At 36.5% G+C, this 275,038-nt stretch overlaps 2 protein-coding genes and 1 non-coding gene across 3 annotated transcripts; all 3 read right to left on the bottom strand.

Moving 5' to 3' along the window:
- Positions 1–37,308: 37,308 nt before the first annotated feature.
- Positions 37,309–97,417, bottom strand: GFRAL (GDNF family receptor alpha like). Its single transcript, XM_002923077.2, has 9 exons — positions 97,396–97,417; positions 92,859–92,993; positions 90,663–90,821; positions 78,409–78,465; positions 77,201–77,531; positions 71,729–71,979; positions 40,537–40,632; positions 40,369–40,441; positions 37,309–37,632 (listed from the first exon to the last, which is right to left on the bottom strand). Exons 1-9 carry the CDS (start codon positions 97,415–97,417, stop codon positions 37,560–37,562), a joined length of 1,197 nt encoding a protein of 398 aa, XP_002923123.1. The 3' UTR covers positions 37,309–37,559.
- Positions 97,418–120,708: 23,291 nt separating this feature from the next.
- On the bottom strand, positions 120,709–220,120 carry HCRTR2 (hypocretin receptor 2). Its single transcript, XM_002923075.4, has 7 exons — positions 219,725–220,120; positions 154,472–154,650; positions 148,969–149,212; positions 141,297–141,412; positions 126,034–126,254; positions 123,184–123,305; positions 120,709–121,052 (listed from the first exon to the last, which is right to left on the bottom strand). Exons 1-7 carry the CDS (start codon positions 219,945–219,947, stop codon positions 120,823–120,825), a joined length of 1,335 nt encoding a protein of 444 aa, XP_002923121.1. The 5' UTR covers positions 219,948–220,120; the 3' UTR covers positions 120,709–120,822.
- A 25,835-nt stretch (positions 220,121–245,955) lies between these two features.
- Positions 245,956–246,058, bottom strand: LOC117797192. Its single transcript, XR_004622110.1, has one exon. It is a non-coding gene; the product is annotated as a U6 spliceosomal RNA (small nuclear RNA).
- Between the last annotated feature and the right edge of the window lie 28,980 nt (positions 246,059–275,038).

Raw genomic sequence — 275,038 nt, 5'->3', positions numbered from 1 at the left:
GCTATGAGCCTGCTTCTTCCTCCCACTCCCCCTGCTTGTGTTCCCTCTCTCGCTGGCTGTCTCTATCTCTGTCGAATAAATAAAATCTTTTAAAAATAAAATAAAATGATCATCTTCTTATGATCATTGTTATGAAACGGTCCTGTATTTATATTTATCTCTTTTAAGGAAATGACAGACTAACATAAATATTAAGAACTACTTAAGAGCCAGGAAGTCTGAGTCTGTTCAATTTTAAGTCCACATCGTTTCTAGTCCATGTTAAGGCAAGACATAGGAGTTTATGACGTGCTACCTGAGGGCAAATCTCTGGGTAACCCACCTAATGCTCTACCACCCCTACAGTGACGCTGAGGTGCTGGGTGGAGACCTTGATGGGGATCTTTCGCTACACCAAGCCCAGAGATGAGGAGCATGCCCTGAACTTGGCCTCCATACCCACCTGCCTATCTGTCATTCAAGGATTTACCTAAGCCTTTGTTGATCCTGTTTATGCTTTCAAATAGTACAAGTTTCCAGGCAAACAAGTTCCAGATGTGTACTAAATACTATTTCATTTTATTTCACCTACAACTACTCCCTTCAATATCATACCAACAGTGTTTCTAAATGCCAATAAAATTATACATTTACTTTTCCTGTATTTCTCACAGGTGTATCAAGGTTTTTTTTTTTTTTATTGTAAAAAGGTTTTTTTCTTAAGTCCTCATCTATGAACTCCTCTAAACCATTCTAAGTTTAACTGCCCTCCACTGGCATTTTGTAGGTTCTTTCTAGTTGTTATTGCCCTTCCTTGAGTTTAGATATCACCCTGAATTACATTGAGGTGTTTTTTGATCTAGGTGTGGCTAGCCTATATTATTTAAGAGTCAGATTCAAGATATGCTTTAATAAAAAAAAATCTAAAATGCTGATTATGTGATTCATGAAGAAGACGAACATGACCCTCAAATCAATAATGGGTAATATTTTGTTTAGTAATTTCAAACTGTTAATTAGCTACTAATAAAATGAAAAGAAATCCGTTTTGTGTTCTTTCTTTCTAATCCACCTGGCATCTCTTCTTTCCCTTAACAGGGTGTGAATCTTTACAAAGTGATGGAAGCTGGTGACTTTATTTGCAAAGCTGTGAATAAAACCACAAGCTCTAAAGTAGCACAGGCCTCCTTCAATGCTTGATTTGAATTAACGTGTGACTCAAGGCTGAGAAGATCCATTAGAGCTACAGATACTCATCTGGAAATCAGTACTGTCAACTTGTTCTGAAATGTGAAGTAATAGACAAGAGTGGGAAAAATATAATTTTAAAGAGTATTACTGGATATATTACAAAATCAGTGGAAAGCAATACCAGTCATTGGTAAAATGCAAGCTGAAGCTAAATACTACGATTTGTAGACATGCTTTTGAACTTAGAGAAAAGTCTACTCTTTTGCTCTTATAGAAATAACTTTTTAATTTAGTAGATGTGAAAGTTGACTTCAGATTTCCCTAAGTATCAAATACTGTGTTAATACTTAATCAAGCTGGCTTAGCACAGTATACATACTGTCAGTAGTTTATGAGCTCCTGCAGAGTGTGCAAAGTGTGTGGCCTTGATATTATGCATTATGCCTCTGGATCTCAACTTTCCATTTGCCAAGTCAGTTAAATTATGGACCAAGCGCCAAATCTCCATCTGACCGAACATAATTTTTAGCAATAGAACTTTTATATTTCTAGTATGGCTAACATCTGTTAACTATTTCAGTGACTTTATCTTGTTCCAAGAGGCTGTGGTCAATGGCAAGATGCCATATCCTGGAAACATTACGACCTCCCATGTTTGTTATATGCATCCAGTTTACCATATTTTCTCTTTCATCAGTTTTAGTAAAAACCCAGGATGGTGTTACTCAACTGTTCAAAAATATAAGGTCCGACTTTCATCTCAATGTCTCAGTTGCAATGCTAAGAATAGACTGATGGATATATATAGATATATATATCTCAATTATAATCCACTTTGGTAATTTTCATATCACATCCAAATTGCCAAAGGTCAACTGTGATCCTAAGAATATTAAGGCAGTTTTTAATTCATGGAAAGAAACAAAAAACTGTTTTCCATTGATTCAGGGTACTTTGATTAAATCACATTTTTTGGTTGACTTTATGGTTATTTTTAATGTTGAAATGACTGAAATTTTATCTCTTGGAATAAAAATCATTGCCAGAAATAACAAAAATTAATATATCAAAGTTGAGAAGAGGAGCAGGAAGATTATGTTAAGAAAAAAACATTTCTGTAACCTATGCAAATAAGGGGACAGAATTATTAAATGCAGGTCTGAACCATCAGTTCTATTATTTATGTAGACTTCTCCAGTAATACTTACTGATCTTATCTTTGAATAAATTTGAGCATTGTGAACTTTCTCTTAAATATTCATCACAACTACTGAAATAAAAAGAAATTCAAGAAAATATGAGAAGTACTGATTATAACTCAGTTAACTTAAAAGATATTCAAAATAAGACTCACAAGGGAAGCATATTGGTAATTGACAAAACCACACTAAATTCCCACTAGGCTAACTCATCAGGTTGTGATGGGTATTGGAGAGGAGCTTGTTATCCTGACTACTGAGTCTTTGCATTTGGGTTCGTGTTGGCAGGGGGGCAGTGCAGGGAGCAAACAAAATGACAGCTCTTTAAGGATCTACCTGTGATATCTCTGTGGGTCTCTCTTCAAGAACACAGCCCTGTGCACTGGGGCAGTACGGGGGTACCTGCCCTAGTGTGCACAGCAGGATATGTACCCCATCTTCTAGGTTTTCCTCTCTTACTCAACTGTGAGGTTCTTAGTTTTGAGCTATCTGGAAAAGGATCTGTCAATGCAAAATGCTTATAGAAACAGCCAGGATTTGCTGTTTTGAAATACAAACCATGGACTCTCCAGAAGGCAGAGCAAGTAATCTGAAACCCCGGGTGCAGCTTAGCACACACTTAGACAGCCACATCCCAGTCTACAGATTCGTTTCCAAGAATACCTCGATGTTTCCTATTCACACTCACCACAAGAAAGTTCATGGTTTAGTTATCTGTCATCCTTTCCCCACCCAAACCATCTAATCCTTTCTGCTAGATTCAAGTTTCATTTCTGGTTTGGGGGAAAAAAATCATTTAAGCACATAAAACTACCTGAAGTCCACAGGCAGGCAGAATCCCCCCAAAGCCACATATCAACTAACCAGGAAACCTTGGAATCACTGTAGGACCTTCCCCAACAACCCACACATAAACCCATACCAGAGTTAACCTTGGGGAGAGGCTTAAGAATGGCAAAGCAGGGGCGCCTGGGTGGCACAGCGGTTAAGCGTCTGCCTTCAGCTCAGGGCGTGATCCCGGCGTTCTGGGATCCGAGCCCCACATCAGGCTCTTCTGCTATGAGCCTGCCTTCCTCTCCCACTCCCCCTGTTTGTGTTCCCTCTCTAGCTGGCTGTCTCTATCTCTGTCAAATAAATAATCTTTAAAAAAAAAAAAAAAAGAATGGCAAAGCAATTATGACCTTTACTCAAATACTTATCAAAACAGTCTTTCATGACATCTGCCCTTAAGGAAAATTTCCTGTGTTTTAGAATATGTAACATATTTTATCACATGTTTATGTTGATGACCTATTATAGATGAAAACTGAGATGCAGTCCTCTGAAAACTACAAATTTTCTAAGTTCTGGATTCATGAAATTCACAAAGCAAATAAATGGTAACTGACTAGGACTTTCTGAGAAAATGCAGGATGCCCTTTTATGTTTTTCTGATTACTATAACATTTCCTTCCATCTTAGCTGCACTTATATGGCTATTCATTTCTATATATGTGCATCCCATACCTCCAAATTGATCAACTCCAGATATGAGAGTGACAAGTTATTCAACATTGAATAAGTTAGCCACAAATATCATCCCTATCAGAACTGTCAAGAAGAAATAAAATGAAAGCCTGGGCACCAGCCAGAAATCTGAATTGAAGTAACAGGCAAGTGAGGAATTGCTGTGAATACCAATAACCATTTGCAAATTGCTTTTGTGGGCTAGAAGATACAAGTTTTGTACCATGTGGGGTAGACCCAGGAGTTAAAAGAATAGTTTTGGAGACAGGGGAAAAGGGAGGAAGATATTGGGCAAGGGAGGGACACAGGGAGGAAAGGCTCACGAATGGAGGGGGTAGGAAGAAAGGTGGGAGGAAAGGGCAGGAGAGAGGGGTGAGAAGCTATTGTCTGCCTTGAGCAGCTCAAAAGGAAGGCACATGATATGGTGGAGTCCAGCTAGGCCGCTATAAATTGCAAATAACCCTTAACTTGATAGGCTTCAGCAAGAAAAATTCTCTTCAGTGTTTCAGTATTACTGTTTTTCCACCATCACTTGATTCAGGAGCTCAGTTATGTTCCAGGTGAAAGTTTCTCTGCCTTGTCCTCTTTTTCGTCTCAGGGTATTGGCTCACCGTCAGGCTCCTGCTCCCCAGGGTCGCAAGATGGTCGGCACACTTCCCAGCCTCACGTTCTACACAGTGCTCAGCAGCTGCGGGGGGGTTTATTCTAGATGGTTTTTGTTTTTTTAATCAAAGAAGAATATTTTCCCACCCCCATCCCAAACTTCTCATGTTTCATTGAGAAAAACATTACATGCCCCTTCCTTAAACGGTAATTTGAGAGGGGAATAACCCATTAGGATAGACCAACTAAGGTCACTGGTGACCTTGAACAGATCGGTGAGGTGGTGGAGAAAAAAAAAACCTGGTGGGAACACATTTTATGATGACATGGTGGGGGAATTGAGGCAGATGAGTTAACCCTTAGGAAAGACCAGGTTTAGCTTCTCTGAGACAGGAGCAAAGGATGGAAACAGAAGTTTTAATGTTGAGGGGTATGCATTTTAAGGGGAAAGGAGGTGATCCTGCCAATTTTTTTCATGCAGAAAGGAAGTGAGATCTTCGGGCGTTAGTTGGGGGTGGAGTGATGGCTGGGGAAGAATGGTAAAGTTTGAAACCCACCAGAGTTGTATTAGAATTTATCTTACTCCCTCCAAGTTTTCCAGGGGCTGTTGCGTGCTAAGTCCACGTGTAAGTATCTGTCCTCATGCTCTCTTTACCACTTCCTTTGACATTCCACCTCCTGGAAGCACTTGTTGGTTTCTAGGGACCACTCTATGCTTGTCCCACCTCTTCTCTGGTCCCATGTCCTTTACCTCTGATTTTTTGGTCTCCTCCTTCTCTCCTTTGTGTTTAACTATATACTCAGAAGTACAAATTTGCCTACATCCCCACCAGTCAAAATGTATTTTGCAGCCAGCAGGACTGTCAGTGCTTGAGACCTTGTGAGAAATACAGTCTCTCAGGCTCCATCCCAGGACTCATGTGCTCATTAAAGTTTGAGAAGCACTTGCCTGTCTAATACTTTCTCTTGGGTCTCTAACGGGCATCTGAAGCTTTGTGTATTCAAAATACCGGTACCAGTTAACCCCTCATGCATTATGCCATAGCCCAAGGTCTCTGCTCCTCGAACAAGCGAGATTCAGACCCACCTCAGGTCCTGTACCTTGATTATCCCATCTGCCTGGAATGCTTTCCCTGGCTCTTAGCCTGGCTCCTTCTTGGCCGTCATTCAGGTTCAGCATAGGTATCACCTCCTTAGTAAGTCTTTGTGGACAACCCAGTCTATAGAAAGGCCTCAATTACTTTCTCTCATATTAACTTGTTTAATTTTTCCTGTAGAATTTTTAACCCTTTGTTTATTTAGTTATTTATGGTCTTTCTTTCCCTAACAAAATAAATGTTCTGTGAGAACAAGGGCTTTGCCACACCTTCTTTAATTTTAATTCCTTGGTGCTCAGAATACGTTGCTCAGGCCTGGCACTGCAGCTATCTAGTAAATGTTACTGAGAAAGAAAAAGAAAAATAGAAATGAGTTTAAATCAGACATTTGGGGATTTAAGGAAGGAAACCATTCTACCTGAACTCTGTCTTTTAAATATATTTCTTAATTTTTTCCTGAGTCCTTAGTCATTCTTTAGGCTCTGTCTCATAACAGTTTGACAGCAAAGCTTATTGAAAATCCTTAAAATCTATGTTGAATGACAAAACTCAAGAATGGAAACATAAATACACCAAAAAGGTTAAGAAATGTTAGAGAAACTCATTTGTCAGAGAAACAAATATTTTATAAGCAGGAATTAAACCATTAAGGTTGATACAAAAGTAAGAATATAAAAAACCTTCCTGAGATGGAAGAAAGGCATTAGCTACCTTAAGAAGTGCTTATAGTTCCTCTCTGTATATTCCTCTGTGTGCGTATCCCTCTCTCTATCCCTCTGTGTATCTCTGTGTGTATCTCTATCTCTGTTTATCTCTGTGTATCTCTCCGTGTCTCCTTGTCTCCGTGTGTGTGTGTGTGTGTGTCTCTATCTCTCTGTATCTCACTCTGTGTGTCTCTCGCTCTTTCTCACTCTGTGTCTTTCACTCTCTCTGGGTCTTACTGTTCATGTGTCTCTGTGTCTCGCTGTGTGTGTGTGGGTCTGTGTGTGTGGGTCTCTCTCTCTGGGTCTGTATCTCTATGTCTCTCTGTGTGTGTCCCCCTCTGTGTGTCTGTGTGTGTGTCCCTGTGTGTCCGTGCATCTGTGTGTCCCTCTCTGTGCATGTGTGTCCCACTGTGCATGTCTCTGTCTTGTGTGTCCCTCTGTCTTGTGTCTGTGTGTCTCTGTCTCTGTGTGGTTGTCTGTCTCTGTGTCTTTCTCTGTGTGTCTCACTCTATGTGTGTCTCTGTGTCTTGCTGTATCTGCATGTGTGTCACACTGTGTGTCTGTGTGCACGTTGTCCCTCTCTGCGTGTCTGTGTGCATGTGTCTGTGTGTGCATGTTGTCTCTCTGTGCATCTGTCTCTGCGTGTGTGTCTCTCTCCCTGTGTGTCTGTCTCTCCCCTTGCGTCTGTCTCACGCTTTGTGTGTGCATCTGTGTGTCTGTCTCGTGCTGTGTGTGTGCGGATGTGTGTCTGTCTCGCGCTGTGTGTGCGCAGCCGTGTATCTCTTGTGCGTGCTGTGTCTCTCACTGTGTGTCTCTCTCTGTGTGTCTGTCTCCCTCTCGCTCTGTGTGTCTGTGTGCCTCTCGCTGTGTGTCTGTGTGCCTCTCGCTGTGTGTCTGTGTGCCTCTCGCTCTGTGTGTCTCTGGCTCTGTGTCTCTGGCTCTGGCTCTGTGTGTCTCTGTGTGTCTCTGTGTCTCCATCTCCATGTCTCTGTGTGTCTGTCTCTCGCTGTCTCTGTGTCTCTGTCTCTCGCTGTGTCCCTGTCTCTGTATGTCTGTGTCTCTCACTCTGTGTGTCTGCCTCTGTCTCTCACTGTGTCTGCCTGTTTCGTGTGTCTCCATCTCTCGCTGTCTTCATGTCTGTCTCTCGCTGTGTCTTTGTGTCTCTGTCTCTCGCTGTGTCTTTGTGTGTCTCTGTCGCTCACTGTGTCTGTGTGTCTCTGTCTCTCACTGTGTCTGTCTCTGTCTCTTGCCATGCATGTGTGTGTCTGTGTATCTCTTGCGCTCATGGACTTGTGCTATCTTTCTCTGTACCTCTCTGTATCCCTGTATCTATCATAAACACACACACACAGTCTCATGAGTACATAAATGACCATTCCATTCGGGCCAGTCAGCTCAGTTTCATCATCCACCTTTTCCAGAACCTATCTATTCTCCTATCCAAGGAACCAGAACTGCATTTCCTATTTACAAGACCACTGTAACAGGTCATCAAGGAGAGAAAAAGCCTGTTATGCCCACTGTCATCTGTGTGATTGAGAGATACAAAAGTTCCAGAATGAGTTGGTACCAAGGCCTCATTAATTCAGTATTCCTTCAGTAGTTCTCATTTACAGGTATTTCACAGTCCCGTCTCGGCACGGATACAACCCTCAATTCTCTATGGCTGACACAAATGTACTCTCTGGTCTCCACTCACGCTGCCCGTTTGATCCATCAGTGGAGGGAGGGTGGGAGTGGGTGGATGCCCGGACTTCGCCTCCAGAGATTGTGCTTTAGTTGCTGTGGAGTAGAATTTCAAGCACTGGATTTTTTGTTGTTTTGTTTTAAATGTGTACAAGGCAGTTGCATGTGAAGCCAGAGTTGAAATCTCTCCTCTAGGGCAGTGGTTTCCAAAACGTGGTTCCAGGGGGCACCTGGGTGGCTCAGGTGGTTGAATGTCCGACTGTTGACTTCGGCTCAGGTCAGGATCTCAGGGTCCTGAGATTGAACCCTGCGCTGGGCTCCATGCTCCGTGGGGAATCTGCTTAAGGATTTTTCTCCCTCCCTCTGCCCCTCCCCCAACTTGAGTCACTCTCTTTCTCTAAAAAAAAAAAAAAAAATTATATATATCTTAGAAAGAAATAAAATGTGGTTCTAGGACAAGCGGCATCAGCAACAAAGCTTACTTTTTCTCTTAGAAGATTTATTCAGAAAAACCTGGGTCATTTAGGGTCAGCACACACACTCTGGATGGTTAATGTGTTTATACTGCTGCCATGAGGGAAAGGAATATAGTACCAACACATTAGCAGGTGATTAGAATTTAACAGAAATGCTAATTCTTGGGCCCCAAGCCAGATCTACTGAATCAGCAGCTCTGGGTTGAGGCCCAGCACCCTGTGTTTTTACATGCCCTCTAGGGGATTTTCAGGTACCCTAATGTTTGAGAACACTGTCTAGAGTGAATTTCTTTCCACAACAGTGGTTTACCACCCTTATAATTGAGGGGAATGGGCCAGAGTCCGTTTATTACAAGTTCCACTTTCACACAGCAAAGCGTCCTTTCAAATTAACTCCTGCAATCTAAGCAGCCATATCACTTCGCATCTCCAGTGTGAAAAAGTCTTATAAGGGATAAGTAGAATACGCAAAACAAGTATCCATGTCCCCTGTCACATTCCTCCCCTTGACTGATCCCAGCTCTGCAAGAGGCAAGCACCATGCGAACAGGGTCATCGTTAGAATTTCTCCAGGAGACTTGGACCTGAGGTAAATTCCACCAGTTTTCTGTATATGGTATTCTTCCAGCATATTAGAAGTATAAAAGTAAATGAGAGTGAGTACTAGGGAGTATCTGGGATACTTATAAAGTAAGACTAGAAATAATGCCTCAGTTGAGGGAAGAAGACACTGTCACCAAACTCCTTTGCCCAAGGAGAGAGAAGGTGTAATGTACTTATTGTGTATCCATCAATCTTGAGTCCTTTTCGGCAGCGTCTAGCTATTACTCAAGGGCCATACCGCCTTGGTAAGTTTACCTAATAAATGAAGCTTCAAACCTCAGTTCCCTTCACCTGTAAAACTTGAATAGTCCTCGCTTATAGAGCTCTCTGATTTCATGCAATACTTACAGGTGTTTGCCAAAGTGCTGGGTACTTAGTAAGTGGTCAGTAAATGTTAACTATTTTCATCGTCACTATCCTTTTCTATGGAAGTGCCTTGGAGTGGAACTCCATTAAGTGTTGTTTAGCTCTCAGGCTCTTATAAAGACCACCCTGCATCCTGTTTCATGTAAAAGGTGCACTGTCTGGAAGAGCTTGCCATGATCCCAGAAGAGATGGCTCACCATCAAACCCCAGAACCATGTCATCTTACACTAACAAAGTCTTCAGCTTTACTTATTATGCTTCATCATTGAGTTATGCATTCTGAACTCATTACTTTCTGCATTTCCTGTAACTATAGTTTCAGTAAGAAATTACTCTGAGATTTTGTCCTGAGTAAACCAGTTTACTGAGTGAATCTGTTCCCAGAGTATCACTATAGACTCTGTCTCCATGTCACATATTACCTAAAGGCAAGAATTTCATGAAAATTAGCAGTTTGTCCTATTCTTTCGGCAGCTGGACAAGTGAGCAGGTAGATTTGATGTGCAATGTTACATGAGTTGCCCGTATTTATCTGGTGGCCCATCTAGCTAGGCAGGCTTTGCTTTCTTCTCATTCTACAGAATACCTAATACTTGACAGAGACTACTGTAAGTAAACATACGCCAATAAATTGAAGGATATGGAAGATATGGTTAAATCCCTAGACATACAACTTATAAGACTGAATCATGAGTAAATAGGAAATCTGAATAGATTAATTACTGATAGGGAGATTGTGCAATAACTAAAAGCTTCCCAACATATAGAAGTCCAGGACCAGACAGCTTCCCTGGTGAATTCTACCAAACATTCGAAGAAAAATTAATACTAATGCCCCTCAAACTCTCCCAAGAAAGTAGAAAAGGGAGTAATTTCAAACTCATTTTACAAGGCCAGCATTACCCTGATACCAAAATCGGACGAGAACACCACAAAAAATTACATGTTGAGATCCCAAACATAGGTGCAAATATCCTTAATAAATATTGCAAACCAAATTTAACAATACATTAAAAGGATCACACCATGATCAGGTGGGATTTTAGGGATGCAAAGATGGTGGTTCATCTGCAAGTCAATCAACATGATACATTAACAAAATGAAGGTTAAAAATCTTATCTCAATAAATGTAGGAAAAACATTTGACAAAATTCCATATACATTTGCAATAAAAAAAAAACTCTCAACAAAGTGGGTATAGAAGGAACATATTCCAACTTAACAACGGCCATATATTTTAAGCTCACGACTAACATCATACTCAAACAGTGAAAAAGCTGAAAGCTTTTCCTCTAAGATCAGGAACAAGACAAGGATTCTCTCTCTCACTTTTTATCCAACATAATATTAGAAGTCTTAGCAAGAGCAGTTAGGCATGGAAAAGAAAAAGCATCTAAGTTGGAAAGGAAGAAGTAAAATTATTACTATTTGCATATGACATGATATAGATAGAAAATTCTAAAGCCTCCACCAAAAAAACAAAAAAAAAACAAAAAAAACCCCAACCTGTTGGAACTGATAAAAAATAAAGTTGCAAGATATAAAATATATAAAAATCTTTTGCATTTCTTTACACTAATAACAAGGTATATGAAGAAAATTGAGAATTCCACTTAAAATTGCATCAAAAAAGAATACTTGTTGTGATGAGCACTGCGTATGTTGAAGTGATGATTCACTAAATTCTACTCCTGAAACTAATATTATACCACATGTTAATAAAATTTAAATTAAAAATATACTTAGAAATAAATTTAGCCAAGAAGGTAAAAGGCTTAAACCATGATAACTTTAAGACACTGATGAAAAATTAAAGACCAATAAATGGAAAGATGTTTATGACCATGGACTGAAAGAATAATCTTAAAGTGTCCATACTACTCAAAGTAATGTGCAGATTCAATGAAATTCCCGTTAGTTCCAATGGCATTTTTCACAGAACTACAATAATTTATAGTCTTGTGGAACCACACAAGATCCTGAATAGTCAAAGCAATCTTGAAAGAACAAAACTAGAAGTATCACAAACCCAGATTGCTAATTATACTTCAAAACTGTAATAATCAAAACTGTATAGTACTGGCACAGACACCTAAATCATTATAACAGAATAGAAAGCCCCCAAATAAACCCATATTTATATGGTCAATTAATATACAGCAAAGGAGGCCAAAATGTATAGTAGGGGAAAACGCAGTCTGTTCAATAAATGGTGTTGGGGAAATCTGGATAATTACATGCAAAAGCATGAAACTGGACCACTTTCTCATACCATACACAGAAATAGAACCAAAATAGGTTAAAACCCTGAATATAAGAGCAAACCATAAGATTCCTAAAACAAAACAAAACAAAAACAAAAACAAAAAAAACCTAAGCAGTAAATTCTTTGACATTGGTCATGGTGATCATTTTTTAGATTTTATCGCAAAAGCAAAGAAACAACGACAACTAAAAAACAAGCTTTCAAACTAGAAAGCTTCTGCACAGCTAAGAAAATCATCAACAAAATGAAAGAGCAACTTAATGAATGAGATAATATTCCCAAATCATGTATCTGACAAGGGTTAATATCCAAAATATATCAAGAATTCCTACAACTCAATAGCAAAAAACCACACAATCTAATTTTAAAAGAGGGGAAGATCTGAAATATTTTTTTATTATAATAATATTATGTTAGTGACTAACTGAAATATTCTTCTAAAGACGTACAAATAGCCAACAGGTATATGAAAAGCTTCTCAACATCACTAAGCGTAAGGGAAGCATGAATCCAAACTACAAGGAGGTATCAACTCTCACCTGTTAAAATGGCAATCATCAAAAAAGACAAGATTGGTGAGCATGTGGAGAAAAGGGAACCACTATGCATCACCAGTGGGAATGTAAACTGGTATAGCCACTATGGTAAATAGTATGGAGATTCCTCAACAGATTAAAAAGAGTACTAACATATGATTAAACAATTCTACTTCTGAGTATTTATCTGAAGGAAATAAAAACTACCTTGAAAAGATACATGCACCCCTATGTTTATCACATTCTTTACAATAGTCCAGAAAGGAAAACAACCAAGTGTCCATTGACACATGAGTGGATAAAGATGATGTGGTTATGTGGATATCATATAGAAACACACTTGCACATATGTGCATGCATCTGTGTATATATATATATGTACATATATACATATATATGATAAAATATCATTCAGCCATAAAACAGAATGAAATCTTGCCATTTGTGATGAGGGGGGCCCTTGAGGTCATTATGATAAATGAACTAAGGGAAAGACATAGCATGGGATCTCTTATGTGGAATCTTGAAAAACTAAAAAACAAAGACTAGCTTTTAGATACAGAGAACACATTGGTGGTTGCCAGAAACCAGGGTAGACGGGGTAGGTAGGCAGCAAAACAGGTAAAAGGGGCCAAAAAGGTACAAATTTTTAGTTATAAATCAGAGATGCAGTACAGCTTTGTGACTGTAGTTAATCCTGTATTGCAGATTTCAAAATTGCTAAAAGAGTAAGTCTTAAAAGTCCTCATCACAAGGAAAATTTTTTGTAATTAAGTATGGTAATAGATGTTAACTAGACTTATTGCGATAATTTTATTATATAAGATATTGAATCGTTGTTATATACTTGGCATATGCTATAGCTCAATTACACCTCAAAGACAAATGCGTAGTGTTTCTTCAGCACGTATTATATAGTTAGGATTGTGACTGCCCGCTAGTGACAAGAACACAGAGATACAAGGCTGCAGTTACTGTTCTAATGCCCTAGGTAATAAAATGTCTGACTCCCTTTTGGCGTAGAACCACTGACAGCTTTTAAATCTCCCCCACCCTTCCCTACCCTGCTGTGCCACATCTGGACACGTGCAAAGGAAAGCCCAGTTGCTCTTTCCATTGGTGCTGCTGAGGAAGTTCAAGCCATGCCACCACCAGCAAGTAAGTTCAGACTGCGCAGGAAGCGCCATCTTGGCCTTACCTCCTAGCCGCAATAAAATCCACGTCCCATCATCCCCTTCCTTTGCACAAGCCATTTTTATATCTGCTTGGATATCTTCTCTGTTCTTCTCTAAAGGATTCACTATGTGAGGAATACATCTTCCTCACATCTCGGTATATGTAGAACCGAACCACCATCAGTTTCATTAGTTGAACCAGTTTTGGGTGGAGGCCCGTCCTGTAAGCGGTCCCAACACTGTAATGCTGTATTTCTGCTTCACCGTGATGAAAGTAGGTTATTTTTCAACTTTTTGCTGGTTTCCTCTGGTCTCAAAATAGCTTCTATAGATCCAGTCTCTACCTTCACATTCAAGGTCAGAAGAGAGGGCAATAGCCTTCTTGCTACATCTGTCTCTTTATCAGGACAATTATAGTCTTCCCCATTGTCATTAGCCAGAAATGTGTCATCACTAAACTTAGTTGTTAAAGAGTCAGGGAATTCAGGGCACCTGGGTGGCTCAGTCGTTAAGCGTCTGCCTTCATCTCAGGGCGTGATCCCAGAGTCCTGGGATCGAGCCCTGCATCAGGCTCCTCCGCTGGGAGCCTGCTTCTTCCTCTCCCACTCCCCCTGCTTGTGTTCCCTCTCTTGCTGGCTGTCTCTCTGTCAAATAAATAAATAAAATCTTTTAAAAAGTCAGGGAATTTAAGCATTTCATTTGAGCATATTGCTACCCTAAACAAAATGGTAATTCTATGTACAGAAGTGAAACTGGATCTTGAGAAAGCAACTGTCAAACAGCCCAAGTAGGAGACAGGTTGGATGATGTGCTAGAGATGTAACTATGAGTAAAACCACCCATATTCCTTGTAGAACTACCTAATCAAAATCAAGTGACAATTAAACTTGTAGTAAGTGCTATAAAGAAGAAACGTATGTTCTCCTGTGTCTAGAAGGTATGACCTTGCCAAGTGTGTCCATCCATAGGACGTGATTCGTGAGGTGAAGTCTAAGAAAATTAAGGTGCTAAATAAAAGAGATAAGACCATTTCATGTGAAAGGAACATCCAGGGTAAAGATCCTTTGCAAGGAAGGGGCACAAGGCATCTGGGAAACTCAAAGAAGCACAGGGGAAAATGGAAGAATACGGCTATACAAACACGAGTTGGTAAAGAACTCTCATAAATAATACACAAGGATTTCAGTTGGGCAGATGCTTGGGAATTATGTTTGTAGTCTCAGAGCTCTTTTACAACCATGTGCTCAGTGCTTAAGACACAGCAATCACTCTGCACCTCTGTATTTGTTCAGTAAAAGACCAAAATTTTAAAATGACTAAATTACTTAAGAATTTTGTCATGTAATGTCATTTCAAGAAATGGTTCTCAACCACCACCCAAATCCTTATGCCTAAGCAAATATGAAAAACAGATATACCTCCTTCATCTTATTGACTGGNACAGATATAGCTCCTTCATCTTATTGACTGGCTATCAGGGAATATTAGGAACAAGATCTTTAAAAAATTGAAGACCTTGAGATTCTTGTAATGGGGAAAAAGGAATGAATGGTGAACTCCTTCCCCATTTTTGGCCATAAAGTTGATTTTTTACTGAAGGTGAGGGGCTGTAGTAATGATATCAAGAGAAAATTATTTCTTGGGGTTTGGATACTCAGATCTGAATCAGACAATAGAATATGTTCCAGAAAACCAATGGGATATAGCAACAAACTAGAGATGCATAATGAAGGCTGAATAGTGAATAAACATGACTTAGTGTTGTCAAATTTTGTGCTGGATAAAAAACTGAATATGGAACAACCTGAAAGCCTGGAGAACAGTAAGGAAAAATAAATCTTCCTATAATTAAATTTTACTTGACTCTGAAGAATGTTTAATAGTTTTAGCATTATACAGGGTGCAACCTAGGACATCATTTGTGAATGGTTGGATCATTTTCAACAGCAAGTGAATTCGTGTTTTAAGAGGAATTTCTATAAACCTTAGTCTATATGGCCTTAAAGTTCTAGGTCTTTTTTTCTAGAAATACCATTTAAGGAAATAATTATGTCTGTAAACTTCTTTGTAACCCTCAGAGCACTGAAAACACTGACCACAACGGCTGGTGTGTAAGTATTTACTTGATGTCATTTGTGTCAGTATGTAGGCCCTTTTCAGGAATATTGGCATTGTTCTGAACAACAACCTATATTAGAGGTTTTCAAATCTAGAGTTCTTTGTAGAATCATGTCCATGTGAACCAAGAGCAAGTACTTAGCATGGAATTAATAAGAGTTTTATTGATTCAAGGTGCTTTGCCCCAGCTGTCAGACACAGGCGACTCCTTAGCTATTCTTCACCCTGAATTCATAAAGAATAGCATCCCCATAGGACGATTTTAATTGGAAGCATATTTCCCCACATAATGCAAACTCAGGGTCACAACAGGTAACCTGAAAGATTGTTCCACCATATGTTATCCCCAGAAAATATATTCCCTAAATATCATGATACACAAGAGGCAAAGATTACATAAGTCTTAAGATAAACTTCCCATCAAGACAGTTTACCATAACCAAATGGTTGGGTTTCAAATGAAGGCAAAATGCAATTTAGACTCTGTTATGCATTAGGAAAATGAAAATTATGTTATCCACCTGTTTGAGGACCTGTTACTTCTATGCTAAGCTTTGCAATGTGCTTCAAGATATTCAAGGATGAGAATATATGGGCATGTATTCTGGAAACCAGAAAATGTCTTTTATTACAGAAAAGTTAAATATATAGTACCATTTTCAAGGACTTTAAAAAAAAGTCTATTAGTAACATAATTTTCAGTTCTCATGACAAATCAAAGTTTTAATTAACAAAAGATACTTTCCAACACTTACGTTTACTTATAACTACATTTGAAATTTTTTGGCAATATTCAAAAGTTAATTAAAAGTAATTTTAACTTCATGAGGAAGTTTGAAGCTTTCAAAAATGATAAGCTTAAATACATAAGTTTTTAATTCTGATACATATATTTCTAAATCCCTGGTATATAAGTGTCTAGGCATAAGTAATTATCAAGGCAAACAAATAATGTACCTTCTATGTAGTGTAAGTTAAATCATAGTATGTCTCAGTTTGGGGTGCTCTAACAAAGTGTCACATAAGCAAATTCATTTCTCAGTTTTGGAGGCTGAAAGTAAGATCAGAGTTCCAGGATGGTTAGGTTTTGATGAGATCCCTCTTTCAGGTTCCAACTGCTGACTGCTTGTGTTCTTATCACATGGGAAAAAGGAAGCTGGAGAACTCTCTGGGTCTCTCTGAGGAGGACACCAATCCCTTTGATGGGGGCTCCACCCTCATAACATAAGTCACCTTCTCAAGGCCCACCTCCCAATACCATCATCTGGGGGTTGGGGGGGCGGGTAGGATCTCAACGTATGAATTTCAGGAGAAATACACCCATTCAGTCCACAACTTAACACTGAAGTTGGAGGGAATGAATCTGCATGTTAGTTTTCTGTCAAAATCAGGACAGTATGTAAAGATTACAAATGGGATATGTTGTCAAAATGCTTTAATGCTGCCATGATTGATATTAATTACACAAATACCTTTGCAAATTGGTGGACTTTCAGCTCCAAGAGAGCAGTTGTTTTTACATCCAGGTTCCCCACAAGCACAGGGATATAACTGAGTTTCAGTATTTCTTCTCTACGTTGCCTTAGTACATACTCAGTGGTACCTTACGAAATGACACTGGAGTAACAGTGGGAAGCAAGAGCGATTTTGTACGTAAAGGGAAAGGGCTTCCAGAAAACTAAAGCTGCCTTTCCAACAACCCAAAATGGTTTTAAGCACTGTGGTGATTGGTTAGATTAAGCAGCCCATGGCTTACTGAAATTCTATTTTCATACATAAAATAGACGACACCTTAAAGAAATCCAAAGGCAATATATAGGTTTGACGGTAACACCTCTTTGGTTTTCACATATACGTGTAATTTATTATCACATACATAATTTTTCTATCTCACAAATCTGGTTTGACCTTTTCAATTACCCTAGTTGACCCCTCATCTTACTGGTTTTCTCAACACCTACACACAAGCAGGGCCAGGCTGTAGGTTAATTAATTAGCAATGAGAGAAAATCATTGGCTCATTTGCAGCTACTTTGGCCTATTGGCTGTTGGTTCCTTAAACAAGAGTAGAGGAAACCTCACTTCCATCAAACTGGATTCTCCTAACACTGGAGCGCTCATGTGGATAATTCAGCTTCTCATCAGCTTATGCTTAAATATTCAACCCTCTCCTTATCCCAGGGAGCTTATGAAAACATATGTGCTACAAACATAAGTAGAGACTGCATTTGGAGACAGAAAAAAAATCCAGTTCCAATCCCATCTTAGCCCACTATCAACTTTGTAAACCTGAACTAATTTCTTACTCTCTTATCTCATCATTGCTCAAAGATAAGAAAAACCTAGTATATACCCAATAGAACTCTGATCAGTATTAGATGTGTCAGTCTTAAAAGAACGCAGAGTTCAGAATAATTACTTAAATGCTACCTATTTTTGATGGACTTGTCTTGTTATCTCCAAATCTCTCCTGGGCTTCTCTGCAGCAACAATGCACTTCCCTGTCTCATTGATGCAGACAGCCTTAGGATTTGCTTTGGCCAATGAAAAATGAGCAGAAAGGACATGTTTTATTCCTAGATCAAAGTTTTAAGACCCAAAATGTACTGTGTCATGATTTGTAATTTCCCTCTGGCAGTATTATAGGGAGAAGTGGCTTTATCAGCCCAGACCTCCCAGTGAAAGCAACAGGGCACAGTCAGAACTTAGCTGTAATCAACTTGCATTGTGAGCAAGAAATAAACCTTTGTTACTGTGATCCACTGACGTTTTGTGACTGCTCTTTCCTGTAGAGTAACCTAGCCTACTCTGTTTGATGCACTTACTACTATTCTTATACATAAAATAATGAAGACAAATACACATTGAAAAGTATAATAGTCTGTATAGTCAGGGATTTTTGTCAATGTTAGATGCAAATTAAACTCAACTTTCTCCTAGCTACTTCATAAAGGCAAACATCTAGATATTAGATTCAGTGTCCATTACACAACAATAAATCAGTTACTAAGGGCAATCCAACTGATGAAGGAACAGAAGGCAAGCTGAGGACAAAGCACAAGCTGACACCCGGCAAACCCCCCCCCCCACTGGGTGGGATATGTAGGACATTCCTCCAGGAAACCTCCAACTGTCTTAAAGTTCATGCTTTGCTAGAGGGAAAAACAACCTTAGCTTGATAATAGCCTCCAGTATCCTGAGGGTTTTCTTTAGCATATGAAAGTCCTTTTGGATACCTCCCTTTTTTAACCTCCCCTAACTCCCAAGTATATAATCAGCCATCCCTCATCACCCCAGTGCAGCAGCTCTTTCTGCCCCCAGGGTCCTGTCCCTGTGCTTTAATAAAATCACCTTTTGCACCAAAGCGGTCTCCAGAATTCTTTCGTGGCCCTTGGCTCCGGACCTCACCAACGTTCCAAAGCTACATCAAAACTACTTCTAGATCAGAAATAATAACTATGCTCCATGGATCTTCTCACACACACAAAATTACATATATATTTATATATATTTGACTAGCAAATTAAATCCAGTGTGGGGAAACTGTAGGATTTTCAGTTGTCTTCTCCGACCTGTGGAGATCATTATAGTTACTTGAAAAACAGGCAACTACAACCACCAAAGTCCTAATCTGAATCTAATCTGAATGAGTCTACAAAAGCATAGATTCACAGTTTTAAATTTGGGGTACTCTCTGCTCTAACACTCTTCTTTCCTACTTGCAGTAGAGATACAATAGTATAAGAAATGGAAAGAAATAGTAGCAGAGCATAGTCCCCCCCACGCCCCCTTTTCTCTCTTCTCACTTGCTCTCATCTACTCTTTTCTTCTCGTTCCCCTTGTCCTCATTTCCTCTTTCCTCTATTAACTCTAGCTTTTAGTTGACCCACTGAATGTATTAGGAACATAATGAAAAATCTGAAGCCATCAAACCATTTCCTACCATTTTCCTTGAATTGTGATTCTCTACAGCTCTACAACCAATGAAGCAGCCGCATTCCCTGCTCCTAAGTTTGGGTGCAGCGTTAGACCAGAGAAATCACTGCTCAATTTGAGCTCAAAATCTAGCCTTTTCAAACACATGAAGAAACAACAGCATGGAAAGCCAGGCTTTGTTGAGAGTATTTTCTAAATTTTATTAACTTTCCTGTATATAGCATGATTCAATTCTGGTAGATTTGAGTGGTAGGGCTGCACTAAAAAGTTATAGCATAAGAAATCTGGAGAACATGCTGAAAGAAAAGTCCACATTTGATAGGCAACTTTCAACCCTGGAAAGATGAAGGGAAGAGAAAGGCAGAGGCGGGAGGTTCAACTTTCGCTTTCTGTCCTAACACCTTCTTTTTNAAGGACTATTTGTTCCAGTTCTTTGAAAAATGTCCTCGGTATTTTGATCGGGATAGCATTGAAAGTGTAGATTGCTCTGGGTAGTATGGACATTTTAACTATGTTAATTCTTCCAATCCATGAGCATGGAATATTTTTCCATCTTTTTATGTCTTCATCAATATCTTTCAAAAGTGATCTATAGTTTCTAGCATATAGGTCCTTTACGTCTCTCCTAACACCTTCTTAACCACTACTTTTCCCCACGCCCAGTCACCGTCCCACCCCATCCAGAATGGAACACACCATGGGCTTGGTAACAGGGCAGAAATGACAAACAGTGTTAACATCAATGTAAGTTTGGGAGAAATGCCAGTGTTAAGTGTTCTGCTTTTCTCTCAGCAAAGGCATGCATTAATTATATTGCCATATCGGCATGTCACTGGAACTCTAGCAGGAAGGAAGCCATGACTGAAGGAGGGATTTGAAGTTAATTCCAACAAAACGCACTGAGTAATACAACAATGTGCAGAGAGAGCAGAAGGCCATTTTGCTCCTCAGAGGAATGCAAGGAGGATAAGACCCTTTCTAGGGAGCCAGAACAGATGCAACCTTCAAATAAGAAGGCTGCCTATCCAAACATGCCTCACATTAAGCAGTCATATTAATAATGTTCCCATACCTTAATGCTCAGTCCTTATGTATGGAGGAGCCATAACCAAAATCTGGTTATCTTTACCAATTTTCTGAGTATTTATACACAAATAGAGAAATTATTTAATAGTTATATCTTCTTTCCTACTAAATAATTCAGACTTGCGCACCTAGAATCTATTTTTGGATTTGATTGGAAATTGAGATTCTTTTTCCCCCCAGCTTATCAAGATGCAACATTGTATACATTTAAGGTATACAATATGATTTGATACATTTCCTTATTGAGAAATCCCCATTGTAGGATTAATTATGTTATGCTATGCATCATCTTGCACAATTACCATCTTTTTTTCTTTTTGTAGTGCAAACATTCAACTCCTCGGAACTTAATAAAATGCAGTATTGTTGAGACTTTCAGATAGAGAGAGGAAGATGGAGTAGGAGGACCTTGAGCTCACCGCCACGGACACGATGAAGAAACAACTACATGAAATCTAACTCACTGTAAAAATGACCTAAGATAGGCAGAGCAGACTTTTAATAGCTAAAAGGCATCAAGAAAAGACCACAAAGCCACATCAAGCAATATGAGGGGAAGAGGTACAACAGAGCACTAAACCTCTCCCACTTGAGGCCCTCCCTGAGAATCAAGTCAATGAAGCCCTAAATCAGGCAATAGCAGCTGTGAGGACCTTCACTGGGAAGATAAACCACCAGTCTATGGCCTGAAAAAAATCAGTGGGACTTAGCTGTAGGAAAGCAAGAAGGCTGCCGGAAACCAAGTTCTTAAAGGGTAATGTCATAGATCACTTGGCCTGAGACCCAGCGTGGAAACAGCAGTTTAAAAAGGGCTTGAGGTATCTATGAAGATTGACAATTGTAAGATGCATACCGAAGGGTCAGGGATCTTCAGGAGCTTTCTCTGGGAATAGAGACACTATCAGTTACTGTTTTTCTTGCTCTTTTTTAACCTAGCTAACCTGACACTTATGACACCCAGTTCCGACCACCATCTATGTTGGTAGTATTATTACTTGCCTAGCCCAGGTGTTCCTCTGAGGACCTGCTCTACCCAACTCACATGCCAGAAAGTGACCCCCTAAAGCAGCTCTCACTCTGCCACACCCAGCAGGTAACCTCAGTTGAGGCCAGCATGCCCTAGAGACACTACTGCCCCGCCACACCTGGCAAGCAGCAACCACTAGGACCAGTACCATCACCGAGCCCATGGCTATTCCTGCCCAGTGGGGGAGGGATAGAGAGCTAGCCCCACTGACAAGCACACCCACGAAGGCTGCAGCCAGGCAAGCCTGCTCAGCAATGCACCGCTGGCAGTCACAGCTGGTCTTTGCAGACACTGGGCTGAGGGCCTGCCCCGCATACTAGAACATCCATAGCAGTCGCAGCCTCACCACAAGAGGGTGCATGCAGCCCATGAAGGGGCTATCGCTGGAGCACCTGGCTCTGGTGACCAAAGGGGATTGCATTACTGGGCCCCACATGATGCCTTCTATGTAAGACCACTACTTTCAAGACAAGGAGATGTAGCCTAACTACCTAATACAAACACAGAGTCAAACAACATTAGGAGAGAAGGACTATGATCCAACAAGAGAACAAAGCAATACACCAGGAAAAAAGCTAAATGAAACGGAGACCAGCAACCCACTTGATAGAGCTTAAAGTAATAGTCCTAAAGATGCTCACTGATCTTGAGGGAAGAGAGAGATGAACTCAGAACTTTAACACAGAGATAAAAAATATGAAAAAGAACCAAAGGTAAAGAATACACTATCTAAAATAAAAGATACACTGGAGGGAACAACAGCAGATTAGAAATTGAAGAATGGATTAGTGATATGGAAGACAGGATAGTAAAAAGCACCCAAGTGCAACAACAAAAAGGAAAAAAAAAAAAAAAACAGGACAGTTTCAGGGACCTCTGTGACAACATCAAGCATGCAAACATTTGTTTTATAGGAGTCCCAGAAAAAGAACAGAGACCAAAAGGGACAGAAAACTCATTTAAGAAATAGCCGAAAAAATTCCCTGCCCTGGGTAAAGAAACAGACATCAGGTACAGAAAGCACACAGATGGGCTCCATTAAGTTCACACCAAAAAACAACAAAAGAAAAGTTACATACGAGGAAACCCCGTAAGGCTATCAGGTAGCTTTGCAGCAGAAACTCTGCAGGCCAGAGGAAAGTGACACAATATATTCAAAATGCTAAAAAGGAAAAAGACAAAAACAAAACAAAAAAACAATCAGGAGTACTCTACTTGGCAAGGTTATCCTTCAAAATATAAGAAGGGATAAAGAATTTCCTGAATGAAAGTTAAAGGAGTTCATCACCACTAAACTGGTCTTTTAAGAAATTTTAAGGACAACTTAGGTGAAAAGAAAAGGCCATAATTTGAATTAAGAAAATTACGAAAAGAAAAAATTTCACTGGTAAAAACAAGCATACAGTACTGGTAGTAGATCATTTATTAAGTGGGTATGCAGGTTTAAAGACAAATAGTAAAATCAATTATATGTACAAAAATTGGTAGACACTAAGAAGATGTAAGATATGACATCATTGCATAAAATGCAGAGGAGAGTAAAAATGTAGAGCTTTTAGAATGTGTTCAATTTTAAGTGACCATCAACTTAATATAGACTGCTATACATAGGATATTATATATGAACTTTATGGTAACCACAAACCAAAAGCCTATAATATATCCACAAAAACTGGAGAGAGGAATCCAAGCATAACACTAAAGAAATCCATCCAACCACAAGGGAAGAGAGCAAGAGAAGGAAAAAGGACAGTGAACTACAAAAGCCACCAGACAAAAAATGGCAGTAAGTACATGCTGATCAATAACTAATTGTAAATGGTTTAAATGCTCAATTAAAAAACATGGGGTCCCAGAATGGAACGGAATTAGAAAAAATAAAAAAAGAAATGAGAAGAACCATCTATATGCTGCCTAGAAGAGAATCCCTTCAGACCTAAAAAGCCAGGTTTGTAATACGCGTATTAGACAAAATAGACTTTAAAACAAAGACTGTAACAAGAGTCAAAGAAGAGCATTACATCATGATGAAAGGATCCATCCAAAACAAGTGTGGAACCAATCTTAAATATCTTAGGAGCACCTAAATACGTAAAGAAAATATTGACAATTAGGGAGATATTAATACAATAATAGGGGCTTTAACACCCCATTTACATCAATGGACAGATCATCCAGACAGAAATTAGAAGTGTAGCAGCTTTGAATGACCCATCAGATGAACATGACATACACAGAACATTCCATCCAAAACCAAAATGCACACTTTTCAAATATACACGGAACATTCTCCAAGATAGATTACATGTTAAGTCACAAAGCAAGTCTCAATAGGAAGATTAAACTCATCACATCAAGCATCTTTTCTGACCACAATGGCATGAAACTAGCCATCAATTTTAAGAAAACTGAAAAACAAACAAAAAACTCCACAAACATGTGGAAGCTAAACAATATGTTTCTAACCAACCATGGGTCAATGAAGAAACCAAAGCGGAAATAAAAAAATACCAGCAGGCAAAGATGAGAACAGTTAAGAAATCTTTACTATAGCAAAAGCCTGCTAAGTTTATAATGATACAGGCCTACAGAAAGGAGGGGAGGGAAGAAAGGAAAGAAAAGGAAAAGGAAAAGAAAGGAAAAGGAAAAGAAAGGAAAAGGAAAAGAAAGGAAAAGGAAAAGAAAGGAAAAGAAAGGGAAAGGAAAAGAAAGGGAAAGGGAAAGGAAAAGAAAGGGAAAGGAAAAGAAAGGAAAAGGAAAACAAAACAAAGGAAAACAAAGGAAAACAAAACAAAGGAAAACAAAACAAAGGAAAACAAAACAAAGGAAAGGAAAACAAAGGAAAGGAAAACAAAGGAAAGGAAAACAAAGGAAAGGAAAACAAAGGAAAGGAAAACAAAGGAAAGGAAAACAAAGGAAAGGAAAACAAAGGAAAGGAAAACAAAGGAAAGGAAAACAAAGGAAAGGAAAACAAAGGAAAGGAAAACAAAGGAAAGGAAAACAAAGGAAAGGAAAACAAAGGAAAGGAAAACAAAGGAAAGGAAAACAAAGGAAAGGAAAACAAAGGAAAGGAAAACAAAGGAAAGGAAAACAAAGGAAAGGAAAACAAACAAAGGAAAGGAAAACAAACAAAGGAAAGGAAAACAAAGGAAAGGAAAACAAAGGAAAGGAAAACAAAGGAAAGGAAAACAAAGGAAAGGAAAACAAAGGAAAGGAAAACAAAGGAAAGGAAAACAAAGGAAAGGAAAACAAAGGAAAGGAAAACAAAGGAAAGGAAAACAAAGGAAAGGAAAACAAAGGAAAGGAAAACAAAGGAAAGGAAAACAAAGGAAAGGAAAACAAAGGAAAGGAAAACAAAGGAAAGGAAAACAAAGGAAAGGAAAACAAAGGAAAGGAAAACAAAGGAAAGGAAAACAAAGGAAAGGAAAACAAAGGAAAGGAAAACAAAGGAAAGGAAAACAAAGGAAAGGAAAACAAAGGAAAGGAAAACAAAGGAAAGGAAAACAAAGGAAAGGAAAACAAAGGAAAGGAAAACAAAGGAAAGGAAAACAAAGGAAAGGAAAACAAAGGAAAGGAAAACAAAGGAAAGGAAAACAAAGGAAAGGAAAACAAAGGAAAGGAAAACAAAGGAAAGGAAAACAAAGGAAAGGAAAACAAAGGAAAGGAAAACAAAGGAAAGGAAAACAAAGGAAAGGAAAACAAAGGAAAGGAAAACAAAGGAAAGGAAAACAAAGGAAAGGAAAACAAAGGAAAGGAAAACAAAGGAAAGGAAAATCAAGGAGGAACGAAAGTTTCCTATTTTACAAAGCCAGCATTAACGAAATACCAAACCAAAACCAGATAAAGACACAGACACACAAACACATAATTACAAGCCAATATCACTGATTAACATAGACACTAAAATCTTCAACAAAGTATTAGCAAACCACATTCGACAACACATTAAACGGATTATTCACCACGATCAAGTGGGATTTATGCTGGTGATGCAAGATAGGTCAGCATCAGCAAATCAATCATTGTGATACACCACATTAACAAAATGAGTGAAAAACCACATCTCAATAGATGTGGAGAAAGGATTTGACAAAATCTGACATCTATTCATGATAAAAACTCTAAGAGTATAAAGGAGCATACCTCAACATAATAAAAGCCATATATGACAAGTCCACAGCTATGGTATATACTCAATGGTGAAAAGCTGAAATTTTTCCCTTTAAGATCAGAAACAATACAAGGATGCCCACTCTTACCGATCTTATTCAACATAGTACTAGAAGTCCCGCCTCAGCAATTGAACACAGAAATTCACTGCATCCGCATTGGTAAATAAGACTATTTGCAGATGACAATATATAGAGAAAACCCTAAAGTCTATCAGAAGCTATTAAAACTAATGAAAGTTCAGTAAAATCACAGGATACAGCAGCCAATATACAGAAGTCTGTTGCATTTCTAAACAAACTATTGGAAAGAAAAATTAACAATCCCATTTAAAATAGCATGAAAAATAAAATATCAAGGAATAACTTATCCAAAAAGGTGAAAGATCTGTCATCTGAAAACTAAGACACTGATAAAAGAAACTGAAGAGGACATCAATAAATGGAAAGATATCATGCTCATGGACTGGAAGAAAATTGTTAAAATGTCCATACTACCCACAACAATTTATAGAGTCAACATAATCCCCAGCAAAATACCAGTATTTTTTTACATAACTAAAACAATTAATTCTAAAATTTATATGGAACCACAAAAAACCCTGAAGAGTCAAAGCAATGTTAAGAACAACCCTGGAGATATCAACAATTCTTGATTTCAGGCTAACTCTGTGGTAATCAACACAGTATGGTACCAGCACAAAAATAGACACACAGTTCAGTGAAACAGAATAGAGAGCCCAGAAATTAACCCATCCTTATGATCAATTAATCTCAAGAAAGGAGGCTAGCATATACAATGGAGAAAAGGGAGACTTTTCAATAAATGGTGGTGTGAAAACTGGACAGTTATATGACAAAGAATCAAAATGGACCACTTTCTTACATCATCCACAAACTCAATATGGATTAAAGACCTAAAGAAAGTCCCAGAAGAAAACATTGGCAGTAATGTTTTAGACATCAGCATTAGCATTATTTTTCTGGATAGATCTTCCCAGAGAAGGGTAACAAAAGCAAAATCAAACAACTGGGAGTACATCAAACTATAAAGCTTCTAGACAGTGAAGGGAAACATCCACAAAACCTTAAGGCAACCTATTGAATGGGAGAAGGTATTTGCAAATGATATCCCCACTAAGGGGTTATTATCTATAACGTGTGAAGAACTTACACAATTCTGCTCCCCAAAAACAAAAAATAGGCAGAGGAGCTTACGAGACATTTTTCCAGAGTGAACACACAGATGGCCAACAGACACATGAAAAGATGCTGAATATCACTAATGGCAAACAGAAATCAAATCTACACAATCATTTCATACCAGTCAGAATGACTAGTAGTAAAAAGACAAGAAATAACAAATGTTGGTGAGGATGTGGAGCAGAGGAAACGCTCAGGCACTGTGAAGGTAATTCGGTGCAGCCACAGTGTAAAACCATATGGAGGTTCCTCAAAAAATTAAAAATAGAGGGGCGCCTGGGTGGCTCAGTCGTTAGGCATCTGCCTTTGGCTCGGGTCATGATCCCAGGGTCCTGGGATTGAGCCCCGCATCGGGCTCCCTGCTCAGCGGGAAGCCTACTTCTCCCTCTCCAGCTACCCCCTGCTTGTGTTCCTTCTCTCACTGTGTCTCTCTGTCAAATAAATCTTTTTTGAAAAATTAAAAATAAAGCTACTGTATGACCAAGTAATTCCTCTTCTGGATATTTACCCAAAGAAAATGAAGACACTAATTAAATATATGTGTTCCTAGGTTTATTCCTATATAAATTTACAGGAACTCAGACATGGAAACAGTATACATGTCCAGATGAATAAAGAAGATGTGGTGTATAGACATACACACACACACACACACACACACGAGTGTTAATCATAAAAAAATGAAATCTTGCCATTTCTAAAAACATAGATGGACCTAGAGGGTATACAATAAGTGAAATAAGCCAGAACAAGACAAATACCATATGATTTCACTTCTATGTGTAATCTAAAAAACAATTTAACAGACAAGAAACAGACTCATAAATACAAAGAAAAACATTAGTGGTCCCTAAGGGGGTAGGGGTAAGAAAATAGATGAAGGGGTTAAAAGGCACAAACTTTCAAATATAAAGTAAGTGCAGAAATGAAAAGTACAGCATAGGGAATATAGTCAATAATATTGTAATAACTTTGTATGGTGGCAGAAGGTAACTATGCTTTCTTGCATATTTTAAAGTATTTTATTTATTAGAGAGAGACCAAGTGCACGCTCGCGTGTGCAAGAGAAAGCCCGCACAAGCGCGAGCAGGGGGATGGGCAAAGAGAGGGAGAAGTAGAGAAGGAGCCTGAAGTGGGGCTCGATCCCAGGACCCTGAGATCATGACCTGAGCCGAAGGCAGATGCTAAACTGAACCACCCAGGCCTTGCCCTCCGGTGAACATTTACAATATATAATTGTTGAATCACTATGTCGTACATCTGAAATTATAGGTCAATTATATTTCAAGTAAAAATAAAAATACAATGTTGACAACTACAGTCACCATGTTGTACATTGTATCTCCAGAACTCATTCATTTTGTAATTTTTTTTTAAAAGATTTTCTTTATTCATTAGAGAGGGAGAGACAGGCAGGCAGAGACAGAGGGAGAAGCAGGCTCCCCGTGGAGCAGGGAGCCCAATGGAGGACTAGATCCCAGGGCCCTGGATCATGACCTGAGCTGAAGACAGATGCTTAACTGACAGAGCCACCCAGTAGCCCATAAAATGAAGTTTTTATTCTTTGCCCAAACTATCTCCATTTTCCCCTAGACTCCGGTCTCTGGCAACCACCATTCTACTCTTTCTAGGAAATCAGCTTTTTTAGATTCCACATATAAGTAATATTATGCAGAGTTAGTCTTTCTTTATTTCACTTAGCATCACACCCTCATGTTCCACCCGTGTTGTTGCAAATGGCAGGATTTCCTTCCTTTTCACGGCTGAATACTCCATTGTGTGTGTATATACGGATGGATGTGTACTATGCAATCATCCACAGACACTTAGACTGTTTCCATAACTCAGTATTGTGCTGCAATGAACATGTGAGTACAGACAGGTCTTGGAGATCCTGATTTCATTTCCTTTGGAAAGCTTCCTTTGGAAGCGTGATTTCTGCATCACAGGGTAGTTTAATTTTTGGAGGAAACTCCACACTGTTTTCAATAGTGGCTACAACAGTCTATTGCCAGTGCACAAGTGTTCCCTTTTCTTCACTCTCTTGCCACAACTTGTTATTTTTGCTAATGGTCATTCTAACAGGTATGAGGGGATATCCCATTGTAGTTTTGATTTGCCTTTCCCTGATGATAGTAATGCTGAGCATCTTTTCATGTGTCTGTTGGCGATTTTTATAAAGCTGAAAAAGTGTCTATTCACTTTGCTCATTTTTTATTTTTTGCTATTGAGTTGAATTCCTTATACATTGAGTATTAACCCTTATCAGACATGATTTGCAAATGTTTTCTCCCATTTTATCTATTTTATGCTTTCATTTTGCTTTCAGAAGTTTTTAATTTGATATAGTTCACTTATTTTTGTTTTTTAGGATACCAAGATTCTTAGCAAAAGCCTTTATTACATACTTAAGAATTTTACTCAATTTTAGGAATTGTCCATTTCTAAATGTCCTCTTTTCTTATCCATTCAAAAACCATGCATTTAAGTAAGTAGCAGGAACTGCACGAGACATTGCTGATATACTGGTGAGCAAAGAAACTGGCCTCTGGCCTCAAGCAGCTGTAAACCACAGAAAGGGAGAGAACTGATCAAATTATCACACAAACATGTGATCACAGATGGTAATTGCTTCAGGTGAGAGGTACACTGTACTTTCAAAGGGTCTGCCAAGCTAGTCAGGGAGGCCAGTGATAACCTCCCCAAGGAAGCAACTATCCAAAATCTACATGCTGCATGTGAGTTACCTTGGTGAAGAGGGGAGGAAGATGAAAGGTAGAGCTAATATGAAGGTCTAGTGGAAGAAAGAGCTTCTGGATGTTGAGGGATGAAAACAAAACCATTGTGGCTGGAACACAGAGCGTAAACGAGTTGGAAGGCCCTTAGGAGGTTAGGCTGGGGGAGGTAGGTAGGGGGTCATCACATAGGGAATGCCAGAAATCGTAATAGCCAACAGTTATTAAGCTCCTGCTACCTGCCAACACTGTTCTAAGTTATATGTATCAAATAATTCAATCTTGACAACTTTATGAAAGAGTTACTTATGATTCCTTAAATAATAAGCAATGGAGGGAGTTTAAGTAACTTTCTTAAACTGAGTTAAATTGGTATGGAATGAGGAGTTTTCACACCAGGAAGTCTTGCTCTGGGGACTATGCTTTCCATTGCGAAGTTGTAGAAATTATTGCTCTAGGGCTAGGTTAAGGAATTTACTCTGTAGTCTAAAAGCTATGAGAAGCCATTTAGCATTTTAAGTAATAGATGGAGCAGTAGGGAGTTTCATGGACAGCAGGAGGGGCAAGCATATATGTGGGAAAAGAAGGGGTTACTATATTAGTGTCAACAAGAGTGTGGAAATGAGACATAAGTTTCTATTTGAACTAAAACTTTAACATTTCTTGTGTATAGAAGTACTTATCACCAGATCAGAAGAACAAGTTTTCCCTCGTAGTCACAGATTTTAGAAATGCTTAGTGAAGTAAGCATATAAATAGTTTTTTAGTTGCCTGTTTTCAAGTGAACAAATTCATTTTATCCAACCATAGGGCAGCAGAGAATCAGATCACTGTCTATCCCTTTCTGTTTTCTAGATTCCCTCTTAGTGCTAGGAATGATAATTCGAACCAGTAATTGCTCAACACATACAAGGTCACAGTTTTCAGGGGCTGGGACACTGCCTGTTCCTCCTCTTTCTTTGATAATTTCCCCCAACACTGGGAAAGAAGATTTTATATCTAACAGTCTCTCCAGCTCGGGGTAGGAGTAGCCACCCTGAGTTTTGCTGATTGCCACAAAACGTCAAGCTTGCATGACATCACCACATGCTCTTGATTCTCTTTGTGCTCAGTGATTTCCAGGACAAACCCAGGACCATCTCACATGCTATTTAAGTTCCAGCTGCCCAGACCATCTATCTGATGCTTGCTTATTCCTTCACTCTGCTCATTTCCTAGTAGAATCCCATCTTTCATTCCTTCCTGCCCTTCCATATCCTTGCACTGGGCTTCAGGAATTCACAGTTGGTCATCAACCAACTGATCTTGTATCTTTAACTTCATGTTACTTTCTCCTTGCTCTCATTCAATGATCCTAACTCATAAGCTGGATACTAAAATCATCGCAGAAGACACGTACAAATGCTCTGGACTATGTCACATCAGTTAAATCCAGAAGGAAGAAGCATGGGCATTTAGTAAATCTAAGTTTCCCAGGTGAGGAGTATAGAGTGTTGAGAGCCACTAGATCAGTGTGACCTTCAGACCAGCAGTGGCAGCATCACCTGGGAACCTGCTGGGAATGCAAATTCTCAGCTCACCCCAATTAAACAGAAACTCAGAGATGGGGCCCAGAAAGCTGTGTTTATCAAAACTTCCAGATGAGAACAGAGTTTAGGAACCACACACAGCATTGGGCCAATATGACTACTGCCTGTGAGCTCTATCTTCCCAATTTTAGGCAGTTTCCTGCTGTGTAACTCACCAAAGTTTGTACTAACTACCCAACACCTGACCATTATTCCTTATTAGCTTCATTTATAATATCTTTTCCTCAATGTCTCCTTCGACTCAGTCTACCACCCTCATGGTCCTATTAACTATAACTTGTGGAATTGATTCAGGTCCCATTTTCTACCTCTCGTGTACTAGAATTCCCACCCAACAACCCCTGATCTCCACTGAGACCACAAAGCTTTGACCCTGTCTGTGACCTGTTTGCCATCTTCCTCATCATTGCCAAAATGACTCAACTAGTTTTTAATTTAACCCCTTCCCCCTTCTTCCCTCCATTGAACTTACCTGCAAAAATTCAACTGTGGCAAAATTCAGCTCTTTACACCTGGTTAGTCAATGCAAACAAATCACCCAACTTTGACATATTTTTTGACCACAGATATCATGCCAGGTAATTGAATTATATAGTAGAAAGCCCACATATACTTCTTACCACATGCCAAAGCAGTTACAATTGGATTTATAAACATATTAAACATTTATTTCTCTCAAAACCTTAAGGTAAATGCTATTAACTTTATTTCAAAGTTGAGGGAACCAAAGCTCAGAATTTAAGTATTTTGAGCCAAATCACATAACAAGGAGCCAACAAGGATTTGAACCAAGATAAGCTTAGAAATGCGGCTGCTACAATACTTCCCTAATAAATATACTTATCCTTTCCCTAAAATAACCATTCCACAGGCTTCCTCCCTTATCTACTCCTTTCACTTGTCAGTTGATGACCTCACATTAACAATGTGCAATGCTGTCCTTAAAAGCGAAGCTCTAACACTTGCCTACATTCATTGTTTACATTTTCTCGCATCTCCCTCCACTCCACCGTAATTGGGCTTTGGCCTCCGCCAAGTCAATACCACCTGTTCCAGATCTCAAGGACTGAAATTTCTGCCAAAACCAAAATTAAGTTACTTTTCCATCACGGATATTTGATGTTTGTGGATACTTCCTAGAGGACTTATTCCACTGTTGTATTTATAGCTCTTTCTCTTCTTACATGTACATTGTCTTAATAATGCCACCTGCTATTCTTAGGAGGCTCATTACCTTAAGCAACTCACTAAATTAGAATTTTCAGGCAGAAGAGCAACAGTTACATTTGTTTCAAAATATTGAAGGACTATAATAAATTTAAGCATTCAGTAAAAATATATTCACCTTATAAAATATTTCTGCAAAACCAGTCAATTATGCAACATGATAGAACATTTCAGTAAAGTCTCAAAGTATTTATTTAGCCATCTTAAATACATATATATCCTTTCTTTTTCCACTATTATGTAAAGTAATAGTTTTTTAATCATGGAAATACATCCTCCTTAAGCCTTTTTAAGAACCTCTATCCAGAGGAAATAAAACAGTAATATTTATGTTAAAAATTTTAAATTGCATAAAGGAAATCAAATATTTTTAAGAAAACAGAAAATAACTTTATGAACACACACATACAATATTAAACCAAGAATTAAAAACTCCTTAATTAGTACTGTAAACATACAAACAAAGCAAACTCTGGGTTTGGAAATGAAGATTTTTACTTGAAAAGATGGCTGTTTTAGGTTTGCAGTTGTGTTTTTAGGCATAAAAAATTCAGAAAATATTTTACCTTAATTATCCATGTTGTCCCTGTTATAAATTCAAATTATACGCAGATACCCAATAGTCCATTACACTCAAAATGTATAGTTACCTATTTCATAGGCATATTAATAGACGGATTAACATAATTATATGCACTAGATGGAGAAATTCCAATTTTATCAAGTTTTATGACTTTATATAAAATTATACCTGACAGTCTTCTCTAACTAAAACTCTAAATCGCTGTTTTAAAGGCCCATTTTCCTTCTCTTTGTACAACCAAGATAACAGATACCTACCTGTGTTATAAATCCCTGATTAAAGAGGATACATTTATTGAAATTGACTTGACTGCACAGAAAAGCTTTAGAAACACCCATTCTACCAGCGTAAGTTTCTGGATGCAACCAGTGTGGTCTAAGTGAACGCTCACGTCTCAAAACAGCACTGAGGGCACAACTTGAGAAACCCGAGTGCAGTAAGTGATTGCTGCCGGATACTCAAAGTTTTGAGGAGCAACGAGTGAAAGAGAGGACAGGGGCATGTAAAAATACCAGGGCGAATGCACCAAACACGCACGCTAACCTGGCACGCCCGTAAGGCGGTGATGCCATCATTCTGACCACCAGTTCCTTAGATTTTATTCTTCGGTTGTAGAGCTCTCACATTGGACGGTTCTAAAAAAAGTAAAAAGAAACCTTTCACTTACTCTTTAAGCTGTTCATCTTCATTTCACCGTACAGGGCAACAAAAGGGGTGCATGTTTCAATAAGGCCCAAAAACAAGTCCTCAGAAGTCCCAGGTAGAATTCAAAAGTAGGAACAGACGGAAGGCCGGCCTTTAGAGTAACAACAAAGTCGCTGTTTTCCTTCTGCCTTAAATGCCTTCCCAAGAACCTCTCTGATTCACCTTGCTGAGTTTCAGCTGGTAACACTCTGACTCTGCTGACCCCTCCTGCCAAGGAACACCTGTGGGATTGCATGCAAACAATTCTAGGGGGAAAAAGAGGCTGTGTGTAAATATGCAGAAGAAGCTAAAGGAACAAAAACTTATAACTGGAGGGAATTTCTTTCTTTTTTTTTAAACAGTTTATTTATTAGAGAGAGAGAGAGCCTGAGAGAGAGCACAAGCCAGAGTGGGGGAGGGGCAGAGGGAGAAGCAGACTCCCTGCTGAGCAGGGAGCCTGATCTTGGGATTTGATTCCAGGACACAGGGATCATGACTTGAGACAAAGGCAAACGCTTAATGGACTGAGCCACCCAGGCGCCCCTCTGGAGGGAATTTCATCGATGTTCGAATTCTTCTGAGATGTCTGTGATCTAGCAACCCTTTTCCCAATGTTTTTTTTCCCCAGAAATCACCGGCAACTTGTGGTGGTAAACTTGCTTTCTCATCTGGGGATGGAGAGATATAAGGAAAATCTTGGAAAATTCTAAATTCAACGGATCTAGTTTAGATCTCATTCAGGAGTGCCACAACCATATTTTCTGGTTGACTACTAGATAACTCCACATGGATATTCCACTGGTGTTGCAGTCAATGGTCCAAACCTGAAATAATTAGTAGGAACATTAGTCAGGACCCAAAAGGAAACAAATAGTATGCTCAAATTAGTATAAAGTCCAAATTATCTAAAACTCGATGACAATAAGAGTGTTTGACTTAGGGAGTCTGCACATAGGTGTAGGTAGTTGTAGGAAAACCACAAGAAGTAATCCAGAACTCAAGACTAGTAACAGCTGAGTCTTTAATACTGCCACTCCTGAAGGGAAAGGGAAATGTTTCTGGAATCCAGAAGGAGAGATTCTCGAAGAAGCCACACTGACAGAAACAGTGATATTCTGTCCACGGAAACAGCCAGCCCAAGGTGGGTCCTCATAGAGGAATCCAGGGGAATACGTTTCCCCATCTTCTCACTATTGGCTGAACCCAGCTGGAAGCCATAGGACAAAAGAACCTGTATTTCATACACGTCAGCCTTCTGGGGGTATATTCAAGGTGAAAAAAGGTGGAAATAGAACTGAAGATAAGTGGCAGACTGTCTTTTCCCGTTCCAAATTCATCCTCCCCCTGTATGAGCCAGTGTTCGAGGCAGCGCCATGGTTTACCTAATGGCACAAATCAGAAGTCTACTCTTAATCTCTGTTCCTGCCATGATCTTTACAATGTTATTCTCTGCAAATATCTAATCTCAAATCCCCATCCATTCTATTTACGAAATATTCATGACCATGCTATTCTCTCCCATCCCTGCTACTTTACATCACTCTGATACTCCAGCCTATCATTTCTTAGTAATATCTACCACTTTCACAAATCAGTGTCTTTACTTGTATGTTTTCCAAATTTCCAACAGAACCCTGTTCAGAACTCTATGTCCATCGGCTAGTACAGTGGCTGGTACATAGTATATGTTCAATACATATGTGTTGAACACATGAATTAATGTAGGCCCTCAATATTTATTGGCTCCACATTGCAGTGCATTTTTAGCAGACTCCTTGACAACAGGGTCAGCCATCTGCAGTCCGCCATTTGCATTTCTGCCTATGTGCCTCTTCTCATTCATAAATTGGAAGTCAATCCCCTGATTAAAATTATTTAATGGCATTTCATAGCTTTCCAAATGAAGCAATTCATTCATTAAGCAGTTTTTTTATTGAACATGTATAAAGGAAGGGAAATCAGAGATGAACCAACAGGTTCATTTAGAATGTTTACAATTTACTGAGAAAAACAATAACAAGAAATAAATCATAGTGTAAGATGGGGGAAGCACTGAGCAGGAGTTCCTAACCCCAGAGCAGGGAGAGGCTTGAGGAAAGGCTTTCTAGAGGGCAGGATGAGAAAGAGTGAAAGACTGGGGTGGGATGGGGACCATGTTCTGAAGGGGCCCAAAACCTACATTTACAGGATCTCAACTCCTCAGCCACATGGTTAAGGACTTTTTGTGTCTCAGTCCTGATGTCTGTCAGTTTTATATCCCATATTTTCTCAATTTAGGCTCCCTGTCCAGGGACAGCTGATTCTTTAAGTTCTCTAAATGCTGCATGTGGATTCCTGCTTCTGAAATTTTGCCCAGAAAGGCCTATTCATTCTTGCTGGCCTAAGAGATAAGATTCTGTTTTTAAAGAGCATCACCTGTTTCACACTCTGTCCTCCACTTCCCTGCTCGACACAAACATATTTCTAAAAGCAACTTGACTTCTCTCCTCGGTTTTCGAGAGACAGTCTATGTTTCCTGGACATTAGCAAGTCCATATTAAATAGCAGGGATCTGGAGACAGAAGTGCCTATCTTCTCTTCACATGACTTAGAGAGCTAACAGACACTGGAATATATAGAACTTCTTGAGGGAGATTTCTGACTCCCCAAATCATTCTACCCTGTTTTAAAAGATAACGGATGGCTTTTTCAGTTACTTTGAGTAAACGTAGCCAAATGGTGACTTCAAATTTAAATTAATATAAACGATTTAACCCGAAACGTGGTAAACAGCAATAGATAGGAGACCAAACAGACAGAAAATATTTGACCTTTAAATGTAAATATATCACTATTTATTAGTATGCTCCGTTTATTGAATGTTTCTGTTCCTGTGCCACTGTAGATAATAAAATCTCATATGTATTCTCAGCAGTGGGTACTAATACAATTACAGATAGGTGAAAAGCATATATGTATCAAAAACTAAACTAACAAACATCTTTGTCACAACTTTCTAATCACAGTTGTATTCTGGTGTCAAATCAGGCCAAAAGTAACATATGGAAACAATACAGAATATAATAATTAGAGTGTTAGTTTATTATTGCATAAGTTCATAGTAATTAGTATAGAAAAAATTAAATTCACAAGTATGCCATTATTAAAATGCACGTTGAGTTTTTCAGGCAATGCGTTGCTCTACATTTTTGTAAGTATGAAATAAAGATATCAAGTCAAAAAAGTGAAATTCAACAGTATTTAAATTATAAAAATCAAAGATTTCATTTCTGATATATAAGATTAATCATCTAGCCAAATATATTTAGGAACTAAAAGTCAATGCTAATGATATAGCTAATGATTTGAAAATGGATAAGAATACACAAATAACAAATTATACTGGATATTTCTATTAGCATTTTCCCTTTGGCAAGTCAATGGGAATTCATAAGATTGATCAGGAAAAATAAACCCTGCTAACCATAATATCATATTTTGATGCAACTAATTACTGTTATATAGATTCAAATTTATCATGAAACAAGTCATGCAGACTGTAACTTGGGTTAACACATTTTGCCTTCAAGGGAGACTTTAATTTTCTCTCAGTGTCATAAAAGATACCACATACGTTTTTACTTGAATACTTTCTTGAGAAAAAAAATAAATCTAGCATCATGCCATTATTACTATTTCTTACATTATTATACTTAGTGATCCAATATCATTAGATGCTTCTTCACATTTTCCTTATTGATGGCAGATAGGATATTCTGTTGACTGGCTGCAAAGACTTCCTGTAAAGAAAGTGATTGTTAATGATCCATGACTCTTAATGAATCATGAGTCCTCCAGGTATTCGGATTGGAGAATGATCTCTTGTTTGACTTGATATCCTGGAAGTTCTGTACAAAAGTAAAAATAAAAGTTAACAACATGCCACTTTAATGATTTTACAAATGAGCTTCTCTGTGTTTATATTTTTGGATGCATTCTATACCTGGAGAGAAAAATATAATCAAGATCCTAAATGTAAAGTCTCAATAGTCATACATTCTACGGTCTTTCTAAGAAGTATGCATTTAACTGTGATTTCCAAGGAATCATTTTTTTAAGAGTCTTTTAAATTACTTGTAAGTTTTAAATTATTTAAGATTTACTTAATATTTAAGATTTATTTTTTAAATTAATTATTTAAGAAAGAGAAGGGGAGAGGGGCAAAGTGAGAGGGTGAAGGAGAGAAGCCAACTCCCCACTGAGCACGGAACCCAAGCAGGGCTTGATCTCATGATGCTGAGATCATGACCTAAACTGAAATCAAGAGTCAGATGCTTAACTGACTGAGCCACCCAGGCTCCCGGATGCCTCAATATTTAAGTTTTAAATTACTGGTTTCTCTGCAAATTTCTCCGAAGATTTAGGGTTGTTTTAAATTTGCATAACATGAAACAATGTACAAATGTTAACCTATATTGCAGAAAGGTATTCACATGGATTGAGCCTGGCTGCTGGGCGACAATGCCTGAAGTGGCAACCAGCCTTCTTTCATTAAGGAGGCACTGGTCATCCCTAGGGTAACATGGGTTTTGATGTTCCTGATGCTTTTGTTTGTTTTGTTCTTTCCATGATGGCTTGTAATTTTGTCATTTACTTAACCCTAGATGATTTACTTTCTGGATCTTTCAGATTATGGGTAAGGATTCATTTTAAATTGTATGGAAAATAATTTGTAACTACATGTGGTGTACATAATAGCATGAAAGATTTGCCTTAAAATATACATTAGAATAAATTCAAGATTTTTGTCTAAAATACCCACACTGTCAGCCAATAAAGGGATAGGCCTTTCTATGCAGATGAGAAAGGAGGTGAACTTACACCAGACTCACAGGGGATTTTGAAAAGCAATACCTTATTTACCTGTGGTACAACAGTAATCTGTAAAAACCCATTGGCCTATGTGGTAGATATGACATTTATACATTATGTGTGCCTAAGAAGTAAAGATTCAGAACCATTAAAATAAGAGTTTTGCTAGCCTAGAAAACCATCTGTGCCTATCTGAAATGATATGTCTATAATGAAATACGTAGGCAGGTCCAGTAACTGAACAGTGCTCTCAAATGTTTTAAACCAAATAAAGTCAAGTTTAATAAATTCCAATGCTATATTCCCTCTTAGAAACTGATGCTAATTATTTAGTCTTTAAACTGTATCTTGGAACCCAAAGAACATCTTCTCATACACATGCAGCTCTTAAGGCCTTGGAGAAAAGCAGTTTGTTTGGGTACCGGTGTCGGTGAGCACCAAATTAAATGCTCAGTGGGGTAGATCCAACAAGTAGATAAGTAGACATTGCGTTTAAAAATAAATATATTTGAGTAACTTTAGGCAGAGTGTAGACTCATCAAGTGCCTGACTTCTTGGTATCACCGTGCGCCTCCCCACTTAAGTCTTTCATTTTATCTGCCTGGCTGTCAAGGTCCTGAAGTGAGAGATTTCTGGAGGAGCAATCAGAGTACATGCATTGGGTAGTGTACTGAGCCCTCCTCTGTGATTGCCATAAGAGAAATGTCTATTGCCAGTGTTCTTCTCTAGGCCTAATCTTACTGATAAATATATTTCATGTGTGTGTGTGCATATACATGATATATATGTATATATGCAGACATATATTTCTTCATTGTATGATATTCAAATTATACACAAATACACTCACATGTATAATGAATAAGACAATGTGTATATCACCGATTTATAAATATGATGGTTTTTTAAATGGAAGGTAAGCAAATGCACACCATTTTATATCTGTTTGTCCGTGGTAAATAAGTGGAAAATTTTAGACCTTGGACATTTAGAAATGTAGAAATTGATATATCTCTAACATTAAGTCTCACATGTTTGCTGGAGCATTACTGCACTCCAGCAACGAGGGCAGCCAAGGGAAAAGATTTGGAAAGAGAGAATTAATGTCAGGAAATAGTAATAAGTGTTCCGCAGGGAACCCTGCGAGGCCTCATTATATGTCTCTCTTAATAACTGTATATTAAAACATGAATAAAATTTATTAGCATATAATAAATTAGAGTAAAGAGGAAATCTTCATTAAGGAGGGCACATATTGCATGGAGCACTGGGTGTTATATGCAAATAATGAATCATGGAACACTACATCAAATACTAAGGATGTACTGTATGGTGACTAACATAATAAAAAATTATTATTTAAAAAAAAGAGGAAAGCTTCAGATAAATATAAACTGTATGAAGTCCACAACAGCTCTGTTATGTAAGCTGATCAATCCTGCAAATGATTTGAATAAGGAATGCAGCAAAGTTCAACTTGGGTTTTGTAGGAAAACCAGGGGAAAGATTGATAACAGTTTAATTGGGGAGAGCAATGCACATGTGCTGATAAAATGCAAATAAAAAAAAAATTTCCCTGATCACATTTCTCTTGCATCTGAAGACTTAGAGTAATGTTTCCATGGACCTATCCCACATTAAAAAAATGATTTAGTATGTCTTAACGGATAAGCTTTCATTCTCAGGCCCTTTGTAAGGTCTGCCATTGTCAAATGTGCTTTAACTAGGCTGATTCTGTTCAAGCCCTTCCCTTCTGAGTTGTATCCAGTTACCTCAGCTTGAGCATAACCAGGAGAAGGATTCCACAGGTGACTGTCATGCACATGACAGCATAGATTACTTCTCCTAGAAACAAAAGATTAAAAAAAAAGAAAAGAAAAAATTACTAGATTTTTTAGAGAGAATAAATAGTAAAAGTAGAGGATAGATTTTTAACAGACCATTAAAAGGGGAATGAAATCCACTTAGAGTTATCTCCTTTGCAGGTTTTCTTTTATGCAATGCCATGCCTTTGACGTTAGACAGGGTCAGATAATCTGAAAGAAAATAATGAAAATGAGATTACAGTATTTAAAAGTCATACATTACTGTTTTCCATGGGTTGTAATTTGCTTTATATTATATTACGAGGCAGCAATTTATTTCTGACACTATCTTAATAAAATCTGATAGATGAGGATAAAAGCAAAAGGACTTTCCTTATATTTTAAGTTTTTTCCCCCACCCTTTAATGAGATAATTTCTTTACAGAAACTGTTTTTTTTTTCCCCCTAAACCATGATTAGGAAAGTAGATTATACTTTATGACAGTTCACTGGACCTTATATATATAGACCAGGGGGAATAAATGATCAACTTGAAACTACCAATTGTGATATTAAAAAGATTCCTTTTTTTTATGAGAGTGTTTCAATGTGCTTTTAACGATATCTCATTTCCTTAAGATTCTTTGTACTTATGAATCCACTTTTTAAAAATTTTATTTATTTATTTATTAGAGAAAGAGAGAGAGAGGGGGATAGCACAGGGAGAGGGAGAGGGAGAAGCAGACTCCCTACTGAGCAGGGAGCCTAATGTGGGACTGGATCCCAGGACCCTGGGATCATGACCTGAGCCAAAGCAGACACTGACTGACTGAGTCATGCTGTATTTATGAATTCTTTAGAGTCCCTAAAGCAATTACTCTGTTCACCCCTCCACTCAGACTTCAATATCCAGCTTTCCTTATTTCCCTACTTTGTCTCTTGTAAATCCCTTCCCTTTCTATTGTCATTAACTAGTTTTTGTCACACTTATGGGAAAGTGTCACACTTATGGAAAAGCCACTCTATGGCCCTAGTCTTTGTGGCAACTTTTTGCTAAACACATTTCTACCTCACGTCACAACTCACAAGACAAAAAGATGGGATCCTTTGAAGTGAACTCACCTCTACTTTTGATTCAATTCAATACAGGTGTGAATTTTAAATATACTAATAGCCCAATAACCAATTTCTTTGAAGATGAAGATTCAGGTAGGAATTTAATCTTTTTAAAGGGGTGGGGGAGATGAGATAAAGCTTTCCCTAGAGAGACTAGCTGTCCGCTCTGACTGTTTCATGTACTTTGAGACCTAGAAGTCTGAGTAGACTGTTGTTTGTAGAAATGAGTGCATCAAATAGTAGAATCATACATCTGATGATAGAGACACGAGGCTCTGAGTAGGAAGGGAGATGGGAAGACATATTACCAATAGTCCCATCCAGTCCTCTCTCCACCGAGGGTTGCTTCTGTACACAAGCCAGGTGCATGGAAGCCAAGATTTGGGGTCTAAGTTAGGAATAATCAGCAGAAAGCATAGGAGACAGACTTCAGATCATAACAAAGCTGTCAGAATGGATCCAAGAGAAGGAGCCCAGCATAAAAGGTAGAAAAGGGAGGATTTTGTTATTAGAAAATCCATTTTTAAGGAGTCTGAACTCTAATACAGTGATGACGTTTTACAAGATTTTTTAATCCCCGACTTATATATTAGGTTATCATATATTTATAGAAGTCTGGCTTTCTCAGGAACTGAAAAACCAATCTCTTCTAAATGTGAAAAGAATAGAGGTAGAGCGTGTGGATTTTTTTTTTCAATTTTGTGGTCATAAAATATATTTTGTTGTTTACATTATAAAGCTGGAACTGAAAAACTGAGCTATTTAAAATAATAACATTTTTATACTAGTGGTTCCTTCTTTTTGGAAGAATTAATTTTAATCAAGTTGATCTTCAGATTTTAGCGAAACAAATTCTATTAAAATTTTATATTCAAATCACTTCAGAATATGAAGGATAGTTTTGCTTTGAAAAGAATTCTATGGTGCTTTGCAATGTTTTAAAATTTAATTTTAAAATTCTATGGCATTTTGAGGCAAATTCATGGCTTACATGTAAATGTATATAATGTACTTTGGCTAATTATTTGAATGATGCTATAGTTTTCCTTTATGAAATTCTATCCCTAAGTACATTTGGTCTAGTTAGGTACCATGATTCATCTTTACCTAAGAAAAAAGGTTACTATTCTGACAAATTAGGCTGCCTTTTAAATTTATCTGCCTAAAGTAATTGTTACACGTTCACCTAGCAAAGTTGAGAAAGAATCGTCTCATTCACTAAATTTCACTCACATGGAACTCATTAACAAAGTTATAATAGATCAATGACAGAAATTTTAGCTAATGATCCCAGTGAAAATTTTAATGTGTCTAGCAATCACTCCACAATCTTAAATATTGCACCCTGGGAGGATACCGAATATCAGTTAGAGAGATTAATGTTACAGAGGGTTTCTTGGCTACTGAAGCCCATTGGAGATTCTTCCCTGCCTTTTATAAACAGTGAGGTTTACAGTGTTTTATAACCATGAAATTAAAGTCGGCAGAGTTAATAACCAACCTCAGTCCCACACCATCTGCTATATTTATAGATAAACACTGTCAGTGACTTGTTTATCTTAACTCGTACCCTATGGGAGTTAAACACTATTATGAACTATATTGTAAAATCCCTGTACATTTGACGGGAAATCAAGATTAATTTCAGCCCTATGTTAAGGACAAATTTAAATAGTGTTCTCCTCAAATGACTACAGAGATGTGATCATTTCTCTTTTTTTCTCCCAAATCCTTGTGCAGCAGTGGCTGAGAGCTGATGGGATCTAAAACTTTATTTTTTAATTTATATGAAATAGTAAATGCATAATTAAAGATACGATAGATCGCATACAAAACAGTGATTTAAAAAGAAATGTCAGAATAATTGAAATAAAAATTAATTGTAAGTCAAGCAGAGAAAGACAATTATCATATGATTTCTCTCATCTATGGAACATAAGAACTAGGATGATCGGTAGGGGAAGAAAGGGATAAAGAAAAGGGGGGTAATCAGAAGGGGGAATGAAACATGAGAGACTATGGACTATGAGAAACAAACTGAAGACTTCAGAGGGGAGGGGGTGGGGGAATGGGATAGACTGGTGATGGGTAGTAAGGAGGGCACGTATTGCATGGTGCACTGGGTGTTATATGCAACTAATGAAGCATCAAACTTTACATCAGAATCTGGGGATGTACTGTATGGTGATTAACATAATATAATAAAATAAAAAAAATTAAATATATCATATAGTGCAAATTTGTAAACCTTCAATTAAAATTCTAATTACATATACAAGTCTGCTTGGAAGGAAAATCTTGACAAAGTGAACATTTTCTTAGAATAATTAAATATGTTTTGTAGCTTTTTTAAAAAAATTGCTAACATGTCACATGGCATAGTTAAATGTTATTGGCTTCTCTTCATTTTTAAGGAAAAGACTTCCAATACCATGACAATATTTTAGTGAGAATGAAAATGCAAGGATGATCCTTCTTGTGTATCCAAGGGTTGGAGCTATTTCTAATTTGGTCAATATTTCAATATGGTCACCTGAAGGTATTTCAATTCTCAAATTGGAAATGAATTTGGAATTTTTCCACCTAATAGTCAGTAGTGAGATTCCATGTATCATGGACTCTATTATCAGTGTATAAAAACCTCCTTTGAAAATGAATATAAGAAATATTGCAGCTGCGAAGAAAGGAAAATATATAAACATCTTTAAGTTTGAAAAAAACAACACATTAGTAACATGATAAACCAAGGTATTAAACACATACAATTACAGTGTAACATCACTGCTGCTAAAATGTATGTTGTAGAAAGTAAATCAACCAAATAATATGCTTCCCCTAAATAACAACATTCATCAAGAAACATGCATTCATTTATTTAGTTGACAAACTTCAACGATGAAACAATGTCTTAGATTTACCTTCTTGCTCTATGTATGGCTAACTACATGTTCGCCAGCAGCTTGGGGGAAAGAAAAACTTAGCAGTATTAGCCTGTTGGTTTGCAAACCTCAGGAGTTCCCTGGGTGCAATTGGTAACCGGCCCCACATACACAGAGGAAGAGGAAAGACTGGAGAAAGAGGCAGGCCCCTCCAGATTGGTAGGTGGTTGTTTTAATAAGCAAGGGAACTTATACATGAGGCTTGTCTTGGACAGACATGAGATAGCAGATCTTGGCACTCACCCACTAGAATTTAAAAGTTTATACAGAGGTCTTAAATGGGGTTCAGTCACATCTACAGTCCATATGGTCTCAATAGCACATTGCTCTCTCAAGACTGCCTCCTTGAAGCAGCTCCAGCTATGGCAACAGTGAGTAGAATGTATACTCCAAGAACAAGGGAGAGGGCAGGGAGCCTCCAACTTCCCTGGTACAGCTCACAGGTCAACCAGTAGTAATATCTTCTGGATGGCCTCTTCCAACATAGTCAAAGGATACAAAATTTCAATTATGCAAAATGAGTAAGTCCTAGAGACCTATCATACACCACGATGCCTATTCTTAACAACGCTTTATTTTACACTTAAAAATTGTCTGAGAGGGCAGCTATGAAGTTAAGTGGTCTTATCACACACACAGAATAGTAATAACTAGAGGACAGGAAAAAGCTTGTAGAGGTGATATAGTTATGGTATAGACTGTGGTGATGTCAGTTTCATGGTGTATATTTATCTTCAAACTCATCAAGCTGTATCCATTAAATACATACAGCTTTCTGTATGTCAACAAAAACAAAAGCAAAAAACACATTTTGGATAAGTATGCACTGGAGAAGATTTGCCTTGATCTTTTGGCATGAACCAAAAAGCTCAGCGTTAGTAACTGACTGTATTGATAAGCCTGGCTTGTCAAGCTCTTTGGCCCTTGGTTGAATGACAGTGTTGTCCACACATCTAGTAGATTGCTCAGAGATTGTAGTGAGTCTCAACTGTTCTGCATTTTCCTTAATAGCTTATGCAAATAATGAAATAGCAACGGAGGTAGCAATTAGAATGCAAATTACACACTGCTATCTAGTAAACAACACTAGACTAGATAAATATACTATGATTCATATATGATAAATATATATAAATATACTATGATTGTTTTAGAAGGCAACAATTTTAAATCTTGGAATTAAAAATATCTGTCACCTGTGGGCTCATACAAAACAGATCTAAAGATACGGACTGGAGATAGCAATCAAATATTCATGTTTAGAATATATACCAATAAATATATAAGTATGTATGTATAGTAGAATTACAAAATTGGATGGGATATCTTAGATTATCTAATTCAAACTTTCAAGGCAATGATCCATTCTGCCTCATCGCTGACAGCAGTACACACTATTCCAGGAATGAGCCACTTAATACCTTCTGTCTTTCCGCTATTATTGATGGTCAGTTCTAGTTAAAATGTAAAGTACTTTCCTAAACTGCTCTTTGATCAACTCGTGAGGATAAATCTACCTTCTTTTGCCTAGCCCTCTGGATGCTACGTATACATGTGTTTGTGGAAAGAGAGAGAAATATCAGACTGTAAGTAGACCACATGGAACAATGCTTTTCAAACTTGAACATGACTCTTGATTTACCTTAAAATGCCAATTCTGATTCAGAAAGTCCGGGAGGAGGCAGAAATTCTGAATTCCGTACAACTTCCCAGATGCTGCTGATGCTAGCAGAATATATATATATATTCTGTATGTGCTTGTGTGTATATAGTACATACAGTATATACAGTGTATATAGACATGCACAGGGAGAAAGAAATACGAGTACATACTCATAGAACAAACAAAATGATTTACTTCTATGTATCTGGTGCTTAATACTGTAAAAGGCACTTTGACAAACACTGCTAAACTTTATAACGTCTAGACAAATAGGAATTATCAGCTCAACTTGATAACAAGATCTGAGTTGGTGCATAGTGAAGATGCAATCTGTAGCAAAATCTTCTACAATTTATATCTAGAATCTACCTCATGGAGGTCACAAAAATTATGCAAAAAACATTTTCAGTGTTTTCCAATATGGCAGCCAGCTGGATTAAGAAATAAATTTGAAAAGTAATAGGGACAGGTTGTATTTGATAGTGTTGCACAACGAGATACATTTCATAGTAGTATCTGCTTGCAAATGTTCATGATCATATATGTTTCTTTTGCCGAAATCTGCAAAAGAAGAGGTGATACACATCTAAAAACTAAAGCTTCTGAAATGGCTCACATACACCTGTAGGATGTTTCCACTTGCACCCCCTTCTGAATTATATTAATCAACTTCAGTGTAATCAAAGAAATCAACCACTCTAACTTTGACATTTAACAGAATATAAAAAAAATAATAAATGCTGCAATCTTCAAGGTAGTTATCTTAGACTATGCTATCGCTAAGAGCATTTTCTGTTTTTACAGATGTAGAATTAAGAGTATACATAAAGCTTTCTAGTGTATTCACCAGGCAAAGGGCACACGAAGAATAATGCACAAAAGATCTGTTATAACCGTTCAAAATCAGACTTGGCTATTTCTTCGGTTGCTACAATCTATGTCTACATTGATACAACCTGAATCAGATAAAAATATAAAATAACCCCACTGCTTAAAAACTACCTCTATCTGGAAAGAATTTATTGGAAAAAAAAATGTGTTCCCAAAATTGAACAGTAATTTTTACCTTGAGTTATATTATACAAGCACTAGGACAGCTTACAATGAGACAAATGTAAGATAAGAGTGGGAATAATTTACACTACATTTTATCAAATTCGTAAGTTTTTGTTTCCCTATATGGAGGTTTCTTACAGAAATTTTTTATGAAAAAGTATATGTGACAATACATTAATTGTCTAGATAGCTTTCTGATGTCTCTGCTTGGAACTGAATGATTCCCTAATGTCTGCCCTTTTGAAAATGTGTAGGACTTTACCTGGCTAGCGTACACAATTTTTCATAGGCTGATTGAAAACACCAGGGAAAAGACAGGAAAAAAATGAAGAAAAGGTTTACATTTTGGAAAGTCTTCATGGACATTTGGAATGATGAGATAATTCAGAAAGTTTTGTAAATTATTGAGTTTTAAAAAGGAAAAAAAAGGTATATATGCAGTATCTCTTCCTTGCACATAAATTTACAAATTTCAGGGCAAAAGCTGAATATAAAAGTATGATATATGTAGTTAGCTTTCCTTAGATAGCAAACTTCTTAAAAATAGACACCTTCTTTATCTAATTTATAATGTAACGTGGCTATCACAGTGCCATGCCTATGCAATTATCTAACGGCCAAAAAGTACATAATAGCAATTTTACATTTGATATAGCACGTCTGTCACTGTGTGGTATCATCACCGTAGACTGTGTGGTTATATAATGTTTAGTTTTTTCTTATCTTTGACATTGACCAAGGGTCATTAGATAAATCACATATTTTTCACATATCATTATCATTTTTAAAAATGAAAATTCAGGGACGCCTAGGTGGCTTAGTCAGTTGAGTGTCCGACTCCTGATTTCTACTCAGGTCATGATCTCAGGGAGAGAGTGTTGTGCTCAGGGGAGAGTCTGCTTGAGGATTCTCTCTCCCCCGCTCCTTTTGCCCCTCCCTTAGCTCATGTTCCCCCCCCCCAAATAAATAAATCAATCTTAAAAAATAAAAATAAATAAAAATGAAAATGAAAATTCATTGTCGCACCTGTAATGAACGCATATCGTTGCCTGAGCAATAATAATGTGTTAAGAAACTATTTGCCTGGTAATTAATTCTAACAATCAGGTTTGTTTACTGATAGACAAAGAGTAAGTGTCTTGATTATTGGATTAATGCTCCTTTTCCTTCCTTTCCTTGGAAAGATCTTCTTGGGCCAATTCACTAAAGTATTCTAAACCATCATGTCATCTCAAGAACCTAAAAGTCACCTTTCATTTAGTCCTCTGCACTTTCAGTATCAAATAAAACTCAATTATATTTAATAACAACATAATTTATTGAACACTTTATGCTCTTTTCACATATCATCTTGTTTAATTTTTAACAATAAATGTTGTGGTAGGCATTATCCCATTTTAAACGTAAAGGAACAGAGTCTCAGTAAGTTGCCTAAAATGACAAAGCTGAGGTCTGGCAGAGCCGGTTTTTGATCCATACCTGATTATAACGCTTGTGCTACTATGCTCTGCACCATTCTGCTTTCCAACAAAACTCTCTTTGTTTTAAATACCCACATCCACTGTTTCTCTTCGCTACAGTAGCTTCCACCATCTTTTTTGGGTTTTCATCTTCTCACCTCCGAAGTTTTTCCTATTTAGTCTTCTCACCAAACCACGTGATTCACTATGGCTAGACTAATTCTCCAACTGTGACTTGATCGTGCTCTTTCTGTCTGCAAAGGCAGCTGTTGCTCTCCATTGCTCCTGCTTTCATCCTTCCCACGTGTGAACTTCATCTGATTCCCAAGAACACCCAGAATGCAAATCAGTCTTACTTCTCACCATTCCCCAAATACATACTTTTCCCTTAGCTGTCCCTTGTCGACTCCCACCTCACTTTATTTAAATTATTTCTCTTACCTGAAAGTAGACTGAGAACTTCATAAGAGCAGAGTCATGTATCATCCTACCAGTATATCCCCATGTTGACTTCCATGGTGCTAGCTCTGAAGTAGGAAGTAATTACTTATCTGCAAAATCTTTACTTGGGTCCAAATCTGGTGGTTTCTGCCACATGGTCCTGCGGACATTCATAGGTGACTAGGTGTAAATGATCCATGAACTCCTTCTCGTTCTGCTGGAATGGGTCTCCTAAGTAAGGGCAGATTCTAAATTCTCCATATCCCATGAGGACAAATTGAGAAATTGAAGTATGGCAGATTAACTGGCAGCAAATGTGGAATTCATGTTGCAGCACACCAACCTCTCTAAGGGGCAATAAGGAGTAGCATTTGGGGATTAGGCATCTCCCAAGCCACAGGCTGAAAAATTTGTTTAACTCCAAGGAATAGAAAACAAGAGAAATTGTGGTATCAGGTGCTTATATATATGTATGCTTAGTAGAGGAAAGGATTATAAATAATGCCTATATTCAGGAAGACAAAATACTGTTAGAATGATTTCTCTGACTTTCCATTGACTAAATAAAAATAAGAAGCCTCAATAAACATTTTGTACCTACCTAAAATATATAGGTATTTGTCTATCAATCACATATAGCCATATTTTCTAAGATTTTTTTTAATGGATTCCTAGATGTATTCCATGGAGAAAATAAACTTAGGTGAAGTTTCCCTTCTATCTAGCAAAAAAATAAATAAATAAATAAACAGACAAAAAACCAAACAACAACCTAGAAAACACTTGCAACCAGGACATAACTTATTTTGTCTAATCTAAAATTTTTCAAAGTCATTTATTTATGAGATCTTTTATTTTCCTAACACATAAAAGGGTTCTATAGAACTAGCATTTCATAGGAAACATTTAGACAACTGTGCCTCTTCTATCAAACTTTGAATTTACTGTGTCGACTTCAAGTCAGGTTCCTGAAATAAGAAATGCCAGAAGGTTCTAATTCAGTGAATTGACTCAAGAAGATCTTTCCAAGGAAAGGAGAGAAGGAGGATACAAAGAGAAAGGGGTAAACAGAAAGAACCACCAAAGGAATCCCTTCTCTTATCCTTGCTTTCCCTTCTATTCCTCCCTACAATTGCACTTTCTTTTTCATGGAAGTCTCCAAAAACCCTGTTCATACTAATATTAGTTTTAACATTTTCATTCTCAAAAAAATCTTATGAACCTAGGTATTCTCGTTTCATTTTACAAATGAGAGAACTGAAGCTTAGAGAAATTCTCAAAATTCTTTGCTCTTAGATATCTCCTAATCCAATGATGAAGATAAAATGAACGGTCAGGATGGAGAATCAGTAGAGAATTGAAAACACATGACTCTGGAAGTGGACAGGAAGGAAATCAAATTCTAAACCACATTATGGTAGGCTAATGGAAAGAAGTTCTTAATGAGAAAGAAGAGGAAAGGGGCTTATGTTTAATAAGGTAAAGGCCTCTGAAAAACCCAGCAGTTGGTAGAGAATAACAAGATATAGGGATAGTAATTGCTAAGCCAGTTTTACTAACTGAAAAAAATTCACATTTGAATCACTAAGAGATGTTATACCTCAAAAGTTCTCTTTCAGATACCCATCAGTATTAAAAGAACAAAACAATTAATGTTGAATCACTACACCGTACACCTGAAGCCAATATAACACTGTATGTTAACTAACTGGAATTAAAATAAAAACTTAAAAAAAGAAGAACAAAACAATTTAAAGCAACAATATTTCCATTGTAGAGGAGGAGGGGTGCTGGAATGGAAGTTTGGGCCAAAGAACAGTGAGAGAAATTGACTGGGTGGAAGCAGCCGTGTAGACGTGTTGGAAGGAGCTATTAGGGTTGTAGACATATGCTTAGTGTACATTTTCCATGTAATAACTACCATATGTACTTTAAACAAAATACCATTGTAAGTTTCAGGCTGCTACACTAGGAAGAGTGAGTGAAGAGAGATGCAGGTACTGAATCATGGTTTTTCTAGAAACTTAAGACATCGACAGGGGCATCTTCCTACATGGACCCCAATGACACACAACAGTGTATCACTAAGATAAGCTGCCTTTTGAAGAAAGCCCTACAATCTGACTTATATGGCTTCCCTCCTTGCAGATTACCTTGACTCCCAACTAAAGTGGACATACAATCTGGAACTAGTGTGCTCTGGCCTCTTTCTTCAGTTATTTTGAAAGTCCTTATCATATGCCTACAGTGAGAGTCTGGCCACCTGATTCAGCTGCTAATGTAATAAACACCAGTCCCAGAGTTCTAACACACTAAAAGCATATCAGAACTGGGAGAGCCACTCTCCAGCCTCAGTGGCAACCAAAGGAAGCCATTCTACCCTAAGCTGGAAGCCAGCAGAAAAGAAAGGGACAATGGCAACAGTCTCTGTCACAGAGGCACTCTTTCATAACATCACCAAGCACTCACATTGGTCCACAAAGAAGCTTTCAGCCATTCTGTGCACTTTTTTTTTTTTATCTAATTTGAAAACCAGTTTGTTTACTGTGGTTTGTTCCACAAGCCCCAATTAAATGCTTTCCAAAGAGTAATGAGTGAGAAGAAGAAAAATTTTGTTGTGCCCATTCTTACAGTTTACTAGATATATCTACGTGATGTTAGAGCATTCCTGCAAATTTGAGACTGAGAGAATATTTGTTGATGTTTGCAATCCATAAAAGGTTTTCCTGAACCCATGAAAAAACTCTAGAAAGTGGTTTGAGACAATCTGATATACTAATGGAAGACGAATGATTGTCAACATCAATGAATTCTTAATAAGTCTCTACTCCTTGCTCACCTATCTCATCTACAGGATTTTATTTGTCTAAGTACCAAGCGTTCTTTATTCTAAGGGGTCTCCCTTTAAGATGATATCCCAGTTATATAGGTGCCAGGGCAATAACTATTAAGTGCCCACATATGGTGTTTTATGGGAATACATGTGATGCTATTATACTGTTGTCACAAGAATAGCTGGCTCTTTAAGCCAGGAATACACATGCTCATAATAAATTATTTTTATGACTTCACATACACAATCATGATGCACAGAAAGTATAAAGGAAAGATTGCTTATTTTATGCAGCTTTGGCACTAACTCCATCCCCAATTATAGGCAACAAGGGGATTGTATGAAGCCAATGAAAGCACGAGTGGAAAATGGAAAAGATAACACTATGCTTTCACATACTGAAACCTATTATTGTTCAAATTGTTACAGTATTGTTTTGTTGTTTTATTTCCCTCCATGATTTTAAATGCTCCTTCCTTCTCTAGTGATGCCAAAAGTTGAGTTGTCTCACTCATCAATGGCAACTCTTTAATCTTTTCCTTTTTGGCTTAGAGCAAACAACAAAGGTAGTCATGGATGATTCATACCATCTTTCATGCTCAGAGGCAGACTTTTTCCCCTCCGTTAAAAACACCCAAGGCTTTAAGGGTAGAGGTGGAAGAAAGTGAAGGTAGGAGACAGCTGTTCTCCTGTTGTTTCTGTTGAGGGTTCATACATTTCAGTATTTCCAGATTAAAGCCGTGTGAAACATTTTCTGCAAAATAGGAAGCCAAGCCAAATTTGCTGGGTTTCAGGTCTGCAGACAAAATTTGAACCAGCTGGATTTTATTGGGAACTTTTGCATGCAAGTAAACCTAGTGGTGAAACTAAAGCCAGTGTTTGTGTCCACTGGAGTGGGCTACATCTTTAGGGGCTATCCCCTCCATGTCTCTTCCCTTGAGGGAGTTTTGAATTTTGAAAGGTCCTAAGAGAAACTTTCCAGATTATTCCTTAGAGTACCTGATTGAAATCTTAGCCAATGAAAAGTGGAAGGTGCAACCAGATATGATGCCTCTCATAGTCAAATCTTCAGAGAGATGAGAGGAAGCTTGGTCTCTTTCTATAATCTGGTTTTAAATTACCGCAATTAAAATAGCTAATGATTCTCTATACACATATACTCACCAAAACAAAAGTCCCCTCCCCACCCCAACACACACACGTGCCTAGTCAAAGTAGCAAATAACGGCCAACTGATCGGATTTGTACACAGCAAAATCCCAAATCATATTCCGAATATGCCCTAAGTGAAAACCACCATGTTCCTTGCTAAAATAATGCAATTGTATAGATTTAAACATATAAATAGAAGCAAAGATACATGCCCTATTATGATTGGATAGTGAGGTTGAAATGTGTTATATATGAAGCTATTTAGAATTTGGGCAATAAAACAATAGAAAATAATCCAACACTAGAGAAAACCATTTTTATTACAAATCTCAATTTAGATCTTGAGGAGAATGAGTATTTTTCAAGGGCAAAAAGAAACAAATGATACAACCTTTCTTAAAATTTTAGTAAAATCATAGGAAGAAAAAGTTCTTGGCAGTCTTTTGGGCATAAGAAATATAAATCACTTCAGATTTGTCCTTATACATAGGCAGAGTGGAGGTTTGCTAAAAATGTACTGGCCTCAAAAATATCTTCAGTCATCTAGTCCAAGAATATTAACCACATCTAATATCAGAGGTCATCTATTTCTGTTGAACTATTACCAAAATTTAATATGCAAGAAATCTGAGAATTTTAGGGAGAGGATAATTGACTTCCTCAATACCATTGTGTGTAGTTAGGGTTCGAAATTGTGCCCTAGTTATTGTTCGTTATATTACAACATACTGCCTCCCATTAAACACATTTTTTTTTCCTGAAAATCCTCTTGTTATGTAGACATATTCCCTGGGAGATGTAACATCAGTCGACAATTCTAAACTTCCCATCGTTAGATGAAAGGAGTATATTATGGTTTCTAACATCACAGTTTCTAGTGCCCAAAATTTCCTAGTTTAAATTCTGCATCTACTGTCTTCTGTGTGACCTTGGACAAGTTACTAACATCTTGGTGTCCCAGTTTCCTCTAGGGTAAAATAAAGAGCCTTTACTTCATATATTGCTTTTGGAAATTAATCAGGACGTATAAAATGAGTAGAATAGTGTCTCACACTTAGTAAACATTCAATTAGGTTGTAGGACCCTGAGTAAGCAAAAGACAAGTAAGCTAGTGTTCATAGCCATGGTACAGCTTGAAACTGGGAAGCACTATCTTTAGATATTTATTAAACCTCCATTTTAAGGATATTATATCTATTATAGCTTCAGTTTCCTCCATGTTATCATTTTACAGTGTTGAGTTGAGTTTGCAAGCNGCAACTCTTTAATCTTTCCTTTTTGGCTTAGAGCAAACAACAAAGGTAGTCATGGATGATTCATACCATCTTTCATGCTCAGAGGCAGACTTTTTCCCCTCCGTTAAAAACACCCAAGGCTTTAAGGGTAGAGGTGGAAGAAAGTGAAGGTAGGAGACAGCTGTTCTCCTGTTGTTTCTGTTGAGGGTTCATACATTTCAGTATTTCCAGATTAAAGCCGTGTGAAACATTTTCTGCAAAATAGGAAGCCAAGCCAAATTTGCTGGGTTTCAGGTCTGCAGACAAAATTTGAACCAGCTGGATTTTATTGGGAACTTTTGCATGCAAGTAAACCTAGTGGTGAAACTAAAGCCAGTGTTTGTGTCCACTGGAGTGGGCTACATCTTTAGGGGCTATCCCCTCCATGTCTCTTCCCTTGAGGGAGTTTTGAATTTTGAAAGGTCCTAAGAGAAACTTTCCAGATTATTCCTTAGAGTACCTGATTGAAATCTTAGCCAATGAAAAGTGGAAGGTGCAACCAGATATGATGCCTCTCATAGTCAAATCTTCAGAGAGATGAGAGGAAGCTTGGTCTCTTTCTATAATCTGGTTTTAAATTACCGCAATTAAAATAGCTAATGATTCTCTATACACATATACTCACCAAAACAAAAGTCCCCTCCCCACCCCAACACACACACGTGCCTAGTCAAAGTAGCAAATAACGGCCAACTGATCGGATTTGTACACAGCAAAATCCCAAATCATATTCCGAATATGCCCTAAGTGAAAACCACCATGTTCCTTGCTAAAATAATGCAATTGTATAGATTTAAACATATAAATAGAAGCAAAGATACATGCCCTATTATGATTGGATAGTGAGGTTGAAATGTGTTATATATGAAGCTATTTAGAATTTGGGCAATAAAACAATAGAAAATAATCCAACACTAGAGAAAACCATTTTTATTACAAATCTCAATTTAGATCTTGAGGAGAATGAGTATTTTTCAAGGGCAAAAAGAAACAAATGATACAACCTTTCTTAAAATTTTAGTAAAATCATAGGAAGAAAAAGTTCTTGGCAGTCTTTTGGGCATAAGAAATATAAATCACTTCAGATTTGTCCTTATACATAGGCAGAGTGGAGGTTTGCTAAAAATGTACTGGCCTCAAAAATATCTTCAGTCATCTAGTCCAAGAATATTAACCACATCTAATATCAGAGGTCATCTATTTCTGTTGAACTATTACCAAAATTTAATATGCAAGAAATCTGAGAATTTTAGGGAGAGGATAATTGACTTCCTCAATACCATTGTGTGTAGTTAGGGTTCGAAATTGTGCCCTAGTTATTGTTCGTTATATTACAACATACTGCCTCCCATTAAACACATTTTTTTTTCCTGAAAATCCTCTTGTTATGTAGACATATTCCCTGGGAGATGTAACATCAGTCGACAATTCTAAACTTCCCATCGTTAGATGAAAGGAGTATATTATGGTTTCTAACATCACAGTTTCTAGTGCCCAAAATTTCCTAGTTTAAATTCTGCATCTACTGTCTTCTGTGTGACCTTGGACAAGTTACTAACATCTTGGTGTCCCAGTTTCCTCTAGGGTAAAATAAAGAGCCTTTACTTCATATATTGCTTTTGGAAATTAATCAGGACGTATAAAATGAGTAGAATAGTGTCTCACACTTAGTAAACATTCAATTAGGTTGTAGGACCCTGAGTAAGCAAAAGACAAGTAAGCTAGTGTTCATAGCCATGGTACAGCTTGAAACTGGGAAGCACTATCTTTAGATATTTATTAAACCTCCATTTTAAGGATATTATATCTATTATAGCTTCAGTTTCCTCCATGTTATCATTTTACAGTGTTGAGTTGAGTTTGCAAGCAGATCCATTAAAATGTTCATTGCTGTTTGCCCAATAGTAGGATTATTTTCAGGAGTTTGTCCAGATCCTAATATTATTAATATATTTTTTTAATATTTTATTTATTTATTTGACAGAGATAGACAGCCAGCGAGAGAGGGAACACAAGCGGGGGGAGTGGGAGAGGAAGAAGCAGGCTCATAGCAGAAGAGCCTGATGTGGGGCTCGATCCCATAACACCAGGATCACACCCTGAGCTGAAGGCAGACGCTTAACCGCTGTGCCGCCCAGGCGCCCCAATATTATTAATATTAAAGCAATTTTTTAAAGATCTGCTCCTGGAGAGTAGCCCTTCACTCTTTCTGCAGTCTCTCTGAGGCAGGTGATATTTGCTCGACCATCACCAACAGCTCATAGTCATTGCTTTCTGTTGTAAATGAAGCCAACTGTGAAGCTGGGTACGGGGAAGCTCATCTATAGGCTCTACCTCTCTAAAGACTGGTGCCTTCCAGAATAGCCTCAGGCACACCATCAAAGAGGTTAGAGCATTCCATGTAGTCTAATCTGATAACAGAGCCTAACTTACTCAAAGCTATCCTTGGGAGGTTAGGCAAATCGTGGGTGAACTGATACGTCCTGAGATTCTTCTATGTTTGGAGTTCTGATGCAGATTGCAACTACCAAGACAGTGCGTGCGTGCGTGCGTGCGTGTGTGTGTGTGTGTTTATTCAAAGTATCCTTTAGAATTGCAAGAGTTAATATGGGAAATATGACTTACTCAAACACATTAAGGTTCCATATTCAGCGTTCAAACAAGTAACTTTATCTACTGGGCTCCCTCCCCTCCCCTTTGGCTGTTCTTTACTTCCAAGCCTAATTTCACTCAGTGTGGAGCACCCACTCTGTACTATTTTCTCAATACCACACATTGTATGCTAAAACTCAACTGATGACACTGTTCTGATGACTTTTATCCAGCAGATCAATGGTTTTCACATGGACAATGGAATTTGGGGGCCAGTGAGCATTCTTCTAGTGATCCATGTTTACTTTTTCATGTTTATAACATGACAGTCTTGGCACTAAATACATCTGGGATATATTAACAATTTTTTTATACTTAATAAAAAACAGACATCATTTCACTATTCTTTAATCAAACCCAGTGCCTCTCTTGCTAGTGCTTCTGGGGATGTTTTACTGCGTGGGGGTAAATGGGGGGTGATGAGATCTGCTTCACTGACTTGGTAAGCAAATTGAAACATTTAAGAATTATGATTCTAGGGATGGTATCTTTTTTTTTTTTTTTTTTTTTTTTTTTTGGTGTTCTGAGACCAAATCCAATGTGGCAGGGGAGAGTTTCCCCACATCAACAAGCAATTCCCAAGACATCAGCTGGGTGTCCTTTAATTCAAATCAATTCTGACACCACTACCCTGAGATACTGTCGGAGTCCACAAGTTAAGGTCTCAGCCCTATAAGACCCCTTTCTCCTATCCCCACTTCAGATGTTAGTTGCAAGTCCAGGTTGTTAGCTATACTTTGGAATGACCAGCTATAAATTACAGGTTCCCATGACCTCCTCTTTAGGTTCAATTAATTGGCTTGAGTGTCCAACAAAACTCAGAGAAATGTTTTGTTTCCTGGATCCCTGCTTTATTATAAAAGGATATAACTTGGGAACAGCCAGATGGAAGAAACGCATAGGGGAAGGCATGGGGAATGAATCCAGAGCTTCCATGTTCTCTCCAGGTGCACCACTCTCCCAGAATTTCCATGTGTTCACCAACCTGGAAGCTCTCCAAACACTGTCCTTTTGGGTTTTTATGAAGGCTTCATTACATAGATATGACTGATGAATTCACTGTCCATTAGCTATTGATGCAACCTCCAGCCCCTCTCCCCTCTCCAGAAGTTGAAGCTGGGAGTGGATACTGAAAGTTCCAACCCTCTAACCCCTTACTTGGTTGATTTCTGGCAACCAGCCCTCCATCCTTGGCCTTTCCAAGAGTCACCTAATTAACAAAGGACACCTTTATCATTCTTGTCACAGGAAATTCCAAAGGTTTTAGGGGCTCTATGCCAGGAACAGGAAATATAAATATATTTTTTATTATAAATCACACTATCACAATATTTCAAAACAACCAATGTTGAAATGCCTCCAATAGAAGTACAGAAGGGTATGCTTATAGTGATGATTCAAGAGAATATTGCTAGACTGGCTGACTTCAGGAAAGAACCAGTGAGTATCCTAAGCCAGTGGTTCTTAAAGTGTGGCTCCTGGACAAGGAGGATGTGCAACACCTGGGAACTTGTTAGAAAAGCAGATGCCCAAGTTCCCTCCCAGACCTATTGAATCAGAAACTCTTGGGGTGAAGACCCAATAATAACAAGCCCTCAGGTGATTCTCATGGAGCTAAAGTTTGAAAACCACTATTCTAAGCTACTATCTCAAGAAGAGTTTTAGAAATTATAAGAACATCGACTTAAGCTCTTTCATGACACAAAGACACATAGTGTCCATGAAAAAGAGATTACTACATGAACAAAATGCATCAGGTCAATTAAGTTGGTCTATTTCTCAGTAGCAGACAGGTTGTTATATATGAGATACATAAAGTATTTTACACACAGATGTGCACACACACACACACACACACAATCAGATTTTTTTCTTAAAATGCTCTTAAGAGGTTGTCAAGGTCATGCTACTCAAAGTGTGATCCTTAGACCAAACAGCATTAGCATCATGTGGGAGTTTGTTAGAAATGCAGATTTCAGGCCCCATCCCTGACCTACTGAGTCAGAATCTGCATTTTAACTAGAAACCATGTGATTCTATTATAAAGTTTGAGGCCAGTTGTCTGATTTCATCATCTGCCCTGAAATTATCCAAAGATATATTTAGGATTTCACTTATCTTGAGAAAATATGATACCTTAGATCTAGAAATAAATCTAGAAATAAAACCATCATGATGATTTTCTAAATCCTGCAAAATCTATAGTAAGAGTTAATTTTAAAATCTATAGTAAGAGTTAATTTTATTGAATTTCACTATGTTCTGGATATTTCATTACACAAATCAACTGATACAATCTTTGCACCAACATTTTGGGTTAGAATTGATTATATTTTCTATTCCACAGATAAGAAATTGTGGCAAAAGGGGAGTAATTTGTTCAGTTACCTATCTTACAAATGGTAGAGAAATTATTTGAACCCAGACATGCTGGTGCTCTCTACGGCTGTGGTCGCTAAGAAGGTATATTAACATTTCCAAACATTTCATCTGACTATTAGAGGCATTGCGGCTGATAGTGATTTTTAACCAAAATTCAAGAGTGGGGCTGAGGAAGAACGAGGTAAAAGAGGTCCTGTATATACTTTAGGTTTGAAATTTAAGAAAGGCTAAATACAGTGGTTTATCCTTGAGGTCCCAAGCCTAAAGAAATATCCAGAATTCTAAGACTACAAATTAAATAGCGTAAAAACCAAAAGTTACAGAATTTACCATGAATCTAAATTTTTACATTGGATGGTAACTAAGTCATTCTAAAGAACTGGTTTACTTATTTTTATTATTCTTTTCATCGTTAACTTGTAACACACACGCCTGTTCTCTAAAGAATTCGAGAGTTTGCAAATAATGAAAAACAAGATCCTGAAGGAATCATTAATTTCTAAGAGGAGAAATATACACTTATAAGTGAGTATCTATGAATTTGATGGACTACTAATTCACTATGGAGCCACTTTAATCCAGAAAATACAAAATACTGAACTATTTAGAGGCTACGTTATAAATATGAATACATAGAAGAGAAATTATGTTGAGTGTTCCTTGGAAAACCAAGAGACTTTTTTAGCACCTGGACTGAATTTGAAGGAAACTGGACCTGAATTAGAGTTTTGTGTAGAAACCAAAAAAAAGTCAGTGGTTTTGGCTAAGTGAAGTGATTTATTTAAAGCCAAAACTTAACATAAAGCTCCTGGAATACTAACCTATGTGAATTGGCTATAAGAGAAGATGGTGTGTGTGTGTGTGTGTGTGTGTGTGTGTGTGTGTGTGTATCCATATGTGAGAGAGACAGAGTGGGAGAGGGCTGGGGATATTTTTGCCATGGAAATATCTTCCACAATTCACTTAGCTTACTGTTTTATTTATAGTCTATAATCTTCCTTTCTCAGATAGACAGTGATCAGATGACAGTAAAATTAAGAATATATAAAAATGAGTTTGAACCTTTATGAATCCATATTGCACAATCTTTAAATGACTTTGCTAAAAATAAGTGTAAAATTTTATGTAATTTAGAAAAAATAGATATAACTATGTATTATGCTCCTCTGTACATATATGGATGTGTTTAACGGACTTTCTATTAAAATGCTCACTAATGGAATGTTATTTTTAGATAGAGACCTTCACCGGGAACAGACATGAAATGCTGTAAGACAAGAGGAAATGCAGCCAAATAAAGAATCTATACACTGAATGCAGAAAAAAAATGAGTAAAATGGTCTTACTAGCAATCTTGATATTTAAGATGAAGCCTCAATAGACAGATGGTGGAAGGAAGGGCTTCAAAAAGGAAATTAAGTGGTAGAAAAGGTACTAGTTAGAAGGTCTCTTTTCTTAAGTGTCTCAAGAGGCTATATACATTTTTAGGAGTTTCTTTATTAATATTTCATAAAAGCCAGCTACTTTTGCAAATTGATGGGAGATAATCTTTTTTCTTCATCTTTATTATTCATAGAGCTAATCATATCACAGAGTTCGTTAAGAAAATATACACATTTAAGAGAAAAACTGTGTCAGGATCAATTGCTTATTTACCATGTTGACCCCATCTCAGGATCAACTGTAAAATAGTTTCCTACTCCTCAGACTTTTTGAAAATAGGAAAAATGTTGGAAAATAGAAGGCGCTTGAAATGCTTTTATTCAAGTGAGTAGTAGCAGCCCGGTCTTGTTAATTCCTGATTCTATTGGTTAAATGTCTGAATTGAAAATTCCAGCTTAAGTGGAAACATAAATGAGTGTGGCTGTTAAGAAGGAAGCTGTATTATTAGAAAAGTTCTAATCAGGGCAAGAAAAACAACAGTATTCAAAAGACAGTGCTGACAGTAGACATCGGTTCACTCATTCATTCATGTGTTCATTCATTCATTAGCTATTTATTGAGTGGCTAATGTATGCCAACTGTGTTTTTAGGCACTTGGGGTAAAGCAGACCACCTTGAAAGCTGCATGATATTAGTCTTGCCTTTCTGAGCACAGACGTTTCTCATTCTCTGAGAGGTGTGAGTGAAAACGAGGCTTTGGGACCTATGGCCAGTGACCAGGTTTTTCCCACATGTGGATTAGAGCAGTGGTTCCCAAGCTTGGTTGAAAATCACAACCACCTGGGTCCTTTTTTTTTTTTTTTTATAGAAATTTTGAGCTCCACCCCAGGCCCACTGAATTAGGATAGCTGAGGTTACATAAAAAGTATTTTTAAACACAATCTCTATACATTTCTGAAAATTAACAGGTTTGAGAACTAACAATTTAATGTCCATCTTCTTAATACTTTCGGGTTGCCTTTGTGGTCATCAGGCTCTTCGTTAACATTGGAAAGATTGTTCCTAACAGAATTCAGGAAACAGCTGGCTTTAGTGAAACATTAATATAGAAATTCCTAACAATGTGTGTAGTCGCTATAAAACATTAGGGAAAGACACTCAATGCTTCAGTCTTGAATCTGGGACCAAAAACAATGTTTTTTATGGGCTGGACAATTAAAATGTATAGAATATTTGCTATGTAATGGGAATTTTATCCACTTAATCTCATTTACTCTCTAGATAAATACAGAATTTCTGACAATCCCTAATAAGAGGGTTACAGTTCAGACCCCTCATGCTCTGGAGCAAAGTTATGCCACCTGCAGTGGAAGACCATTTGTTATTTGAAATATAGCTCCTACTAGGCTACTGAATATTATAAGATCCATTAAGTCATTGGGTCCCAGAAAGGAGAGCACAGTATATCAGTGCTAACTGTAAATGGACAGCTGCCACACCACAGATCCACTTACAAATGGCCTTAGAGGATAATGGTGAAGGGAAATCTTCCCTACCAGCCAAGCATGAGTAGTACTTCTGATTGTTCACTTTGTAGAGAAAGAAGTGGATAGAAGTTAAGACTGATGGGCAGTAATAAATTGCTTGATCAGGGGTGCCTGGGTGGGTCAGTCGTTAAGCGTCTGCCTTCAGCTCAGGGCGTGATCCCAGGGTCCTGGGATCAAACCCCGCATCGGGCTCCCTGCTCTGCTGGCAGCCTGCTTCTTCCTCTCCCACTCCCCCTGTTTGTGTTCCCTCTCTCGCTGGCTGTCTCTCTCTCTGTCAAATAAATAAATAAAATCTTTAAAAAAATAAATGAATAAAAATTGATCAGAGAGATGAAAAGATCAAACTTGGAAGACTGTAGACATGGTGAGGCAAATGAGGTAAAGAGGCATATGGAAACATCCATGGTAGTGGCACAAAGAAGGCAGATCTTTTTATCTTGGGTTAATGCCTTACACAGTATCCACTACAGAGCAGGCCCTCACCAACCAGGTAAACTGATGATCTACCCGGTGGAGGCAAATCACGCCTCCTCTTCAGCCACCCAAGGCCTGTGCAATGAGTATGGATAGCAGCTGTGGTGACAAAGACAGTGGTTATGCATGGGCCCCACAGAATGGATTGTCTCTCCCTAAGGCAAATCCATCAAAGTTCTGCTAGTAATGAATACCAAACCTCCTAGCAACAGCAGGGCCCTACACTGTGCCCACAGTCTGCCAGGTTGGTGGCAGATTGATGATACCATTATTCATTTACTCTAAAGGAGGCAATGATGCATATGGATTTGTCTTTGTTCCTTACCCTCAAAATGCTTCCCCAAATGCCTAATCTGTCTTTGTGCAGATGCAACCTGACAGTGTTTACCTTGGCCTTTGCACCATACACTTCCTTCTTTCCTCCTCTGTGATTTTCAGTCACTGCAGCATGAAATGCACATTGGGCTCCACTCTGCATTCACAGATACACTATCCACAATTTCCAGTGAATCAAGGCTCATGGGACCACTCCTCAGAAATGGAAGACAGGAGCCAAAGAATCAAGGCTTTCCCCTTCCTTTTACGATGAAGACAGTTCTACGATGCATTTCTCCAAGCACCTTGGAAGGTCCCAAAAGGAGCAAGACAACTTGAAAGAGTTAGAATGATAGTGTGAATTGATTACTATTGACTGCATTGTGCAGAGTTTTACAATAAAGATATAACCAGGTATAAAACGGCTGGTTTTCAAGCAGGAATCAGCTAAAAATGAGGACTCCCCAACATTGAAAGCGGACTGCTTCTAGATTCCAAATAGTAAGAGATAAGATTGAAAAAAAGATCTCCAGTTACAAAAAACCCAGTATTTGAGTTAAACAAATTGACTCAACCATGCAGCAAAAATCAGATTAAAGGTATTACGTTTTCACTTTAGTCTATTGTTTAGATTAGCTTAAATCATTACATGAGAGAGAGGGGCATGGGGGTGAGGGATCAAGGAAATAAGGCTGACTTGGGAACCAAGTCAAGAAAACACTTTTTTATTGTGGATACTGGCACATATAGCTGGATAAAACCGAAAAAAAAGATTAGAAACCTAACACATTTTTTAGGAGATTATATTGCCAAAGGAGCTACCAGTCCATTTGCAAAAAGTCTGTGACTGCTAAACTTTTAATGCTTCAAACTATGAACAGGATACAGTGTCTGAGAGCTCCATATTCCCCAAGGAGGGCATTTTCCCCCAAACCTCCTTCAGATATGGCTATGGAGGAAGATGGATAAGGAAGAACCTTCCAGAGGGCAAGATGGGGGCCAGAGAAGGTGGTCCTTCCCAGTCATCCAAGGAAATCCACCTTTAAAGAGAGGTTTCATAATGCCTATTAAGCAGGATTTCATTACTGTGTGGTATTACTCTCCCTTTTCCCTTATTTGGAATGCAAACTTTTATTGAGGTTATGTTGACCCTGTTATAATATATGTATGCCTGTTACAATATATACATCCACGTACACACATATATAGGGTGTGTGTGGTGTCTGGTGTTTGTGTTGGAAGGATGACAGGGAAAAACTTGTCTTTTAGTCATAGGTAGCCTGTCTACAAGATACCACAGCATCTGGATTGCACATCACTCAAGATCTAGAATAATCTTAAAATCCAAAAGAAAATATCCACGTAGGTGGGCCGATAAGTGGACCCAAAGCTTAGAAAAGAGGTTTGCCCTAAAGACTGTAAATCAATGTACGGGGTAATGATGTGACCATAGAGGACATCTCTTAGGAGAAAATTTGAGACTTACTCTAGTAGAGAGACTGCAGCTAATTCTTAAGCAACACAAATATCAATTGGCCAACTGGATAAGCCTACAAGGTAAACATAGAAGATGCATCCAGAGTGATCGGAGGAATGAGAACCAAGAGAGAAAAAATGTGTATCAAGAAGGCATTAAACAATTCTTGAAAATGACTTAACATTTCAGTAAGACAAGGACTTCTGGAATCTCTGACATGGATGTGATTGGTACCTTGTAGGAAATCTATTGTGAAGGGACCTGTATCCAGAGAGCAGGTTGGACTGGATGGATCAGGATGTAAAAGATGAAGAAATTGAAGCAATAGACACAGGCTACTCTTCTCAGGAATCTGGCTAAAGGAGAAGAGATAGGATGTTAAATAATAAGTTTTTTTCCTTTCCTTTTCATACAGATGGAAATCCTCGAGTGTATTGAGAAAGGAATAGTGCTTCTATTTCTAATAGTATGACAAAACTGGCCCCAGGACCAATTGTTCTTTTACAAGAATGTGATTAGAAAACGAACATGTTTTCAATGAAAACTGCAAATGTAGAAAAAACATTTACTAAAATTCAGCACTCATTTTTTAAAAGGAGTTTACAGTCAAGGAATAGAAGGGAATGTCTTCATTCTGATACAGAGTATCTACAGATATAATGACAAACATTATACTTCATGGAAGAATGGTGAAAGAATGCCCCTTACGGTCAGGAACAGGAAAAGTGTACTCACTGTCACCATTTATATTTAACATTTTTCTGTGGGTCCTAGATGTGGAATGGGAAAAGAGAAAAAAAGGTATGAGCATTAGATAGAGGAAACAAAGCTATAATAATTGAAGAGCATATGATTACATAGGAAATATAAAAGAATTCTAAAATTGTTAAATCTTGTGAGTGTTTAAAAATGTTGCTACATACAAATGTATGTATGAAAATCAATCTCTATTATTCAACTACAGTTTGAAAATAGAATAGATTTCATTTGGAAGATGTGATTTGCAGCAGCAATTGTAATATTTAGTAATATCTAGAAATAATTATAGTCAAAGTTATATAAGAAAACTATTATTGAGAAGTTTTTTTACTGAGAAAATAATAAAGGCTTATTGAAAGTCATCAAGGAAAATCTACATACGTGTATTGGAAGGCTCAATATCATTAAAAACATATAAAGACAAATGTCAGGTGACAGGTAAAGAGTGGGGAGAGGAGGAGTGTTGAGCGGTGCCCAGGGCACCAAGGGGTGGGGCAGGCAGTTGAGAATCTGCATGTCCCTATGAAGTGGCAGGAGGCAAGAACATATATGAGCTAAGGATCCAAGCACCTCGTTTATGCTCCATTGGAGTTTATTTACAAAGCACAAATTCAACAAAGCAGTTATTAAAAACATCAAGATGATGTATGCAGAATATGTTGCCCCAAGCTCAGGGCCCTTTTGAACACACAGCCCGTGTGACTACACTGACCACATGCCCATGAGACTAGCCCTCCTGACGCTCATGTCCTGCTTTCACATAACGGAATTTTATTGGTTTGCTGGGCCTCAGAATTTTTAATCTCTTGGTGATTCTCATCTGCAGTAAAGAGTGAGAACCACTGTCCTAGACAATATCATGCATGTGTCTTTCTGTTATGTATCATGCATGTGTCTTTCTGTTATGTATCATGCATGTGTCTTTCTGTTATGTATCATGCATGTGTATTTCTGTTATGTATCATGCATGTGTGTAGGTGTGTAGTTGGTTACCCCTGAATTTGGGGAGAAAGGATGTGATATGAAGTAAAACTTCAAAAAACTTAAAAAATAGGGACACCAGGATGGCTCAGTGGATTAAGCATCTGACTCTTGATTTCAGTTCAGGTCATGATCTCAGGGTTTTGGGATCGAATCCTGCATGGGGCTCCGTGCTCAACAGGGAGTCTGCTTGTCCCTCTCCCTCTGCTCCTCCAGGAGCTCGCTCATACACATCTCTCTCAAATAAATAAATAAATAAATAAATAAATAAATAAATAAATAAATAAAATCTTTAAAAAAACCTTAAAAAATAATGGTAATGTTCTATATCTTAAGGTGAATGGTAGATATATAATTTTCCATACATGTATTTTTTAAAAAATTTTCCCAATTTATATATTTTTTCAAGTATAGTTAACATCGTGTTATGTTAGTTTCAGGTATACAATGTAATGATTCACAATTCTATACATTACTCAGTGCTCACCACCATAAGTGTACTCTTAATCCCCTTCACCTAGTTCACTCACCCACCTCCTCTCCCGCAACCACAGGTTTATTCTAGTTTAAAAATCTGTTCTTGGTGTGTATTATACTTTTTCTTAGATAACTACTAATTACTTAAAAAACATCTTTTACAATGGCAGTGGAAATTATCCAGTTGACGAATGGTTGACTATTGAGGAAATGATTCAAAAACTTCCTTCTTTACATAACCCAGATAACACATAGCAGGGTGGAGATCTGAGCCCAAGCCCACAATATAACAGATCATCACTGTGCCATAAGAGACTATGAAATCAAGATTATTATAAGAGGTGTGCAGATTAGTGAATTCTCACATATCAATACAAATTTCTGATATAGGCAACAAAAATCTCACTTATCAATACTAAAAAAGGCAGATGTTTTGGGCAAAGAATATGAGTAGGTAAAAGAAATAGAATATTTCCAACAAACCACAGAACAAATGTTTAGCATCACTTATAATAAAAATGAAAATTAAAACATTAAGATTTTTCTAAGAATGTAATTGGAACAAGCTTTTTTTCCAGTTTTTACCAAATTTAAAAATATAAAAATGCTATAATCTAGTAATCTCACTGTTTGAAATATATCCTATTGAAATGCCAACTAAAATGTGCAATAACATTTATTGCAGCAGTGCCTATCATAATAAACAATCACATCAACCTAAATGTCCACATTATTAATTATAGATTAAGTTAAGTATGATTTACATACATGCACGCTGTGTGTGTGCACATGTAGCATGGGATACTATGCAGCCTTTAAAAAGAATAAAGTCATCGAATATGTATGTACTTGCAAATGGCCCACCATATATTTTGAAGTTAAAAAGCAAGTTGTAAAGAAGTATGTATAGTTTCATTCCATTAAAAAAAATATGTGTGTATGCGTGTGTCAGTGTGAGGGGGGCATCTGTTTGGGTGCATACAAGATATTCAAGTTATGTATGTATTACAAGAAAAAAGAAGTTTCAAAAGAATGCACCAACTTTCTGAACCTCGACTCTCTAAAGAACGGGACTGGGGGAAGAATTTATTTATTTCTGTTTTCTTTAAATTTTGTTTTAACTTCTATTGTATCTGTATTGCTATGCTTTCCATTTCCTGTAGGATTTAACAGAGAAAGGTAGTCTCTTTTTATTTTTATTTTTTAAAAATCATTCTTCAAAAAGCAAAAAAGAAACTGAGACTTTAGAAGCAGAATAGGGATGTGTCCAAATCTCTTGAAGATGACTACAGTTGACATTAAAAAATACAATGCTGAGCAAGGCAAATGGGAACATTCCTGTCATCGCCAGGTACCCCCACACCTGTGGACTGAATCCTTGCACGTAACAAGGAAACACAGCCTTGCTCCTTTCAGTCTTTCCACTTCAGATGGCCTCTCTGTCTTACCCAGTTCTTCTCTCTTCCATTTTACCCACCTCTCTCTCAGCTCTAAATGCCACAAATTTGCTCTGTACTGCAAGAGATCAGAGAAAAGGAAGTCTGCACGGCTCTAGTGGCGCGGAGTTAAGAGGAAGCTAGTGGCCAAATACAGTTTGTTCGGGATGCTCACTTGTCTAACTCTGGTCCTGCACCAGGAATGGAGGCGAGCTCCTCGGCATGTTTTCAAAGCTCAGTTCTGGTAGCAGAACTCAAGAGTTTCCCACGAGCGGGCTTTGGAGCGTGCTCAACAGACGCAAGCTTGTCTCTACCATCGCACAGGCAGGAGAACATAGCGGGCTCCGAGGCAGCCAGCCCGGGTTTGGATCCTGAGTCTGCCGCGTGCTCCTGGGTATAGAACCCCGAGCAAACCGTTTCACATCTTAGCTTCCTTTTCCTCATGTGTGAAACAGAGAACATAATAGTATCTAGCTCACTGAGTTGTTAAGACTAGGTGAGAAAATGTGACCAAAAATAAGCATTCAATAGATGCTAGCTACTCTGTAATTATCCATAATTGTTATACACTGGCTTGGGTACATCAATGCAGGTTATTTCCAGATGAATTTGTACTCCAAGCAAGTTCTTTTCAAACTTCAGTGAGCAACACACTAGCTGGTCATGAAGTAATTTTAGTGGGTGGTCGTCAGCACTGAAAACAATCAATGGAATAGAATAATAATTTTATATATATATATATATATATACACACACACATATATATACACACATATGTATGTGTATATATATATATTTAAAAAAATAGAAGACATTGCACTAAAAAGCTAATGGAACATGCATTGCTTCCTGTGGTCTGGGGTCAAATGAGTTTGAAAAATAATGCTTCTAAGCCAAAGAAAGGTGACAAGCTGAGAATTTTCCATAACTGCCCTCTCAGCCCTAAACCATTCCGCTTTCAAGTAGAGTGAGCAGACGCTCCAGAGCTTTGGAAACGAGCTGCACCGAGGGATCATTTTGATAACTCATGAGCATGCCTGAGTGATGTGAGAAGTCAGGACGCAAACATATCAGAGAAATGGCTCATTCAAACGGTCGTTGTGCTTCTTCTCAAGCACCTGGCGCAGGGGATAGGGGTCTGTTAGAACTAGCCAGGAATAAGGACTTAGTTCTTGTTTTGCGTTTGAAACTTTTCCCGTTAATTTAAGAACTGTGATGAAAGGCCTTGAACGTTCCTTAATTATACAAACCTATCACTTGAAACTCCTACTTTGAGTAGGTAATGTTTGAAAAGAAATCTCACACAGTTTAGTCTAAGTGAGTGAAGAAAGTGAAAGAGCTTTGAATTTTCATTTTTCCAAAACATTTATAGTACTTCGATGTTTATGGATTTTTTTAATGTCCATTTGTGCTGTTTTTCTACAAATGTTTTGGGCTGTGTACAGGTTACAGCAGCTAAACACAATGCGAGTAAAGTACAACGATGATTAAAAACATGGGAGAAAACGAGGCTCGGAACTAGAATTAGGTTGTTGGAACTGGCATTTTTAGGAACTGAGTTATTGCTGACCTGTAGGATCTTCATTTTTTTTTTCCTGGATATCATTTAATATGGAAAAACCCACTTATAAATTATCACGATAGTGTAACTGTATGTATTTCTCTTGGTTTAAATTATTTTATTTGGTATTTCCTTCTGTACTGCTATCAGCCGCTCATAAGTACCTTTAGTTCTAACCGAATTAGACACCTAATATTAATCAGAGAGGAAGATTATTTATGGAATACGACTCAACACGTATAGTGTTACAGCTTTCCACTCTGTATCATGATTTCAACTAAAGATGAAATTTGATTTGAAATAGTGTTAATTATACAAATTATAGAAATTCCACAGAGACCTCTGTTGGAATTAAAACCATACACTCTGAGTTGTGTATCTATTACCTAATACACAACAAATCACAATTTTGATCACCGTAGTTCATGTGTATCTCTTTAGTATCTAAGAAAAAAACATTTAAAAATGTGTGTATCTATATATAGTTAAATGGGTATGGTATAGACACATTCATATCTATATCTGTCAAATTTATGTATAAATGTAAAGATCTGGTTTGCAGTAAAACAGCAAACACCTATTATTTTCTCCTGAGAATGGTATTTGCAGGTTCCATGGTTACAATGAGGAGCCGAACAGCCTGGGGGTATTTTAAGACATGGGTGGTTGTAAGGACAAAACCTTGAAGATGGATGATAGAGAAGTCTTAAATTAGTATGTTTTCACATCCTTAGGTTTTTTTCTACAAGACTCATACACATATGCCTGTCAACCACTTGCTCATTCTGAGGCTCAGGATAAATTAAATTCCTAAATCTCAGGTTTCTTTATTCCTAAAATTGAGTAAATAATAACTTGAAAAAATGTGTTTCCTTCTCTCATTCCAGGTAGATGAGCAGACATGTTAAAGACCAAGAGTAGAAAAACTAAATCCAAGAATCAATGTTTTACAGAGGTAGGGACAGCTGCATTGGATTATTAAATTAATGATCTCCCAATGAATCCAGCCTTAAATATATACATCCTTGTGTAGTTTCCTCTCTCAGTGACTCTGGATTTGGCCATGGGACTTTCTCTGTCCAACGAGACATTAGCAAATGTGACAGATGCAGACAATTGTAAGTACATGCACATAGGGGCTTAGCTGCTAGGAATGCTGCTGTCACCCATGTAAGAGTCTAGGGTCAACTGATAAAGAGGACACATGGAGAAGAATCATGCATCCCATCCAGTAGTGCTTGCTGGACACCATCTTGGACCATCTGGTCTCAGCTGAGTCACTCAGTGACTGTAGCTACTTGAATGGCCCCTAAGCAAGACCATCAGAAGAACCACCCAACTAAGCTAAGCCCATTGTGCAGAATTATGAGCCAATAAATGGTTGTTTTAAGCCACTACATTTTGGAGTTGTTTGTTATTCACAATAGATAACTGACATATTCAGTAATCTTGTAGGATAAACCTGCATCCTCTTGATACTGAAATCAGTAAATGATAACTAGGGATGACCAATCATAAACGTTAAAAAACATATACCACTCAAATATAAATGAGTAAAATAGCAAATACACAAAACATAATCAGAATATATATTTTAAAGTGGAATAGCAGGGGCACCTGGGTGGCTCAGTCGGTTGGGTGTCTGCCTATGGCTCAGGTCCTGATCCCATGGTCCTAGGATCAAGTCCCACGTCAGGCTCCCTGCTCAGTGGGCAATCTGCTTCTCCCTCTGCCTCCTCAACCCGCACCCCCCCACCACTGGCTTGTGCTCTCTTTCTCATTCACTCTCTCTCTCTCTCAAATAAATGAATGAAATCTTTAAAAAAAAAAAATAAAATCGAATAGCAAACATAAAGTTGTCTTTGTTAAGTTTTCTATGTTGGATTATTACTTTGTGCTGCACAGACAAAAAAAATACATGTACAATTTAGTGAATATATGTAACTTACCGAAACATGATCTTCTATGAAGCATATGCTGGAAAATCTTGCACAGAGATTCTTCACTTTGTGTAATGGTCCTACAGGTGCACTGTACTTGAAGGACTGTCCCAAAGGTACCAATGTAAGCTGCTTTGCAGTCATCACTTCCCGAGCAAATGAGGTCCTGCTGGCTTAAGGTACTGATGCAGAGCTCATCTTCATGGCACTTTCTAGTCACGTGCTGCCAGCATTTTGACTGAAATGTTCTATAGCGCCTCCTAGAAAGAATCAAGAAATGGAATATTATCTTGCAATAGCATGTGGTACTGCCTCACCTAATGAAGGACTGGCATGAAACCAAAGGCCTTCTAAATGCCAGTACACAGCTGAAAACAAAGTTAGTGCTATACAACATCCCAGTAGAGACCAGCAAAATAGAGAAACCTTGTGGATTATTTTCCTTTTGTGATGAAAGACAGAGGCTAAGTTTAGGATTCCCTGGATGAATCATCCTTCACTATTAATTTCATTTCAATGGATGATGATTTGCAGCATAAACTACTTGGTGGAATTATTAGCAGTATTTTTGAAGCAGAATGTGCTTTTGGGGCTAGCATTTGGCCACTGTCTCACACCAAGTGATTTCATATAAGGCTCTTGACCTTTCCAGCCAGTTCTCCCACAGGATGGAACGTACTGTACTCTTTTTCTCAATATTTCTGAGCAGACTAATTAGAATTTACAAAATATTTTGAGCTTCTTTGGCAGCAAGAGCTAATTTAAAACAAAAATTAGGAGTTTATTTAATTATTGGGATAATCCATTAGAATGACATCAATTCATAACTTTTCTGACTATGTATTTGATGCGTGCTGTACTAGCTTTGAATGAAAGTCTGGATAACATACAATAATTTCATTTTCAAAACTTTCACAGAAAGAAGAGATTCTCAGTAGAACCAAGGATTTTAATCTCTCTACTTATTATTTATCACCTAAAATTACTTCTTATCTTTTCTTGAATAGATCACCATCAAACAAGCATGAAAACCCTCTGAGTAAATAGACACTTATCATGAGCTTATTTGTCCACATGGTGTTACTCCACTTAAATCCATAAACTATTATTTTTAATAGTCTCATATTTTAAGTAACCTTAAAGGAATCAGCTTTTTAATGTAATGGGAAAAATAATTAGTATCTATTAAAATTTATATTTAAGAAAATCCTACAAAAGTTTTGAGCCAGAACAACAACTATGTTCCTTTAATGCAATTAAAGGTTATATGGAAAATATCTTCTAAATATAAGTATTGACAGTATGGATTATCATTTATGAGTTGATAGAGAAGAGATTTGTACCTAGGGGCCATTTATTCATTTTTAAAAATGTATTTTGCTACAGCTGTATGAGTTATCTACTCATAGAAGTTATTTCATTCAGAAAATTAGCTGTGAAATTCTGCAAAAAATGCTGAATTAAAAGATACTTTAAAATTAAAACATCAAGGTTGCCTATGTGGCTCAATTGGTTAAGCATCTGCCTTTGGCTCAGGTCATGATCCCAGGGTCCTGGGATCCAGTCCTGCATCCGGCTTCTGGCTCAGTGGGGGGCCTTCTTCTCCCTCTGCCTGCTGCTCCCCCTGCTTGTGCTCTCTTTTTCTCTCTGTCCAACAAATAAATAAAATCTTAAACAAAAATAAAAATAAATTAAAAATTCATAAAATTAGTAGACATTACCTACGTACGTGATTTGAAAAAAGATTTAAATATGGCAAAAAAGTCTTTATATGATAGAAATTCTATTTCAGGTTTAAATGTTTTGATGTATAATGTTTCATTATCCTTATTTTCTTGATATTCTGCAATTTTCTATATTGTTTTGTGTTCAATTATTTAAAGGTACTTTTTAAATGGAATTATTTTGTTTTCATTTTTGCTATTGATTTCCAGTTACGTTACACAATGTAAAGAATGTGGTTGGTATAATTTCTGCACATGGATTTGTGACCTAATATGTCATCAGATTTTGTAAGTACTCACAGCACTTAAAAAGTGTATACATTGTGGAATTTTGTTTTTGAAGAGTAAGTAGAATTTTTTAAGCAAATATTTTTTTACTACTTTCTTGAGTTTGTACATATGAGAATATAATGTATTACAATTTTCTGTAAGTGCCTAAACATTTATCATTGGCAAAACATACTCTCATCTCTCAGTATGCATCTATATTAGACAAAATTGATTGAAAAAATGGTCTTTATACTGCCTTCTTTGGCCTTTTCAAATAAATAAAGGAGTTTCAAAACCTATCATGTACTGAAGAATCTGGAACAGGGACAGAAGTTTTATTTCAAGACCCAAATGCTCTCCTCATTGCACATACAGGCTGTTCGGCCAAAAAGGTAGCAGATGAAGGGCTTAACACCCTCACTGAAGAAGTAGTTTGTCATTTGGATTTTTTTCCATCTGAATTACATTAACAATAAGTTAATATAAATGCTAGAAATCTCCCTAAGGCAAACTTTGCTTGAGAAAATGACAGGATTTGTCTTTTTCACCTTGACTACTCATATTGAATAATATTTCCAGCACCTTTATAAAATATTCATTAAGGGACTATTTGTACACTGTGAAAAGAAATCTAAAGTACACAGTTCTTACTCTCTGAATTAATCCATGAAAGACAAATTATACAAGAAGAGACATGTATATGTACATTAAAAATCATAAAAATTAATCACAAGCTATTCAAAGGTGGAGAGAAATAAGATGACATCTTTTAAGTGCCTTTGGTTTTGCAGACTGTGCACCAACCATTTTGGAGATAGTGGTTTCTCTCCTTTCCTGGTGGAAAAAAATTACCAACTCTCTACCAATCAATCTGAGAAGGTGTTGATGCCAAGATGAATTTAACTCAGAAGTGTGTGCTTCAGAATCCTTCCTGGGACTTCTTAAGGACTCCAACCGCAAATCCCATCACTTGCCCTTAGAATACTTAATTTGATAGGGAAGCTTAGATATATTATGTTCTGAACGTTGAATGATGAGGTAGTGTGCCTACAGTCTTGGCACTGGAATCAGGTGAAGCTGGATACCCATTCATGGAGACATCTGGTATTTCTACAGGGATTGCTTTAAAAAAAGTATTCCTGGCTAGTTAAAGTATTACTAGTTTTCATTGTTATGCAGATAGGTGATTGATAAGTATTCTATTTGTGATATGATAAAGATAGTGTAATCAAATGTTTTCATCTTATTTCATTGACTATAGAAAATACCATTATCTTATTATGACTAAAGTAACTTCTTGGAAATTAAATTATTGTTTTAATTTCATAAATATTTTCTTGTCATTGAGCTTAAGACTCATTCCAAAGCTGTTAGGGATATTAAAATGTGTAAAAAAAATTGCATCTGAGAATCAATGAAATCAATATTTCACTAAATAAGGACTTTAGAGATATGAGTTTGAAACATCTACATTTCATTGTAAAACATGTTTTTATCATTAATTTTATTATTCACTCAAGAAATATAATTAATAAGCCTCATAACTTTTATAGACAGGATCCTCAAGTAAGACATTCTTAAGAACTCTGGCATTCTATGTGATAAGTTGAAACCAAAAATACGTCAGCGTTCTAGCGCTCTGCTTAGATCTTTACCCTTATCTTACAGAATGTGTGTTGTAGTAAAGCAGTTGTCTTTTTTGACAAATATTTATAGGATTTGGAGCTACTCTGAAAGTCGGAATGGCAGCGTAAAGGAGTGGAGACAGTTAAAATCTAAAAGGAAGAAGTTTACCAAGAATCTGTCCCTTTGGGCAGTTGGTATTAAAACCTTCAGCTCATTTGGCAATGGTCAAAGCAAGGTGACAAATGTGACAATCCTTGCTCTGAGCCATCACACACTAGACCACTCTTCCACATTAAACGTTTATTTTGATCTTGAAATGATTTTGCTATTTATGGAGTTTATTTATTTAAATGAAATAACAGTCCCCAGTTAAAGGCACTGGGCAAATTGATACGAAGAATTATGCCAAAAAGAAGCAAAAGATGAATCCATAAATGATATGATTTAATTGCTGGTTGTTTAAACAAAGCTCCTTTAACCTGGTAACATCAGTGTTCCAAATCATTTTGATTCATCGGATTTATTCAGTACTCTCTTTCTTTTCTGCATTTTCTTACTCGTCCAAAGAGGCCCACTTAACTGTGGATTTCTTACCACGCAAAAGATAAATTCATCTTGAATATACAAGGAAATGTGTTAACGAAGACTGCAGTGAGGAAAAGAAAAAGTCAGTGTTGAATTAGATTTATGGTTCCCAAGAGTAATTATCTGCGAGGTACCGTCTAGTCTCTACCAGCAGCAAGAGTGGAAGTTTTAATAAGTGAGCCAGATCATTCATACCTCCGCTCAAAACCCTCCAGAACCCCACCATTTTCCTGGGAGTACAAACCAAGTCCTTAGTGTCCCTCTAGGCCCCCTGTGATCTAGGCCTGCCCGCCCCCGTCCAGTTAGATGTCTAACTGCATCTCCTATTGCTCTCCCTCACATATGCTCGACCTTCACTGGTTTTCAAACATGCAGTATTTCTTCCTCAGAACTGGTCTGTTTGGTATCTCTTTTTTCAGATTCTTAATGAGAGAGGCTCACTCTCCCACTTGTTTAAGTCTGGTAAAATGCTCCCTTCTGGGACCACCTTGTTCACATTGCAACTCTCTCTGCCCATTCACAGTGCCACTCCTTCTATCCTCTCCCTTTGCCTGTTCGGCTCCACAACACTCATGACCTTATAATATGCATTTGACTTATTTATTACCCTTCTCCCCCCACTAGAATATAAGCTCCCCAGGGCAAGCATTTTGGTCTTGTGTGCACTGATGCCTAAAGTAGTAGTAAGTGCTTGATAATTATTTATTGAAATAAACAAGTAAATGACTAACGTTACTCCTCTGAAAGTCAAGGGTGTAAGGCTGGGAAGAGGAGAGTGGATACACTTCCGACATCATGGCATACATAGGTTCTGGGGATGTCCAAACCAGAATCATGCTACCTTCTCCTTCCAGATCTCCAGCCTAAGAGAGAAAGATTCATTTTGAAGTTTGAAGAGGCACCTCATGAAAGCTCTGTGACATTTAACGGCCTTCGGTCATCATACCAAAAACCAAATTAAACTGATGTGCCAGTCAGGTCTACTTACCAATTCATTAGTCTAACTTGAATATATAATTTTAATAATGCTGCTTCATGGCTACCAAACCCTGACACACTGAATTCACTTATTCCAAAGACACATTCTGCGTTTGAATTTCAAAAAGGATACTACACATGTACCACGGATTCAAAAATACGAGTTGTCTGGCTTTGTTTACATCATGCTGGATGAGGGTGGGAACTCCAGCTAATGTAATGAGATCAAGTGTTAGGACTTGACTGTAACAAATAAGGTGCCGAAATAAGAAAGTAAGGTATGCGTGTTTTTACTCACCTGCATAATTCATCATTTCGGCAGCTGTGAATTACATCGAGGCAAGTAGGGGGAGGAACGACGTTCACTGCACATGGCTTGCTGTGAAGAGCTTCTCTGGACTGCTGACAAGGTATATCAGATTGAGCGCAGTCACAAAAAGCCAACATCTGGGCAATGTTAAAAGGCATATTCTGATAGAAGAACCGTATGGCTGCTTGGCAGTGTTTCACATCACACAGATTTCCATTTGCTGAGCAAGCTTTAAGGTAAGGGGCCAACTGCGCGTTGCAGACCACATCCCCTACACATGCCTCTGCCACTTCCAAACAAGACTGGATCCCTTTGATTCCTGAAAGCAAGAATATGTCCGGGTCATGGACAAGTAACCATAAATCTGTACATACAGAATCTGCAAAACACAGACCTTGAGCAAAACACAATGATATACCAATGTGCTATTTGGGGCCAATGTTCCTTCGTTCCTTCCTTTCTTCCTTCCTTTCTTTCTTTTTTTCTTCCTTTTTTTTTTTTTTAAGAGTTAGTGTGAATTTACTGAGGCCTGAGTGGTGAGCTATTTGAATCATCTTTCATTTATACTGGATACATATTGTGATCTAGAAGTGATGGGAAGAGTGTAGGGCCGAAACTGAGTGGGAAAAAAATTCTTGAGTCGAAGTTTCTCAAATGGAAACAATAAATCTTCAGAAATTTCATTTGAGGTATATAGCTTATGGTGAGTTCATGGGCTCAAATAAAAATGATTTTTGTTCTGTTGCATTTTTTATTTTGGGTGGAAATCTTGACTAAAGGCTCCACATACTTACATACTTATTCCAGCACATAAAGATGTTCACATTCTGGCAAACACAGGTACATGTGAGTGCCTCCATCACCCCTACCAAGCATATATCCATGAAAACAGCCTCTAACAGTTAATTTATGTGATTAAAATACCTGTGAAATCTAACAAAGATTTAGTCTTTGGTTTTAATTGCAAAGCATTCCTTTGCATAACTGTAAACAGAGGATGGGTGGGCAAAACAGTTGCTTTGACACACAAGTAGAAGAAATACGGTAATTTTGTTGCATTTTGCAATATTAGACTAGTAAAAAACCACACAATTTATTTTATATTAGCATATCCTTAACAAAGCTAGTAACTATGTTTTAAATTACATTGTCTAGTATTTACAATGCAGATGGAAATTACAATGTATAAACATTACCCTGATAGGGAAGAGTAGTTAGATTCCACTTGGATTGGTTATCCTCTTTCACATTACCTAGAAGGAAAACAAAAGAGACTAATTCATTAGTGAACACTTTTTAAAAATATAATAGAAGAATGTGGGTTACATTTACAAATGAATAATCAAGCAAAAATACATTTAAGCTCATGTAACACTTATTTAACCCTTAATACTCAAAATTAAGGAGATGTAGGTGAAGGAAAACACCCCCACCCCAAATATTGAGTGAGTTAAACAGCCCTGCCCTGAGGATGTAGTCACTTGAAGATTTAAACAAATGCTAACAATCAGACCGTGTGTACTGAAACAAAGAATCTGGGGAGAAAGAACAGAAGCAAATTGTCTGAATCAAAAAAATCCTTCCCAGTAGGGTCTTCATTAAATTGAAATGCAATTTAAAGATGATTTCCACCTCTGATTATCTTAGCCTCTTAGAGTCCCTAGGAATTATAATCAGAGAACTAGAGAATTGTGTCGATGGAAGTGAACTCAGTGGCCAGCTACTTCTCAACTCTTTCATTGAAGAAGCATTGGTTGAATCCCTACTATGTACCAGGTGCCATACTGAAGACACAAATGCGTAGGCCCTGTCATGGAGAATCCACAGCCTGGCATGGAATATGGAGATATAATAAAACACCCAAATAAAATAGAAGGAGTGCGAATAGGCATATGCATAAAGTGATAGGGGAACAGTATGATCAGATTTGCATTTTAAAATAAAAGTTGAATTGTTGCCATTGGCTATTAAGATATTGACTTATGTTATGACTTCATGATTCAATTTTCCCTACTTGAGCAACCTGTCCAAACTCCCTACCTGCTCATCTATTGCACAGAAAGAAGAAGGTATAACCACAAGAAAATTCTTTTCTCCCCACTGGGTCAGTCTTTCCAGACTCCTTGCTTTGTTCCATTTGTTCTCACTACGCGTGGTTTCTCACTTTTATACCCATAATGTCTCAGCGCAAGAATCCCAGTGTTTCTAGATCCACCCTCCTGTGTCTCTGAGGAAGCTTGAGATGTTCCTTCTTCTCTGCACTATCGCACACTGAGTGAAATCCCACAAGCGAATCTCAGAGAGGCATATAGCTTTTGTGACAGTTACAAAAGTCTAGGCTAGACCTCTATTATAAATTAATATCTCTGCTTTGGGACTGATTGGTATGGCTATGCCACTGATTAAATATAACATATTCTAGAAACTATCACTGAAACATAAATAAACACTGAACTTACTCACTTTGACTGTTTATGTCCCTCCAAAATTGACGTGTTGAAGCCCTGACCCACACAGTGTGGCTGTATTTGAAGGCCGTGTCTCTGAAAGTTATTCAAGTTAAATGAGGTCATTAGAGTGGGGCCCTGATCTGATAGGATGATCATTCTAGGGAGAAGAGACACAGAGAGCTTACTTACTCTTCTCCCTCCACGCACTCCCACACCAAGGAAAGGTCATGTGAGGAAACATAAAGAAACCAGGAAGTCAACAAGCCAGGAAGAGAGCTCTGACCAGAAATGGACCCTCCTGGACCTTGATCTGGGAGTTTCAGCCCCCAGAACTATGAGAAGATACATTTCTGTCGTCAGAGCCACCCACGCTGTGGTATCTTGTTACGGCAGCCCCAGCAGACTAGTATACTCACTATGTGGGTAATTATTATAAACACAACAAAACATTTATTTTAGCATGGGAAAATAAACCCTATCTTGGATGTGTACTATTTTATATGCTATGAGTAATTTAGTATGAATTCTCTGCACATTAAATTCTAATTTCATATGCATTTTTCTGGAGGATATTTTAAACCATAGCTTCATTGCTGAATAGGAGCTAAAAGGCAATATGTCATGGGAATAAATAAAAGATTTTACCAATCCAATCTACATCTGAGATAGATCATAGACATCAAAAAAAATGCACGTCGTTCCTTCTTATTCATCCACTAATGTCAAATAATCTAGAATCTGGTATTTTCTCACCTTGCTACCACACTGGCCCAAGATAGCACGCATTTCTCTGTTGACCTCATCTAGGTCATGGGCTTATTTATCATCTGGAAGTGAATGACCCCCACTTAGATTTACACCCACTGCACAGTTCTCACTTTGTTGTGTCATACCTAGAATTTAGACATCAATTCCATACGTGGGGCTGCCTAATTTGATATATTTACTTTGGTATCTATCTAATAAACATTTCAGACTTCACATGTCCCAAACTGACCTCTGACTTCTCTGTCCCTCACTGAAGCCTCTTCTTCCTGTAGTTGTTCCCATAGTAGTTAACAAAAATAATAGCAACCACATCCTTCTAGTAACTCAGGACAAAAACCTCGGAATCAACCTCCATTTACTTTTTTTTTCTTACATCCCCATATGGTTTATTACCATCAAAATATATCTAGAACAGACGACTTCCCACAGTGGTCCATCATCTATCATTGTTTTCTCTCTGTGTCATCATAAAAGCCTCCTAACTCGTCTTCCTACTTGAGCCTTTGCTTATCTTGTCAATGATCAACATAAAATCCAGAATTATCCTTTTAAAGATAGGAATCAGATCATGACAATCTCTTAGTGAAAATTCTTCAGTGATTTTCTATATCCCTCAGGGAAAGAGCCAATGACCTAGAAATGATCTAGAAAGCCCTACCTGATCTTGTCCCTGTTTTATTTTTGATCTCACCTCCCACACCTCTCTCCCAATATTCTCTCTTCTACCTATGTGTCTCCCCTTCGCTCTTCCTCAAACCTCCAGACCCATGTCCAGTGGAAGGCCTTTAACTCCCTGTTTCTTCTGCCTTAACTGCTCTTTCCCCAAATATCCACAAGGCTCATTCCCTTATCTCTTTTAATCTTTGCTCCAACATTAAGAGTGCAAACTGCATGGCCATCCTATTAAAATTACAAATCACCCACTCAGACCTCTTTTCCCCTCTGCTTCTGTTTTTTCCTTAGCATTCATGCTGTTTAAAATATCTATCTTAAGTCATTTATCCTGCTAATTTTCTCTTTGTCCCCATATCGGATGCTGTGACCCACTACTAATACACCCCCCTAGGCTCTCATTTCCTCAGCTGCTGAAAGTTTGGTTGGGTGAAGACACACACCAGTCCTTTTCTAGGCATTGCCCTCATTTGAAGAAAGTTGCCACAGGCAAGGTGACAGACTTTCCCAGGGGACAGCTCCATAGGAGGGGTTCAAGGATCAGGTCCCTTGCCTCAAAGATCATTCCAGGTCCAAACTTCCTGTGGAATAAACTTAATTTTGCTGTGGTAGCCGCTCTGCATTTCAGCTTCTCCCTCCATCTAATCCTGTTTCCTGCAGTTCCTTTTGTTCCTAAACCTTCAGCCAAACACATCTTTTGTGCACAAACCTCTGTCTCAGAGTCCGCTGCCTGGGAAGGTGATTCAAGACACTGCTCAGTATAGAATGTGAACTCCCAGAGAGCAAGGACTCATTGGTTTTGTTTACTGTTCCTCCAGGTCTGAGCACGTGGGCTAAGACACGGTAGGGACTCAAAAGAAAGATTAAATAAATAATCAGCATGTAACCACATTTTATATATTTCTTTAATTTTTTAAATCCCCTAACAAACAAGTTTGTCCTTGAATGAAGGACAGGTGTTTTTTGGTTTTGTTTCATTATTGTTTTTTTTTTTTTTTAATCCTGCTGTATAGGACATGGCACATTGTAAATGTCTCGTAAGTATTTTTCGAATGAACAAATGAATGAATCAATATAATTAACACTATGCATTTGCCTCTCCTGCCTCTTCATAATCCCTTTTGGGCACAGTCATGGTATTAATTTTTTATTTTTAATTTTCTAGGAGACACAGGCAGAAATGACAAAGTGGAGATCAGAAATTAGATATTCTTTAGTGAATCCATATTTGTGATTATATACTTAATGTTCCCAAATTCTTCTTTAAATACCAACCTGAAAAAATGTCCTGCTTGAATCTATCTTCATAGTCATCACTGAAGGCTGGAACTTGACTCATCTGAGTATCCTGTATACAAATGTCTTCAAACAAACTTTTCCAAATTTCAATGCACTCTACTTCTGAAGGGTTGTTGCAATGACAATTCCACAATATCGTTTCTTTCAGACTTTCTCTTAATGTGGCACACAGGTAGCCTCCATCAATGGTCTTGCATTGTTCTGATTCTCTCCCACAGGTTTTCTTAAAATTTTCATACAACAGAGTGCAATGTTCTGATTCTTGGCAGATATGTGCTGCTATGACACAGTCACTCTTTTTTCCAACCATTAATGATGTGTCTTTCTGATGGAGCCATTTTGTGATATTTGACTGTCCAGCCAAATGTAAAGACAAAGCTGATTGTTCTACAAATAAAATTTTAAAAATTGACCAAAAATTAAATAAGTTCATTTACTTAGGATATTTTAAATGTTTTCTAAAAAGTATATAGACTTATTTTTGTTTAAAAAAGATTTATTTTAGGGGCGCCTGGGTGGCAAAGCGGTTGAGCGTCTGCCTTCGGCTCAGGGCGTGATCCCAGCGTTACGGGATCGAGCCCCACGTCAGGCTCCTCTGCTATGAGCCTGCTTCTTCCTCTCCCACTCCCCCTGCTTGTGTTCCCTCTCTCGCTGGCTGTCTCTATCTCTGTCNAAAAAAAAAAAAAAAAAAAAAAAAAAAAAAAAAAAAAAAAAGATTTATTTTAGAGAGGGAGAGAGAGAGAGGCAGAGAGTGAGCAGGGGGAGGGGCAGAGGGAGAGGGAGAAAGAATCCTCAAGCAGACTGCCTGCTAAGCATGGAGTCATACCTGAGGCTCGATCCCAGGACCCTGAGATCATGACCTGAGCTGAAATCAGGAGTCTGACACTCAACCAACTGAGCCACCCACATGCCCTCAGACTTGTATTTTATATTCTTGTAACTATTGTCTTTCAAAAACCATTAAAAAACTTCAAGGGAGCAATTGCAAATGATCTTGAATTTTTAAAAATTGAAATAAAAACACTGATTATTTATAGTTTATGTAACCACATAATAGTAATGCTCAATTTCTCTTGATGACATTTGGTTCTCATCATTTACTTTTGTCCAAATTTTCATTACATTTTGATGATTACTGATAGAAATTGTGTATAACTTAAGATACTTATAAAGTAATAATTTCCCTTGTATAAATTTTTATGGATTTCTACTTTCTACTACAAATGTACTCAAAGTGCTTTCCCACCTTTTTAAAAAATTATTATTTCCCCCTCAACAGCCTTTTCGGACCTTTATTTTTCTAATTCACCAAACTCCTTGTAAGATTTTAATTCCACAGATATACTGTATATCTGCTTAGAAATTGGATGTATATCTGTGCTTCATACACAAAGAGTAAAACATTTTTTGCCCACCACCATGTACCAATTTTCACCCCTTGGAGGTTCTATTCCTCATTGAGAATGCATATCTACTAGATAGTTTCAATAAGCCCATAAATATAGGAACCTCACAGAAAAAAGATCAGTAAAACAACTTCAACATGAGACTCCAAGTCAGCTTAACATAGGCTTTCAGAAGTATACTGTCTACTTCTAAAATATCTTATCTTCCTCCGAGGTACTTCAAATAGATCGCCACAATAAAAAATTCCTTGACCCTACCATTCTTTCCAAAGTTACTTTTTTTTTTCTGGAGTATTATGATTTAAAAACAAACAAAAAACCGATTGTTTAATTTTGTTTTATTAAATTAGTTTTATTTCACTTTAGTTTCTACAAATGCCTCACACTTATACAAGACAAAGATAACATGATCAATTTCATGATATAAAAATGTTTACTTAAAAACTGCGAGGGCATCCTTAGAAGCACTATTCTGAGTCTAGTCTCTGTACTGCATGTGTTTGAAAACACATGCTATGGTAGCATTTTACACATTTCTCAAATAACAGCTCACAATGGATTGTTATAACTACATAAATCAGACTCCTTTACTAAAACAGAGGTCTTCTATTCATTTTGGCTAGCATATGCAGGCTTACATGAATAGGACGCATGTGAATTAATGCTGTCCTCATATAATTAGTTCTATTACAATGGTAATTATGTATTTTGAAATAATCTATAACTGTCTATATGTCAATCTATCTACCTAAATATCTTCCTATTCAAATATTTAATTAGCTGGGCTAAATGAAATAATATGGCTAAATATCAACTTTACTATGTTTTCAGCTATCAAGAGCAGAGACTGTTTTAATCAAATTTCTTTTTCCTTAAGATTCTATTTATTTGAGACAGAGAGAGTGAGAGGTAGCGAGGGGGAAGGGACAGAGGGAGAAGGAGAGAATCTCAAGCAGATTCCTCGCTGACCACAGAGCCCAACACGCAGGGCTCATCTCACAACCCTGAAATCATGGCCTGAGCTGAAATCAAGAGTCAGAAGCTTAACCAACTGAGCCAGCCTGGTGTCCCATGTTTTATTCATCTTTATAGCCATCCTTCAGCATTTATAAAATGTCTACACATATTAACTGAATAATAAATACAAACAGATACATGCTTCAGGTGCTCAAAAATATGTTTAAAAAATTTTAAATACTTACATTATATTTATTGACCATTTACTAATTATCAGGTACTACACTGGGTGCTTTCTCATATTAAGAAAAAAAGAAAAAAAAAAGAAATGCCAAAGCTGATTTGTTCGAGAAATTTACAATATATCAATGAAGAACAGAAAAGTACATTCCTATATATGTTGGGGAAGGTTTTGAGAGTCCAAAGTGGGGAGGGAAGGAAGAAGGGAGAGAGGGGAATCTGGGGCTGGGGGAGAGAAGAAGAGAGAGAGAAGGAGAGAGAGGTCGATCATGGCTTGCTGGACTGATGATCAAAGAGTTTGTGGAGGGTGCCACAGTTAAGACAGGATGAATGATAAGATTGCAATTATTTCCTTTCTCACTCTAAGCTAAATTATAAGCAATCAGCTAATGCTCCTGTATACACAACAATAGGTCACGTCCATCATGAAGTGTATTTGTGAGATTGTTTAAGTGTTCTCCTCTACGGGGTTTTCATATTCCTGGCTTATCAATATTACCACATAGTCGTCTCTAATAAGTGTCTATTTTGGGGAAAAAAAGGGTTTAACTACGTGAACTGATTTCAGTTTAACTGCTCTAACTTTGTACATACCTGTTGAACCGGTAGCTACATTTTGTCAAAACTTGGTATGATTAAAAGTGGTTAGAGAGATAAAAATTAAGTTGTCTTGCCATTGTGAAACAAAAGTCAATAAATATTTTAGTATTTCAATATGTTTTCATTTCAGCCTACCTCAAACTAAAACTAGTAAAGACCTATTAATCAGCTAACTAATCTCATTTCGGGCTCTCTCCTTTTTGATGACATCTCAACATTTGTAATTGTTGACTATTTCACCTTCCATTGACTTCAAAAACTCTTTCTGTGGTTTCTTTTCCTGTCTTTGAAATCTTTTTTGTCTCTTCAACTAGATCATGAATGTTGTTATCAAAATCTTTATATTCTCACTTTATAGCTTTTACAGACCAATTCTATCTTCCTTCTGGTTTTATCTACTTCTTGTAAACCTTTAACTCCAAAACCTGTATGTCTTTCTTATTTTTTTTTTGTATGTCTATTTTAGATTATTCTCTTCAGTGCAAGATCCATGTTTCCAAATGCAAGCTAGATGATGGACATTCCCTCATTTCTTTTTTAAAATCACTTGTATCATGTAAAACTTAAAACAAAATGCTAACATTCCTAACGTGACTGTTGCAAAGCATTCCACAGATGCAACGTCTCCAAAATATAACTCAACACTTCTGTCCCCAGTCCTGTATTTTATGGCTTCTTCCCTGTCTCAGTGTATCACAGTATCTTGTCCCAAGCCAGCAACTTGTAGAACATGTTTCATACATTTCATCCTCCTCATATGCAACTGTCAACCAATTCCTATCAATTACAATTCATAAACATATCTCACTCCAGCCTACTCCTCACAGTCTGCGGCACCACTGTGGTAGTCTGGGCATGCATCACCCCTCTCCCAAATTATTTTGACGTCCTTTTAATTGATATCCCTGGCCTGCATCTTTCCCTCCCCTCCCTTCTGTCCTTTGCACTCCTGCCAGTGAACCCTTTGAAAAGCTGAGTCTGCAGTCCTCTGTTTAAAATGCTTTAAGAGCCCCCTTGCAATAACAGTTTGAAGTCTAATCCCTTTATAAAGATCCCTAAGTTCAGCTTCCCTCCTTCTTCTAACATCTGGTTTCTTTCCAGCATCGTCTCCTAATACTGCTCCGTTCTACAGACCAGCTTAACAAAGGATTTGTTGCTCCTCGAATGTGCTCTGCTTCATTCTATTTCCTCTGTCCACCATCCATTTCGTCTCTCTAATGAACCCAATTCACCCTAAAATCCCAAGTCTGTCATCTCTTCTGTGAAACCTTCTGAGTCACCATTCTTTCTTCATCTATAGCTTCAAATACTTTGTAAGAGTGTGTGTGTCTGTGTCATCTAACATGTAACATGTTGTACAGGTGACATTTAGCACTTACCATTTTAATTAAGAATTGAACTAAAAGTAAATAACAAAGGTATCTTGGAAATCCTCAAATATTTGGAAATTAAAGAACAGTATTACAAATAAACCATGAATCAAAGAAGTAGTCACAAGGGAAATGAGAAAACATTTTGAACTGAATAAAAATGAAAATGCAACATACTAAGATTTGTGGATGTAACTGAAACAGCACTTGGAAGGAAATTCATATGATGAAATGATTATAGGAGGAAAGACGAAAATCTCAAGTCAATGTTATAAGCCTTTATCTTAAGAAACCAGAAAACGAAGAGCAACTTCAAGTCATCAAACACAACAACCAAAAATAATGAGCAAATTGTGAGACAGAGAGAGAGACAGAGAGGAGGATACAAGTTTGCCAATATCTGAATGAAAGAGAAGACATCACTATAATTCCTACAGACATTTAAAGGACAATTTGGGAATATTAGGAACAACTTAGCAGAGAGATAGAAAAAAAAAAGAAAAAGTAAAATGGAAGCCCTAAAAACAAAAATTCAACATAAATGCAACAAATGGGAACATTCACTGAAAGACACAAACTACCAAACTCACTCAAATGGAATAGGTAAGTAAAACAGTCCTATAACAACTAAACACATTGAACATTTTAAAACCTTCCAATACAGAATGGCCAAGGTATCTTCACTGGTGAATTAAATCAAACATTTAAGGAAGAAATAATACTAATTCTTTGTATACTGTTCTAGAATAAAGAACAGGAGGAAATACTTCCCAACTCATTTAAAAAACCAGCATTATTCACACAACAAAATCAGACAAATACACTGTAAGAAAAGAAAGCAATATTCCAATATCCCCCATGGACATAGATTAAAAACCCTTCACAAAATGTTAGTACATTGAATCAAGAAATATATAGAATGAATAATACATCATGACTGAGTAGGATGTAGCCTCAGAATGAAGGGTTAGAACCAACATTCAAAAATCAACAATAAAATTCACCATATATATATATATAAAAGTAAAACATGATCATTTCAATAGAGGCAGAAAAAGCATTTGCAAAACTTAACATCTGTATCTTTTGTGATAAAATTTCTAAGCAAATGGGATATAAGAAGGAATTCTTCAGCCTGATAGAGAGACCTGCAAAGAACCTACTGCGAAAACCATTCTTTATGGTGCAAACCTAAAGCATTTCTCCTAAGACAGGTAAAAAGACAAGGATGGTCACTCCCAAGGATCCTATTTAACATTATCCTGGAGGTCCCATCCAGAACAACAGAGCAAGAAAAAGAAATAAACACCTACAGACTGGAAAGGGAGGAATAAAACTCTATTCACAGATATGAATATTTTTATCTATATGGACAATCCTATAGATTCTATAAATAAAAGATACGTAAGAACTAATAAGTGAGCTGAGTAAGTTATAGGATATAAGGTCCATATAAAATATCAATTTTATTTTGATAGATTTTCTATAATCAATTGGAAATGAAAATATAAAATAAGTTACTATTTACAACGGCATCAAAAAAACAAAGCATATTTGTTTAGCTCTTAACACAATGTAAGAATTATGTACTGAAAACTATAAAATATTGATAAAAGAAATCAAAGAAGTCTTCAAAAAATGGGGAGATATATCATGTTTGTCAATTCTACCCAAACTGATCTATAGTTTCAATGTAAGCCCCCCAAAAGGTAGATATTTTTGTAGAACTGACAAGCTAATTGTAAAATTTATATGGAAAGTCAAAGAATAGCCAAAACAATTCTTAAAAAGAACAAAGTTAAAGGAATTATACTACTTGATTATGACACCTCATAAAGCTACAATAAGACTGTAGAGTATTGGCAAAAGTACAGAAATATAGATTATTGGAACAGGATAGAAAATCTAGAAATAGAGCCTCTAATATACCACCCAAATGATTTCTGAGGAAGGTGAAACTGATGGTCTCTTTACCAAATGTGGTAGAGCAATTGTCTATCCTTAAGGGAAGAAAAGGAACCTGGCCCATTGTTAATACCAAAGTCAAAAATTAATTCAAAATATATCATAGAGTTGAATGTAAAACCTAAACTACATAATTTCTAGGCCATATGAGGACTACCTCTGTGATTTGGGGTTGGATAAAGATATCTCAGATGCAACATCAAAGGTATTATTCATAAAAGAAAAAACCAATAAACTGGTCATCATTCAAGTTTAAAAAATAACTTTTTTAAAAAAAGATAATCCTAAGGAAATAAAAGACATAGAGTGGAAAATATTGTTTATAGAACACATATTCTAATAAATCCTATTCAATACAGAGAAGCAGCTCTTAAAGCCCAGTAAAAAAGCCAAAATTCAAATTTTAAAAGGGCAAAATTTTGAAGAGATGCTTTACTAAATAATGTTTCACATGAAAATATAAGCACATGAAAATATGTTCAACATTACTATTATTTAAGTGGAAATTAAACCTACAATGTGACACCATTAAATACATATTAGAACGGCCCCAAAACAAAAACAAATAAAAAAATCAAGTGCCACTGAGAATGTGGAACGACTGGAACTCTTACACATTGATGGTAATATCAAATTTGGAATACAGTATGGAAGCTTTCCATAAAGTTAAACACACGCTTTACCATATGACCCACCAATTTCTTACCCAAGAGAAACAAAAACTTCTATTTGTACAAAACTTGCATGTGAATATTTATAGTGGCTTTATTATCATTTCTAAAAACCTGGAAAGAATGCAAATCACTTTCAATGGTGAATGAATAACCAATGTGTGGTATAACTACACAATGGAATACTAATCAAAAGGAGAACAAACTTGTACATGAAACATTGGTGAATCTCAAATGCATTATGTTAAATAAAAAAAAAATCAGGCTCAAAAAGCTACACGTTATATAATTCTATGTATGTGAAATTCTGAAAACAGCAAAACCATGGAACAGAAGATTGTCCAGTGAGCTCACCATGAATGATTTGAGAGGTGGGACAATAGGACCATTCATGATAGATGAGAGGTAACCTTATTTCTTGTAAAACGGGAGAAGGCTGATTGTCAAAGAAGAGGCAAGAACCCCATGATAGCAGGTGCATTCCCAAGCTGACCACTTTTCAAAAAGAGTGCATAGGGACATTGAGGATACAAACACTGATCTCTTTAGAACCATTTCATCCCACATATCCCTTTGAAAATCTTTATGAATGCTTAAGGACACAGGAAGAGTACTTTGATTACCACTGCTTCAGCGTCAGCCTGGTACCTCAAACAGGCAGTAAATAAATATATATTAAATGATTAAATGCTCCTATCCAAAGGCAAGTATAATTCTAGATACATGGTTATATTTGGACTTTCTCCAATACCTTATTTGTCTTCTATCATTTAGGTCTTGTGCAAAGCCATAGCAAACCCCACAAATATATGAATTGAGTGAGCGAATCTATAATTCCAATGAATTATAATTGAATGAAGTTTGGAATTATGGCTAGCAACTAAAGAAATCTGTTAGGCACTTACTGAGATCTACAGCTCACGGAACCTTAAATTACACAAAGGATCAAATTATCAAAAAATGAGAATTAAATTACATAGATGTGGTTAATTGTGAAACCGTACTTTTCTTTTTCATGACTGTAAATATTCCATATAACAATGTATTGTTACCTGATTCATTGATGCATTGTTCCCCAAGCAATTTGTTAATAGTACAGTAGAGGTTATCAGTACAGAGACAATCTTCAAATTGGAAATTGCTTTCCACCAAGGACTGGATGCTCAGGTTACATTTTGATGAGTCCTTCATCTTGCAGGGGTTACCTGGTTTTCACAGTCAAACATATAACATTCCTGATATTAGTCTGAATGTTTTTAACATATTAATCTGAGTAATTCATTATTATGTAAGATTTTCTGGGGTTGCAGCAAGATGTCCACAGAAGTGACATTTTAAGCACAAAAATCTCTTTTTACTGACTTTCCCCCCAGTATTTACTTTCTAAAATAGATTAAAGCTTGCTGTATTTTAAAATGACTTTGTCCCCACTTAGAATGCCAATTTTTACTCTTCAAAAGTAATCAAGGCTGTCCTTATAGGAGGTGACCAGCATGATCCACAATCTTCACCATTTTGTCAGTTTAGCTATGTTATTAGCTATTTGTCATAACCTTCTATTTTGTTTTATATGTCATTCTAAGATTATAATAAGAGACATGCAGGTGGCTCAGAATTTACCATGAGAAATGAAGTGCTCCTGACACTTAGTACGCACTCAGTAAATATTATTGAATAATGAATCTTTCATAATTACCAATATTTCATTTTCTGCTTTAATTTACAAAGCCCTATTTATCTACCCAACAATTTTCTTTTATTCATTTTTCTGAATAAAACTACTTGAGTTCATTCCATTTGTGCATTTGAGAATATTTCTATTTCAGCTTCATGCATGGGATAATTATGCAAATATCACTGCAATTCACTGCCAATGACTTGCTATTTGTATACTGAAGTAAATGTTATAATTCATGACACACTGAATGCAATATTTTAAATTGCCTTATAAAATGTAACAAGGAGCTTCTTCATCAAACCCAATAACAGATCTTTTTTTGTCATTGTCTTCTAGTCTCATCTTAAGGTTATTGCATTACTTTGAGCAAACTATGCTTTTAAAATTCTTCTCCTGAACTGTACTAAGAATGTGGGGTGAGACAGCCATAACTTTCTTTGGAGTGTGAAAATTACATATACTCCTTTCAAGGGCAGGAAAGAGAAGGAAATCTCTCTCCCTTCCTCTGCATCCCATGTAATTCCTTGAGGTCCTGTGGGTGGGCAGAAGTTCTGATGATGGGGATTGTAAACATTGGCCATCAGAACTACAGGCTGCTGCCTTTTAACCCGCAGCACTCCCCTCTACATCTTTCGGGAAGTAAAGGAAGCACACGCAGATAGGGAAGAATCGTGAGCAGTACAGAACTCAATCTTTGTGAAATGAAGAGAGAAAGTGAGACACGGGAGAATCTATTATTTTGCTTTTTCAGTTTTTCTTACTGAGTATTCCAGAAAGTTTATTAGGTTTTTATAGTATTATAATATCCATTATACAGGATGATAAATTATGTTAGAATACAATTTTTTGAAACTTTTATGATGATAGTATCAGGGCAATGTTTCGCTATATCATCAGTTTATTTTTAGCACGTGGAGTCCTACTCCGATGCTCCATTCAATATTTATTCAACTAATTGATATATTCTGTATGACTTTTTTTTTAAACAAGGAACAATAACTCTAGTCTTCATATTCTTTACCCTTTGGGACTCCCCTTAAATATCTGGAATATAGGACAAGTTAAAAATAAAAATATATTTTAAATTTTTCTTGACACAGTGGGAAGGGAAGACAGCATATCTGTTGCAAGAATGTAAAATGTGAATACAACATGTGTAACACGTATAACATGTATTACACACATACAAATAAATAACAGTTTCTAATCGTCACAAATGTTATTTTTCCTATTTTATCACTGAGATATTAGCATGTAAGCAAAAAGATATTTGAAAAATTTTTGCCATACTTCTGACAAGCATGCATATAATTATGGCAATGTACATGGTGAGATAAGTACAAAAAAGATCGAAATCCTTCATAAAGCTCCCCACAGTGTATCAGGGCTCTTGAGCTTTTACAAACACCTTCACTAACGGGCAATTGAAGGTGAATCACTTGAATATCAAGTTTGAGTAAGGTTTAGAGCAAAGCTCACTTAGTCCCCAGGATAGTGACAGAAAATATCCAAACCTATTTGTATCTCAGTAAAAAGAAATCATTTGAGGGTGTTGTAAATAATGTTGTACCTGAAACATTGCACGAATCTTCCATTATCCTCCATGCATGTTTACATCCATTTGCATCCCTTAGACATTGCTCTCTTAAATATGTGCAATCAATGGTTTCGGAAGTGGATTCATTTTCCAAGCATAGAGCCACAGCTGAAATAACAAGAGTGATGGAACAACAACAACACGTTTACCATATTACAGCATGGCAGTTGTGTACCTCAAAACTAAGTTACTGATGATAAAGAACAGAGTTAATGAAAATATAATCTAATAAAATCATTAGAAGGTTGGAATGGATCTTAACCTTCCTTCTGGTTATAGATCTATATTCTTCCTATATAAGATTCTTTAATGAAAAGTCTATGCTTGTACTCCTGTTTGATGCCTATTCATTCCTCAATTTATATGTTTGTGAGTATTGCTCTATCGAAACTGCTCTTTAAACTTCCCTAATCATCTCCAAAACATCAAACTTAATAGTTTTAAGACTTCATCTTGCCTACTTTTTTTTTTTTAAGATTTTATTTATTTATTTATTTGACAGAGAGACAGCCAGTGAGAGAGGGAACACAAGCAGGGGGAGTGGGAGAGGAAGAAGCAGGCTCATAGCAGAGGAGCCTGATGTGGGGCTCGATCCCAGAACTCCGGGATCATGCCCTGAGCTGAAGGCAGACGCTTAAGGACTGCGCCACCCAGGTGCCCCAATCTTGCCTACTTTTATCACTGAACATTTTGTTGCCATTTTGTTCTTGAAATTCTCTGTTTCTTTAGCAACCCTCTCTTCTAGTTCTCTTGATACTTACTCATTTGATATTTTCTGACCACAGTTAGAATTTTTCCCAGGGTCCTTGTCTTCTTCTGGTGAACTATATTTTTAGGTTAATGTTTATCCTCAGATTTTTCCCGTTCTCATTTTACACATTCTCTGTGGACAATTGCATGTACTATCATGATTTTAACTAAACCCTCTAGACCGATGGTTCTCAAACGTATAACTCAATCCCACTATTTTTCAGGATTCCAGTTATATTTGTTGCTATCTCCACCTAAATGTTCCCGACACATTTCCAGACTCTCATATCTTTCTCTCATCACCACTCCCTGGCTGACCACCCCGCTCCACCAATTTCACCATTCTCATAGGCACCTGAACTAGAAACCTTGGATTCATGATAGACTCCTTTCTTTTTTAAGATTTTATTTATTTATTTGAAAGGAAGAGTATGTGAGAGAGAAGAGGGGCAGAGAAAGAGGGACAAGCAGACATAGCCTGTGCAGGACTTGATCCCAGAACCCTGGGATCATGACCTGAGTTGAAGGCAGACACATAACCAACTGAGCCACCCAGGTGCCCCCTCCTTTTTTATCCTCAACCTCACTCTCTTATAACCATTTTTGCATAGATCCCTGACTCTTATTTTGAATATTTGACCAACTCACAAATTACTCAATGTGCCTTCAATTTCACCTTATTCACATAGGTTCTTTACACCCCTAAGCTGCCTACTGCATCAGCCAGAGTCCTGCCATTTCTCCGCTTCATCCTTTGGATGGCTCCTCATAGCGTAACTTTTATATTCCTTATCTCATGCAATCTGGGGAGTCCTTAAACATTTATAGTTTCCCAAATGCTCCATGCTGTCTTGTACTCCTGGGTATTTACTCTACAATTATTAGTAGACACTCCATTTCTTTTTCTTCTGGAACACTTTTTTTTTTTTTTTTTTGGTCTGTTAACATGCAACACAATGATTACCTATTTTATGGAATGCTTCCCTGACTTCAATACCCTCCTTTCCTATATCCGAATTGTTTTAACACCACTCATTTGTTTCACTACAATCTTAGGATTTCCCCAACCATAGCTTTACTGCTCTGTAATGAAAGTGTGTATTTATGTGCTTATCTCCACCTCTAGGTTCTAGGGTTTTATTAGACAGGCATTAGACATAATTCATAATTGTATCCTCATCATCAAACACAATGACACATTATGTATGTATATTGACTTAAACCAACTTGAATAGTTGTTTAAGAATGAGTTATAAATAAGTAAGTGATACTGTAATAAAAATAACACCTTCCAGGTATTTACAAGTTATTTTGGGTAGAAGAGAAGTTTCCAGTAGGTTTTCTAAAAATATCAAGAAAGTAGCAATGCTAATTTAGTATATTGTACAAATTACCTGAATTGATTCTGCAAGCATGCAAACTGACACTTGCTTAATCAATCCATAGAAAAATATGGGAACTGCAATTATAGAGATGATATATTAACTACCATCAAGAGACCTCAAGCTATGTCTTAGGGCCAAATTATTTGGATTTTTAAAAAGATGATGTTAATTATGAATTACCTGTGCCAATGCAGAGTTATACACTTCAAGTAAAACCTACAATCTTGTCTTTATCTTACCTCTTTCAAACCTCTTCTCCTAAGGAGAATCCAAGTCAACTCATAGGATCATAGGTACTATTTGCTGGGTCACTGCATTTGGAGATTAGGCCCAAGGGTGTGGTTCAGTCACATTTTTCTTGTGGAGGGCTGGAGTAGAAATTGACATATCAGCCTTCTGTTTTTTCATGTGTACATGAATAACCTCACCTAGCCAAAATCCTGTCCTAGGTTAGCAAGCCTAGAGAAAGAGAGAGAGCCCCTTCGATTCTGGCCCAGGTTTTTATGCCAGAAACTCAACTCATAAGAAACTGGAATTTTATTTGACATTGATCATTACATTTTTCAAATAGCTCCCTCAGAAAACTTACAGGTGATAGTATTTTGAGTATCATCTAAACCTTACCAGCCCTTCAGTCTAGTGATGTTAATGAATTCTACATAGAATCTTTCCCAAATTTGTTTTTTCTTCCATATTTAAAAATTTAAGTCCCACTTGATTGTTTATTTTACATGATTTTCTACACCTTCCATTTGAATTAAATACTGAATCCACTAGGAAAACCATCTCAGTGAGCTGACCCACAAGAATGAAAATAACCTTAGCTTTCCAAAATTTTAGTCATTCCGTACTATGATTTGTGGCCACATATTTAATCCAGGAATTTTCAAGGATTCTCTTAAAATGCTCAGTCAAAAACAAGTTCTGTTTTAAAATAGTAAGATGAAGAATACTGTACATAATATCACCCTCTTAAGGTTTATCATGATAATACATGTTCTATTTTAAAAATTCACTACATCCCACATTTCTTTGGCTCTGTAACTTTTGCACATTGCAAGACCTACTTAGATGATGTTAAACAAGTATTATGAAGGATGCACTATGGGAAATTCTGGTTCAACCTATCAAATAGGACAGTTTTGGCCCTAACAGTATTAGAAATCATTTCCCTCCTTCATGCAACCTAATGTCAAGGTTAATTTAGAAGTAAAACTTTAAAGCAAGCGGACATCCTTGCTTTTTCAACTGCAGCCAGAATGAGGTTATAATGTATTTTGCGTTCTCTTTTATTGTTGCCTTATCTACCAAAGCTTAAGTTTCTTAGATTTCTCTTTATAATAAAGAATAGAAATAAGGAAATATTATTAAAATAAATATGAGAAGCAAAATTTTGGCCTAGTGAATAACTATTATTTAAACTAAAGAAAAACTGAAGATATAGAAAAGATTCCACCCCTTCTTCCCTTATTTTTTTCACTTGATTCACTTTGACTCTCCCTTTACGTTCAACATAATTTGAAATAAACTGCTTCATTTTCATTGCCCACAATTATGTCTTTATTCATCAATATCTATTAGAGTAAGCAAAAACTGTACTGGCTTTGTTTTAATGAATGGAATATTAATATTCAGCTATAATCATAACTATCTCTTTTCCTGAATCCATTTTATAGATTCTAGTAAATTCTGAAGAAAATATAGTAGCGAGCCCAATAACACATAGAGCAAGCAGATTTTCATGGATTCTACTTTAAGTATAAATAAATTCTTTTCTACCAACATCTTGCAGTACATTCACACTACCCCACACAAGAGGAATAAACCCAAACCTTATCTCTAGCTCACAAAAACTGACCGAAATGTGAAGCATTCAATGGGACGTGAAGTTGCTTTATCCTACAAAATGACTCCTACTTAGTAAATATAAATTCTTAAAAATCAGGGGAACTGAGTGATTTAAATTAATTTCATTTTAATTTAATGTCAAAGAAAAATAGATAATTTGAAATTTATCATCTTGTAACTTGTAAATAGATACTGGAAGGTTTCATTTCTCAAAGGCTCTAGTACATACGTGAATTCCCTAAATCCTAACAAATAACTCAAAATAACTGGATTATCTTACACAATAAAATAGAAACAACCTGAGAGATGAATGCAAATCCTGCATTAACGCATTTTCTACAGTTATAAATGAGTAAACCGTGCATTTTTTAAAAAGTAATAAACCACGTTAAAATATACATTTCCGATTGATCCTTCTTATTATAAGCCCATTAGTTTAATCAATAGATAAGGCAGATAAGACAGCATTCAGTTCATGAAGAATTGGTGTTATGCATCCAGGTAAACTAGAAGCTCGACTCACTTACCAAGGAAAATGAAGACTACCATGCTGGACAACGTGGGGATATTCACCTGGAAGAAAGGCAGCCCTGTCTACTCCAACCACCTTCCTAACATTAATGTCCAGACAAGGCTTCGGCTTTTGCTCTTGCTTCCTGCAAGCATTACTGATTCAAGTCAGCTTCCCTTGTCACCATCTCCTCACCAATCTTTCCTGAGCTGTGAACTTTCCTAATTATGTCTAAATTCAATTATTTTCTTCTGAGCACACTAATGTCGGATATTAGGCTTCCAAGAAAGCCCACAAGCCAGATACTAAGAAATGATACATGCTCAGCACATTCATGAGAAAGGGTTTTTTTTTTTCCTTCAACTAGAATGTTAACCGTGTAAAAGCCCCCCAACTACACCCCAAAACCTTCCGAGATGCTTGAGTATCCTCAGTTTCCAGTTCATTAATTAGCCTCATTACAGCAATGTTATGCCATCTGAGAATACGGAAAAAGAGAAAAGTGTAAAGCAGCCCAGGCAAATGTATGGGGGAATTCAAGTTCCTCTGCAATCAAACCGGAGTGCCTCACCTTCCCAAACAAGAAATGTTCTCCACATGTGCCACACACTCCAGCACACTTTCAAGTCGTACTGCTTCAGGGCCACTTCCCCAAACCCCCTGAGACAGTGACGGTGTAAGCAATGACTCCTTGCTGCCATGCAGAAGTGCCCTGCTCCCCTGGAAAGGTAAGCATCCACTTGCGCTCACCACTTGACAACTGTTTTTCTCCTAGCTTCCATGAGAGACATTACTATGCTCTGAATATTTATGTCTCTGCACAAATTCTTACGTTGAAATTCTGACCCCCTAAAATGATTATAGGCACAGGCAGAGCCTTCGGGAGGTGCTCAAGTTGTCAGGGTGGAATCCTCATGAATGGGATGAGCGTCTTACCACAGAGGCTCCAGAGAGATCCCTTGGCTCCTTTCACTGGAAGGCACCAGCTATGACCCAGGAAGAGGGTCCTCGTGAGGACATGACCATGCTAGCACCTTGATGTTGGACCTCGAGTCTCCAGAACTGTGAGAAATAGATTTCTGTTTTATTTTGTTCTAACAGCCTGGGTGGATTGGATTTACCTTGTATTTCCTCTTGTTCTTCCTCACAAGACCCTGGAGCACATCAGCTCCACTGGGGCATCATGAGGCTTCCACTTTTAAAACACCTGAGACCTTTCTGGAATGGATGTTTGGAAATATACCATACTGTTTTGGCAAGAAATTAGGAAATTACAGGTATGGATATGCTACTGCCATGAGAGGAGATAGAAACATTTTGTGTCCACAGTGACACAGTGGAAGAATTGTTGGTTCCACTTGTCCATATTCATTTTCCACTAAAGAGAAGTTACAACATATTTTGGTCGCAGAATGCATAATGAAAAAACAGACTTGGGAGTCCAACAGATTGAAATTTGTTTTTCTCTGTAAATGTAGATAAATGACTTTATGCGGGAAGTTGTTTACATTTATTTACTTCTCTGTAAATGCTCTGATTGTATCCGTGGTTGCTATATATATTAAGTATGCATATGGGTCTTATATCCCAGAGATCAACAAATGCCAGTTATACTATAGCCAGTGACTTAATTATTTAACAAGAATTACATCCTAAAATTATTTAAGTATCTCCTTTTAAAGATATCGAGTTACAGGTGCCTGCGTGGCTCAGTTGGTGAAGCGGCTGCCTTCAGCTCAGGTTATGATCCCAGGATCCTGAGATTGAGCCCCTCATCAGACTTGCTGCTCAGTGGGGAGTCGGCTTCTCCCTCCCCCTGCTCATGTATGCTCTCTCTCTCTCCCTTTCTCTCTCTCTCTCTCTCTCTCGTTCACTCTCTCTCTCAAAAAAATAAATGAAATCTTTTAAAGATGCTGAGTTACTTGTGTTATAAACTTTACTGAGCTGATTGTTCTTTTTTTTTATTTTAAAGATTTCTTATTTATTTATTTGACAGAGAGAGACAGCCAGCGAGAGAGGGAACACAAGCAAGGGGAGTGGGAGAGGAAGAAGCAGGCTCCCAGCGGAGCCCAATGTAGGACTCGATCCCAGAACGCCGGGATCACGCCCTGAGCCGAAGGCAGACGCTTAACGACTGCACCACCTAGGCGCCCTGATTGTTCTTTTTGATTTAAGCCAACTAAAAATGGCTAAAGCTAGAGAGAGATCCAGTGGCTCAGTTGGTTCACAAACTGCCCCCGACCCTCAACAGGGAGGACAAGGAGAGCCCAAGAAAGAGGCAGGGCCCTGCAGACTGGCAGGCTGCAGGTTTAATAAGCAAGGGAACTTACACATGAGGCTTGTCCCTCCAAGCCTCAAGAGTCGTAGGTCTCTGCATCACCTGCCAGAATCTTACATGTTTACACAGAACCCTTACCTGATTCAGTCACATCTATAGTCGAGAGGATCTCAATAGCACAGTCCTTTCTCCGGGCTGCATCCTTGAAACAGCTCCCGCGGTGGGAGTGGTTAAAGTAACCCACATTCCAAGGGCAAGGAGGGGTGCAGGGGTGCAGAGCTTCCGACTGCGTAGGTTCAGCTCTCGGGTCAATCGGAGGTCACGTCCTCTCAATGACCTTCTTTAACAGGCTCCCATAGTTGAAGAGTCCAGGGCTAGAATTGACTCAGGCATGTTTTACCTTGTTTTAGGGCCTGAGGGTTTCCCCTCCTGTCTCTTAGGTGTTTTCTTCTGTGTCCACTCCATTCTCAGGCAGCTTCTTCCCCTTAGAAGGGAAGAGGACCATCAAGCCCTGGGCACATACATCCTTCTCTTTTCAAAGCCAGAGCAGGAAGTGTGATTCTTTTCATAGTAAAATTCCAGATTTGCATCACATCAGTTCAATGTGTCCCATGCCCATCAATCTCACCAAGTGGAACTGATCCCACTTGGTGTCCAGCATCATGGAGATAGGCGGGACTGGCCCTATTCCAACCACGGAAACAGATGGTAGGAGAGGGGTGCATCACTGAGAGTCGAGGTATCAGAAGACAAGTGAAGGGACCTGGGCAAGAACAGAAAAACAAACAAACAAAAAAAAACTCAGGAAAGCATCTAAATTCTGAATTAAATCAGGGCTACCACAAGAAAAAATAAACTAATGAAACAAAGGAAAAGAATACCAAAACACAATTTCTTGCTCAAGGGAGGTAATTTGGTTATGACTTTCTAGAATGCGGTGCTACACAGAAGCTGAATGTTAAGACACGCAGCGAATGACGCTAAATTTGGCCAAACAGGTACAGCTGCTGAGGTCCAGTGCTTCCAGGTAGAGAAAGCACCTGTGCTGATATGCCTGCTCTGCTCAGCCCACAGTAGGAGTCAGCTGTGTCATTATCTAAAGCAGGAGTTTTTATCATTTCTTTTTGTCATTAGGCGCCTTTCTCCACAGAACTCTCTCCTTGGAATATTTTATTGATTGATTGATGTAAAGTTTGATGATTCATTAGTTGCGTATAACACCCAGTGTACCATGCAATACGTGCCCTCCTTACTACCCATCACCAGCCTATCCCATTTCCCCAACCCCCTCCCCTCTGAAGCCCTCAGTTTTTTCTCAGAGTCCATAGTCTCTCATGCTTCATTCCCCCTTGGAATATTATTAAAGGCAAACATTTTGTTTTAAAGGATTACAAAGGAAAGTAAGCATATTGAAATATATTCACCAAAATCTTTTTTAAAACAAACTTGTGAGAGGGGTACCTGGGTTGCTCAGTCCTTTGGGTGACCAATTCTTGATTTCAGCTCTGATTTCAGCTTGGGTCGCGATCTCAAGGTCCTGGGATCAAGCTGTGCCTGGGCTCCGTGCTCAGTGGGGAATCTGCTTCTCTCCTNCCCCCTGCTCACATGCTTGCTCACCTGTGCAAACTCTCCAAGATAAATAAATAAATCTTTAAAAACACACACACACATTTATGAGAAAGCAAAATATATGCTTCTATATTACCAGAATAAATACCAAAATTCAGGGGTGGGGGGAGGTGTCTAATAATACTGTAATTTCAGTTTACTGATGAACATAAATGCTAACTTCAGATATGTTCTATAAATGCAGCATCATATAAAACAATCTGTAATTTCTATTGGTGATAAAGACAACACAAGAAGTACTGAATTTCAGTTAGAGTTTAGTAAAAATAGAATACAGTTTTGCCCCAAGCAAATGTATAGACACTCCAGATTAATAAACCTTGATGAAATGTAAAAACAAACACCAACTTCAGTACTTTCAAATCCATTAATTACTTGGAAACTAGCTATAGAATCAGAACATTTTATAAGTGAGAGCAAATGACAAAACCACCAGCTTCAGTAGTTTACAATAATAATGGTGAGAGGGGCGCCTGGGTGGCGCAGTCCTTAAGTGTCTGCCTTAGGCTCAGGGTGTGATCCCGGTGCTCTGGGATAGAGCCCCACATCAGGCTCCTCCACTAGGAGCCTGCTTCTTCCTCTCCCACTCCCCCTGCTTGTGTTCCCTCTCTCGCTGGCTGTCTCTATCTCTGTCAAATAAATAAATAAAATCTTTAAAAAAAAAATAATGGTGTGAGATTTTGAAAAGTGTCCCATGTTTTAAATAAAATGCAATCAATAAATAAGTGAAACAGAAGAAAGTAGTTACTCTGGTTGAAATTTGGGTGGGAAATCCCAAGCTCTGTTCACTGGCCTTTGCCAAAAACTCCACGGCTGCCATTGAGATATCAAAAGATTCTGGAACTCCTATTCAAAATTTATTGATCTCATTTGTTAATTTTTTTTCACATAAAGAATCCATTCTTATAACAGTTAAATGAAATGCACTAGGCCTTGCACCTTTTCTCTGGGCAAAAGAAACAAGGATTTAAATTCAACAGTTACTGAAAGCCTATGATATCCAAAGCTCTGTGCAAAACCAAAAATAAGGAATGGTTCTTAGTTTCATTTAGATAAGTTAGGGTGCAGATGAAACTAAGTATAAAAAAGGAAGAAAAATTATTGAAAAAATGAAAACAATAAATCAGTGAAACAACTATATATTAGACATTTATTAGAAGATGTTATTTTTGGAAATAAGGCAACTACTTTCTTTTTAATAATGTTTAACTTGCCCTCAACCACTCTTGCATTATTCCAATATTTGTCCATTTAATATTTGGTAAGATGCTCATATCTGGAAGAGAGAAATAAAATCTGATCAGCCTCAGATTTAGAGTCAACCTAAAATTGACAGCGCTGGAAAGAATATATATACCTGGTGATGAGTTCCATGATTATAAGGCCTATAAATAAGGCTCTAAAACACTATACAGCATTTTGGGGGGCAGGAAATAAGAGACTCATTGTCTTTTACTGGAGATCCTCACCAAAAAAGAAAAAATAAGTCAGCGTGATGGTGTACTTAATCACCTCGCCTTGAACTGCTCACTAACAAACTGATGGGAGATGGCCATGAGTAGCCAGGATTGGGAGAAGAAACGGAGAAACAGCATAGAGACAACCTCGAGCTATGTTTGGGGGACTACAGATGGACTAATATCTTAGAAACTCATGGTGGGTGGAGAGGAAAAGAGAAATGACCAGATTATGGGTAGCCTTTTCTGACTTACCAAGGAGACTAGAGTTTATCCAAAAAGAAAATGGAAGCTGTTGGTGAATTTTAAACAGGAAGCAACCAGGTTGATGTTTCTAAAAATTGCTTGAGAGGTATCTACTGTTTACTTTTTGGTGTATTTTCTTTAAATTGTTTTGCTTGATTATTTTTTACATTTTTTTTAAAGATTTTATTTATTTATGTGACAGAGAGACAGCCAGCGAGAGAGGGAACACTAGCAGGGGGAGTGGGAGAGGAAGAAGCAGGCTCCCAGCGGAGGAGCCCGATGTAGGACTCGAAACGTCGGGATCACGCCCTGAGCCGAAGGCAGACGCATAACAACTGCGCTACCCAGGCGCCTCTGCTTGATTATTTTTAAATTGTTGGATTTGTATATACATTTGTACAATAAAATGTTAATAGCATCTATTATTTTTTTCTCATTGCAAAGATCATGAAAAATCAATGATTTTACCACTTATGGGTAACTAATGTAAATATTTGGTTATGTTTCTTAGGTCCTTTTACATATATACATATATCCATATGTACCTTATATATCATTTTTCAAAGCACAGAGAGCATAGAAATATTAATAAGTTACAGATGGAAATAATATGAAAAAAGATGGTGAAAGTATTTTAAATTTTCTGCTATTTCCAGTAAAACTCTAAATTCACTTCTTGGACTTAAAGTAATAATTTTTGTAAAAAATAAGACTTTTCCTGGATGGCACTGTCAGTTAAGCCTCTGGCTGTCGGTTTCAGTTAGGTCATGATCTCAGGGTCATGGGTTCTAGCCCTGCATCGGCTCTGTGCTTAGTGAGGAATCTGCTTAAAAAATTCTCTCCCCCTCTCCCTCTGCCCCTCCCACCCCAGCATACATGCACTTTCTTTCTCTCTCTCTCTCTCTCAAATAAAGAAAGAAATCTTTTTTAAAAATCAGCGTTTTCAAACTGTAAATTTTAAAATAGAAATCTAAATAACTCAAATTCCCTAACACATAAAATGGTAGTTTTGTCCACGTAATGCATTTTTTTTGCATGTGGAAACCTCAGCTGTTTTTGGTAATTATACAAGGAAACCTGTAATCATTGGTAAAAATTCAGAAAATATAGAAAATTCTAAGTAGGAAAATAAAAATAATGTGCAATTTCATTCCCAGAGATAAATGATGTTGAGATTTGACGTGCGACTTTCAGAAATTTGCCAGGCATAATTATAAATATTCACCATATATATTTAAAGATTATATGCTACATACTGTTGTTAATTTGGTTTGTTTCATTAGCAATGCACCATGAACACCTTTCCATGTCCATAAATATCAACACTGTCAATTTATGTCTATGTAGTATTCTATTCTTTAAAATTTATTTAGTCTAATATTCTTTCATTTATTCAACAAATATTCATTTTACATGTACTATATTCCAGGCACAGCTCCTGTTTACAGATAGGTAATTAAAGAGACATAGATTCTGCCTTCATGGAGTTTATATTCTATATTTATATTCCCGCTGGGGAATACAAGTGTCAACAAATAAAAAATAACTAGCATCAGGTACCTGTAATTCTAAAAAGAAAAAGAAAGTAGGAAAAAGGAGATACAAAATGCCAGAGTTGTAGGGAAAAGAATTACTACTGTATATAGGATAAGTAGGTGAAAGGACAAGACACATAACAGAAAAAGTGGAGAGAGAGTCCAGACAGAGGGAGAGAGATAATTGTTGGATATGTTCACAGATCAGCTATTAGGCCACCGTAGCTGGGGCAGAATGAGCAAGGGGGAGAGTGATAGGACATGGGGTCAGACAGGTTGTGGGCCTTTGTAGGCTTACGCTATGGAGTTTGATTTTTTTTTTTTTTAAGTTGACTAAAATAAGGAGCTATTGGACAGTATTGAGCAGATTTCTTTGCTTTGTTTAAAAGGATCCCAACTGCTGCTGTGTGACTAGCATATGGGGAGTCAAGGTGAAAGCAGAAAGCCCACTTGAGAGGCTAGTTCTATGCCCTGGATGCACTGAACTTTGAGTTTGGGAAGATGATGAGGAACTAGGAAGAAATGATGAATTAAGTGAAAGGAAATCCACAAGAACAGGGCATCCTTGAAGCCAAGGAGAAATGTTTCCAGGAGAAGGGAGTAATCCACAACTAACAGCTCCAATAAAATTAAGACAGAATATGAATTTAGTGATGTGGAGATTATTGGTGATGATAAGAGAAGCATTTGTGGAATTTGAGAGCAAAAACTTAGACAGGGTGCTTTCAGGATAAAAGGGAAGCAAAAAAGTTCTGATAATTGGTTATTTCCTCTTCCAAGGAAATTTCCTGTAGAGAGAAGCAGAGAATCGGGGAAGTGTCTGGAGAGGAAGGTGGGATCAAGGAAGAGATTGGAGATATTAGGTAATATTTATTCCACACCTTAAACACTCTCCCTGACGGCAAATAAAAATCAAATGAGTGCTTGCGTCACATCTCTAACATAATTCTGCCTCTTCCCTCTAGCTCTTCTTTCAACTGGAAGCACCCACCTGAAGTTAACTTTCTCCTCCCCTGCTGTGGTGTTATTGCTTGTTTTTCCTTCTCCTTAGTCCTTGTCTGTGTGTGGCCTCTCTGGAACTGTTAATATGTTATATCATTTTAAGCAGATTATCATATGTTTACTTCCTTTTAATTCTTTCCTGGAAAGGGCTTTGTCTGCTTAATGGAATTATCGTAAAATCGTTTCCAACAGCTTTTATTTGTTTCATCTCATTATAGATTTCTAAATAAATCCAACCTCTCTGCTGATGTAAAGCTCATTTCCAACTCATATTTTCCTAATAGGTGAATTACTACAAATAGAGCCTGAGATTAATGGTACCTGGATCTGAAGCTTTCCACGTAATCTGAGCTTTTCTTTGCTGAGATGCTCAGAACAAACTTTCCTTTTGAGAGTCGTTCAATTGGCTTTACCTGCTTAGTATTTTGTTTCCTCTTTATTTCTTCACGTCTTCTCCTACTTTGCATCTTTTTCTCCACATTTCTAATGGACCAGGGTTTTTAAAAAATCTATGCTATGTAAAAATTACCCCGTAATCAGTGTCTTAAAACAATAATAATTATTTACCATCACTCACTGTTTCTGTGGGTCTGAAACTTGGGAAAGGCTTGCCTGCGGAGCTCTGACTCAGGACTCTGGTGAGTTATTTCAGAAGGAAGATCTCAAAAGCGTCTTCGTCACTTGTCTGGCACCTGAACTGGGAGGCCTTGAACAGCTGGGACTCCTTGGACATATCCCTATCTTTATGTAGTTTCTCCACATGGTCACTCTAGCCTGGTAACTTCAGGATAGCTGCACTTCTTACAGGACAGTCCAGGGTTCCCACAGGGTATGTCTCCAGAGAGAGCCAGATGGAAGCCATTAATGCCTTTTGTGAGTTAGCTTCTCAGTTTATGCAACATTACTTCCACTGCACGCTGTTGGTCCAGGCAATTGCAAGGTTCTCCTTAGTTTCAAGGAGAAAGAGAATCCCCACCTCCTAATGGAGGAAATTCACCCCCGTGTTGTAAATAGCTTGTGGGATTGGATATACACTGGTGCGGCCATCTTTGAAAGATTACAATCTGTATACCTCTCAAGCACACCAATCACTTTTCTTTTCAAATGTTGTTTCTTTTCCAACAAGATTATGTTCTTATACTTGGACATAATCTCCAGTTTCACGCAGTTTATTTTCTTATCCTTTCGTTACTCTCCTGGTTTCACTTCCTTGCCTCCCATCCTGAAGCCTGTTAAGAAATTTCCTCACACTCTTTAGTACTCTCAGATACACCACAGCTGTCCATTCCCAAATCAAATGAGCTCTGCGCATTTGCACCACTGGCTCAAACTGGAGAAAACTGTATGACCATGTTTATTGGTGGCAACGTCATCATCATCATCATCATCATTATTATTTTCTGTCCTCAACTAGAGTATTTGACAATGGCAAACAGCACTTGGTCAACTAGTTAAAAATATTCCCAATCGACATTTACCACATTTATAAAATGTACCTTTTCACAACTCTTGCCTATCAGCAGAAATTTAAGTCTGCTTCTAATAAAAATTTCTCTTATTTTCTGTTTTATTTCTCCAACATTTAATTTCTAAAAATAGAAAATTAGATCATTTATTTTCATTGTCTTTAAAAAAATAACATGCAACACTCTTTTTTCTTCTTTGTAGATATATTTCATATCTATTGTTTTTGAAGTGCTCTCTATTATTTTTGAATTAATAACATATTTTAAGTTTAAACTTTATTTTAAATCAAGTATTATTTCAGAGCATGTTTCTTAACTTTTTAAGCTAATATGGATTTAGCACATCACATGCCGATAATGGTTCTAAGTGTTTTATGTATGGTGAATCATTTGATCCTCAAAAGAACCCAAAGTTGTAGAAACTGTTATAATCCTGACATTATGATCATTACACTGAGGTGAAGAGAAGAGAAGTAACTTTCCAAGTTTTCTACCACAAGAGTAGGCTAACTGTCCAGTTTATATTGACAGCCACTATATAACACTCCTTCCATTTATGCCTAATACTATCACATTTTTATTAAATTGGTTTGTAATCTCTCTACCTTCCTGTCTTTGTTAATGTTTTCTGAGTGGCCAAATGCATTTTCAATTATTTCAAATGTTCCAATCTCTTAAGATAATTTATATTCATATTTTTCAGGATATAGAGTAGTATTCAGATGTAATTTTTAAATACATATACTCACATATATTTTTATTTTGTTTGATATATTACTTTCTACAATAAGCATATTAATATTGCCAGATAATCTGAATTTTAGCAAGTTTTTATACTGTCTGTATTTTGCTCAATTATTTTTTGAGATATAATTGGCATATAACATTGTGTAAGTTTATGGTGTACAATGTATTGATTAGACACATTTATATATTGTAACATGATTACCACTATATCATTAACCTCTCTCTTATCTCACATAATTATCATTTTTTATGGTGAGAACTTTAAAGTTCTAGTCTCTCACAAGCTTTGAAGTATATAAAACAGTATTGTTGACTGTAATCACTGTGCTATATATCAGATCTTCAGAAGTCATTCATCTTCTATTTGCAAGTGTATACACTTTGATCAACTTCTTTTCAATTGCCCCACTTCCCAGCCCCTGGTAATCACCATTCCATTCTGTTTCTAAGAGTTTGGCTTATTTAAATTCCACATATAAGTGACATCAGACAGTTATTTGTCTTTTTCTGTCTGATTTATTTCACTTAGCGTAAAGCCTTCAAGACCCAACCATGTGGTTGTAAATAGCAGGTTTCCTTTCTTTCTCATGGATGAATAATATTCCATTGTATATATGAATATACCACATCTTTTCCGTTCATTTTTTGGTGGACATTTAGGTTGTTTTCATATCTTGATTACTGTTAGTAGTGTTTCAATAAACATGGGAGTGCAGTTATCTGTTTATATCCTGTTTTCATTTCCTTTGGATATATACCAGGCAGTGGAATTTCTGGATCATATGGTAGTTCTATTTTTAATTTTTCGAAGGACTTCCATTTTGTTTTCCATAGTGGCTACACCAATGTACATTCCTGCCAGTAGTGCACAAGTGTTCCTTTTTTTCACATCCTCACCAGCACTTGTCTCTTGTCTTCTTAATGATAGACATTCTAATAGCTGTGAGGTGGTATCTCACAGTGGTTTTGATTTACATTTCTCTGATGATTAGTGATGTTGAGATCTTTTCATGTATCAGTTGGCTATTAGGATATCTTGTTTGGAAAATTGCTGTTCAGTTCCTCTGCCCCTCCCCCCCTTTTAAATCCAGGTGCTTGTCTTTCTGTTATTGAGTTGGAAGATTTCCTTATGTAGTTTGGATACTAACCCCTTATCCAATATATGGTTTGCAATATTTTCTCCTATCCCATAGGTTTTCTTTTCATATTTTTTCATTGTTTCTTTTGTTGTGCAGAAGCTTTTTAGTGTGATGTAGTCCCACTTGTTGATTTTTTGCTTTTGTTGCTTATGCTCTGGTGTCATATCCAAAAAATCATTGCCAAGAACAATGTCAAGGAGATTTTTTCCCAATTTTCTTCTAGGAGTTTTATAGTATTAGGTCTTATATTTAACTTTTTAATCCATTTCAAGTTAATTTTTGTGAGTGGTGTAGGAAAAAAAAAACTAATTTCATTTTTCTGCATGTGGTTATCTGGTTTTCCCAATACTACTTGTTGAAGAAACTATCCATTTTCCATTGAGTGAGTATTCTTGGCTCCTTGGTCTAATATTAGTTGACCATATATGTCTGGGTTTATTTTTGGACTCCCTATTTTGCTCTAATGATGATCTATGTGCCTGTTTTTGTGCCAGAACCATACTGTTTTCATTACTACAAGATTTTAAAATAGTTTGAAATCAGGAAATGTGAGGCCTCCAGCTTTTTTCTTCTTTCTCAGGATTTTCTTGGTTATTCAGGGTCTTTTGTAGTTCCATACAAACTTGAGGACTGTTTTTTTCTGTTTCTGTGACAAATGCCAATGGAACATTGATAGAGATTGCATTGAATATATTAATGGCTTTGAGTAGGTATGGACATTTTAACAATACTTCTAATCCATGAACATGATATATAATCCTATTTATTTGTGTCTTCTTCAATGCCTTTCATTAAAGTCTCATAATTTTCATGGTACAGATCTTAGTCTTAATATTTTAATTTGTTGATGCTATTGTGAACGGGATAGTATTCTTTATTTCTTTTTCATGTGTTTCATTGTTACTAATAGAAATGCAACTGATTTCTGTATGTTGATTTTATTTTCTTCAACTTTACTGAATTCATTGATTAGTTTCAACATTTTTTTCTTGATCTTTAAGATTTTCTTTATGTAAGATTGTATCATCTGCAAATAACAACAATGGTACTTCTCCATTCTAATTTGGAATCCTTTTATATATTTGTCTTGGCCGATGGCTCTACCTTGGACTTCCAGTACTATGTTAATAAGAGTGGTGAGAGTGGACACCCTTGTCTTGTTCTTGATCTTAGAGGAAAAGCTTTCAACCTTTTATCCTTGACTATGATGTTCTCTGGCTTCTGCTCCTGCCTAGGCAAAGAATTCAAGAAGGTCTGAGGACTACAGGCTGGGGACACTGAAATGGGATTTTCAATTTCATTTGACAGCAGGTGGTCCCTTGAGAAATAGCAGCCCAAGGGTAAGCTACCCCACTAAAGAGCCTCTAAGACTTGGACCTGGGAGAGATTTTGATGCGAAAGACCCTTAGATAGTTATAACACAGGAGGAGAAAATGTAGCCTGCTCTCTTCTATTTTGTAGTAGACACACACTCACAAACACACACTCACAAGCACTCACTCAAAGACAGAGAGGGAGAAAAGAGAATCCTCAATACCCATGCTTGTAGACTGAGGCCACCCCAAGCAGGGGAGCAGCTAGCAGAGCAAGCTGTGGTGTTCAAGGTGGTGGCAGATTCTTGGCTCTTAGACTAGCAAATTAGCAGCAGTATTTGGGTGCCTGGGGCAACATATGCCAGAAGGAGGGGGTGGGCATCATTGGTTTAGAATAAAAGAGAAAGAGGACAGCTCACAGGGTGACTATCTACCTAACTTTGCCTCTTCCATAAACACACACAGTCAGAAAAAAAAGCATATGTTAACAAGAGGAAGACAAGTTCACAAATGTATTTAAAGCACGTCAGCTACAGAACAGCACTCCCTCTGTTAAAGTGGTTGGTGGCTCAGATCCACTGTAAATAGAATTAAACATTAATGTGACTTCACTTATTCTCCAAATCTTCATCTAGATATTAAATCTAATGTTTATTTCCCAGCCCCATTGCCACTGCCTTGGCTTAGGTCCAGTCGTTATTCTTGACGATGAATAGTTCCATAAAAACTTATCTGAGATCTAAACTTACAATGTTCAACTCTCAAATTCACCAGCTACAGGGCCATTAATACACACTCCAGAACCCAAATCTAATCACATCACTCCTCTGGGTAGAATTCCTAAGTTGTTCTCCATTACATAACACAAGTTTTAAATTTCCTTAAATATTATAAAAAACTTTTTACCATCTACCCCCTCCCACAAGCGTCATTTTTTTTTTTTAACCACTGGCCCCCGTTGTCCCTTTTAAACTGTGTGCAAATCTTGAAGGGGTTATGCTGTGGCACATGCCTATTGCATTGCGGGTCTGTCCCTTCTGCTCAGAATGCCTTCCTCATCTCTGCCTTCAAATTCCAGCAAAGCCTTTTGCTTCCACAGCTATCTTTCTTTGGGCAGAGCCAAATATGTCATCCCGTCTGGTATCTAGCACCTAACGGTTGATTTTTTCCGCTTCGTTTACATTCCTTCTTACAAAAGGGTAGGCTTCATGTGGGCAGGGATTGAGTCTTTTCAGTGGTATAACCCTCCTTAGTACAGTGTTCACATGAGTCATAAACACTCAATTTTTGTTCTTCATGAACAATGTCCCATATTGCTCCTAACACTTTTCAGAATTGAGTGAAATAAAAGTACAACAGTGGATAGGGGTTCTTCAATGATTGATTTCTGTGAGGCGCAGTGGCTGACATAAATCTTATAAATACAGCCTAGCTCCTGCCTTCAAATAATTTGTGTGCTACCAGGGAAGAAAATGCCTAAATGAAAAGATCCATCTAATTTATTGAGAAATAGTATTATCTCAATAATTAGGGGTGTCTGGGTGGCTCAGTTGGTTAAGCATCTGCCTTTGGCTCAGATCATGATCCCAGGGTCAAGGGATCAAGTCCTGTTCCCTGCTCAGCAGGGAGTCTTCTTCTCCCTCTGCCTACCCCCTGCTTATTCTCTCTCTCTCTCACAAAAATAAATAAAATATTTTTTAAAAATCTCACTAATTAACTAATTGAGAAAATAACTGGTACTGTAGGATTCTGAAGGATTTCTAGTACATTACTGAAATAATGATTTCTGAGAGAACAGTTGTTTATACTTTTCAAAAAATGTTTACCTTTTCAGTCTTAAGGAAAATCATAACGGAGGGGCGCCTGGGTGGCTCAGTTGTTAAGCGTCTGCCTTCGGCTCAGGGCGTGATCCCAGCGTTCTGGGATCGANTGGAGGGGCGCCTGGGTGGCTCAGTTGTTAAGCGTCTGCCTTCAGCTCAGGGCGTGATCCCAGTGTTCTGGGATCGAGCCCCACATCAGGCTCCTCTGCGAAGCCTGCTTCTTCCTCTCCCACTCCCCCTGCTTGTGTTCTCTCTCACTGGCTGTCTGTCTCTGTCAAATAAATAAATAAAAATCTTTAAAAAAAAATAAAGAAAAGAAAATCATAACTGAGATGTTCATCAGGATTTGAAACCCATCAGTTGGGAAAGGATTTAAATGGATTTGACATTTTCAAACAAATATGAGAATATATAGATGCAAGAGAGGATACATACTTTGTAAAGAGAAAGGTAGTTTTCTAGTAAGAAATATTAAAATTAGTGAAGTCAATTCTTAAAAGCTGAAATGTTTGACAGAGAAGGAATCCTCCTCTCAAAGTAGGAGAAATGCGGTATGATTAGTTTTAGAATCCAAAGAAGGGAGCTCTGCTGCCTTTTCATGATGCCAGAGTGGGGTCAGTTCGACTATGACAACAGTTCTCAACAGAGCGAATAAAGCCAGAGGATTGATTAAGTAAAAGGGCCTCATCTGCAGAGGTATCCAAAATGGGTAATTTACTATTTTTAAAAGATGAATCAGTAAGGTGATTTTTAATAGCCAGCCAAGAAAAAAAGCGAGATGACCTACTCCCGTCCTCAGACATACAGTTAAAAGCGAAGATTGGACAATAGGAAGAGTTGTAGAGGATTTAAAAGATCAAATTAAGCAAATTTATATGGTTTTAAGAATAATTTGTAAGTAATGAAATTATTTCCAGAACAACTTTTGACACAGGACCAAAACCCAAAAGGGCCCCGATAGCAGAGAGAGGGTAAAGTAAGTGATGTGATTCATGCCAAGGCCGACTCTCCACCTGGAGAAGGGAGTCTCCGGCATGCAATCCCAAATAAGATAAGAGTGGCTGGCTCTGATGGCCTGACACTCTAACTCAGTAGGGTTTTATGCCTGCCTCGAATTATTTGTTTTCGACACTATCGGAGAGCAGGCACTCTGTTGTATGGTGAATGTCATGATTTTCATTAAAGCAAAAAGTAAGAAGTTGTTTGAAGTAAATAATGTCAAGTAATGAGTGAAGAACTGCCTGATGATCTGGTTTTTCTCTGGATGGGAAAGAAGGTAAATCCAAGATGTGACTGATAAACCAGGGAGCAAATGAAAGGGTAAAGAATGCAGTTGTCCCTTTGGGTTCAAGGGACGTTAGAGTGGGAACACAAGTGTGAGATTAAAGGATAATAAATTGTCGGCTCAGAGTAAATGATCAGAGTTTTGCATTTCAGAGGAGGATATGTTGCCACAGGGGATAATAGGGCACAAGGTGCAGCCTGTGAACTGCACTAAGCAAAAGTATGAGTGGTTTGGTGAAGAACAGTGGAAATCAAAGTCTTATACATTAAGGAGATCAAGGGAGTGTGGAGCTGGATTCTGGTCGTATCATCTATGTGGACCCAGGGCTGGAGAGTGTGACTTCAATCCAGGAGCTAATGTATGTGAATGAGGCGAGGAGAGGTCAAGAGGCTGACAATGCTGGCAAAAGACAGAGGTCAGTGATGATGAAGCCCTCAACAGGGCCAGGTTTTACTAAAGAACAGAAAAGTCGTCATCAGGGCCTAGGATAGGTGACAGGGAGGATGCTGGTGCTACCTCTCCCAATTCCATGGTGACTGGAGAATGGGAATTAGTGTTCTCAACATATGGTTTAATTTTGGTTTAAAAAAAAAAAAAAAGAAGAAGAAGGTCCAAACAGTGTAGACTCTGGGAATATAGGGCATTCTCAGTGAACAAGGGGTTTCAGAGATCACATGGAGAGAATTGGGAAAAAAATAAAACAAAAAGATGAGTTGGGGAAAGAATTGCCATGTGATTATTATTAATTCATTAATTCAAGAGGTATTTATCAAGTGACTTCTATATGCCAGGCATCATTCTAGGACCCAGGGATATAGCAGTAAACAGCACGGAGAAGGTCTGTGGCCTCAAGAATCTTAGATTCTTATTGATTATTTATATGGAATTTTGGAGGAGATAAGCAGTTTATAGCCTTCTTTTCTTCACTTGTCCCAAATTATTATAACCATTTGGATACCAGTTAAAAAAAATAGAGAAAGAAAGAAAAAGAAAGGAAGGAAGGAAGAAAAGAAAGAGAGAGAGAAAGGAAGGAAGAAAAAGAAAGAAAGAAAGAAAGAAAGAAAGAAAGAAAGAAAGAAAGAAAGAGAAAGAAAGAAAGAGAAAGAAAGAAGAAAGGAAGAAAGGAAGGAAGAAAGGAAGAAAGGAAGAAAGAAAGAAAGAAAGAAAGAAAGAAAGAAAGAAAAGAAAGAGAAAAGGACGGAAGGAAGTTAGTTTTGTTTTTAGGGAAAAAGCTGTCTAGAATAGCAGAAATATGAAACCTAGATATTTGTATAGGAGAGGAAAACTAGCCACCAAACTAAAAGATATGATTGAAGAGAGGAGTAAGCCAAATGAAGAAGGGAAATCTTTAAAAGTCTGGGGCGTTAAATTAGCACACATTGGGGAATATTCTCTGACTAAATAATATCTATCTATCTCAGTTTTTTAAAAGATTTATTTATTTATTTTAGAGTGAGAGAGAGAGCACCTGCATGAGGAGGAGGGAGGAGACAGAGAGAGAGAGAATCCTCAAGCCAACTCCCTGTGGAGGGTGATGCCCGACACAGAGCTCAGTTCCAGGACCCTGAGATCATGACCTGAGCCCAAATCAAGAGCTGGCCTCTTAACCAGCTGCACCAACCAGGAGCCCCATCTCAGTTTTGTATATCTGTTAGACATACCATATATACATGTGTATACGGGTTGGTAATACTCTAAAACGACAATTTTTCCCATTCTAGTGAATATGATTTAGACATGGCTTTATAAGCAAGTTCTCCACTTCATCTACCTGTCCATAGAAGGAGAATTCTCCCATCTGCGTCCCTGTGGAAGAGAACAGCACGTCTTTCTGGACATGCTCCTTTATCACATCTGTGACAAATTAAGCTTCATGTTGCCATGTACTGTTAAGGATTTCTCAGTCTCACAAACATTTTGTTTGTACCCTTCTCCCTTTGGAAATTCTCAGGCTAACTCAAACGATGTGAAATTAACTAGAAATTGATTATATTAATAAACAATAGTTTTTTGTTTTAATTAAGTGTTATCTTTCAGCTATCACATAGGGGTTGGACCTACGAAAAGCAATGGATGGAATTGGTGTTTTGTTTCCAAAGACGACACAAGTACCAACATCCTGGGGCATAAATCCCTAGTGACCTGCTATGCCCTTGGCCTAGAGTCTCAAAGTTGGGATCCCTTCCGAGTTGAGGCAGCAAGATTAGCTAGGGCTTGGAATGGGAGCTGACACAGACCCAAAAGCCCACTGATAAACATAGATATTCTGGAAAGAAAATAAATGGCTTGTTTTGGGGGGGGGGATTTAAAATTATAATTTTTGGATATAAAAATGCAAATTTTTCCCTTTTTTCCTTGAGCTTTGCTTCATTTATTCTCAAACCAACCACTTGGCCATGGTTCACTTTGAGAGATAACAAGAACTGGAGGCACTGAGTCACACCTATTGTCTAGGGCTGGCCTGAAAGAAGGTCAGGGAACTCTGTAGGGCAAGGTGGGCTGCAGGAGAAGGTTTGCTCATGCTTAGCTTCAGAGGAGGCCGGGGTAAGAACTACAGTTGGAGAGTGAGAATGTAGTAAAAGCAGGGCAAGGCCAAAGAGGTGCTTCAAGAAACTTTCCTCGTTACCCATTTCCCATTCAAGGCCACTGGCCTAGATGAAAGTGGAGAGGAGTTACCTCTCTTCAGGGCTGACTCTGGGAGCAAAAGTGGCCAAGCACCTAGTCTGTGACAATGGATTACTCAAAGCAAAACACACTCACCTCTGCAATAGCTAGTCTTGGGATCTTACTCTGAGAGTTTCCGCTCTGTCTTTAGAAAGCATCCCATACTCAAATCACATTTCCCTGGATGGAGTCAAGTATTTACCTTGCCCAGTTACTTTGGCTCCGTTTTTGATACAAGTTAGAATAAACAGTGGTGAATAAAAATGGACTTTTAAATAAAAATCCTTGACAGTTAATTCTATCATTTATCAGAATCATTTAGGAAAAGTGGAAAATAGACATTTTAAAATTTATCACTAACTAAAAAGAGCCCTAAAAATTTTATATACAAGGGCCAAGAAAAAAATTGCTTAATTATGGAAATGCCATACTAATAAATTGAAAATCGCAAGCTCATCATTTTCTCTAAATCCAAATAAGATACAACCTCTTGACTCTGATAAAAGTTCCAAAATTTAATGATATATGTCAGTGGTATAACATAATTTTTATGAAATATTTCTGTATTAATCTTAACCATCCTTAATTTAGTAGCCGCTCTTAAAAACAACATTAAAAACTTTTTATATCATGATTATCCCTGGTTATATAAACTTATTGGGAAAAAATATTTTGATCATTAAGTACCGCACCAGAGGGCTTAATTTAATCCTTAACTGCAAAGATTTGACACTAGTTATGAGTGAATAGCCAACGTCTCTAATCAACAACAACAAGATTTTTCATACAATAGAGAGGGCAGTGTGAATGTGATTATAGGATTCTCAATATGGTTTTTACTTAAAAAGTATATAACGAGCATCTTTCACAGTAGTTGGTATGAAATCCCATTGGATTTGATAATCAATTTCTTCACGAACACACAGGAAATCAAGCATAAAGAACTTTAAATGTATAACTGTTAAACAGGTGACATGATGTTACACACATGGGATACGACGATTATAGAAATACATTTTGGAAAAAACTTAAAAGATATTCTGACCCGAAGACTTATAAAGAAAATTTAAGAGAATAGAAATACGTGGCAAACGGGAGGGAGTATTTTGCTCCCTCTTTAATTGCAGCAGTATTCTAGAAAAACAATCCTCTTTGAATTTGGGGAGATAACATTGTTTACCATGCCTTTGCTCTCCATTTTCTGAGGTACATAAAGTAGAATAGACTTAAATTGACAGTATTTTTTGTTTACATATTATCTCTAAAAAATCAATTATTTTGCTTCATGCCATTTGAAAAGTGATTGTACATAACCTAATGGAGCTTACTTTTTTTTTTTTTTGACTTGTAACTTGTAGAAAGTAGAAAAGTTGTCTGTTGTAAAATTAACTGGAGTTGAAAAATTTTCTAAGTTGTAATGACTAACCACATTTTTTTTTGAAATGCAGTTGATTACTATTATGATTTATATCAAGCACGAGAGATTCTATTATTATTATACTGGTATTAAAACAATAATAGCCCTCCTCACACATTGTGTCCATAAGCATATTTGGGTGTTTGTCATCCTGGTATTTCAGGTTTATGTATACTCAGACCACGTTTTACAAGCATATTTACCTCTATCTTTAGTAAAACAATGCACACTGGGAGTGAAATTCAGTGTCACTCTGCCTAACACTTTGCAATTAACTCATCAATGATTTGTAACAGTTATTTGATATGCAGGAAACACTCCAAGCCTTGGAACATTGAAGTCATTTTCCTCAGAAATTGGGAGTCATCTTTTGCCAGGAATGAATGAATTCGAGTATCAAAGTGTTCACGGGTTTGGAGAAATTCAGAAATAATGAAGTTCAAATGGATTCTCTATTCGATAAAATGATCTCATCCTTATTGATAACAAAACTTCAGGACTACTAGTGACATTTTACATTAAATCTTTGAAATATAGCAAAACAGTTGCATATTTTATGTAGAGCATAAAACAGCAGCAACACATTCTTTTCATAAGAAGTCTCTCATTTGTGTTATTAGCACATAATAAGGTGAGTAGTTGACCCTTTGTTCCGTAAGATTGGCAGGTTTTGGAAACAACTCTTTCTTTACCACTTGCCCTAGGAAGGTAACCATAGTCCATCCAGACCTCTTAGAAGGGTTCCAGAATCAACCTGTTGAAAGCAACGCATACAGTCTGCTAGTCCATTGCCACGGTTTCTTGTAGGTACTGGTGTTTGTTTGTTTTCCTTCCCGGCAATGATCATTCTCAGAAACTGTCTGCTTCCACAAGACTTAGCCTTCAGTGAGTTTAAGTAAAATTGGAGATTTAAAAGTTTTAGCTAGAAACTCAAGTCATCCAGGTATCCGTAAAGTACACAAGTGCTTTAAAACCAGTCTTCTCTCACACTGCGCTGGTCATGCAGGGCAATTGGTTCATAAACCACCATCTCTTCGTGACATTCACCATTGGTACTCAGCCTCTTCTTTCAGACCTCCAATCAGGTCCACGGGAGTGATGGCGATGGTCCCTGTTCTAGATACCCATGCAGTAGAATTCTTAATTTTGCATGGGCTAATTAGCAGGTGTCAGATGGTATTATTTGGAGCGGGGGTTCTCAAATTTTCAGGTGCTTCAGGATAACCTGGAGGGTTTGTTAACACAGAGTCCTGGGTGCAACCCCCAAAGTTTCTGATTCACCAGATCTGAGAAAGTGTGGAAATTTGCATGTCTAATAAGTTCTTAGGTGAAGCTGATGTTGACGGTTCAGAAACCACATTTTGAGAATCACTGATTTAGAGCAAAGGCATCTTGACTTCTGAGTCTGTCCTTAACAGGAAATCGTACAATGGCTGCCTCTCTGAATCTGTCTCTTTCTCTCTCCCTCTCTCTTGTTCTCCCTCTCTCAATCTCTCTCCTTCTTAAATGATAAAGAACTAGATACATTACAGTCTGTATAATTTAGTTCTTATTCTGAGATACTACTCAGGCATTAAGGCATATTATCAATATTACTTGAAGGATCCTCAAACTATTTAAAATGCTAGCTCCCATCACAGTCTGAATATTACAACACTTCTTTCATGCAGCATAAACAAGAACGTTCTCAGATGTACAAAGGGAAGGGAGGAGAGAGCTATAACACTTGGCTTTTGTTGTTACCTTTCTGATAATTAGCAATATCATTTCAATAAACCTTGTCTCTGAGGGTAGTTTTAGCTTTGAGCAGGAAAAAGCACAAGGTAGCCCCCCCGTTCTAAAATAGGAAAACAACTGGTGGACAATTTGCTTGTGTTTTCTTTTGGAAAGAGATGAGTTGGAAAATAGCAAGAAATGAATGAGATAATTTTATCGTCTATAAAAATGTCTTATTATTCTCTGCGTCTTTTGTTTCAAAAAAAATAAGGATATCTGCTTCTGTAATATGAGTAGAAGAGGAACTTCCATGAACATCTCTTTTGCTTTAATTCAATTTTCAAGTGAATATTTGAATGAGAAGCATTTTGCAGAGGGACAAGTTTGAAAGACTCAGTGCTTTGGATCATCGCAGATCTCACATTTGTACAAAGTACGCCACGCGGCGACTCCGTGTGTGAGTTAGGAGCCCGCGCTTCCCTCTTAACCACCTGCAGGCTTACATGGAATTTGCTGACATGAACCATGTCGCTGTAATGAATCAGAAGCAAAACAATACAACTTTACTGTTCGTGTCCCATGTTAGTTGCTTCCCTGCTCCACCCGCGTTTGAATCTGTCCCCCAGAGCGGTCTGCTGTCCTGTAATCTCTATCGACATGTTTCCCTAGATCACCTAGGGCTCTTCTGAAGGCACGTGTACACCCGCCCCTACCTCGTTCTTCAGCACCGAACACAGTGGGTGCTCGTATTTGATAAATGTTTATGAAATTTAAATAAATGCCAGTATTTACCATCACATCTCCACGGCAGTAGTAGCTGTCCCATAGGGGACTCAGCTGTGACCTAGCAGTCCAGGACTCCGTTTCTTTGTGAATCACATTCTTAATTTAATCTAGCAACACAAACCACATCATTTTTATTGGTTAGATGAATCCTATCTTATTCTCAAATGTTGAAGTCTTTTCTTAGAGATAGAGATAGTTATGTATTTGTAGTAACTCGAGAATTGTTATTTTAATACAGTCTTACTGGCCATATGTTGAGATAAGAAATGTGAGCAATGGCAAGGTTACAAACCTGAGAAAAAATTGTGTAAATGGGTGATAAAAGGAATGGAAAATAAAGCTTAATAGTATATATTTTTAAATAGTTTTGAAAGATAGCTTTTGAGTTATCTAATATAATATGCTATTTTGTATGTAAATATTCTCTCAGATGTCATGTCATAATGACAGTCTGTGATTTTTAAAACTATGAAGTCAGCTAACATGTTGGTTGCTAATTCAAAGTTCGTAATTGCTACTTCTTTTAGTAGACAGAAGAAAATCACTGGATAACTCTTGGTAATTTTTTGCAACCAATCTGAAGGTGAGAGAGTAAAATAACAATTAGAAATAAAAATCTTCGAACATTTAATTGACACAAATCATAATACATGAAGCTAAAAGTGAAATAGCCTAAAATAAATTCAGTTGAAAGTCAAACTTCTAACATGTTTAAATCGAAAGTTGAGAAATTATTTTAAACTCATTTTTTTTAATTTCTAAAGAGCAATAGAGAAAGAAAGAAAGAAAGAAAGAAAGAAAGAAAGAAAGAAAGAAAGAAAAAGAAAAAAGGTCCACAAAGTAATTTTAGCTTCAGATCATTAGGATAATAGAGTTTGTGTGTACAGAGATTCTTAAAAAAGAATAGTTTTACTCAGATATCCCTGTCATATGAATGAATATTCTACCAGCTTTGAAGTGGCCCTGCTCCATTGGCTGCCGGGAGTGTGCTTATGCTGGTGAGCACGACTTGCTCTGAGAGTTTTGAGATGTTGTCTAAGTTGCTGATTTGGGTGGTCAGGGACTTCCGGCTCTCTGTGCTCGTTCGGCCCCGGCTCAGCCGGTCCTCCTGGCGATGGTGAACTCCAAGGCAACAGCAAGAAAATGCAGCTTTAAATTCCTCTCGAAACTTTCCTGGCAAACCAGGGAGAGTGGAAGGAAAAAGAATTACACATAAATATGGTTCAACAAATCATGAATACAGTATAACACAGTTGCTCCCTTGAGCCAAACTAACAAAGAGGTGCAACATTTTGCAAAAAGGGGGAAATAGGAGGAGGAAATTGGGTTACTGGAAGCTTGGTAGACTCTTGAAACAACAGGTATTTCTATAAAATAACGTAACTGCTTTTCATGTGTGATGTTTGGAGTTCGTTTCATTCCTTCAGAGTCTAACCTTTATTTGTGATTGTGGGTTATTATAGATAGCTGTAATGAAAGTGGTCATCAGGATGTCCAGAGATGTTTAATAATTTCAAAAATGATGCAACCTGTGTGGTATATAGCCATGACTATGTATACATGACCGGAAATTACCCCTGCACTGGACTCTGAAGAAACTGGTCTACTGGCACACTCAGTTCAACAAAGAATCTAGAAAAAAACACCTTTAATATATATAGAAAATTTCTAAAGTTTCATAATCTGCATGAGGCAGAACAAAAAATGGAAGGAAAAATTACCCACTTTAGAAGTTATTTCTTGTCTTTAAGTCACTGACATGAAATTGGAAAAGTATGAAAATGAAACAGTCACCTTTTTAAGGATAAATGAACAGTATTGGGAATCATCATTTCCCTCCTCTGAGTCTCCATTACCAAACCGGGTGATTGAGTCATCACGCGAGAAGTGAATATTCAAGGGACTCGGACAATCGCAGGCGCATCCAAGTCCCCACGGGTTATCAGCCACCTTCCCTGCCTCACTCCACCCCAAAACAGCACTTTGACTTGGTTCTGTGACTTTGACTTCCAACACTTCTCCCTATAACCATCTAGTAGTTTTGTTCTACTTAGTGCAAGGCTCAGAGCTTTAGTCGTCTCTAACCCCAAGGCAATAGCTTCTTCATTGCTTTCCAAGCCATCTCCACAAGGTCCTTTGACCCCTCAAACACAGCACACGAACAGTGAGTGGTATCTGGTTACCTCAGATCTAATACCGTCTTTATTCTGGAGACGGGTTAGATGTGTCAGGGGAAGGCAAGAAAAGGGGCAACTCAATACAAAGCAAACCCCACCTATAACAACCACCTGAGTCTCTGAAAGGTGAAATAAAGCAGAAATCAATCTATCTATCTATCTATCTATCTATCTATCTATCTGTCTAGTATATGCCATGATTTAGGAAAAGAAACAATGAAAGTTGTTTAAAAAAAATGTAATTGGTCATTTGTCTTTTTTTTTTTTTGATAACCCATACCACCTACAAGGCCAGAGATGAAGTCAGAAAATATACATACTTCATTAAGTATAAAAAATGAATTACTTATTCTTCTATATAGAATTATCATATATTTGGAGAGAGCAATGAAACAAAAATAGCCAACTGGTTAAACTAGAAGACAGTGTAAAGATGTAGCTAATTAAAACACAATCCTAAAGTTCAGTCAGGCAAAATGTTTGTAAATAAAACAACTAGTTAAATGATTTTTACAATTACATTGGTTCCATAAACCGAGAAAGATAAACTCAGTTACAGATGTGTGTCTGTGTGTGTCATTTAGCTTGTGTGTTATTTAGACGTAGCATCATTGTTTTGTGGTCGGTGAGAAATCTTGAGATAACCCCAAGAGATGTTACTCCCAAGAGAAATGTAAATTCAGAAAAATACCCAAAAGTGGAAGGGTTCCAATTCCATCTCAATTGAGGCAATCTCAGTGTTGGCAAAGGAAATAATATAGCAAGTCTGTTTTATTTTCAGATAAAATTATTTTACATGTTGGTAAAGCATAAGTTTAATGTATGACAAGCAGGATTCTGTGTTCTTCAGTTCTCACAATTTTCACTTTCTTCCTACTCAACATTTTGTTTAAATTCTATGGGAAAATGACTTACATGATTTTCTCTGATGAGTTAGGTAACATGCTCCCTCTCATAAGGTAAAAACCTCAACACAAATTAGATCGGCGGGGGGCGGGGGAAACATCTCATTGTATAGCAATTAAGCTCTTCACACATTTCAAGAGTGTTCAAAACCTTCTGGTCATTAACCCCCTCGCCCTCAGTTAGGATTGTGGCTTCCATGCAAAGAACAGTTGAAAACTCACCACTGAGAAAGTTATAAATAATTGGGTTCGCAGCACTATTGGCATATACAAGCCAGTGTGAAAATGTAAACCAGGCATATACAGTCTCTCTGTCTTCTGTGTGCGTAAACATCCCAAATACTCTGTAGGAAACACAAAACAAAACAAACAACAATCACAGGAAATCCGGTGTGATTTTGAAAAGTACCTTTCAAATAATGAAATTCATGGGTGGACACAGTCCTTGACGGAAGCTGCACTGTCCTCCCCAGCAGTGGGCGCTGGTTTACGGCACGTATTGGGTTCAGAAAAACGTCAGTACCTATACAAAATCTCCTAGCACAATTAGCTAATCAAAGGCCAAATCAAGCCAGAGAATGATCCTTCTCTCCTGTAAACAACAAATGCGATACTACTCCTGGTGGGGAAGAGCACAGAAGTCGAATATATATCCAGGTCCCTTCTTTCGTTTTGTTTCTCAATACACTTGAACAATGCTTGTTACTATTTCATTTTGTGTGTCATTTAAAAAGCACTCCTAAGTTTCAGTCTTTGAGTCCTTCCTCCTACCTGCCTTTGTGCATTGATCAAAGTATCACGTTTTTTCAACCACAATCTTCCCAGCCTTGTTGAAATTTGCCTTCTGGGACTTCATTACAGTCAGAGAGAAACTCCTTTTCAGGAGGCAAAATTCTGGTAACATCTTAAAATTCATGAGTTTTAATATATTTATTTATTATTTTAAACTCTGAAAAATATTTCATTATTTTATCCTTACACATCATTTTTAAGATTTGCTCCATACTCAGAAATATCCCATCTATCAAATTCTATCTGCTAACCAATAACAGGTAGCTTGTAACTACCCAATAAACTGTATAGGCTGAAGATTTAATCCATTTCCTGCCAGAGGGTCCATCATAGATTGTGTAATTTGATTACACACAATGGTGCCCATCACAGAAATGCATTTCTGGAATAAAGTGATGCTCTGTGGAGTACTGGAGTTTTGCAAAAATGCAATACGGAGTAAAACAACATGAACAAATGGAATTAAAGTTATGTTATGACCCTCTAGCATAATACATCTTTGAAATCCTAGACAAACCAGAACTGCTTTAAAGAAGCTGGTTTTGACTAGTCGGGCAAAAGACTGTTTTAAGGAAAAGAGTTCAGGAATGTATTGGGAAAAGAAAGGAAACAGAAGCATAACCTACAAGGGCAAACAAAGAGATAAGCATTTGAAGCAAATGAGTGTGGTGAAAAGAAAGACAACTTCCAAGGTCATTTAAAGTTTTTCTCAAGTTTTGTGGAAGAGAGCAGACTGCTCAAAAATTGAAAATATTTTAACATAGGCTTTCTTTTTAGCCGTTTATTTTCCTTGGAAAGGGAGGTCTTTAAGTTAGAAAAAGAAGAAAATTGTTATGGACAAGTAGATATTTGGAGCTAGCTAAAGGGCAGGTCCAAGTGCCGAGATGCAAGGAATCCCAATGAGCAGTCCAGAAATCAGTAAATCTGACTTTTGTTGGATTTAGACAGAGTACCATAAAAGTACAAAAAGTTAGAAAAAAAATAGGAGAAACATCATTCAGTATCATAGCATGTTTTTATAAGGTTCTTAAGAGTAGAAAACTGCATCTAGCCAAAGATCAGAATAAATTTGTATGGGATTTCTGCAGTCAAGAAAAAGAAGACCAAAATTAGGAAGAGCTTCAGAGGGCAAAATAGCTTCCAGTGTCTTGTGAGCCAGGATGTATCTCAAGGCCCAACGCTGCTGAAAATCCTAGGCCTTTAAGGCTGTGTCTGTATTGAATAATATTACTAAACAAAAGTTCATTTTCCACTGAAAGAGTTATTAAGCAATCAAAACCAAGGGCCAAGAAGAATGAGAAATCTTTGCAGCTGGTTCTACCACCTTCAGTGTGTGACCCCAGCCAAAGCTGCCGCTCTCCAGAGTCTCCAGCTGGGAGGAATACGATACTGACTCTGAATCAGGGGAAAGTGAGAGGAGCAATCATAGTTGAAGTTCGAAGCCTATTACAAACAAAATTACTATTACCTTGGGGCCAGTCTGTTTGCAACAGTTATGATAATTCCCAATAAAGTTGGCCGGCTGTGAAGTTCATGTGAACACAGCCCCTGCCTTGGCTGTTCCTGTTGGTCCATTGTTTTAACGTCACAGTGTATCTGCACCCTAACAAATAACACACTTTCTCTCACTGAAAAGTTTTGTGCTAATTTTTATTAATAGTCACCCTGAGCTCTTGATTCAGTGACTTGAGGAAATGGCTTTTTTTTCTCTCTCTCTAAACATTCAAAACACAGTATGAGCCCTGATTCCATTTTTTGTTTGTGTGCTCAGAAATGAGTTTTAAGTATAATTAGAATGTTAAGGAAACATCCCTATCTTTATCTTTGAGATATAATTCTGTCATAATTCCCTATGAGAACAAAGTTTTGGAAAACCCATTTGTTCCCACCAAAAAACAAAAACAAAAAAAACCCTCCAAACTGTAAATGAGGTTTTTCTGTTTGTTTTTATATTAGTTTTTGTTTGTTTTGGGGTTTTTTGCATTAGAACTTTTTCTGGCATCTAAGGCTCAGCAATTAGCTTGAAGAGGCCAGGGGAACATCTGCTTTATGTCTGCCATTCAACAGAGAATTTCCATGGACAAGAGCATGTAGTCTGAGCACTCTAAAAGGCTATCCGACTTACCTGTTAGGGACAACACACTGAGTTATCTGGCCTGACAAACTAGGCAAAGGGCTTAGATTTTTCTCTGGCTTAAGAAGGAAAAAAAAAAAAAAAGTTCTTCACTAAGAACTAGGAAATGACAGTCACTTTATTTCCAAATAATAGATGAACTTTACCTCTTAAGCACGTTGAGGATGCTAATTGGTAGATAGCAAATTGCAAACACCAAAAGCACAACCATTAGCATCCGGGCAGTTTTCCGTCTGGCTCGGATCTGCTTTATTTCAGCGGCCACAGCACTAATCCTGGACTTGGTCTGCTGTCCCGGCCCTCGAGGCTGTGAAGCAGGCTGCAGGGGCTTCCATTTTCTCTGAACTACAGATGATGTTCCAGGGATCTAAAAGGAGCAGAGACTCTTTATTGCCACCTGACTCAGGGAAGTTCCACTTTGGAGAAGTAGCTAGAAGGTACAAGAAAGAGAGTGTTCTGGACGCCTGTGGTCTGGGGAGGCTTGAGAGCTTGTTTCCCCAGAATGTTTGCTGAGTTATGTTCATGAGTAATACAGTTGAGTACTGAATAGGAGTTTGGGTGGAAGAGAAGTTGAAACATCCCATTTTTGTCAAGGTCTAAAGAGGGCTACAAATGGAAAAGTTATCTCTTTATAAACAGAGAAGTTGTACATCCAGACAATGGAATATTATTCAGTGCTGAAAAGAAATGAGATACGAAGCCATGAAAAATGAGAGGAAACTAAAATGCGTATTATTAAGTAAAAGAAGCCAACCTGAAAAGGGTACATACCATAAAGGCTACAACTATATGACATCTTAGAAAACGTAAAATCAGAGAGACAGTAAAAAGATTAGGTTGCCAAATCTAATTTGCCAAAAGAGCCAAAAGGTTGCCATGGGGTGGTGAGGGGTGTGTTGAGGGGCTAATGGGCAGAGCACAGAGGATTCCTGGGGCAGTAAAATACTCTGTATGATACCATGATGGCTACATGTCATTATACAATATATGATGTATTTGGATACACTGTTTAAACCCATTGAACGTACAACATTAAGAGTGAACCCTTAGGTAAACTATGGACTTTGGATGATTCTACGTCAGTGTAAATTAATCAGATGTAACAAATGTATCACTTTGGTGAGGGATACAGATACCAGGGAGGCACTTCATTAGTGGCGGTAGGGGGCATTTGGGAAACCTCTCTGTATCTTCCACTCAACTTTGCTGTGAACTTAAAACTGCTCTTAAAAACAAAACAAGCAAACTAACCACAAAAGCCAGCTCTTAATTAAGAGGAGAGAGAAAGAAAAAACTGGCAAAGAAGAGCTGTAAAAGGACAACCACCATATTCTCTGATTAGGAATTCTGGTTCAGCTCAGATACCTCAGTTTAAAGAGAGGGGAAATGAACAGGTAATGCCAAAGTAACCTGAAAGGATTTTTTTCATGCATCAATACTGCCATCTGCTGCCAGATGGACAGATCAGGACTTGACTACCTAGTGCTTTTTATTAGACGTTGTTTCTCAGCTTTCGTCAATGGAAACTTTGAGTGAAGAGAATACAAAAATAAATAAAATATTCTCTGTTACTTACTATTTATTGTTATGAAATTGCTTGAAACCCATTTTGTGTTCCAGTCTGGCCCTTTAAAATGCATACAAACAGGGGCCCCTGGTGTGGATCTGACCGTTAAGCCTCAGCCTTCAGCTCAGGTCCTGATCTCTGAGTCCTGGGATCGAGCCCCCTGTACACCCTTAGATTCCCTACTCAGTGGTGAGCCTGCTTCTCCCTCTGCCCCTCCCCCCACTCATGCTCACACTCTCTCACTCTTTCTCTCTCTCTCTAAAATAAATAAAATCTTTAAAACAAATTTTAAAAAACCATATGAACACAGTGAGAATCCCTTGTGGTCTTACATTAACATTTCAAATAGCTGGAATTTGTAACAGCAGTTCTACAACTTGTACTTTTCCATTTCTTTTCAAAGTTATTTGATAATAGCAGGGAGTTCTTCCAAGTGTAATATTTTCTTAATTATAAGCTCATGAAGATTGATAGAGTTTAGTGAGCAAAACAATAAAATTCAGCACACTTAATTTTTTAAGAAGAAAATGTGCCAACAAGCACACCATAGCCCTGTGTTGGTTCTAAGCCTCCATGGTCTTCTTTGTTCTGTTAAGATCATTCAATTGTTGCTTTTATCTCTGTGCAGCTAGCCAGGACAGCCCCATAAGTTCCTGTGATGGCCTCTGTTGCTTTATACATCACAAGATCCAGGTGTGTTAGATAATCTTTGCAAGCAGAATTTTACCTTGATTTCTACACAAATTAATATGGAGCTTCTTTTAACCACAATTATTCTCTCTCAAAAAGAAACAAATGAGTTAATGAAAACCTGCCCTTACATAGAAAAACATTTGATAAGTTATCTCTCTTCTGGCTCTATATGTTCTGTTATGTAGACTGACGTTTTCACATGGTGGTGGTCCTATAAATTTTCTTATCTATATTACTGGTTGGGGACGGGGAGGGCACTGAGAATCCCTCCTCTGTGAGTCTCTTTTTAAATAGTCATTTTTTAAATAATTGAGGAGAAGCCGCAATGGGTGTTGGAAAGTTCCAGAAAAACTGTAGCCTGAGTGGCCCTATAAATGCCTGCTAAATGATCTTGAACTGTTTTCTAAATGATCTTTGAGAGATCATTTAAACTTTAGCAATTCTATTATTGAGCGCTCCCCTGAAGGAAAGAAACAATATCCTGCCTCTGATAACTTCTTCAACCCTCAGAAACAGAGTTCTCTAAAGAGAAACCGCCACAGGGAGCATGCAATCAGAATTAAAGAAACAAAACCAGGGATAATGTCCTCTTTCAGATGATGATCTAAATAAGCATGGGAGATGTTTAACCTGAATTCATCTTGAAGAGACCTACAAATGTCCCCATCAATAAGTTGTACATGTCTAGAGAAGGTCAGCGTCATGATAATAGAAATCACTGAGTAACTGAGCACCAGGAATTCTGCATAATCTTGAGTAGTTATTAATGCGTTCCTAAAAGGAGAATATTATAAATCCTATTTATAGATGATCGAGCAGACATTGAGAAAGGTTAAATAAGATATCCATGTCTACTTCTAACAAGTCAGAATTGGCACTAAGGTCTGTCTGACTGCAAAACTCATTTTTTACCATTCTGATATAAGGTTTCCATTTATAAACTTCAACAAAATGTGTTATGGAAGATGGTAAATTTTTAAATATGTGCCTAGTTACATGAACTAATAATCATACAAAAGGGCATTGAGAAATCCAGCCTGAGAGGTTGTCCATGTAGGAAGGTCTTCCCCTGCCATCTCAGGAAGGCTCCACAATCCAACTGTGTAAAGCTTGTGCATGCGCATGCATAAAAGTGCACGCGTGCGTGCACACACACACACTCCACTTTTATTCCACTATTGTAAATAAACTTTAAAATCATCTGTGATATGAAAATACATCTTGGAAGCGGTATTGCCATAATTTATGAATTGGAAATATCATGTAAATGATGGACCTTGAAACCTGCCCCTTCTTAAGCTGTATTTGTGACTAGGATTAACTTATAAGAAAAGGGAAACATGCTGCATACATTAAAAGAAGAAAAGAAGATATTATGAATAATGAATAAATTTGCAAACTTAAGTGAGATGGATAAATACCTTGAAAAACAAAGATTACCAAAACTGACACTAAAGATTACCAAAATTGGCACTATGATTCCAAACCTTGCAATACAAAAACTCCAGGTCCAGATAGGTTCACTGATGAATTCAATCAAATGGTAAAAAATAAATACTATTGATCTTATGCAGACTCTTTCTGAAATTCAAAGAAACAATATTTTTCGACTAACTTTATAACCCTATAGATATCCTAACAAAGACAGGACAACAAAACAGTTGACTAAATATCTCTCACGAATAGAGATGAAAAATTCCATAAAATATATTATCAAATCATATTTAGCAATATACAAGAAGGATAATAAAATTCACTCAACAAATCAATTAGGTTTATTCAATCAATGCAGTGATTTAACATTCAAAAATTAACCAATGCAATTTATCATACTAACAGAAGAGACTAAAATATGACCATCTCAATAAAGGAAAAGCATTTGAAAAATTCAACACCTTTTCATGAAAAAAGTTTCAGTAAACTAGTAAACTGGTAATACGAGGAAACTCTATCTACTTGGTAAAGGACATCTATAAAAAAGTCTTCAGCTATCATCCTACCTAACAGGAAAAGATGAACACTTTCCTTGAAGACTAAGAACAAAACAATGAAGACTTCTCCGTGCCTCTACTCAACATTATACTGGAGGTCCTAGCCAGTACAAGAAGAAAAGAAAAATAGAAGATATATAGATTGATTTTATTGAGGAGACATTATTGCTTACAAAGTAAATCCTAAGGAATTTCCAAAACTCTAATAGAGCTAATACCAGAATTTAGTAATATGCAGGACCCCAAGTCAATAAACAATCCATTGTATTTCTGTGATAAAATGATTTACAGCTTATATTTCATGATTCAGATGACCAAAATATATTTCCCAGATATATCTGGTCTTCATCTACAGTTCCTGAAAATGCTTCAGAGCTGTAGAAAGTGAAATGGGTGTCTTAATAACGAAGGTAACTTAAGGTCAGGAACTAGTTGCCTAGAGGACCAACCATTAAAGGATGGTCACTTTCAGTCCCACCCCCTGACCTCTGGGAAGGAGAGAGGGGCTGGAGTTGAATCAGCCAATGACCAATGACTTAGTCAATCATGATGATGTAATGAAGCCTCTATAAAAACCCTAAAGGACAATGGGTTTCAGAGAGCCTCCAAGTTGGTGAACATATGGAGATGTGTGGTAAATGGCATACCTGGAAAGGACACGGAAGCACCTTGCCCTGTGTATCTCTTTATCTGGCTGTTTAATCATAACCTTTAACATATCCTCTAATAAACTCATATCATCGGATTTTGAGATTCACAGTAAAGTCATAGACATAATGTATATGTATGTATATGGGACTGTGTGTATCTTGGAAAAAAGAAGAGGACAAGTCTGATAAGTACAATTTGGGAAATCACCTCATTAAAAAAAAATGCTTGGAAAATACATCACCTAAAAAAATTCTGTGCAGTTATGATGGAACTTGGTAAAAAGTCACTTAGCAACCAGGGAAGGGAGTATAAATATTCAAAGCAAAAAGAAGCAGAAAGACAGATAGGAGGGCTATGGAAAGATAGTAGGTAAACAGTAAAACCATGAACAACATCATTCAATGCTGGCAAATGATCAAGCAAGAAATCCTTTGGGGAACATTTTTTGGAAATCATTGATGACTTCAAGTGGGAGCTGTTTCAGTGCAGAGATAGGATTTGAATAAGATAAAGTGGGCTGAGAAATCAGTGAGGGTGGGAGGTGGTGAGAAAAGGAGCCAACAAATGGAAATGCCATGAATTTTAGCTAAGAGGAGGAGAAAGAGCAGAGTTAAGTTAGTAACTGGAAGAGTCTGAGAGTTAGGATGATGTTTTTTCTTAGTAGTTAAAAATGCCTGCTCCAGGAGGACAGATCTTCTTTATCTTTCTTCTATTCTTTAGCTCATTACCCATTTTATCATAATAGAATACAATTGATACTTGGTAGGTGCTATCTCATATGAAACAATAATCTCTACCTTTCTCTGTCTGGCAGGAACAATGGGACTTTTTCTTATTCCTTATACTACCATTTGGGAATGATTGGGCTCCAAGACCCAGTGACATTTTTTTTTTTTCCATTTAACTCTATGACTTCTTGACTTTTTTTTTTTTTTTAAACCCTGGCAAGACCTTTTAGAATTTAGATGAGCATGCCAAGTCCACATGATGAGGATCGTAATTGTTTTAACTGTCCCATCTCTTGACTTCATTCTCACAATAGAAAGCTCTACTTTCAGGGTCTATAGACAACCCTATGGACTACAACTGCTGTCCATGATCCTTTCACCCAACTCCCAAACTCAACGCTCTTGCCCTTTGTCCATCCCCAGATGTGTTGTCTCTCAACATTACTCTGTCACACAATTAGCTCTTTGTAGAAACTGGTTTCCCCTTTCTATCCTGGAAATCAACAAATGGTTTTTACTAAGTCCTCACCTGCTTCTGTATTTCTATGGACCTTAAAATCTTTAGTCACAAACAAACTTTGGATAGTTCCATTAGATATTGTCATTGCATCAACATGTCAAATTATGTTTCAACTTTTTTCCTTCCCCCAAGTTTGAGCAGAAGAATTTCCTAAAAGAATTGTCTCCATCTTTAATTTTTTCTTATTTTAAAAAACCTACCATTTTTGTTCTCCTTTTTAAAAAACTGATTTATTGAGATGAATTTATATGCCATAAATTCAGCTTTTAAGAGATACACTTAAGTAGGTTTTAGTACATTCACAAAGTTGTGCAATTTTCACTCCATCAATAATTCCAGAATATTTTCATCACCTGAAATGAAACTCCAAACCTTTTATCAATCAGTTCCCATCACCCCATCCTACTACCTCCTGTAACTACAAATCTTTCTGGCCCTATAAATTTGCCTATTCTCTACATTTCATGTGAACACAATCATAAAATATGTGGTCTTTTGTGTCTGGCTGTTTTCACTTAACAATAATTTCAAGATTCATCCATGTTGTAGTATGTATCAATATTTCATTACTTTTTATAGCTAAATAATATTCTGTTGTATGCATATACCACACCCATTCATCCATCAATGGACATTTGGTTTATTTCCACTTTTTGACTACTATATGTAATGCTGCTATGAACAATAATGTGTAAGCTTTTATGTGGACACATTTTTAGTTCTCCTGGGTATATACCTCAGGATTAAGCTGGTAGGTCACATGTTAATCCTTTAAGATTTTGAGGAATGGCCCAATCATTTCCCAAAGTACCTGCATTATTTTCTACTTTCACATTTTCCCATTTTCCAGCCATATAATGAGAGTACTAATTTCTCCACATTCTCACCAATAATTATCTTTTTTAAAAAAGTTAGTTTAGCCATCCTATGGAGTATGAAAAGGTATCTCACTGAGGTTTGATTTCCATTTCCTAATAATTACATCTTTGTATGTGTGTGTTGGCCATCTGTATATTTCTTTGGAGAAATGTTTATTCAAATCTTTGCTAACTTTTAGTGGGTTATTTTTTTATTGTTGAATCATAAGAGTTCCTTATATATCTTGGATATAAGCCTTTTATCATATATGTGATTTGTAAATATTTTCTCTCATTCTGTGAGTTGCCTTTTCACTTTCCTCATGGTATACTTTGAAGTGCAAATTTTTTTATTTCAATAGCATCCAGTTTATCTATTTTTGAATTTTTTTTTTGTTTGTTTGTGGTTTTGGTGTCATTTAAACCATTAGCCTAAACCAAGTTCATAATGATATCTGACCACAGATATATAATGAATGTGTTTTCTTCTAAGAGTTTCATAGCATGGATGGCCTCTGATTTACAATGGTTTGACCTATGATTTTTTGAATTTATGATGGTACAAAAAGTAATATACCTTCAGTAGAAATTTTACTTTGAATTTTGATCTCTTCCTAGGCTTGTTATTGTGGTATGATACTCTCTCATGATTCTGGGCACTGGCAATGAGCTGCCGTTCCCCATCAGCCATGAACTCATGAAGGTAAGCAATTGATACATTTATAACCATCCTTTTTTTTACTTTCAGTACAGTACTTAATAAATTGCATAAGATATTCGATACTTTATTATAAGGTAGGTGTTATGTTAGATGATTTTGCCCACATGTAGGCTAAGTGTTCTGAGTGCATTACAGTAGTTTAGGCTAAGCTATGTTGTTCTATACAGGTTAGGTGTATTAAATGCATTTTTGACTTACTTTATTTTCAATTTATGATGGGTTTATTGGGGTGTAATGTCACTGTAAGTTGAAGAAGATCTGTATTAGTTCTTATACTTAAGTCTATGATCTATTCTGAGTTAAATTTTATATTTGGTGTAAGGTGACATCCAATTCCATTCTTTTGAGTATATACTGCTATCCCAGCCCCATTTGATGAAAAGACTATGATTTTCCCCCATTGAATTGTGATGACAGTCTTGTCAAAAATCAATTAACCATAAATATAAGGGTTTATTTCCAGACTTTGAATTCTATTACATTGATCTAAATGACTGTCTGTTTACAAATACTATACTATCTTGATTAATCTAGCTTTATAATAAGTTTTGACATTAAGAAGTGAGCTTTCCAACTTTGTTCATCTTTTTGAAGATTATTTTGGCTATTCCTGATCCCTTGCATTTCCATATTGATTTTAGTACTATTTGCCAATTTGTGCAAAAACAAACAAACAAGACAGCTGGGTTTTTGATGGGGATTATGATGAATCCATAGATCAATTTGAGGAATTTTTCTATCTTAACAGTATTAAGTCTTCCAATCCATGAACATGAAATGTCATTTCATTTATGTAGTCCTTCTTTAATTTTTAAATGATACTATGTAATTGTATATATTATGTATTTCTTCTATTAGACTTATTACTAAATGCTTTACTCTTTTTAGTGCTATTTTAAATGGAATTGTTTTTTTAATTCTATTTTTTGGATTGTTCTTTGCTAGTTTATAGAAATGAAATTAATTTTTGTCTGTTGATCTATTATTTTTAAAACTGGCTGAACTTATAATTTTTTTGCATGTGGATTCTTTAGGATTTTCTATATACAATATCATATAACCTACAAATAGAGTTAGTTTACTTCTTACTTTTCAATCTTGATGCATTTTGTTATTATCCTTATTTCTTGAATAACTGACCTGGATAGAATCTAGTTCCATTCAATATTAAATAGAACTGATAAGATCAAACATCCCTATCTTGTTCCTGATCCTAGCAGAGGAATATTCAGTCTTTCATTATTAAACATGATGTCAGCTGTGGGATTTTTAGACCTTATTATCAAATTGAAGAAGTCTTTTTTATTCCTATTTGGTTAAGTGCTTTTATCTTGAAAGGGTGTTGTATTTTGTCAAATGTTTTTGCTGCATTTACTGAGATGATCACGTCATGTGGGTTTTGTCTTTTATATGTTAATGTATTACTCTGCTTGATTTTCGTATGTTAAACCCACATTGCATTGCTGAGCTAAATCACACTTGGTCATCGTGTATAACCTTTTTTTACATATTGGGTTTGGTTTGCTAGTATTTTGTTGAGTATACTACTCTGTTTTCATAAGTATATTAGTCTATAGTTTTCTTGTGATATCTTTGTCTAGTCTTAATAGTTGTGTAATTCTGGCCTTATGGAATGAGGTATGGAGTGTTCCCTCGTCTTCTATTTTTTCAGAATTTGTGAAGGTTTGGTGTTAATTATCCTTTAAACATTTGGTAGAATTCAACAGTGAAGCCACCTGGGCTTTTTCTGTGGGAAATTTCTTTATTACTAATTTAACCTCTTTACTTGTAATAGGTCTATTCAGATTACCTAATTCTCCTTTAGACAGTTTCAGTATTTTGTGTCTTTCTATAAATTTGTCCATTTTATCTATGCTATCTATTTTGTTGGCATACAATTATTCATAGTATTCCCTTACTCTTTCTATTTCTGTAACATCTGTGGTGATGTCCCTCTTTTACTTCTGATTTTAGTGATCTGAATCTTTTCTCTTTTTTCTTGTAATTATCTCTTATCTTTTCAAAGAACCAATTTTCAGTTTCATTGACTTTTATCTATTGATTTTTCAAAAGAGAACATATGCGGGGGGGGGGGCAGAGAGAGAGGGAGAGAAGCAGACCACCCCCCCCCACTGAGCTTGGAGCCTGAATTGGTTCTCGATCCCACAAACCTGAGACCATGACCTGAGCCAAAACTAAGAGTTAGTCCCTTAACCACCTGAGCTACTCAGGCACCCTGCCAAAATTTTATTTTTAAGTAATCTCGACACCCAACATGGGGCTCAAACTCACAACCCCAAGATCAAGAGTTGTGTGCTCCAGTGACTAAGCCAGCCAGGTGCCCTGACAGTCACAGTTTTGGTAAAGTTTCTTTTAATATTACTACAGTGACCTCAGCATTCTTTTGTTACTGTTTGCATAGTACATTTTTTCCGCACTATTTTACGTTTAACCTATTTGTGTCTTTGAATATGAGATGTGTCTTTTGTAGATATCATAGAGTTAGATCATTTTATGTTTGTTTGATCTATTCTTTCAAACTCTGGACTGTTTTATTCATTTACATTTAATTATTGAATTTATTTAACTATTAATTTAATTATTAAAAAGGAATAATTTACATCTGTCATTTTGCTTTGTTTTTATATATACTATGTCTGTTTTCCTCTGTTGCTGCTTTATTTTGTGTTAAATAAGTATTTTCTAGTATATCATTTTAATGTTCTTTTTTTTTCTTTCACTATAGTTTTTTGAGTCATTTTCTTGGTGGTTACCCTGAGAGTTACAATTAACAACCTAAATAATATTTGGACTAATGACAATTTAATTTCAATAGTGTATAAAAATTTTGCTCCAAACTAGCTTCATTCCTGTCTCCCTCCTTTGTATTACATCTTTACATTACAAATTGAATCTTTACAGTTTTATAATTATTGCTTTATGCTGTTATCTCTTAAGTCAAATAGGAGAAAAAAAGTATTACAAACAAAAATACATTTATACTCTCTTTCACGTTTACCCATGTAGTTACTTTTATTAGTGCTCTTTATTTCTCTATGTGAACTTGAGTTATCACCTTTTGGTTCTGTCTCTGCAATTACAGTTTGCTATTCTCTCACACTAGACTGACATATCATCACCTAACATTAATTATTTTAAGTTTTCTTGGAAGAATGCTGAAGAATAAAGAACAGTAGAAAAGACTGTGAGAAAAATTGGGATAGGAAACGTTTTTCAAAGTTATACTCCCTGGTAAGTTGAAATTTATTTCAGACTCAAGTATCAATTATGGTTCATCCCCAGTTCCTCCAACAGCACCAGATACATAGTGGGTGCTTACCAAATATTTTTGGAATGAGTTAACATGAGTTCACATGATGAGTGAAATTTAAATGTTGAATTATCTGAGGTCTAGAACTGGAAAGAACATTGATAGAGTCACATAAACTAAAATTAAGTGGCTCTTAAAAAGAGGACTTTTAGAGAAGAGTCTGTAGAATTTCCAGACTGACTGAATTCCCTCAGTCCCATTGTCAAAAAAGAATTTAAGTCATTGATGATAGCAAAGCACTGGTTAATTCTTTTAACAAAGTTGAAAGTTCTTGAGAAAGTCAGACAAGGTCACACATTTTGCTCACTAATAATTTCACACTTACAAATTCCAATATGTAACAGATTCCATGCATCTGTAATTTTAAGCAAATAGGATAAGCCCTCCATTTGATGGCTCACTTGATGTAGCCAATGGCACACATAAGGCTTTGGAACTCTGTTTATAGACATTAACAGTTGGAAATTGAGAGTTGCTCAAGCAGAATTCTACATAATCACCCATTTGGGGTTAATTTACTTTATTGTGGCTGCTAAAGTGAGCTCAGCTGAACTTGTCATTTTCCATTCCAATCTGTTTTGTAAATGTTTTTAGTTTCACAGCCCAAGCATTTTACTGCAAATCTTCCGGATCATATGGTTTGTGCTAACCAGAACAATTCATCAAAAGAATGTGGGTTATTTCTAAACCTGCAATACAATTTTGAACTTACTTTAGCATTTGAGACATGAAGAACTGTAAGCTTAAATAATGGAGAAATAAACTGTCTGGAGTTCAGTAGCTATCTATTCAACATTTTTTGGAATACTTTCTTAGTGCAAGATACCATGTTAAGTGTTGGGGATTCAGTGATGAACAAGACAGATTTAGGTACCCCCAAAGAGTTTTAAAGCTATGTCAATCTGTACATAAATGAATAAACAAATAAAAGCATCTATTATATGTAGTACACACTTACTAGTAAAATATATGGAAGTAGGGAATGCTCATAACACTGAGCATTCCTGGTCAAAATCTCAATCTCAGTCTAACATATCTTCACTCCTACAGGCTCATTAAATGCTTTTTCTCTTTCAAGAAATTTTTCAAATTCCAATTTTTCTATGAATAGCTCTCTGAGTAACTGGGAAATGGATTCCCCAATATTCTCTTCTATTGAAACGTTCCCAGAAGTTTCTCTTATTCTTCCACTCACTTTTTTCTTATAAAGTATTTATTGAGCAACTGAAATGTTCTAAGCATACACAAATTGGAGGGATACAAGATGAAGGCTAGAGTGTACTGTCTTCAGCTTTAGAGTAGAGCAGAAAGACAAATACAAAAGGTCATTATAATGTTATTGAAAAGTACTATGGGGGCACCTGGGTGGCTCAGTCGTTGAGTGGCTGCTTTCGGTTCGGGTCATGATCTCAGGGTCCTAGGATCAAGCCCCACATCAGGCTCCCTGCTCAGCAAGGAGTCTGCTTCTCCCTCTGCCTTTGCTGCTCTCCCTAGTTCTGCTCTCTCACTCATGTTCTCTCTCTCAAATAAATTAATAAAATCTTTAAGGAAAAAAAAAGAAAAGTACTATGAAAATAGGGCACCTGAGTGGCTCAGTTGGTTAAGTGTCCAAGTCTTGATTTTATCTCAGATCATGATCTCAGGGTTATGAGATTGAGCCCCATGTCAGGCTCCACGCTTGGCATGGAGTCTGCTTGAGATTCTCTCTCTACCTTTCCCTCTGCTTTTTCCCCCTTTTGCACTCTCTCTCTCTCAATAAATAAATAGAATCTTTAACAAAAAAGTACTATGAAAGAGACCTATTTAAGAAAGTAGTCATGTACATGGATTCAACACCTGCTTGTTATTTTAGATCAGCAGGATTAGTTGAAAGGAGGAATAATAGCATATATTAAAGTATTCTAATAGATGAGCACTTTCTCTGCTCTAGGCACTAATTCATCAAATAAGTGTAATAATTCTGTAAGGTAGATGCTACATAATCCCACTTTAAAATAATGAAAGAGAGGCAGAGAAATTTAAGAATTGACAAAATTCATATATCTATTAAGTTTCAGAGTCAGGATTTAAACTCATGCAATCTGCACCTTGAGTCTGTGTTTTTGAGCTCTCTGTACTATGTCATTTCTAATTATTCACTCCTCAGCTCATAAGAAGATTCCTATTGTCCTATGACTTGCAGTGTCTTTCTCTGAGAGAAGGATTCTTTCCTTCTCCATGGTCAAGCTTAACCACACAACTTGCTTTGGCCAAAGAATTATGAAGAGACTTAACATATGCCAGTTCAAAGCAAAGATCCAAGAGACATTATGTATTTCTCCCCACTTCCTTGCCCTTTCCCTCAGTCATAGAATGGCATGTCCCAGGAAGTGCTGTTCCTTTAAACTGAGTTCTGAAATAAGACAGTAAGTAGAGAACAGCTACAGCCCATCCTCACTACTGACATGGAACATGAGTGAGACACACGGCTGTTGCAAGCCACATACATTGGGGTTGGGTTTTTTTGTTTGTTTTAAAGATTTTATTTATTTATTTGACAGAGATAGAGAGACAGCCAGCGAGAGAGGGAACACAAGCAGGGGGAGTGGGAGAGGAAGAAGAAGGATCCCAGCAGAGCAGGGAGCCTGATGCGGGGCTTGATCCCAGGACCCTGGGATCACACCCTGGGCTGAAGGCAGATGCTTAACGACTGAGCCACCCAGGCGCCCCTGTTTTTGTTTTTGTCTTTTTTTCAGCAGAATAACCTAGCAAAAACTGACTAGTATAATAATACTTACCAAAAAGTAGGTGTGATAGTAACAAACACCCTAAAATATGTGATACCGCGGCTACGGGGATGGTGTTGAGGAAACTATCACTGGGACTGGGAAACACAACTCACGTTCTACAGTGGCACACATTTGTTACCTTAGTTGAAAAGACTGGGGGTTAGAATGCTAATAAGTGTTGGTACTGACTGCATTTTTAAGGTTATAAAAGAAATTGTTTCTTTGCAAAAATGGAGGAATAGAAAAACATTGGAATTATAAGATATACAAGGTTGCAAAATGCAGCTATTGCCCGTATTCAACAAGTAAAAGATATCTTGAAAGTTGCTTTGACTAACAAAGGTTGAAGGAGACCCAGATTAAGACTCATCCTCAAACAAAGGCCAGGTAAAAGTCTGTGAATTCTTTTTAATGAATTAAGGTAGCCGGTAAATTCCTTCAGTTGGCTGAAATATGTCAGGACAAACAGACTAAGGGCATGGCTTTCCATGAGCCTGATAAGCTCTAAGTACTGGCAATAAGTTTAGAGAGAGAGCTACATCTCCAAGAAATGCGGTCTTTTAAGATAAAATTTATAAGGACAAGAGGATGAGCTATATTCTTTGTCTAAACTTTTATAAACCATTACATGTGTTCATTGGTGATTTACTTGGAATCATCAACGTTCAGCTTAAGTGTTTCCTGCTCTGAATTAGATACCCCTCTACCACGCCTTCCTCTGATCCCCTGGCTTATATTTATTAAGATGATTTTCACTCTGTAACTGACTCTTTCCCTCCTCTAGTCTATGAATCCATCAATGAATTTGACAGGAGCTCTAAGCTTTTTGTCAGACATACATGCAAAAGAAATATGATAAACATCTGATGAATGAATAACACAGAATAAATACACTCACTGATGTAGCAAAATGATCTAACAAACTACAATTCTCCCAAGTCAGCATTATAAACAGTTTTTAGAAGTCTAAATTCTGCCTGATTCTCTACTAAAAAAAATAAGATCTTTGATGTTGGAGGCGTAACATCTAATAAAAATGTACTACATAAATCTCATATAAAAGACAACATTCTTTACATACAGTCTCAGGAAATGTTAAAGAAATTTTTGTTACTTCTCATACAAAGTAAAATTTATAATATTAGTCCTAGACAAAAATCAAGTCAATTAATCACAGAGCTTTACAATTTAAAGTCATTAAGGCAGTTCATAAAACACAATCCCTAAATACCACTCTAAAAAAAAATGCCTAGACATATTCCAATGGCTAAGGCTTAGTTATTTTAGAAGAACACACAATCCTTTGGTAAGCATATTATGTTGGTTCAATCCACTCTTAAATTTTATTCATTTTTTAAAAGATTTATTTGTTTTAGAGAGAGAGAGCATGTTGGGGAGGAGGAGACGGAGCAGACTCCCCACTGAGCATGGAGCAGATGACATCCAGGACCCTGTGATCGTGACCTGAGCCAAAATCAAGAGCCAGCCACCCAACCGAATGAGCCACCCAGGCACCCTTCTTAAGTTTTATTTTTAAGTGCATCCTAAAGAAAACACAAGGAAATTATTTGAAATTACATACCTGGCGACACCAGAGCTTACGAAATATTTGCAGATAGGCCAACACCATAAGACACAGTGGTGCCATGTATGTCACCAGAAAGAAACAAATGTGATACATCTTGGGGTAAATTTCACCTGGAATGAAAGCCAAAATAATAAAATATTGTTTTATAATTCACAGATTTTTTAAAGGTATGTCTGTCAATGTTCTGCCTTTAAAGTACATACTTAACTTCTGTATAATTTCACTGGCATGTTATACACACATACAACACACACACACACAGATACCGTAATATAGTATTAACTGCTTACACTTACTCAGTATGCACACACACACTAAATGTGAAGTCTTAATTTTATTAAACGTACTCAGAGAGGAATAACAATTAGCCATTTATTAGTTTGTACTAACATACGCTATCCAAAGTCAAGCCTTCATTTATTGAAAAGAACTTTTTTGTGTGATTACCTCCGGCTAATTAATAAAAATTAATTTGGATTGTGCTATACTTGAATTTGCAATAACAAACAAGACAATCAAACCTAATTGCTAATGCTTTGGGGGAAAGAATGTAAACTGAGTTGATTTCCTCATTAGAATGCAAGTTTCCTGAGAAACGGGAAGCTATTCCCCAGTTGTACCTCCATATATAAATGTGTAAAAATTTTGGAAAAATAAACACAGTCAACATTTAATGATTCTTTTTGTTAATTACTAGAACAATAAAAAATTTCTCTTTCAGTATGTTGTGTGTATGTATATGTATGTATGCATGTACTTCTAATAAAAGTATTTATGGGCTTTTTAAAGTTAATTTTTAAACAAATATGGTGTTTTTTTTTATATTCATCTCATTTATTTAGTCACAAGCACCTCTAGGATTGTAGTGATTTCTTATTATTAAGTCTATGAACACAGATGATACATATCACAGATTAGGTATTTATTAAAGATTCAATTATTCAATTAATAAATAACATTGTGGCTTAATATAATTTTTTTGGTTTTTCTAAATATATTTATTACTGACTTTTAATTGTTATTTATTTTTTTAAAGATTTTATTTTTAAGTAACCTCTACACCCAGTGTGGGGCTCAAATTCACAACCCTGAGATCAAGAGTCACATGCTCCACTGACTGAGCCCGTCAAGACCCCTACTGCCTTTTTAAATGCTTTCAAGGATATTTTTCTTATACTAGTATTTGAGTATATCACAGTGATCCAGCTACTTTTACTTAAACGCAAGACAGGAAACTATATATCCTACATGGATTTCATGGATAATAAATGCAATCATTAGATATAATTCTAATTGAATGCTAACAAAACAAAGTGGATTTTTTTTTCCTTTTTTTTCCACTTCCAAAAATTAAGCAACTGAATTTGACTTTTATATTGGCATTGAAGTTAATTCCACACTGCTATTGAGGGATAACGTTATTGCCTGCCTGCATTTTATTTTTTTCATTGCTTCAGAAAGGACATATAGAAGCATGAAGACTCAGTTAGGGGATCAAATGTGGTAAGGGCACTTTACAGTCAGCATGAACCAATAATAATGATTAAGAGGACCATAGTAATTGATAACCTTTATCGAACAACCATTCATTTAATTATTACTGGATGGACTTGAAGTATATTTATGAGTTGAATATCCTCCACAACCCTGAATTCATAGCCTTGTCTTCTAGTGTTGGTTAAATTTAATATTCTCCTTAGTCTTCCTTCTAAAACCCTGTCCTCTTTCTCAGGTAGATATTTGTCTTCACTGTCATCTTCAGAGGGGCCAGCAGGGTGCCTGTGCTGGCTGGGAGGTCTAAGAGATGGGCGGACCTGGGGCATCCGTTTTAGCTCTTCTGTGGCCCACGTGGCCCACACCTAGCTCATCAGTTTCTAACTTCCTTTCAAGCTTATCCTATAAAACAATGCCAGTTACAGAAAAAGTGATAGAATCCAAGCAGCCTGACTGGAGGAATGACAACCTTTTCCTTTCTTTTTTCTTTTTTTAAAATTTTTTTTTATTATATTATGTTAGTCACCATACAGTACATCCCTGGTTTTTGATGTAAAGTTCCATGATTCATTACTTGCGTATAACACCCAGTGCACCATGCAATATGTGCCCTCCTTTTTTTTTTATTTTAATGTTTTTTATTATATTATGTTAGTCACCATACAGTACATCCCTGGTTTCTGATGTAAAGTTGATGATTCATTAGTTGTGTATAACAATACGTGCCCTGCTTAATACCCATCAGCCTATCCCGTTCCCCCACCCCCTCCCCTCTGAAGCCCTCAGTTTGTTTCCCAGAGCAGCCTTAGCTAAGCCCCGTTTCTGGAGCTGGGGGTTGACCTCAGCACTTCCCAGGCACCTGAGTGGCTGTGAACTTTTGTTTTGAAGAAGGTGTCACATGACCTTCCCACATAAAAATAGACCTTTGAAGCTGACATACCTGTGAAGCCCTGATGTCCCTCAGACTAAACTGAGTGAGTGGAGGAGGGTAGAGTTGAGAGGTAATATTTTTCCTATTTAATTGCAGCTGTGGATACCATCACTGTGATAACACTTAGGGTTTTAAACAGCTGGGAGAGAAAGCTCATTCTGCAGTCAGTATATTTATAAATAGTTGGTAAAATATGTAATTGGCTGGTAAATGCATATTATGATAATGAACACCCACACAGAAAAGTTGATCAAGTGAAATTGCACTTGCAGGCTGGGATTGAATGTTTTAATAAAGAGATTATTATAGATAAGTGGGGAAACCAGATAGTCTTAACATTCTTCATTTCATGCTCACAATCTAAGCTAATCGGAAACCCAGAAATGCCATTGAAATTTTAAGTTTTATGTGTTGAAACTATCTTTGCAGTCTCCCTGCGCTTGGTGAACAATGTCTTCAATATATTTAAGGCATTTATATATAACCTAGAATGTAGTGACAGGAAATTTGTTCCACTTAGGCATTCAAGCTATAAAAATGCATCTTAAAGATTGACAATCATTCAAAATTGCTGTCTCTACTCAACTGAGGAATAGACACAATCTGAATGAATTCTTGCAGATGCATCAAACAAATAAATAAGGAGAAAATGTGGATCTTTATTTAGTCTCTGAAATCAGAGACTAAAGAATAATATTACATATTAATAAGACAAGACAATCTCAGATTTGTTAAAGTCCATTACTGAGCCAACATGTTCAATCTCATTGTCTCAAAATCTACAAACATTTTATCTTTCATGTTACACCTATCAGGGATTTAATGGGCAAATGAATTAGATATAATTTCTCAAGTATTAAATATAGACTGCCTTTTCAAAATTTATAGATCCATTAAAGTTTACCTGAATCTTTAACATATTTTACTATATTCTCTCCAATAAATGTTTTCCATCTATCTAGCTAGCTAGCTAGCTAGCTATACATTCTCTATCTTATAATAGGCCAGATGCTACAATTACTTTGACTGTAAAGAAGGGCTCCATTGTTATTTCTTTCAGATCACCAAAGAACAATTCAGCAGTAAGCTCCAATAAAAAAAGATTATGAATCCCCAGTATCTAGAAAAATGTTTGACTAATAGTATATGCTCATTAAACATTGGATGACCGATGAAACAATTATACCTTTGAATGACAAAAAGAAGTTAGTTTCCTTCCAATAGGAACTATTCTGTGAAACTATGCATTTACAAATCAAACAATCAGAGAACTATGGATGTAATTCTGAAAATTTTTTAAAATTTTTAAAGTATGAATTAATGTAACATATACAAAGACATACTTTAAAGATCATTAAAATAAATATTAACACATTTCATTTGTTTTTGACTATCAAGTGTGTCTGCCAGAAGCTATAGTTTGTAACCTTTTTTTTAACAAGTCATAGGCAATAATAATTATAATGAGTTGCAGAATTATCCACAAAATATTAAATATTCCTGATAATATTTTCAGTAAGACTAAGACAGAGTTCTTAGTAGCTTTGTACCATGAGTGAGATAGCATTTGCAAGACTTTCCTAAAAGTATTTTGATAGATAAGGATCAAGTGACCACATTGCTCACTGACTCCATCCACGCTGAAATATATTGGTTGTAGGACAATTATGATATCACTGTCAGCTTTTGTAACTATGGTATTGATTTAACAGGATAAACATAAGAAACACAATTCATGAATTAATCTCAAACAGAAGATACTTCACAAGAAATTTTTTAAAATTGGGCTAAATGTTTTTGGACTTGAAAGATGTTTGAACTTTAGAGAGCCAACACTGTAAAATATAATTTCCTATGTACTTTTTAGGTTATGACTATCAGACACGTCCAAATTTTAACATTTTAAGCTGAACATGGACTTCTAAACAGCCTAGCATAAACAAAGCTTATGCTATGTAAAAATCATTGTAATAAACAGTCTAACGATCAAAATGATAAGAACCTGTATTATTCGTTCCTATTCTTCTTGAAAACATGAAGTGATTAACAATTTAATATTCAAAAAGTTAATTTCATAAATTTTATTGTTTTTGTGGATGATAAACTCAATTTTGTACTGCTTAATTTAAGTCTTTACAATAATGTTAAGTAATTGTGGGCTAATATAAAATCATTTTCAAATAGGTTTCCTAAATTACTTCTGAAGGCTGAGTTTTGATTTTTTAGTTTTCAACAATAGGGGCTCCTGGGTGACTCAGTCAGTTAAACAACCAACCAATTTTAAAGATTTTATTTATTTATTTGACAGAGAGAGGGGAGTGGGAGAGAAAGAAGCAGGCTCCCCACGGAACAGGGAGCCTGATATGGGGCTCAATCCCAGGACCCTGGGATCAGGCCCTGAGACGAAGGCAGACGTTTACAAATGAGCCACCCAGGCGCCCTGGAACCAACTAGTTTTAAGCCCCATATCCAGCTCTGTGCTCAGCGCAGAAGCCAGCTTGAGAGTCTCTCTCCTCCCTCTCTCCTGTCTCTGCGTGTGTTTTCTCTCCCTTTCTCTCTTTCATCAAAATAAATAAAATAAATAAAATCTTAAATAAATAAATAAATAAATAAATAAATAAATAAATAAATAAATAACTATTCAATAGTAGTTGCTGGCTTTTTAAAGAAAATGTCCCTGCTACAGCTAGATAACAAAATGCTAAAGGTTGAAATGAGTTTTAGATATTTATATTTTTTGCTCAAAGTAATTAGAAAATGATNCCCCATATCCAGCTCTGTGCTCAGCGCAGAGCCAGCTTGAGAGTCTCTTTCCTCCCTCTCTCCTGTCTCTGCTTGTGTTTTCTCTCCCTTTCTCTCTTTCATCAAAATAAATAAAATAAATAAAATCATAAATAAATAAATAAATAAATAAATAAATAAATAAATAAATAAATAACTATTCAATAGTAGTTGCTGGCTTTTTAAAGAAAATGTCCCTGCTACAGCTAGATAACAAAATGCTAAAGGTTGAAATGAGTTTTAGATATTTATATTTTTTGCTCAAAGTAATTAGAAAATGATGTGGCTATTTATTTAATCAGAATAACTGACAGGATTCCTTAGCTCTGCAATCTGTTTTGCTAATGAAAGTGAATGCTACTTGATTATTCAGGGCAACATTAAAAAAAAAAAAAAAAAGAAGAAGCAAGCTGACACATGTTAAATAATAGGTGTTTATTTTAATCTATCATTTTCATAAACTTAAAGGATCCGACTTTTGAGTTGGAAGCTTAGAGTTAAATATACTTCTTTACTTCATAATCTGCAAATACTTTATGGCTCAATTTCATCATTAATTAACTAACACACTCTGATCCAGAGATCTTTAGGTTATTTTCCAGCTGTAGCTCATCGTAGAAGAATCGCATAAGAGACATGTCACAGTTGGTCCCCAAACCACCTTCTTTCCAAACACAGTTCTTTAGACTGCGTATCCCTGCATGACACACTACAGGTTTGGACCCTCTTCGTTTTTTCTTCAAGGTGTAGTACTCATTGTATGGGTTTTCTTGCTTCCTGGACACCCTTTCTCCTCTTCCATGACTGGAGAATTTCCCCTCATTTTTAGTTCTTTGCTGAAATGTTAGCAGCTCCTTTGTACACTTTTGTTCAAGTGGCCAGGACTGAGTTTGTTTTCTCATTTGTGTTCCTAGCACTTTGTATACCAGTATTTTAAAATACTAATCACACTATAAACATTTGCTTATTTGCCTTTCAGTCTCACTACATGGAATGTGTTCCCCTAGCAGAATCTGTTTCTCTCCAGGTTGGCATAATTCCTGGCATATCCTAAGTACTCAAAATATTGTTCGAACATTAAATAAATGGGACTTAAGACTCTACAGAAATATTCTTACCATTTTGGAATTTTCCATTCATTCATTTTTGTCTACACCATTAATGGAGAAAATTGAGAAAAGATGAATATGACCCAGAGAAAATAGAGCAAGTGAACTGCAGTGTTAGAAAGGAAGGGGAAATCTTAATTTCAAAAAGGGCTAGTGAGTTTTTGGGATAAGAGACACAGTAAATTGTGAAATTTTAGTTAATATATGCCTTTGGATAATATATGAAAGATAATCCCAGGGCCTTTTAAATTTTATCTCATTGTAGTGAAAGCAAATGCCTAATTTTTCAATTCCTGACTTTTTGCTTTTCAGTGTTCCATATCACAGTATCAAGGTAGGAGTTCATATAAATTCAAAGATTCGAATATTCGAAAATACCAAACCTATAAGCAATCCCTGGGGCATACTGCTTTTGTTAATACGTTTTCTACTAAGCATAAATGTACATCCGTCAAATAAACAAATGCTTTCCTAATGTTTAAATTCCATAACTGAGCCATTGTTATATACTTACCTAGATGAGGATACATCATTTTCCTCAAATTTAATGTACTCATTTTGTCACTAGTACATGACACACTAAAATTTGCTGTGTCCAGGTTTGTGCCATGGTCAGGCGTTGACAGAAGTGTTTCCACCATTACAGAAAAACCTCAAAGGCTGTCACTGAGGTTTTTGAACCAAGGAACCAAACTTCTGCTTATTTAAATTTAATTGCCACACATATCAGATTGGAAACCAAAAAGGATTCATAATGAATATAATTCTTAATTCAGAAAATAATTATGCCAGTGATAGCTTATCAGCTTAATATGTTATGAATAAACATAGCATATGGAAATTATTTGACTCAGAGAAGAGCATAGGTCCATATGCTCAACTCCAGTCAGGTTTCTAGGCAGGACCTGGGTTTAAAATGAAAATTCCCAGTTGTATCTGAAGCCCATTAAAGAACTTGTCACTTGAGGCAATATAACCTCATACTATCTTGTAAAACGTTAATCATTCCAGAATACGTATTTGGAGCGTATAAATGAGCCTTTTTTGTTTTAGAGAATTCAAGAAAAGCTGACATAATCAAATCTGAATTGTAGGAAAAGCCCTTCCTTTCATTCCCTATCTGAAAAATATGAAAACCAGCTAACTGTGCCTAGTATTTCCCAAGGACTGAGTGGGCGGAGCTATTCCATGAGACTGTTTTGGGTTTCAACCAAATTTTCATGCTTTTGCAAAATGATATTAACAAGTGTCAATAAAATGCACGAGGCCAGCTTTATAGTGGCCATGCAAATCAAATTTTCGGTTTGCAGCTGTAATATCAATGTCAGCTTATGGGCCATAAGGTACTCACCGCCCCAGCGCTCATCACACACTGTAAAGAGAGTGGTTTTATTGGCTAAGCCAGGGAGCATGGTGCTGCACTCCATGACGATGGCCTGAGGAATCATTATAATGCAGGAGACGATCCAGATGATGACAATGCTGTTCCTGGCCCTCTTGGCTGTGCTTTTAAACATCAGAGGGTGACAGATTGCATACCATCGATCCAAGGCAATGCAGCTCAGTGTGAGGACAGACACTGACACGGACACAGTCTAGAGAGAAACAGAACACAGGACAAGAGAAGCACTTGGTATTAAATGGATCACTCTTAATATACTCACCGCAGTAGAGAAAGGGTCACACAGGTAATCAGATTCAAAGTTGTGAGAACATATTTCATGTAAGGTTTTTTACTAAATAATATAATAATATTAAAAATATATGAGGGAAAACGTATTTCCTATTAAACATGATGAAGGTGCTATGAAAACGTTGCAATCATTTTATGCCAAATGTGTTATATGACATGTCTTGCTTTTAAAATACATAGAAATTTGATTGCAATGCATTTACCTAGCATTTTTCAAAAATTATGGATACCTCAGTCCATAATTTCAAATAATAAAGGCTGTTTGTACATTGGTTCATTTCCAGCATGTTGCACCCAAAGGCAAGAGTTATGTTAGAAGCAAATTCTGTATGGATCTCCTCATCAGAGTTCGCTTATTGCTGGTGTAAGCAACTCGCTCTAAAACTCAAATAGGTTCCCCTCGTCCAGATTTCCATAATTAATGCCACCACAAGTGATACTTTAACTTGGAACTTTAAGGAAATAGAAACACATGTGAAGCATGCCTATACCCACACGATCAGTTTACGTAATTATATGTAACGTATACTCATACTGGATGAATCATTGAGTCTGGTATCGCTCTCAAAATCCCTTCTTGAAAAAGAAACCTCATTTCCTTTTCTGTTATTTTTTACTACAAATTTCTGTTTATTTTCTTCTCAGTACTTACAATAAGTATTATGTGAGATAGTACAATTATTTTTGTTAAATTAATTTATTGTCTGTCTTCTCTATTGGAACAATGTTCTGTGGCAGGAGGCACTGCTACTGTTTTTATTTGTTCCTTAATTTTCATAACCGTGTCCCTAGTACCTGGCACAGTGTTTGATGTGCTTAATAATATATATATTTTTTGAGTTAAGGAATAGTGATAAGCCTCAATCTAAGGTAATAAATGTGGTCCGGTCCTCTCTCTCATTTTTCTGTCCTGGTTGTATTGGTCCCACCCTATGTGGAAGAGCAGCCATCTCTGTTTCTAGCCTCAGGACCTTCTTTGTGGATGCATGACTTGGAGTGCACATGACTGAAAAGGATCTAAGAGCCGGGGCAGTACAGGAGAAAGGTCTCTGGGCTAAGCGTCAGGATGACCAATCTATTTTCGCTCTTCCAGCACCTAGTTGTGCAGTGTTGGCTCACCCATTTTATAGTTTTGGGGTTGTTGTTTTTTTTTTTAAAGATTTATTTATTTATTTTAGAGAGAGAGAGAGCACATATGCATGTGATGGGCAGGAGGCAGAGAGAGAGAATCTCAAGGAGACTCCCTGCTGAGCCTGGAGCCTGACATGGGGCTCAATTTCATGACCCATGAGATTATGACCTGAGAAGAAACCACAAGTTGGGCACTTAGCTCACTGAGCTAACCAGGTGCCCCACCCATTTTACAGTTTTAAGCCAAATGCATACGTGCTGTTATTTTTTTCTGTTAAACAAGTGAAACTGATGGGACACAATTCTTGTTACCCTGATTCTTTTCATTCTCTCTGGAAAAGGCAGTATAGTTAAAATCAATTCTGCAACCAGGTTTCCTGGGCATGAGTCCCATCTCACTTGATAAATGTATGATCTTGGGTAAGTTCCTTAACCTCTCTATACCTCAGTTTTCTCATCTGTAAAACTTGATGATAATAGTTCCCAACCACGGAATTACAAGGAGAGTCAGTTGAGACATGAAATGCCTAGCCCTGGCCTGTCACAGAAATGCTGTGTAAGTGATTGTTATTACTTATTATGATTACGGCAATGATAATGGTGATTATACTATTAGTTTTCTCTTCCATTCTCAAGCTTGGCAGTCTAGCTTTTAATTGGAACAGACTGCTTTTTAGTGAGGAAAAAAATCACAGAAATTACAAGTAAAAGCCTAAACTATTCTAAATTCTTGGAGGTTAATTGCATTTTAAATGTAACCTTAAAGGCTGAACGCTGTCAGAGAAAGTTCAGATTGGTTGATGACTCCTGAGAATTACTTGGTCCATCTTAGAGCTAATCCAAATGTCCTTCTCGAACCAACCCTTTTGCCTGCCAACCCCCATTATTTTCCCTGCAAATATATGAAATGCCCAGGGCCCCTCAATACTATTGGTAACTTGGGAATAGAACTGTGGTAGTCTAGGTCTGCACAGCTGACCTTTCCTAGTTGCTGGGCCGGGGCTATATTTATCCAATCTAGCTATCAGAATTGTAAAATGCTCATAAGGCTTAGTGATCAATCATTTATGAATTCTAATCAACATGGGTGAATGGGCTAGAAGTAGCATGGCTCAAATTAGAGTCATTTCTAGTATTTTCCTTTACTATTAAATAGTAATAATCAATTAAAAAACAGTTCACTTGAAAGACTGCCATCCAGTGCCAACAGTGAGCCAAGGGGCAGTGGCTTCTCTGTTATGTGGCTACATGAGAGAATATGCTGACATGGTGAATCTAACAGTAGAATCCATTGAATGGACCCTTGGCAATCAGTGATTTCATATTCACTGTTTGACTACTGTATTTGCTGGTGTATAATACACACTAACATCCAATTAACAACATTTTCTTGGGGGGTATATAAAATTACATCATATCCCAAGTGATTACTAATGACAGTTTCTTGTTGCTTTCACTTCTAAGAGAGTGCTTCTGTGTGTCTTTTTCCTTTAGAGTTTGATATTAGCTTAAATCAACCTGGTAGCAAATTATTTGAGAATGAGTCCAGTGAAATCATGAATGCTATAAACGAAGTGGGATAAGACAATGTGAACTTCTGCTGTTAGGTGCTTGACATTTCACCCATTCTACAGGCACGCTGTGGTTAGGGCAATGCTGGAGACTTGCTTTGGCAGATGACGAGTCTGTTCTAAGCTAGCATGTAGTTCTGACAAAAAAAGACCTCATCAAAGATCTATGGCAAGTAGAAATGGAAGTTTGGGGGCACCTTGCTGACTCAGTTGGTACAGCATGAGACTCTTGATTTGGGGGTTGTGAGTTCCCATATTGGGTATAGAGATCANGACCTCATCAAAGATCTATGGCAAGTAGAAATGGAAGTTTGGGGGCACCTAGCTGACTCAGTTGGTACAGCATGAGACTCTTGATTTGGGGGTTGTGAGTTCCCATATTGGGTATAGAGATCACTTAAAATTTTTTTAAATTTTTTAAAAAAGAAAAAAAAAGAAACACATTTTGCCATATCACAGATTTGGATACAGGCACTAATAGACTGGAAGGTGTGAAAGTGTGACTGAGAGTGAAGGAGCCTATTCCACCACCCACCGCCCACCACTTCCATCTCAGGCAGGTTTTTGTCCTTCTTTTCCTGACATTTCCTATGCAGAGCTTTTTCTGCAGTGGGGGACAAAAAAAAAGCCAATCTGAAAAAGTAGCCAACTGCTCCTATAAGTGTGAGAAGAAAAATGAAATATGTTATAATTTTTGAAGAAATTCATGTTAATTATTCTGTAAATGGCCCAGTAAATGTTAATGGTCTTGGATTTATAGAAATATTAAGGATACAAAAGGGTCATTTGAATTATTCAGCTAAGCTTTATTACATTTGTGAGATTTTTGAGCATTTTGTGAAGTGTTATTGTAGATCAGTCATAAACCTAAAGGTTGTATTATATTGTATTTAGAGGAAAAAGGACATATAAGTCATAGAAATTTAATACATGTTCCAAAGAATCTTAAATATAACTGAATAACCTTAAAATCTGGCTGGATAAATATTTCTGTAATATGTTTTTAAACATTCAGTGGGACATAAGTTTCATATCAGGGACAAAAGCCATCAGTTTCAGAATATCACAACTAAGGGAAAACAACAATTCAAATTTGAATGAATGGCTTATTGCCCGTTGATACTGTCCATTCCATTTGGGGAAATTCTATGGAAAATGGACAATAAATGTTGAGAGGATTTGGAGGTACTAGTTTTACCAGTGCACCAAGATTTTTCTACATTTATAACTTTTCATCAAGAAGTAATGCTGAATGAGGTAGTGAATAGATCTAGTCTTTTTCATCTGACTCAGATTTTGTGGTTACTCACTGGTTTTCCTTGGCCTATGGAGGAGAGAATCAATTGAGTCTTGACTAGACAGGTCACTGTCTAGTCTTGTTTATAGAGAAGCAAACGAAATCTATCAGGAAATGAAGATGTTTCATCACTGTAGGACAGTGAGAGCATATTTTTATCCCTTCAAAATACTATGATCACCATCTGGGAGACTGGGTGGAGTAGGGAATGAGGGGTGGAGGGTGGTTACAGGAAGACAAGCAGAGAATGGCAGAGAATGGCACAATCTCATTCACTGTCTAATTGCTCAAGGGAATCCATTTCTTTGAGGGCTGTGGCTGTGGTCACTAGCTTGAAAACATTTACTTTCAAAGATTTTAGAACTATCAGAATATCCATCACAAAATTATTCTCTGAAAGCATTTGTTCTCAATTTCTTATAGGACAATTCATTGTAGAAAAGCTACTTCCACACAGAGCAATAAAACATCGAATGATGATGATGACTGATGTTTACTGAGAATATACTATATTTTTATAAGATCATAATCTTCCAGAGAGTAATCACTATGCCAAGTAATTTATATAAATTAGCTAAGTAAAATGTCATAACCATAGGAGTTAGCTATAATTAAAATTATTATACTTCTCTAATAAGTGAATCACAAAGAACTTATGTATTTGGCTCAATAGCATAGTTTCAATAAATAGCAGAACAGCAATTCCAAACCTGGTAGCATGATTCAGAACTGACACTAAAATCTGTTGACTGTATTGCTTTGATCACATAGCTTTAATTTCTCAGTGTGAAACAAAACCACTTATAAAAATAGACCTTGCTTATTGAACAAGAAGAGGCTCAATCATTAATTTGTTCAATTTCCTTATTTTACAATAGGAAAATTAGAAATCAGAGAAATAAAAGATTTGTTCAGCATCTAATGATGACTTGAGGATTCTGCTGCTTTATTTTTTTACCCAGAACTTAACTTATTTACCCAAAAAGTATCAAGTATTACTCTTCTTAAGTTTGCTAATTCCATAAGCAAGTATATTTCTCTCTTAGCTCACCAGTTAATTTATCAGATGATTGTAACTGAAAATACTTTTCAATACTTAACTGAAAATACCTTTTCAGTAGCTTCTGTGTTTGGATAAAAAAGAAGTGTGAAAAACAATTACCTGTAAATATGGAATAACTTTACAGAGGGACTGCCCAAAGAACCAGGTCTCAGTGATGTCTACCACCAATGTGGCTGGAAGACAGGTAATGGTCACGAGCACATCAGCCAGAGAAAGGTTGACTATGAAGTAGTTGGTTACTGTCCTCATGTGGTGGTTCTTCCACACTGCCACACAAACTAATTTTGGGGAAAAAAAAGAATAGTTACTATTAAGGACTAAATATTTGTGTCCTCACAAAATTCATATGTTGAAATCCTAACACCCAGTGTGATGGCATTAAGAGGTGGGTCTTTAGGAGGTGAATAGATCATGGTGTTAGAGCCCTCAAGAATGGGATTAGTGCCCTTATAAAAGGGACCCCAGAGAAATCTTTTGACTCTCCCCCCATCTAAGGACAAAGTGAAAAAACTGCTGGCTATGAACAAGGAAATTGGCCCTCACCAGACATTGAATCTGCCACAGCCTTGATCTTGGACTTCTCAGATTCCAGAACTGTGAGAAATAAATTTATGTGGTGTATAAGCCACCTTGTTTATGGTATTCTGTTATAGCAGCCCAAATAGACTAAGACAGCAACTACACAAAGAAAATAGTTACTAATTAGGAAACACTGCCAAGCTAATTAATGCTCCTGTAAAGACCATAAATAAATATTGAAAAAGGAAGATGATTTAAAGCTGTACTGTTTTCATTGAATCAGTCAGTTGTGTGAATGCTGAATCCATGCTTAACATCAGTTCATTTACCTTAGAAGAGTTTCTCAACGGATCATAAGCCTGCATTCATTTCTACTTGATTTTGAATTGTGATTCCCAGAAGTTAAAAAACAATCTTTGATTCTTCTTTCTATTCCCTCAATGCTCAGCACGTAGTAGAGACTCAAGAAATATTTACTGAAGTGAGATGAATTAGGAGCTAGCTATTTTCAGTGAACTGTAGTGTTTGCTTCAACCATGGCATTTACCCTATCTGCTCCCAAACTCTGCATTTGGAACTTTCAATTGATGAAGAGGTTTAAAAGACAAAAGCCCCTATTATTGGCAAACACTGAGCTATATGGTTCATATACTTAAGTCGTTTAATCTTGACAATGCCAACGGAAGACATTGTTACCATCATGTTATACATGCAGTAATTGAGACACAGGGAATTTGTGGAGCTTGGCTAGGGACAAACAGCTCATAAAGCACACAACTACAGCTAAACCAGGGATTCAACACCAAGTGAGGTGTTGCTTTTTTGTTGGGGGGGGAGGTGAACCAGTTATAACAAAGCACATATAAACTCTGGAGACTCAATCCTCTTTCCTCTCTTTTACTCTTGATGGCCTCTAAACATCACCTCAAATCAAACACATTTTTCAATACTTTCAAAGTTGAGCCTTCCTCATTACCTTTCAGTTTATCTTCATTTTCAAAAGCTGTTCTATCTTACTCAGTTGCGCCTTATGGAAAGAACATCCAGTTCCTCACTTCTCTGTCTTCCTCTGTGTGGTGTATCCAAAGGTTATGTAATCACTGGCTCAAAAATATTATATAGGTGTAAGCACTGCTACCCACATCTATTGATGGGTTGCTTCACAGATGGCAACTGAATTTGCCTTGGGTATCATCAACCTGTCAGAGCTGTCGCCTATGCACCCAAATGATGCAGTAATCACTGCATCAGTAACCTTATAGAGTGGAGAAATAAAAGCACATTTTGTTAAATTTAAGTCACTAAGTAAGATTTCTTTTTGACAATTATGTACCACTTATTAAGAATTTCATATCCTTAAGAAACTGAAATTATTCCAGTTACCAACAGATGTTAACTTAATAAAATCTCTGAATTCCTGAGGATTTAATTTTGAAAACTTCACATCTTTCTCTAATTCCAGAACATTAATACCCGAAAACTCAGATGAACTTTATTATGGTAAACTGTAGTCTTTATTATTTGAAAGTGATACTGCTGAATGATTTACTTCCCAGAACACTTGAAGACACACACACACACACACACACACACACACACAAAGGCAAACTAGCCGTTGACTAACACATTATCATGGCTTATTATGAGAAAATTGATATAACTGTCATACCATTGATATTTAGTCAACAAATGGTCCAAACAGTAAAATTTTGGATCTAGGAAAGAAAATAAGACTTAAAAAATATAAGCAGTTCTAGATTGACTCCCAATTCTCCATATTTTGGAAGTGTGGCAATGATGGAAAGACAGTGTTGATGCATTATGACCAGCCAATATGAGAAAAGTATATTTTCAAGAAACATTTCTATACTACTTACTATGTGTCATGCCCTGTTCTAAGCAATGTAAATTATTAACTAGTTTAATTTTCATGATAACACTAATCAAATGATTACTATTACTATCCCTGCTTAACAGTTGTGAAACTGAGGCTAGAGAGGTTAAGGAAACTACCTAAGGACAAACAGTTTGTAAGTGCTAGAGCTTAAATTTAAATCTTATCCTCCATGCTCTGCCATCTTAATATCTTTCTCTCTCTCTCTCTCTCTCTCTCTTTTTTTTTTGAGTATAATTGACACACAATGTTTCATTAGTTTCTGGTATACCACTTAGTAATTTGTCAAATTTATACATTATGCTGTGTTTATCACAAATGTGGCTATAGCATCTGTCTTGCTACATCACTATTATAATATCATTGATGCTATTCCTTAGGCTCTGCCTTTTATTCCCATGATTTACTCATTCCATAACTGNTCAAATTTATACATTATGCTGTGTTTATCACAAATGTGGCTATAGCATCTGTCTTGCTACATCACTATTATATCATTGATGCTATTCCTTAGGCTCTGCCTTTTATTCCCATGATTTACTCATTCCATAACTGGAGGCCTGTTATATCTGATAAGGGGTTAATATCCAAAATATATACGGAACTTATACAACTCAATACCAAAACAACAAACAATCTGATTTAAAAATAGGCAGAGGACCTGAACAGTCATTTTCCAAAGAGGACATACAGATGGCCAACAGACGCATGGAAAGATGCTTCACCTCACTAATTGTCAGAGAAATACAAATCAAAACCACAATGAGATATCACCTCATACCTGTTAGAATGGCTAAAATAAAAAAATACAAGAGAGAGACACTGGAAGATGGTGGTGGAGTAGGGTTAGCTCCTCTCGCAAATTCAACTAGATAACTATCAAATCATCCTAAATACCCCAGAAATCAACCTGAAGACTGGAGAACAAATTCCACAATTAAAGGTAGAGAAGAGGCCACATCAAAGAGGGTAGGTAATGCAGAGATGCAGTTTGTGAGAGAAACAAAACAAGGTCAATGTGGGGGGAGGGAGCCACAATTGCAAAGAAGGGCTAGAGACAGACTAGCACACAGGGAAATGCACAGGGAAAACAAATCCCCCATAGCAATTAGCTTGGAAAGGAAGAGGGGCTGAATTTTTTAAATTCTTGCAAACAGCAGGGCTTAAAGCCTAGAGTTTTAAAGGTCAGGGGGCTTGGCTGGGATAGAGCCTGGAGGACACTGGGACTGCCTTTAGAGAAAAGGAAGGGCAAATAAGCTGAAGACATACAGCATGGAAATAGCAATCTGAAATGCACCTGGGGCACACAGTGGGGAGGTTATTCAGTCATCTCAGAGCATGTTCCAGGGAGGCAGCATTGATGGAGAGACTCTTCCAGGAGCAAAAGAACTGGACAATGCCATTTCCCTCCCCCATCCCTCAGCATAAGCACACAGCTACTTGTGGGAAGCAGCACAGTGTCCACACTGGCTACCTAACTCGCTTACAGCAAGACCCACATCACACTCTAGTGGAACTGCCCCTCCCAATCATGCTCATCTCAGTCCCAGCATGGTGCCCACCCCCCAGAAAAACTGGCCCAAACTCTTGCTCACACTGCACTTCCCAATGCAGGGGTTTTGCAGAGCCTCAGTTCTGGAGGCCACAGTGACAGAACTCATTTCACAAACAGACCAGAGCACACCTAGTTAAAATATGCTACATTCTGGCCAGGGACTAAACACTGCTCACAATGGGCAATGAAAGCCTCTGTAGATGACTGGCCTGAGGACAAAGCAGCCAGGACACAACACCAGAGCACACACAGCACACATAGAGACACTCCCGGAAGCACCAGGCCCTGGAGAACATGGGACACTACACAAAAGGCACTATGTGATCTCTTTTTCATAAGGCCACTACCTTCAAGAATAGGAGATGTAGCTGACTTTCTTAACACAGAGAAAAGGCACAGAGACTTAGACGAAATGAGAAAGACGGAAAAATTTATCCCAAATGAAAGAACAGGACAAGGCCACATCTGGAGATCTAAGCAAAACAGATATAAGTAACACGTTTGATAGAGAATTTAAAGTAATGATCACAAGGATACTCAATGGACCTGAGAAGGGTAGAAGACATGAATGAGATCCTTAACACAGAGATGAATAACATAGCAGAGGAAAAGGGCTCAGTAAACTAAATGAGAAACATGCCTGATGGAATGAACACTAGGCTGGAAGATGTAGAAGAATGAACTAACGACACAGAAGACAGAGTAATGGAAAGGAACCAAGCTGCATGGGGGGCGGGGCCGGAGAGAGAGAAAGCTTATGCAAAATGAGAATAGACTTAGGGAACTCAGTGGCTCCATCAAATGTAATAACATTCAGTTTACAGGTGTCCCAGAAGAAGAAGAGAGAGAAAAAGGTGGCAGATAATTTATTTGAAAAAATAATAGCCGAAAACTTCCCTAATATGGGGAAGGAACAGATATCCAGATCCAGGGGGCACAGAGACCTCCCATCAAAATCAACAATACCAGATCCACACCAAGACATATTACAATTAAATTGGCAAAATATAATGATAAGGAAAAAAAATTAAAAGCAGCAAGACAAAAGACAGTAACTTACAATAGAAAACCCATATGGCTAGCAGAGGATTTTTCAGCAGAAACTTTCCCAGCCAGAAGGAAGTGGCATGATGTATTCAAAGTACTGAATGGGAAAAATGTGCAGCCAAGAATAGTCTACCCAGCAAGGTTATCACCCAGAATAGAAGGAGAGATAAAGAGTTTTCCAGACAAACAAAAACTAAAGGAGTTTATGAGCACTAAAGCAGCCCTATAGGGAATATTAAAAGGTACTCTTTGAAGGGAAAGGAGAGACCAAGGGTGATAGTATAAAGGTAGGAAACACAAAAACAGTAAAAATGAATATTTCTGTAAAAAATCAGTCAAAGAACTCACAAAATAAAAGAATGCAAAACATAACAATATACACCTAAAATGTGGAGCAGACAGGAGTAAAAATCTGTTCAAATTTAAAAGACCAACAACAATATAGATTCAGATACAACCACAAAACAAGTAATAAAACGACAATAAAGACATATCTATCAATAATTACTTTGACTGTAAAGGGACTAAAAGCTTCAATCAAAAGGCATGGGGGTGATAAAATGGATTTAAAAAAAAAAACAAAAAAAACAAGACCCATCTATACCCTGCCTACAAGAGACACATTTTAGAACCAAAGACACCTGTAGTTTGAAAGTGAGAGGATGGGTGGGGGCACCTGGGTGGCTCAGATGGTGAAGCATCTGCTTTCAGCTCAGGTCATGATCACAGGATCCTGGGATCAAATCCAGTGTTGGGCTCCCTACTCAGAGGGGAACCTGCTTTTACCTCTCCTCCCCACTTGTGCCTTCTCGTGCTATCTCTGTCCCTCTCAAATAAATAAATAAAATCTTAAAAGAAAAAAAAAAGAAAGTGAGAGGATGGAGAAACATCTATCATGAAAATGGTTGTCAAAAGAAAGTCAGAGTAGCAACACTTATACCAGACCAAATAGACTTTAAAACATTGTAATAAGAGACAAAGGACACTTTATAATAATAAAGGGGGCAATACAATAGGAAGATATAACAATCGTAAATATTTATGTACCAAACATAAGAGCACCCAAACACATTAAAAAGTTAATAACAAACACGAAATAACTAATCAGTAATAATACAATAATCGGGGATTTCAACACCCCACTTACATCAATGGACAGGTCATTTAAACAGAACACCAACAAGGAAACAATGGCTTTGAATGACTAGAGTAGATGCATATAACAGATATATTCAGGACACTCCATCCTAAAACAGCAGAATACACTTTCTTTTCAAGTGCACATGTAACATTCTCCAGAAAAGATCACATATTAGTCCACAAAACAAACCTCAATAAATTTAAAAAGATTGAAGTCATACCATGCATCTTTTCTGACCACAATGCTATTAAACCAGAAATCTATCGCAAGAAAAAAATCCAAAAAGACCACAAATAGATGGAGGTTAAATAACATGCTACGAAACAATGAATGAGTCAACCAGGAAATAAAAAAGTACATGGAAACAAGTGAAAATGAAAACACAACGGTCCAAAACCTTTGGGATGCAGCAAAATTGGTTCTAAGAGGGAAGTGTACAGCAGTACAGTCCTACCTCAAGAAGCAAGAAAAATCTCACCTAAACAACATAACCTTACATCTACAGGAGCTAGAAAAAGAATAAAAAACCTAAAACCTTCAGAAGGAAAAAAAATAATAAAGATTAGAGTACAAATAAATGATACAGAAGCTAAAAAAAAAATTGGACAGATTAATGAAATCAGGAGCTGGTTCTTTGAAAAAAATCAATAAGATTGATAAACCTCTAGCCAGTCAAGAAAAAAAAAAGGGAAAGGGCCCAAATAAATAAAATCACAAATGAGAGAAGAGAAATAACACCGCAGAGATACAATTATAAGAGAATATTGTGAAAAACTATATGGCAACAAATTGGACAAGGTAAAGAAATGGGTAAATTCTTAGAAACATATAAACAACCAAAACTGAAACACACACACACACACACACACACACACACACACACACAATGGAATATTATTCAGCCATAAAAAGAATGAAATGACGTGGATGGAACTAGAGTGTATAATGCTAAGTGAAATAAGTCACTAAGAGAAAGACAAATACCATATGATTTCACTCATCTGTGGAATTTAAGAAACAAAACAAATGAGCATGGGGGGGAAAAGAGACAAATCAAGAAATAGACTCCTAATTATAGAGAACAGAGGGGAGGTGAAGGGGCATAGGTGAAACAGGTGATGGGGATTAAGGAGTGCACTTATTCTGATGAGCACCCGGATATGTATGCAATTGTTAAATTGCTATAAGCACACTTGAAACTAATGTAACAGTATATGTTAACTAACTGGAATTAAAATTTAAAAAAAGGAAAAAACAAGGATGCAGAGAAAAAGGAACTGTCATGAACTGTTGGTGAAATGTAGTTTGATACAGCCACAATTTTAAAAAGTATGGACGTTCCTCAAAAAACTAAAAATAGAAATACCATATGATCCAATAAAATTCCACTATTGGATATTTACCCACATTAAATGAAAACACTAACTCAAAAACATACACACACCCCTATGTTCATTGTAACATTATTCACAATAGCCAAGATACGGAAGCAATCATCTTAATGTATCTTTGAAACAGAAGTTGAAAAGGAAGCTGTCATGTCACAGTTTGACAAGCCTTTAACATAGGTCCATAGAACTTTGGAGTTGGAGATCATTCAGTCTAGCTTGACATCTGATGTATAAATCATCTCTGTAACATTCCTGATCCATTCCATTTGAACATTTTTAATAGTGGGAAATTCATGATTTGTTTTAGCCCTTGAGTTCTTTTTGCGGTGGTTTCAGCTATAGGGAGTTCTTGGTCATGTTGAGTTGATACCTGCTTTTGTCTCATTTTCATGGGTTCTTAATTCTTTCCTGGAACTCAAGAAGTAAACCTTATCTATTTTTTCTACATCATACCTGTAATTTACTTCCTAGGACTCCTGTAACAAAGTACTACAAATTGGGTGTCTTAACCCAACATAAATGGGCTGTCCGCAGATCTGGATACTGAAAGTCCAAAATCAAGGTATCAGCAGGAGCACGCTCCCTCTGAAACCTGTAGAGTAATCCTTCCTTGCCTGTTGCCTAGCTTCTGGTATGTGCTGGTCACCTTTCACACTCTATGGTTGCAGTGGCAGAACTCCAGTTTCCGTCTTCATTATCACATGGTGTTCTCTGGTGTCTCTGTCTTCACATGGCTGTCTTCTTATAAGGACACCAGTCATATTTGAATAGGGCCCCCTTATACATGTAATACTTACAACAAATAAATATTCATAGAATTGATTTGTTCATAAACTTATAGTATGTTGCTGTCATTGGTATGGAACATTTCACCATGTGCTCCTTAAAAGGAAGGAAAAGAAAAATAACCAATAGCTGAATGGAGGATTTATTTTCTTCATTTCTTTGGAGTTAAGCCTAAGAGCTTACAGAGAACTTACCTGCTTATCATCTCTTGGCTCTCAATTCTTGACACATTACATCTGACTTTAGTAGGTCCCTAGACACGAACTTGGTACTATTTTTGAATTCAGTTCCTTGAATTCTTTGTAGGTCTTTAGTAGGTCCCTAGTAGGTCCCTAGACATGAACTTGGTACTATTTTTTAATTCAGTTCCTTGAATGATCATAATACACCAATATTAAAGTCCACTATAGCTAGTCTGCACGTACAAGTTTGTTTCCATTAACCAGGAACAATGAGAAAGAGGTGAGCACCGAGGGGATAAAAAGGAATAACAGAAGGCAAGAACTCAGGTTCAGGGAAACTCCACCTCTATACGAAACTAATGATGTATAGCTCTCATTTATTCTCTGCAGGGCTGACAGATGGAAAGTGGCTCAAGCGATATGAGAACATCTGTAGCTTGTGATGCAAGACGGATTTTTTAAAATAATATATAGACATAGTCTTTAGAAATGACCTTAGCTATTTGCCGATTGTCATATGGGCCAAAGATTAAACTTACTTTCAAATGGGAAAATAAAATATGTTAAAATAAGAACTTTGCCATTTCAATCTGCACTTGTAATAAACTGGCTTTCACTATCTATCAGGCCCATACATGGACAAAGTTACTTTCTCCCTCAAATCAGTACCTACACTTGAAAAATTTAAACTGAGGTGATAAACTGTTCATCTGTTGGAGGTATGACCTGATTAAGAATATGTAAGCCACGTAAGTGAGATCATGTCTCTTACTGAACAAACATTTGGGCCTTGAAATATCAGCTAACAGTCGGTATTTGATATTAAGAGGTTACTGTATGATGAACAATTAGTGTGTTACTGAGCACCTTAAAAGGTCTGTACTACATATAGCAACTTCATTTTAAGCATTTTCGAATTTATTTAATTTTTGTAACATTAAAATAAGGTATAGACATTATGCTAACTGAAATAAGTCAGACACAAAAGGCCAGTAATGGCATGATTCCACTTCATGTGAAGTATTTGGAGTAGTCAAATTCATTGAGACAGAGAGTAGAATGGTGATTGTCAGAAGCTGGGTAGAGGGGAAAATAAGGTGTTATTTTTAAGGGGAACAGAGTTTCAGTCTTGCAGGATGGAAAAGTTCTGGAGAAGATGGTTGCAGACTAATGTGAATATACGTAACGCCATGGAAATACATACTTAAAAATCATTAAAATGGTAAATTTTAAGTTATGTATATTTTACCATAATTTAAAAAATTTCTATGATAAAAAGGGCCATAAAATGGAAAATAAATTTTTGAACCATAATGATGTCCCTCAAAAATCTTTTTTTTTTTTAAACATGGGTCTTGAACTCATGACCCTGAGATCCTGAGATCCTGAGATCAAGACCAGAGCTGATATCAAGAGTCAGACCCTTAACCAACTGAGCCACCTATGTCCTTCAAAGATCTTAAACACAGATTGAAAATGCCAGGGGACAATTTTAATTACTTATTTCATGAGTTTTTAAATGAATAGATAAATAGCAAAACACAACTATTCACAAATATCATACCTCTAATGTATTAATGGCAGCTTTAAGACAACAATCACATGATTTTATATATAATTTTTATTACTTGTAAAACTAAAGTATTATTTATTAGTATGTTGTGATATAATTTAGATAATATCTTAATGAAATATTGTTAATTTATTGGTTATTTATCTGTGGGTTATTATTTATGGGTATGTAAGATGATAATTCCTTGATTATATCACTTATGTACAAGATGGTAAACATGTTAGAAAACTTGAAAAAAAAATAGTGTAGTTCCACCCTTTGCCACAAAGTGTCAGTGAAAGCCTTTGAAACTGCTTACCCTGTTACTTCAGGGTTGTTTAAACATTAAATTATCTGCAAAATTCTTTATGCAGTCAAATGCTCTGCCCCTGATCTGCAAAATTCATTATAATGTAGATATAAACATATTTGTTTCAATTAGAATTTTCTAAACCAAAAGCAATTTCTAAGAAAGGATAAAATGGCCAACATCTTTTAAACTACATACAAATAAATGAGTTAGCTGAAATAAAACCATTTTTAAATGAAAACAACAATATAAGGAATTGAATAACATGGAAGATAGTCTATACTTCACTTCTGTAAGAAATCTATCATGAAAGCAGGTCATGAAATAGGGTCATCTAGAATCATTAAAGAGTATAAATTTAAGAAGCAGGGAAGTTCATTACTGGTCTAGTCCTAAAAGGGTAAAACAAATTTCAAGAAATCCTGAGGTATTTTCCTTTTTCTCACCTACAGGGCACTTCACAACTCTGGTATTGGCCCATCTTCCTACTGTTAGTTTTGCCTTCTCTTCCTGGGCCAATATGCCAATATACCTGGCTCAATCTCCCATTCTTCACCTCTACACTTGGCAACATTGTCTATAAATCTGTCTGCGCTCAGAAGAACAGTAAGCAAATGTGCCACTTCTTTTTCTACAAGTCTGACAGAGGGGACACAGCCTAGAGGCAGTGTGTGTGAAATGTGCCACCCAAAAGGTTATCTAATATTAATAGAGAGCAAATTTTTAAAAATTACTATATATGCATATATAACATGTTTAAAATATACTTCAGTTTTCGTTTCCTCAAGAAAATATAAGTCTATAATTCGACAACTATGTTCTCACTGGCACCTGCTCATTATGTTAATGCAGGCAGGGGAGTTCTCATGGAGACGAATGATGTCACTGTGGTGTTGATACCAGGGAAGTAGTGTGGGGAACAATTAAGAAACCAGCATTAATAATTGTCTGGGATGAGATTTAGAAAGACAGTTTCGTCACAAACACAAATGTGCAGGGAGGAACTGTACATAGAAGAACGTTATAAACAGAAAGACAAGGGAGATGATAATTTACAGGAATCAAGTCCAAAAGAAATTCTTCAGAGAGGTAAAAATACAGTGAGAAAAGTGAGAAACTAGGTTTGACTTTTCGGCTGTCTGTGAATGGCATGATTTCTTTCAGGAAGAGTCTCAACCACAAATTGACACCAAGCCTTTGTATGGGAGCTTCCAGAGACCAAAACAGTGCTGCTGTTAATAGGTATTGCTAAGCTTTTATGGCTGACCTATGGGAAGGTTAGGAGGGTGGAAGACAACATGGTCTTAGCAGCTGCAGTTTCATTAATGACTATATTTGGTAGCTGTAACTTGACTGCAGTGGAATTTCTTTGGGGGGGATATATCAACTTCATGATTATCCATGTCTAATATTACTCTTTACAGGTAAATCACTAGAAGTTCCTGTCCCCAGTGCAAGCTCTCAGAATTGCATCTGGATCTCTACCCCATCCTCAGAGCTGTTCAGAGACATAGAGTCAGACCTTGTCTTCAGTCCCTTTGCACTGCTAAACACACAAGCGACCTATCTTTCCCAGGATGTTTGACTTAAGTTTATCTTAATGCCTACAGTGAACTTACCTCTTGGGTCTTCTTTGTAGGAATATTTTCCTTCTTGTCTATCATATATATCTTCAACTCTCTTGTCTTTTTCTCCCATATTCTTTCCACTTTGTTATTATTTACTCTCACAAGTTTAATTCTCATCTCTAGGAGACCAATTCCCAAAGTTATAACTCTAATTCTTGGCTCTCTTTCACTTTTCATATTAGAATTTCTAACTAGAATTTTTTATCTTTTGGTTTTTTCATCTTTACTTCACATTCAACTCATGGATCATGAAATGTATATAAATCGTGTTAAAGCGTTTGGGCATTGTCCTGCAGATTATGGAGAATCACTGAAGGATTTTAAGCAAGAGGGTGACCAAATCCCATCTTTCTCAATGATGACTTAGAGAGAATGTAGAGATTATACATGTCTTTAAATTGGAAGCAGGGGGACCAATTTTGAGACTGATTTAGAATTCTGAGGAAATAAGTTGGCAATGAAAGAATAGGAGAAAACTTAATGAATTCAAGAACTAATAATGAGGTTGAAATATAAGGCCTTGGTGAGGGATTAGATATGAGGACAAGGGAGTGAGCAAAACTGAGGATGATAAGCAGGTATTTTGCTTGGTAGGCGGGGAGAAAGTCATGTTGCTCACGGAGCTATGCAGTAAGGGAAAATAAGGAGGATTCATGTGGAAGTAGAGGGAAAGATGAGGAATTCCCTTTTTCATATGTGAGTTGGAAACATTTGTGAGCTATCCCACTGTTAATATCCATTTTGCATTTGGGTGTATGGTCTACATTTCAGGAGATGTATTTCAGTTATAGGTAAATAATTGGGATTAATCAGGATAGAGATAGCAGTTAAAGCCAACTGAGTAAACTAAATAAACTAAGGATAGAACTAGAGTAAGAAGGGAAGGACCTAAGTCATACCTAGAGAACTGTGCAATTTTAGTCACATGTTCTTGGATGGAAAATATCCAAGAAATGTCAATTTTCCCCTGAAGTACTAACGATAATACTGAAGGAAACATTGGTTTTACTATTACAAAATAGTTTCCATTTCTGGTAGTGGCAGATAATCTTGCTGCAGACCAAACCTCATGTCTAAAACAACCACCATCTCTTTAAGACCTTGGAACACTGCCTTTGCAATTAGTGGAAGGGACAATATCCTGGAGAAAAGAAAAGAGGACAGATGTTCACCTGACATTTAGCACTTCTTTTCTTCTCAATGCTTTTGGCAATTTGCAAGCACCAGCTAAGCACAGAAGAAAAAGCAGTAGCCAATAATGTGAGAATCTGAGCAGGAACTTGAGTAGTCTTACTGAACAGAGGGCAACATTGGAGCTCAAAGTCTACTAACTAGGTAAACAGCTCTGGCTTTCAGCCACAACCCCAAAGAGCAAACTCTAGTAGTAATGACCCTGAAGGAGACAAGCTCTCCTAAAGAATGAAGCCCAGCTTCTAATGTCTTCATTTACTAAATGGATAGAAGTTTTCTGTTCCAACAGTAACAACATGCCAAAACAAAAGCAAATTCTCTATAGAAGAAGATAACATCATCTATAACATCAAATAATTTTTACAGTTTTCATATGAAATGTTATTCATTTTTTTTTTTTNGAAAATACCATGTGACCAAAGTCTATAGAAAAATAATAAAAAATAAAGTGTTCAGAAATTTTAAAAGAATTTAAATAATAAATTCAAGAAATTACATGATGTTGTGTAAAATGGTAATAAAGAATAGGGAAGATATTCAAAGGGAAACTGCAGAACTTAAAAATGTGTTAACTGGAAGCATGATAATGGCTTAACAGAAGATTAGATAGACAGAGCTATCTAATAGGGCTACCCAAGCTAACTCTAATAGAAAAATATCTAAACTAAAAAATAGAGAAAAATGAAAATACAGGAAAGAATATGAGTAATTCATGGTGCAAATTCTAAAATACATGTAAGTGGGTTCTATATGTGAGAAGAAACATAGAATGAAGTATTTAAAAAGATAGTAGCCAGGAAAAGACATCATCCAATATTTTTTTAAAAAAACTTTAAAAACTAATTAAAAGCTGGGGTGCCTGGGTGGCTCACTTGGTTAAGTGTCCGACTCTTGATTTCATCTCAGGTCATGATCTCAGGGTCATGAGATTGAGCTCCACATCGGGCTCCCCATTTGGCAGGGAGTCTGCTTAGGATTCTCTCTCTCCCTCTGCCTCTCTCTCTCTTCTTCTCTCTAAAATAGATAAATCTTTAAAGAAAAAGAAAGAAAGAAAAACTAAAAACCAAAGGTAGAGTCCTGGGACACACCACTGGAAATCTCATTCCAGATTAAAATTAGTAATTAATGAATAAATTATCCTATTCTTCAAACTTTTTAGCAATTACTTAAAAGATGTAATAAAAGGGCATATTTGTTAAACTTGAAGATGGCACAAAGCTGGGAGAGACAATATTTTGGATTCCACATGACTCAAAAATTCTTGTCAGGATGGAGCAATGGGGGAAACTTAATATGAGCTATCATGGAAATAAATGTAGGCCTGCAGTTAAGTTCAAAAACCCATTTTAGGTACATTATATTTTACCAGAAAAAAAAAAAAAAGACTAACGATATCTACCCACAGATATCAGAAGTGCTATAAAGCTCAACCAGGGGAAATATGAAACTACAGAAAGTTAAATTATAGAAAAACTGCTGAAAACCAGTTACAAAGTGAAAAATCTTAATTCAAGGGGAAAATGCATCATTAGCAATGCCTTATAATGACATTGACAGCTAAATTCTCAGAATAAAATAAATAAGAAGCTAAAGGACAATAAAATGTTGTCATCAGCATGTTGAAAGTAGCAAAATCTAAAATTGTATATTCAGTGAAAATATACTTGATAAATGAAGGTGAAAAAAAGTTGTTTTCAGATGAACAAAAACTGAAAGAATTTGTCAACTACATTCCCAAACCAAAGAAAAAACTAAAGGGAGTTAGACAGAAAGAAAATCTTCTGAGGTGTAGGTACAAAACAGAGAAAGTAATTAAAAATAACAGAAACAATAAGTATGTGAATAAACATCAATTATTATTGACTATATAAAATAATGATAAACATCATATCATCATCATTATCATCATCATGATGTTTTGAGAGGTTTTAATAACAATAGGAAAAAAGGAAACAGGGGTAAGTGAAGTTAGGTGAGCGTTCCAAGTTTATTGCAGTGTTTAATAAGTGTTAAACATACTAATTTATGTTAAAACGTATTATCATGACAGAGTTGCCATCTTCAGGGAAATCTCTAAAAGAAAAACAAGGGGTGCCTGAGTGGCTCAGTTGGTTAAGAATTTAACTACTTTGGCTCAGATCATGATCTCAGGGTTGTGAGATCAAGCCCTGTGTTGGCATGGAGCCCTCTTAAGAGTCTCTCTCCCTCTCCCTTTGCCCCTTCCCCAACTCTCTCTCCCTCCATAAATAAATAAATAAACAAAAAAATAAGTAAAAGAATAACAAGTGAATATATAACTAACAAGCTAAAGAGGAGAAAAATACTTTTTTAAAGGTAAAAGTTAAGAAAAATTGAACACATGGGACAAAGAGAAAACAGAGTAGGATGACAGATTTAAACCCAAATATACTGGTAATTACACTAAATATAAAGGTATCAGAAACTATAATTAAAAGGATTATTAGACAGGATAAAAAGAAAACTCAACCATATGATGTTCATAAGGAGCACACTTTTAATAAAGGGAAGCAATAAAAATAAAAATGCAATGGTGGGGAGATTTACCTTGCAAATACTAGTTTTAAGAATGATGATGTAGCTAAATTAATTTTGAGCAAACTAGATTTTAAGGCAAGAAGAATTGCTCAGTATAAAGAGGGAAGTTTTATAATAATGAAAGTATCAATCTTCCAGGAAGATATAGCAAGTCCGATATCACAGCCTCAAAGATATGTACAAAGCTAAAGATAATACAGCCGAAGTGGGACTCACAGAGGGACATTATAAAATATCTTTCTAAGTGACTGGTAGAATAAACACAACAAAATCCATTTCAGATGCTCTTAAATAACAAATTTGACCTACTATATCTATAAATTTCAATCTCAATTTCAATCTGGAGCCCTGTATCTCAAAACTGAAGAATATACATTATTTTAGACTATGAATTGTATTGGAACCAAAATTTGCCATATTTGGGGCTGTAAAGTAAGTCTCAACACAATTCAAAGGATGAAAATCATAATAAATATCTTATTTGAATTTAGTAAAATTAAGCTAACATTCAACAGTAAAAAAGTTGAAAAAACCCCCATAGACGTTTGAATTTTAGATAATGAAGATAATGAAATGACTATATAAGTCATGATACATAAGCTAAAACAAAATAAAAATTAAAATACTTTGAACTGAATGATAAAGTACAAACTATCAAAATCTGTGGAATGGAAACTAGTAAAATGATTAACTTCATAACAAGGTGAATAAAAAACAAAGAAGTCAGAAATATTGAAATTAGAATTTTAAAAAAATGTAACTTTAGTATAAATCTTACATGCATTATAGAGAATATAGGAAAAATATGTCATTAAATTTAAAAATTTGGATGAATTAGACAATTTCCCTAAAAATATGGTTCATCACAATTGACCCACAAGAAGAAACAGGAAATCTGAGGTGACATATTGAATCTATAATTGGAAAAAAAGAACCTTTCCATAAGGAAAACTCCAAATCCCTATGACTTTACTGATGAATTCTTCTAAATATTAAAGGTATAAATTAAATTTTTCAAAATTGAAGCAAAGAGCACACTTCCCAATCTTTTATGAGGCCAACAAAAATCTTGATATTAAAGACCTGGGAAGAGATATTTCAAAGAAAAAAAGTCATGAGCTCATGAAGTCTTTTGAAAATAAATTTTTAAATTGTGAAGATAATATCAGCAAAACAAATCTAGTAATATGTGTAATAAGAATAATCCATTACTACCAATTAGGGGATTTCTTCAGGAATATAAATTTGGCTTAATGTGAGAAAGTCACTCAATGTAATTCACAATATTAACTGAAAAAATGTACAAGATTTATATGATCTTTCAATAAGTGCAGGAAAACAATTTGTTATAATTTAGCATCCACTAATAAATTCTTAGCACTGTAAGAGTAGAAAGGGTTTTCCTCAATCTGAAAAATTCTGTCAACAACAATGACAAAATTTGCTAATTCTCATCATCTTTCCCCCAAAGATCAGAAATAAGAAAGTGATTCCTCCCAACGGCCATATCAATTCAGCATTGTGCTGGGGCTAGTACAACAAAGTAATAAAAAGAAATAAAAGGCATAAAGCTTAGAAAGGATGCAATAAAACCTACTATTATCCACAGAGGGCATAATTTTGCAAGTAGAAGTATAGAAGAACCAGCAGATAAACATTAATCTTACTAAATGAATTTATCACACTTGGATATGAAGTAATACATAAAACACACTAAACCAATATGTAAAATAAATTTTGTTTCTATAAACCACCCACAACTAGAAAATGCAATTAAAAAGGATGACATTCATAATAACAGAAAAATACTGAACACGTAGGAAAGATTTAGTGAGAAATGTGTACAACTTCCACACAGAAAATTATAAAATAGGGACGCCTGGGTGGCTCAGTCAGTTAAGTGTCTGCCTTCAGCTTCCCAGGGTCCTGAGATCAAGCCCCACATCGGGCTCTCTGCTCAGCAGGGAGCTTGCATCTCCCTCTGCCTGCCTCTCTCTCTCTCTGACAAATAAATAAATAAAAATCTTAAAAAAAAAAAGAAAATATAAAATATCATGAGAACGACTGAAAAATAAATAAATGGAGGGATATAGCCATATTCATAGAAGAATAAGTACTATAAGATTATCAATTTTCTCTAAACCTGTAGAGATTCAATATAATCCTAATTAAAATCTCAGCATTTTTTTTCAGTGAAGATTAACAAATCTCCCACCATTATGACCTTGGGATAGATAAGCATTTCTTGAAAAGATTTCCTTTAAGCATTTCTTGAAAAGATTCCTTTACAACTATTACACATTAAGGAAAAGTTTGATCAGCTAACCAACCCCAAAGTTAAGGTGCATCGAAAGTGCATAAAAATGCATGCTACAAAGTGAGAGCAGATACTTCCAATTATTTGTAAGTAATATGGATACTTCCATTATTTGTAAAAGGTCAATTTGCATAATTGTCTCTTGATGTTAATAGGTTTTGTTTTTGCTTCTATTTTTGTTGTTGTTTTTGATATATGTTTATTTATATGTTTAATATATGCTTTTAATATATGTTTTATTGAAGTATCACACATATATAAATACGTACAAATGAACAAAACCATAAATATATCACTAGACAAAGTGCACATGCTCCTGTAACTACTACCCAGACCAAGAAAAAGAACATCACAAAACTCCCAGCTCTATTCACATTTCCTCTACACCAATATGCCCCTGCAAACAAAAGAATCTGTATCCTTGTTTCTAACACCACAATTAACTTTATCTGTTTTTAACTTTATTTAAATGGAATGAAGATGCATGTGTTATGTTTTGTCTGATATAATTTTCATTATTGTATAGTATTCCAATGCATAATTCGACTATTATTTATCTACTATGGATGAATGTTTTGGTTGGCTCTAATTCAGGACTATTAACATTGTTGCATATGCCTTTTGACAGACAACTGTGTGGTTTCTGTCATTTACATATCTAAGAGTTAAATTGCAATTACAGAGTATGCATATGACCACCATTAGTACATAACTATCAAAGAGTTTCCCAAAATGCTTGTTGCAGTACCTGTTTTTACTCCCACCAGCAGGTGTGGGTGTCTCAGTTCCTTTATATCTTTGCTAACACTTGGTACTGTCAGTCTTATATCATGTTAGGTATTCCATTGGGTCAAATTTAATGCATTTTTATATGTTTATTGGCTATTTGAAAATGGAAGAGAAAATTAAGAAAAAGAATTCGAAATCATAGTACCTACTTATACTTTGGCACTATTTACATCATTTCGCTCACATAAATCCCTGGAAGAGTTTGTGTCTGAAAGCATCTTCGATAAAGACTAAAAACAATAGGGGCGCCTGGGTGGCACAGCGGTTAAGCGTCTGCCTTCAGCTCAGGGCGTGATCCCGGCATTACGGGATCGAGCCCCACATCAGGCTCCTCCGCTAGGAGCCTGCTTCTTCCTCTCCCACTCCCCCTGCTTGTGTTCCCTCTCTTGCTGGCTGTCTCTATCTCTGTCAAATAAATAAATAAAAAATCTTAAAAAAAAAAAAAAGACTGAAAACAATAGAATGGCCTTTTGGATAATAGGATGGACAACTTTAAATGTGTTTTTACCTGAGCTAGAGACTGAAGGAAAACCCTTCTGTTGGGGCACAGGTACATTATAAGTATAAAAAGTCCACTCTCTGCTACAAAACATACTGGTTTGTAAATTACAGTAATTCTTATTTAATGACCATAAGTAGATTTGCTAATTATTACTATATGCTTAACTTTATTAAATAATTTAAAACCATATTTCATTTGCTACCACTGAATATATTTGCAATAACTGAGTAAAGAAGTGGAAAGAGGTACTATTTGTGTCTTTCCCAAGTATTACTGATTTTAGGTTTGTTCTGGATTCTGACATTCACAAGAAGTTTGATATTATTGTATAATAACCCTTAAAAAACAGATTTATTAATATTCAAAAATGTATCTTTGTTTCCCACTTGGCTATGTAAAATGTATCTCACTTTTCTTGGATCGTAAGACGTTCAATTCTCCAAATCACTGTGAAGAGTCTGGCACAATATAAAAATATTGTTTTCTGAAAGAAAGTAGCCTAGTTTTTAAATACATCCACCTACTTGTCTTGAAATTTTTCTCTTTAAACAAAAATAGATGCTATGGAGGTAAAGGTCATACATTCTGGTATTTAAAAAACCCAATTCAAAGCCCAGTTTCAATGTCTTTTAACCTTTGGCAAGTTACTTAACATCTCTCTGCTTCAGTTTTGACATGTGTAAGATTGAGATACTTGTCTCTATCTCATAGGATTATTTTAATGAACATAAAAGTTCTTGGCACAGAGCTCACGACATAAACGCACAATAGATGTCCCATAAATAATTACATGGTTTTCAACAGAGTGAAGCTTAATAAAATTCTCCCCCAGTTATCTCTGCCATCCAAAAACAGACTTCTAGTGCTGATATTTTTTAAATTTCACTGCGGTGGTGGCAGTGAAGCATCTGTCTTTTTTCTTTTTTTTTAAAGATTTTATTTATTTAGTCGACAGAGATAGAGACAGCCAGCGAGAGGGGGAACACAAGCAGGGGGAGTGGGAGAGGAAGAAGTAGGCTCATGGCGGAGGAGCCTGATGTGGGACTCAATCCCATAACGCCGGGATCACGCCCTGAGCCAAAGGCAGACGCTTAACCGCTGTGCCACCCAGGCGCCCCTGAAGCATCTGTCTTGGGCTCAGGTAATGATGTTGGGGTCCTGGGATTGAGCCCCATGAGCTCCCTATTCAGCGGGGAGTCTGTTTCTCCTTCTGTCTCTTCCTCCCCCCCTCTCATGTCCTGCTTGTGCTCTCTCTCTCTCAAATAAATAAATAAGATCTTTAAAAAAAATAAATTAAAATTCTACTGGAATAGAAATTCTAATCTTTATGGGATAGATAAAACCTGACATGTAATCAGTGATCAATAAACATTTCCTAATTTTAGAGCTCACACTCAGTAAGATGACATCCTTTTAGACAGCATGTCAGAGAAAGTGATTTTTTATTTTAACTCAATGCTAAAAAAAAAAAAAAAAAAAAAAGAATGTCCACCTGGCTTCTCTAGACAAGAGCAATGGCATAAAAGGCCGCAGCTGTTCAAAACTCACATCCCACGGATTCAGTGAGAACTCCCAAGAAAATAGGAATTGTGTGGTGCATTTTAATAAGTGAATATGTAAAGATTGTATTAATTAATTGTCCACTTGACTAAGTAATATTCATACCCCAGTGAATGGATATGAAAGTGAATTACATGCAAATTAATGTAAATAGTTGCACACTGACAAAGAAAGGATGCTCTTTGGAACAACTATTAGTATTGTTAAGTTTTTAATTATATGCTGAAACTAAATGTTTCTGTCAGAATAGATCTTTGAAATTAAAAAAAAGGAAATAATTTGATACACAAAAAATATGTTTAGGAAAATGGGTTAGGACACATGTGTTCTGTGGAAGATGGTGGGCAATTAACAAAAATGGAGAAAGTAATCACAGTACGAGAAGCAGGGTAGAGGTGAGAAGCTATGAGTTTCATTTTGAAAATGTTAAATTTGATGTGCTTAAGGAATATTCATCAAGAAATGTGCTGTGGTGTAGTTAAATTTAGAGCAACAACAAACAAAAAAAATGTATGATTGAGGATAGAGTCATCTAAGATGATACAGCATTTATTAAATGGAAACCTTGTCAAAATAAGCCCGCAATGTCTTATCTCAGAATTTTGCAGGTCTTGGCAATCTCTTTCCTTTAATGGCTGAGTTTATTGAATTTCCTTCTTTTCCTTTCCATTTTCTTTTTCTTTTTTTTTTTTTTTGCTCAAATAATACTTTATAATAAGTGAACCTGTTATAGTAGGTTCACACATTTCTAATTTGAAAAGACATGAAGCAGACATTTGTTGGTACAAATTTTTGCTTCCTTTACTTAAAAAATGTACGTGCCTTGGTTTGAATGATAAATCAACAACCTCAACACTTTTGGTTGTTAAAGTGGTTGTTTCTTTTAATTCCATTCTGCATTAAAACAGAGAATGATCCACTGTTTAATTTCATATGGATACTTTGTTTTTGCTTCTCTTCTTAAAAGAGAGCATTATTCTCTCCACGTTTAATTTTGTTAGTAACTTTAAAAAAGGAAAAAAATGAGAATTTTGATGGTCAAAGATTAAAAAGTACTCTTAATAGAACATGTAAGTCTACGCCTATTATTATAAGTGAGTGTTATTTACAATTTTCATAGACTTTTGCTTAGTTACTGAAATGTGTATCGATGCTAGTGTAAGTAGAACACTGATGGGACTATGTTTTTCAACAAAATTGTGTCTTTTTCTCAGTGCTTACCCATACCACATATCTGAATGACACTATAGTCTGGAAGTGGCATGGAAAAGAGCCCAGGGGCATAGTAGTGATGGGAAGTAGCAATTACCTGGGCTAATTATGAAAATATTAAATTATCTGATCTTTCTCACTGACTCACAGCCCCCAGTACAGGATTTGTATAGAACTGCAACAAATTCTCTGCCATTCCAGACATAGGTTGAGGTCTGAGGGAGGGTGACTGGCTTGGAATCAGGGAAATATACAGAGGTCAATATGTGGTATGGGCCTTGGTCTTGTTGGCTAGAAGTGAACTAGAAAGGAAGCCTTTGAACTATTTCCCTGGGTAGTAGTATTCAGAAGACTGAGCCACACTTGAGTTTTTGCATGAATTCTTATTCATTAATTTGTTCTTTCAACACATATTTATTAAAAATAATATTTCAGTTTGCAAAAATAACTTACATCTGTTTTGCCATATGATCGTTCATTTTGTGTGAAATACAAAACCATTACTGTGGCTTGAATTATTTTAATCTATTTTCAAGTATTTGTGTATCCATTCATATTAAGTGAAAATTAATATAGTGACTAATATATGCCAGTCATTATGCTGGGTGATGGTGAAAAATGTTCTGATGTCATTCCTTCAACACTTCCCCCTGCACATGTTGGGATAGTTCAATTCAGGAGAAATAATATAATTTCCCTAACTCATCTCTATAAACCGTATTGTACGTGTTAAATTCATTTTAGTTTGTTAAATGGATTCCCTTTAAATTCATGCATAAACTCTTCTTTAATCCATTTTATACATTTTGAAAAAATTCTTGAAATTTCTGATTTAAGTCATGACTGCTTCTGGTCTATGAACTAAACTTTGAGTAATGAAGCTCTAAAGATCCTGTCATCTCAAACCTTTCCTTTTGTTGCTGCTGTTATTATTATTATTAGAGATACTAGTGCAAATACCACCCATAAAAAACAAAGTGTTTATGAGGTTTATGGTCATTGGTCAAATCTGAGCCAATGTCATCTCTAGACTAATACTACAGAATTTAAAATGGGATGGAGAGATCATGAAAAAGTCTCAGCTATTTTGTTGTTAAAGGTGTCACTTTAGGATAAAGATTAAGAAATCCAATTGTCTAAAAAGGTTTAAGAATACAAGTGAACTTCATGTGTAAGAAGTTTTCATTTGATACAGCAAGTTGAATGAGACCTCAACAGATAAGTGGAATGTAGATGAGATCTCGGGGGCTATTTGTTTGCTGCAAAATATTGTGACATGTTATTGGAAAAATTTTTGGTTTACTTACAATGTCTATCAACATTATAACTAGTAGTTCACTGGAGAAATCTTTGTGGGTTCAATGAAAAATAATGGATATAATCAATATTATGGTGTGACTTCTCAATAGTCGCAGATCATACAGTGTGAGAAGCCCTACATTTCAGTCTATATTTCAAGCTAGTGATTCTTTAAACACCATCACAAACTGAATTCACAAGCTAAGAGTGGCCAAACCCTGCAATATCACATATCGAACTTCCACATTTTGATTTTTGTAATTAAACTTTCTATTCTCTTTCCAAATTGGAAGCAAAAAACTCTTGTTCGCCACGTTTTAACTTCTTTGAACTCTTATACACAAATTTCAACCCATGTCTTTGCCCCCATTCTGCTTGTCTGATCTTCCCCTGCCCTATCATTATTCATGTTAGGCTATATGTCCACATGCTCTTTCTGCTATGATTCTGTTATTTATCACTGTCCTGGTAATCCTCTCACTACTTCAACCATGACTCCTGCATTTGTCCTGAGTCTTAACTGACTCCTCCCTCACTGTCTGTTTGCACCACAGTGCCTCAGGCCCAAACAAACTAACCTACCGAAACATCTTTCAGACTCTAACCAGTGCCTAAATAATGTCTTGTTTCCCAGCTGTCAAATTATTACTTATTTGGATAATATTATTCTATAGCAATTATTATATTGCTATGTCCACCTTTATATATCTTCTCTGAACTCTCTGTACCAGGATGTTGATATCTTCATTAGATTTATCTACACTCCTAAATCTCAATTTCATTTTAAATTTAATTCTGTTTATCTTTCCTTTTTCTCCTTTCCTTGTTCGCAATAAAAATTGACTCTCCATTTTTAATTCCTCCAATTTTTGTCACCAAGTATAACTAAGAGCCTCTACTTTGAATCAGGCAGTACGCAGCTTGGGGAAACTAGAGATGCATATGATGCAGTACCTGTCCTCAGAATAATCCAGTCTCCATAGGAATAGAAAACAATTATAGGGACAGCCAAAGACAACCAATATTCAAATATTCAATTCTGTGTGACCGGCTAAATCTATTGTATAAGGATAGCTTTTCATGCTGTACCAAATTTCCCATTCAAACACACATCTTAGAACATTATTGCTTTTTATGTTACAGAAGATTAGGATGGGTTTTATGCGCGCGCGCGCACACACACACACATTCAAGAAATGGGGGAGAGAAACTGGAATCAGACAGAACTGATATCCAATTCCGGTTCCAATATATAATAGCTCTGTGACTTTGGTCAATATATTTCAGTGATCTAAAACTAATGGGGACATTAATCCCAACCACATGGGATTAATGTAAAAATTAACAGAAATAACACACACTGACATCTCTATGCCTGACTCCCAGTAAACAGCCAATAAATATTAGCCAACTGAGTGGGTGTCCACCACTTACTGCTAGTGGATAACCTTAGCTAAGTCACTTAAATCTCTTAAGCCCTAAAAGTAACCCTGGGATTAAAAACAGTACTGACCTCATAGAATACCGTAAGGGCTAAGTGAAGAAATTCAAGTAAGAGAACAATGCCTGGCATGTAAAAGAAATACTCAATAAACATCAATTATGATTAATATTAGATTATGATAATTTTTCTTTTACTTCACCCATATTTAAAATTTAAATTCTGTCACTTTCATAAAGCAGATGCATTAAATCTGAAAGAAGAACAGAAATTTTTTAATGAAAAAAATGCTTCAGTAATATCTACGTCCTGTTTTCATCAGACCGTCGATACCATAAATAATCTTCCAGGATTTGACAGCACTCCACAAGCTCATAGAGCTCAAAGATTGAACATAAGTACAATGAATTTAGGTGTCCTTAAACTTCCCTTATGCACATCGATTTTTTTTTTCTTTCTGACTCCATCCTGAGCAAATAGAAAACACTTTAGAGCACTTTAATTCATCTTATATTAAAAAAAATAATCCAGGGGCGCCTGGGTAGCACAGCGGTTAAGCGTTTGCCTTCGGCTCAGGGCGTGATGCCGGCATTGCGGGATCGAGCCCCACATCAGGCTCCTCCGCTAGGAGCCTGCTTCTTCCTCTCCCACTCCCCCTGCTTGTGTTCCCTCTCTCGCTGGCTGTCTCTATCTCTGTTGAATAAATAAATAAAATCTTTAAAATAAAATAAAATAAAATAAAAAAATAATCCACCTTATATTGTAATATGGGTTTAATGAAGAGGAAAAAAGAAAAAGGAAGAGAATAAGAAAGGAGAAAATTGAATAGAATGGAGGAGGCATAAGGGTGAGCACACTCTCTAAAGACATATGCACAGTGAAATTTGATAACTACTGCTCTTATAAATATCCCAAGGATTCCATAACCCAATGTCCCTGAACTTAAAATCATCTTGTTTGTCCCTCTCATTACACACTGATGCCCAGTGAAGTAAGGACAAAACAGTCTGGCCTGTATCTCAGCGTCGTAGGGATGGAATGAAAATGTTTTGTTAATGATAAGCATATGAAGTAGGGTTTACCAAGCATTTTAAGTACAAAGACTCTTACATAAGGCAAAGAATGCCAAAAGCATTTAATAGTAGTTATATTAAAAAGAAGTTATTTTATTAATAGAAATTATATTTTAGTTTCTGTTGATTAAGAAAATAATTATGATTTCAATTTAATTATAGTAAAATGTTTAAATGCACTTACAGTTTATTAATTACAGCATCATTCTTCATTCATCTGAAAAATATAAGTATATGCACATGGAATTATAACATACTGTGTTGGCATTACCAGGTACCTTGAACATTGTTGAATGAATGTATGTATAATTTACATTTTCCTTATCCATACATCCATCGATAGACACTTAGGTGGTTTTCCACCTCTTGGCTATTGAGAATAATGTTGAGAATATTGAGAATAATCCTGCAATAAACATGGGAGTGCAAACATCTCTTCTAGATCTTGTGTTTTATTCCATCACGGTCAGAAAAGATACTTAGTATGATTTCAAGCTCAAATTTATTACGACGTGTTTTGTGTTCTAACATGTGCTCTCTCCTGGAGAATGTTCCAAATTGTGCTTCAGAGGAACACGTGTTCTGCTATGTTGAGTGAAATATTTTGTATATGTTTGTTAGATGTATTTGGTCTATAATATTGTTCAAGTCTTCTGTTTTATTATTTGATATTCTGTATGGGTGTTCTATTCACCCATTGAAAGTGAGGTACTCGGGCGCCTGGGTGGCTTACTCAGTTAAGAATCCAACTCTTGGTTTCAGCTCAGGTCATGATCTCAAGGTTGTGGAGCTGAGCCCTACAAGAAGCTCTTCACTCAGTGAGGAGTCTGCTTGAGATTCTCTCTCTCCCTCTTGTGTGAGCTCTCTCTCTCTCTAATAAATAATCTTTAAAAAAAAAAAAAAAAAGCAAGGTACTATAATATCCTACCATCACATTGCTATCTATTTCTCCTTGTATTTCTGTCAATGTTTGCTTCATATATTTTTGTTTCTGGTATTGGGTGTGTGTGTATTTACAATTGTTATATATTCCTGGTGAGTTAACCTTTTTATCATTATATAATGTCCTTTGTCTTTTGTGATAGTTTTTGACTTAAAGTCTTTTGTCTGATACAAGTATGGCCACACAGGCTCTCTTGGCTAATATTTGTATGTAATATCTTTTCCCATCCTTTCACTTTCAGCCTATGTGTGTCTGTGAATCTAAAGTGAGTCTTTTGTACATATCATGTAGATGGGGCTTGTTTTGTTTTTTTTCTTAATCCAATTAGCTAGTCTTTTTATTGGGAGTTTAATCCACTTATATTTAAAGTAATTGCTATAAGGAAGGACTTGCTATTGTTATTTTGTAATATGATTATTTTTCTGTCTTATAGGGTTTGTTTTTGTCCTTCTTTGCTCTCTTGCTCACTTTTTTGATTTGTTGATTTCTCTTTTTGTAGTGATACACTTTGATTCCTTTCTGTTTTTCCTTTCTGTATCTTCTTTAGGTATTTTCTTTGTAATTACCATGAGGCTTACATAAAACCGCTTATGGTTATATAAGTCCATCTGCAGCTCATCACAACTGAACTTCAATTGCATGCAAAAACTCTATACTTTTACTTCTGCCCTTCAATACAAACTTTGTGTTGTTGATGTCACAATTTCTATCGTTTTACATTATGTATCCATTAACATATTTTGTAGTTTTACTTATTCTTAATACCTTTTTCTTTTAACTTGTAAAAAGATTAAAATGATTTACAAACTACCATTATAGTATTGTATTATTCATTTTTTGTCTATTTAACTTTACTAGTGAGTTTTATGTTTTCACATGCTTTTGTGTTGTTCAGTGTTCTTTCATCTCAACTTGAACTTCTCTTAGCATTTCTTGCAAGGCAGGTGTAGTGGTGATGATCTCCCTCAGTCTTTATTTTTATGGGAACATCTTTATACTAACTTCATTTTTGAAGGACAGTTTTGCCAAGTATAGTATTCTTTCTTGGTAGTTTCCTTCTTCCTATACTTTGCCGACTCTTCTGGTCCTGAGAAATCCACTGAAGGTCTTATGGGGGTTTCCTGCACATGATGGGTTACTTTCCTCTTGATCCTTTTGAAATTCTTTGTCTTTTGAAAATTTCATGCTTCTCAGTGTTGTCTTCTTTGGGTTCTCCTACTTAGAATTTTTAAGGTATCATGAATATGGATGTTCATTTTCCTCTCCAGATTTGGGAAATTTGGGGCCATCATTTCTTTAAATTAGCTTTCTGTCCCTTTCTCTCTCTCTCCTCCCTCTGAGACTCCATTTTCATATACTGGTCTGTTTGATGGTGCCCTATAAAACACTTAGGCTTTCTTTACTTTTTTTATTATTCATTCTTTTTGTTCCTCTGATTGGATAACTTCAAATGACCTGTCTTCAAGTTTACTGACTTCTTCTTTGGCTTGTTCAAGTTCATTATTGAACATCTCTAACAATTTTTTAAATTAAACTATTGTATTCTTCATTTCCAGAATTTCTGTCTGGATTTTTTTAAAAATTTATCTTTTTTTTTATATTCTCATTTTTTTCTTGCATGGTTTTCCTGAGCTCATTGGACATTTTTTTGTGATGTTTATTTTGAATTCTTTCTCTGATAAATCATATACCTCTGTTTCTTTAGGTTCAGTTTCTGGGTTTAATTAATATTGGGCCAAGTTTCCCTGTTTCTTCTTGTGTCTTGTAACATTGTTTTGGCATCCACATATTAAAACAAAACAACATACAAAAACAAACAAAAAACAATCTCATTCAATCTTTTTGGACTGGCTCTGTACAGGAAATAGCTTTCACCAATCAGCCCATTTAGAGATTCTGGGGACCTTTCAAACCTTGTCTGTGGATGAGTCTTCTGGATGTGTGTGTGTAAATTCCTAATTAGAGACATTCCCCCCCCCCCTTTTTTTCCCCAGGCGATTGTAATCTCTTATTCCTTCTGGTGCCTGTCTAATGTGCTGTGGGTCTTTTGTAGTAGTAGCAAGCTGCCTAGCTCTCTTTTGTTCTCAGTGGTCCCCAGGCATCTAGAATATGTGGGGTTCCATCAGTGCTCTGGGACAGGTGAGGCAAAAACTAGTGCCTCTAGCAGTCACCAAAGAAGCTGGAACTTTAGATCTATGTTCCAACTCCTTCCTTCTGCAGGGAAAAACTGGGTGTTTGGAATTTTCTCCTGCTCATTCTCCACTAAACCAGGGGAGAGACTCTGGTGAGTAAATGCATGCTAGCTCAAACATTGCCTCTTTTCTCAGTGGCCCCCAACCTGATGCCATTCCCTGTCAATGCTCAGATTTAGGCAAGACAGAAACAAGTCCCTTTGGCAGGCCCCTGAAGTCTGAATATTAGACATATATTTCAGTCTTCTTTTTTCTCCAGGGAGAAATATCTTTCCAGTTGCTTTGTGGCATGCTGTGAAGATGGGCTATGGTGAGTGAGTGCCACAAATTTTCCTACCAGTTTTGATGTGGCTCATTTCATATTTGCCTCGGGTGTAGAAGCCTCTTAACAGGTTTCTGAATTTGTCACAAAGGAAATTGGTCCATGTGTTGTTGAGTTCGTATGTCTGTGGGGTGAAGAAGGGGGTCTGGGGCTTTCTATTTTACATCTTCCTGATGTCACCATGAAGTTATTCATTCATTTTAAATTCTTCCCACAGTTTTAATAAGTGGCAAAATCCATAGCAAATAATTTAAATAACTGTTGTTTGCTTTATATGTTAAAAATCTTAAGATGTCATAAGATTGTCACCTTATTGAAACTTGACTTTAATAGACAGCCAACACCCTCTGTACACACCAAGGCTGGACATGTTGCTATTTCATGCTCTTTATTCTTTATTCTATTGTACCTTCCCAAGTTCTTCAATACCTCAGGCCTTTATGCTCTGTACTGGCACCTTCTTGTTCCCACCAAGGTTTTGACCTTGTTCTGCTATTCTTTTTTTTTTTTTTTTTTTTTTTGGTCTGCTCTCTCTCCTTTTACCTCTCTTTCATTTCATGTACTTTAATTTTCTTCTCTTCCCTGAGAGTCACCAAGCCATAATCTGATCCACACTGGAATGAAAACCAAGATTCACAGTTATAATGCCAATGAAACAGCATAGCAAGTTATCCCCATTGAACAAATGAGCACTTTTGTAGTATCTCTTTGAGGCATAGACCTTATTTAGGATGCCTAAATAGTTGGACTTTTAGACTAGGCAACCTCTTGTCAGGTAATTTTGATTAGACCAAGGAAATATTGCATCAGTTATGATGTGTTTGTTAGTAGAGAACAACTTAAACTACAAAGACACTTACTATTTAACAAAAATCCAGACAAATTCTTTGTGAAATAGAGAGGACCCGATCTCTTTCTGTTCTTCCAATCTGCCATTTCAGCATATGATTTTTATCCTAAACTTAATCATCAGATAATTATAAAATATCTACCTCAAATCTTGGTATCATACTCTCTCATAACTCCATCCTTTCTTAAGGCTCTTCTCCTGGTACTCCTTTTGTTTTCTTTTAGATAGCAAAGCCTTTATTAGAATCTCCAAAATTCAAATCCAATTTGTTAAAAGTTATTGGCATGTCCTCCTCCATACCAATCATTGGGAAAGGGAAACAGGATTGATATGGTTGCTTTAGAAGAATCATGATTCATCACTGAAGCTAAGCATATTGCTACTTGAACAAAGTTGGGATGCCTATAGTAGGGAAAAATGGAGAATGACATGAGTAGGTATCTACCCATGTCCATTTTAGTGTCATTTCCAAAGATTTATAGCCTTGAGGGATCAAAATTCCTCCACTCATGCTAGAAGCACACCTCATACTCAGAATAGAACTGCAGCCGTGGAGGACCTCTTAGGACATGTCATATTCATCTTGCATCCTCACGACTAGCATAGGAATTTATGAACAAGTGCTGGACATTCAGCATACAGATATCTGTAAAGACTGGTATTTCTCTGTGTGGGGGATTAATTTAACATCAGTTGCTGTTAAATACTTCTAGAGAGAGCTTGTGCCAAACAGGGGGTAAGATAGCCATCTTACAGTACAGTACTCATGGGCCAGGTGATCAGGTATCATTAAACAAATAATAACCATAAAATAAGATAGGTGTTGTGAACAGTCCAGCATGCTGTGAGACCATATATCCCAGTACTTTGGGAATTATTAAAAGCAACACTTAGAGTCTGAATTAAATGAAATACTGAGCAAAATGGAGATTGTAGGAATAGGAAAAAAAAGGACCATCTTTTCCTACCAATATTTAGGCAATATGTCTTTTCCAGAACCAGAGTATTACTTGCAGGCATTTTGGCAGCAAGATGAATAATTTTTTTAAAAGATTTTATTTATTTATTTGGCAGAGAGACAGCACAAGAGCACAAGCAGTGGGAGTGGCAGGCAGAGGGAGAGGGAGAAGCAGGCTCCCCACTGAGCAAGGAACCCGATGACATGGGGCTCAAACCCAGGGTCCTGGGATCATGACCTGAGCTGAAGGTAGATGCTTAACCAACTGAGCCACCCAGGCAACCCTAGAGAGATGAATTTTAATCATTTGTAAGATACTTGTAAGGTTGAAGTTCCAGGACATTAATAGTTTGAAATTTACTGTAACTTTATAATTTTTATTTTTACGACCTCATGATCAAATTCTATAAAATACACTTGATCTTGGACAAAAGACAGAGAAGCAATCAAATTCTATAAAATAAAATAGACTTGCTAATACTCTTAAGAAGTAAAGACAATGTCAATTGATGTTCAAAAGGGCTCTTAAATCCAGGAGAACATGGCAAAGTCAGGTTGTATTGGTCAAGGTCTTTCTGTTGCAAGCTAAAGAAACCAACTCTAGCATATGAAAAGAAGTAGAAATGTGTTGTAAGGATGCAAGCATGGCTTACAGAGCCCAGAGATGTTCATATCTGGCCATTGAAAGGGACTATGATCAGGAAATGGAAAACCATAAGGGCCATATCTTTGTCTTGTTCTCTGTCTTGTCCTTGCTTAACTATTTCAGTCTTCTCTTTGAGGTCCCTGTGGACTGGGTTTCTCAGATCCCCGCTGCAACAGTGGAATATGAGTACCTGTCTCATTCTAATATAAGCGATGTCAGAGATGAACTACAGTGTCTCAGTTCATATATAAATTTTAAGAAGAAAACATCTGAGTGACCCCGGGGCAGATGTCCACCCCTCGTCTATTCAGTGAAGATCAGAACTACAGGGCTACAGAGTTGGTATCTGCTAGCCATCCAGTCGTACAGTTTTGGAGAACAGGTTCCCCCCAAAATATGTCCTTTTGAGCTAGGACAAAACCCAGAATTCTATTACGGCACTAACAAACTAAGTACTTCTCCTATTCTAATAATTGTGTTATTAATGATATTAATCATTCAAATTACGTAGGCATACTATCTCTATAATTATACAAGCCTAAGAAATAACACATTTCTAATTAATCCTCTGTATCTATGTATTTTTTTGTTGTTGTTGTTAGAATAAGAGAAGCTATGCTGGGGCATCTGGGGGGCTCAGTCGATGAAGCAGCTGCTTTTGGATCAGGTCATGATCCCGGGGTCTTGAGGTAGAGCCCCACATTGTGCTCCCTGCTCAGCTGGGAGTCTGCTTCTCCCTCTCCCTCTGCCCCTTCCCCGTGCTCATGTACCATCTCTCTCTCTCTCTCTCTCAAATAAATAAATAAAATCTTAAAAAAGAAAAAAAAGAAAAAGAAGCTATGCTGAGTTAGGTAGTTTTGAATGGTGTCACGCTGAAAGATAAACCAAAGGACATTTGTGGGAGAACTGTTCCATTCAATGAGGTATTCTATAATCTTTCTCCAAGCCAACATTCTTGATCAATGAACCTTTTTCACTAACACTTAAATAGCATGATTAAGACTCCTTTCTTATCTGACTCATTAGTACATGGATTTAGGTAGCCTAGAGATTAAATCATTATCTCAAGAAGCATGCCAATAACATATGGAAGAATATGATTGTTCAGAGATCCCTTAGGGAGTTCTACTGTAATGGGTTTAGAAAACAGTCTGATATCCATTACTATTCTGTTAACATAGCACAAAACTTAATATGCAAAGAGTTAACTTTGAAAAACCGTCTTTAACAAAATAATCATGGCAAGTAAAATAAAAATAATTTTTCAATTATTTCAAATATTTTTCAGTACTTCACATTTTCTTTCTGAGAGATGCTTCAGCAGCAGTATCCATATTTGGGCCTTGAATTAAGGCCCAAAGACATGATTAAAATGACAATGTGATTTAACCTAGTCCTTGTGTTCTAAGTACTCTGCTTAGCTCATTGAGAACACTAGTAAGAAATGCTCTTGCACAAATGACAATTTAATGCATGATTCTTTCATTTACATAGTTCATCTAAGCCTGATGTTGATTAAAACATAGCTCATCATTGAGTCCATCTAAATATACCTATACATATTTATTATGACTGAATTCCATTACAGATTTAATCTGGAGGTTCCGAACTGCACTTCACAGCAGAAAATGGCAAGAAGGAGACCAGCTTAAAATGTGAGGTGCAACTTCATCCATATGAATCAGAGTAGAGATCAATAGATGGCATGGCTAACACCCTGGAATTACCTTCCTGTTCCCATAAGAATATATGTCTCTGCAGGATTAGATCTAATCACCAATGAGGCAAATTTATGAGTAATACATTCTTAAATGGGGGTTTCCAGGTAAAATTCAGAATTCTGCTTCTTTTGTTAAACAAAACATAGCTCTTGTTAAAAAGATTAAATGTCACCTCACTAAGGTAGCAATCCATAGTTGTTCACAGGTTTTCCATATATAAATCTCAAGCCATATCCCATGATGATGCCGTTAAATCTCAGCTCGACCCAAGGAAGATATATTAAAACGAGAAAGGTCGGCATGATTTTAAAAGGTAAATTTGTTCTAGGATCACACAGACTACAAACCATTTCTTTTAATATCTGGAGTTGTAGCATATTTTTTTTAAATGAATACAGACATTCAGCAAGAGTTTATTGCATGCCTTCTCTTGATACTAGATACTTTTAAAGTTTAGAAAAACAAAGAGAGCTGTTCTAGTTTACTGTTAGAAGAAACTTTGCAGGTCATCTGGTCTGACCTCCCACTCAAGGCAAAAATCTTTAGAACAATAGCCCTATTACAGTGGATTGTTTAAACATTTAAAGTGTTTAGGAGCTGATGTCATCATTTTAGCCTCTTCTATCACTTAATTCTTATGCGTTCTTCTCTATTGTAAGCTTCAGTTTTCTCCCTGTTGTTTCTACCCTTTTCTCCTAATACAACTCCACAAAAGTATGAATTTGGTCCTTGTTTCCTATATCTCATGATCTAACAGGACTTTTAGGTTTATTTCAAATGGCATGTTTAAAAGAAATCACATGAATATTTTTCAGACTTGATATGGACACCATTGTAAAGAGAAATACTCATCAAATTCATGGAACATTCAAATTTTTAACTTATTAATTTCTACATTTAAATGAGTCCAAGGCAAAGAAAATGTTTTGTTTTATATGTTATATACTCATTTAGAAGGCCAACAAATGCTTTGATAATTGAGTGTTTTTATTTTACAAGCAAGGAACACACACCTGTAAAATAAACTGTCCTTACCTTATTAGTGAAATGCACTTATTTACTGATGAATATAAATCGGTGAGAATTCAAAACTAATTTTCAACCCTGCTATAAAGTATGGTAAGAAGACATGATCTCAAGTCTACAAATTTCTGTATTTAAATGCAAGGGTTATTGGACTTATGAGATATTTTGGAATATATCTTCACTTCTCCCATTTTATAGAAAAGCAAAACAAGGCCAAGAAGGTTAAGCATATTTCATATGATCACACATCCATCAGGTGTAGAGACAGGAATATAAAGAAGTCCCCTGCCTTTTCAACAATTTTTTTTTCTTACTGCATAAATCTTGAACCTGAAAAATTACTTTAAGTCAATGATAATTCTTACACATACAAAATTTATTCTATAATAATCATCAATTATTTTTGCCTTTTCTGATGTGATCTTTTTAAGAAGAACAGGTCATGTTAAAAGTTTCTGAAATTAATTAAAAGATAAAATCTTTCTGATGTATAATAATGCATATAAAACCTTTCATATTTTCAATAAATGTTACATATCTTATTTTTGCAGCCATTATTTTGATATAATTAGGATGAGCCAAGGACATGAAACTTAATTCTCAGTTTGTTGCTATTTTTAAAAGCATCTGTGGCTTTTGCAAATCCTGATAGGTAGATGTTATTTTTTCACCATATTCCTTGCAATCATTTCTCCTTTAAAATAAACCAAATGCTTATTAAATTCTTCGGAGCCTCACACAGTTTCCACTACCTCCAGTTTCTATTGGAAAATCTATCTTTTTGAAAAAACAAAAGAGAAAGAATATCTGTATGTTTTCTTGCACTTTACCTTAGCTCATCTTTGAACACATGGCTAGTTTCATAAAATAAATATAAATAGTAGATTAAATATTTTTCTTTCAAAGAAGATGAATATAATTTCCAGGTATAACCTCAGTCATGAGATCATTTCTTGTGTATAAATTGTCTTGCAACTTCATATTTTTATAATCATTCATAGTGATTCTCTAATTTTTAATTGTTTCAAATATTTGAATTCAAACAAAATTTTTAATTTTTATAAAAATTGTTAATTTGTACAACTACACCCACACTTATATTANTTCTTCCTCTCCCACTCCCCCTGCTTGTGTTCCCTCTCTCGCTGGCTGTCTCTATCTCTGTCAAATAAATAAATAAAATCTTTAAAAAAAAAAAATTGTTAATTTGTACAACTACACCCACACTTATATTAAAACCGTCTGAGCCATAACTTAGTCCTTCCTTTCTACTACCAAATATCTGAAATTTTCTTCAACCAATACCTGGCCTTCTGTTAGTCTTATTAAATGCTTTTCAAAGTTTTAATAAATATTTAGGCCCCAGTCTTCAAAAAAAATGAGAAAATGCTTTCAATAAGAAAAAGTTTGTAAACATTATTTAACAAATGTAAAAAAAGTTGTAATTTTTTTAAAAAATGAAAATGCAAATATAATAAGTGTATGAGAAAATTCAGGCTAAATAAACTATAATAAATGATAGAGTTGTGTTGTACCAGGTAGCAAGAGTAAGGATTAAAAACATGGATAAGAATACAAATGATGAGGGTACCTGTGTGGCTCAGTCAGTTAAGTCACTATCTCAGGGTCCTGGGCTGGTACCCCACATCAGGCTCCCAGCTCACTGGGGATCCTGCTTCTCCCTCTGCCTGCTGCTTCCCCTGCTTGTGCTCTCTCTCTCTCTCTCTCTGTGTGTCANTTAAGTCACTATCTCAGGGTCCTGGGCTGGAACCCCACATCAGGCTCCCAGCTCACTGGGGATCCTGCTTCTCCCTCTGCCTGCTGCTTCCCCTGCTTGTGCTCTCTCTCTCTCTCTCTCTCTCTCTNTGCTTCCCCTGCTTGTGCTCTCTCTCTCTCTCTCTCTGTGTGTCAAATAAATAAATAAAATCTTTAAAAAAATAATACAAACAATGATATTTATCTTACCTAAAAATCAAACATATGAGCTAACCAACAAACAAAAAAACTCAAGAAATCACTCTTGAGGGTATTCTGCCCTCCAAGCACTTCCTATTTCTTATTGTATTTTCTTTAATTGTAAAACTCATTGAAGGAATTTTCTGTATCAATGTCTCTAATTTCTCTTCTATTCTCTCTTGAATCCCCTCTACTTGTCCTCTTCTTACCCCGTAATGCACCAAAAACGTTCTCCCTGAGGTCATCAATGATGCTCACAGTCCTAAATCTCATGGCCCAGTCTCCTCTCCCAACTCACCTGATTTATCAGTAGCACTTGACACAGCTGATTACTCTCTCCTTAAAACAGTCAAATATCTTGGCTCCTTTAGATTTCTTCTTCACTGACCATTTTTCTCAGTCTCCTCTCATGTTGCATTGTTTTTCCAACATTTTTTGGAGTACATCACATCTCAATCCTTAGGTGCTTTCTTTTCTATACATTCGCCTACTTAATGATCTCTTCCAGTCTCACCACTTTAAATACCACCAAGTACCTGCTGATATTTCCCAAAAAATATCTTCAACTTGTGCTTCTCTACCAAACCCCATTCCCATATATTTAAATGCCCACTTGGCTTCTCCACTTGGAAGCTAATAGACGTCTCCAACTCAAATACCTGAAAATAAAATTTTGGTATTTTTTATTTAAAAGCTTCCAAATCCAAGCTTCCACTTCTTTAGGGCAACAACTTTGGTAACATCCTTAAGGTTTTTCTCTTTCTTTTTAAATCACTTTCCACAATTCATTTGTCAATAAATATTGTTGGCTCTATTTTCAAAATACGTTCAAAGTATGATAGTTCTTACTATCTCCACCTCCATTGCTCCCACCTTCATATAAGCTAGCATGTTCTTTTCTAAATCATTGCAAGAGCCTACGAGGTAACTCTCAGCTTCCACTCTTGGCCCCAGTCATAGCTCAGGTTCCCCTGGAAGAAGATTCTAAGAAAAGAATTCAAGCAAATGTAGTTTTTTTGGAAAGTGTTCCCCAGAAACACTGTTGAGAAATGGAGAAGTGGGATCAGAAGGAGGAAGACTACCCTGACTCATAGGTTGAAGTGCTTCTGGTCTGTGCTCCACAACACTTTCAATCAGCTGGGTATATGGGCAGATTAGGCTCCAAACAACACTTATAAGAGATCATAGAGAAAGTCTTTATGCGAAATGTCACAGGAAGTGAAAAGTGAAAGTCAGGTTGAGGAGTTAAGCATTTAGCAGATAAAAGTAGACTCGATAAAGCATCTGATATGTCCTCACAGCATATTTTCAACCCACCCACGGAATGATTCTATGAATTGTATTTACGTTCACTTTTCTGCTCAAACCCTCCTAATGGATTCTCATTTCACCCGGGGGGGGGGAATCTTAGGTCTTTACAATGACTTCCAAGTTCTTATCAGATATTCCATCTGTTCCTCAACTACATCTCTTTTCCCTGCCATTAATCCTTACTCTTCCTCACAGAACCCATATATGATTCTACATCAGGGCTTTTACACCTGCTATCTCCTTTGTTGGGAATGTTCTTTCCTAGGATATCTTCATGGGTTCTCACTCCCTTCCAAAAAATTCTTTGCTCAAAGGCTACTTTTTGGGGAGAACTTCTCTGGCCATCCAATATTAAGGGAAGCCCATAACTCCCTAGGCATTCCCTAACCCCTTTCCCATTTTATTTTTTTCCATAGCACCTAACTTCATCTATATTTTCATGTACATATTTTACTTATCACTTTTGTTGACTGGCTCAACTCTCAGTAGAAATGAGCTCCAAAAAGTCAGTGACTATTTCTGTCTAGTTCATCTATATTTTCATGTACATATTTTACTTATCACTTTTGTTGATTGGCTCAACTCTCAGTGGAAATGAGCTCCAAAAAGTCAGTGACTATTTCTGTCTAGTTCATTTCTCTACTCCCCGTATTTTTAACACAATTGAGCACATAAGTCCACTAGGAAATAAACAAAAACAAGAACAAACTAAACAATGACTACAATATTGAATGCCACTGAATATCATTGTTTAATAAGAGAGATAGCCAATAATCAAGAAAAATAAAATATTTCTCAAGCTTGAGCTTTGCAGATTATTTGTCGAATGAGTTTTTATATATAGGACAAATGAAAAAAATACACTCTTGAGAAAAATTTTATTTTATCATATATAGATATTCTCTTTATAAAGCTTAGGGCACATAGTGTATCTCTTTATAGTGGCAATTTTAGAAGGGGATTTAATTATGCTTTTATTCTCAGTTCTGATTTTGACATATCAATAAAACCTGGAGAACTCCGAATAATAAAAGCTAACTATTCCTTCTAAAGCAGTTGTTTTCACATTTTAAAGCAATTCAAATATATTTTACAACTTTGATGTTGAACCAAATACTACATAGATAAAATGAGAACTGCTAAGGTTCAAGTGGTGTATATATGTGTGTGTGTATAAGGGTGTGCCCCTCCCCCATACTATTTGTCCCTGCCATGCTTTTGACAGGGCCATATTCAGAAAAAAGTCATTCTATGAAGAAAGATCAGCTCCTGAAGTTAGGCATTTATAAGGCAAAGATCACCAAGTCTAGGATTCAGTTTGTTCCTTTAATGAGGTCTATCACCTCCACAGAAAGGAGGTACCTTGCTTATGAATATTCAACACATATTTCCAGTGATATTAAATTTTGTGAATGGGCAAAAAGAAATGAACAAGAATACATGGTAGAAAGAAAATGAACAGATCTATGTATCTAGTAGATATCATTTCTTGCCTGAAAAGCAAAGATAGAAATGAAAAAGAAATTATCCTGATTATCAAAGTTTCCTTTAAAATTTAATTAATATATTATTTGATTTGGAAAGTTTTCTCTACTCTTCTTCACAAATTTGAGAGCCTATGGACTTTCATATAACCTTGAACTTACCCCTACTGTGAGTAGAGGGACATTTCTTTAATTTTTTAATGTTGGTTTATCTCAAGTTCTTTTCTAATATTAGATTTTTAAAATTGCTTCTTGAATAAATTTATTATTTAGATTATGGTCAGGAAACATTTTGAAACCAATAAAACAGTAATCATATAAATTTGAACAAATATAAATAGATGTTAGTAGATGTTTCTAACTTAATTTTCTCATACTTATTATAAAATTTGCATGTGGCATGTGGATCTAAATAGTCTGGAAAAAACTAGGTCTGCCCCAAATTTTCCTGAAATATAGAGTATTCAATTAACTTCTAGTTAGGTAGAAGGTAGAATGTACCTCTTAGATATATGTAAATTCTTCCTAAGCACTGTATGTGTTATATATGTGTTCATTTATTGTCTTGAAAAATTCATTTTGCATGGCTTTTTTAAGCTACTAATAAATTGATGTAGCTAAAAAAGAAAAAGAATAATTTATGCATTATGTCTCTTATTTAATAATATATTCATAAATGCACAAAAATCATCTCATTTTTCCTTTGTAAATTAGAATTGTATCACTTAACTTTACTTTTATTTTTCTTTAAAGATTTTATTTATTCATTCAACAGAGATAGAGACAGCCAGCGAGAGAGGGAACATAAGCAGGGGGAGTGGGAGAGGAAGAAGCAGGTTCATAGCGGAAGAGCCTGATGTTGGGCTCGATCCTAGAATGCTGAGATCACGCCCTGAGCCAAAGGCAGAAGCTTAACCACTGTGCCACCCAGGCGCCCCTAACTTTACTTTTAGAATTTCACACACATGTGTTTTGGAAATGAACATATGTGTATATTAATGCAGTTTCTCCAAGCTTTCTGTTCAGGATTTCCAGAATAATTAGCATAACCTAAACAGAAACAAAGAAAAATAAACAGCAAAGGTCTAAGTCTGAACAGAATTTTACTAATTGCATCATTGATGCAGTTGGACGGAAATTCTTGGGCTTGTACTTCTCTCCCTAAAGCAGAATAGGACAAATGGCACCTAGGAAGACAGAGAACGTCTGATACATCTGCTCTGCCTGCACCTAATTCCAAGATACAAGGAGCTTCAATGACAAAGAAGGAAAAGAAGATGGCTATCCTCTAAAATTTGGGAAAACTTACCAAATATCTATCTTAATTGCTACTCTCATCAGCTCACTCTTTCTATACCCATGCAAGCATGAAACACGGAAGCAAGCAGAAGGAAGATAAGAGTCTTATTTATGCAAGTAAAAAATTGCAAATAGGTATAGAGCAAAGAAGAGTGAGGTAGAATCAATATTTGCTTGGTAATTTAGTCTCTTTTAAGGCTCAACTTTATCTCAAGAATTAAAAACTGTAGCTCATTCTAGTTGAGTTCCACTATGTCAAAGATTGTAGAGAAAAGACTTCCATACTAGCCCCCAAAGTCTGTCTTACCTATTTCATAAATTTAGACAGGTACTCTGCTCATAAACTTGACACTGTAGATTGAACCTGAGAAAGAAAATCTGCCAACACTCAAGGGGGCAGGAAGGGGAGGTGGCACTCCTCTGGAGCTCAAAACTGGGGGAATTGGATTTCACTCCTTGAATTTAAAAATGAATGATAATGGTGTGTGGGGGGGAATATATATGAATAAAGAAAAAAAAGAATTTGGACTGAAGAGTCAAAACAGGGTATAGTTAAAAATTATTCTATCTTTGGAAGAAGAGTAAGGACTCACGAATGAAGCAGAGTGAACAAAAAGTAGGTGAATAAAAAATTAAGCAGTACAATGAGACTTGAAATTCAATGGCAGAATTTAAAAGCTAGAGGTACTGGAAACTAGAACCAATACTGTGCAGAGAAACATCCCAGAATTCAGAAGAAAAAGAAAGGCTATGTAAGAGTAGATAACGAATAGAACAGATATACATACAGTTTAAGAATTATATGAACTATTGAAGAAAATTCAGGAAAAGCATATAGAATACATGAAATAATAGAGATGTCTTCTATGTATAAAATTCAAAGAGATGAAATATGTTCATACCATATCAAGTGTAAGTGATTACCAGGGAGGGAGGAAAAAATTACATCTCAAAATGCAAAATGTTTAGGTTTGACTAAAATTATTTCTTCACAGCACTAACGTGCAAAGACCTTTGAAAAAATGTAAGTACAACTAGATTTTAAAATTTCATTACTGAAGAACTTTATGTCCAGTCAATCTTAAGTTCATTTGCAAAGCTAGTGAAATTATACTCTTTGCAGGAAAAGGAGAATTTGGATTCACAAAACTGATACACGTATCAAAATCAAGATATCAACACTGAAAAAACAAAGTATGAATAACTATAGCTGAATATTGAAACCAAATAATATCATAGAATAACAAATAATTTGAAAATGTATACAGAATTCAAAGGAAACTGAAAGCCTCTGTACAAAATAAGATTTATGGAATATATAATAATATATAAAATATGGCGAGCAGACAGGAAGGGTCAATATATTGCAGACGAGAAGAGTTAAAATTGTATGTAATGTCTTTTCATGAATGGAAAAAATCAGAACTTACTCTCTAGATTTTAATTTTGAGAATAGGATCAAGGAAAGTGTAAAGAAGTATATGGTATCATAAAAAGTAAAAGCAGGTAAGAGGGAGGAAATGCAGGTAATGTCTTTACTAATGAGACAACTGATAGACTTAAAAACAACCGTATAGAATCAAGCTAGTGAGACCCACTTACAAAATCACTAAAATTTTTTTTAAAAAACAAATAACAAAATGAATAAGCATGAAAATATATAGTAAAATGGGGGGGCATTTTTAAGTATAGAGAAAATATATAGTAAAAAACACCTAGGAGTGCCTGGGTGGCTCAGTTGGTTAAGCATCTGACTCTTGGGTTTGGCTCAGGTCATGATCCCAGGATTGTGAGATGGGCCCAGGGCTCTTCACTCAGCAGGGAGTCTGCTTGAGATTCTCTTCCTCTCTCTGCACCCACACCCCACCAACTCTTCTCTCTTTCTCTCTCTCCCACAAATAAATAAATCTTGAAAAACTGCTTTAAAAAACACCTAGATTAAGCTAAAATTCTTTACAAAAGTATCTTAAATTATATGCATTTTCATCTTTATTGCTGCAATCAAAGTGGATCTTCCGGGTGGAAAAATCAGATGGATGGAAATATTCACCTGGAGCAGTAAGTGGAAGAGCCCAGGTTTGTCAGGCACCAAAGGCCAACCTTAACCACTATGCTGTACTCATTTACATTCATGACACAGGATGTAGATTTTTTAAATGTATTCATTCAAGTCCTGAGCACATTGAGAGTATGAAGTAAATAATGTTTTGATGGTTTCAGATTTTTGACTGACTGATTAAATCCTTCCCTTATGAATTTTTCATTTCATTCACACAAACGGGAGAAACCTGGAATTTTAATATAATATTTCTCTCACATCATCAATTATAGTGAATGTTTTTTCCCTAGCTTTAAATTATACCCAAATTACATGTTCTTGCTAATTTTTTTCAAAATAAAACAAATGTAATTATTTTAAAGTGCACTTAAGAGATATTTAACACTATTATCCTTAAATGCTTAACTATATTTTGTAGTATTCTTCCTGTTGGCTTTTTTTTTGATGGATATATTGCTAGAAAAATCAATCTAATACATTAATTTGGATATGTGTACCTGAGGTAGATATATTAGGAGGAGAAAGGAGGTAACTTTACAGAATTAAAAAAAAAATGACTAGTATTGAAGAGTGAGAAAGAAAAGTCATGACTCAGTTTTTCATAGCAAGTACCTACACTGCCCAAGAAAGAAGGTCACTGTTCACATTCCTGAAAGTATTCAGTGTCTCCCTTTCTAAACATCTTTAGTTAGTAGTCTTTACATTTTCAGGATGCTGGCCCATTCCTAACTTTGTGACATATGGCATTAAAAAATGGTAAAAAACACAATATCCTCATTCCCAAAATTAGAAAGTTAGGCTGCATGATAATGAAGGGAAATTATTTCTCAAAATTTGTAGTGGATATTTATGCTTTCGGCCATCCAACATCCATTTCCCTTTCTCCTGGGAGCAGTGACCTGATTTTTCTTTTGGGGGAAGCCCTCAAGCTTCTCACTCTTTATATAAGTGCATCCAGTGACCTTGTTCTTCTCTGTTCCTCTCTCGGGGAGTGGACATATGATTTAGAGCTGGCCAATAAGAGCATTGTTTCAATTTAACCTTCACTAGTTAAAGATGGTACCTTGACCCAAGCAAAGTCAACTGATTGAATCTAAACCAATCCTGGAATTTAGGCTTGAGCAACCAGAAGAAGAGGAAGACTTTTTTTCCACTGTACTTGAACCTAGTGCGTTATAGGCCTGGAGTTGTTGGCAACCATCTTGTCATTCGGAACTTGAAAACTAAGCCAAAAGAGAAGTGAGAAGAGTCTGGAGTTGGAGACAGACCAGGTCCCGCTAAATCCAGCTGTCTGTAAAATGCAGTCCTGGATTTTACAGTTGTTTGAGCCAATAAGTAAGGTTAGTGTTTGGGTTGTAACTAGAATTACATGTACGTTTGAGTTTAGGATTGTGGTTCGGGTTAGAGCTTGTGTTAGGTACGTTTGGGGTTAATATTAGGGTTACGGTTAGTGGTAGGATTAGAGATAGATATGGGGTTAATTTTAGGGTTTGGGTGAGAGATATGGTTAGGATGAGTTTTATGTTTGGGTACAGAGAGAATTGTTAGGTTTAGGTTTTGAGGTAGGGTTGGGTTCAGTTTTTACAGGTGGTTTTTGGGTCACAGGATGGGGTTATGGCTGTAGGCAAAAACCAGAGTTAGTTTTGGGGTTAATGTTAGGTTGTGCTTTAGAGGCAGGGCTGTTAACGTTAGGGTATAGGTAGGTATACAGGAAGGATCAGGTTAATTGTTAGTGTCACAGTATGGTTAGGCTTAAAGGTAGATTTGAGTTTCCTGACGAAACAACATACTCCTTGACACGTTCTATCAGGGATCCTTGGAAGACCACCCAGGCTGAAAGCACAAGTATCATCTTCCTCCTTCCATAGAAACTTAGAGAAGGGCAATCTCTGAGGAGTATAAACTATGTCAGAGAATAAAGGTTATCACAGCTTCTCATTTTCCTTTTTCATTTTTTCCTGTTTTTTTCTTCTCACCTGTGTAATGCAGATTGGTTCCTGTTTTATTTTTTTTAAAGATTTTATTTACTTGAGAGAGAGAAAGAGAGCACTAGCTGAGGGGGAGGGGCAGCGGGAGAGGGAGGAGCAGACCCCTCCCTGCAGGGAGCCCAACCCAGGGCTAGATCCCAGGGTCCTGGGACGTGACCGCAGTGGAAGGCAGATGCCCAACCAGCTGAGCCACCCAGGTGCCCCTTGATTCCTATTTTAATCAGTACTTTTCAGTACTGATTATCCAAACCTAATGAATATAAATAAAATAAAATTCACATACCTGGGAAGGAATAGTTTCACTAGATCTAGGAATTCCAACATCATTAGGGTTCCCTCCATCTCTTGGTCTGTATCTCTGGAAGCGGGCCTAACTTTCCCACTGTAGATGATTTTCTTCTATGTGGCAAAAGGAAAGATCTTAGCATCTCTAGGTCTAATCATGCTAAGTAACAAAATCTGAGGTAACAACAACAACAAAAAGTTAATTTATCTCCCGTAAGTCATATGTAAAATCCAGCAGACAAACTCTGATATTTCCATTTGGACCAAATTATCATCCCTTTGCCAAGCAGTGTAGTTGGGGTATGGGAAATGATTAGTCCTTTCTGTCTCTGATTTTGAGGGTAGGGTTGTACTTTTATTGACAGTTTCTTCTCTCTCCCACCACATTTACATGAAATGACAGTTTCTGAAAGGAAGGGGTAATACTGATATGCCAAAAAAGGGCAGATGTGGTTATTAGAAAGACAAAAAGCAGGCATCTACTACAGTTCCCTATGCTATGGTGACATTTAAAATTGTTGCCATTTTAGGCATTGTTGAGATATATGGATTGCTTTCCTTTTTAACTTCTATACTCTTTCTATGCCTGTTTCCACTCTTCTCATTCTCTCTGATTTTAATTTAAGCCATTTCCTCTGGTTTCATCTTCAGTGGGTACCTAGAACAACTTGATACAACATTTTCCTCAAGATATCTTTACCTAAATACATTTTAAAAGTTTTAAGCTAGGCTTTAAGTCATTTTGGTACATTTTCCCATTCATTTTATTATTGTATGTTTGTGTGTGTGTGTGTGTGTGTGCACGCGCGTGTGTGTATTTTCCTTCCTGAGGTGTTTTTTATTGTCATGCTTCTGTCTTTAAAAAAAAAAAAAAGTCAATCTCCTATTGATTTTTTGTTTTCTCTTCATTTACCCTTTCTGTTCTATACTGTTAGTGGGTATCTTCTTCATTCATTCTTTTCTCTTCCTGTCTTTTATTCTGAAAGTTAGTGACTTCAAAATTATTTTAACAGTGCTTTTGGTGATAATTTTACTGGAAAACGAAACTGGTAGGAACAATGTGTCTCTGTCTACATTATTAAATTTTCAAATATCTTATATGAATCACTTCATGTTTGTTTTTAATCTAATTTTGTCTTCCCAAATGATATTTTCATTAAAAGCAATAAAATTTTTAGTTTTATAGAAATTCAAGAGGCCAACACCTCTTTCATTAAAAAAGCCCCAGATTCAATGATAAAGAATTGTCATTAATATCTCATTGTTTTGGTGTCCCAATAGTCATATTTCCAGCCCACTCAGTGACAAAGACACATAATTAAATACCAAACTTGCAGAAACTGAATATTAGGGAGTTGAACAAAATAGAATCTCCCAAAGTAAATCTCAAGTTTATTTCTATGACTTTGTTTATCATGCTTATTATAAAATTAGGTTCTAATATTAATATTTTAAGATTCATAGTGTTGATAGTAAAGTAGGAATAACACATAATTAGAGTGAGCATCTCAGATATATTTTCTAATTTGAAACATGAAAATGAATATCTATATTTAATTATATACGGAATTATTTTCAAAATTCCACTATGAGTAGGGTCTCCATATGACATACTCATTATTTTTTAACAGAATGGGCTAGAATATGAAAGTATAATGTTTAAAATAAATTCTACTTCTTTTATTACTGTTGCTCAAAAATAAAGCATTGTTTTCTTATAAAGAAAAGTCATATAATCACTTAAAACAGCAACATAAATCATTTTCTCCTATTAGAACTTTAATTAAATGAATTTGTAAATGACCAATATCTCCAACAATATTATACAATTCCTAAAATTACTGCAAGTAAGGAAAACCAAGCATTTAAACTAGCTATAGAGACTCCCATTTTAAGATATGTGAGATTTTCCTTCCCTTTCCTAATGTTAAGTCACTAATACAAATGTAGAAGATATTGTCCTTTTATCTCAACTCTCTATGACCGTGAAATATAAAGGGAATTTAGACAAATGAATAAAAACCTTATTTAAGACACTATTTTAAAATGCTATGAAAAAAGTAAAACTTTACCCAGCATTACAGGGGCAGACAACGAATTTGAGATTTTTTCATTTCTGTTCCGTTGCTGAGGTGATAACAAGCTGAGAACCAGTATTAAGACAGCAGCAGAGAAGGAAAGGACATGCAAAGGTCAGAAAGCAAATGGTATTAACGTATCCATTAAAGGAATTAACTTTGTAGTATTGTAGTCCTACAATGATGAAATGAGCTATGATAGCTCTGAATGACTTCTTTTTAAAAATCGATTTTTTAAAAAAGGTAATAATAAGATAACCAAACTATTACATTTGATGAGAAATTTGGAGATAATAATATTTCAGTCAAGTCTCACAGGTAAACAGGAAGATAGGATAGGAGCAGTGGGAATTCCTCCATAAACTGTGGTTTGCCAGAGAGGTGATTAAAACCTAAGATGTACTACTTAGAGTGGAAGGGAGAAAAAAATTCTCAAAGACAAAGACGTTTTTGAGGATATGAAAAGCTGGAGGTTGTAAAAATTTACCTTGCTTGTGCTGTGTCTCTAAAAATCTTTTGCTTCATCTTTTGTCCCTCCTGTCATTCACTTCCTGATATCCCCCATCTTTTGTGTTACTGTTTTCCTTCCCATCCATTAAGCTAATTTTGTACATACGCTCCTATACTTCAGTATACTGTTCATATCTATTAAATGGTAGATAGCACATTGTGTTTTTATGTAATAAAATTGCATTTCTGTCCTTTCTAGGAGATCATTAACTCTTTGAGGAAAATAATGATATCTCTTTGATCTTTGTTCTAGTGTCAAGAAGAATGACTGGCAATAAAAAGATGTTCAGTAATTATTTCATGAATGAATGAATGCATGTTCTCTCATTATTCATCTTTAATTATACCCATTCAACAATAGCATACCACTCAGACTAGATTTCTGGAGAACATCAATATCCAGGCTGCAGGATACTAACATTTTCTCTTGAGAAAATGGTATTCCATGACCTTCCAAAGGAATCAGTCCCTATGAACTTGCAATTATTATCCAGAAACCTTCAGTGAATTTCTTCACTTCTTAAATATGAGCACAGATCATGTTTTCTTATACTCACACAATGCTAAAAGTAGAAATTTAAGCACTTAATTATAATGTTGAATAGAAAAATGAGCATAAAAACTACAACATATATATTTGTTCCTGTGTTATAGTCAGGGTATATAGATTAATATATAATACTTAGACACACCCGCAAAAGAGGACATCTAGATTTTGTAAAGAATGAATTTAAACTGTTCTATCAATCTATACTTATCTTACTTATCAATACTCTAAGTAAACACAGAATGACAATTTGGAATCCAGTTGCAGGGAAGTTGAAGACAGTGGCTTTAGTTCCTTTCTGTTCCATTCTTTTCTTTTTTTTTTTAAATGCCATTCTTAATAAAAACCAAGATAGTTAATAAAAAAAAAAGATCTTAACTATTTTTCTAGAAATGAAAACAAAGCTTTAAATTTGTGTCACTTGAGCTGAATATAAAGGAAAATCAAATTATCTGTAATAATGACACTAATAACTCTTTAAAGTACATATTAGTATACATAAGTTCTTATGTATATACACAACATATATATATATATACTATGTACATGAAAAAATTTAGACTTACATAATCCAAATCTCAGTTAATATAGTCCAAAATAAAAACATCTCTTCTCTAACCTACTATAGCCAAATATATCGCAAGCCTTAAAAATTTTTTACAATAATCTTGTAACACCTACTCTTTGGAGGTGGAATATTTGTAAACTCCAATATATTGAAGAAAAAGGTAGGTAACCATCTGTCTGCAGTGGATTACATAGAGCTTGCTAGAGTCTTATGTTTCCTCCTTGTCTCCACACAGAGGATTAAGGATATCTCAGTGAAAAATTGCATTTCTAAAATCACAGTGTGGACAAGTCCTTGGAGGTGAGTTTTTATTCCTTGTCTTAATCCATATCTACCCAGTATTTCTGTATCTTCAATATTATTGCTAAAAAGTCTTGATGTTTTGAGAATTTCACATAATCCTACTATCTTTTCTGTGACCAGCAATTCCTGATATTTATTGTTTAATAAATCAGCACCACTGGATCTAAATCAGAGAGAGTTCTTCACATGCCTTTTTGTGGTCAAACACCTTTGATTCTCATAACAACACTGCAGTCCTTTCCATGACATAATTAATTAACAACATTTATTATAGTTAGCAGTACTTGTATAGATTTTAATGATTCAAGGATGCACACAGCAAAAGAAAATAAATTTCATTTTAATCCTGAACCAATGACTTCACAGAGAAAATCATAAATTGGAAAGTACGGAAAAAATCTTTGGATTACTAATTTTATTTTTCTCTAGATTTTTTCTAAAACTTTGCATTATGAATTCTACATGCAATGAATTCTGCTTATTATGCTGGACTTCTGAAATGTCCTTTTTTGGAAAAGCCATGTAACAAAAATTGTGTACTGACTACTATAATAAAAAACAGAGCCAATGTGAACACTGATATCTACTTAAAATGTTACATAACTAAATAGTACTTCGAAGGGGAGCAAAATACGTGACCCCAAAATATACCACTTAGCATGCAGATTATTTTGAGCGGAAGACAATCAACCTGCAAAAGACTCAAGAAAAAACGTTTTCTTTTTTTAAAAGATTTTATTTATTTGACAGGGAGAGAGAGAGAGAGAACATAAACAGGGGGAGCGGCAGGCAGTGGGAGAGGGAGAAGTAGACAGAGGGAGAGGGAGGAGCAGGCAGAGAGAGAGAGGGAGAAGCAGGCAGAGGGAGAGGGAGAAGCAGGCTCCCTGCTCCACAGGGAGCCTGACGTGGGGCTCAATCCCAGGACCCTGGGATCATGACCCTGGGATCATGATCCATGACCTGAGCCAAAGGCAGTCACTTAACCAACTCAGCCACCCAGGTGCCCCGAGAAAAAAAACTTCTATCTTTTCCTAAACTACTAAAAGGAATTTGGATAGGGGGCCAGGACCAGAAAGATCTATCACTAGAGATAAATTTTTATTTGAAAGGCTTATCTATATGGCAGCACAAGCATCTAATTACCAAACATCTTCTCTTCGTATAGTCCTGTGAGTCATCCTCTTCCCCTTTGAAGATCCCAGCTCCTATCCCATTCCTTAGTTCAGGATAGCATATAAGCATCAATTGACCAACTTGACCTTGGGTCACATATCTTTGGGGATCTCATGCCTATGAAATTAAATTTGTTTTCTCTTATTAATCTGTTTTATGTGAATTTAATTATTAGACCACCTGAAGAACTTAGAAAGGAATAAGGGAAATTTTTCCACCCCTACAACTTCAAAGTAATCACTGAGAGAATTGGGAGCTCTGGCACATTTAGCCCTTCCTTTTTCTCCTCTAACTTCCCCTACTGGCCATCATGTTACATTTTCTTGTTTTTTCTGCCTAATCCCATTTCAAATCAGGTCTTTTAATCTTCTGTCCTCTGATATCTCTTTATTGACACTGTTGAAATTGTGTCAAATGTACAACCACCTGACTTTCAAGTTGGCTTCCAAAAATAGGGGATCTCAAATCATAGGAGGTTTACTTTAATTTTTCCTGTGGCAAGGATTTTCATATTCACTGTACTATAACCCTATTTATGAAATTTTTATTTAAGTTCAATTTAGTTAACATATCATGTGTTATTAGTTTCAGGGGTAGAATTTAGTGATTCATCAGTTGCATATAACACCCAGAGCTCATTACATCAAGTGCCTTCCTTCATGCCCTGGCTTGACTTTTTACTTACCCTCCTGACTTCACATTCAAATGCTCATCATCCACTTAGCTTTACTATCTCAAATTTAGAATGTGGCACCAAACTTTTGATTCTCCTTCCCTGTTTCCAATCTGCCCCTTTCCCCAGGGTCTCATATCTCAATAAATAGTAGCACCACTGATCCTGATTTGAAAATGTTGACTCCTCTCTTTCTCTCACACTCATATGCAATTCCTCAGCAAATCCTGTTGGTTCTATTGTCAGTCTATATCCTAAATATCACCACTAGAATATAAGTTTCCAAAGAGAAGAAGCCTTGTCTATTTTGTTTGCTGCTATAGGCACACAATAAATATTTTTTGAACCACTGAATTCAATTAGTGCTGCAAAAAATGTCTTGCCACTTGATATACCCATCAAGAAATTTATATTCTGTGTATGCTTTCAATTATTCCAGAAGACATTGTCTAAGTAATTCTCACATAAACTGTATACATTGCTTGCATAGCCACAAAGGAAAACATCACTCAGAGTAACAAACTAATTGTGAGTAGCATGTGGGGGGCAAGCCCTCCTTCCTATTGGACAGCTGTACATGTATATTCCTCTAGCAATTCAAACTCAGACCTTCCTTGGCCAAATGCATCATGACCGCTCTGCTAATGACACTTGATTTTCTTTCTATGTGTTCTATATTAAGAAAAAGACAAATAAGACAATCACTGTACTTTTACTAAAAGCCTCTGTTAATCAGAAGATTCTTTTCTGTTGATATCAATCCCTACATCTGATGAGCTGCTAATTTCTATTCCAGAATGTCTTTCATACTTGTTTCCCTTTATTCCCATATTGAATTCCACTTGCCTCGGTTTTACCCTCATAATCACTTTCCTGAAGAGTCTCAACAGACTTAAAACTATCTTCCCAGTATCTGGTCTCTCATAACTTCAACCCATTCTTACCATTGCCCCAGATTAATTTTCCTTTGAGAAGCTCTGATATATTAGATTATAATATATATTATCATCTCCAAATAACTTCAGAGATGTCAAACTTTTAAAAACCAATCCAACATATATGATATGATATTACAGGTAAGGCTGGGGCAGGTACTCATCAAATAAAGAAGACCATGGAAGTAAAGCAAAACATTAAGGGAGATGACTTAGTCTCTATTTTTTGAAACCATCCAGAAAAGTTCATGAAATCCTGTGTTTCAATGGAATTCCTGGGATGATATTTCGCCCAGCTGTTTATGTATCTGCAAGCAATCATAAATTTACTCTCACTACTTCATCAATATAGGTGTCAGTTCCTTCCAACCTTTGGAACTTTTCAAAAGTCTCATGTTCTCATGTCAAAAATATCTCAAATGGTACCTCCTCAGTGAAGGAGTACCTTCTACCCCAAGTCATATCTGACTTTCATGTTTCTGTGTTCTTACATTGAACATATGCCTCTTCAATAACCTTCATACTATAGTCTTTTGTTTACATGTTAGTCTCTCCTACAAGATTAGAAATTCCTTGTAGGTAAGGACCATGCCTCATTCACTTCTGTATTTCCTCCACAGAATGTAATAGAACAGATTACACGTTGTGGGTGTTCAATAAATATTTGCTGAATGAAATAAGAAAAGGAAATAGCTTCAAATTAGATAAGCCCTAGAAAACCAGTGTGTTGGTGCAGGCTGCTTTATTTTTTGGTGTATGTGCCTTTTGCTGCTACAGTTGGACTGAGACCACTGATTCTCTATGTTGCTTTTACCTCCCTTAGGATCATAAAGATATATTTGCATGATTTCAAACTAATAATCTGTAGATACTGCCATTGTTGCTGATGGTGACTCAGCACTCAAAGAGGTTTAATGAAATCTATGTTAGGCTTGACTTGTTACTACTCTTCTTCCCCTCTAGTCTCTGGGGCCGGGTATTGACGATGACTTATCGATTACTAAGGCAGTGGTGATTAGACAATGAAACTTCAGTTGAGTTTGCAAAAAAATGTGCATAAGAATTTGTATTTTCCTTATATTATGCACATCACTTTTTTCAACTTGCTCTGTGTACTAGCATAGCTGTGCTATCAAAGGAGGAATGGAAATGGAGAACAGAGATCTGTATTTACCTACTGGTCAGAAATGGGGAAGCTAAGTGATAATATGTAAAGCTATTCAAACAACTAACATGATAGCAGCTCTCTAATACTAAATATCGCTACCTGGGAAAAGGAGAAAGTTAATAGCTCTATCACACAGGTTGTTGTAGGATTAACTAAGACAATGGGTGGTAAATATTTTTGTTGAAGACTTATGTAATTAGGGCAATTCCAAAAAACCTAATATTTCTGTAATTCACGTGATTCATAATATAAGAAATACTAATACTATCGGTTCAACAGGTCAAAGATCTGCTAGAATTAGCAATACCTCTCATCCCTGTGCAAGACTGCATATCAGTTTTTTCCTAAAGATTTATTTGAGAGAGAGGATGTATATGAGTGGGGGGAGGGGCAGAAGGAAAGGGAGAAAGAGACTCTCACTCAGACTCCCCACTGAGCATTGAGCCAGATGTGGGGCTTCATCTCAGGACCCCAAGATCATGAACTGAGCCAAAATCCAGAGTCAGACACTTAACAGACTGAGCCACCCAGGTGCCCCAAGACTGCACTTCAATTTTTAAAAATTTATAATTATAAAAAAATTTATAATTTGATAGATATTTCAGGAAACTGAAGACTGATGTTAGTCAAAAGGGATTATTGTCCCCTTATCCCTCATTAAATGAAATGTCTAGAAGTATCCAGTTATTACCAACATCGCTCTTGCACTCTACCTGAAAGTAGATTTTTTTTTCAATTATCTGAACAGTCTGGTGTATCAGAATTGGCATAAATCACTGGCAATGGGGAAGAATGACAAAGAATTCCTAAACCTGAGACTTTGTGGACATTTCTGAAACATCCTGGGCTCAGAGGGGGATATGTTTGGTCCTTTTAATTGCAGGAAGTGCAGAATCTAAAAGTTACTTTGAAACAAACACAGCTTAAGTAAAGATTTTGTATATGTTCTTCTCAGTTATTGCAGAAATATGGCATTTTATTTGGAAGGATCTTGGTGTAACTTCCTTGAGAAAAAATGAAGAAAGCTGCCACAGTTTATAAATCCCATTTCTTCTCATGGGAAGAGCAAAATAGTTTCATGGTAATATCAAGGGGATCTCAGTGCTGGGAGAAATTTTACAACTGGTCTCTCATAATTATTACTCTTATAATTACATATTTATTTTAATGTGCATATTCCTTATGATATTTGAAAGCTCAAATTATTAATGTTTTATTTTGAATTTTTATGCAAAAGTAATTTAAAGCCTGCAATGTTTAAAATACACACACACACACATACACACACACTATTCCTAAGGAATTCCTCCTGGTAGAAGTCCAGTATTTTATTTGGCAGCTAAAAATATTGTTGCATGCCTGACATTTTTCTAGACATTAAGGATGTACCTGAAAAAAAAAAAAGAAAAATTAAGAAACTGCTCTCATGGAACTTACATGTTACTTGAGGGAGACAATAGAAAAATTCACAAACCAACAGTATAATTTCAAATAGTAATAAGTTTTATGAGAAAAATATAAAGGGATGGTATCATAATACATGAAGAGGGATTCAGGGTGATGCAGAGTGGGCCTTCTTAGAGACCTTTTCTGAAGATGTGACAGGTGAGCTGAGCAGGAGTCAGCTGTGAGAGGGTCAGAGGAGGTTATAAATTATGAAGACTCTAAAGCAAGAATACATTGAGTCAGTTCAAGGAAAAGAAATGATGCTACAATGATGGATCACCCAAAGAATATTCCTTCTTACATGGACATTCATTCAGGGACTTACTCATCTCTGGTGTATATATTCTTTTGCATCCCTAAAGGCTAGTTCATTTACTCAGAGGATAGTTGAAAAAATCTCTTAAGTTTGTCAAAGTCAAGGGGTTATATAGAGTTTTTAGAATTTTTCAAGTTTGTAAGGTAGATTCTTAATCCTGCATGAAAAAATAAAAACAACTAGGGTGCATTAAAGTCATATTAGTCATATAACACAAATACCTGTGTGTGTACACATGGTTTTTAGGTTCTTAAATTCTTATTTTCCCCTTTTCTACTGAGACAGTTGTGCTTCCCATCTGATCAGTTGCAAAATTCACCATGCCTGGGGGAAAACACAGATTTATAAACTAGGTAATCTTATTGACTTTCAGGAATCTATGAGTCACCCTCACCATCTCTGATGACTTCAAAGAACAAGGTCTTTCTAGGCTTTCCTGTGTCTAAAATATAAATCAAGTCCAAGCACATAAATGTCCCAATAATTATAAAGACTTTCTCCTGCACCAGCAGGAAATTTGTTAATATATTTCTTTTTGAGCTTTCTAAGATTGGGGAACTTTTATAGCAAGGATTTTCATTGGAGAGATTTAAGTTTTTAGCCATTCTTTTGTAACCAAAAGGTGACTCAGTTTTACCCAATGGCAAAACTGTTTGATAAGCACTTAACCATACCTCTCTAATTCTGTCTCTGAAAGACCAGCACAATCTGCACATTTTAAGAAAGACAAATTGGCTTCAAAATGGTATTTATAAGGAATATGGTTCTCTACCAAAGTAATGACTCATCAAATTCATTCTAAATTGATAAAATAAATTATTATAGACAATGGCTTTCTGACCCCATTTCTAGCAATGTAGTGATAAAATCAAAGCCCTACATGGTTGTAAACCATGTGTTTTATAAATTCATTTTATAGTCACTGAGTAGGAATAAAAACTCACTGAAAATCTAGAAAAGAATGCTGCAATTTTAAATCACTGCTGTATTCCCACTGTGAGCAAGGAATAGCAAATAAAGGATTTTAAATTAACCGCAGTTTTAGAAATTTTGAAGTGTTACCATGTCAACTTGTGGGGAAATGCTCCCTATAATTCCCTAAGGGCTGTCCTGGGGTCAATATAATATCATTTTGATTATTTGAATGATGACATTCCCATTGAAGATAAAATTTCAAATGAACATATTTAGAAAGTTACAAATAATTTGGAGTAAAAATTTGGAGCTTTAGTTGGAAAATATGAAAAATGTTCATCAGGTCTCAAATTTTTATCTTTTGCATCTGAGTATGAGGTAAAAAAAAATGATTTATAAGCCCAAAAGATGGATATCTAGGAGCATAGTGACCCATCAAAACCTCAAAAATAAGTCATTACAAAAATTATTTTAGTGAAAAATTATATAGAATACTGGAAAATGTTAATAGAGCTATGGCATGTAAGAGTCCTAAGTATCTCTTTCAGGAAAGACATATGAAAAATTATTTTAAAGAGAAATTACTTCTCAGGGTACCTGGGTGGTGTAGTTGGTTGAGTATCTGACTCTTGGTTTGGGCTCAGGCCATGATTCAGGGTTGTGAGGTTGAGGCCCACGTTGGGCTCCATGCTCAGTGCGGAGTCTATTTGAGGTCCTCCCTCTCCCTCTGGCCCTACCCCCCCCCAAAAAATAAATAAATCTTTTAAAAAAGCATTAAAAATGAGAAGTTACTTCTCAAATTGAAATAGTCCACAAAGCAGACATAGCAACAGTTTTTCCTATATTTTAGTCATCTTCCTCTTCTGTTCCTTTGTTTCCTTTCCATTTCTCACTTTCTGCTTTTCTCTTTTCCTTCCTTATGCAACATAATTGCAAGAAATCCAAGAGTAAGAGGGAGAGGGGGAACTCAAGGCAGAAGCTGTAATGTTTTGTAATGTGATCTTGCAAGTGACATTTCTAGCCTCCTAGAGGTAATTACCTAGAAAATATTGATTATGTCTTTTATTATCAAATTTCATTTTCATTAAAAGAAACTTGATTAAATGAGCTCCAAACAGGACACAAATCCCGGTGTGAAAACCTTCACAAATACTTATCCCTTTAGATTTATTCTTTACATTATCCCTACAATGCTTTCATGAAAAACCCAAACTAATGATGGCACTCTCCTTAAATCTTCAAAGGGTCCCCTTTATACTGCAGTGTCAAAGCTAGCCAAGATCTCCAGCATGGTACACAAGCCCGTATGTGACCCAATCCTCATCTACTGCTCCAGCTTCACCCCTTCACTCTCCTCATCTGTACTTACTTACACTGGATTTACCCAATTGCTTAGCATTCTCTTCATAGCCCATGCTATTTCACGCCTCTTTGATTTTGCTCATGTTGTTTCCTCGGCTTAGAGCATCCTTACCCAATTTTTTTCACCTGTGTAACTTGAATTTGTGCATTAATACTCAGCATGGGTGTCATCTCCTCCCGAAACTTTCTCTAATCCCCCAAATGGAACTAAGTGTCCTTCTTACATGCTGCCACTGCATCATGTAACCCATCTATCAAGAGCACTTGTCACATTATACTGAGATTATCTGTTAATATGTCTGTCTCTTCAACTGAAGTGTAGGTTCCTTGTTTCTATTATCTTTGTACCCAAATTCTTAGCACAGTAACTGGCACAAAGTCTCCCAATATTTAAGTTATTTCCATTGGCAGAGATCCAAAATGTGAAGTGGATATATCTAATTAGCTTTTCTTAGGCTTATGCCGTTAGGTACTTAATTCTTCCAACTCCCTTTGTTCTGAGCCCACGCATGTAAAAAATACTTTTAACTATTGCGTAAACAGAGACAGTGTTCCCTTATACTTCCTCTAACAAAGACAGTTTTCCCTTATACTCTCCAGTCCTACTTGCAGTTAAGTTGATAAAATATGACTGTTTTTGACCAAATGATTATGGGCATGACTGACATGTGTTGACATTTGGCAAAGGTAGTTTAGAGCCAGTATTTTTTTCCAGTTCATTCTTCTACCATGAGGCTGCTTGATACTTTATAGGCTGCCTAACATCTTATCCCTGAATTAAAAAATTTAAAACAAAAAATTTTTATCTCACAGCTTCAAAAGTGTTTATGAAAAATACGATAACATAGTTCTGTTTCAGAGTGTATCATTAAGTTTCAGTCAAGCTATGGGGTAAGGGGAGGATGATGCTATATTAGACTGGATAAAAGATTTGTTTCCAAGATCATACATGTGGTTGTTAGCAGGCCACATTTCCTACATGGTTGTTGGCTGGATATTTCAATTCCTTACCATGTGGGTTATTCACAAATCAGCTTATGTTCTCCAGAGCAAGAAATCCAAGAGCAAGAGAGAGAGTGGGAACTCAAGCAGAAGCTGTAACCTTTTATAATGTAATCTTGAAAGTGACATACTATCACTTCTGCTATACATTATTGGTCACCCAGACCAATTCTGGCACAGTGTGAAAGGAACTACACAGGGTATGACTGTCAGTTGATGTGGGAACATTGAGAACCAGTTTGGAGGCTGGTTACAATGGAGGCCACATGTTAAGGTGCTACATAAAACATGAGGGACTCCTCAACCTTGAGTCATTGTATGAAACAGACTAGCCAACCCACATTAAATGTTAGACAAGAAACAAACTTCTGTGAAATAAAACCAATGAAAATTCAGGGTTTATTTGCTACTATGGCATAGCCTAGCTATTCAAACCAATAAAGCTCTTCATGTAGATATGACTATCAGAAAAGACTATGATGATTGAAGAGACTTCAAGTATTATTCTAAGATTCATAAAAGTGACTTCTTATTTTAAGTCAAAACGCTGGAATTCTTTCCTTCTTTTCCTTTTTTTGCCAGGTTTGTGAATTTGATTTATGTGCATCTGTACTCAGAACGTTGACAAAATCAGGTATCAAAGACATCATAGCTGAAGGCCAAAGGTGGTTAGCATCCCTGACCCTGGTCTCTAGGAATACAAGAAACTGGCAAGCTTTTCCCAAGCTGACATACAACCCCTTGATATTTCCAGTTACTCAAACTTTTAAAGTAATTTTAAATCACTTCAAGTACTTGATTCATTAAATGAGACCTACCTTATGATATTGTGAAGAATAAGTGAGATAATATATATGTAACAATGTCTTCTGAAGAGTAAAATACTACATAATTATTAAACATTCTTCATGTGTATTTAATATTGAAAGAAAATTACTGGAAAAGACTCAGTGATGATAATCCCAAAATATTTTTTGAGAACTAAGTACATATTTATCCTGAAAGTTTGTTTTTTGTTTATAAGAAAATGATTCTGTTGGAAACAAATTTAATGCTATTTAAAATATATATCCTATATCCATTTACTTGGTTAAAACATAATCCCTCATTGGGAACAAAAGTAAAATGAATAAATTCAGCCCAAAGAGTCAGCAATTCAAAAGACTGGTCATATATGTCATGTATTTCATCCAATAGCACCTCAAAGTGTTCCACTGTCTGCATTTAAAGGTCATTTCATGTCTGGTGTGATGGGCAATGCTCTTTGGACATACAAGACACCATTATGCTCCAAGAACACCATTATGTGATATAAAGACTGACCTATTCAATCAAATCAATGGAAACTTCTGATTTTTTTTAAAAGTAAACAGTCATTATACCAGAAAAAGAAAAATAACATACATGAGTAGGTTTGAAAACCAAAAAAAAAAAAAAGGAAAAAATATATATTTGGATTATTTGATATATTAAATGTTTAGGTTCTCAGTCTTAAGTTGTATCTAAAGATAGCACATTCAATAACTAAATAATCCTTGGCCACAATTATCTAACATTTATCCAATGAGTCACCCCACCCCCATCCCGAACAGGCAAAAGCATTTTTGGCAGCACCTCTTTTACCTTGAAATTTTCTCTTGTAAAGTAACCCTAGCCTGACCTTGATTAGCTTATCAAATGAGCTCATCCTTATAGCTGAAGAACTGTAGTCTATCAGAGATATAGCATGGCAACATGCCAGAAACAACTCTGTAAATCGTCTAGAGGGCACATCTAAGCATCATTTCCACTCTTTTTTCTTCTGTGTTTCTGAGTCAAGATGAGAAACAAGGGAGACAGGATGAAGTAATGGAACACGGCTGGGCCATGGGACTCGATCAATCCATTTTTGAAACTTAGTTCTGCTCCTTACTGTCTGACTAAACTTTGGAACAAGTTAAAATAGCTTTTGAATTTCATTTTCCTCATTTGTAAAACAAAGCTATTAATCTCCTCCTTATAAGTTTGTTATGAGGCAGCAATAAAATACATAGATGATTTTGGAGTTTAGCATTCAGGACTTAGCATTTGGTACTCAATAAATATTCTTCATTTTCCTTTGCAGTGAGAAGGGGAACTAGAGATGAGTCCTCGGCTTCCCCCAACACAGGTCACTGACTGACTCCTATTAGTGAGCCAGTACTTCATAGAACCCGCATCCCTACAGTTTTGGGCTATGTCATTATGCTACAAGAAGAAAGATAGAAAAATCTTTTTTCACTTGTAAAATAACACCAGCAGTGGATACTCCTGAAATATGGGGAGCTGAGTGAGAATTCAGGAGCTTTGGGATGCTAACATAGCTGTAATATGTGAAGATTTGCAAATATATTCTAGAATATAAAATGATGAAAATCAATGTAAATATATATGTATGTCCTAATGAAATCAATAAAAACTTTTAAAGCCTGGAATGCTGTATTTGTATTTGAGTGTTGGATTTGGCCTTTTTTGAAAATTGGTATTATTTTCATTATTTCATTGTCTTCATTTTTTTCCAAATATAGGAAAAATCCATTACATTTAAATTATCTGTAGCATTTATTATTTCATTATTGTCTGTAAATGATAAATGTTGCTGGTATCTATGAGATAGCCATTTAAAAAGTTATCACTGAGATTCTGTTCAAATCAAAAACATGATTTATTTTACCCAGTAAAACTAGGTGGTTATGCTTTTAGTCAAAGTGTGGTGGAATCAGTTTCTTATTCAGGTAAGCATATTTTACATTCTGTAACTAAAAAAACACAAGTTTAGAGCTCAATGGCTAATACTACCTTTTAAAGATCATTCATGACTTCTATCAGGTCTTGGCAGAAATGAGTAATGTATTATCTCTAACCTCTTTCTGTCTCCTGTGTAGAAAAGGGTGGGTTTAGAAACACCCACAGATATGAATTGACCATTAGGAGAAGCAAGAAATAAATGTTTCTTAGGCTTAGAAGTAGTAGGAACTTATACCTTTGCAAGTTCCATATTTGGGACATATGATTAGCTCTGTAAGAAGCAACCCATTACAGATAATCCTCCCATCTCATCTACCCAATTAGTTTAGATGTTATTGGGTAAATCCCTTAATAGGCAATGTGCTTCAACTGAGTATTACCTGTGTATGTGTGTGTTAAACATGCTGTTTAAAACATTAATAGTGATAGACCAAACAACAACCCAACAACAACCCATAACTCTGAGTGAATTGGACCCTGTGCAGGCAAATTTAAGCTGAAAGAGAACATTATCCTGATAGTTAGCAATGACTTTCACTGAGAGCTGGGAAGGCAATGTTAAGTAGTTAGTATGAAGGCACTAAACACCTGTTAGGGGATGAGTGGGTGGAGCTGGTACGGAAAAGGAGAGCAACATGTGCCAACTCCATTTTACTAATAGCTTTTAGGAAACCTCTCAATTGAGAAAAAGGCAGAACAGAGGTCTTAAAAAACTACAGAGCTGCAGACTGGCCATGGAGGCAGAAGATGGCTACAAATTACATCAGGGAGAGATTTCAATAAGTGGGAATAAAGGGATAGAAATTGGCATTTAGTGTCTACTACGTGTCAAGAAAAATACACATGTGTGGGTGGGTGCATGTACTCCTGTATATATTATATTATATATAAGATTTCTACAAGGCCCGCATTATCAACCTTAATTTTTAAATAGAAAAAAACAGACTTGGAGAGTTCAATAACCTACTAATTGTCACACAAGAAGCAAGAAGCACAGCTAAACTGATGTCATTTTTTGAATGTTCTCCTCATTTTTCATATGGAGACAACAACAGGAAAGATAGAAGCATTCCAGGTTAAAAAAAAATCATGATATCTTTGAATCCAGAAATAAGACAGGCAGAGACTTACTCATTTCCTCTAGCTGTTTATGTTTGAATTGACTAGAACCCATCACTCCATCCAGTTTCAACTCAAGGACAAAAAAATAGGAATAATATCAAATATATTCCTCTGAGTGTCCCCAAGAGCCCTCCCCCCAACACACATTAATTTTAAAAACATAATATTGCTCAAAATGTACTGGTCAAATAATTGAATGCATCTGTTTGGCTATAGTACAAGACATACTTAGGAGTAGGTTATATGTGGCGTAATTTTGAAGATACTGGAAAAACACAGTGTCCAAAAAGAACTCTGTCCTATCTTCTTTCCTATGACCTAAAATTCTATAAGTAGACATGCATATGTCTTTTGTTAGAATGCATATACTCATGAAATTTAATGTAGAGAAACTTTAGTCTTATTTTGAATAACATGTTGCATTTTTTTTTCCAGAAAACTGCTTTCTATCAATGGGAAGAAACATATGATACAGATGCAAGAAGGGACACAAGAGAGAGGAACCTGGAGAGAATAAAAAGAGGTGGAGATGATCAAGCCTTTGTCATTCTGCTCAGGGCATATCCTGTTACATCACTTCACAAAAGGACATTGTGGGGGAAATGACTTCTAACTGATCACATTATATCTGAAAGTTCAACAGGGTTGAAATTTTCCAAGTAGTCAGTTACATGAAAGTGCAAATGGTGAGTGGACCCGACAGGTCAGGGATTACATCTGCTGCCTACACCGTGGTCTTTTACCTTCATACCTAATGGTTGCCTCTTTATCTTGCATGAATAATGTGATGCCTTGTCCTGCCATTCTATGCATAAAATTACTTTTACCAAAGGGGCAAAAAAGCAATTCTCAATCTAATCCGTTTTGCAAATTTGACAGTGATATCAAAGAGCAGGAAGTTGTCTGTGAGTAATGACACACTGATCATTTGTTTAAATGTCAAACTTAAACTTCATCAACTTTCAGGAAATATGTCAGTAAAGAATGGGTTTCAGTTCAGCCAGAGAGGATTTCAGTGTCATTTAGTCCTGAAGAAAATAGCTGTCAGTATCTTGAGAGCACAGTGCTTTGAGTACATTTTTCTTTTTAAGCTGAATGGAATTGGCCATTTCAGCACTTGGGGCTGTGGACAGTGCTCTTTTCCTTGACATTATGAAACACGTAGTCTTGCTGTAGAGGTGTGTCCTTCTTGAGACTAAAACACTCCCCAGGCTTGCAAACACGTACCCCTAAACTGTGCAATTAGAGTATGAAGATTATGCATCAACATTCTGTGTAAGGCCAGAATAAAGGAACAGCAAAGGGAAACAAATTTTATCACAGAGATTAAGTCTGAAATAAAAATTAAGGAAGGGAAATAGTTATGATTTGCAGCTATTCCTGCAAAACAGGTCAAATTTTTTACTGCAATGCAATAACATTCCTCTCTGGATAGGATTTTGTTGGAGACAATGACAGAGCTGTTAACCCTTCATGGTAATTTATTAACAGTGGACATAGATGCAAGAGAGAATAGGAAGTACATTTAATAGGCTTGCAGATAACAAGGAACAAAGAATTCCTTCTATGCTTTCTAGCTCTAGAGTGGAATATCAATGGAGAATTCTGAATCTGAGGTCAGAAGAAATGGAGTTGAATCTGAATCATGTTCTTTAATAAGCCATTTCATTTCTCTAAGTCTGGTTACTTCTTCTGACAAATGTGGGTTACTTTGAGGTTTAAGTGAGGGTGTATGTCAAGGGGTCTGGCACACGGTTGGTACTCAATGGATGTTCAATTTAGATTACTTACTGATCATTAAGTGTTGGCATAATAGAGTGATATGTTTCTAGGTTCGCAGCCATGTGTTTTAATAGTTGTAACTCTAAGAATGGATGCCAGGAAGGGAAACAAGAAAGACATTATTATTAACAGACTTATCCTTAGAGCAAAGGACCCTAAGCATGTCTATTTTCACCTTCATCCACCTTGTTTGCACCACCCAAAGATTTCCCTATATGTTTACCTTTAAAACATCAACAAAAGCAGCCTGAAAATAATACAGTATTATTTTTTAAAAAAGTTTTCAAAGGGTTTTATCTCTCTTAAAAAATAATATTCTACCAACTCTCTTCAGAATGCTTCTCAGTCACATACACCAACTACTCTGCCTACTGAATTGGTGAGAGACAACTTTGAATGCTTCCTACCCAGACTGACACACTTGCAGAGAGAAGGTAAAAATCAGATTAGTGCTGAAACCGGGTAAGTTCCTAATCATCCTCCATTGCAGCTACAAATTCTTTGCTTTGGACTTCAAAGCCACTCAGTCTATCTCATTTCACTCATCTTCCCTTTTTTATAACTAAAAATCAAGAGCATCTTCTAGCCTCCCCCATCTCCTCCTGTCATTTTCAACAGAGATTGCCTCCACACTGCCCTCTGCATTTGAAACGCCTCCCACTCTCCATTCATCAAGGTACAGGCTCCTTCCATTCACAATTCATGTTAAGTCGTCCCTCCCTTCCAAAGCTCCTTTTCTTTAAGTGGATTCCCCAGCTGCCCTAACAACTCCATTACCACAGCCCCATACTGCACTGTATCCCCTCCCTGGTACTTAGAAATTGTGCGGAACTGGGAAACAGTTGGGGAAATCTATCTTTGCGTATGAACTCAGGGACAAATAGGGAGCCTAGCCTTTTAGCTTGGTCTTGTCTTTGGGGGGAAAAATCCATTACAAAATTTCCCCAAGCCTGGCAACAAGCATGCTCTGGAAAAAAAAAAAAATATATATATATATATATATTTTTTTTTTTTTNATATATTTTTTTTTTTTTTGAGTGGATGAATGAATGAATGGATAGGCGGATGAATGATTGAGATCTCTTTGGTACTTTTCTCAGATGCCCCTCCTTCTTGCTGGCTCCTGGCATGGTTCCTGTTTAATTCAGCTTCAGTGCGTGAGTGCACCTCCGTTCTTTGCCTCTGTCTCCACTCCCTGCCATTTCACTACCACCTCTAGACAGCGCCTAACCTCCTCACCAAAGGGCATTCTACCTAGCTCACAAATCCTTTGTGACTTCAATGGCCACAGAGAGGTTGCCCCTTAGGAGCACAGCTTTGTCCTCTACCAGCTTTACCTCTCCGGAAAGCGCCCGAAACACCCGGTACGTTACACAAAAGGATGACTTATTTCCCCCCACTCAACAAAATCCACCTGGAGACCCTGTCCTTGCCCCCCCTCTCGGCGCCTGTAACCGAGGTGATCGCAAAAGAAACGCGCTTCCCCGCTTCTCCCTGCAGAAAGAGGAATTACCATTCCAGAGCTCGGTCCTGGTTCCGAAAATCAGAAAACTTTTTTTTTTTTTTAATAGAAAACCCCACCCGAGAGCAGCAACCTCTTTGTTTGCATCCCAGGGGGAGGGAGGGGTCTTCAGAGCCTTTGCAGCCCGGGGCGGAGGGGACGTGACAGCCCTCTGGAGGGCTGCCCGGGACCAGACTCACCCAGGACGTTCCCAATAAGAGCCACCACGAACACGATGATGTACCCAGCGATCAGGACCCACTCATATTCTTTCGGGTGTAGGTATTCCCTCCACAGGTACCGCAGGAATTCCTCGTCGTCATAGTCGGTGGGGTTTAAAAAGGGCTCTTGAGTTTCATTCAGCTCCGAAGCAGATGACCAGTTGCGACAAGGGGGGGAGTCCTCCAATTTGGTACCGGACATCACGGGCTCGAGTCCGGTTCCGCTCAGTGCCGCAAGCCGCTCTTCGCCTGCCCCATGAGCACTGTGATTTGCGGTGCGAAAGGCGGCGTGGAGACGCGAGAAGGGGCTCCAGAGCAGAAAATGACGTGAAAAGTTACTGAGCCAATGCCTCCGGAGTCTTGTGCCGGGCAACTTCTGCGGCGGCTTCCCTGTCTTTGCAGACGGTTTTGCACCGAGAAGAGAGGCGGCTGAGGAACTAGGGACCGGGCGCTGGAAGCTGCAGCAATGACACCGGGAGGAGAAAGCTACCTCGGGCTCTGCTGGGGCTCAGTTACTCCTCATTCCAGCACTGAGTCCGCAGCTCACAGCCTCCGCCCCGCGCTGAGGGAGAGCTGAAGCTGAAGGGGTTGGGGGAGGGGGGAGTCATTAAAATTATTTTAACCTATTTCTCCGTGGGTTAAATCTCCCGCTTTTCTACTTTTCTCCTCCATTTCTCACGTGCAATATCCACAACCCATACACAGACATGTGTAGGTCTACAGACAGGACAAGCTTGTCCACCCATGGTTAATATAGGATTTGTTGATGCATTTGTCTTTTTAATGTCAACATTAAAGTAATGAAGAGGAGCCACTGTGTTCCTCAAGCAGGACTATGCAAAAGTCATTTCAGGCAAACATTGTCACATTTGTCTGGCTTTGCCAACTTAGCACCCGCTAAATCTTGAAGATATTGCTTCCACTCCCCCTTCTCCAAACTGGGGAACCAGACCATTTTTGAAAGGAAGGATATATTTAGCTGGAATTTGTACTTGTAACACCAAGTGTCATAAGAAACACAACAGCAAAAGCTTGAAGGACACAAGGGTCATAAATGTGCTAATAGTTAATGTTATCAAGCAAAGGAGACATTCACATGTTAAACAGATTCTTAGGAGGATGCAGTGGTGTAAGCAGAAGTGCTCTCTGGTGAATACCACACCCCCCTGGTCTTATTGACTCAGGACTGATGTCACCTGCCGCTCTCTAATGAAATTGATTTCATCTCTAAGAAGAATATTTTGGGATTCATCACAGTGTGAGTTCAGGATCCTTTCGTTCTCAATATCCACGATAGGAATATTGTATTTGGTTATAATTCTGGACATGGAAGGGCCTCCAAAATCACCTAGCCTGAACTTTGGTTAATACTAGAAGCCTTCTAATAACATTGCTGATGTCCCACAACTAGTTTGGATGGACCACCTCAATTTATGACTTCCACTATTATGGGGCTGCTCTGAAGGTTAGAGAACTGTTCCTTACATTAGAATAAGGTCTTAAACCAACATACAATTTTCTTAGTCTTCTACTCTCAATACCTAGTTTACCTCATGGTGCTACATGGAATAAATCTTCCACATGACAGCCCTTCACATATTTAAAATAAGTATCACAGTCACCTTCCCTTTCCTCCACTTTTTCCCTAATTAATTCTACTGTTTTTCAAATGACACTTTTCCCAAGCCTCCACTCATTCGGCCTTCCTTTAGACAATTCTCAGTATCTTGCATAATATGAAACTAGGAGGAGATACAGTAATTCGGTTTGGATCTTGCTGGTACAAAATGTGTATTATCATGTAGCTGCAACCAATGTCTGTATCTAATCACTTTTTTCAAATGTCACAGGACACTGTTGGTTCATATTGAGTGTTAAGTCACTCCCTCTAGCCTTACCCTAGTCATAATTCTTTATGGTTGTTTTGTACTTTATAGCTGGAAAATTTTTTCATACACATTATTTTAAAGCCGCTGAGGGGTTGACATGATTAGCCCTGTTTTACAGATGAGGAAACTGTTCTGGAGAAATTAAATGATTTACCAAAGGTCAAGTGACTAATCTGTGGCAAGACCATCCAGTTCTTCTGATCCCAGCTTGGGGTATCTATTATTCTACTGATGTCATATTTCACAAGAAATACTATTGTTGTATTTTTCCCATCTGCATTAGTCATTTTTTTTAAAGATTTTATTTATTTATTTGAGAGAGCGAGAAAGAGAGAAAGAGAGCATGAATTGGGGGAGGGGCACAGGGAGAGGGGGAAGCAGGCTCCCCACTGAGCAGGGGCTCCATCCGGGGACCCTGAGATCATGACCTGAGGGAAAGGCAGATGCTTAACCAATTAAGCCACCCAGATGTCCCAAGTGTTAGTCATTTTTTAAGAAAAGAAAATAAATAGGCATTTGATTTCTTCGACAAATATTTACTTAGTATTTCTATTCCACTCTCAGTGATACAAGTTAAACAAGGTTACAGCTTTCATGTACTTTCTAAGGAAGTTAGAAAGGGAACAAATCAACTAATACATAAGAAAATAATAGGAAGGGATAAATGTTATGATGAAAACAAAATAGGGTGAAATGATCGTGAGTGGAGAATCCCAAAGGCCATGTTAGAAACAGATGGTCAAAAAGGCTTGTGTGAAGAGGTGACAGCGAACTAGGATACCCACATGATGTATGCATATATTAATTTAATTTTGTTAATTTAGGGTTTAACCAGATCTTAAATGCTGCTGCTATTATCCAAAGCATTAGCCATTTCACCAGACCTCTTGTCATCAGTAAATTTGACAAGCAGGCCTTCTGTGGCTTCGTTCAAGTTCACTGATACAAATCTGCTAACTTTATCCTATGGTATAATGTGTCCCTCTGATTTATTAATGTCTGTTTTTTCCTCTTCCATGTACGATTCTTTTAAAAATGGGAAAGGTTGTGGTTAGTTTAGCTGCAATCTATATTCATTAACGTCTTCAAATTTCTTGTCATTGACAATACACAAATATGGATCCAGAATACTGTTTTCTAAGTATTCAGTGCCATCAGGGTTTTTGTATGTGTGGCACTTACCTGTTCTTTTTAAGTCTTCTCCCTGCAGTTCATCATCACTCTTTACTAAAAGCATAAATAAAGAGAAAGAATAGTTGCAACGTTTTGTTCTGATATCCGCTTTATGATGTGACAAGCCTGGATTTAGGCTGAAAAGTATTCCATTTCTTTCTGTCCATAATTTATTGGGTGCTTTATTTTAAATACATGATACTTTATTACCACACAAAAATTCACTCAAATCTTCAAATTATTATTTTATGTTTTGTAAACACATTAGAGATGATAAATATTACAGCACCCATTTTGACGTGATATCCTTCTTCAGATCTCTTGATATCTTTTAGGGCATTTGAAAATAATTTTTAGTTCTGTAGGTATTGTTTTCTTCAATTCAAAATATTTTTGTTGAATGTATGGAAAAGGAGTCTGCCCAATATTGCATGACAATAAAAAATGTTCCTAATTTGTCCAGAGATGACCTCTTAAGGTTGTTATCAGAATTAAATGAATTGATATTTTTAGAATAGTGTCTGGTATATAGAAGGGATCTGAAATGTTTGTTGAATAAAATTAAAAAGTATGTGATCTAATGGTGCGGCTATTATTTGCTACACATAGCAATTCCTCTAAGTGTTTATATTTTTTAAAAAGAAATGTAGCTAGCTCACAATAGTCGAGTAATCTTGTTTAACTACCTATCTTATATATTTTCTGTCGCTTTTAACTCTCTGACTAACCTGAATACATTAAAAATGAGAAAGAAAAAGAAAATAAAACTCAAAAGCAGATTTTTTTTTTCTTCAGTGGTTATAGTTAGGTTGCTCAGAGATCTCAGATTACAGGGGCTATCCCAGATTTTTCATTCTTACTCCTGAGGCCAGACTATACCTATACTTTTTGCAACCTATAATAACTTTATGAATCCATTTCATGAAATATTTCTGAGTATTCCCTATGTGCCCGGGAGTTTAGTTAAGAGCTGGAGGCATAAAGATCAATCAGACATAGTCTAGCCTCAATGATCTCACAGTGCACCAGAGAATTAGAAGTGTTATGATTACAGAACCACTCTGCAAGTTTCTAGGGTAGAAGGATGCACAGAGTGTCATGAGAACATGAAAGAACACCTAATTCAGCCTGGAGAAAACCAAAATGGATGGCTCCCCCACAGGGAAAGTCACTCTTGAGCCGACTCCTTGAAGAGAAAGATATTACTAGTTGGTTAGGGATGGAAGGTGTTCAGGTAGGAAGGGCAACATTTCGTGAAGACTTAGAAGCAGGAGAAAACATGGAGTGTATAGACAAAAGCAATTTGAAGTGAACAAAGTGAGGCTTTCTCAGCATCTCTGGCAATGATGTGGAAAATGGATTACTTAAGAGTAAGACTGAAGACAGGGTACTAGATAGGAGACTAGTAAAATGATCCTGCTGTCACAAGGGAGATAGTGGTTCTGGGGATTGAGAAGAGATGGGTGTTCTAAAGAATTGAATAGACATCATCGAGGATACAACAACCTTGTTTTACTTTCTTGAAGAAGGCTCTCTACATGGTAATAGTATGTTTGAAGTTTATTTCTGTTTTGCTCTGTATTTTGAAGAATAAATTGAAGAAAGAAATAGAGAGGTGTCCCCCGGTTGACTTTCTGGTATTTGAAAAGAAGTTGTTTTCCTTCCTTCTTTTCTGTTGGAATGAAAATAAAATCAAGGCTGAGCACTCTCCATAATGACTGTATTGAGCTTGCATATTATACCCAAAAAAAGTGCATTCGTTTTGCAGGAAGTTATCTGACATCTCTAGGCTCCAAAAACCACATTTTCTTGTAATACAGCCTTGCTAAATCTTTCTGGAAAAGTCCCTCGTTCATGGGAAGGCCTAGCAATCTGTTTTTCAGGAAAAAGGGGGGGGGAAGGGACCTCTGACAACTTGTTCCTCCTAGGAGAAACTCTTGATTGAGTTACTGAGAACGAAATAACCTCACGCCCCAGAAGAATGAGACATTAATAATCAAAATTGCATGTTGCAAATTACTACAAAACATTGCTCTCTTTTTCTTCCCATCCTTCTTTTCTTCCCTCCCTTATTTACTTGTATCTTATTTCAGACTAGGTTCTCTCTGTTCCTTCTTGCCTCCTATCCTGCATGATCAGATCTGATGTGTTCTTTTCATGGTTCTTTTATTCAACAATCTATGAAAGTCGTGCTCTATTCCTATCCTATATTGAGTTACAAACACTGTTCTGCTCTTATTCAATTTTTGTTTCATGAAAAGCAAACAGGAGTAAGCAAGTAATTTAATTCAGTAATCCAAATGCCCTTATGTGTACATTTGAAGAGGTCTGAGAGCGAAGGAAGAGACATCTACTCTGTCAGAGTGGGGCCAAGATGACTATTGGAGGAGATGTTATCTAAGTTCAGAACTGAAGAACGGAGAGTGGTAGCCTCCAGTGGGAGGGTTGGGAGAGAGTTGGTAACAGAATGGAAGCAAGTAACTCATTTGTGAGACAACATGAACAGTCAGCATTCCGGTGAGTGCTTACATGGGCTAAGCCCTATGACAAGCACATTACACGTATTAACTCAATTGATCTTCACAACTCTATGAGGTAGGTCTTATTAGTTAATCACACCAATTTTATAGATGAAGAAAGAGAGACATGGAGAAGTTAAGTAACTTTCTCAAAGTCACACAGCTAGAAAATGGCAGAGTCCTTGACCAGAGTGGTCATGATCCAATTCCAGAAAGGTGGTTTTTGTTTTTGCTTTTTTTTTTTGCCATTACTCTATTCTGTTCCCACAGTAAAGGACCAAAAACTTTTCAGTATGGTGAGCTGTTTTCTTTATTAGTAATAAAGAAAACTAAAAAATTTTGATTCTTAAAAAACACATTTGTAAAATTATATACATTTCATATATTTTAAAATTTCTGGTTATATTTTAAGTAATGTTGAAGAGCAGAATTTCAGGAGAAATTGTTATGCCCTTCAAGGTGCTGTGTCCCCAGAGCAAATCAGTGTCCTTCTATGCGCTCTTAGCTATAAATATTTTTGTTCATACCATACACTTTTAGGCATAAATGTTGTCTAATTCATCTTTTTGCACCCAGACCAAGCACAGCGCTTTGAATGTAGCTAATAGTTAATCACTACTTGTTGATCAGGACTGAACTGAAGAAGAGATTCCTTTACAAAAAGTGATTTTTATGAAAAATTGTACACGTGTCACGATGGTTTATGGGAAACCATGGAAATTCTTGAATAGGTACATCTATTGTTGCCTATTACTACTAAATCTTTAGCTTAGAAAGGACTTAATCGTTTTGTCCATTGTCCTACTCTATTAATTCACTTCTTTCCATAATGTAAAGGTTCTTTCTCCTTTTTACAATGGCAAATGGTTAAAATGTAAGAATAAAAATAGGGAGTAGAGAAAGATAATGAGTTTCAATGCAATCCTACAGTAAAGAGCAGGCTATAACTTTTGGGGTGCATAATTACCCATTCTAGGTACCCTTCACTGAGAACTACCTATTACTCTCAGCCACTCTGAAAGATGGCCTCCCAAGAAGGACAGTACTAGCGCAAGACCTGCCTTTCCGAACGTCAGTCCCTGGACGCATGAAATCCTGCTATACTCTCAGGCTTCAGTTCATTGAGAAACCCCTACACTTTTTCAATGAATGTTATTCTTTTCTTGAGCTTATTTGACTGGGCTTCTCTGCCTTGAAAANAAACGTCAGTCCCTGGACGCATGAAATCCTGCTATACTCTCAGGCTTCAGTTCATTGAGAACCCCTACACTTTTTCAATGAATGTTATTCTTTTCTTGAGCTTATTTGACTGGGCTTCTCTGCCTTGAAAATAATAATACTTGGCTGAGATAGTGAAAATTTACTCTTAGGTAAGCAGTGGATTTGGCATGTGACTGGCAAGGCACATGACCTGATTTTCCATATAAAATACATTAGCCATTTTACTACGTCACAAAAATTAATTTGATTATATATTTTTAAAGACTTCATTTTTTTGAGGGTTGTTTTAGCTTTATAGCAAAATTGAAAAGAAGGTACAGAACTTTCCCATATACTCCCTGCCCTCACACATACACAGCCCGTCCCATTATCAACATCCCCCACCAGAATGGTACATTAGTTATAATTGAGAAACCTACATTGATACATCATAATCACTCAAAATCCATAGTTTACATTAGGGTTTGCTCTAAAATTCTATGGGTTTGGACAAATGTATAATGACATGTATCAATCATTATACTATCATATATAGGGTATTTTCAATGCCCTGAAAATCCTCTGTGCTTTACCTATTCATCCTTCCCTCTCCCCTGATTCCTGGAAACCACTGATCTTTAATTCATAATTTCTTTCTTCATAGTTTTGTGGTTTCCAGAATTCCATATAGTTGGAATCATATACTATGTAGCCTTTTCAAATTTGCTTTTTTCATTTAGGGATATGCATTTAAGGTTCTTCCATATCTTTTAATGTCTTGATAACTTATTTCTCTTTTTAGCACTGAATGATATTACTTATCTGAATATATCACAGTTTATTTACACATTTGCCTACTGAAGGACATCTTGGTTGCCTTTCAAGTTTGGGCAATTTTGAATAAAGTTGCTAGAAAGATCGATGTGCAGGTGTTTCTGTGAACATAAGTTTTCAATTCGTTTAGGTAAGAACCAAGCAGCACAATTGATGGATCATATAGTAGGACTATGTTTAGTTTTATAAGAAATCATTAAACTGTCTTCCAAAGTTGTTGTACCATTTTGTATTCTCACCAGTAAGAATGAGAGTTCCTGTTGTTCCACACCCTCACCAGCATTAGGAGTTATTAGTGTTCTAGAATTTGGCCATTCTACTGCATATATAGTGGTATTTCATTATTTTAATATGCATTTCACTGATAACATGATGTGGACCATCCTTTCTTATGATTTTTTTGCCATCTGCATATTTCTTTGGTGTGGTGTCTGCTAATGTGTTTGGCCCATTTTTTCATCAGGTTGTATATTGTTTTGTTGAGCTTTATTTTTCTTTCCTGCAAATCACACCCCCAGCTCCCCACCAGGTTTATGTGTTCGCTTTTAAAATTGAAGTATAGTTGGCATATAATGTTATATTAGTTTTAGGTGTACAACTTAGTAATCTGACAATTCTATACATTACTCTGCTCACCATAATAAATGTAGTTACCATCTGTCATCTTAGTGTTATTACATATTGTTGAGTTTTAGGAATTCTTTGTATATTTTGGATAACAGTCCTTTATCAGATGTGTCTTTTGCAAATATTTTTTCCAGTCTGTGGCCTGTCTTCTCATTCTTTGGTACTGTCTTTCATAGAGTAGAAGTAATTGATTTTAACAAAATCCAGCCTATCAATTATTTCTTTCATGGATCATGCCTTTGGTACTGTATCTAAAAACTCATAGACATGCCCAGGGTCATCTAGGTTTTCTGCTATGCTATCTTCCAGAAGTTTTATGGTTCTAAATTTTATATTTAAGTCTGTGATAGATTTCTGAGTTAATTTTAGTGAAGGGTATAAGGCATGTGTCTAGATATATTTTTTTTATGTGTGAATGGCCAGTTGTTCCAGCATCATTTGTTGAAAAGACTATCTTTGCTTCATTGTTTCACCTTTGCTTCTTTGTCAAACATCAGCTGACTATATTTGAAAAGGTGTTTCTGGGCTATTTTGTTCCATTCCTCTACCTGTTTATTATTTCAATAATATCACAGTCTTGATTACTGTAGCTTTAGAGTGATTCTTGAAGTCAGGTAGTTTCAGTCCTCCAACTTTGTTCTTTATTCAATATTGTGTTGGCTATACTTCCCCTTATGCCTCTCCATTTAAACTTTAGAATATTTTGATATCTATAAAATAATTTGCTAGGATTTTAATTGGAATTTGCTAGGAATTTAATTGGAATCTATAAATAAAGTCGGGCAGAACTGACATCTTGACAATATTGGATTTTCCTATCCATGAACATGGAATATCTATTTAGCTTTTTTTATTCCATTTACCAGAGTTTTGTAATTTTCCTTATATAAATCTTGTATATATTTTCTTAGATTTATATAATATTTAAGTATTTCATTTTTTGAGGGCTAAGGTAAATGTTATTATGTTTTTAATTTCAAATTCCATTTGTTCATTGGTGGCATGAAAAAGGAAAGAAATTACTTTTGTATATTAAACTCATATACTGCAACTGTGCTGTAATTGCTTATCAATTCCAGGAGTTTTTTGTTGATTCTTTTGCATTTGGGTAATGCTGGCCTCATAAAATGAGTTTGAAAGTATTCTCTGTGCTTTTACTCCCTGAAAGAGATTGCAGAAAATGCTATTTCAGTAAATATACATGGTATGCACTCTATATTATGGTGAAAGATATTCATGTATTGAATTCTAATGTTAAAAGCAACTCTTCAAGCTTTTACTCAGGTAAAAATGCAGTCATTGAATGGAATAGTGTCACTGTGAAAACTTGCATTGGGTGAGAATCTCCTTTTGTTGTTATTATTTATTTTCTAATTTAGATAAAATTCACATAAGGTCCCCATTTTAATAATTTTATGGTACACAAGTTAGTGGTTTTAAATATATTTATAAGGTGTAATCATCACCACTACCTAATTCCAAAATGTTTCCATTACCCTTAGAAACCATATTTTCTCATTCATTTATCCTCCCATATGCAGGATACTGGATTTAATTCTTCTGAAAATTTCCTATAAATCGAATCATAGAATATGTGGGCTTTTGTTTCTGGCTTCTTTTATTTAGCATAATATTTTCTTATTTATCCATTCAGAAGTTGATGGACTTTGGGGTTGTTTCCACTTTTTGGCTGGTGTAAGTAATGCTGTTATAAACACCCATGTACAAGTTTTGGTGTGAACTTACATTTTCAGTTCTATTAACTATTTACCTAGCAGAATAACTGTTTCATATGGTAACTCTATTTTTTAAGGGATTGCCAAACTGCGTTCCACTGTGGCTATACTCTTGTACATTACCACTAGCAACGTATAAGTTTTCCAACTTCTCCACATTTTTACCAGTATTTGTTATTTCTGTTTTTTAAAATTATTACTGTAGGTATCCTCGTGGATATTCAGTGGTATCTCACTGTGGATTTAATTTCCATCCCCCTAATGANATCTCACTGTGGATTTGATTTCCATCCCCCTAATGACTAATGATGCTGAACATCCTTTCACATTCTTCTTGGCTGGTGTATATTCTCTTTAGAGAAACAGCTATTCAAGTTGTATACCTATTATTTTTGGGTATATTTTTGTTGACTTGTAAGCATTTTAAAAAATATATTCTGGTTACTAGACTTTTATAAGACACGATTCGCAACTCTTTGTGTTTAACAGTGTCCTTTGATGCAAAAAGTTTTTAATTTAATGTTCAGTTTATCTATGTTTTGTTATTTATGCTTTGGTATTATATTTACGAAGCCGTTGTCTAATCCAAGGTCACAAAGATTTACACCCATGTTTCCTTTTAAGATTTTTATTGTTTTAGCATTTTACATTTAGGTCTTTAATCTATTTTGAGTTAATTTTCATATGCAACGTATGAAAGAGGTCCAAAGTCATTTGTTTTTATGTGGATATCCAGTTGTCCCAGCACCATTTGTTGAAAAAACTCTCCTTTCTCCCCATTGATCGGTCTAGGTACCCTTGAAAATCAATTAGCCATAGATGCATGGGTTCATTTTTGGACTCTGAATTCTCTTGCATTGATTTAAACATCTATCCTTATACCAGTATAGAAGTGTTTTTGATTACTGTAGCCTTGACATATGTTTTGAAATTGAGATGGGTAAATTCATAAATTCTGTTCTTTTTTCAGATTATTTTGGCTACTTGGGATCTCTCTAAGTTCCATGTGAATTTTGGGATCAACTTGTCCGTTTCTGGGGGGAAAAAAGGCAACTTTGGAATTTTATTTTTATTTTTTTAAAGATTTTATTTATTTATTTGACAGAAATAGAGACAGCCAGCGAGAGGGGGAACACAAGCAGGGGAGTGGAAGAGGAAGAAGCAGGCTCATAGCGGAGGAGCCTGATGTGGGGCTCGATCCCGTAATGCCGGGATCACGCCCTGAGCCGAAGGCAGATGCTTAACTGCAGTGCCACCCAGGCGCCCCAACTTTGGAATTTTAATAGAGACTTCACTGAATTTGTAGATCAATTTGCAGAGAATTGCTATTTTAATATTGTCTTCTAATCTATAAACATGGGATGTCTTTCAGTTTATTTCGATTTGATTACTTTCAACAATATTTTATTTCCAGTCTATGAAACTTGCAATTACTTGGTTAAATTCATTCTTAAGCATTTTATTCTGATATTATTATAAATGGAATTTTTAATTACATTTTTTGATATTTCATTGTTGGTGTATAGAAATACAACTGATTTTTCCATATTGACTTATATTCTAAAATTTTGCAGAACTCATTATCTCTGGTAGTTTTGCACGTGTGGAATCTTTGTATTTTTCTCTATATAATATTTCATCTGACAGTGATAGTTTTGCTTCTTCCTTTCAAATCTAGATGTCTTTTCTTTTCCTTGCCTAATTGGTTAGAATTTCCTGTACAATGTTGAATAGAATAAGTGAGACAACACTGAGGTTTGCCATGGCAATTGATTCTATCTTTCATGAACAATGTGTGTAGCATATGATGCTATTTGACAGCACTTTACCCACAGAACTTCTTTCAAAAATAGAGTCAATGCTCTCAAACCGTGTCACTGCTTTCCCACCTAAGCTATGTAATATTCTAAAATTTTTGTTGTCATTTCAACAACCTTCCCAACATCTTCGCCAGGAGATTACATCTCAAGAAATCACTTTCTGTGCTCATCCATAAGAAGCAACTCCTTGTTCATTTGACTTTGACCATGAGATTGCAGCATTTTAGTCATATCTTCAGGCTCCACTTCTAATTCTTGTTTTCTCACAATTTCCACCACATCATTCCTCCATGAAGTCTTGAACCTCTCAACATTATCCATGGGGGTTGGATTCAACTTTTTCCGACTCCTGTTAATGGCGATATTTTGACCTCTTCCCATGAATCATAGATATTCAGAATGGTACCTAGAATAGTGAATACTTCCAGAAGGTTTTCAGCTTACTTTATCCAGAGCCATCAAAGGAATCACTATTTATGGCAGTCATAGCTTTAGGAAATGTATTTTTTACATAATAAGACTCAAAAGTCAAAATTACTCCTTGATCCATGGGCTGCAGAATGGATGTTGGGTTAGCAGATATGAGAACAATATTAACTTGCCCATCTCCATCAGAGCTCTTGGGGGACCAGATACACTGTCAATGAGGAGCAATATCTTGAAGGACTTTTTTTTTTTAGCAGTATATCTCAACAGAGGGCTGAAAATATGCAGTAAACCTTTCGTAAACAAATGTGTTGTCATCCAGGCTTTGTTGTTTTACTTATAAAGCACAAGCAAAATTGATTTAGCACAATTCTTAAGGGCCCTAGGAATCTTGAAATGGTAAATGAACATTGGCTTCAACTTAAACTCACCAGCTGCATTAGCTCCTAACAAGAGAGTCAGCCTATCCTTGCAAGCATTGAGGCCAGGCATTGATTTCTCCTCTGTAGCTATAAAAGCCCTGGATGGCATCTCCTTCTAATACGGGGCTGTTTTTGTCTACACTAAAAATTTGCTATTTAGTCTACGTCTTCTTAGCTAGATCTTCTGGGTAGCATATTGCAGCTTCCTCACTCAGCCTTCATAGAATTGAAGAGAGTTAGGACCTTCCTCTGGATTAGGCTTTAGTTTCAAAGAATGTTGTGGCTGGTTTGATCTTCTGGCCCAACCACAAAAACTTTCTTTATATTAGCAATAAAACTATTTACTTTCTTATCATTCATGTGTTCACTGGAGTAACACTTTTAATTTCCTTCAAGAACTTCTCCTTTGCATCATTCACAACTTGGCTAACTATTTGGCATAAGAGGCCTAGTTTTCAGGCCTATTTCTGCTTCAACATGCCTTCCTCAAAAAGCTTAATCATTTCTAGCTTTTCACTTAAAGTGAGAGGCACACAACTTTTCCTTTCACTTGAACACTTAGAGTCCACTGTAGAATTATTAATTGGCCTAATTATCTCTCTCAGGTAATAGGAAGGCCTGAGGAAATGGAAAGGCATGAGGGAATGGCCTTTGGTGGAGCAGTCAGAACACACATAACATTTATGGATTAAGTTTACCATTTATATGGGTATGGTTTGTGGCACCCCAAAATGGTTACAATAGTAACTTCAAAGATCACTGATCACAGATCAACAAAACATATGATAATGCTGAGAAAGTTTGAAATACTGCAAAAATTACCAAAATGTGACACAAAGATACAAAGTGAGCAAATACTTTTGGGAAAATGGTGATGATAGATGTGCCAGATTCAGGGTCACTGCAAACCTTCAAACTGTAAACACAACACTGTCTGCAATGAGCAATAAAGTGAAACCCAATAAAAGTGTATGTCTGTGCCTGCAGTGAAATTGCTGGTTTGTATGGTGGATTTATTTTTAACTTTTTAAGGAAACTCCATATTATTTTCCGTACTGCTTGGACTGATTTACATCTCCACCAACTATGTATAAAGGTTTCTTTTTCACCATATCATCACCAGTTACCATCGTCTCTTGTCCTCTCTGTGATAACCATTCTAATAGGTATGAGGTGATATCTCATTAAGGTTATTATTTGCATTTCCCTGATGATTTGCGATATTGGGCATCCCTTCATGAGCCTGTTGGTCATTTTGATGTTCCCTTTGGAAAAACTGGTTATTTAGTTCTTTTGACCATTTTTAATCAGATTGTTTTGTTGTTGTTGTTTTTAAGTCATATGAGTTCCTCATTTATTTTGGATATGAATCCCCTTACCTGATACATTGTTTCAAAATTTTTCTTCCATTCTATAGATTGTCTTACCATTTTATTTATTTATTTNAATCAGATTGTTTTGTTGTTGTTGTTTTTAAGTTATATGAGTTCCTCATTTATTTTGGATATGAATCTCCTTACCTGATACATTGTTTCAAAATTTTTCTTCCATTCTATAGATTGTCTTACCATTTTATTTATTTATTTATTGTTTATTTATTTATTTTTAAGAATTTATTTATTCGAAAGAGAGAGAGACAGCAAGCAATAGAACACAAGGAGGGGAAGCAGCAGAGGGAGAGGGAGAAGTAGGTTCCCTGTTAAGCAGGGAGCCCGATGCAGGGCTCAATCCCAAGGCCCTGGAGTCATGACCTGAGCTGAAGGCAGATGCTCAACTGACTGAGCCACCCAGGCATTCCATTATTTTATTGTTTCTCATGCTGTGCCAAAGTTTTTGAGTTTGATATAGTCCTACTGATTTTTGCTTTTGCTGTTTAGACATCAGTAGTTTAAGTTTTTATTTAAATTCAGCAGATTAACAGTGTAATATTAGTTTCATGTGTACAATATAGTGATTCAACACTTTCAAATATCACTCAGTGTTCATTACAAGTGCACACCTTAATCCCTATTTCAACTTAACCCATCCTCCCACCCACCTCCCCTCTGGTAACCATCACTTTGTTCTCTATAGTGAGAGTCCATTTTCCGGTTTGCCTCCCTCTCTCTTTTATTTTTTCCCTTTGCTTATTTGTTTTGTTCCTTAAATTCCACATGAGTGAAATCATATTGCATTTGTCTTCCTCTAATATATTTTGCTTAGCATAATACTCTCTAGCTCCATCCACGTTCTTGCTGATGGCAAGATTTCATTCTTTTTTATGGCTGAATAATATTCCATTATATAAATGCACCACATCTTGTTTATCCACTTATCAGTTAATGGAGACTTGGGTGGTTTCCATAATTTGGCTATTGTAGATAATGCTGCTATAAACATCAGAGTACATGTATCCCTTTGAATTAGTGTTTTTGTATTCTTTCAGTAAATAGTAGTGCAATTGCTGGATCAAGGGTAGTTCTATTTTTACCTTTTTGAGGAACCTCCACACTGTTTTCCAGAGTGGCTGTACCAGTTTGCATTCCAACCAACAGTGCAAAAGGGTTCCCAATTCTCCACATCCTCACCAATACCTGTTGTAATTTGAGCCATTCTGACAGATGTGAGGTGATCTCATTGTAGTTTTGATCTGTACGTCCCTGATGATCAGTGGTCCTCTGGTAATACAAATGAGCAACAAAATTTTGAGACCCTGTCCTAAATACTGTCTACTCAAAGTGTAGTTCTCAGACCAGTAGCACTGAAATCACCTAGGAGCTTCCTAGAAATGCAGAAACATGGGCCTTACCCCAGACCCGCTTAATCTGAGTCTATATTATTAGCAATATCTATAGGTCATTCATATGCATGCTGAAGTTAGAAAAATACTGATTGAAATTTAGAAGATAAATTGAACAAAATTCCTGAGCAGAATAATATATGCAGAAAACAGTTTGGGCAAAAATATTGGTATAAAAATTGTCTGTAAAGGAATGTTAAGGAGAAAAGAAAAGTCTTCATTTTTTCCCCCACTAACCTGATATTCTGATTTTATTAATCAAATGTCAGGTGCTTTATCTACAAGATTAATTATTCCAACTTCTTTCCAATAAGGCATCTTACAATTCCCTAAGACTCAATTAGGATTTTTGACCTTGAAATGTCAGTTTTGTTATAGATCTCTATTGTGAAAATTAATGTCTGCAAGTCTTTTTCAGTGTGGTAATAAGAATTTTATAATAAAGTGGTACTTTTTGCTATTGTATGAATAAATTATTGCTTTACATTAATGCGAGTATCCTTTTTTCAGGTTTTATGTCATTCACACTAGATATTTTATGTTGTATGTTGTTGCTTTCTGAGATAAGTGGTGAATATATGTCAATTCCAAACAAATTTAATAATTATTCTCTATCCTTCAGTCATTTATTAGCTCGGCAACATTTGCTGTTTGTCTACTATGTACCAAAACATTTTACTGGGGAAGTTTTTATAAAGCCTGTACAATTAATACTATATGCTACTCATCTTGAAATTAGGTTTATATAAAGCAAATATGAACAAAACTGAAAAGCAGAAATAGATAGCAATGCAATAATAGTTGGGAACTTTAGTACCCCCCACTTTCATCAATGGATACATGGTTCAGACAGAAAATCAGTAAGGAAACATTGGACTTAAGTGACACATTAGACCAGATGGACCTGACAGGCATTTATAGACATACCATACAAAACAGCAAAATACACAGCCTTCTCAAGCACACAATATCTCCAAGATAAGATTATATGTTATGTCACAAACAAGTCTTAATAAATTTGAGATTGAAATCATACCAAGTATGTTTTCCAACCACAGTGGTATGAAACTAAAAACCAATTATAAAAAGAAAACTTGAAATTTTACAAATTATGGGGATTAAATACTCCTGAACAACTACCAAAGAACTAACGGGTCANTACATGGTTCAGACAGAAAATCAGTAAGGAAACATTGGACTTAAGTGACACATTAGACCAGATGGACCTGACAGGCATTTATAGACATACCATACAAAACAGCAAAATACACAGCCTTCTCAAGCACACAATATCTCCAAGATAAGATTATATGTTATGTCACAAACAAGTCTTAATAAATTTGAGATTGAAATCATACCAAGTATGTTTTCCAACCACAGTGGTAGGAAACTAAAAACCAATTATAAGAAGAAAACTTGAAATTTTACAAATTATGGGGATTAAATACTCCTGAACAACTACCAAAGAACTAACGGGTCAAAGAAGAAATTAAAAAATAAATTTAACAGTGTTTTGAGGTAAATGAAAGTGGAAATACAATATACTAAAACTTATGGGATGCAGAAAAAGCAGTTTTAAGAGGAAAGTTCATAGTGATAAATGCCTACATTAAGAAACAAGAAAGATCTCAAATGAACAAACTAACTTTACCCCTCAAGGAACTAGAAAAAGAATAAAGTAACCCCAAAGTTAGTAGAAGGAAAGAAATAAAGATCAGAATAAAAATAAATGAAATAGAGACTAAAAGAGAATATATTAATGAAACTAAGATTTATTTTTCAAAAAAGAAGCAGAACAGGGGAACCTTTAGACAGACTCACCAAAAAAAGCAGACAACTCAAATGAATAAAATCAGAACTTAAAAAAGAGATTTGCCAACTGATAGCGCACAAATACAAAGAATCATAAGAAATACAATCTTATGAACAATTATAGGCCAAGAAATTGGACAACCTAAGAAGAAATAGATCAACTCCTAGAAACATGCAGCCTACCAAGACTGATAACAGACTAATTATTAGTAAGAAGATTGAATTAGTTATCAAACATCTCCCGATAAACAAAAGACAAGTACTAGACGGCTTCGCTGGTGAGTTCTACCAAACACTTAAAGAAGAAATAATACCAATTCTTCCCAAATTTCTCCAAAAAATCAAAGAAGAGGGAACATGTCCAAATTTATTTCATGGAGTTAACATTACCCTGATACCAAAACCAGACACGAACACCATAAGACAAGAAAATTACAGGCCAATATCTCTGATAAATATAGATATAGAAAAAAAAAAAGAAAGAAAAACTTAGGTTGGAAAACCAATAAGTTAAAAAAAATAAAATTCAGCATGCCAGCTGCAATAGCAGATATAAGAGCAGAGTGTTATCAAACAAAGAAGAGGGAATGAATTCCCTACCAATGGCTGTTCTTTTATGAAGGGCTTGCCATTTATATCATGAATGAAATGTATAGGATTATTCTGGTCTTTGTAAACAAGGGAGAGAGCTTAGAGAGAATGAATACCAGTTGTTTGTTTGTTTATTTTTTAATGAGAAAAAGATATGTTCTGGGGGAAAAAAGACGTTCAGTGTGGCTATAGCATAGTGTGAAAGGAGGAAGAAAAGGAGGTCGGAAAGGATAGTGGGAGAGATTGTTATGAGACCTTATATACGACATTAAAGAGTTCATTTTCCACCAGTGTGTGGAATTTTCAGAGGTTGTACATGTAAGCAACTTCAAGAAAGTGTGTTTTGGGGGAAGAATACTGGGTTTTAAAGTGGAAAATAGAACAGGATGGAAAAAAAAAGCAATGAAGACCAAGTAAGGGTTTATTACATCAGACTATAAATGAATATAAAAATTTAAAGTACATTAACAATAAAAGGAATGGGAAGGAGGAAGTACATTTAAACAGTATTTGGGAAGTAAAATCTACAAGACTCAGTGATTGGGAAAATATGAAAAGAACAGGAAGTGAGAAAGGAACCAAAGTATACTAGAGTCTTCTCCTTGAGTTATATGGTAATGATGAGGCTAACAATAGATAAAAATAGGAGGGAAAGGCATTTGGGTAGGAAAGACATTGATGAGTTTAATTCTGGCATTTTATCCCTTTGGAGGATCTTGGCATAGATCTCAAGGAGACAATAGTATATACCAATTCAGAGCCTGCAGAAAAACATGGTCTAGCCGAGAGGATTCAGAATTCATTAACACACACAAGTGGTCACTGATGCTGAATGGCTCATATCACTCAGAAACTGATAAAAAGGAGATTTGAGTTGGAAATCCTGTAGACCGTCAATATTTGGAGAATGTGTGGAAGAAAATGATTCTGCAGACCGCAATGAGAAAGAACTCTGATAAAGTGAGAGAGAGAGGACAGAGTGATGTCACAAGTGAACTTTTACAAAAGAATTGAGAGGAAATGTGTTCAGTCAAGATCTGCTACTGTTTAGTTTTCCCAAACATGGTACATGACAAAGTTTTATTCCTTTCTGAAGGAACTGATAATTACATAAAACCAATACAAGGGCCTAGATGTAACAAAAAATGTCAGTGTCTGACTCCGTACTGCTAAAGCTTGGCTTTAAGCCATATCACAGGATCGTTAGTGTGAAGCTGTTAGGCAGGATGACTGGCACCAAGCTACCTGGGTTCATAGCCTGGCTCCACCCAGTATGCAGAAGTGATCGTGCATGCGGTGCTTGCCTTCTCCCACGTTAAATGGATGTCGTTGTTTCCCATCCCCATACCATTATTGCATGGACTAAATGAGATGCTAAATGCCAAACATTCAAAAAGAGCTGGCACAAAGTATACGCATTGAATAAATGTTAGCTATTATTATAAACAAAATGTTCTTCAGTTTGGCTAGGATCTCCCAAGGTGATAGCAGTCAAACATACAATTCCGGATAAGACCAAAAAAAAAAAAAGAAAGAAAGAAAGAAAAAAGAAATAGCCTTTGTTAAGCAAGTCAATAAGTTTCTGGCAAACCCTCCTTTTGAACTAATTATTATTGTTTTTAACCTTGTATTGGGAAAGGCAGAAACATTTGGGATGACAGTGTCAATAGCAGGGCCCAAATGGTGGTTCTGTGTCTTCCGAAATAATCACAGAAACTGGATAATCACAGAAACTGGATAATTTTGGCCTTCTAAGGAAAAATGCCAAAGAAGACTTGGTAGATAAAAATGGCAGAGCATCTAAACTAAAAAACCAAATGTCTACAACATACTATAAGAAGTCAAGAAACCCAGACACATCAAGTGATGCACACTAAATGTGTACGCACAGTTTTGTGTATCAATACCTCAGTAAGGCTGTTTTTTTAAAAGAGAATTTGAGAGGTGAACTTCTAAGCTGTTTCGCACATACTTTAATTTGATGGTAAGTAATAAATACTGGAAACTGCTATTTTACTGACGATAGTAATTTTAAAGAGGGACATTTTACCTAATAAAACTGCTGATTATTTAGAAATTATAGTTTTTATACATAACGTTTTACATATAATGCAAGGACCTCTTTATTCATCTCTCTACCTACCTATCCACCTAGCTACCTAGCTACTTATCTATCACCTGCCTCTACTTACTTATAAATTACGCCCAGGTTCCGAGATGTTATAGGGATAGATGTGCATTTCAAAATGTCATCTCCTTACCTCAAAATATTCTTTCTGTTGACCACTTTTAATGGTCTTAAATCATAGGTGTTTCCTTGAACAGGAGGAATACGGATGACTCAGAATTATCGTCTGGTAATACACAGAACGGGAAAAATAGAATTATTAAATCTTGGTGTTTGCTTGTTAGCTCAGTGCTACTTCTTTAACTTAAAAAACACAAAATCAAACACCTGGAAATAAAACAAGCAAAAAATAAGAAAAATGACGTGTTCACCATCCATCAATTATTTATGTATTGAGGTTTTTAAAAGTCCTTGACACAAAGTTTTGGTTAAGAAAATACACATACCATTAATGTCACTGAAAAAAATTAAATAGTGAACTGAAATGTACTGTAATACATGCCATCCTTTCTCTAAAAAATCCTTTAATTTTTTGTTAAATTATTTAAGATTTAATGAAAATAAATCTCACAATTTTCCTTTATGTATTATTTTTATATTTATTTACTCTTTAATTAATTACACTGGATTTTTCTGTCCTTTCTTTGATGATTATAATATGAAACATTTCACTGATATAATTTACAATACGTTTACAATATATTTCCCTTTTCTTATTATTTTGTTCCCTTTAAGTTATGAAAAGAATTCTTGTACGTCTTTCATATGGTTTTTGATAGCTTTTACTCCTGTTTTTGGCAAGTTTCTTTGTACACATTGCATATTTGCGATGTTGTAAAGAGATATATATAAGTTAATATTTATCATTAATATGCTTTCTGTTAGAACAATTTTCTATTTCCTGACTTGTTTCTCTAATTTCTGTCTACTAGTAGTTGTTTAGGAATAGCTGTTCGAGATTTTTTAAACATCCAACAGCTTGATCCAAATATCTCATAAACTATTTTATCCATTTGCATTTTATCTTCTTTCAGAGAAATAACCTCTTCTACAGAAATAGTTTTTGCAAAAGTCATATTCTTTAAACAAAATCAGTATATTTGTTAGCAATTGGAGCACAGTATGACATGCGTGTAGAGAATTAAACTGGAATTCAGGAGTATTTACTTCTCTNTATACTAACATACTTTTTCTAGACAACTCTGAGTCCAGAGGAGAAAAGTGAGGTTAAAATTGAAAGACATGGGACTTGTTCCCCAACATATGTGCTTCAGTTTCTGCTCCATAAAACGATGCTAGCTCTCTCACAGTATGTGCGTCTGCGTGTGTCCATTTTTTTTTAACACATGATATATAAAAAGCATTTTGTCAAATCTAGATCTCTATAAATATGAGTTGTGATCACAAATAATGTGTTGTGATGCTATCCAAAAAAGACTTGATGGGAAGGAAGGCAACATTTTTAAAAAACGGCTTTCTTTGTTTTCCTTTCCTCACCTCTATCCTCTGCCTCTTCCTGAAAAGAGAGGCTTTCGATTGTGAAGTCATGTCGCAGGAACCCGTGGCAAGAAATCTGAGTGAGGAGCTTGGAGAAAGGACTGAATCGAATTATTAGGGAGCAATTAGTCAACCGCAGAGCAAGGGGGCACACTAACAGATGACAACTCTTCAAAAGCAAGTCTGAACTCCTTAACCAGTCGTGTCGACTTGTTTATAGGTCTCAATATTTTCAGCATAATGAGAAAGAAAAAGGAGAATAGACAAGTAAGATGGATGAAAGGATGGAGACTTTGGGGGAAACATCTCCTGCCCCTCAAAAAGAGTTAGATTAAATTCTCCAAACATCAGGAGCACCACTTCGTTATGCTTTGTCATTTGTCTGAGCAAGAGGCCAGGTTCCCTGGGCATTGACAGATGTCGAAGTGTCCTGAGAAACAGCTACCCTGTTCAATATAGTCAGTGAAACCACCATGGCTCCGTTTCGTGACAACGACATTTTACAGAGATATTTTTGAAAAGTGACCCCACCAGCTCTAAGTATTTCAAGTTGGTCAATTTTATGCCACCTGAATTTCAAAGAAAAGCTCTTTTCCTAAAAAAAAAAAAAAAAAAAAAAAAAAAGTCTTAAATGATCATCTTTAGATTCCACTTAATTTACCTGGGGGTACAACTAGATTTAGTTGCAATTCAGAATGATGCTTGGTTCCGCTTTGACCAATTTAGAGAAAACAAACAGTCCTTTGCTAAAAATCAAATCAGGACAGGTAATTATGCATAACAATACCCAGCATTTGTAAAGTACCATGCTTTGAAGTCTCTGGTTTTCTCAGTGCTTTTAATACACGTTATCTCCTTTGATCCTGCCCCCATTACATGTGGAAGGGAAGTCAGGTATCGTTGTTTTTTACTGATAAGTGGAACTGAGACTTTAAAGATTTCAGATTGTCAACTTCGTCAAGGAGTATTAAACCAGCAACCAAACAGTCACAAAATTCAGCCGTATCAGAATTGGGCTTTCAGTCTTTAACTTTGTATATTAATTTGCTCCCTAAATGAGAATCATGACATGCGTTTGGTACATAAAGGTGGGCTTCTGCCTTGCTGCAGATGTCCCAGGTGGCTTCCCTGATTACACACTAATCCTTTGGGGCTAGTCTCTACACTGTGGCCAGGGAAGTCCTTAAAACACAAATTTAATCATGTCCTTCTCTCCTACCCCAGAACCTCCCATTGCTGCCATGATATCTAAAAGTGAATCTACAATTCTCATTCTGACCTCCAGGATCTAGCTTCAAGGACCTTTCTTTTAATTCCTTATGCCACGGCAGCCATGTTTGCTTCTTTCCCAAAGACACCAATGGCACTCTAATCTTGGGCTTTGTACACAATACTCCTTCCAGACACAAATACAATCCATGCTTCCAAATTTGCCCCTCCAATTCTGTATGGCTGATTTAGGTCTCTGCTTACTCTCAACTCCTCAGAAAGACCCTATATCTCTAAAGAGCACCCCACATACACAGTCTCACCTATTTCCTTACCATCTATATTCCCAGCACCTGGAAGAGTGCCTATCAATAGTAAATCTCAGCAAATAGCTGTTAAATGAAAAACAAATAAGTGGATGAGTCCAGTTGAGAGGGAAGAGATATGGCCAGGTTGGGTTTTTGACCATGGTAGGCTAAACATACGGAAACATTCATAAGTGTACTGGAGATGTGAGTAACTACCCACTTCGAAAGCACTTTCTTTCCAGGAGATTTTTAATCCTCTGGTTATTTAGGCAGTTTAAAATGGCACATATTAAAATTCTGGCTCTATAAAAAGTTTAAAGATGAGGATTATACTTCAGAAGACATTAGTTCATACGAAGGAGTGTTTATAACCAAAAAGCACAGTTTTTCAATGTCTGTTCTTCAACCCACTAGCTTGAACTAAAATACTAGCACCATGGTAGCAGAGACATATTGCTTCGCAACACTGGCCACATATTTTATCCAGTAGAAATTCAATGTTAATTACCAGTTTCTTCAAGTATTCATTTATTTGATCAAGTTCACCTCTAAAGTTTAAATTGCAGCATTTCGCCCACATACATTTTGTTTAAAGGAACACATGTTACTTGCTGGAGACAAATACGAAATCTTCCTTAAAGAGGAGTAAGTCTCATTATATTGAACACATGGAATATCTTTCTAGGCAAATGCTTTAGGAAAAAAATTATTTCATCTTTTCAGCATGTATGAAAACTTAAAGCTTTTCTTTTTTTCCTACACACATGCTATTTCACTGATCATGTAAAATGGATTTAGAAAAAAAAAGTTCTGGGGTGCCTGGGTGGCACAGCGGTTAAGCATCTGCCTTCGGCTCAAGGCGTGATCCCGGCGTTATGGGATTGAGCCCCACATCAGGCTCCTCCGCTATGAGCCTGCTTCTTCCTCTCCCATTCCCCCTGCTTGTGTTCCCTCTCTCGCTGGCTGTCTCTATCTCTGTCGAATAAATAAATAAAATCTTTAAAATAAATAAATAAATAGAAAAAAATTCTAAAAATGATTATTGTTTCTAACCATAAAATGCTCTAGGTTTCTTGTACCTGCATAGAGGAAGGAAGAATAGAGTATTCCATGCTTAGATCATCAGCAATAAGAACTAGGAAAGGAAGAAACTTCAGAGCAAAAAGTTCCTCTGACCATATTTTTAATGGTCCAAACCCTGGTTCTTACGTGTCATAGAATTCAGTCTTTTGTTTCCTCTATATCAACCCAACAAATTTTCAAGAGCAACTAAGTTTGATTTCAGTGCTTTACAGTCTAGGGACTGCTGTCACAAAAAACTGTCCCATTGGTTCTTCACAATTACCCAGTAAGGCAGATGTTAATATTTATACCTTTTTTACATTCAATAAGCCTGAGGCTCAATGCATGGTATAATCAAAAACCAAAGCAAGGACATTTGATTCTTCAGCTCATTCTTTTTCCATTAAATCATGCTGTTTTCTTTGATTTCTATGATATAAAATTGCTCTGGTCATTTACCTAGCTATTCTCTCAAGCTTTCTGAGTTCAGAGCAATATTGAATGATAATCCTTCCCCATAATTGTCAGAGACTTCTAGCTACAAAAAATATCACAGCTCTCTATCTCTGAAGTAATAGAGTAGATCTTGGGAGGTTTTAATGTCTTGATACCAGGAAAAAAATAAATTAATAAGCAAATCTGCTGCTATATTTATTCCTTCTCTCTGTTTGACATTAAGTTGGATCCACCTAAAATCTCAGCTCCTAAACAATGATTGACAGTCATCTCAGGACAATACAGGCTGCTGTTTTCACAGAGTGTAAGGAATGTTTTAGCTGGCTGCCTTTCAGGCTGTTGGCACTTTAAATGTGGCTAGCATATATGATGTGTTTTGGGTTTAATTTAAAAAGGATATTATCTTTTGATTCTATCATTTATAGAAACAAAAATTAAAGAAAACCCCGGTATGGGAAATTATTTCATAATTTTTTAAAATTTATTTATTTCTGAGAGAGAGAGAGAGAACACGAGTAGGGGGAAGCAGGCAAAGGGAGAACCAAGCTCTCTGCTGAGCAGGGAGCCCGTTGTCAGACTCAATCTTAGGACCCTGGCACCATGACCTAAGCTGAAGGCAGACGCTTAACCGATTGAGCCACCCAGATATCCCTCATGATTGTTTTAATGCTCATTTTCCTACCTGTGAATATTACTTATCCAAAGTCACCATATCAGAAGACTTCTAGTACTTAGTCACATCAAATTTTCTTCTCTTCTGGGCTCACACAAGGCTGAGACTTCCTACCATATGACTATTTTTAGATAATGGTTTGTGAGAAGAAATGACGAAGTATTTAATTGCTGGTCTGAGGCCCTTCAGTCCTCTTTCCCATGCCTCCATAACTAAGGAGACATCAAGTTCCAAATGGTGTAGCTGCAAGACAGGGAAACTTTATAGCCAGGGTCCCCATGTGGAGAAGGACACCCTGCCAAACCATGTAAGCCATGTAAGCAAGAGCGAGAAACTTTTTGGGGTAAGCTCCTGAGATTTGGGGCTGTTTTGTTAGTGCCCATCCTAATTAAAAATCCTAAGAGGCAAAAGAGCAAAGAAATTGGATTCAGAGGATCTGGATGACATCCAACTTAATAGCTTTGTCAACTTGGGTAGGTCACTTAAATTTGTGGAGTTTCAAATTCTTCCTTTCTAAGACAGAGATGATAAAAGTCTTCTCTACCTATTTGAAAGAGTGACTATGAAGATCAAATTGCATAGTGCAGGTTGAGTCACTCTACAATTTATATTCATAAATGTGGTGACTTAATTTTTTACTCTTTGATATTGTGATTTTCTGATTAAGGGAAATTCTTTTCCTCATCTCCTACATTCCATTTCCTTAGAAAAAGTAGACAGGAAGACCAAAGTTAGGGTGTAGGAGTGAAGAGGATGCTATTCTTTATTTTAATCTATTATTATAGGCATACTGTTGCTCTGGTAATTAAATTCAGGATTTCTTAGAATCAGGTAATTCAGATTCAAGTTCCCTTCCATGACATCCAGCTGTATCAAATTTGTGTATGTGTTTATCCCCTTTAGCTTCAAGAATCAGAAAACTAAGACACCCTCTTTCATTTCTTTTAGCACAATGTAGAGTACAAAATAAACTATGTGTTCAAAGAGCATCAAACCAGTTTCTATTATTTCTTGGGTTTTTTTATGCTTTGAAGTATTTATTGAGCAGAAAAAATATGGAACATTTCACGAATTTGTGTGTCATCCTTGTGAAGGGGCCGTGCTAATCTTCTCTAATTCCAATTTTAGTATATATGCTTCCAAAGCGAACACTATTTCTTGGATTCTTAATCTGATCGCCCAGTCCAACAAAACAAAAAACCCAGCAAAGCCAGTAAGCATTTATTGGACATCTCTTTTACTGATTGGGCACAAAAGAGGAGAGAAACCAACATACAATTAACTTTCTACATTTTGAGCTATGAAATTTGACCATGTTTTGCGTCCTCCCCACATAAAAAAATGATGGGGATATGGTGTGACTCTTCAAGTTATCACCTAATCTCTCCACTGAGTAAGCAAAACAGTGCAGTCATTAGAGAGACTCTCTGGGTAGTGACTAAAAGTGGGCTCTCTGAAGCCAGACCGAATTCCAGCTTCACTGCTCACTAAGTTACTTTGAACAAGCAACTTCTTCATGCCTCAGTGTTTTAACCCGTAAAGGGGATAGAGTAATAGCACATAATTCACACAGTAGTTTTAAAAGTTAATGAGCTAATATATGTAGTGTTTAGAAAAAGGTCCATGACCTAGTGAACACCGACTGTATGGCATACTTAATACTGTCTCCTCATAACAAATTCCAAGCTATTCCAACACAACTTGAAGGAATTGGTTGCTCTAAAAGATGGGGGTAGTTTGTAGGAAGAGAGAAAACTTGAGTTTTTTAGCAACTTTCATGAACACACTGAAGCAACAGGAGGTGAGTAAACATGGTGTTATGAGCATTTTATGATCTCATGATTGACTAGAGGTCTATAGATCTCTTCAATTTTGGGGGCCCCAATTTGTGTTTCTTTCCATAGAACACTGCATTTAAGTGAACCAATTTGGTTTATATCTAAACTGAAGTGTAATCTGCCACAAAATGATCCCTTCTTATTTCTGATAAAAGACTTTTCTTCTGGTTACTCAAACATGAGAACTCAAGGCGATTTTGGGGTTTTTTGGGGTTTTTTGTTTGTTTTCTTGTTCATTTGTTCGTTTGATCCTACACCTGTGTCTCCCTCGTCTTAACCCAAACAGTAGCCAAAACTGGTCAAGTATTGTCACCATCAGAAAGAACGATTACACAACATTTGCAGCAACATGGACGGGACTGGAGGAGATGATGCTAAATGAAATAAGTCAAGCAGAGAAAGACAATTATCATATGGTTTCACTCATTTATGGAACATAAGAAATAGGAAGATCGGTAGAAGAAGGAAGGGAAGAATGAAGGGGGGGTAAACAAAAGGAGGAATGAACCATGAGAGACTGTGTACTCTGGGAAACAAACTGAGGGCTTCAGTGGGGAGGGGGTTGGGGTATTGGGCTAGCCCGGTGATGGGTAGTAAGGAGGGCACATATTGCATGGTGCACTGGGTGTTATACGCAAGTAATGAATCATGGAATATTGCATCAAAAACTGGGGGTGTACTGTATGGTGACTAATATAACAAAATAAAAATTATAAAAAAAATATTGTCACCATAGAGTCTTTCTCACCCCCTTTCTATTGCCATTTCACAAATCCAGACCCTTATCTTCTCCTGCCTCGCTGCCCTGGGCTTTCCACTGCACTTTCCGCTACCAGTAGGCTCCACCTCCCCCTTGCTAGAGTGGATAGAAGAGCTGGGTTTTTTTATTTCTTTCCAAGGATATAGATGTAAGAAAATAGCCATTTGGGGGGCGCCTGGGTGGCACAGCGGTTAAGCGTCTGCCTTCGGCTCAGGGCGTGATCCCGGCGTTATGGGTTCGAGCCCCACATCAGGCTCCTCTGCTATGAGCCTGCTTCTTCCTCTCCCACTCCCCCTGCTTGTGTTCCCTCTCTCGCTAGCTGTCTGTCAAATAAATAAATAAAATATTTAAAAAAAAAATAGCCATTTGGGTTCACTTCTTCCACTAATTATTAAATTATTTAAGGAAGAAATCATTAAAGTAACCAAGTGGTAGTTTTTTTCCTAATATGATAAGCCACATATAAATTTAAAATAGCAAAGACCAATTTTATGTATGATACATACAAATTGATTGAATAGGTGCACATGTATACACACATATATACATACATATACGTGTATATATATAAAATGTGGCATTGCTTTATATATATAAGTTTATATATAAGTATATATATATATTTTATAATGTCTTCCTTCTTAGAAGGTGCAATAATTCTTCACCAATAGATATGCATGCTAGCATGAAAATAAATGTTAGTCATGAGTTCAGATCCAATAAGAAATTCCTAACTTTCAGATTACTATGCAATATTGAAGAAAACTTTGAAATGGATATCATATTTTTACTTTGGACGTTTGTTAGTTGACTTGATGCATACCTTTTCCAAATTTTGTAAGGGCTTCCATAGTACACACACGCACATACATTTACAGAAAGCAAACAAGTGGGAGGAATATGCTTGTCAGCTTCAATTTTGTATACATAAAAATGCATGAGAGATGGGACTGAAAACGTAGGAGCAAAGAGACAGGAAATGTCAAGCTTGATAGGTTATGCCAAGGGAAAAGATTTACTCTAAAAATAAGTCCTACCATTTAACCTACTGGTGTTAATTTGATTTTATATTCAACACAAATATGTTGTGTCTATCAGCGATTAATTCTAGATTGTTATTCTATCAAGCTAAGACTTTTGTTGTTCAGTGGAGCTCAGCATTTCAGGGCTCTTAATCTCTGATTGTCATTCAGGACAATTTCTAAAGAATTGTATGAATGTAATTGAACAACACACTATTTTGTCCCTTGTTGTTGCCCAAAGGCTCCTGTACCTTCAAAACTATAGTCATAATAGATGTGTTGTTTCAGGTGAAAAACTTTCTCCCTCCTAAAGGATGACTCTTGAAAATAAACTTCAAGCAAACATCAAACAATATATTCCAAACACTTTTATTTCCCCTCATGATTTGCCGGCTGAACACAAATGAGAAAAAAATGGAGTTGATGTGCAGCAGAGCTCCACTGCCCCCTTCTACTGTCCCTCAATCATTTCTTCCTTCCCTCAGACCTGATAGCTGACTCCAGCCTATAATAGGTGTCCTACTGGAGTAACTCATCTTCGAATGACTGTTCACATGTAATCCTCTCAGCCACACTTAATTGGAATGTGCTGCACTCCCTCTTCTACCTTGTTCTTGATGCCAACCATTTAACATCTCTGTCGTTAACCCACCCCAAGGATGGCATGTGCAGTGTATCACTATTCCCCTTTTCTGCGCCCACAGCACATATGATAAATAACCACATTCTTTCCCACTGAGTCTAGACATCTCTAGAATTCTTATCCCCATTGCACTTCAGATAGTCTTCAGCAATCATGGCTAAAACTTACTTGCTACTCCTAGGTTACTCATTCTCATTTAAAATACATGTATTATAAGAGTTCAGGAGAAATAATGATGGATCTCAAATTTATGAGTATTCCTTATCAAATTAACTACACATATATATTCCCCGAACGCATTGTACTCAGCTTGATTATAACACTTGCCACATTGTTTTGTAATTGCTTCCTTTCCTGTTTCACTGACGAGCTCCTTGGAAGAAGGAGAGCCTCACTTCTCTCTGTATTGTTAGCACACTATACAGTATTTCCACATAGTACTGGTGTGGCAAATGTTTATAGAATAAATAACTGATTGAATGAATAAGATTTTTTTAGCTGTTTTATTTATTTTACTGTTTTGGATATATTATATTATTCTGCAGTCATGAGATTAATTCTATTCTTTGCATTTATGAAGCATTTTAACTTTCTAATCCCAGGGAAATTTTGTGCAATGACTATTTTCAAATTTATATTTCACCTTAAGAAAATTCCCATTTTTTTTGCTCATTAAAATAGTACATAAACGGACCTGTGTTTGTTCTTTTAATCAGTTGATTTAATGTTAGTAATCAGTTTAAATTGTGAAAATTATTTAATAGCTATAATCCTTAAAACTATATAATTATATTGACGTAGGAGGCTATAAAGGTTTTAATACTCACACAAGTATGTGAACTTGAAAGTATCTTTGAAGGAATTAAAAACTAGTTTTAAACGAATTGAATCATTTTGGGCCTTCTGAGAAGTATTTAGAATCTGAATTTTTTAAATAAATATTTTTAAAAAATAAATTACATTCATTATTCTCTTTGCGACCCAAATATATTCCCGTAATAGAAAATATATGAAAAGTCAGAATCTTATAAAAGGTGAATTACTATGTATTTATTTTCAATAATAATAATAATAATAATAATAATATATGTAAAATAACTTACAGATTACCTTTAAAGGTGTTGATTTCATGAGCGTATCAAAGTAGAGATTTTTAAATGCAGAAAATGCTGATATACCATTAGAAATATTTGAAACTATCCTTTAAACCTTGTTGATTAACGCCATGGTGTTAGTTTCTTCTAGTAACCCCACTCCTTCTGAATCCTCAGCTTAAACTCACCACTTGGAATTTTAGTTTGCATTTTAAAATTGACATAGCACTAGTCCTTTCCCATTCCTCCTTCAGGACCTAGACTTTGTTAAATCCTGATGGCTACAATTAAACCCTACTTGAGTCTGACTCTGCTTGACATTTAAAATGGTTTTGAAAAATTAGTAAGAGTTAATCAATTGAAGACATTGGGCATGAAGCGCCATGATGGATCCAGGAAAATATATGTGGGTTGGTGTTCTGAAAATTCAAAGTGAGGGAAGAGGAGTAAAACTAGACGTGGATAAGTAGATTAATGAGTCAAAGAGAACTTGCCCACAAAGACAACTTCCATGGGAGATTGAACACCATCTTGCAGGAGAAGCAGAACAATTGAAGAATATTGGCTGAGAAAGATGCATGACACTGACTGGAACCTAGAGGATGAAAGTAAGAGCAAAAGAGAGTGGTATGAGGAAAACCTCACTGAGAAGTGTCTACTGAATTCATCTAGACAAAGTACTAAAAGAAGCAACAACTGGAATTGAGAGAAAACAAACTGAAAAAACATTTATAAAACATGATACTGCATGGAGAGTGAAAGGAAGACACTGTGGCATGACTTGCGGGCTTTAGTTTTGACAATAAGCAGATTAGAGCACCCTTTACAGAGTTTGGCCCATGTGGGGAGGTGTTTCGATTTTGGACATGGTGATTTTGAGATGAGTACGGGATAATTGAGGGGTAATGATTTGCCAACATCGTGATACCTGAGTGAGAAAACTCATACATGGTGTGGGCGGGAGAGAAAGATTTATGAGTCATTAGCATATGAGCAGTTTTCAAAAGCAGGAAAGTTGAAGCCAGAATTGCATAACGAGTATCAACAAAGCATGAATCTAAGATAATGTATTAGGGAACAGGGATTTTAAGGGTTAGGCTGACAAAGAGATGACAAAATAAAAACAAAATGAAACAAAAATCAGAGCTGTTGAGAACCATGAAAAAAAAAAGTTTTCAGGAATGTGAGGTCAAGAGTGTCAGATGCAGAACACAAGCACTGGACTTGAAAGCATGTGTGGGGGACACCTGCATGTATCTTGTCTTTTTTAGATGTTTCCAAAGGTCTTTATGGTGATGTTATTCTGTTAAATCAATGATAGGGAGTTCTAGTATGCTATCCTGGTGCAAACCCACCATATCCTACCCTGCCTGCAGATTACAACTAGAAAACCTATTAAAAAAAATCAAAACACGTACTACCTAGGTACTTTAACAATAAAAACAGGCAGATTGTGAGGGAAGTCAACATTTGGAGAAGCAAATAACAAGGGAGTGACTTTTCCATTTTCTTTTCAGGCTTTATCCCACTGGGCAGGCACTAGTCACAGAGTGGCACGGCAATATGGTGGCTAAACCCCAAAAGAAACTCCAGTTTCTACAAGAGGAACCAGGAAATGACAGTGCGCAGAGAACGATTATGACAGGTTCAATTGTTGCATCATCAAAAAGAGCACTTATCTGGGATTCAGGAGACCCAATTCTAATCTGTGGTTCACTAATTTAGTTCTGTTTGATTCAACTCCTTTAGGCAATAATGTTATTCTGTGAAAAAAAAAAAAGAGTAACATGACACTTTTCTGTTTAATGTCTCATAACTGTGGTAAATATTATAGCAATGTACTCAAAAGTGCTTTGAAAGATCATAAATTTCTATTTAAAGATGTTATTGAGCAGATTTATATTTCTGTTGGGTTAGCATCTCTGGCATTTTCATAATATGGGTCCATATTCCAGACATCATCCAGAGTTAAAGTTCAAATAATTATTATGACTTAGCTTATCTCAGTACATTTAATGCAATTGTTATTTGATCAGCTGACATCATACTGTAAATGCCGTTTTTTTCCTTGGTTCTCTCTATCCTTTATAGGCAATTGTAGATAAAGTGTCCCAGTCTCTGTCAGATGTTTTATTTAAAGTTCCATGTCTCATGAGCAAGGAAAACCCATTTAGCAATGATGGGAATCTGCTCTTTATGGCCTGTGACTTCTTCACACTCTCTTTTTTCCACATGACTGTGGTTCTGAGAGGTTTGTGAACCAACTTAATCACTTGGAACTCATATCATTTAGATCGTCAGTACCTTCTGTAACTGTGACCTCTGAGTTTTTGAACCAGTGCCACTGGAAGAAGAGCTTGATTTTTTTTTCTCTTTATAGTGGTATTTGGAATAATTACTGTTTTGGATATAATCATTTGGAAGCAGAGGTCCAGATCTGACTGAATGCAGCACCATGAATTCCTTTTGGATCAGTTGTATTCTGCGTAGTTCAGAAAGAAATAATTTCAATTGTAACCACATATTCTCTCTTCCCTTTCTCTCCTCTCCTGTTTCCTTTCTCTTTGTCTTTTTCTCTTCTCTTCCTCAGGCTTCTCCTCTTTTTCTTCCTCTCACTCTCTTTTTTCCTCTTTCCCCACCCCCACTCTTTCTTTTCTTTTCTCTCTCCCTTTAGGGGTACATTAGCCCCTACCTTTTATTTTTTGGTTCTTTACCCCCTTTTATTTTACCTTTTTTAAATAAAGCATAAACCATTAAAAAATATTTATTCTCTGTAATTAAATTAAAACATATCAAAGCACTTTCAAGATTATGCAGACTTAAAAATCAGTCAGATTTCAAAGGAAAATAATTTGCATTAACAAAATAATCTAAGTCCTATTTGTACCAATGAACTACATATTCTATCTGTTTCACTGACCATGTCACATAAATAGAACCTCTGCCATTTGAACAATAGATGCTGGAAAAGGAAAAAGTCTCAAGCTTCACACAGTACTCCATTTCTCTTCAAAATCGGTATATTTCTATTATCACAGCATAAACATGTTGTCAATATTTTCTAAAAGTTAAAAAAATGGAAATATATCTTGAGACAAAAATACATGCCACTTTAAATTAGAATATTATTTTCAGTTAAAATATTCTTGAGACATTTTGAAGGTCTATGGAAACACAGACATAGATAATTTAATACACCACACACACACACACACACACACACACACTGCATAGAAATAATTAATATTGGCCAAAAATGAAAATGAAAATATAAATATTTAAGTTCAAAGCTAGAGTAATATTTGCAATCAGTATCTATTTATTATATATGTTTTATGCTCTCTTGGTTCAGCTATTACCTTTTTCAGATTAAGCGACAGCTGAAGTATCTATAAATCTACTAAAATTTACATATAAACTAGACTGACATGTCAATTACTTTGCATCTAATTTAATAAATAAAGATTCCTGAATAATAATAACACTAACAGAAATGATAGGTACCATTTTAGAGAATATGCCTGGCATGATGCCAAGCAATTCACCACCACCCCCCACACACATACACACACACACACCCCACACACATACACACACACACTCAATTTCATCAACACAATGATCTTTTTGCTACAGGTAACTACGCTAACGTTAGAAAACTGATTGTATTAGTCAATTTTAAATAACTACTGCAGCAGTAGTGGGATTCGAACACTGGCCTGATTATTCTTTTAAACAAAAAAAAGTCCCTACTTGGTACTAGGAGCCGAGAATATGGAAGTGATGAACTAGATCCTGTGCTCAAGCCATTCACAGCCCAAATTGAGCAGGTAGGTGACAGATTCATAAGCCACTAAAATCAATAAAGCACATATATATAAATGCAGTGGAGAGATAGTTACATGATAAGGTGCAGAGCTAGAAGGGAAAAGGCAGTATACTGATAGAGTAAACCTTACTTCTGCAGACAGTAGTGGAGAATTCTCACCCAGAGCTCTGCCTTCCGCCACTTGGCTACGGCTCCAAGACTGTGACGTGCACATTTCTAATTTGTAAGGCTTCTGCCTCTGAAAACACAGCACTGTCATTGGAAAGGATGGACCTTTTGGTTGGGAAAGGCTTAGTGCTCCCCACCCACTCACTCATTGATAATCAGCTTGGAGTTGACCCCTGCACACTCTACTCTGAGTGGGATAGGTATCTCCCACTCTCTGCAGAGCAGGTCCTGTGTTTCATATGGACCACCAGCCCACATGAAACTCTCCTACAGGTCAAAGCGTGAAGGGAGCAATTCTCCCTTGTCGGAATGTGGAGTGCTCCTCATAACATCACCACTTTGCCATCATCATTTACAGATGTGGAAAATAAATTATAAGCTATTTTAAAGATTTTATTTTATGCACGATAAAACCAGTAGCATTTTCCTTTTCCACATCAATTCTTTTTGTCTGTGCATGGGATGTTTTAAATAAAGAAAAGAAAAAAGTTAGGTTGGTTCTGAATGTGTGGATAAGTTGGAGATTGGTGGAAGCGTTGTCATCTGAGCGGTCGTCAAGTCACAGTGAACAGGAGCACTACTGAGGAGGGAGTGCTGCTAACATGCCTAACAGCATAACTAACGTGAGGTCACTGAGGGAGGAGAGGGATTCATAAGTGTGTGAGCAACTCCCTGCAGTGCACATAGATAGTTGGTTATCTTGGCATGATTTGCATTAAAGAAATAAATTTATTCTACATCAAAATAAAAAGCTTCTACACAGTGAAGGAAACAGTCAACAAGACTAAGAGGCAACCTACTGAATGGGAGAAGATATTTCCAGTTGACATATCCGATGAAGGGTTAGTATCCAAAATACGTACAAAGAACTAATACAATTCAACATCGAAAAAACAAATAATTAAACACATGAACAGACATTTCTCCAAAGAACACATCCCGATGGCCAAGAGACACATGAAAAGATGCTCTACATCAATCATCATCAGGGAAATGCACATGAAAACTACAATGGGACATCACCTCACACCGGTCAGAGTGGCTCAAATTAAAAATACAAGAAACGAGTGTTGGCGAGGATGTGGAGAAACAGGAACCCTCTTGCACTGTTGGTGGGAATGCAAACTGAAGCAGCTGCTGTGGAAAACAGCAAGCAGGTTCCTCAAAAAGTTAAAAATAGAACTACCCTATGATCCAGTAATCACACTACTGGGTATTTAACCCCAAAATACAAAAACACTAATTCAAAAGGATATAGGCACTGCTATATTTATACCAGCATTATTTTACAATGGTCAAATTATGGAAGTGGCCCAAGTGTCCATGGGTAGATGAATGGATAAAAAGTTGTGGTGTACATATACAATAGACTATTATTCAGCCATAAATATGAATGAAATCTTAGCATTTACAACAACATGGAAGGAGCTAGAGTACAATGCTAATTGAATTAAGTCAGAGAAAGACAAAAACCATATGATTTCCTTCATCTGTGGAATTTAAGAAACAAAACTAATAAACAAAGAAAAATGAGAGAGAGACAAACCAAAAAGCAGACTTTTAACTATAGAGAACTGATGGTTACCAGAGGGGAGGTGGGTGGGAGAGATGGGAGAAATAGGTGATGGAGATTAAAGTGTACACTCCTCATAATGAGCACTGATCAATGTACAGACTTGTTGAATCACTATATTCTTTGCCTGAAACTAATATAACGCTGTTTGTTAACTATACTGGAATTAAAATATAAAAACTTAAAGGGGCGCCTGGATGGCTCAGTCGGTTAAGTGTCTGACTCTTGATTTCAGCTCAGGTCATGATCTCAGTGTCCTGGGATCAAGTCCCGTGTCAGGCTCCACACTGCATGGGGAGTCTGCTTGAGGATTCTCTCTGTCCTCTCCCTCTGCCCCTTCTCTGACTTGGGCTTGCTCACTCACTCTCTCTCTCAAATAAATCTTAAAAAAAAAAAAAACACTTAAGAAAATAAGTTTATCACTTCGTGAAGTGATTAAAAAAATGTTGCCCTCAGAATAAAACTACTGACTGCTATAAAGCGGTTTGATTTCATACAGCAATTTTGTTCAAATCTTAGTTTTAAAAATGTAACTACATTTAGTTTCACTTCTCACCATCATGGATTTCTTGATGATAATAATACAAATGCTAACATCAATCTATTTTTTTTTCAATTTGATTTTAGTGTTACTTAGTATTTACGTTTAAGGCAAAATTATTTAAAATTATATTTTCAACTGAAAATATGGATAGGTAGTTTAAAATAGGAAATTTTAAGCATAGATTTGAAATAAATGGAAATGTACAAAATTCATGAGGGATAGTCAGAGAAACCCATGGAGTGTTGCAACAGCTATGGTATTTTTCCAGAGGCTGACCATGTGCATAATAGAAAGATGGAAGTATTCTTCTAACCACAATGAGTAGGTGGTTGTTAAAAATCAACAGTAAATTTAGCAAGTCAAGGACATACCAAAATGAATATTTGAAATACTGGTTTCATTGCTGTGAATTTCAAATGAACATAAAATGAAATATCTTAAAAGAGAAGCCTGAAACAAAGCGAAAATTTTACTATCCCTCTTCAATACTAGTATATAAATTTATTTTTTAATTAGGTCTTTTAAGATATATTTCTAGCGAAAAAAGTGAAAAGGGAAATAGCATATACTACATATGCTATGGTACCTCTTGAAAAAGAAAAGTAATAAATACATTCATACAGCTTGTGTATGTCTGTATGTATCTACATATGTATCTACTTATGTCTATCCCTCTTATATATGGAAAGAGAGTAACAAGACAGAGAGAAATATATATGTTCATAAATGTATAGGTTATCTCTGAAACAAAACTCAGGAAGCCGTAACAGTAGTTGCTTTAGAGAGAAAATTGTCAGGCAAGTCACGTGGGAAGGAGAGCCTGCATCATACTTACATCCTTCTACGCTGTTCAAATGTTCTAGCAAACATGCTAATTTCCATTTCAATAATGATAATAAACAAAACCACACACATAAACAAAAAAATCATCAACTCTTGAAGAAAAATCACCAGAAATATTTTGGTATCTACAATCAAGGCATCTATACTGAAAGCAAAATAATGACAAATAAAGTAAGCCGACAATCAATAATTTTAAGTGCCCTTTTCAGTCAGCAGAATCACCTTGGAAGGAAAAGTGAGTACTGTAAAGGGTGCTTGCTTCTATGACTCTTTGAGCTGTGGGAAAGGGTCAAATCTGTGTTGGATTGGGGGAAAAAAAAATCAGCTATCTTTTTAACAGCCAACCTGAACACAGGTACTCTTCTGGCCTTAATGAACGATGCTAGCAGAAGGGGCCTCTGGCCACGTGCAAGAGACGCGTGTGCACAGTAGATTGGCTGACTTGAACCTAGTGTCTTACTGGACCTTGCTTGATCCATTTACCATGATGATACCGGAGAAAAAACTTGTAAAATGTGTGGCAGCTAATAACAATTTAAGTAATTACAAGTAATACGAAATAAAAATAGTTAATAAATTATCTTCCAGAAATCAAACGTCCCCCAGAACAATTTCTAGAACATAGCAGTTGTTCAACAACTATTTGGTGAATTGACTTAACAAACTTACAGTAAATGAATTAAAATAAATCTATTTCCTGAATGTTCATAGCGTACCATTTCCTAAGAATACTTCAGTGTGTTCCCCTATTGTTTTTTTCCCCCCCCAAGTCAAAAGGAATGGTTAGACAGTAACTTTTGTTACATTTAATGACCTCTTTTGTAATTACGTGAACAGTAGTAACCTTGAAATCTCACTTTGCTGTGTCTTCCCGGGGGGAAGGTGATGGTAAGAGTTTTCAACTCAAGGTTGAATTATCTGTCTCCCTGGAGGAAAATAATCAGTGAAAAGGGGATGAGAGCTATATGGGGTTAGTAACTCCGTGCATTTTAAGAATGAAGAGTGGCCCAGGGTTGACAAACTCAGCAGATTTGTTTTTAATACTAAATTTCCGTCAACACTACAAGGCACTATAATCATTTTTTTACTCTTTTCTTCTTTTTAATCTACACTTAACAAGATCACACTAATGAAATGAAACTTTAGATTTAGATCTAGAGTGCTCTTTGTGGTGCTATAAGGAATTTGTTTTAATCCACACACTAAAAAATAGCAGAATTAGTAAGGTGACTTAGCTGAGAAAAATGCTTGGACTGAGAGTTCTTTGTGCCAACAGAAAAGACTAACTGGCTGCTCCAACACCACTTTACTGCTACACACGTGCAGTTCTAGTCTCAACAGGAGCATGTTTTTAATGACATTTTCAACAATTGACTAAAAATATTGCTTTCCCCCATTCTTAGGTACGTACCATTCTGAGTGCTTCTCTGTCGCGATTACTATGATATACTCATCAATCAGTGGAAAATATAATTTGAATCCATACATGTGCATCAGAATACTTAAAATACTATGTCACCAAGACAGATACCAGGAATTTGCAAGAGGCAGCATATTAACATGGGATGAAGGCTCAGTGACTGCATATGAACTATTACTTGATCCCAAGAAGGTTCAAGAACGTGCTAGGCAGTGTGCTACGTATTCTGTGTATGGCATTCCATTAAAACTTCAGAGCAACACGTACTATGTAGTACCGTACGTTTCCCTCCCAATTTCATAAGCAAAAGCAATCCCATGTAACACATAGTATTTAATCCCCAATTGTGTAAGGGACTTGCCTAAAATGGTAGGTGATAAAGCTGAATTGGAGCCCAGGAAATTTCACTACCTATTCTAAGCACTATAAACCCTGAAACTCTGTAAACCCCTGACGGATAGGAAACTCTTTTATTCTGATGGTAAATAATGTAAGACAATAATTTGTTAATAAAGAAGTCCTTGGGGGCATTGCTGGCCCCTTCGGGCTTGGTGCTAACTGGAATTGATTTTTGCTCAAAAGAATCGGAAAATTTTAAATATGCCTCAGTTTATCTTTTCAAAGTTCTCCTGCCAGAGGAGAGAACCAAAGGAGACCTTCCCACCTCTTGCCCCTGCCCCTGGCAACCCCCAAGAGCAACAAAGCAGCCAGACATCACTCATGGGCCCTTTAGGCTCGCTGTTTTCCCGCCGTCTCTGGAGGTAGTGGCTAAGTCCCTGTAGGATCCTGGATCCTAGCTCCCCAGCTTTTGTGTTAGAAGCTTTCAGACTTCATTTGAACTTTTTTTTTTTTTTTTCCCAGACTGAATCCAGAAACCAGCCAGTGTTCAGGAGGTCCTGGGTCTGACTTAGAAACCAAACCATATCTGTGTCAGACTGGGTCCAACATAGAAACTGGACTGGGCTAGTGTGAGGCATCAGGTAAATAAATTTTTAAGGCTAAACAAGTAGGTTAACCTTTGCCTTAGCAAGGATAATCTTGAATTTCTGTGCCCACAGTAGAGAACTTTTAACCACCTTAGATAAGCTTATACATTTACAAAGTGCTCTGGGGAAAAAAGCCTCTCAGTCAGATACTCACAGCAAAGGGTAAAGGGACAATTATTTTTCCTCCTATACAGTTTCTAGTGACCAGGGTGAGACCCTCTGGGACACCGCACTCACTGTGGAGCCTGCAGACAGTACCCTGGGAAAAACCAGGGAAGAGCAAGAATTCTTAACAAAGTCAGCTCTCCCAGATCTCTACCTACGGTGCCTAGTTGATAGAGAAAGGCAGAATTTTACAACGCCCCTTTCCAAATTCAGACTGACAAGAAAAAACATTGGTTATTGATTTTTTTTTTTCTCTCCTAGGAATAGCTATGCCTTTTTGTCTCACTTGTGCCTTGAGGACTTGGCTTGGCAACCGTCAGGTTGTGGGGCCTCAAAATATGGCCAGCCAGCGAAGGGGAGCAGACTTTGCCACCCCAAAATAGGTTTTGTTAGCATAAGGATTACTTTGAGCTAAAAACAGTCAAAACCCAGCAGATTCAGGAGAAGCGCTTTCCCCTCACCTTCAACTACCGAGGTTTACACCAGAAAGGGGCCTCAGCAGAAAGGGAGCTATTACCAGGGATAGATTTGTATGCAAAATTTTATCTGCCTCAGATTTTCTCAACATCTCTTGCGTTCCTGTGAATGGCATTTCTTCCCTTTGTATCCCTAGACTCCTACACCTTTCCTTAGCTCTAGATATTACATAAGCCATGTTACCCGGCTGCCCTTTGGGTCCTCATATTTTTATGGGCCTCCTACACTACAAAATTTAACTTCTGTTAATCTGTATCAATTTAACTATTAGACCAGCCAAAAAACCTAGAAGGGAAGAATGGAAAAAAATGTCCTGTCCCTTCAACAGAACTGTGGGTTGCCTCCCATTTATGGCCAGATATAGCTAGATGGGATTGTGGGTTTCACTCCATTTACAGCTAGCGTCCTACTGACCAGTGCCAGCTCTCAGGGGAATTGTCTAGGTCTTTCTTTCTTTTGCTTATCTTTGGGAGTTGCTCTGGATCTTGGAAGTGTGCCATCTTTTGCACCCTCTTTGAGGACTCCCCTTATGCCCATGGGGTTGTTCAGTGATGCGAGGAATATTTACTATTTGTCCTAGTAAAACCTGAAAAGATATGTAAAAGGATTTTTCTTAAGCAGCTCTATGGTTAGAAGTTGGCTAAATTAGAGGCTGATATTCAGAGCCCGATAGAAACTTTTTTTTTTTTAGGTCTTCTCCTCTAAGCTAAAATAAAACTGTGTACCCAGATGGAAAGAAAACACATTCTGTAGCCATTGTGGAAGAATTTACTAAAATATGTCAAAGACATACAGCTCTAAATCTAGAACACAGGGATCTTTTGATTTCCATCTTAACTTAAATTCCTATCCCTAATACAAAGAAGCAAACTAGGAATCCTGCAGTTGAATGGCTTGGTCCGTCTCCTCATTATTTGGGTTGCAACTGAATTCCTTGAGGAGTTAAAACAACTGTATTTGTCTTACAAATAGTCTTTGCAAGAACAGAAACATGGCTCTAGAAACAATTCAAAGCCCACCATTCCTTTCTGCCAATCCCCAAACCTCCCCTATTCATCTCAAAAGGTATGCAGATGTTGTAAAAGATCTGGATTTGGGAAACAGAGCCCTTCTGGAGAAACTTGAATCCTTTCTCTCTGGTTGTGAGATGTAGATTTTCTACCTGGTCTTCTCTAGGGTCCCAAAGCCAAGTCTTAAAATGCAAACTTCAGGGAGGTGATTCTCATGGGACAAACCTGAATTGTTAAAAAAATTTAAAAAAAAGAATTGTAGGAGATTTGTGGAAATGGACTCTTGGAAAAGGAATATTATGCGTGGTCAAGCTGTCTAAAGTTAGAATGGATTTATGTTTTTAAAGAATGGATTCTAATATTAAAAGTACAGTGGTGCAGAAATGGAATTTTATTTTGTTAAAAGGACAGTTTCTTGAACTATCTGTTCTCTTTTGATGAGGTATCCTGAAAGTTGTTTGTTTGTTTTACCTTTTGGGTAATCTACCTGGAGAGCAAAAATTTCGTGTCTTACCAATATTTAAATTTCTGATAACTTTTTAAGAACATAAAAGTGAACTGGATAAGAATTTCCAGAACTAATGGGAAAACGAGATTCAAGGAGAATGAGGGTTAATAACATGGATCGAATGAATTAATAAAGGTGATTAACATTTTACCACCTTTCCTTTGAAACATTGCTAATTCCTTAATGTTTTATTTCTCCAGATTTAAGGAAACCTTTTTCCCCTCTTTTTTCTTAAGCTATTGTGACTTACAGTAATTTTGTAAAGTAGGTCTCTGTAAACAGAACTGAAACATTTCCTTTTTTCCCTGATCCCTCTGGAATTCAGAAACTTATTTAGTATTCTTATTTTCATGGCAATGCAGTTATTGGATCAGTTCAATAAGAATCTATTCCCTTGTAACAGGACACAAATGGGAACACTAGTTACATTCCCAAGGCTTCGACTGGTCATATTTGAGAATTTGAGTAAAATTAGATATGACCAGACAGTTTCAAGGAACTAAGATTGATTTTACAGAGCCAATAAATTCCCTTTGGAACCTTGCTTAAGAGGTTCCTGGCAGCCTTACCAGGTAAGGAAGGAAGGTCACTTCCTGGAAGGCCCAGAAGCCTCGGGTTATCTTGTCACTCTCAAGAAAAGAGAAATTCACCCAAATCTGTCTGTGCTGCAGGTAAAGTCAGATGATGAGTCCTTGGCTTATCATTATCTTCTTCTTCTTTCTCTTCCTCTTCTTTTTTTAACATTTTATTTTAATATTTTATTTGTTTATTTGTCAGAGAGAGAGCACAAGCAGGGGTAGTGGCACAGGGAGCAGCAGACTCCCTGCTGAGTAGAAAGCTTGACACAGCGCTCCATCCCCGGACCCCAGGATCAAGACCTGAGCTGAAGGCTGACGCTTAACCGACTGAGCCACTCAGGCGTTCATTGGCTTGTCTTCTTGGCCTGGGGTTAGATAGGCTTTTAAAAGTTCAAGCTAGCATTTCTTATGAGAGGCTGCAGCAAAGCAGACCCAGAAGAATCTATATGGTCACTCACTATTGTAGCTACACTTCTGTGGAGAGGCTGCTTTTACGCAACAGGCTTGAGCAGTGGAAACTTGAGCAAAGCAAAAGGGCCCACAGAGACCACCAAGCTGACACAACAGGTCCACTAAACGACACACCTTGAAGTAGCCACAGGCCCTAACTGATCACTGGGCTACTTACAGGCACACACAGTTACCGAAAAAAGGGAAAATTCCGTATGTTCACATACTTCCTCACTCAACGCTGTCACTATAGCCCCTCACCACTGCCTGGTGGCCGACAATCTCTGCTTTGCTGTGCTGTCCGCCACTTCCCTGCAGTGTATTCAGTAAACATCTCTCTCCTTTATTCTGCTTCAGGTAAATTCTTTGGCCTCCCTCACCACCAGCCCCCATCAATCAGAATGCACCACGTTACATAAGTAATCGGGCCAAGTTTAATGAAGTTAGATTTATTTTGCAAATCAATTAGCCTTACTGTGATTATCTTGGATAGAAACGAGGGTGATCGTAGAGGAAAAAATTATGTCTCAGTAGAAAATTTTAACACAACCTTATGGATATCTGATTCCAGTCCTGTTCATTGTCCTTGTGGTTTTCTAAAATATCTATAAACTCAACTGGATCCTGAATTCTATTTCCCTCGACTATCTGGCCGCAACTCTCCAGACTATTGTTTCAAATTTTCCCCCACTCTTCTGATTTGAATCACTAAGAACAAACATTGATTTTGAGCCTCCTTAGAAAGGACCACACCAGGTCTTCCTTACTACTTAGATGCAAGCAAACTTAGGGCATCGAATCATGGCTCCGTATCCCCCAATTAAACATGGCTCATGCAGACCCCGGGGAACTGTTTACCAGCTGGGGCTTTAAAATTACGATCGACCAAAGAGGCTCCTCTCCAAAAGCAGATGGCGTCCAAGGTGGACAGCGCTCTCAAGATCACGGATCCAGGTCTTCATCTCCAACATGAAACCTTTATTTCTGTTGCCCTTTTACAACTTGGTTCTTCTCTCGGTGCATGGGAAGCTGATGCGCCCTAACCCTGGCAACTACCGCTGCATCTACTGCTAACGCCGTGGCCATACAACAAAACCCCGAGGCTTTCTTGCCAAAGTGGTTTTCAGTAATAGAATTGTTTGAATTACTTAGGGTAACAAGGAGGAGTCTGTGCTACGGCAAAAATCTCCTGCTGTGCCCGGATCAACGCCTCTGGTGCGGCATCTTCATCTCTGACCGATCCCAAATTCGGAGGAGGGTATCAAAACAGATAATTGCATAGGGCATATGAAAATAGCGGGTTTACCGTACGAACCTAGAGTTTGAGCTACATTTAAAAGGTCGTATTAGGGATGCCTGGGTGGCTCAGTCGGTGAAGCAACTGCCTTCATCTCAGGCCATGATCCCGGGGTCCCGGGATCAAGTCCCACATCGGGCTCCTTGCTCAGCGGGGAGCCTGCTTCTCCTTCTGCCTGAAGTTCCTTCTGCTTGTGCTCTGTCTCTCTACCAAATAAATAAGTAAAATCTTTAAAAAAATAAAAAATGTAGTATTAAAAAAAAAGGAAGTATAAATATGTAAGTGCATCAGCGCACCTGGGTGGCTCAGTCAGTTAAGTGTCTGACTGTTGATTTTGGCTCAGGTCATGATCTCAAGGTCGTGAGATTGAGACCCACATCAGGCTCTGTGCTGGGTGTGGGGCCTGCTTAAGATTCTCTTTCTCCGCTTACCTCTGCCCCTACTCCTACCTCCCAGCCCCCACTCACGCTCTCTCTCTTGCTCACTCACTTTCTCTGAATATATTAGAGCATTTACTAGAACATACAGTGATACTATTATGCCTAAATATGGTCTTAAAATGAAAAGAAACAAAGCTATCCTTCCTTCAAATGCATGCCTTTCAGAAATACCATTATTACAGAAAAATAAGCCATTTCTTTTAACACAAAAATCACATGGCCTTTTCATCCTCCTTTGTATAAAAGAAATGTTTACTTAGTTAAGAAGTTTATTTTCCCGAGCACATTATCGAATTTGTTTCTACTTAAACATCGACACAGGAGCATTCCTCACACCATGGGATTATTATTTTGAGATAATTAAAGAGAGCACATGAAATATATATGGCAGATCAACATAAACTATACATATCAAAGCCACTGCTGAAAATGTGTCAAAAATACAAAAGAAAAAAAAGGTATCTCAGAAGCTTAGGTTGTATAATATATTCCATTTGAGATTGTATACAAAGGCTTGGAAAACTACTCAAAACTGCAACATATTGTAGAACTTCAAAGGACAAGAAAAAAAGTGTGTAAATGGTTTTGTTTTTGTTTTCCTTTGTTCTCATTTTCTCGAGTTTTGAAAGAGGAGCTCACCGAATCCCATCAGCAGCCATGCCTAAGAAGGACCCACCTAACAGTCGTGCCATCGAAGCCTAATGAAAAGACATTATTCTCTATACCAAACATCATGAACTCTTTCCCAAAGCTTACATGAAGCCTGTGGAAATATCTTACCTCGACCATACAGTGTTGGCTTTTTTTTTAATGGAATTATTGATCAAAAAATGAGGATATTTCTGATATTCAGATTTTCTTTCTGGTAACTCTGATCCCCCATTTGGTGGTTGCCATTGAATAGCAACTGCCCGTCTTCACAATCCACCGTCTTCTTCACCCCTTTCCCGTAGCCTCTTTTACTTCCGCCCACTTTTTGCCTGGTTCTGACAAGCATCTGAATTTACAATTCTTGGCTTTCCCCAAGTTCCATCCTCCAGTTTCCACATTTCTGTTCACAGCACACCCATTTACGTAATTTACGCTTAAACAATTTTTTAGGCTTTCTCCCCCCTGCCCCATTCTCTGTTTATCCTTTATCCACCCCCAGTCACAGGGTCCACATGTCCATAAGACATAATATCACCGACCTCATCCAGGACATAAGATTTAATGCCTTCATTACTTTAAGCAGACTCCTACCGTACTTTCTGACTCTCTTTTCCAAAACTGAGTCCCAAACTTAACTAACCAGGGTAATTTTCCTAAATTTGTTGACCTTTCACTTACCTATACATACTTATTGGTCTTGTCAGGATATTCTGAAGCTTATCCTTAGAACCATAACACATTGTGGGTCTCTTTTTGCCCCCTACCCCAAGTGACTTCTTTTGGAAGACCTAGGGTTTTCCTTTGCCCTCCTGGACCAATGACCTTTCTCTTTTCCAACATCCTTTAGTGCTGATTATCTAATGATACAATGCTAATTATTTCCTCTTGGCTTCTGTTTTTTTCATGCTTAATTCTCTATCTCCTAGTAGATCATAGACACTCCCATGGTACGAACTAGGTTTTCTTCTGCATGTTCAGCAATGTGGTGGGCAGTACATGATATTTTATTAAACATATTTCCTTAAATGAAGGGAATTGAATTATATAAATCAAAACACCAACCCCATATAGTGTAATTTTAAATCAAGATAAAGAATCTTGGAACAGGGGAAGGAACCAGCAGCACACTGAGTGAGAGAGTGTTGAAATACACTTAGGTTTTTATGACATTCAGACAGACGAACATTTGGATCCCTACCACCACCTAATTGTTATGAGATCAGAATCAAATTCTTTAAGCGTAGAATTCCATAGTCCTTAGTTATAAGTTGAAAATAACAATTCAGATTATCATATCAACCTGACAAAGGTGTCTCAAAAATGAAACATATTTATCTATTTAACATGCCGTTTACACTGCCTAGGGACAGGTAGCACTGGACACACACCAAGTACCTTATAATACTAGAATTGTATTTTAGAAATGTAAATCAAAATAAGGTCATTCAAACAGAACTCAAAACAGAGCAAGGGTCTACATGCAAAGAAGTAAAAACATCTTCAAGAAAGAGTGGACTAACTTCCACAAGGAGAATTAATTATAATTTATTCACATATTCATTTATGAAATAAATATTTCTGTATGTCCTAGCCTGTACCCAGCATCATGCTACACAGTGAAGATACTGTAACGAGAAAAACTAGACACATCCTAACCTCATGGGATTAATAATCTGGTAAAGGAAAGAGAGACAGACATTTAGGGAAAAAATGACAAATATTATGAGTATTATAAAGAAGGAATACACAGTACCATGGCAGCGTGGCTGAATGGAAGCCTGGATGGGAGGGGCTGCACAAAGAAAAGCTAAAGAGACAGAAGCTATACCATCAAAGCCTTATAAATACGTTCAGGATTTGGGATATGATTGTTAGGGATAATAGGATTCCACTGAAGGACTTCAAATATGAGAATAATGAGGTCATACTAATTTTTATTGTTGTCCTTTGGGCTTTTAAAAATGTTTTTATTTTGAGATAATAGGCACTGTGACTTTTAAAAGTAACTTTTTCTTGGAAAATGATCAGAGAAGAGGAAAACTGGCTGTGAAGAGATGGGTATAAAGGCTACGGTGATGATTCAGGCACAGTGAGTATATTTTTAATTTCATCCTTCATCTCTTTAGGGGACATCCCATTCCTATTCCTAATCTAAATGGTGTTCTTGAAGCTAACACCGTTCTTCCTTTCCTGGGGTTCAATGCCAGACTAGCCACCTTTCTCATCACTGTACTGGCCCTGGAGTGAATAACATACCAATGCATATTACTAAATAAAGATGACAAACCAGTTCTTTTTGAGGGGCAGGTAGGGGTGCTGAGAAAAAGATCATCTTTCTTCTTGTGGGAAAGCCGATGCTAAGGATCATATAAGTCTGAGCTGGGGCATCTTTTCTGTAGCAAGAAAAGAGCAAGCTTAAAAAGCTAATCCAGCAGAAAGCAGAGCTAAGTGGTCATTTGGATTTCCGTCACTGAAAACTACAAAATCCTGAAACCAGCATGGTGGTGGAGGGAATTAAAAAAATAAATAGAACAATATACTATGTAAAACTGAATTTAAAAAGAATATAAAGTCATCCTTAGCATTTAAAAAATAGCTTGACTCCAATTTAAGATATTAGGTATACGTGAAAATACGTACACATGCAATATATTCAAGATGTTTGTTGAATTTTATCTGATGAAGAATGAGAAATTGAAAGTAGAATATTTGTGTCAATTTAGTCACCAAAGTCTATCATAAACATGGTATAAAGATGTCTAGCCCTAGCTTTCCAAAGCACAGATGGCGTTCAGAATTTTATTTTCTGTTTTTCTGTCTCTCAGCGCAGCTCTGAAGTAATACGCTACCCAGGCGGCAGAACCCAGTGGCACTTCTGGATTCATTCTCTATATAGTCATTCCGAGGCAGGCTGCTACATGACTCTGGCCTTTGTCGGGTTTGGCAATCACCCTCTACTGATTCTGAAACTATGAACACAGTGAGTTCATGTAGTAACAAGTTGTATTCCTAAGTAGTATCCAAACCATCCTATCACCAATGCTTTTCCAAGAAGTCATGCTTAACACAGAATGATTTCAACATAGACTGAATAACCAGGTTATTAGGTTAGCTCAGTTTCATCAACAACAACCCCGTGCTTGCTTAACGCCTTTCCACTAAACTGATGACATGGGAAACGGACCAAATTGTATCTAAGCATGCCAATGGAAGCTACCTACATTTTCTTTTATTTTACGGCTTGATATTTCCAAGAAAGACAACATATTCGTAGAGTGTGTTTTACCGGATTAAGTTTCACTGCCTGCACTGTCCTTACCCAAGCTCTGAAAGAACTTTACTAAGGGATTTGTGATTACCTGTAACTACAGACTTTTCTTTGCTATTGGACTTGTGAACCACATATTCACGCTCTTCTCTAACAGCTTGAGGAAACATTTCCTCCCTGCAGTTTCTATGACCGTATGCTTTTTTGATTCTCCTGTACTGTTGACACCTCATTTTTCAATTTCTTTTTGCTTTCTGATTCTGTGAGCCAAGATTCTATTCAAAGCTGTGCATACCTCACTCCCCACCTCTCGTTCTCCCTGACTTTAGTTCAGCTCCCTATTTCTATCAAAAAGAAACCTCGCAAATATATATATCCATCTGTCATGTTAAACTCAACATCCTCAAAGTAAAACAATCAAATTTCTTTCTAACTGCCTTTAGATGATGTTTCTTCAAATAAAGTGAGGCACAAACAAAACACCATTTATTTTGAGTTCTAAAAATAAAAAGGAACATGTTTGAATATTTAATTTTCTTAAATGTGGTTAAATAAAATTTCTTATAAAAAGCTGTAAAATACTTTCGAAAAGATATTCTATCCTCATTCATATTAAATTGTATTTTAGAGAGAAAAAGATGCAACTCTTATTTTCCTCCCATGTTGCTTTTGTTGACTTAAGTTTTTGCATTTTTCATAATTGTCTTTGCCTCACAGCAAAAATATTAATATACCTACTGTTTTTCAAAAGTTGATCTCCAGTAACCTATACAATTTTTTTTTACCTGCATTTAAATGAGAGAGTCTCATCCAACTGGATTCCTTTACTGTGTGCTGCTGTATATTTGGATGAATAGATCTAATATTAATCGCTACCTTCGTTGTGACACCGAGCAGGACATTTAAATGAAACACCTCCTTTAGTCCTCATGATGACACCATGAGGTAGCTATACCAAGTGTTTCAGCTAGTGTTTGAACTCAGATCAGTTTAATCCAATGCCTACACTATTTCTACAACACCAAGCTTACATCCTAATAAATAAAACATATTCCAGGCAATGTGCTGCATTGTGTATTTTCTCTTTTAAGGGGGCCATTGGGCTTAGAAAATTCTGCAAGTATATTTTGTTGATCTATTCTGATCTCATAGTTTCTAGCGTTTACATCAGAAGCTGTGAGGCCAGGGTTAAGCACCTCAAACCATGCTTAAATAAATGCGCCCATGAAAGCACAGAAAGATATTTAAGTTTCCAAAATGAAGCAAACACTGGAGACTTAGGAACAGTTCTTAATGACTTAACTTATTCCTTTAGCATGGATTTACAGAATGGCAATCTAACATATTAGGGGCAATAATTAATTTTTTAACTTTGTTTTCCACCTTTCAAAATATTTGTTTTCTCCACCTGGTGAAATTACGTTGACAAAATCACCTAACTTCTCACTTTACATTTAATAGCTTTGATGGTAAATATTTTGATACAAATATTTGTAAAATATGTACTTTTACTTAATCTAAAGTAGGGATTATATCTTTTCCATTGTCATATATGAGTTAAAATAAAACTTTATAAATATATATATAAAACTTTATAAATAGCTCACATTGATGTTGAAAAGTGTCAAATCACAATTTCTAAGTTTTCTTAAGATAATATATTAACAAGGTAAAAAAGTAAAATATCATAGAATTTATGAAAATCCCACTCTTGGAGGCAAAAGTCATGCTCTTCTTTTGGTTTAGCTCTTTCAATAGTTGGTCCCATCATATAAATGTGTGTGTGTGTGTGTGTGTGTGTGTGTGTGTGTGTGTGTGTGTCTTGAGCCACCAGTTTTAAAAAAGGTCATTGATTCTCCATTAGAAAAGATAGGGAATTTCTCTTACTACACTCCCATCATTCTCCAGATATATAGATACTATCTATATTATATCTATAATTATAATATATATCTATAATATATCTATCTATAATATATAATATATATCTATAATCTATCTATATATAGATATCTTTTTATATATAGATATTATCTATCTATAATATATATATACACGTAATATATACAGCTGTTCTTATAACTATATTTAAATTATATTCTTATAGCTCTTTATTTTTTATTAATTTTTTTTTAATGTAGGCTCCATACCCTGCAAAGAGCCCAATGCAGGGCTCGAACTCACAACCCCGAGACCAAGACCTGCGCTGAGATTAAGAGTCTGACATTTAATTGATGGAGCCACCCAGACTCCCCTTATAGCTCTATCTTTGTTCCATCAATTTTAATCAATAATTTCTCCACCTGCCTGTAGAAGATGAGAATCTTGTCTCTACATTTCCCTCTTTATTGTTCTCCTTCTTCCCTTGAACCTCTTTCTACATTCTACATTTTACATTTTACCATCAATTTTGAAAAAAGTTATACTCTATTCTTCATCCAAACATAAATCATCAATTGTGAATCCATCACTTGTGCCTAATTGTGGAAAACTAATAAAAGATCATTTAAATTTTGTTCAGTCTAAACCTGGGCTTGATAGTGAATATGAATGTACTGAAATTGAAACAAAATTGGGAGGGAGCTCAAACAGTAGCAAAAACTCATTCTAATTTGCATCCCCCAGCCACTGCTCAGGATCCTTAAGGTAGGCTGGCTGTGCATTGCTAGGCATAGCATCATGGATATTCTCTAGGTTCTGTTTGTTTACCCAAAAACTTGCATTACAAAACTTCCATTTGAAGACATCTCAATTAGAGACAATTTAACTTCTCTTGGGAACAGATATAAATGGAATAGAAGAACAGAGGCTTCTCTTACCTCAACCACAAAATCGAGGTAATTTATGATTTGAGATATGTGATATAAGGTCACCAAGGTACGGGACAATGGCCTTTCAGAAATAACAAAGAGAAAGGTCTTTGGAAGTGAGTAAGGATAGTTCAGGACACATCCCCATAAGCAGGGCATGGGGATATTCTTTTGGATAATAAACAGTCCTACGATTCCAATAGATAAATAACCTGTGACTCACATGATAGTCTTTCTGGCGATCCCAACAGTGGAGGGTACAAGGGACTCAGTCTTCCTAGCAGAGGCAGCATGATTAATAAGTGCGGAAGAGGGTGAAGTTACAGTATACAACAGATGATGTGACTCTCATGTCTCAAAAGAACGTATCAGGGTGGATTCACAACCTATGATGATACCATAAATAGGAACCCCAAGGCCTTAAAGGGCAGCTCTACCGACATCTTCCTTAATGCAGCTGAGACAATTCCTGTCCCCCATTTCTTATTCTTATACGTGCACATGCAAATAGAGTATTCGTTTTAAAAATATGGCTTTAACCTTGTTAAGATAAAATCTCAAAATCAAGAAAAGCAATGAACTTCACTTTCTTCCTGTGTCTACCAATTTATGTGACTCAGAAAACATTATCTGATGAAAGTAAAATAAGTCATATTTTAAAGATACTCTATATTTAGCTTGACTTTTCTCATCTGTTATATATACTACAATTTGTGGTGCAAAAATATAACCTCACATTTGTCCTAACATGAAACAGTTGGACATGTCAGAGATTAAGAAATACGACCCAAAGAAGCAAGCAAAAAAAATTCAAAAGTTATACGTCTACAAATATATGATTGTATCTATATTACGTTTAATTATAGACATAATTACATATCTACAGATTATATGCATACGCACACACACACACATCCCTCAGGATTATATCAAGATACATATCTCCTCTATCTATCTATCTATCTATCTATCTATCTATCTATCTATCTATCTTTTGCCATAGGCCACAAAAATAAAAATCATCCCACTATGTGAATAAAATGAGAAAGGACAGAAAAAATTTGTACTTACCTCTCCAAATATCAGTAAGATTTAGCTTTTATTGAAGAAGCAATTACTGAGAAACCCATCCGATAATCTTTTGATTCAGAATAAAAGGATATATAACAAGTAATCCATGGGAAAAATGCATAAGTTGCCTAACTAAAGAATCTGTGGCAGGTAGAAATAAAGGAGGACAGGAAAAAGAGGTAAGTCTTTAGCATATCATTTCATTGAGTATGTTTTTCAACCTGGACATGTAAATCAGATAAACTGGCTGGCTGTAAATTGGGTGGGGAACCAAAATGAGAGGAAATTAGCTTTGTCACTGATGATCAATGTGAACTGAACAGAAATGAATAAAATGCAAACTAAACACCTGTAACTTCCAAGACACAAGTTCCACTGTGAACCTACCATTTCCAAGATCTGCTGACCCATAAAGTGAAATGTGGCAACATGAAGCAAGACGTGAACCCCAAACCAGAGAATATGGCAAAGTTAATAAGAAAGCTGTTTCAAGAGTAAATGACCAAGTTCACTGCTGTCCCAAGTTGTACCTCTGATCATCATGATACAATTCTGGATTTAAAAAAAAGAAAAAAATAGAAGTGCCAAATAGGATCTCTTTTATCCTTTATTAATTATAAGCGGACACATTTGATATGAACTAAAAGCTTAAATACTACTCCATCTGTCTTCCTCCTCACAAAAAAGTAGAAAGAAATACGAAAATAGATAAACGTATTTTAGTGAAAGATTTTCTGAAGATAACAGAAGTTCAAAGAAGTCGAAAACAAACTCAGGGATAAAAGAAGGTATAATTCCCCAGCTATAGGATTTGAAAAATATACAGTAAAAATTAAAGAAAGAACTAGAAGTCGGGACTATGCGAAGAGATACTCGGGTCTTCTACCTCCAGCCATTATGATAGCAAGGAATGAATTTACTGTCCCATCCTACTCAGAAAACTGGACAAAACTAATAAAGTAACAGTTTTTATTTGCTGGATGACAACTAATGCAGAAATACAATCTCTAAAAGAAGGAAAATTAAGAAAAACCTATAGTCACTCCAACTTTCTGCCTGAAAGCACAATTCACACTGCAGAGCATGCTGGTCTCGCCGAGTAAAGTAGACACAGATCAGATTTCAGGAAGCCTGAGGCAGCTGGAAGTTACAGAACTAAAGTCCAGACTGGAGGGAGTTAGACAAAAAAACGAACTCCAGAAATTGACATGAAGTCCCATAGAACTCTTGTAGTATCAAAAGATATACATCTGTAGGGGCGCCTGGGTGGCGCAGTCGTTAAGCGTCTGCCTCCTGCTCAGGGCGTGATCCCGGCGTTCTGGGATTGAGCCCCATATCAGGCTCCTCCGCTAGGAGCCCGCTTCTTCCTCTCCCACTCCCCCTGCTTGTGTTCCCTCTCTCGCTGGCTGTCTTTCTCTGTCAAATAAATACATAAAATCTTTAAAAAAAAAAGGTATACATCTGTGGGTTCAACTCTATAAGGTCAGACAATGGGTAATTAGTCATCTTTAAGGTGAATAATCCCTAAAGCTCACACAGAACCAGAATTCATTTGAATTCCCACCAGCTAGATTGAAAAGATTCTGTGGATCACTCGGGGAACACCTAATAGAGCACCTAACCTACCCCTAGTGCAAAAAACTAGTCCAGACTTACTCTAAACAAAATTTAGAAACAGAATCTAAAGGTTCAAACTGAAGAGCAAATAATCAACCAGATAAAAAGCCAACTCTTTGAAAATAAGACCACAAAATCAGTTACTCAATAGCATAAAATCTGTAATGCCCAGCACCAAATCAAAACTAATGTGCATATCAACAAGCATGAAAATGTGATCCATACACATGAGAAAAGTTATCTAATAAAAACAGACTAAGAAATAATAAGAGTGATGAAATTAACATAGAAGGATGTTAGCACAGCTATTATAACTATTTTTAAGTATGGAAAGGAAAGCATGAATGTAGGGAGGACAGAAATAAAAGATATAAAAGATAAGATGTATAACTTCTAGGACGACAAATATAAGATCTGAAACAAAAATTCACTGGATAAGATTAACAATGGATAGGATATCAACGGGGAAAAAATTCAGTGAACTTGAAAACAGCAATATAAACTATTAAAAATGAAAGACAAGAAAAAAACGATTTAAAAATAATAATAGTGACTTATGGAACAGTCTCAAGTGAGCTAACATATTTATAATCGGAGATCAAAAAGTAGGATTTGAGTTGAAAAAATATTTGAAAAAGCAAGTCAAATACTTTTCAAATTTGATATAATTCATACACTCACAGATAAAAACTATGCTGTCTGTAAGATACCTACTCTAAACATAATGTTAGAAGTTGAGTGAAAGAGAAAGCATATAACATGCAAACACATACTAAGAAGGATAGAATGATTATTAAATCAACAAAATAGATTTCGAAATCAAAAATATTACCAAAAATAAGAAAGATTTCATAATTATTGCAATGTCAATTTATTAACAGGAAGTAAACTGAAATGTGTATGCATTAAAAAAAATAGGGCTTCAAAATACATAAAGCAAAAACTGACAGAGCTGAAAGAAAAATATATAAACCCACAAAGCTATCTGGATACATCAGTGCTCCCCTTTCAGTAATTTAGTAAACAAGTAGACAGAAATTTGGTAAGGATAGAGAAGACCTTGGTAATCT

This window comes from Ailuropoda melanoleuca, chromosome 19, assembly GCF_002007445.2.
Source record: "Ailuropoda melanoleuca isolate Jingjing chromosome 19, ASM200744v2, whole genome shotgun sequence".
Classification (NCBI taxonomy): domain Eukaryota; kingdom Metazoa; phylum Chordata; class Mammalia; order Carnivora; family Ursidae; genus Ailuropoda; species Ailuropoda melanoleuca.
This window is presented reverse-complemented; position numbering and strand designations above follow the sequence as displayed.

What these genes read in the sequence shown, in the direction of transcription:
- GFRAL (XM_002923077.2), bottom strand. Translation starts at nt 97,417, where the DNA reads ATGGTAGTCTTCATTTTCCTTG. An exon ending in CGAAATGATGAATTATGCAG is followed by an intron (nt 71,980 to 77,200) that starts GTGAGTAAAAAC and finishes GATTCTTTCTAG; the next exon opens with GAGGCGCTATAGAACATTTC. An exon ending in CTGGTTATGCTCAAGCTGAG is followed by an intron (nt 37,633 to 40,368) that starts GTAACTGGATAC and finishes ACTTTTGTACAG; the next exon opens with AACTTCCAGGATATCAAGTC.
- HCRTR2 (XM_002923075.4), bottom strand. Translation starts at nt 219,947, where the DNA reads ATGTCCGGTACCAAATTGGAGGACTCCCCCCCTTGTCGCAACTGGTCA. An exon ending in GTGTGATGAGCGCTGGGGCG is followed by an intron (nt 141,413 to 148,968) that starts GTGAGTACCTTA and finishes CTTTCATTCCAG; the next exon opens with GTGAAATTTACCCCAAGATG. An exon ending in GTAAGCTCTGGTGTCGCCAG is followed by an intron (nt 126,255 to 141,296) that starts GTATGTAATTTC and finishes TGCTCCTTTTAG; the next exon opens with ATCCCTGGAACATCATCTGT.